The sequence below is a fragment of the Asterias rubens genome, chromosome 10 (assembly GCF_902459465.1).
Source record: "Asterias rubens chromosome 10, eAstRub1.3, whole genome shotgun sequence".
NCBI lineage: Eukaryota > Metazoa > Echinodermata > Asteroidea > Forcipulatida > Asteriidae > Asterias > Asterias rubens.
In genome coordinates, this window is record NC_047071.1 from 6,629,034 (window position 1) to 6,917,391 (window position 288,358).

The 288,358-nt window shown below is 40.9% G+C and overlaps 4 protein-coding genes and 3 long non-coding RNA genes across 8 annotated transcripts; 5 read left to right on the forward strand and 2 right to left on the reverse strand.

The window, feature by feature from the left end:
- The first annotated feature begins 1,063 nt into the window (after nt 1-1,063).
- On the forward strand, nt 1,064-5,257 carry LOC117295604. Its single transcript, XM_033778301.1, has 2 exons — nt 1,064-1,588; nt 5,072-5,257. Exons 1-2 carry the CDS (start codon nt 1,064-1,066, stop codon nt 5,255-5,257), a joined length of 711 nt encoding a protein of 236 aa, XP_033634192.1.
- A 10,642-nt stretch (nt 5,258-15,899) lies between these two features.
- On the forward strand, nt 15,900-131,535 carry LOC117295421 (phosphatidylinositol 3-kinase catalytic subunit type 3-like). Its single transcript, XM_033778070.1, has 11 exons — nt 15,900-16,056; nt 33,464-33,652; nt 38,391-38,448; nt 56,865-56,950; nt 60,275-60,485; nt 83,888-83,986; nt 112,336-112,407; nt 118,318-118,422; nt 122,426-122,704; nt 129,059-129,195; nt 131,173-131,535. Exons 1-11 carry the CDS (start codon nt 15,986-15,988, stop codon nt 131,321-131,323), a joined length of 1,458 nt encoding a protein of 485 aa, XP_033633961.1. The 5' UTR covers nt 15,900-15,985; the 3' UTR covers nt 131,324-131,535.
- LOC117295422 lies at nt 93,314-95,109 on the reverse strand. Its single transcript, XR_004519685.1, has 3 exons — nt 94,640-95,109; nt 93,778-93,890; nt 93,314-93,355 (listed from the first exon to the last, which is right to left on the reverse strand). It is a non-coding gene; the product is annotated as an uncharacterized LOC117295422 (long non-coding RNA).
- A 21,006-nt stretch (nt 131,536-152,541) lies between the features above and the next one.
- LOC117295423 (phosphatidylinositol 3-kinase catalytic subunit type 3-like) lies at nt 152,542-234,787 on the forward strand. Of its 2 annotated transcripts, none has more exons than XM_033778071.1 (9): nt 152,542-152,844; nt 163,577-163,744; nt 178,667-178,783; nt 189,698-189,964; nt 195,549-195,683; nt 202,475-202,803; nt 208,770-208,860; nt 209,003-209,128; nt 232,088-234,787. In XM_033778071.1, the coding sequence occupies exons 2-9, from the start codon at nt 163,577-163,579 to the stop codon at nt 232,100-232,102; spliced, it is 1,248 nt and encodes a 415-aa protein (XP_033633962.1). In that variant the 5' UTR covers nt 152,542-152,844; the 3' UTR covers nt 232,103-234,787. The 2 variants fall into 2 exon arrangements, with proteins under 2 accessions (XP_033633962.1, XP_033633963.1); XM_033778072.1 differs by lacking the exon at nt 152,542-152,844 and adding an exon at nt 163,107-163,222.
- A 5,968-nt stretch (nt 234,788-240,755) lies between these two features.
- LOC117295606 lies at nt 240,756-243,550 on the reverse strand. Its single transcript, XM_033778312.1, has 2 exons — nt 243,202-243,550; nt 240,756-242,935 (listed from the first exon to the last, which is right to left on the reverse strand). Exons 1-2 carry the CDS (start codon nt 243,548-243,550, stop codon nt 240,756-240,758), a joined length of 2,529 nt encoding a protein of 842 aa, XP_033634203.1.
- A 12,321-nt stretch (nt 243,551-255,871) lies between these two features.
- Nucleotides 255,872-258,310, forward strand: LOC117295843. The gene is made up of 2 exons (XR_004519693.1): nt 255,872-256,024; nt 257,094-258,310. It is a non-coding gene; the product is annotated as an uncharacterized LOC117295843 (long non-coding RNA).
- A 2,172-nt stretch (nt 258,311-260,482) lies between these two features.
- Nucleotides 260,483-281,952, forward strand: LOC117295976. Its single transcript, XR_004519704.1, has 3 exons — nt 260,483-260,655; nt 281,014-281,342; nt 281,840-281,952. It is a non-coding gene; the product is annotated as an uncharacterized LOC117295976 (long non-coding RNA).
- The last annotated feature ends 6,406 nt before the right edge of the window (nt 281,953-288,358 follow it).

The following is a 288,358-nucleotide window of genomic DNA, read 5'->3' on the forward strand; positions in this document are numbered from 1 at the left end:
TATCTGTTCCGACATTGTAGTTGAAACAGCTTTTGTTGAGATTTTTATTAGCTGTTCTTACATGGCAGTGGGAAAGTCTGCTGTTGTAATTGTCAAGATTTTTTTTAAATGTGTTCGTGTAGTCGCCCGAACACCTCTTATTTTTTTTTTTATTACTTCTTAATACTTCTTAGGTGTTCGGAGCAGATATCTCAAAACACCACTTGTTATTGTTTGATTTTTAGGTGTTCGGGTCAACAGCCCGGAACACCTCTTATTTTTGTTTGTTTTTTCTTCTTCTACTTTTGTGCATCCCTTGTCTGCTAACAGAAGCAACTTTCCCAAACTCAAATGAACTTGAAACTTAGCACATAGTTAGATATTCACTAGGATAGGAAAAATGTTAAGTTACATCATGAAGACGTCATCCATCCTTTAGTTATGAAAATTCAAAGTTTATTATTTAAAAAAATCATAACTTTTGATCTACAAGGGATTCTTACAAACAATACATCATCGGAAAAGTCAAAGAAAATTCTGTAAACGCCTCGCAGACATGACCCCATTTTGCTGCCGGGTGCATTTTTCACTCAAGATGTTTATTACTTAATGCAAATTTTGAGAGTAAAATGGTTATTAACCGGTATCTGCAATGTCTATTTGGCCATAAAAAGGTAACAGTTGACATATAGCGTCTGCTATTTGTGAAAAGTTCGCTGCAGTCGGTAACGACCTTGACCCCTTGGATACATCCTTACTGCCAGCCTACCTTCCAGCCAAACCAATCCCTCCTGTCCAACCTTGGGAGGTGCTCAAACAACTTCAGAGAATAAGCAGCATCAAGGCGAGTGGCCCAGATAATATTTCGGCTAGATTTATACGACAGTATTCTTATGAACTTTCTAAGCCATTGACTCACATTATCAACGCCTCGTTTGCACAGCTTATCGTCCCAGCACAGTGGAAGAGGGCAATTGTCGTCCCTGTGCCCAAAACTTCACCAGCCAACATAGACAATTTGCGACCCATTGCCCTCTCAGATCACTTTGCCAAAGTGACAGAACACTTCATTGCTCAACAAACAATGGCGTCGATTAAACCCAACCTCGACCCCGCCCAGTTCGGAAACATCAAGAACATATCCACCACGCACTGTTTGATTGATGTTCTTCACACACTCCATGCTAATGCTGAACTACCCAAGTCTATATCGTCCATTCTTCTCACTGACTTTTCTAAGGCTTTTGATCACATCGACCACACAATTGCAGTTTCCAAGCTCCTCAAGTTGGGAGTTCCACCACATTTAGCCGCATGGATCGGTGATTTCATCTCTAATCGTGAACAAAGCGTGAGATACCTCGATTGCTTTTCGGAATGGACCCATACTAATGCAGGTGTCCCACAAGGCACTAAGCTCGGTGCCATTATCTTCCTAGCAATCATCAATGACGCCGGTTTCAAAGAGAACAATACAAGTATAAAACACTTCAAATATGTTGATGACATGACTGTCATTGAAACCCGTGATGCCAGTGTTGGATCCAACCTCCCATCTGCAATAACTGATCTGGATGTTTGGTCGTCGGACAACAAAATGCAACTCAACGTGAAAAAGTGTTTCACCATGGACATTTGTTTCTCGCGGAACCAACCAGATCCCCTCTCATTGACTCTAAATGACAAAACTATTACACAATGTGCAGTTATTAAGCTTTTAGGTGTTTTTATTCAAGCCGACTTAAGGTGGGACACGCATGTAGGCTCAATGATCAAGCGTGCAAATTCCCGCCTTTTCATGCTTCGTAAATTGAAGTATCATTACCTAAGCATATCTGATCTTGTTGCTATATATACCTCCTTTGTGCGGCCAATTTTGGAGTACGCTGCACCCGCCTGGTCAGGTGCTTTGTCAAGTAAGCAGTGCAATGATCTGGAAAGGGTGCAAAAGCACGCATGCAGAATTATTCTTGGCAATGACTACGTGCGCTACTCAGACGCTCTACAATTGTGCAGTATTGAAACACTGGTATGCCGTCGTAACCACTTGTGCCAATCTTTTGCCAAAACTCTCCCTTCATCAGTCCTAAAGCGCCTCTTGCCACAGAGGTATAGTGGGTACCAACTTAGGAACTCCGGACTTCTGGGTCAGTTTAAATGCCGAACAGAGCGCTATAGAAAGAGCCCTCTCCCTCACCTCACATGCCTTTTTAACAACTGAATTGCAATAGAATGCAGCTTTTTATGCGCCCTTTGACTGTGCCAGCAATATTTTTTATCCAGGTTTTTTTCCCCGCAACTTTCAGAACAATTTATTTTATACATTGTAAATATTTGTCTCTCCTTAATCAATTATTTCTTAAATAATGTGAAATCGTGTGTTTTTGTTCTTATTTTTTAATCTCTGTATATTTTCCTGTAATTCGACCTCCGGTCGCCATGGGAATTTGTTTTTAAAATAATAAACCAATTATGAATGAATCCTTTATTGGCTCTTTAATACGTTCGTAGTGCTGGCCCAAAATCCGGACAACAATTTTCTGTTTTTTTTTTCATGACCCCCTCACAGGCCTGTAATAGTAAACTTGAAGACGAGCAGAGCATACTGTTCGAAATGTTGAAACCAAACCCGGCTCTTTTCAGAGCCACCACTCCTTCAAAAGAGTTTTTACCCATGGTTGTACCAGCGAGTTTACTAATAATATTATATTTATAGTTGCTCTTATCATTGTTACGGGACTGTGTGTTCAGCACACAAAGGCTGAGTTGAGATTTGGCTGGAGTCACTGGTGCTGGAACAAATGGGAGTGTAACTTCAGGTATAGGGGGTTTATGAACAGTTCTACAGCGGCCAGCTTTTTTACCACGATGTGTAGGTCGGTAAACAGTGCTGGGATTTACAAAAAGGCCAAGGTTCTGCAACGTTATATGCAGGAAGGCAGCAGAGTCGTAGCACGTATGGGGAGCGTACTGGAGACTGAGAAGCTTGTTTCGTGAGTAGGAATTTGCAGAGTTTGGACTAGCTTCTGCTGAGTATGGGTTATTTTCAGCTTCAGGGCCGGGATTTACAGCAATGTCACCAAAGATCACAATTTCCAAGTGAAAAGTGGCTGGGGAGTTGTCATAGTAAGAAATAGCTAGGGCATTTCAGATATCTTTGATGGTGGATGAGTCCTAGCTGTGTCTTTGGTAGAATGAAAGCACTAAGCACAGTTGATGCTGATTGAACAAAGCTGACCACAGATGAGTCAGTACAGTACAATGGTCTAGCAAGCAGGGAGAGAATCAAAAGGATACTTACCTCCATTGTCCCCAGATGGGCGTACAATACCCATGGACTAGTGGCTGACTGCACAGGATGCAGCCACCTAAGTGTGTGTTAGCTTTGTACACCAGAATTCTCAACTGAGACAGTGAAAAATTCCAACAGAAAATCACTATTTTCACAATTCAGATGACTCCAGGATACACAGAAAAGTACTGTAGATTCCAGGTGAAGTAACAAATCCAGTTGAATTTAGAATACTGTACTTTTGTTGCATCAATCAACATAGTCCCACATCTTGCAGGAAATACTGTATGTTCCAGAGCCAGGAGCGTCACTGAGTGACGGACATGTGCGCTATATAAGAAGCCACAATTATTATTATTATTATTATTATTATTGTTATTGTAAGTAAAACCAATTAATTTATATTATAAAGGGTCCAGGCTCTGTACAAGCCTAGGCTTTTTCCTGGTGCCCTCATCTTATCACCCTTTGTTCTTTTTCCTTGTATGTTTTATGATTATTTATTGTGACATTTGGAAACAAAAAACAAACAAACAAACAAACAAACAAACAAACAAATAAGGACAAACAAATAAGAACACAAAAGGAGCCATATACTAAGAAATTTGCAAACAAGAGTGGCTGCTGTCAGGCACTCAGTCAAATCCTAATCCTGATCAGTATGATGCCTACCTACAGAACTACAGTCGCGTAGCAGACTGCACACAATACAGCTGCTGTGCGGACGGTCCACTCGGATGGTGAATCTCAAGCTAAAAACATGCCCTCAAAGTTCAAACTTATCCAAATTTTTCACGTTTGGCAAACGCTCCTCTAGGTTCGTCATGTCTTTCAGGTACCTTCTTTGACTTCCCACTCTGGAAAAAAATAACTTTTCTCTTCATGTCAAATGTGTGGTCTATTCCGGTTTCGAAGCACGACGGCTCGAAGTGTTCGTTGCCAGCGCTGAAAAAGATGTCATACCGGACCACTATAGCTCTTGTAAGTCTGACTTCGTGGCCCACAACCGCCCATACATATATTTGGGTTCTGCAGGAAACACATGCAACCTATCCCCATCTTTACCACACTTGAGTTTTTCGTGCATCGAGCATGCGAATGCGAGCAAGGATTGACCAGTTTCGAGGGGTGTCCAGGGCTATCATTTTGTCCCCAAAATTTCACACGATCAATGCCTTGCGAGGAGCGTTCATGCGTACAATCTGACATCTGGATTCAGTGTCAATACCCATTTGTAGTTGCCTGACAGGGAACTCAGAACTTCGGCGCAGCCAGCACATAATAATAAGGCTCATGACAAGGAGTCTCAGTCATGACAGGGAGCAGAGCAGTGTTGATTATACTTTGTATCAAGTTACCACATAGCAGGGTTCTCCCCACAGGGTTAAATTTTGTCCGGGCGCTAAACCAATCCTGCACTATCATCAAAGTGTGCAAACCATTCCTGCATTGTTTTCAAATTGCGCAAATAATTCATGCACGATCTTCATATTGCGCAAATTATTCCATATCTATCGGCATATTGCGCACACTACTCCTATACTATTGGCAAATTGCGCAAACTATTCAAGCTCAAATAGATAAGCCAATTGCACAAACCACAAACCATTCCTGCACGATCGGCAGTTTCCATGAAGATTTCTTCCTCCATGGTTGCACATTGCACAATCTATTCCTGCAAGATAGACTGATTGTGTAAACAGTTTTGCGCAAATCATTTCAGCACGAACAAAACCACTTTGTGCACGATCGCCTGAAGAAAAAAAAATTGAGTTTTAGATTTGTGTCCGGATATTTCAGATCTCTGATCGGTGCCTCATACCACGTAAACTTGATTTCAAGTCTGAGAGTGCGGCATCAGCTACGCAGAATTCCGCCGTAGATTTGCTACCACGCTCTAACGACGGATGTTTATTCACGAGAGGGCGCTGTTTCATCCAACAATATATCAGGACCGCAGGATCACAGACTTGGAACCAAGTCTAAATACCACGCTGTTGTCAAAAATGTAGTCAGGATGCCCTGTAACACAGAGAAAAATGCATGCGAAATGCCATTACGAAATAGCCGACTTTGTGTTCGTCGTGAAGTGTTTTTCGAAATGTTTTGTCCGGGCGCAATTTGTTTTGTTCGGTCGCACGACGACTTTGTCCGGGCGCGATATTTTTTGTCCGGGCGCATTTGGTATTTTGAGAATTTTGTCCGGGCGCAACGCCCGGACAAAACCGCATGTGGAGAAACCTGCATAAAACAATTTTGTATCTTTTGCGGTTGTTTTTAAACAAGTTGATCCTTCTTTGTTATATTTTTCCCGTTGTGGGATAAATGCAGTTAAAAACTTTTTTTAATTACAAGATGGTCCGTATCCGTCTTTAATAATGCCAGCATTTGAGTTTAATGGGACATTTGTTATTAAGTTGACCTCCCCTCTGGTCAATTTTGCAGTTGTGGGATAGATGCAGTTAAACACTTTTCTTGTTTTAATTACAAAAGAATGTCCGTATTCCGTATTTTTATAGCGCCGGCATTCAAGTTTAATACAACATTTGGTATCAAGTTGACCTCCCCTCTGGTATATTTTTTGCTGTTGTGGGATAAATGCAGTTAAAACATTTTTTTTTATTAATTACAAAAATTTCTGTTTCCCTTTTTTGAATAATGCCGGCCGAGTATTGGGGAACATTTTTTAACAAGTTGACCTCCCCTCAGGTATATTTTTGCCATTGTGGGATAAATGCAGTTACAAACTTTGTTTTTAAATAATACATGAATGTCCGTATCCGTCTTTAATAATGCCAGTGGCAGCATTTGAGTTTAATGGGACATTTGTTAAAGTTGACCTCCCCTCTGGTATATTTTTGCCCTTGTGGGATATATTACAAAATGTCCGTATTCCATTTTTTATTAATGCCGGCATTCGAGTATTGGGGAACATTTTTTTAAACAAGTTAACCTCCTCTCTTTGTTATATTTTTGCCGTTGTGTGGGATAAATGCAGTTACAATTAAAAATGCAGTTACAATTAAATAAATGCAGTTACAATTTATACAAGAATGTCCATATTCCGTCTTTTAATAATGCCAGCATTTGAGTTTAGTGGAACATTTTTTATTAATTTGATCTCCCCTCTGGTAAAGTTTTGCTGTTGTGGGATAAATGCAGTTACAAACTTTTTTTTTATTATACAAGAATGTCCGTATTCGTCTTTAAATAATAATAAAATATTAAATAGTAAAAAATTAATAATTAAAAATATTAAATAATGTTAAAATATTAAATAACATCTTTAAATAATGATGGCATCAGTATTTGTGAACTTTTTTTTTTATGAGTTGAGAATTAATGTCGGACCTCCCCTCTTTGTAAATATGTTTGCCGTTGTAGGATAAATGCAGTTTAAAACTGTTTATTGAAATTACAAGAGGGTCCATATTCTGTCTTTTAATAATGCCGGCATTCGAGTAGTGGGGAACTTTTTTTTAACAAGTTGACCACCCCTCTTTGTTATATTTTTGCCGTTGTGGGATAATGCAGTTAAAAACTTTTTATATTAAATACAATGTCCGTATTCTGTCTTTTAAAAATGAACATGTCAGAATGTCCGACCTCCCCTCTGTTATATATTTTTCCGTTGCGGGCTAAATGCAGTTAAAAACTGTTTTTTATTACAAAAATTTCCAAATTCCGTAATCTGTCAAAAATGCTGCTAACATTTTAAATCTAACTCTCAATCAAATTGGCCCAAACCAGCTGTAGTTTACCCAACAACAACTGGTCTTAAAAGCTTGTGTGGTATTTTTACGTTTTCAAAAATATTTTTATGAACCATGAACTGACTAGCAAGGGCCCTGACGGGAGCATACTAAAATCGATTACAGGATCCTGGAGTTCAAAATTTCAAATATGTAGTTAGGATGGTCCTAGCCTCTGAGCATTGCTTTTTTGTTTGTACTTCTGGGGCGGATTGCACAAAGCGGTCTTAAACCGGTCTATGCGCTATATCCGGCTAACTTGAGACGCGCTCAGACAACCTTTTATAGACCGATTGCAATAGCGCGGTCTTTAATTATAGCCAGTCTTAAATCTTAAGCCTGCTCTGAGCTGGCTATAATCGGTCTTTGTTTTGGGTTTTTAAAGATGGCGCTGCATTTGTTAGTTGTAGATGATTTGATGCAAAGAGCTCTACGACGAGATTGTATTTTAGAAATAGATTACAGTTACACCCATGAGAGGCATTATGATGATGATACAGTGTATCGTAAATATATGTTCCCAGGAGTAAAAAATGATACAACTCACAGATTTGATATCCAATGATTTAAACCAAAGCAATAAGAAGAATGCCATACCGCCAGTGACTGCAGAAGTGCTAAGTATGGGACATTTGTTCGTATTGCATTACTTTTCGCCGACTTATCTAAGACCGGCTTATTGCAACAGGCTTAATGACTGACTAAGCTAAGACCGTCTAAGACAGATAGCCGGCTATAACCGACTGGTCTTAGACCGCTGACTTAGACCGTCTTATTGCAATTCGCCCATGGTATCAAAACTTCGCTGTTTTGAAAGCACTTGCAAATGTAAAGGAGTTTGAGTTAGATGATAGTTTCTTCCACTATTGGCTCACTTTAAACCCCAACATCAAAACCGTCTTCACAAAAGCTGCATTCGCACCTCTGTTGTGGTTTGTTATAATTAGCTGACTTGTCAAAACAAGCCTGATCTCTACATTTTCAACATTGCCAAACAATGGCGGACCAACGCCTCACTAAACATCTCCTCTTGTGTGCATTGTCTGTGATGCTCCTTGCTGGATCTGACATTGTAAAAGAGGACACAAGCAGAAAGGTTTTATATAGGACACTTCCAGCTTCTGGTTTCCAATGTTCTCGTTATGCCTCTCTGCTTTAAGAGCCAAATAAAGTACTTACAACAACGCAGTTCTGATGATCAAATAAAATTTAAAAAAATCCCGATCGTGGGAAATTGTTAACTGCATATATCCCTTAACGGCAAATATACAACATAGGGAAGGTCGGACATCCTTAGCTTGTAAAAAAAAATGTTCCCCAATACTCAAATGCCGGCATTCTAATAATTCCCATAACGGCAAAATATAACAAAAGTGGAGGTCGGGCATTCTTAACTTATTAAAAAATCTTCTCCAACACTCGATACCGGCATTGTTAAAAGACGGAAAACGGACATTTTTGTAATAATAAACAAGTTTTAAACTGCATTTATCTCACAACGGCGAAAAAATACCGAAAGAGGGGAGTTCAACTTCCCCTTGTTAAAAAAATGATCCCAATACTCGAATGCCGACATTATTAAAGGACGGAATATACGGACCTTTTTGTAAAAAAAAAAAAAAGTTTTTAACTGGATTTATCCCACGACGGCAAAATACACGCAGAGGGAAGATGAACTTGTTAAAAAATGTTCCCCAATACTCAAATGCCGGCTTTATTAAAAGACGGAATACAAACATTTTTGTAAATTAAAAAAAGAGTTTTTAGTTGCATTTATCCCCCAACGGAAAAATATAACTTCCCCTTGTTAAAAAATGATCCCAATACTTGAATGCCGACATTATTTAGATGGAACAAAACAAGTTTTTAACTGCATTCATCCCACAAGGAGAAAAAAACTAAAACAGAGGGGAGGTCAATTTGTTAAATATAATGCCAACATTATTAAAAGACGGAATATACGGACAATTTTGTAAACAAAAAAAGGTTCCTTTCCCCTTCCCAGGTTTATTTCTTATTCCCATTTTTGTCTTAGTCGATTAATATTTTCCCGTCCTTTAATATTTCCCTGTCCATGTTCATTTCCCGTCCCATGTTTTATTTGTTCTTCGCATTTTTTTCTCAGTCGATTAATATCGCCACGCCCCCCCCCCCACCCCAAGGTTGTTTTCCCATCCCTTGCTGTTTATATTTATCTACCCAAAATTCACCAAAATGCCCCCATGCAACAACTCCTGGCACCATGAGGTAAACAAAAATCACAAAATCCCCTTAGATGTGCTGCAATTATTATGGGGTTCTTATACGAAATGTTACATTTGTTGTATACTTAATACAAAGTATAACAACACTTCAACATTTTTGTTTTGTACCCTGCCCACATTGCCCACACTTATTGCTGCAAGACTCTGCTGGTTGGGATGATGCAATATTAAGGGAGAAAAAATGGGTAGTAGGAATTAACCGGGAAGGGACGGGGAAATATTACGGGACTGAGAAAAACTGGGAAGGGGAAAATAAACTTGGGATTGGGAAATAAACCTGGGACGGGAAATAAACGTAGGACTGGAATAAACCTGGAACTGTGAAAATAAGGGGAGGACGGGAATAAACCTGTGACGGGGAAATAAACCTGGGATGAGGAAATAAATGGAGGACAGGAAATAAACCTGGAGACGGGGAAATATACAAAAATATATATATATTTAAAAAAATGGGAAACAACCCAGGACGGCGAAATAAACGGGAAGTGGAAATAAACCTGGGATGGGGAAATGCTAGTTAGCTGTTTCGTAGCGAAGCGCAGCGAAACAGCTCTTGTTTTTGTTAAAGTTTTTTTTATTATTGTTTTTTTTAATTTTTTTTTTATATATTTTTTTTTATTTGTCTGATTCAGTACTCGCAATTTTGTGCATAGTTCCCAAAGAGCAATTGCAATGAAACTTTCAGGGATTGAAGGTTATGGTGCAATAATGATCCTAAAGCAAGGATGTCATGATGACCTCATCACTGGTCACGTGACGTCATCTTAAAGGTGTTTTATGTTAAATGTTTGAAAATCTATATCAAATCAGCCAAACGAGACCGTAGGTTTCTGTTTGCGGGATGTGGTAGGGATAAATTAGGTCTTCATTTTGTTTCGTGTGCGTGACCTCACATGACCTCTTCTTCCGGTTGAAACCGGCAAAAAACGGAAGTGCCCTGTAACTCAAAAGTGGTAAAAGTTATGAAGTTGCTTTCCAAGGACGTAAGTGTCTAGCAAGGGTGGGCAGTTCCAAAAAAATATTGATGACGTCACAAATTGCAATAGCGCCCTCTAGTGGCAGGTTGAAAACTTGTCAAAATGGACTTTTTGAAGATGTGTGTGGTGAAGTTTTTTGTAATCACTTTAAATTTTACACACACGTTAACTGTCAGGCAGCCATCATATGTGTAAAGTTTCAGATCAATGACGTCATCGGGGGTCACGTGACGCGTCCTTAAAGGTGCACTTTTTGAACTAATATAACTCCCTAAGTGATTATGCGATCATGTTCAAACTTGGTAGGTTGTTGGATATTGACAAGTTCTTATGAAATGTGAAATGACGTCATGATGACGTCATCAAATGATTTGTTATGATTTTTCCATTTTTGCACCTTTAATTTTTTTTTTTATTTGTCTGATTCAGTACTCGCAATTGTTTGCATAGTTCCCAAGGAGCAATTGCAATGAAACTTTCAGGGATTGAAGGTTATGGTGCAATAATGATCCTAAAGCAAGGATGTCATGATGACCTCATCACTGGTCACGCGACGTCATCTTAAAGGTGTTTTTTGTTAAATGTTTGAAAATCTATATCAAATCAGCCAAACGAGACCGTAGGTTTCTGTTTGTGGGATGTGGTAGGGATAAATTAGGTCTTCATTTTGTTTCGTGTGCGTGACCTCACATGACCTCTACTTCCGGTTGAAACCGGCAAAAACGGAAGTGCCCTGTAACTCAAAAGTGGTAAAAGTTATGAAGTTGCTGTCCAAGGACGTAAATGTCTAGCAAGGGTGGGCAGTTCAAAAAAAATATTGATGACGTCACAAATTGCAACAGCGCCCTCTAGCAGCAGGTTGAAAATTCGTCAAAATGGACGTTTTGAAGATGTGTGTGGTGAAGTTTTTTGTAATCACTTCAAATTTTACACACACGTTAACTGTCAGGCAACCATCATATGTGTGAAGTTTCAGATCAATGACGTCATCGGGGATCACGTGACGCGGCCTTAAAGGTGCACTTTTTGAACTAATATAATTCCCTAAGTAACTATGCGATCATGTTGAAACTTTAAAGGTTGTTGGATATTGACAAGTTCTTGTGAATTGTGATATGACGTCATGATGACGTCATCACATGATTTTTTATGATTTTTTTTTCAATTTTTGACCTCTAAGTCATAAAATGCTATCCGAACATGGTATAATCCATATAATTTTTTTAAATAGGCTGGATTGGTCATAACTACTTTAATGCAAAGAGAATTTCAAATGAAGTGGATTTTTTTTTTAAATTTTCTTAACGAAACAGTTCTGCATTTGTGCACAAATGCAATTATGTCTATTTTTTTTATTATTTGTCTGTTTCAGTACTCGCAATTGTTTGCATAGTTCCCAAGGAGCAATTGCAATGAAACTTTCAGGGATTGAAGGTTATGGTGCAATAATGATCCTAAAGCAAGGATGTCATGATGACCTCATCACTGGTCACGTGACGTCATCTTAAAGGTGTTTTTTGTTAAATGTTTGAAAATCTATATCAAATCAGCCAAACGAGACCGTAGGTTTCTGTTTGCGGGATGTGGTAGGGATAAATTAGGTCTTCATTTTGTTTCGTGTGCAAGACCTCACATGACCTCTTCTTCCGGTTGAAACCGGCAAAAAACGGAAGTGCCCTGTAACTCAAAAGTGGTAAAAGTTATGAAGTTGCTTTCCAAGGACGTAAGTGTCTAGCAAGGGTGGGCAGTTCAAAAAAAATATTGATGATGTCACAAATTGCAACAGCGCCCTCTAGCGGCAGGTTGAAAATTCGTCAAAATGGACTTTTTGAAGATGTGTGTGGTGAAGTTTTTTGTAATCACTTCAAATTTTACACACACGTTAACTGTCAGGCAGCCATCATATGTGTGAAGTTTCAGATCAATGACGTCATCGGGGGTCACGTGACACGGCCTTAAAGGTGCACTTTTTGAACTAATATAACTCCCTAAGTGATTATGCGATCATGTTGAAACTTGGTAAGTTGTTGGATATTGACAAGTTCTTTTGAAATGTGAAATGACGTCATGATGACGTCATCACATGATTTTTTATGATTTTTTCCATTTTTGCACCTTTAAATCATAAAATGCTATCCGAACATGGTATAATCCAAATTATTTTTTTTAATAGGCTGGATTGGTCATAACTACTTTTATGCAAAGAGAATTTCAAATTAAGTGGACAAAAATTGAAAATTTTCTTAACGAAACAGCTCTGCATTTGTGCACAAATGCAATCGTGTCTAGTTTTTATTATTTTTTAAAAATTTTTTTTTATTTGTCTGATTCAGTACTCGCAATTTTTTGCATAGTTCCCAAAGAGCAATTGCAATGAAACTTTCAGGGATTGAAGGTTATGGTGCAATAATGATCCTAAAGCAAGGATGTCATGATGACCTCATCACTGGTCACGTGACGTCATCTTAAAGGTGTTTTATGTTAAATGTTTGAAAATCTATATCAAATCAGCCAAACGAGACCGTAGGTTTCTGTTTGCGGGATGTGGTAGGGATAAATTAGGTCTTCATTTTGTTTCGTGTGCGTGACCTCACATGACCTCTACTTCCGGTTGAAATGGGCAAAAAACGGAAGTGCCCTGTAACTCAAAAGTGGTAAAAGTTATGAAGTTGCTTTCCAAGGACGTAAGTGTCTAGCAAGGGTGGGCAGTTCCAAAAAAATATTGATGACGTCACAAATTGCAATAGCGCCCTCTAGCGGCAGGTTGAAAACTTGTCAAAATGGACTTTTTGAAGATGTGTGTCGTGAAGTTTTTTGTAATAACTTCAAATTTTACACACACGTTAACTGTCAGGCAGCCATCATATGTGTGAAGTTTCAGATCAATGACGTCATCGGGGGTCACGTGACGCGGCCTTAAAGGTGCACTTTTTGAACTAATATTACTCCCTAAGTGATTATGCGATCATGTTGAAACTTAGTAAGTTGCTGGATATTGACAAGTTCTTTTGAAATGTGAAATGACGTCATGATGACGCATCACATGATTTTTTATGATTTTTTCCATTTTTGCACCTTTAAGTCATAAAATGCTATCCGAACATGGTATAATCCAAATTATTTTTTTAAATAGGCTGGATTGGTCATAACTACTTTAATGCAAAGAGAATTTCAAATGACGTGGAAATTTTTTTAAAATTTTTTTTTTATTTGTCTGTTTCAGTACTAGCATTTTTTTGCATAGTTCCCAAGGAGCAATTGCAATGAAACTTTCAGGGATTGAAGGTTATGGTGCAATAATGATCCTAAAGCAAGGATGTCATGATGACCTCATCACTGGTCACATGACGTCATCTTAAAGGTGTTTTTTGTTAAATGTTTGAAAATCTATATCAAATCAGCCAAACGAGACCGAAGGTTTCTGTTTGCGGGATATGGTAGGGATAAATTAGGTCTTCGTTTTGTTTCGTGTGCGTGACCTCACATGACCTCTACTTCCGGTTGAAACCGGCAAAAAATGGAAGTGCCCTGTAACTCAAAAGTGGTAAAAGTTATGAAGTTGCTTTCCAAGGACGTAAGTGTCTAGCAAGGGTGGGCAGTTCAAAAAAAATATTGATGACGTCACAAATTGCAACAGCGCCCTCTAGCGGCAGGTTGAAAACTCGTCAAAATGGACGTTTTGAAGATGTGTGTGGTGAAGTTTTTTGTAATAACTTCAAATTTTACACACACGTTAACTGTCAGGCAGCCATCATATGTGTGAAGTTTCAGATCAATGACGTCATCGGGGATCACGTGACGCGGCCTTAAAGGGGCACTTTTTGAAGTCGTATAACTCTCGAAGTAATGACGCCATTTTGTCGAAACTTTGTAGATTGTTAGATATTGGCAGGTTCTCGTGAATTGTGAAATGACGTCATATTGACGTCATCACAAGATTTTTTATGATTTTTTCTATTTTTGCACCTTTAACACATAAATTGCTATCCGAACATGGTATAATCCAAATTATTTTTTTAAATAGCCTGGATTGGTCGTGACTGCTGTAAAAAAATGAATAAATTTCAAATTCAGTTGACAAAATTTAAAATGTCATTAACGAAACAGCTCTGCATTTGTGCACAAATGCAATTATGTCTAGTTATTATTATTTTTACTAGCGGGATGCCGCGCTTGGCGCGGCAACCCCGCTAGAAAGCTCGACGTAAGAATGCTGCAAGTGTAGTGTTAAGTACAGGGGAGGGCTAAAGTGGCTGGGCAGGGTCACAATACAAATCACTGTGGCAAACAACCCATCCAAAGTTAAGACGAATCTTAGTGCTTTGTGAAATCGTACACTTGTCCATCTTTTTTCCGTTTCGGCATTGTCGATCCCATCCATATTTCCAGTTTCCAGCGGATCCCGATGGTGGTTCTTTCCCAGCGTTTATATCCCGTTTCGTTTATTTTGTTCCAGTTCAGTTGATTATTTTCTGTCCTGTATAGCTTTCAAACCCCTTTGCTTTTTCCCCCCTCGCCAGCCTCGTTCATTTTTTTCCCCAACTCCCTGTCCCACCATGTGCCCCTTCCCTATCCCGTCCCATATCTAACCCACGCCTCCGTGCCTCTCCCGTCCCCATGATCCCCTGCATTGCAGTGTTCTTTGCTTGCCAATGTTTGCCCATAACTCATATTTTCCAGTTTCGCGCGGGTCCCGTTTGTGGGGTTTTCCCGTTTTATGGGCTTGATCCCCCCTATTCAGTTTAATATTTTCCTGTCCCATGCCCCATATCACGATAGTCCCTTTTAATTTTGTTCAATCCCTACCTATACCCCAGCCCTGTTCATTTTCCCCTATCATTTCTATTTTTGCCGTTCCCCCGTCCTCGTTCCACAGACGTACCACTTTGTGCCCCTTTCTCCTACCCTTGATCAAAATCTAACCCGTGCCTCCTTCCCGCATCCCGTCCGTGAATTGTTCTTTGCACTTTTTGCCGTCCCATAACTTTCCCTGTTCCCCACGGGTCCTGCCAGTCGGGTGGTTCTCCGTTTCGTGTATTTTTCTCTGTCCAGTTTATTTTTTCCCTGTCCAATGTCATCATTAGTTCCTTTTTTTCTTTCCCTTTCCGTATTATTTGTCCAGCCCTTTTACTAATACTCCCTACATTTTTTGGCGTTCCCCCGCCCTCTTCCAACAGACGTACCACTACATGCCCCTTCCATCTCCCTGTCCACACAACGTGCTCTAATAACCCCCACCAGTCTTCGTCCTGTCGTCGTGCTCCCCCCCCCCACCCCCCATGCATTGTTCTGTACTCTATGTACGCGCGAAGTTACTGTGACATCACAAAGGACGCCTGCACTCACGCTCGCGCTTTGACTGTGACTTCACAAACAACACATGCCCCAACACGGGTACCCCGAAATTTACCTCAGGACGCATCATTTTAGCAGGGTGTGGGCACCACTTGCCAAACAACAATGGCGGCGCCCATGCGATTTAAGCACTTTTATAATATAGATTATTGTATTTACATGGTGCAAGAAAAGGAATTCGTAGTTTGATATTCATCAAAATAATTCTCTGACTTGAAATCTCACACGTTTGTTATAATTTGCGCCATAACTTTTATAATTGCATATTATGTCATTCTGCAGAATCATCGAAGAGCTTATTCTGGAGTTACTCTACTGAAGATATTCTGATTGTGCCTCATCAGTTGTTCAACAGAGCTGAACATTATGGTGGATGAGCCGGATAGGTTTTATTATATCTACAGCTGTGATTTAAATGTTGATGTACAGATAAAAGTGTAAGTAAAAATTTGATTTTTGTGACATGTTCTTTATGCCTGTACTACAAATACAAAAAAGATGTCAAAGCATATGGCATATTCTTTATTATATAGACCATTTGTAAGTCTGAAATTCGGACCCTGATATTTTCATAAGTGAAAGCTACATCATGTTGTTTATTTATACAATAAAGTCAGAGGTACCTCTTAGGATATCATACACAATTTTGACGGCCCATGCCTTTCAACTAAATCAAGGTAAAAGATTTTGAGTCCCTAACCTCTTTGATTATTGAGGTATTGAAATGATAAAATGCTCATATTTTCAGGGATGTTGATTTATGTTTTGAATGTGCAGGTGGTGGGAGATGTTGACAAATAATAAAACAGCAAAAGACAATCAAAATTCAAAAACAAACAAAAAAAGCTGTACATGCATACAAAACAATTAGTTGGTAAGAAAAGAATCCAACTTTACAATAATATGCCGTTTTGAGACTTTCCAGCATGGTAGAATTTTTATTACGCAAACATTTGTAAACAATGAAAAGCTGAAACAATGTAAACCCTCAATGGTCATAACTCCTTATTGCCAAGATGTTCTGACTTGAAACTTATATTGCTTCCTACATCAAAGAGTGTATCACTGGTTCCAGTTGAAAGAGCTGATAGAAACATTTAAAAACCTTAAAAGGTCACAACTCCTTAGTGCCAAGATGTTCTGACTTGAAACTTAAATCAAATATTGCTTCTTACATAAAGATGCATATATATGTTAAGATAAAACTCAAAAGGGTGCATCACTGGTTCCAGTTGAATGAGCTGAAACAATAAAAACCTTAGATTGTCATAACTCCTTATTGCAATGATGTATTGACTTGAAACTTCAATCAAATAATGCTTCTTACATATAGATGCATATATGAAAAGAACAAACTCAATGAGTGCATCACTGGTTCCAGATGAATGAGCTGAAACAATGAAAATCTTAATCGGTCATACTCCTTTTTGCTATGATGCACTGACTTGAAACTTAAATCAAATATTGCATGGTACATGTAAATTCACATGACAAGATGAAACTCAATGAGTTTATCACTGGTCCAAGTTGAATAAGCTAAAACAATGAAAACCTTACATGGTCATCACTCCTTATTGCAATGATGTACAGATTTAAAACTTAAATCAGATATTGCTGCTTACATGTAGATAATATTAAAAGGTGAAACTCAAAGAGGTTATCACTGGTTCCAGGAGCTAAAACAATGAAAACCTTAAAGGAACACGTTGCCTTGGATCGGTCGAGTTGGTCTTTGAAAAGCGTTTGTAACCGTTTTTTATAAAATGCATATGGGTAGAAAGATGTTGTAAAAGTAGAATACAATGATCCACACAAACATGCCTCGAAATTGCATGGTTTTCCTTTTACCTCGCCGACTAACAGGGTCGGCCATTTATGGGAGTTAAATTTTTGACTCCCATAAATGGCCAACCGTGTTAGTTCGCACAGTAAAGGGAAAACCACGCAATTTCGAGGCAAACTTGTGTGGATCATTGTATTATACTTTTAAATTATCTTTCCAACCATATCAATTCATAAAAAAACGGTTACAAACGCTTTTTATAGACCAACTCGTCCGATCCAAGGCAACGTGTTCCTTTAATTGGTCATTACTTCATACTTCTCAATGTCTCCACCCCTTTGACCACTGATCAGTTGATAAAATAATTGGTTTTTCTGTCAGTCATTGGGTCTATCTGGCGATCGGCAGCTCGCCATGGCAGCTTCGCTGTCTAGTTCCCAGGGCCATCGTTACAGCAAACATTGAAAATGGCACTATCATTTTCCCCTTTTGTCGGTTCTCCCCTCTTTGTTATATTTTTGCCGTTGTGGGACAAAAACAATTATTTTTAAAATGGTGTAATGTACAAATGTATGTATTCCGACTTTTAATATTGCCGGCATTCAAGTATTTGGGAAATTTTTTTACAAGTTAAGAATCAGATCTCCCCCCCGTTGTTATATTTTTGCTTTTGTGGGAAAATGCATTTAAAAAATGTTCTTTTAAATGGTAGAATATTCAAATTCAGTCTTTTAATATTCATGGCATGCGAATATTTATTACAAGTGAAGAATGTCGGTCCTCCCCTCTTTATTTTTGTCGTTGTGAGACAACAATTTTTGTTAACTAATGGTATAATGTCCGTATTCCGACTTTACATAGTGCCGGCATTCGAATTGGGGGAACATTTATGTTTACAAGTTAAGGATGTCAGACCTCCCCTTCTGTATCTGTTATATTTTTGCCGCTGTGGGACAATAAACATTTTTTCTTTTAAATGGTAGAATATTGCCGGCATTCGAGTTGGGGTTCATTTTTTACAAGTTAAGAATGTCGGACCTCCCCTCGTTATATTTTTTGCCGTTGTGGGACAAATGCATCAAACAATTTGATTTTTTTCCACAATCTTTTCCCCATTTTAACAGGGTAATTTTGCATGACAATTTTCCTTCTGTTTTCGCTGGTATTTCCACGTTTTTGTGGTCATGAGTATATCTTATTCACCCAAGTCCTTCAATCTCTGGGCTGTATGGGAACACATCCGCCCAGCGCCGAACGCAACTTTAAGATACAATGTGCAATTAATTGTTTGTCACCAGTGGACCCATGTTATGTTTTGCTTTGTTGGTAGCAGTAGTTCTAGAATTTTACATTTTGGAACTGTGATTCTGAAATAATATGCAAGTGATGTTGTATGAGTGATCAATAACTTTAGAGGATTTTACAAAAAAATAATAAACTCCCTATCCACATCAGAGATACCACTTCCATACAGGTGTTATTGAACTCGAGCCCATTAAAATAAAAAAACAAAAAGAAAAACGGCAAACAAAAAATAATAATACACAAGTTTGTCGGTAATTTGCAAAAAAAAACCTTTACTGGGTCAACAAATACAAACGTTTACTCTAAAAAATAAAATAAAAAATAAAATAACAAAATCGGTCATCAATGGTAAAACAAAAATGAAACAAATGATGAAAGCCTTTAGACTTCTAGAATCTGTCAAGATGCTGCATAAAATTTAATCTAAATTCTCAATCCAATTGGCAAAAACCGATATTTTTTATAACGAGTTTACACAACAACAATTTTGTTTCAAAAGCTTGTTTAGAACCTGATTGTACCTTTTTGAAAATAATTCTATGAACCATGAACTGACTACAAGGGGCATGACAGGAGCAGGTACAGGATTCTGGAGTGGTCGTGGCTGTTTTATGTCATTTTCGATAGTTCCTCGGATCTGATCGTTCATTTTTATTTGCACTTATATTTTATAAAAACCTCGGTGTTTTGGAAGCACTTATGATGATATGAGAGGCACCCAGATTAACCTTTACATGAAGTTGGTGCTTAATTTCTTCCACAGCGGCAAAAATATAACAACAAGGGGAGGTCGGACAAAATTTGTCTCCATCTCAAATGTCGGCAATATTTAAAGTTGGAATACGGACATTGTACTATTACCAAAATTAGCTTGTAAAAAAATGTTCTCAAACTCGAATGGCGGCTAAGCTAGGGTGATATCGATTTATTTTATTCACGATATATCGCCGACAATATATCGCGATATTCGATATAATCGCGATTAATGAAATTTGACATCATCAGTCTTCAAACTCCAAGTGAAAGTTGTAGAAGAGACAGTCATAGCTTAAGAGAGGTGTTCTAATGACCTATTCTTCTGGTTTTACTCCAAACCTATGGGGTGCAAGATGTCTCAGCTAGCAAATACATCGCGATATTTAATCGATTTGCGATATATAGCGATTATCGCGATTATCGCGATATATCGCGATATATCGATATTTCGATTAAAACCAAATCCATCCGATATCGAAATCGTTTCCAAATTAATATCGCGATATTCGATAATATTGTGATATCGCCCAAGCTTAATGGCGGCAATTCTAAAAGACGAAATACGGACATTATACCTTTAAAAAACACTTATTTTTGTCCCACAATGGCAAAAATACCAAAGAGTGGAGGTCCAACAATCTTAAATTGTAAAAAAATTTTCCCAAACTCGAATGGCGGCAATATTAAAAGACGGAATACTGACATCAATATTAAAAGACGGAATACTGACATTCTTCTTTTTAAAAGAAAATATTAAATGCATTTTCCCTCACTGTCAAAAATATTACAAGAGGGAAGGTACGACTAAAAAATGTTCCCCAATTTGAATGTCGGCAATATTAAAAGACGGAATACGGACATTATACCTTTAAATCAAAACTTTAAATCTTATACTCGTGCAAAATAAATCTGTGAAGAAAATAACGTGAGGCATTTACCAACGTTCAAGAATCCATCGAATAGCTCAAGATGAATAACCAAAACATCTTTCATTTGATTTACAACAGAAATACTTTATTCCAAATGCTTTTTTTCCGGAATCTAAATCAACTTCTGTTCTAGTATGTTTGATGTGGAGTGCGCGAAGGTAATTAAGTCTGAAAACGCTATTTTGCAATAAAAAAAGTCTGTCTATTTTCTTGAACGTCATACAAATCTGTGAATTTTTTGGCGATCTTCACTATAGAGGCTGCAATAATCAGAGAAATTACAAAAGTGCTGTTCCAGAAAAAATTTATTGACAGACAATATTTGCTTTGTTTTTCTTCCATTCGTTTGCCCTCCTCTGTCTAGCTTGGTGTTTTATTGATTTAAAAAAAAAATTATTTGAAAGTATCTTTTGGGCCTCATCATAGTAAACAATGAATGTTCCTTGTGCTTTACTTGTGCTATTTTTGAATTAAACATAGACAACCACAGGTTTCACTGATGGAGACTCTACTTATTTCAAATGAACACTGCAAGATGAAAACTAACTGAACTACACATGTAGGCCTATTATTACACAAACATTTGAGTAAATCTAAGTATTTATACAATTATTTCAAATATCTCTACATTTGAGGTTTATAAAATGGTCCATATTTCAAAGACGTTGCCATGTTAAATTAACATTTTATATCATTTGATTATCATTATACATAATAATGCAATATTTTACAGTACAGGATCCTGTCTACAAACCACTTTTCCCAACCTACAATCTTGGACTGGTCATCTCAATCTCAGCCACTCAACCATGCACACCAAAGAGGAAATTAAGCTGAGCATTCATCAGCAACTCCCCTTGATAAACTGCTTCTGATGATCAGGGCCCAATTTCATAGAGCTGCTTAAGCACAAAATTTTGCTTAAGCAAAAAATTCATTGCTTAGTAAAATCAGATTACCGGCCAAGACTCCACTCAATTGTTATGCTACGTAAGTAAACAACAGCTAAATACTAGTCATACATAAGCAATGTATAAATGGCATGAAATTTTTGCCAGTAGGATGTGTAAAATAAGGGAGCTATTTTCGTGCTTAAGCAAATTTTTTGCTTAAGCAGCTCTATGAAATTGGCCTCAGTCTTTTCAATGGGTTTCGTACAGCCACCACTGAACTCCAATGTACAGCATCACCTATGCACGCACTCATTGCAGGCTAAGCAGCAGCCATTTTGTTTGACTGTACTGTACACTTGATCCAAGATTTGCATTTATAGTAATGTAATCTGTGTTGGAAGCTGTCAGATTCAACTTCTCAAAACTGGGGAAATCAACCCAAACCCAGACCTGATACCTGCCTCCAGTCAGGCAGTCGAAAGTACATAATGTCATGCTCTTTCTGCCTTTTAATCAACATCCGCTCACCAGAGACCAACTTCTAGGCCTTAACTCAAAGCAGCATCGCTTACGTATCTCCTTCAACATGTAGAAGGGGGGGGGGGGGCAAATGTACAGATTTCAGGTCCTGTGGAAATTTCATGTTAATTTATGGCAACCATTATAAATGCATTCTAATGTGTCCCTAGAACAATAAAAATGATGTTGCCATTTTTTCTATTGACCTTTAGTGACCTTGACCTGAGGTCATGCATCATTTTCACCTAAAAATCTCCTTTTTGGACAAGTTTTCAAAGAGTTTCAAGGCAATTGAGCATATTTATAGTTAATTGTGAGTCTCCTCATAATAATTAACATATAATATTAATGTCCTAATGGGTTTTGCCCAAGGAAAAGTGTCAAAATGTTACATTACGTTCATTTTGAGGACCTTTATTTAAATAAATGCAGATATGACCAACCATTTAGTGACTGGTATGTAACATTATAACACCCCTTACAGGTATTCTGCCTTTTCATTGGTTTAGAGCGTTTACATGATATGTCTTAGTTTTACCGTTTAGATGTGCAGCACCCTCGTAGTTCTCCAGACACTGATGTGCTTGTCCTTTGACGATAGCAACAACTCTACAAGAAACCTTGTTTGTCACTGGCAATGGGACTAAAAAAAACCAGGAAATTGTATTGAAACCGACGCCTTCTCGTGATACTCTGATGGTTGTCTTCCACGCATCCAGGTCCAGCATTAATGTTTCTTGTTGTGTTGCATCCTTCTTCAGCTGATCTACGAATGTTAGTCTCCTCCTGCTTGGCTCTTGTTTCCAACAATGGGTTCCAAAAGCACTAAGGGCTCACAGCTAGCTCTGGATGGCGGATACAGTGGCTAGCAAGTCTCATCCTTCGTTCCTTGATCTTAACACATACTCGTGGTAGGGCGCGTAGAGCTGGGAGTTTGGCATATGGTCTTCCCAGTGCACATCAAGGGCCACCCATAGCATTCTTATATAGACGCCGTCTACAGCTGTTTCTTGATTTGCTGACAGAGAAAGAAGCTTCTAGAACTCTTGCATGGAATACTGATGGATCCTGAGGCTAGAAACACAGTTGGCAAGCTTGGTTATAGAGGCCAACAGAATACAGGGAGCAAGGTTACCTTCAACCATGCATATTGGTAAAATCATCTTTTTTTGCGGTGGACAATAGTTATTAGAATGAAGATACACCAGATTGGAAACGGACATTCTATGCCACTGCCACGACAGTTTATCAATGACCACAACAGGCTGAAAGGCCTAACAACTCACACGTCCTGTTGCCTGTTCAGCATCAAACACCAAGGTTGCCAAAGGTTCCATTGACTGGAAAACTGTAATGCAACTGACCGTAATGCGACTGACCATGGTTTTGCCATGTATACCTAAAAGTTCACTTTGCTGTGACCATTTATAAGTATCCTGTTGGATGCTCACATTAAAGAGTTTTGTGTTACATGAAGTGAAACATGCAAATTATTTTTAGTTAGAGGAAACTTTTGAATTGTGGCTAGTGTATTTTTTCCATTTCCTTTTTGTGTAAGCAGAGTGGAATATCTTGAAGTAAGGTAACGTGTTTTAGAGGTCACCTAAGGCGTGGTTGTCTCGGTGTTCTCCGGTAAGCCATGTTTCTATGATTGCAAAAATATAGGTGAATCCCTCCATGACAGCATCACAGGGTTCGGTCCTTGGTCCTTCTCTCTTTCTTGTGTACGTAAACGATTTACCTGATGTAATCTTGTCTCAGCTAGCCATGTATGCTGATGATTCAACCCTCTACAGTGTTTCCTCCAACTCTTCTAGCACTTCTCGTGGTGGGGTGGGTGCCTCACTCAATAAAGATTTAGAGAATGCACTGAAGTGGGGAAACAACTGGCTGGTAACCTTCAATTCCAAGAAAACCAAACTACTGTCCCTTTCACGCTCTAAAGATGGTACATTTCCCTCCATTTGTATGGGCTCATCTACTCTGCATGAGGTTTCACACTTGAGCCTGCTTGGACTTGACATCTCCAGTAATATGGTTCTGATTATGAAGGATGTCAAGAAGGGTAACGTTGCCAGTAACTAGACCAATATAGACCAATCACATGCTTACCTGTAGTGTAAACTCTTGACCAGTGTGTTAGCAGAGGACCTATTTCGTCTGAAGGATGACCAGCAGTTGTTTCAGGAGGGGGGCGTTCACCAGTATTCTTGTATAAACATTACATGAACCAACAATAAATATACATGAAACAACGGGGACATTCTGAGGTATTCTGATATAAACGTTACATAAACCAACAATAGATATACAGGAAACAACGGGAGACTTACACACTAAGATTAATTCCAAGCAATATAATAATTACTGAATGAAATAGCCAGAACCTGAATTACATGAGAAATTAACTCCAGAAACTATGAGCCATAAAAGGGGGGACCGAGTGAGTTGGCTCATGGTGATTAATAATTATAAGGAAAACAAGAAAAAAACGGCACCTGAACAGGGGAATATTTACATAAGGAAAGTTTTGTGTGGGAAGGTTTAAATTAGGATAGTTATACGTGAGGGAAGTAAATGCTAGAAATAATACAGTTGTAAACGAAATAAGGCTAGTTACGGGAGATGGCTGTGAAGTTACATGTTTGAGTAGAACTAAAAATGAACACGAACAGAACGCAACGGAATCAGGAACAGAAATGAGCCTAAGGCGTTCGCTGCAAGAATATATTTAGCAACCAACGCCCACTACGTTGGTACCCGGGCATACTGGACATTCCAAAGCAATACAAAGTAAATACCACAAATGCAGTGGTTGAAATAAATAAAGGGGAAGGCGGGCGGGACAATAATAGAAATACCTTGCACATAATTTCGTGTGACAAGGATGTTTTTTTTATTTCATTATTATCTCGCAACTTTGACAACCAATTGAACTCAAATTTTCACAGGTTTGTTATTTTATGCATATGTTGAGAAACACCAAGTGAGAAGACTGGTCTTTGACAGTTACCAAGGGTGTCCACTGTCTTTAATTAAATGTAAATCTGTGACTGACAACAATGGTTTTCTGTCAAACCTGTACACATTAGATATGTCCATGGACATTGTTTACATCAAATTTTGGATAGAAGGTTCAATGTTCATTGTGCCTACACACAATCAAGTTTACACCATGTTATCCCACTGTTTTACCATGATATCCCACTAAAAACTCAACAGCGGGGGTTTTGAAAAAGGTGAAATTAAATTTTTTATTTTGAAAAAACCAACAACTGAAACTTTGTGATGTTATTTCTCTTCATGTATAACAAATGTTAAAAAAATAAACCACCTGTTGGCTTTTGCTAATGTGACCAAGACTCAAGATCATCCACTTCCAGATGACTTGCCCGATCGTCGCTTACGTGTGTGTGTGTGTGTGTTTACCTCTGTCATGTCTTTGACCCGTCAACCGTCGTGATTTTTATCCGCCGCTCATGTCACAGGGGTATTACGTAATCATTATCATTCATAAGTAGCTTTTGACTCTCGGCTGAAAAAGCCGTGCGGCCGGGTGCATTTTTGACTCGCGTTATTTATGACTAAATGCAAATTTTGAGAGTAAAATGGTTTTTAATCGCTATCTACGATGTCTATTTGGCCATAGTTGAAATATTGAGATCATCCTTTATTGGATGTTTAATGTCAACATGGATGTCACCAACATAAGTATGAGATGTTTGTGCCTTGGACTGGGTGTGTTACTACTCTCTTCAACATTTGGAATATGTGAAAATGTTGGATTTTTGTTACCAACAAACTCTCCAATTCATTATACTGCTGCAGAGCTGCACGCTATGGACACCCGACATTTGCATGACACCGCTGGCTGTTGATTCTGGACTTGCCAAAAGATATGCGACGTCGTAAACGAGGCAAAGCTGGTGGAGTAAAGAAACTTTTACGTAAACTGAGGATGAGACCATATTTACCCTCAGTTATAATGGGCAATGTACAATCATTGAGAAATGAAGTTGATGAACTTCAAGCAAATACCCGGTATCTACATGATTACAGAAACATTTCCCGTATGTCATTCACTGAAATATGGTGAAGGACCGTGATGACCCTGATGAACATGTGGCAATAGATGGGTTTAAATTGCTACGAGGGGTTAGAAACTTGAGCGACACGGACAAAGCTTGTGGTGGTGGAGTTTGTCTATACGTTAATGAGAAATGGTGTTATCCAAACAATGCAGTGATTAAATGCCATGCATGTTCTCCAAACTTTGAAATTTTGACGGTCAGTTTACGCCCATATTAATTATATTAATTATCTCTACCCTGGGAATATTCTCATGTTCAACAGATATACATGTACATTCCTAACCGCTCGGTTGCCAAGCAAGGAACTGATGAATTGTGTATAGCTATTCATGATATTGAAACGAGGCTAACCCAGATGCCATGGTTATCATTAATGGGGATTTTAATCATTCCTCTTTAAAGAAAAGCAGTGTTCAATACCACCAATATGTCGACTGCCCTACATGTGTTACAGGCGGCAGCCCTGGATTTATTTTACTCCAACATCAAAGGAGCCTGCCTCCCCTCTCTCTCAGCTGGGTCAAGCAGACCACAATTTAGTGTCTTTGTTACCAAAGTATCGACCATTAGTGCAACGTCAGAAACCAAACATTGTGCCAGTTCAACAATGGAATACAGATTCCTTGAGAGAATTACAAGCATCGTTATAGTGCTCTAACTGGAATGAATTTATTTAAACTAACCCTGATTTAGATGATCTTGTAGACGCAGTTAGCAGCTACATTGCTTTTGTACATCAAATGCAATTTCCCCGAAGGAGGTCAAAATCTACCCCAATAACAAACCCTGGGTGACGAAGGAAGTTAAAGATTTGATTAACAGGAAGAAGCAGATCTATGGACAAGGTGACAAGATGCAACTTAACAGAATTCAAAAGGAGCTGAAGCTTGTCATCAAAACTAAGAAAGTTAAATACAAGAACAACATTGAAAAGACTCTGACTCAGAACAATATGAAAAAGGTTTGGGAGGGAATGAGACTCATGAGTGGCTATTCAAATAAATCGGGAAAAAGTAGTCAATTACCAGACACATCAGTTGAGCATGCTAATAAGGTGAATGAGTTTTATAACTGTTTTGATAAATATGATTTTCATAATGAAGTTGATAACCTTCACGATGTACTTCAACAAGATTTAGATCCCTATGAGCTAAGTGTTTCTTAACAAGAAGTTTGTCGTCAGTTTAAAAAAATGAATACAGCTAAGGCAGCCGGACCGGATGGAATTTCTGCAAAGGTTTTACAATCATGTTCGAGTAGGCTTTCTATAATTTTACCTTTATTTTTAACTTATCTTTTAGACCCAATCTATTCCACAAGTTTGGAAATGCTCTCGTATTATTCCTATCCCTAAGCATTCTAGTGTTACATGCATGGGATGATCTCCGGCCAGTGGCCTGAACAGCCATATCAATGAAATTGTGTGAAAGACTGTTTTTTTTTTTTTTTTTTTGTATCTGGCTTTCTTGACCCAATGCAGTTCGCCTATCAGAAAAATCGTAGTTTTAGTGATGCTCTTTTAAAAGTGTTAGATAAAATTATATACTCACTTAGAACAGGTTTGCTCTTATACATGTAGTTCAGCAAGAGTGATGTTTTTTTAATTTCTCGTCAGCATTTAACAATATTCAGCTTCATGTACTAATTCAGAAACTACTTGACCTCTGTGATTTACCCAAGTCTCTATTGTCCTGGATTTTAAATTACTTGACATATCGTTCTCTGTATGTTAAAATTAATGCTGCTGGCACACAATCACACAATAGTTTGATTTATTCGAATACTAGTGCTCCACAGGGTACGGTTCTGGCTCCATTCTTATTTTCATTATATACATCAGACTGTAGGTCTTCTGAAATGTCGTGTCCTTTAATTAAATTTGCAGATGACACTGCAATGATTGGTCTGATTAGTAAGGATAATATCCTTTGTGTAAAGATTAACTTCAACGATTTGTCAAATACTGTGATTTAAATTATCTCCAACTAAATGTTTCTAAAGCTAAAGAAATGGTTACACATCGATTTAATCACATCACATCTATACTTCATCAATTACATTGGCTGCCTGTTTCGTACAGGATTCATTTTAAAATCCTGTTAGTGACATTTAAAGCTCTTCATGGTCTTTCTCCAAAGTACATACAGGATTTTGTTTCCATCTGGAAAGTATCTTCAGGGAATAATGGTATTTTGTTGGAGTATCCTTCTGGTAAAATGTTGACTATATTTGGTGATAGGGCTTTTTCTGTGGCAGCCCCTAAGCTTTGAAATGCGCTACCGCTTCACATGCGTAGCGAACAGAAACTCATCTCTTTTAAATGTAATATAAAAACATATCTTTTTAAAACCACTCTATGGTCACCTTGCCAGTTAGTTTAGAATTTTAGCATAGATAGGGTAAGAGGCGTCTGTCTCCTGAAAAGGTCAAAACATTACCGATGCCAGCAGAGATAGGCCTATGTAATAAGTCACTAATTAGTTCTCTGTTGGCGGGACAGACGTATCTCCATACTTTTGTTTGGGCACTGGCCTGTTGACCAGTCTTTTTCTTACACTCTGTGCTTTTTAACATAATAATAATAACCGTATTTATAACGCGCATTTTGCCAAAGGATACAAAGCGCCAGGTATTATTACTGCAAGGAGTGGGGCGAATTTTGAGATATAAGACCTAATCCTTAAGCACCATGTAATGGTTTAGAAGGTGCTATGGCGCAATATGCTGCCAATCCAGCCAGGAACACCGGGGCGAACCCCTTCTCTTTTCGATAAGTGCACTGGGTTCTTTTACATGCGTTTACACAACACATGGGACCAACGGCTTTACGTCCCATCCGAAGGACGAAGCAATGGTTATGTGTCTTGCTTAAGGACACAAGTGTCACGGCTGGGGATTCGAACCCACACTCTGCTGATCAGAAACACCAGAGTTTGAATTCGGTGCTCTTAACCGCTCGGCCACGACACTCCCACATGTGTTCTGCGCCTCTGATCATTTTGTATGTAAGGGGCGCAATATAAATTTTAATTTTAATATTATTATTATTATTATTATTGACTAGTAGATGTGACACGTCAGCCATGGAAGGATGCCCATCTAGGAGAAGGAAAACTCTGATTTTAAACCCAAGTGTGGTGTCTACACTGCATCACTGGGCGGATGAGCAACACCAGACAGCTATCGGCCAGGGCGGATGAGGTCAACAACTGACCCAACGGCCACGTCAGGAGTGGAGCCCCGAAGGCAGAACGGTGCCTTGCAAACACTGTTTTGGCAGCTCCTGCTGCCAAGCTGATCCAAACGTCATGCTTCGCATTCCTTTGGATTCCATCAGCAAGGCGGAGAGGGGGATTCTGATGCCTTGGCAACCCAGGATCTCCATACTTCATGCGTAGGCTTGCGCCCTGGAGAGGTCACTCCAGCCTCACCCTAGAGTGAGGACACAACACGGTAGCTGGCAGTTACGGGTTATAAGTCCCATCCAAATTGGCAAAGGAATTTTTTTTAACGGGGCGCCACTGGCCAGCTTCGACGGTGGGAGGAACTATCGTGTTCCAGTGGTCGGCTACCGCCCGCCTTAAGCCGGGTAGCCCCCGGCCAGTAAGGTGTCGACCCGCCAACGTCCGTCTGCCTCAATGGGTGCTTGGGGCTTAGTGTAAAGCACGACAAGCGGACGTTAACACAGCACCAAGCAAAAAAGGAAAACTGAAAATGGAGATGGCAATGTAAGAACCAGGGCTCTCAGACAGCCTTGACCAAAGCAACGACTCTCGCAAGACCGCCATTATCGACCATGAGCTCGACCGACTCAATGTTGACATTGCTGCTCTGCAGGAGACACGACTTGCTGACAGTGGTTCACTAAAGGAAAAAAAAACTACACTTTCTTCTGGCATGGCAAGAGTGCGGAAGAGACTCGAGAACATTGCGTTGGCTCTGCGAAAACACGCTAATTGCCACAACTGTACCACCGACAGGAGGCTCAGAACGCATCCTCGCCATCTGCTTATCGACCAGCAGCCGACCAGCCAATCTGCTGAGCGTTTATGCCCTAACACTGTGCTCTTCCCCCGAGTCCAAAGACAATTTCTATGAGGAGCCCGACATGGCCATCAGCACAATCCCAAAGAACGAGCACCTGTTCCTCCTGGGGGATTTCAATGCTTGGGTTGGTGTCGACCATGAATCCTGGCCAGACTGCCTTGGACACTTTGGAGTGGGGAGCATGAATGAAAATGGGCCGAGACTGCTAGAGTTGTGCTGCTATCATCAGCTCTGCATTACCAACACCTATTTCCAGACCAAGCTACTGCACAGGGTCTCCTGGAGACATCCAAGATCTAAGCGCTGGCACCAGCTTGATCTCATCATTACTAGACGAGAGGCACTCAACTCCATCCGCTTTACCCGCCACCTTTCACAGTGCAGACTGTGACATGGATCACTCCCTCGTCTTCAGTAAGGTCAAGCTACAGCCGAGGCAGATCCACCATGCCAAGCCGAAGGCACGGCCCAAGATCAATGCCAGCCGCTCCAAAGACCCAAATATCAACAAGCTCTTCCTCACCTCTTGATCAAGCACTCTCCTCTTCCAATCAGCAAAGTGCTGCGGACAAGTGGATCTGCCTGCGTGACACCATTTACAACGAAGCCCTCGCAGCATACAGCAAGAAAGTGAGGAAGAACGTAGCCTGGTTTGAGGCAAATGCAGCGGAGATGGAGTCAGTTAACGCAGCGCCTGGAGGCAGACAGTTGCCATAGGGGTCCACCACGCTGAAGAGAGGCGCACTTCCTTGCTGCAGGAGAAGAGGCAGAGGAGGAAACTGCGAGTAGCAGCCCCAACCCCTGTGTCAGCCCCATCCACATATGTCTGCAACAACTGTGGCAGAGACTGCCATGCAAGAATCGGACTTCTCAGCCACAGCCGCAGCTGCAAGATAGGGGACAACCCCCCGGGCGCAGTCCATTGTTAGTATTGACGGACGGATGCCTACTACTTCTACATTATTGACTAAAGGAAATCACACCGTCAACCAGAGCCTGTGATCTTAAAGACAGGGAGGTGGAACGTACAACTTGTTATAAATATCTGGGGTTAAAAAAAAAAATATATATGCAAGTCGCCCAAAACAAGGCTAAAAGCCACTCTAGGTTAAGGGCTACAAGGAAGAAAACATAGACATGCAGAAACTCAGTGGAGCTGAAGGTAGGAATTGACATGGGTGTCGTATTTGACAATGATCTGTGTTGGCATGAGCATGTAGAATCCATTGTGAAGAAAAAAAAAATGATCTATCGAATGTTTTCTCTTAGAAAATTAAATTTGTTTCATGTCAAGTGTAAAGTTTTATTTTTTGGGGTTGAACAAAGAATTGACTAGAGTGGGATTCGAACCAACGACCTCCGGATTTACGCCCCTTGTGGTTTATATTGATATTGTAAAATTTTAGCTACTTTTTACGACACCGGTTGCTAGTATTGGGCCTACTGTTTGATCTGTTGGGGTGGATATGTATGTGGGATTGCAAAGGATCGCATAAATAGAATTATTGAAGCAGCAGGAAGGATTCTTGTGGAATCGTGGCCGCTTATTGACACAGCATATGAGGATCTGCTAGCTGGCGAACTAACTACATGTGCTACCTAATGATGCTAACAATCCGCTTCATGATGTGCTTGCCAGCCGGAAGATCTCTAGGTCTGGTGGTATGCGAGTGCCATAGTGTGTGACAAACAGCTACCCACCCTCCTTTATCCCTCGTGCAATAACACACCACAATCTCAATTTCAAACGTTGTTATAAATTTTAAATTTATTGCCCAGTCTCCAGTATTTTTCTTATCGCTTTTTAGTGGTTTTTTGTAATTTTATATAGCCATTGTCTGTTTTTCAATGTTTTTAATGTGTCAATGTTTTTACTGTATGCGAGCATTTGAATTGCCCTTTTTTGGGATCTAATAAAGATTATTGTGTTGTGTTGTATTGTAAGTGAGCAAGTGTGTTTTTAGTTCCCTCTTGAAGTTGATGAGTGATGTTAATTTGAGCTTATTCCATAGGACAGGAGCAGCTTTGGTGAAAGCATGGTCTCCGTAACAAATTGTTTGATTTAGGTTCTACCAGCAAGTGAGATCAAGCAAACTGTAAGCATGGCTGCTTTCCTTGGTGGAGATGATTTCAAAAAGATACTGTGGGGCTTGTCTATGCACAACTCTAAACTCAAGTAGGCAGATTTTCATCCTATTTGCAATGGGAGCCATTGTGGTTCATACTTGCGAATGCGGATGCGATAAGAATTTGACGTGAATTTTATGTTCTGCGATATTCTTAAGAGATTCGAGCTCTACTCAACCCACTATGAATTTTGTTGCGAATTTGATGCGTCAACATTCGTAATGCGTGCGCATTCGCAGGAAGTATGAACCAGGCTTTAGGGTACAATGAGTTATTGCAGCCTAAACTAAATTTATTTCTGCCCTCGCTACTCTGGGTCATCTTTCAAGAACATCAAGAATGACAACTTGAGCTGCATTTTGATGAGGACAGTGACTTTCAATGTTGCCAATGTCAGCAGCCTACACCTCACAAGTCTACAGTGAAAAAAAAGTAAGCACATGAGACTGTGCCCCATTGCTCATGGAATGATCTGCAAACCCAGAACATAAATTATCCATTTGGTTGGCCTGAGGAATGTGGTCCAGAGACGGAAAGAAAGTTTCAGTTGTGGTGAATCCCTGACTGATGTAGTTTTATGGAATGAACCAATAAAGAGTTGATCACACAGGAGTTTTGTTGACAAGATAGAAGCGTGATTCATATGACCTCTGACTTTTGTAGTGCGTTTATGACAATATGCATAACACTACATCCCCTCATGTCACACAGGTGTGATCAATTCTGCCTCACAATGGTACCATTTGGGGGTAGTAGCATGCGACCAGGACTTGTCACACTTTGGTGACAATTCCATGCACCCAAGACGCGGTGAGATTGGTTTCTGCTTTTGGTCTTGAATGTCACTTGGTCTTGGACCTCAATTATGATTCAAAAACAGTTTGTGACCATTAAAAAACTGGAAAATCCCTTGTGGGCAAAAATTAAGAAAATATATCCTGTCCCAACGAAATCCTGCAAGAACACATGCGTAGTTTTGTTCTCAAAAGTCCTTCAAAGCAACTACATGTACATGTAACTTACTCCGTAGGCCTACATTTGTACATGTGGAGAAAAAGAGTACATTATTTGCGCACATTTAAAGTTTAAGAAAGCAAATAACAGTTTGCCCTGTCAATGGCACACTGCACTATTTTTTTAAATGAAAATTTTGCTCAACTAGGGCCATTGTGACCGCCTGTAGCTAGGTAGATGCGTTGTACATGTTGTATGCAATGTTCGTTAGTAGGGCACCATCCTAAGTTTTAATTTCCAAGCCGCTGGGGAACTAATACTGCTAGACTCATGATTTTTTTGATGTATATAAAACATTTAAAGTTGTCACATCGTCATTTGACAAGTCTGCATAAAATATGTGAATTTCTAAGCCAAACTATGTTTTTTTTTTTTTTTAGTGGAACAGTCGAAGGCAAGAGAAGGAAACTGTCACATAAGATACTGCTTCAGGAACCCCATCTGCGTTTTTCTGGGTTGTATGAGAATAAGTGCTCTGATCTGTATGTGACTTGCCAGATCTTTTCTGATGGAATTCCTTTGACACTACCATGCTGTACTTCATACAAATCCTTTAACTCAAGATGGAAGTAAGTACATGTATGCTTTTATATTATTTGAAATTGAAGGGTTTGTATTGGGGAGCGTTAGGTTTTGTTGTGGGTAGCGAAAGGTGTTTTTTTATTGCATTAAACAGAGATGCAACTTTTCCGATTTAAATCGGAAAACCGCCTTTTCTTATTTTTGTTCAAAATAAAAAAATGTATAAATCGGATAAAAAATGTCAGATATTTCCCGATTTATGCTTCCAAATTCGCTATTTTTAAATTAAAAAAACTGGAAAATCTCTGTTAAAACCATGGAGAAACTAACACAATCCCGGATGGTATCGTCAGCGATAGCGCGCGAATCACAACGCCTTGAACACCCAGCAGGGTGGATATGTGCGCATTACAAGTCTTATTATTATTATTATTATTATTATTATGCACCCGGTCTTACTAATTGCCGTTAACTCGCCATCAACTCGCTTGTGTCAGTCAATTCGCCGTCAACTCTCAACCAAGCAGATATGGCAGGCATGGATAAGTTTGAGTCTTAACCCAAGACGGCACCGATCAATTTACACGTAGCACAGTACATAATACACCATGCAGTACCGATCATTGACGACTTAGGTCAAGACTATTCCAAATGCAGGAAAGCGCCCTCTGTTGTCGTGTTGTACAAGCCTGTGAAAATGCAAGATGGCGGCCGACTGCTCACAAGAAAAAAAAACCTTACATTTTTATACCGAAATGTTACCTAAAACTTGTGAAACTTCTCCTTAAGCTAATACATTACAGTTCTATGCCTCTTTTGTGGATTTTAAAAACAAATTGGAGGAGTTGACGGCGAGTTGACGGCACCAAGCGAGTTGACGAGTTAATGGCAAGGAAGTATTTAGGTAGGACCCTACCAGCCTACATAAAATCTGTACATGTATTTCTACTTCCATGCTATTTCCAAGTGTGTGTTGCTGACCGAACATTTCTTTTGCAAAATAAGTTTTTTATACAACCGATCTTCAAATCATAAACCCATGAAAATGGCTGTTGACGAAAAAAGTGTTATTAAGGGTAGAAATTAGCGGATTAGATCGTCCCCCCCAATTTGTTTTGCATTGAATTTTTTTTGCATTAATTTTACAATTGGGCTAGTTAAACTTTTTTTGTGTGCACACCAAAGTTTGTTTGACCCCCAAACTAGTAAAATATACAGATTCCGTATGTTCACCTCCGGCAACCGCAACAAATCAGTCCAGGTTTGTCCCTATTTCTGGCTGCGAGGTTGGGGTGGTTTACTGCGTTAAGTGTCCAAAACGTCACCACAAAATTTTTCAGATTTTTTTTTCAACACCTGGTTGCATCTCTGATTAAAGGCACTGGACACTATTGATAATTACTCAAATAATTAGTAGGATAAAAACTTGCTTGTTAGTGATCAATGGAGAGCTGTTGATAGTATAAAACATTGACAGAAACGGCTCCCTCTGAAGTAACGTAGTTTCTGAGAAAGAAGTCATTTTCAACGAGTTTGATTTGGAGACCTCTGAGTAAGATTTTGAGGTCCCTAAATCAAGCATCTGAAAGCACACAACTTATTGCAACAACAGTGTTTTTTCTTCCTTTATTATCTCGCAACTTCGACGACCGATTGAGCTCAAATTTTCACAGGTTTGTTATTTTGTGCATATGCTGAGATACACCAAGGGAGAAGACTGGTCTTTAACAATTACCAGTAGTGTCCAGTGCCCTTTAGTGTATGGGGGAAATAAAAGTGCACTTTCATGCTCCTTTGCTACGCTCATACACATGAAAAAACCCAAATGAACTACCAAAGTAATCTCAAAGATTTGTGCATTTGAATATTTTCTACAAATTTATTTTAAAAACATGAGAATAAGGCCAGCATTTGGCGGCTGTGTACGTGTATATTCTCTTTTCATTTTGTTTAACATACATGTAACACATTTTTTTTTCCACGTCTCAACAATCTCAACAATCTCTTTACTTCGGATCTCATTCATATCATATCGGTTTCCACAAAGGAAAACAGCCCTCTCGGCTCTTCAGATATCGGTCTGGAAATTAATATATTCAATAAGCAGTTAATCAGGAAACATAATTGACAAATCATTTATATTCCTCTTTATTTATTGAAGAATTACCACTAGAAAGCTCATTCATCAAAATCTCAAATTTTGTGAGCTAAAACAGTCAAATTCAAAGTCCAGATATATTGACTAATTATTTGACTGCTTGGGTCAAAAAACGTTTCAAACCTTTGATTTTCTTTTGATATCTTAACAGAAAATGCAGCTACATGTATACATAAATTTACTATTTACCGTAATTTCCTGTAGATAAGGCGTGCCTTATATAACTTTTTAGACCCCAAATTTGTCATTGCGTCTTATCTTCCGGGGTGCCTTGTCTGCTAAAGATTGAATTCATTTTGATAATCACTGTTTAAAGTCTTTCGCTTATACTGCACGAACGGAGTGTGCACCTCCGTGTTGTCCTCTCACACCGCTCTCGTTTATTATGGTGTCATTGCTGCGTTCATCATTAATAAGCATAGTATGAGTTTGATTGATCTGTACGACAAGTTTAAAGGCTTTAAATGGACTTTGACTGAATTATAGAGGAGGTAAAATAACTTTTTGACTTTTGCTAATGGAACTATACGCCATCTCTGCCACACTCCAGCACCATTACAGCTTGCTTATTCAACCCTGTACACAACTCTATAGCTACTATTGCCTTGACAATACAGCTATGGTTTAACAATGGAGCAAGTTATGTACACTAGCAACAATGAAGTATTGCTATGGCAGCCCTGTGTGTTATTACGCCATCTCGATCGCTACCTTTAACCTGTTGCTTTTAAGATTGGGAGACATTTGTCCCAACCCTGGTCCAATTTGCATGAACCTGACAGTCCTGGCAACATTTTAATGAAACTGAATCATAACTGGTTACTTAAGGGCAAAGCTTTCTCCATATCCTTAATCCGTCCAATTTACATACACGTACCCACAGACTGGAGAAGGATGTATGGGATTGAATGTTATCTCTTGGTATTTCAAAAAATAGAAAGAAACATCGCGGGCGAAGATCCCCTAAAAAACAGGAGGAAATTGCTATGAAAAAGAATCTAAGCCATCGAACCAGTATTCATTCTATGCCAGAACTGAATAATAACCAGTTACTGCTCTGCACGATAAATCACATTCACTCCAGAACAAATCCACTGAATTTCAGGACTATGTTGCATGGCTGACCCCAGTGGATGACGCAGTAATATTTGATCTGACCCCCACTGGCTACATCTTTAAACACCAGCCCAGAGCTGGCCAACGAGGAGGCGAGTCTGCATTTTATTTTGTGATGAACTGAATGTTAATATCAAATCTTCACCGGATTATCAATCTTTCGAAACAATGGCTGCTACCATAACTTCTACTGGTAGAAGTGTGGACGTTATTGTTGTCTACAGACCCCCTGGGCACCAATATCCTTTTGCCAACTTTGTGGAGGAGTTCACACCCCTTCTTAAAGAATCTACCTTGAAGCGTACTCCGCTTGTAATAACAGGTGACCTTAACATTCATTTTGATATTTAGTCTCTGCTCCTAACACAAAACGTTTCAATGACTTAAAGGCAGTGGACACTATTGGTAATTACTCAAAATAATTATCAGCATAAAATTATAGTTAGCTATTTATGATTTGTTGCCCTTCTTATACATCGGCGCATCGGCAAGCAGCAGGTAATTGTCCTGTGCTCACCATATGAGAAACAACAAGCAAAAAGGGTTACACATGTACTAGGCTATTTTTGGAGCAATTCTGTTGTGATATTTAGCAAAATACCATAAGGTCTAGGAGATTGGCTTGCAGAAAAGGAAATCTGAGATAACAAGGTTTCATTGGTGCCCGCCATTACCTAGTCAGAGGTTTCATTGGTGCCCGCCATTACCTAGTCAGAAGGTTGTTACTTTCTTGGATCTACATATGTACCAAAGTAACTATTTCAAATTTTAATCAAAGCTTTCTGTTTTTTTCAGCCCAAAATGGGGCATAGCAAGTTCAACATTGTGAGGTGTTATACTTAAAACCTATGTCTTTACTACATAGTAGACTTATGTTTTGTTCTAGCTTGATGAAATTTATCCTTTTCTTTGTTTGCGCTTTGATCATGTTTTGGAAAAGTGCGGTATAAATGCCTATTCATAAATACTAATGTATGACAGTTTCGCTATTCATATTAGTGGAGAGCGTGTCACATGGGGATTATTTAACGGTTGATAATGACCAGCTGGAGCTGTTTATAACCAGTTGTTTTCGGATACATTTAGATGCATACTACGTGCTGGTCTTAGTGCAAGGCGTTTTTCGTTACAAGCAATGCGGGTGCTGTTGGTGATTGGCCGCACTGTGTGTGAAAGGAAAACGAGAAACATGTTGCACCAAAAATATCCTAAAACTGTCTCAGTCATAAAATTGCAACACATGTACAGAGCTCAAGGGTGTCGGAAAACGGATAAGTTTGTCAAAGTTGCTGAATTAATGAATGAGAAGTAAATAGTAGTTACTCGTTCTTAAACTGGCGCTTAAAACCTTGCAGGGTCGTTGCCATGCGATAAGGCCTTGTCTTCGGCTCGGGCTTATATTGCACGGCCACGACCATGGCAATTTTAAACGGCATTTCAAGAACTCGCCGTTACCCTTTTATTCCCTTAATATTATTAATGTATTTCTATTATTCACTTTCTGTAAATAGCTGGAATGAATGGCTTACACTTCCTGTGAAATACAGTGATTTACCCAGAAATGCAAAGGTAAGTTAAATGACCACAGTAGTGATTCGTATTTATGCTTTACGCTGGTTTACATGTAGTATAAGCACTTCTAAAAAATAATTCATCCTTGTGTTTCTGAACCTTCACTATTAATGAACTAGCCTGTCCTTATGCTTGAAATTGTTTAGAAATTGGTTAATATGTTTCAAACATTTGTACAAAGGTGGTTTATTTACATGTAGTCTTGATTTCTTAAAAGGATTCTCATGGCAAAATAAGAATAAGTTCATATTGAACTTTTAATGCTGCACACAGGTACATGTAGTTATAAGTGAAGTTTCAAGTTAACATGAGGTTGGAAAGTGTGCCTTTGTTTTTTGGAAACCAGATGGGGAGAACCTGAACAAAAACATGACGTATTCTGGGCGGAATGCCTCACATATAATTCTGGATTTTTTGTTTGCTGTTTCTGAAATTCACCAACCCGCACATTTGCATGATACAGGTTTGGGAACATTATGCCTGTGAAAATCTCCCCTTTAAAGCCATTGGACACTTTCGGTACAGAAAAACAACCAAAAAGTTCACAGATTTACAAATAACTTACAGGGTTTACACTACAGAAGGTAGTGGTGAAAGACTTCTCTTGAAATATTATTCCATGAAGTGCTTTACTTTTTGAGAAAACATTAAAACAATATCAATTCTCGATATTTAGAATCATGGATTTGTTTTAAACACATGACACAGCCAAAGGGGCGGAATCAAGGGTGGGTTTTCCCGTTACTTTCTCCAGACTCCGATGACCGATTGAGCCTAAATTTTCAGTTTGTTATTAGCTGTTCCGACCTACATGTACCGTCGGAACAGGTTTTGTTTTCGTCGTGATTTTTATTGTTTTTATTATTATTCTTTGTTTCCGCCTAAAACCCCATTGCATTTGTATACGTTTTTTCTTGAAGCCTAATCTCCCAAATCATAATATGAAAGAGTGAGTTTATTATACCAAATTGAAGCTTAGAACATAAGCTTTACTCTAAATGTAAAGTAAAAAAAAAAATCTCAGTTAATTAACCACGTAATCTTCATTTGAGTATAACTGGATGTTTTATTGTTGATTCTTGTTTATTGGGTGGTTATTGATGACATATCCAAAAATCGGACAAGAGATTCAAGCCTGAAGTGACCTAATTTGCATATTTAAATTAGGTGGTAATTAGCAATCTTTAAGGTCAATTGTCTCTAAAACTATTCATTTTATGGACAAGGTTTGTGTAAGAGGTGAATAGAAACCTGACCTTGAGAATCTACAAAACATATTTGTATACTCGATTGACCCTTTCCAAATAACTAGGTCAAAGGTCAATGGGTCAAACATGCGTTTAATTGTTTTTTTTCCACTCAAATGCATTGTACGTGGTACCATGACAGTGGAATAAATAAATAATGAATTCTTTGGGTTGAATGATTCCCCTTTTACCAATTGACCTCTATCAATTAAGCTTGGGCGATACCACGATATTATCGAATATCGCGATACTAATTTGGAAACGATATCGATATCGGATCGATTTTGTATTAATCAAAATATCGGTAAATCGCGGTATCGACTAAGTATCGCGATGTATTTCCTAGCCGAGACGTCTTGCGACAATAAATCTCATAGTGGAGATAATCTTACATCATCACTAAAGAGCTGCGAGTCACCTGCGGTCTGTGACAGTCACAGACGCAACCGCAAGATTCCTTTGTAGATTGGACCGACCGGGTTTCTTCAGGGATTCACATTACACTCCCTTTGAGTGTGCGGCTCAGGGCCGCTGTCTGCGCCCATCCGAGGTGTAAATCGGCTATTAAACTTGGTAGTTTATTTGGTTAGGCTCTATAGAGAAGAGTGATGGTCAACTCAGTTTGGAAATAATTAAAAGAGCCGATCTTTGTTCATTCATTCTTCTTAGTAAAACTTGCTGATCCAAAATAACTGACTGCAAATATACTTACCCTAACAAATTATTTTTCAGTGGTTTCAAATTTAACTCGGAAAACTCTTACAAAACTGCTTACCTTAATTTTGTTATACCTCCATTTGATTAAACAAGAGAAAGTGAGAAGCTGTAATTATATACTTTAAATTAATCAATATTCAATACTCCATGATTCGATTGTTGTTGTGTTAAAAAAAAAATTAACGGAGGTGCCTTGTTCCTTTCCTTCCATTTTGTTTATTCTTGATGTTATCTTCTTGTTGTCACTAATGCTGAAATAAACTTGACTTGATATAGCCTATAGTTTCATTTAACTAAATTTAAAGTGTAATGGTGCTTATTATTTTGTTATTTTGTTTTTAAGAGGCTGAGGCAAAGATCAGTCCGTTTAACGTTAGTTGTTTATTTTTTTCATTAAAAAGGTAATAATTTATGAGTACCAGAAAGTTTACCCGTTCAAAAATAAAGTTTTATTTGAACAAAGAAATCAACTGCCAATGGTGCATCATTGAATTACCAAACATTACTAAATTATGTAAGCCTTTACTTTTACGACGGCAGCGCTAATCAATTGAATACATTTACCGATCTGTTGGTAAATGTATTCAATTGATAAGCGCTGCCACACTGCGCCGTCAAATAAAAGTAAAGACCTACTGAATATTGGCCTCCCTCCTCACTCTCAGTCTGTGACGCAGCCGCAAGATTCCTTTGTAGATTGGACCGGCCGGGTTGTTTCAGGGGGGAAAAAACATCAAAGCGGGGATTAGGCGGTCTCACACAGACTACCGAAAACTACAGTGCGTCTGCAGAACGCCAGGGTCACTGGAATGGGTAATGCATCCAAAACTGTCCGCAGCGACTCCATCCGAAACCGTTCGGACTTATCCCGGCCCCGAGCCACGGACAGCATCGGAGCCGGGATAAGTCCGATGGTGAGGAACGCCACCGAAGATATACTAGTTCCAGTTCATCATCCTCATCTTCCCGATCGCCACGGGGTCATCGCCGGCATCATAGTAAGCGGGAAGACCCCACATCGGCCCTTCTATTACAAGGGTTCCGTGAACTGACGGCCAGTATCACGTCACTAATACCCAAGCCGACAGCGCCGGCTCAACCGGTGGCTCCACCGGAGCCAAGGCATGTTTTACCGAGGACGGAGGACGTAATGTCAATCACCGTCTCGGATAGTTTTTCCGACCCGGGCAGTGTGTCAGATAGGGATCCACGCCGTGTTTCAGCAGCGGTAGCGGTCCCAGACACCGAACAATCCTCGGGAAATGAGGAAACTGTTCCCCTGACACAGCGACGGGATAACCGGGAACGACCCCCAGGGCGGGAGGATGATTCATCGGGTGATGAATCATCCTACCAATCCACAACCGACCAGCGATTGCGTATGGTCATGAAAGATATGGTACGGGTGTTGCACATACCTTCCAATGAAGAACCAGACCCGGTAGACGGCGCTAGACAATCGTTTAAGCGTCATACCGCGCCGGTCGAACCAAAGGAATTTTTTCCGGTTCTTCCAATTGATCGGCTGTGTGCCGATCGTATGAACGCACTTTCGGAAGTGAAAAAGATACGTCCGTTCGTGCGCCGGGAAACTCGCCCGTTCAGAGTACCTCAGGCAGACTTTGATAATTTTTTATCAGTGCCGCCCATGCCCGCTACAGTGCGTGATAAAATCACGGCGGATTCGGGCGGTCGAAGTACTTTGAAGTCACCTTTTCCGTCCAAGGAAAAAAATGTGTTTGAGGAGTCATTAATAAAAATTGATACGGCTTCACGGGCAGGAATTCGGGTGGCATGTTTTTTACAACTCCTTTCCGAATATTTGGTGTGTTCTTGTGAAGAAGATTCACCTGTATCACCAGAGGCAACCGAGACAGCTTTTCGTTGCCTTGACGACGGGCTACGGCTGTGTATGGACCAGTTTATGCGGGTGTCCTTGATGACAATCAATGCACGGAGGACAAACGTTTTGGATACGATTTTTGTTCCCTCCGATGGATTGAGGTCCAACCTGGAATCTCTCCCCCGGCTGAGTTCCGATTTATTTGGAGGAAAATTCCAGGAGGTCATGCAAGCCGAGGCGAAGCGAATTAAAGCCACAGACAAGATTAACCTCAATAAACAATCAAGTCAAGGAGGCAGCTCTCGTCCGGCAAGAGGCAACAGTGGAGCTACTAAGGGCAAGACGTTCCCCCGTAAACCGTTGAAGCCGTTTGCTCCAAATCCACCGGGCTCTGCTTTCAAGCCCACTACAACTGTTGTACAGAGTCAGGCTTTTGGGTTGCGTTCACGAGGTAGAGCCGGCTTCACCCCCCGCTCCAAAGCTTCGCGCGGAGGTTACCGGGGTGGTGCTTGGCGCCGGTGACGCCCCCCTTCCCACGACCCCCTTTCCAGGGCCCATGGGGGGTCGACTCATTTATTTCGCAAAGACTTGGGCCCTTTTGTGCAACGACGGGTGGGTACAAAAAACGGTAGCTTCCGGCTACAAAATAGAGTTTACAAGTACTCCCCCGTCTGCATACCTACCGAGAACAACACCGATTCCAACCGACCGAACCAAGCGTCATGCTCTGGAGTCGGAGATATCCGCCCTCTTGCAAAAACAAGCCATATGCAGAGTGCAAACAGAGGATGCGAATCGAGGGTTTTTCTCAACCTTTTTTCTAGCTCCAAAGAAAAACACAGGAGAATGGCGACCGATTTTAAACCTTCGGCCATTAAACAAATATGTCCGACCAAAACGGTTTCGGATGGAGTCGCTGCGGACAGTTTTGGATGCATTACCCATTCCAACCTGGGCAGTGTTGATCGATCTAAAGGATGCCTATTTACATGTTCCGATGTGGGCCGAACATCGAGCGTTCCTACGGTTTCGTTACGACCAAAGGACTTACGAATTTCTGACACTACCGTTCGGCCTTTCCACTGCCCCGAGGGTGTTTACACGGCTGGTGAAAGTCGTAGCAGGAATCCTCCGGTGACGTCAGGTACAGATTTTTGTTTACCTGGACGATTGGCTCATTGTTGGGGAGACAAAGGAGGAAACAAGCTGGGCACTCAAACTAACTGCAAACATCATTTCGGAGTTAGGTTTTCTGATCAACATCGAAAAATCGCAGCCAAATCCGACAAGGCACCCAGTTTTCTTAGGAGCAAAACTGGACCTCCAGCGAGGACTAGCTTTTCCTACCGAGGATCGAGTCCACAATCTTTTGGACTGCATCACTCTGTTCAGAACTGCCAGTGTGGCCCCAGCAGTGGCATGGCTTCGGCTATTGGGCCTAATGGCAAGCATGGTGGACGTACTCCCATGGTGCAGATTGCGGATGCGCCCGATACAGTTGCATCTACTTGCATACTACCGACCAGGTATTCACCATATCCAGCGGCCAGTGCCAATCCCAAATATGATTTGCCCCCACCTGGACTGGTGGTCGCGGCGAACAAACATCATGGTGGGACTGATTTTCCCACGACCGCGACCTACCTTAACTCTGGTGACCGATGCCTCCAACACAGGTTGGGGGGCACACATTGGAATGGAATCGGTAGCGGGCTCTTGGTCCCAGGCGGACAGTCAATACCACATCAATGTCCTAGAACTGCTCGCAGTTTTTCGGGCACTGAAACATTTTGTCAGAATAGTGACAGGGGAAGTGGTCCTCATAAAATCGGACAACTCAACGGTTGTCTCTTACATAAACCGCCAGGGCGGAACGCATTCCCCGCAGTTGTGCATGCACACATGGGAGCTTCTGCTTTGGTGCCAGGCGAGACAGATCAATCTTACGGCGGTCCACTTAGCCGGAAAGCTGAATATCATGGCGGATGCTCTGTCTCGGGGGAAGGTCCTTCCAACCGAATGGACTCTGCACCCGGCAGTGGTTCAATCGATCTTCCAAGTATGGGATCGTCCTCACATCGATCTGTTTGCGTCGGCACTGAACCATCAGTTACCGGTGTATTGTACACGCAACCAGGATCCGAAGGGATGGGCAGCAGACGCTTTTTCCATCAGTTGGAAAAACATGCTAGCAGACGCGTTTCCCCCGATCTCGCTTCTACCAAGGGTACTGACATAGATCGAGGCGGAAGAGTGCAGAATCATCCTCATCGCACCATTTTGGCCACGCCAGCCTTGGTTTCAGAAAATAGTTCGCCTCTTGTGCAAGCCGCCGATAATTCTACCGGTGCGATCAGACCTACTGCGTCAACCACGGTCCCTGATCCCGCAACCAGGGGTAGAGTCCCTCCACCTAACATCTTGGATGCTGTCAAGCAATCACTGCGATCAGCGGGCCTTTCAGCAGACGCTGCCTCATTGGCAGCCCAAGGCCGCAGACTGTCTACCCGTAGGACTTACGACAGCCGATTACGACATTATCATAGGTGGTGCGAAGAACACACTTATGATCCATGCACAACGCCTCTAGCAGTGGTTGGAGATTTCTTTATGTACCTGTTTCATAAGGATTTGACGATATCCACTATTCGGGGCTATAGATCAGCTATAGCGGCTGTCCATAAAGGGTTCGCAGATGGATCTACTGTGTCCAATAACGCTAGCCTGGCTCAGCTCCTGCGGGGGATGTATGTTGAAAGGCCTCCATCTAGGAAGCTGGTTCCATCCTGGGATCTTGCACAAGTTCTTAAGGTCCTGGCGGAACCGCCATATGAACCATTGGCGAATGCCCCCTTATTAGACCTATCAGTCAAAACAGTTTTCCTGTTGGCTACAGCCACAGCTAGACGAAGAAGTGAGCTCCATGCCCTTTCAGTTGAACCAGGGCACATTAGATGGGAGCCAAGTGGAGTAAGACTGGTGCCTCGTCAGGGGTTTTTAACGAAGAATCAATCTCCTTCCTTCCTTCCTCCACCAATTTTCGTGCCGGACCTTAAAAGTTTTTCCTCGGTCCCACAAGATAAACTGTGGTGCCCAGTTCGAGCACTCAAGTGGTACCTGGCTCAAACAAAACCCTTGAGAGGAGACACCACCCAACTGTTTATTTCAACAAATAAACCACACAAAGCAGTCTCTGCAGACTCCATTTCCCGGTGGATAGTTACAGCTATCCAGGCATCTATCAAAGACTGGCCAAAGGTACCGGACATTCGGGTCAATGCCCATGACACCAGAGCCATGACGACATCATGGGCCTACTTTAAAGGTGTCCCCATTCAGGACATTTTGCAAGCAGCAGCCTGGAAAACACCATCAACATTCACATCCTGCTACCTGCGGGATGTTCTCCAAGCAGAAGGAAGGACGGGCCGTACAGCCCTCTCAATAGGAGCATCCAAGGAAGGTTCTACCCTGGAGTGATAGGGGCATTACCTCTGGATCAAGAAAGAATAAGCTTTCTGGTGAGTTTTTTATTCATACCTTTTGGTATGGGACAACGCGAAGGGACATTAAGTTTTAGGTTTCCCGAGACGCGGTTTTTTGAATAGGCTCGCTCTGAAGCCCACCATCCATTTTTCGGGGCTAGTCTATGCAAATTGTAGGTTTAACAGGTAAGGGAGTCCCCTGAAGTGGACTCCCCCAAATCTAGGTGATTTGGGAGTCCGCGAAGGGACGATACTTACCTGTTAAACCCTCCCTCCCTCCTTCCCCACAGTGGCTCGCCTTACTAAGTTCTAGAGAAAAAGAGGACGAGTTGGCCGTGGGCAGGGGCGGACGATGGAGGGCGCCCTATTGTGGTATAAAATTCTAGCGTGGAAGCCTAAGGCTAAGAGAAATATGCAAATTGTAGGTTTAACAGGTAAGTATCGTCCCTTCGCGGACTCCCAAATCACCTAGATTTGGGGGAATCAAAATGGCGCAGATTTTGATATGACGTCAGCGGACGTGAAAGCAACAAATGCTTGAGAAAACCACTTTCTTAAAATAAGGTATTAACCCTTGGGCCCGACGACGCTACCTACCTATTGATGGGCATCCATTTCGGTTGGAACAACCTTATTTTAAAAACTAAATCAAAACTACAATTTGTTATACATTTTGCTTTGTGCGTCGCGCCAATAACCTCAAAGGGATGATCGGCACGCCGCATGTCAGAATTTAGAAAGCGGGTGATCGGACCATGATCGGACGGTCTTCGTGTGCATTTTTCAAAACGAAAAAAAAAAATAAATAAAAACCCACATTTTTGGACGATCTTTCCCCAAATTATGGTCCTAAATAATACTTTTTCCATCCAAAACTATTTCCATGAATTAGTGATTAGTGGTTCCGTCGTTTAGAGCTTCGTTTGTAATAAAATAATCGAGATTCAATTATCAATGAACTTTGCCCCGCATCGCGCACGCCCTCAATGGGCGAAAGTTGACATGTTTAAACATGCTTCGAGGTTGTACATTGTACCATTCTGTACATGCGTGCGGCACTGTGTGGTAATTCTTTCTCAGTTTGTGAACGTGCGTGTTGTGTTGGAGTATATCAACGGCCAATCACAGCGTGCAGACTGTTCATGCACTATGCATGCAGTGGGTATTCCCATCGTTGATAGTGTGCGTGGTGTGTGTGCATGGTTGGTTGATGCTTATGCACTCGGCATATAAATACGAACCATGTGGCTGTGTGTACATCGTTTGTTTACGATCGCATCTGGCTAAACGTAATCGCAGAAAAGCTGTAAGAAAATGGCTACTTACTCGATCTAACGATGACCTCTGTCGTTACAAGGCAGTCAAGAATAACTACAACCAGCTACTATACAAATCCAAATGTAGCTTCTTCAATGACAAGATAATCAACTGTGGTAATGATTCTAAGCAGCTATTTGGCATCATCAATGACATCCTTCATAAGAAGAAGCCATCTAAGCTCCCAGATCATGTCTGTCCTGAGGAATTGGCAGAACGATTCTCAACATTCTTCAGTGACAAAATTCAGTGTATCAGAGACGGCCTCTCTTCTGCCACATCTGTTGCAGTTCCACGATCCAGATTAGGCTCGTCCTTGGATTCCTTCACAACAACTTGCGACGAAGAAGTAGGCGAGATTATTCTGATGTCACCTAGCCCATCTTGTGTTCTAGACCCAATACCATCTTGGCTGGTTAAGCAGATTCTGGACACTCTTATACCTACCATCAGTAGTATTGTGAACGCATCCCTCAAATCAGGTGTAGTTCCATCTTGTCTTAAATCTGCAGTTATCACACCGTTGCTGAAGAAACCAAGTTTGGATGCCAATACTCTAAAGAATTACCGCCCTGTCAGCAACCTGACCTTCATATCCAAAGTACTTGAACGAGTTGTCGCTAGACAGCTGACCAACTACATGAGTGATCACCATCTTCATGAGCCCATGCAGTCCGCATACAAGCGCTTTCACAGCACCGAAACAGCACTCCTTCGGGTTCACAACGACATCATGTGGACCATGGAAAAGCAAGGTATCACCATTTTAGTTCTGCTTGACCTCAGTGCCGCTTTTGACACGATCGACCACAAAGTGTTACTAGCTCGGATGGAAGAACTGCTGGGAGTGCAGGATATTCCACTGAAGTGGTTCGCTTCATACCTGTCTGGAAGAACGCAACGTCTCCATATCAACAACCATTTTTCGCAACCTCGTGAGCTACTGTCTGGTGTTCCACAAGGTTCAGTCCTTGGCCCCCTGCTGTTTTTGATATATACTCTTCCTCTTGGACAGATCATTCGTAAACATGGCTTGGAACTACACATGTACGCAGACGACACTCAGATTTACACATCTATCTGCCCTGTCAAGTCTTCTGAAGTCCTTCAAAATGTATCAAAAGTCGAAGACTGCATAACTGAGGTACAGGCCTGGATGTCAACTAATTTTCTCAAACTCAACGCTGACAAGACCGAGGTAATAGCGATCGGTTTCAGAGCCCAACTCGCCAAGTTTCATCTTCAATCAGTTAAAGTTGCAGGAGTTGATGTCTTAGTCGAAACCAAGCCAGTCAGAAATCTTGGAGTCATGTTTGACCCTGCAATGACTATGTCCGCGCAAGTTTCAAGCATCATCAAGACTGCCAACTTCTACCTCACTAACATCGGCAGGGCCCGCAGACTACTGACTGTCGACGCAACCAAGCTTGCAGTGCACACTTTGGTCACTTCAAGACTCGACTATTGCAACAGTCTTCTGATTGGAATCAGCCAAAAACTCAAAAGGAGGCTAAATAATGTGCAACGAACAGCTGCCAGACTCATCACAAAGAAGCGCAAGTTCGACTCTATCACCCCGGAACTCATCAAACTACACTGGCTCCCAATCCATCAAAGGATCGACTTCAAGGTCATCGTTCTCATGTTCAAGGCCTTACATCAACAAGCCCCTCATTACATCATAGACATTCTGCAAGTTGGTGCTGAACGGAGACTCCTTCGGTCAAACAGCTCCTGTTCACCATACTTTGTAGTTCCAAGAACAAGTCACATCACTTTTGCCGATAGAGCCTTCTCGGTATATGGACCCAAACTCTGGAATAAACTCCCCAATCACATCAGGGACACAACATCACTCAACACATTCAAGGCACTTCTTAAAGCCCACTTGTTTCAGGAGGCCTACCATCAATGACTTGTTATTTCTTCTGTGCCTTCAGCGCCTTTGAGCAAACTTTTGATTTAGGCGCTATACAAATTACGTTTGATTGATTGATTGATTGATGCTATAATTTTGAAGTCGGCTCTGGCTTGTCAGGTACTCGTTTGATCTTATTAAATGCAGTCTAAAAATAGTCTCTATGTACTTTTTTGGGCAGGGCGGCCCTCCCAATTTACGTGTGTGGAGAACACTTGGCTAGATAGCTCAGTTGGTAGTGCGCCGGCACGTTAAACCGGAGGTCCTTGGTTCAAATCCCGCTCTAGTCAATTTTTCTTTGTTCAACCCAAAATCATTTGAAAATGTACCCAGTTTCCCTTGTGGTTTATTATTTGATATGAAAATAAATACATTAATGATTGGTTACTATAATATGTTGAATGATTTGTTGCCTTGTTTCCAATAATTTTCACGATTTTAGAATCTTAGGCCCCATTCATCATGATTTATTGAGAATACATGTACGTCCAATGACACATACAATGTTGTCGGAGCACCAAATAAAGCGATATTTTGGAACGTGCTGTGCAACAGATATCTAATCTACTGTTTTTACCACCGCTTTTGGGGAGAACAGAGCGTCGGCTTATTAATTATCATTAGGATTAGTTATCATATCTGTGGAACCCTGTACAAACTAAATAGAAACGGTAATTTTCTGGTATTTAATAACTACTCCTACATCCTCTCAAGTTTTACACTTTTAGAAAACATTTGCCTTGTCATTTTGAGGGTTTGTACGTCCAGTTTGGTTAATTTTGTATGAGGAAAAACTCCTAAAAATGTACCCGATTCAGCCGCACATGAGGGCTCTTTTGTTAACAAAACCTGACGGCTGATTGCTTAGTACAAAACGGATTTGGCAAATGGACATCCTGAGTCCAGACCAAACTGCTTCAGAACTTTGCTTAAAGGAATGTTCGTTTCTGAGCTCCAAAACAGCGGTTGATGTTTCAAGTGGATTCAGGAGCCACATGCAATATCATACCAGAGGCAAACCTTCCTTTTGGTACTGAAATAAAAGAATCAGATCAGAAGTTGTCGATGTACAATCAGAACACTATGCCGGTACAAGGAACTTGTAAACTACAGATCAGAAATTTAAAGAACAGAAAGAAGTATCTGGTACCATTTGTTGTAATTGAAGGGTGTAAGCAAATGCCATTGTTAGGATCAAGTACTGCTCAACAAATGAAGTTGATTGAAGTTAAACATGAGAATATAGCTGTAACTTTAAGTGAGAACTGTACAGTTAAGGGTGATACTCAAGTCGCATACTCACTTCATGATCACGCGCGGAACAACAAACAAACTTTATCGACTCACACATGCAAAAACGAAGGAGGAGATCTTCAGAGATCACGCTTGTGTTTTCACTGGATTAGGTCACTTGCCAGGAAAAGTGCGTCTACAAATTGAACCGGACTCACAACCTGTGGTAATGCCTCCACGACGTGTTCCCATCGCAATTAAACCTAAGTTACAGGAAGAACTTGAAAGACTGGAACATCTGGAAGTCATAAAGAAAGTTGAAGGACCAACAGACTGGGTTTCCAGCTTGGTAAATGTTATAAAACCGAGTGGTAAACTGCGTGTCTGTATCGACCCACAACATCTGAATCAAGCACTCAAACGAGAACAATATCCACTGCCAGTCATTGATGATGTCCTGCCCAAGCTAGCAAAGGTTAATATTTTCAGTAAAGGCAGACTGCAAAGAAGGATTGCTCCAGTGTGAACTTGATGAGGAGTCATCTCATCTTACGACATGCCAAACACCATGGGGCAGTTAAAGATGGTGTCGACTACCTTTCGGACTCTCACCTTCTCCAGAACTTTTCCAAATGAAATTGGATCAGTGCCTCGAAGGGTTGCCAGGTATTCACACTATCGCAGATGATATTTTGATCACAGGCCAAGGTGAAACTTACAAGGAAGCAGAAAGTGATCATGATGAGAATATGACACAATTCCTCAATCGCTGTGAAAAAATGAATATCAAACTGAACAAGGCCAAGTTTGAATACAAGTGTGACGAAATCACATATATTGGCCACCGCCTCACAAACAAAGGACTCAAACCGGATCCAAACAAAGTGGAAGCAATTCTGAACATGGGAACACCAGCAAATGTTGAAGAAATACAGAGATTTGTTGGCATGGTTAAATATCTAGCCAAATTCCTACCAGATCTGTCTGACATCAGCGAACCACTCAGACGACTAACACATAAAGATACTGAATGGTGTTGGACAGAGGAACAATCACAAGCATTCCACACAATCAAGCAACGTCTGACAACAGCTCCAATTCTTACATACTTTGATCCCAAAGTAGTGACAGAGGGTCAGGGTGATGCGAGTGAAAAAGGACTGGGATTTGTCTTACTGCAAAATGGACACCCAATCACATATGCTAGTAGAGCTCTAACGCCAGCTGAAACGCGATACTCACAGATTGAGAAAGAATTACTCGCACAGATTTTCGGTCTTGAGCGCAACCATGAATATACTTATGGCCGACAAATGGTTTTATGGACTGATCACAAACCACTAGTCTCCATATCAAGGAAGCCGCTTGCAAATGCACCAAAACGCTTACAACGACTCCTACTCAGGATGCAGAGATATGATGTAAATATTCAGTACAAACCAGGTCCTGAAATGTATCTGGCAGACACGTTATCGCGTGCATATCTGAAAACCAGTAATCGCTCAGCTGTTGAGGAAGAAGTAGAGAGTGTGCACATGATTGATACAGTACGAATCACACACAAAACCCATGCACTGATCAAAGCAGCAACTACTGAGGATGAAAGTCTACAAACTGTCAAACGCTATATCCTCAGCGGTTGGCCTGAAGACAAACGACAACTTCCTACAATCGCTCATGCATATTACAGCGTACGGGATGAACTATCATATCAGGATGGAATCATTTTTCGCGGAGAACGCTGTGTTATTCCTAAATCAGCTCGTCCACGAATTCGACAGAGACTGCATAAGGCACACATGGGTATTCAAAGTACACTTCGCAGAGCCAGAGACATAGTATATTGGCCAGGCATGACACATGAGCTCACTGACTACATATCGAATTGTGAGACATGCAACACGTACCAAGCAGTGCACACAAAGGAACCTCTGATCAATCATCCCATACCAAGCCACCCTTGGGAAAAGATTGGAGTAGATTTCTTCACGCTGGACAGCAAAGACTATTTATGCACTGTGGACTATTATTCTGATTACTTTCAGATTGATAGCCTACCACATAAGAAGGATGCCAAAACTACAGTCAAACGCCTACAGCGTCACTTTTCAACGCACGGTATTCCGGCTTTCATCTACTCGGACAATGGCCCCCCTTTCAACTCACACGAATTCGCTAACTTTGCAAATGACTATGAATTTCAACAGGTCACCAGCTCACCAGAATACCCACAGAGTAACGGTAAAGTAGAAAGTGCTGTTAAGATCGCAAAGACACTACTCCGAAAAAACGCAGATAGCAACGGAGATGTTTATCAAGCTTTGTTGGCATGGCGAAATACACCAACTGAAGGAATGGGAAGCTCTCCAGCTCAACGCTTTTTTGGACGTCGAACGAGAACCGGTTTGCCAATCTCACCAAAGCTACTCAAACCAAAAGTGCAGAGCGACGTCAAAGCAAAGAAACAAGACAAACAAGCTTGTCAAAAACGTCACTATGACAAGAACGCAAAAGAACTGCCAAAGTTAAAGACAGGAGACACAATACGTATCAAACCAAGCGCGAATCGCACAAACAGGCGTTGGGAAAAAGGACAAGTACAAGATCAAGTGAACATCAGGTCTTACAAAGTAAGAACAGAAGATGGACGCGAATACAGACGCAACAGAAAACATCTCAAACTCAGTTCAGAATCTTTCATACCGCAACACGAGATTCAATTTCCCACAAATGCCCAAGACGAGTCAACAAAGGATACGACCAAACAAACACAGAACGCGAATGGAGGTACTCCATGAAACACGGAAAACACAGAAAAGACTACACCACCAGAGACAGAATTGACAAACATCAGACAGAGCACTCGAGAACTTAGAGCGCCAGCATACCTAAAGGTATATATAACTTGAACTCAAACCAAATCAAAGACATCACAATAGTTGAGCATTAAAGTTGTTTATTGAGTTTGTGTGTTATACATGTACAAAGAAGGAACAAGTTTAAGGATACAGTCTTGGTTGAAAGTTAAACCTGTTTAACTTTCAGTGAAAACCAACTGTAAAAGTTTTGTTCACTAAGTAAGGTTTTGTTTTTTGCAAACTTGTTGTGTTTATTACTTGGTTTGTTAAAGTTTGGAGTTCATGACAATCTTCTTGTTTACTGTTAAAAAAAGAAGGATGTTACGTTTTATGTTATACCGCCCTCTTGTGTTGGTAACTATAGGCAGTTGCCACGCGGGCAGCCATCTTGTATTTACATGATTCCTGAGAGTTAGAGAACATGACCCAAATGATACTACAACAGAAATGTGTCTTTTGTCTCTATTTATAAACTATAAATAACATACAGTACTCTTTTAAATGTTTAAATGGCAAAACTTATATGAAAAGAATCAGTAATGTATTCACTTTCTTCTTGTGAACAATTTGTTCTAAGATAAGTGTCACATAGTTTACAAATAGCAAGAAACGTTTTGCATCATTGTTTAAAATGCTGCAATTTCTGCGTGTACATGTATACCAACAATGGAACAGGGTTAAATGGAACAAAAAGTTATTAGCAACAGCGGGTTGCTGTTTGATGCGTTTAAAAAATGCTGGAAAGTTAGGTAAGCCTACATGAGTGTCTTACTTTTAATAAACACATCTGTAATAGGCGCATGTATTTTTTTTTCTCTTTAAAGCCTTAATATTTTTTATTTAACACGCTAAATCACCCCCCCCCCCCCCCGTTCAAAGTGGTATATACACCGTCTGTACCATTATACATCATCTGTACCATTTAGAGGTGCATGCACCCTGTGAACATGGTGAAAGATCAATGAGTCAGAATGTTAATGGGAGTGTGAGGTCACCACCTACTTCAAACCTAAAGAGGTGGCTCTGTGTGCAGCCTACGGCTTCCTCCTTTGACCAACAGGTGGCCCATATAAAAACCAGACAACTACACATGTAAGGAGATATCTCTCGTGACTCAAGCCAATCAGACGACTCGTAAGAGGGAGTTCGGACTGTTAGGGTTTTGTAGACTTGCAACCCGTGTCTAAAACGACACACACGTGTTGAATTCCACAAGGATGCTATATGCCACTGTACCTTCTAATTTCAATCCAAGATTGGGCTGTTCACATTGGACTTAAAATAAGTTACCCATTGGCTCGTTTAGTTTTCCCAAATTAAGTCCAATGCAAACAGGGCTTTAGGGTCAAACTTGGTGAAAAATTCAAAAATGCCAAACATTGCCTCACATGAACGTGGTATTTGAAAAAAATAAATTCTCAAAAACTGCCTGGGTATATTTACCTTTCAAAAAAAGGTGTTTGAAACTAATATTACACCATTGAGGATGGGGAGTGCAAAAACAATTGGTGTACTCAAATATTATACACTTTAAAAAAAAAATCACACTTTTACGTTTCGATTTGCTACACTTTTGTGTATAAGGTCAAAGGTTATTTGTTAATTACTTAGCTTTGTAACAGCAACATAAAGTTAAGAAATACATTTTATGGATAGATCTATCAAATATTGATTTTTGCCTTTAAAAAAACCCTTTTTGCCTTAAAATGACCTTAAACTTCAAAATCAAGCTTGGCATCCACCCTAATCTTCTTCCCAAGTCCATGATCCATACATCTAGCATGGATGCCAGCCAGTAACAAACTATGCCGTACAAAGTATAATTTCACTTTTTGGCTGGCCTAATGTAAGAGATGTGGGCTACAATATGTGGGAGAGACTAGCCTGGTTCATACTTCCTGCGAATGAGAATGCGAAACGGAAGCGAATGTTGTCGTCACAAAATTTGCATCGCTATTTGCAGCAGTTGGCTCTGTTCAACTCACGTGCGAGTATCCTTGCGAAAGCATAGTTGTGACGTCAAATTTACATCAAATTCGCTTTGCATTCGCAGGGAGTATGAACCGGTGTGGTGGTCTCGGAGCTCCGGCGGTCTCAGAGCTCCAGATTACCAAATACGGTAGTATTAAATCATGCCGTGCCTGCGCACACCAAGCAAAAGTAGTCGATTTTAGTGCTGTGCCGAGTACACTCTCGTAGTAGACTTGGGGACAAGTCGTTTATTGTCCCATGCGGTGAGATAGTCGAGTTGCAGCGGTGCTCTCCGCGCGCAAACTGCTGGTTGTGCAACTACTGCTCTGCCCGACTGCAGGCAGCTGTAGTAGTCGCGCAACCAGCAGTTCGCTGCAACTCGACTATCTCACCGCGTGGGACCATAAACGACTTGTCCACAAGTCTACTCTCGTAGCTGTCATGGCAGCGCCCATATCCTGTGGTGAACAAGTGGAGCGTATGCGACAGTATTGTAAAAAAAGTAATCACGTTTATAATAAGTATTTGAGGAGTGGGAATAACAAAGAAGGTTCTTCTGAAAGCCAGGAAAGGGTTTTGGGTTGCCCCTCGGAAAAGCACTCGTACGACAACAAAACAGGTGTCGAAGATTTATTCGTGGCGGTAGGGGGGGGGGAGACGACGGGGACTCACGCCCGCAACAACAGCATGCTACGTCATCCCGGAAAGAGCTTGGCACGCCAGAGATCTGAGACCATGATTACTGCGTGCCGAAATCTCTGGTGACGTCACCCGGAGCTCTGAGACCGCCGGAGCTCTGAGGCTGTCACACCAGGCTTAAGACCAAAGAGTCTCGCTTTGCAAACCATGTCTCTTCCATAAAGACCAGGAAACAGTACCTAGTCTCTATCCACTTCAACAGTCCCAATCATAGCGTCAATGATGTTGTAGTGTACTTGCAATGGTGATGACACTCATCGCAAGCATAGAGAATCACACTGGATTCACCAACTCCAGACAGTCCAACCCTTTGGACTGAACATAAACACTGGTGTCAAATAACTTCCCATTCCCCCCCATTGTACTCCTGCCGTAGAATTTGATTGTTGAATATATATTCTGTATATAAGAGTAATGAGCATTTTTTTCTGCCAATAAGTAATTTTTTTTCTCCATTTGCAGTGGTATATAATAACCCATTTTCACCACATGTTCCTCAAACCTATTTTTAATATAATCCTACCTTTGATCTTGTTATTCTTTAATTGACCATTGTTAGTTGCATCTATACAACGTATGTATTTTGTTATTTCCTAATCCGCCCACCTTCCTGATGTAATGTGAGTTAAACCTAGTAACTGGATTAATGGGTTGCCCCAATCCGACCAGCATATTTGCATGAGGGGCATTCTTTTGACGTTACACTATCATTCTTACATCATGTAGTGTTTCAGCCCTTTTGACGTTACACTATCATTCTTACATCATGTAGTGTGTCAGCCCTTTTGACGTTACACTATCATTCTTACATCATGTAGTGTTTCAGCCCTTTAAGGTTTCACTCACAGGCCTGTCACATTAATGTTTTTAAAACCCTGATCTCAACAAGACAAATGGTAAATGATTAGAGATGACGATGAACAATATTCATTGTCCGTACTGTTTCGTGCTATTTGTGCAGAACATAATTAGGCAGAAAAATTCAAACTTACAAAATAAACAAATATAAAGGATCAAATTAGTTTTTGTGATTTAGTTCAAGTTGATTTTTAATCAGTCAGTTACATTTTACAAAATACAACACACATTATAATGTACCATCTTTTTCTCTATGTTTTTTTGCAGTTTGTTTTTACTGTCTGGGATGTGTATGGACCACGGAAAACAATGAAAGTAGGAAAGGCTGCTGTTTCTCTTTTTGGAAAGCATGGGTAGGTTAACTCCCATTTTGTCTTGATATTATATGGATAGGTTTATACATTTTTTATCTTTGTGCCACAGCCTGCTTACCCCCGCCAAAGTGGTGTGAACGTATTAAAAATGCAAAAAATAGTTAATGGCCTGACGTTTCGACCCTAGCAGAGTCTTTCTCGAAGGCTAAATGACAACACCAGGAACATGAACAGGTAACTACATGTATGTTGAGTTACACCAACTGTGAAGACTAGTCTTTGACAATTACCACTAGTGTCGAGTCTTTAAATGGACACACTGGCTGAATTCAGCTATATTTGCTACAAAATAGACTAAAATTTTACTTCAAAGGTCTTCCAGGAATGGAGAAGAAGCATCCATAAAAAATCATCAAATTTAAACGTTTTTGAGCATTCCTAGTTAGTTTTACTTCCAGCCGTAAAAAGGCCAAATTACCAATAGTGTCCAGTGTCTTTATGCTACTCTCACACTAGGGAAAATATGCTAGCGAATGGGCTTACGAATGGAATTATTTGACAATTGCTCAATCTTTGCAACATTCGCCATGTTTCGTAAGCGTTGGTAACAATTTCGGAACGTTCACTAGTCATTCTCCACCTCTTTTCGAAGATCACTCAATCAAAATGTGGCGAATATTCTTGCGATTATGAATAAATTCTTGCGAATAAAAATGTTAACATTCGCGGTGAATTTGCAAAACCATTGCGATTGGATGGTGAATTGGATGATTTGTTCAACCCCAAAAATCATTTACAAATTTACCCAGTCAGTTTCCCTTGTGGTTTATATTGATATCTGAAACAAAAAGTCGCATCACCCTTAAGGTGATCCCCTAGCTGCCGCTTCCCAGGTTGTATCGTAATTTGGGTGTGATCCCTGGCTACACGGCAGTTAACGGTTGTATGGCTTCTGACTGGCACCCCCGAACAAAGATATTGACAAAATAGGGACACCGCCAATATAGGGCTAGATAGCTCAGTTGGTAGAGCGCCGGCACGTTAATCCGGAGGTCGTTGGTTCGAATCCCACTCTAGTCATTTCTTTGTTCAACCCCAAAAATCATTTACAAATTTACCCAGTCAGTTTCCCTTGTGGTTTATATTGATATCTGAAACAAAAAGTCGCATCACCCTTAAGGTGATCCCCTAGCTGCCGCTTCCCAGGTTGTATCGTAATTTGGGTGTGATCCCTGGCTACACGGCAGTTAACGGTTGTATGGCTTCTGACTGGCACCCCCGAACAAAGATATTGACAAAATAGGGACACCGCCAATATAGGGCTAGATAGCCCAGTTGGTAGAGCGCCGGCACGTTAATCCGGAGGTCGTTGGTTCGAATCCCACTCTAGTCATTTCTTTGTTCAACCCCAAAAATCTTTTTTTGTTTGTTAATATTGCTTTTAATTTTCCGTAACATTCTTAAATATTTTACGTGATTTTTATATCGTAATTTTATCATGTGATTTTATGTTTACTTTAACATGTTAGTTTGTTCGCAGGGCCAAAATGGAAACCAGTTTTTTACTGATTTGGCTCACCCTGGGTAAATAAAGGAAATAAATAAATAAATAAATAAATAAATAGCATGAAACTTGAGTATCACCCAACTCCCTTAGAGCCATTGGACACTTTCGGTAAACAGTATTGTCCAAAGGCCCACACTTTATGTTTTACAACTTATTTATAAAATAACAAACCTGTGAAAATTTATGCTCAATCTGTCATCGGAGTCGGGAGAGAATAACGGGAAAACCCACCCTTGTTTCCGCACGTTTCGCTGTGTCATGACATGTGTTTACTATAAATCCGTAATTCTCGATGTCGAGAATTGATAATTGTTTTAATGTTTTCTCAAAAAGTAAAGCATTTCATGGAATAATATTTCAAGAGAAGTATTTTACCAATACCTTCTGTAAACCCTGTAAGTTATTTGTAAATCTGTGACCTTTTTTTTTTCTGTTCTGAAAGTTTATAATGGCTTTAAATTCTAAATCAAAACTTCTTCACTCTTTAAACTACTCTCTTAATTTCAAATTCAAAAATGTCTTTTAAACTGCAGTGCACAACTGGAGTATTAACCAACTCCCTAAACTCTAAATCATAATTAAGTTTTCAAAATCGACTGTTTTGAAAGAAGACATTTAAATTAATCTTACATTTTAATTATGAAATCTCAGCAAATTGCCAAATTGCAAATCAAACTTGCTTTTAAGATTTTCTGAAATAAACTGTCCTTACACTCATGGAAGCCATTTTAAAAAACAAAAATTAATTGTCTACAGCAAAACTATTTAAAATTGATCCTTTCTTCCAACAAGAAAAGTCCAAGCATAAAGTTTTATACAGAACCAGTGTTGCACAATTGGCTGTTCAATCCAGTAAAGTGTAGGGTGTTAGGGAAAAGGATTCAGAGGTGTTGCTACATGTAGGTCAATGCTGCAGTGTTTAACCAGAAACCGGTGTCGTCTATCAAATCAATGTCATATCACACAAATTTAACATAATGATAGACAGTTGTGTATGGAAATGCTTACAATCAAATAAATTCTGCACTTGGTAGTACATTTTTCGTGCTAAACTTTTTGGAGTTCTCTTTATATCTTAAATCAGTGTCTGCTGGTTTAAATTTCAGTTGAAATCTCAAAATCTTTAACTTGTCGCAATGATATCATTCATCAAAATTTGTCTTATCAAAAAAGCACTTACTTACTCAACCGTAGTTCAACTGAATGCATCACAGAACAAAATTAATATTCATTGGTTCTCAAAACTGTTGACAAATAAGATTACTTTTCATGTGAGATGTGACAACACAATTATGGTTGCCTAAGTCAACAACCGGGGGTTTTGGTTCACCAGACTGTGGCTCCTTGGGTGGTGCCAGGAAAACACGTCAGTGAACTCAAGGAATGAACATTACACCCAAGCATTGTTCAGCTTCTTTTTACACAGATACACATAGATCATTTTGTATTAATCAGCGAATGCACAACTACCCAATAAAGTCTTTAATTTAAAAAGATGACCCCACATTGACCTTTCCTTCCGGTCCAAAGAGGAAGTTTCAATAACAAATTCTAGTTCCTGAACCACATGTTATTGAGGAATGATCTTTTTGTTGTGTACATACATTTTATTTAAAAACTGTGTTAAATCTTTGATGATGGTCTAACTGCTCAAATTCAGAGTAATTTTCAGGGTCTGGATCGCATAATCGTGAAATAAAACAGGAACAGCTTTGGAACCCAATGACTAATTGTTCACTTTGCTTTTTATAAACACATGTGTTTCAACAAACTCGTGATCTTCTTTTTCTTCACAGTACCTTTCGTCAAGGCATGCATGACCTTAAGGTTTGGCCGGAGGTGAATGATGATGTTGGAATGATGACCAAAGTATCAAAACCAAATGAAGAATGTTCAGAACAGATGTCTTGTCTCAGTAAGCTCACAAAGAAACATCGCAAAGGCCACATGTTAAAGGTGGATTGGTTAGACAGACTTACATTTCGAGAAATTGAAATGATAAATGAGGTAAGATGCTCCACTTCTCTTAAATTGTTGAATTGTTTAAGAACGTGATAGATTTTCTTTTGAGTATTCGAAAAGGAAGTTTAAGCATGTTTATTTATTCCCTTCAGATTTAAACAGCAGTCTACTTCACTCTACTTACCGGTAGAGTCGAATTACTAATTTGCATATTCCCTATGCCGCGAGGCAGAAATGCTAAGACTTTCACACATAATAGCGCCCTCCACCGTCCTACCCATAACGCCCCGCGACATGCCCGTCACGGAGTCGTCCTCTTTTCTCTTAGCCGCGAGTGGGTGAGGTTGTGTTTTAAATCTGTTCCAACAGTTCAACCGTTGTCTAAACCTTATCCTCGCTAAGAGTGCTTAAAAAGACTAGAAAAAGTGTAGAGTTTTAGTTGTTGTTGTTGTAGTGAGTTGTGAAATAAACTATAGTTTGATTTCGTTGAGAAAATAATGAGTAGCGTAAAGAAACTGGGGAGGGCTTCGACTGTCACTACTGGGGTTACGTCCGTTTCCCCGGGACAGTCGGAGCTCTCGGGGGGCTGCACTGACGACACTCCGTCGCCTGGCTTGCAGTACTCCAGCCGGCCTACGCAGCCTCTGTCGGCTGCGCCGGCCGGAAGACCCACCGATCAAAGAGAGGTTGCTTACCGCTCCCCCTCGGTCAGTGTGCGTGGGTCGACCCAGTCGAAGGTCAAGCGCCCCGGCAAGGCCAAGAAAGCCGGTGCCGGGGCAGCGACCAAGAGAGGTAGGGCGAAAGGTGGCTCTGGTCCGGAGCGCACCGCCCACTCTCCCAGCACCGCCTCGGGGTCTCTGAAGCCGGAGGCCATCCCCCCTCCGCACGGCTCAGAATACCCGGCCCACACCGACACCGTGGATTCCCCCACGACGGTTGGTGACGGCCTTTTGCGAGGTTTGAAGACCCACAAGGCAGCCGCCCACGCCATAGGCTGTGGGGCGCTGGCCATGGGGAGAAGGATTATGGGTGCGGAGTCGGGTACCTGGGACTCCCCCGGGATACCCCACTCACAGGGCCCGCCCTCGTCTTCGGATTTCACCCGTTGCTCGGGCATCCCTGTCACTCAGGTTTCCTCAGAGAGAGCCTCGGATTCGTGAGCGGGTACCGAATAAGCGGCAGAGGACCAGAAAAGACCGTCATCTTCGGTCATCTGACGACTCCTCACCTGACAGCCATAGGAAACATCATCGGGGTAGCGAGCCGCTATCCCGAGATGAATTCCTCACGGCTTTCCAGACCTTAGCGGCCTCAATATCCAGCCGGCCCGAGGTTCATGAAATTTCCCAGTTTGCGGGACCGTACACCCAGCCCGACCAGTCCGGTCATGGCTGGGTGCGCCAGGATCGAGGCGGCGTACTGTGCACGGTCAGCCCGCCACCGGCCTCCCCTCCCAGCTACCGTCCCACGGTCACCACGCAGGAGGTTGCATGGGGTGTAATGGATCAGGGTGATGTGCGGTCATGCACGGGTGCACGTCCACAATCCCAGACGGGGATTAGCATACACCCCTCGGGATCCTTTGTATCCGATCGGGATGCAGAGCACCATGATTTGTTAGGCACAGCCCTACCTTTTGGTGAACAATCAGGGAGTGTATCCGACCCCCCCGTGTCCGGCGACTCGTCCCCGGAAGAGGACGAGTTGGCCACGGCAGTTCAATAGCGTTCAATTGCCGAAACTGAATTGCGCCTTGTCCAAAGGGACATGGCCCGGGTGTTGGATCTTCCCGCCGAGGAGGCGGGGGACGCCCCCTCTGAACGGCGGTCTTATAAGAGGAGGACTGGCCCCGCTCCGAGGAGTGGGAATATTTTCCCGGCTATGCCACTCGACCGGGTATGCGCTGACCGCATCGATGGCATTATGTCGGCATCCTCTTGGACGGCCTACCCCAAGCGGACAGATTTATATTACCGATTTCCCCCCGGGGATTTCGATAAATATTTTTCGACCCCGGCCCTACCGGACTCCAGACAAGCTGACCGCAGACAGGGGGTCAACCTCTTCCAAACTTCCCTTCACCGACAAAGCGCGGGGGAAGATGGAGGAAGTAGCCAGGAAGATAGACTCAGCGTCGCGCTTTGGCATGCGCACATCGTCTTTTTTGCTCCTCTTGTCCGAGTACCTCACGCTTGCCGGCGATGAGGACTCGACGATCCCAGCGGACATGATGGTGGCGGCCCTCCATTGCCTGGATAATGGCCTGCGCACTGTCCTAGATCAATTTACGAGAGTATCCACCCTAGCAACATCTGCCCGTAGGGCAAACGTCCTAGACGCTCTTCCTCCCGTCCGTCGAGGCTCGCAAACGACTTGATGCGCTCCCCCTAACGGGACGAGACCTGTTTGCAGGAAAATTCCAGGAGTCTATGGAGACCGAAGCCAGGCGGCTCAAGGCCACAGAGAAAATCAATTTGAGGAAGCCGCGGACCTCCGTACCGGCGGCAAGGAAAGGCAAGGAAGCCTCCTTTGTGATTCCACGTAGGCGCCCACAGAGACCCGCCCGTGGCGGTTTTCGTGGGAACCAAGGACTGCCGAACGCACGCACGCAGGCCCAAGGCCAACAACGGGCCCAGTCGGTCCGTGGTTTTCGTGCGCCCGCCCCCCAGTATCCCAGGGCGTGGCAGAAGTGACTTCCCGGTCTCCAGGCGACCTCCCGCCGACGGACCCGTGGGAGGCCGCCTTCAGGAATTTTGAGGGTCCTGGGCTCAGATCGCGTCCGACAGATGGGTCCTCGAGACGATCGAGTGCGTAACGCACTCGAGTTCACGAGGACCCCCCCGTCAGACATGCTGGTACGGCCAATGCCCACCCCGTCCGACCCTCTCAAGCGCCGTGCCCTCGAAGGGGAGATCAGTTCCCTTCTCCTCAAACGGGCAATATGTGTTGTCCCCGACCAGGGGACACAGACGGGGTTCATGTTCACTTTCTTCTTAGTTCCCAAGGAGGCGGACACTTGGCGACCGATCCTGAATTTAAAGCCCCTAAACCGATTTATCCGCCCAAAGCGCTTCCGCATAGAACGCTGCGGGCAATCCTCGAATCAATCGATACGTGTGCATGGGGGGCGAGCTTGGATCTTCGGGACGCTTACTTCCACGTCCCCATCAGGGCCGAACACCGCAAATTTCTGCGCTTCCTCTACAACGGAACGCTATACGAATTTGTGGTACTCCCTTTCGGACTGTCAACCTCCCCTCGGGTTTTTACCCGAGTGGTACGGGCGATCGGAGCAGCACTTCGGAGACGAGGACTGCTGATTTTGCAATACCTCGACGATTGGCTGATTGTGGGCCGATCACGGGAGGCAACGGACGCGGCGCTGATTCGTACTATATCTTTTTGATAGCAGACTGGCAACGGCCACGGTGAAAAATTACCGGTCGGCCATTGCAGCAGTCCACGGAGGATTCGCCGACGGCTCGACAGTCTCGGATAACCGGGCGATTGGGCAGCTGACTAAGGGGATGTTTGTCACCCATCCCCCTGTGCGCAAACTGGTCCCATCCTGGGACCTCTTTAGCGTGCTGTCAGCACTAACAAAACCCCCGTTCGAACCACTGAGTGGGGCCACGTTGCTACATCTAACGGTCAAAGTGGCCTTTTTGGTGGCGGTCGCTACGTCTCGCCGACGTAGCGAGCTCCACTCCCTTACAGTGGCGGCGGGGCACATCCGGTGGGAACCCGGAGGAGTCCGCCTGATCCCTACGGCGGGGTTTTTAGCCAAGAACCAGTCCGGTTCTTTCGAACCTCCAGATATTTTCGTTCCCGACCTTAGAACCTTTTCGGCGGTCACAGCGGACAAACTTTGGTGCCCGGTACGGGCGCTAAAGTGGTACATCGATCGCACAAAGTCACTCCGAACCGGCCACGAACAGCTGTTCGTGTCCACCCATCCCGTTCCGACCAGCATCCCGTGATACAATCGCGCGTTGGATAGTTTCAGCCATCCGCTCGGTGCCGGGCGGATGGCCAGCGACCGATGGTCCAGTTCATGCCCACGAGGTACAGGGAGTGTCGGCCTCATGGGCTTTCTTTAAAAGGGTCTCCATAATTGACATAACAAGGGCGGCCTCCTGGAAGAGCCCGTCCACGTTCTCTGACTGCTACCTGAAGGACGTTCTACAGGTGGATGGGAGAGCGGGTAGAGCGGTGTTGCAGGCGGCCAGCCAAGCTGCAAAGCCAGAACAAGCTCCACCTCGTCAGTCACGTGTTTAGGTGAGTTTTCCACGGTAATACAGTGCTAACAATACTTATAATGTTTGCTCACCCGTGGGAAGACACCCCCTGTACGTTTTGGGCATGGACCACTATCGGGCCTAACGGCCGCGAAGTGTTCTCTGAATTTTGGGCGCGCCGGGGTCCTACGCCCCCCTTAAGACATGCAGTAGCACCGCGTATACCCACCGCCTTTTCCTCGGTGCGAGTCTATGCAAATTAGTAATTCGACTCTACCGGTAAGTAGAGTGAAGTAGACTCCCCCCCCCCCCCCACAGTAGTGTGGATGGGGTCTACGAACGAATACTTACCGGTAGAGTATCCCTCCCTCTTTCCCCACATACTCGGTCCTTGGGTGCTTACATTTAGTAGGGCTCATCAAAAAGAGGACGACCCCGTGACGGGCGTGTCGCGGGACGTTATGGGTAGGACGGTGGAGGGCGCTATTGTGTGTGAAAGTCTTGGCATTTCTGCCTTGCGGCATAGGGAATATGCAAATGAGTAATTCGACTCTACCGGTAAGTATTCGTTCGTAGACCCCATCCACACTACTGTTGGGGGGGGGGGGGGGGGAATTTAAAAGACAGGTTACTTGATGGACCAGTCATTATCAAATTTTGAGTTAAAAACAGTATATGAGGCCAGAACTGCATCGCGACTTACATGTAGAGATAGGCAAGTTGTTTAGATCTTCCCTTCATTACCTTCTTACCAGCCAAAAAAAAGGTGAACAGCCATTGAACATATTTCATAATATCTTGAGTGGCAAGGCCCCCACAGATATTTAACTTTTCCAATTAAATGGGAAAACCGACTTTTCTGATTTTGACCCCCAAAATCTTTTTACCTCAACAAATTTGTTCACTTTTTTTGCATAATGTATAAATCGAATCGAAAATATCAGATGTTTCCCTGATTTGTGCTTCCAAATCTGCTGTTTTTAAACCCCCCCCCCCCAAAAAAATTCAGAAACTGCTGTTAAAATATTAGGATAGTCCCATCTGGTATCGTCCGCAATTGCGCTTGAGTATTGTTTGCGCATGCATCGGTCCTACTAACTGACGTCAACTCGCCGTCAACTCGCTTGTGTCATCAACTCGCTGTCAACTCTCAACCATCTGCGCTGCTTGGTGGTACATGTACCACTACGCAGATGGCAGGTATGGATTAGTCTTGACCCAAGTGCCAGCACTCAATTTGCATGAAGCGCAGTACATAATACACTATGCAGTAACGATCATCAACTTCTTTAGCCAAGACTATTACAAACGCTGGGAAGCACGCCCTTTGTTGTCATGCTGTACTTCAAGCCCTGTGAAAATGCAAGATGGCGGTCCATGGCTTTGCTGTTGAGTATGGAGCAATGGTTTATTGCTGAGAAATAATTTTTTCACAAGGAAAAAATATAAACCGAAATGTGACTTAAACCTTTTGAAACTGCTCTGTAAGCAAATACTTAACAGTTCTATGCATTTTTGGATTTTAAACATATATTGGAGGAGTTGGCGGTTAACGGCGAGAGTGGCACCAAGCGAGTTGACGGCGAGTTAACAGCAAGGTATACATGTAAGTACCCTATTTCCCAATTAGCGTTGCTGATTGATCTTTTAAATCACGGAATTTTTTATTGCAAAGGAAGCTTTGTATAAAACTAATCCTAAAATCAAATAAAAGTATTATCAAGGGCAGAAATTAGCGGGTACAAAGATCGTCCAATTTGTTATTCTTTTTTTCCCACAATTGATTTACATTGTAAAAATTTATGTTACAAGTGGGCTAGTAAAAAAAAAAGTTTGTTTGACCCCCAAAAGTGTATACAGTTTTTTGTATGTTCACCTCCCGCAGTAAAACAAATCAGTCCAGGGGGTTGGGGGGGGGGGGGGGGTTAAGAGGTGTTTAAGTGTCCAAAACTTCACCACAAAATAGTTTGCATACAGTGTCAGTGAGTTTCGAAACCTTGAACCTTGATCCTCATGATCAGAAACCAGACGAGTGTTTTTCTTGTTTTAAGTGTGGGCTTTTATAATTTTTTTGTTCCAATTGAACTGTGACTTCAACTTTTGTGAGCCAGTTTCCCTTTTGGTTTATTATTTGATATCTGATATAAAAAGTCGCATCCCCTTATTGGTGATCCCCTGTCTGCCGCTTCCCAGGTTGTATCGTTACCGTGGTGTGATCCCTGGCTACACGGCAGTTTGTGGTTGAATGGCTTCTGACAGGCACCCCCCGAACAAAGATATTGACAAAATTGGGAGACTACCAACATAGGGCTAGATAGCTCAGTTGGTAGAGCGCCAGCATGCTAAACCAGACGTCGTTGGTTCAAATCCCGCTTTAGTCAATTTTTCTTTGTTCAACCCAAAATCATTTAAAAATGTACCCAGTCAGTTTCCCTTGTGGTTTATTATTTGATTTCCCTTGTGGTTTATTATTTGATATATATATATATATATATATCAAATAATAAACCACAAGGGAAACTGACTGGGAACATTTTTTTTAAATGATTTTGGATTGAACAAAGAAAATTGACTAGAGCGGGATTTGAACCAACGACCTCCGGTTTAACGTGCCGGCGCTCTACCAACTGAGCTATCTAGCCCTATGTTGGTGGTCTCCCAATTTTGTCAATATCTTTGTTCGGGGGTGCCTGTCAGAAGCCATTAAACCGCAAACTGCCGTGTAGCCAGGGATCACACCCGGGTAACGATACAACCTGGGAAGCGGCAGACAGGGGATCACCTTAAGGGGATGCGACTTTTTTATATCAGATATCAAATAATAAACCACAAGGGAAACTGACTGGGAACATTTTTTTTAAATGATTTTGGATTGAACAAAGAAAATTGACTAGAGCGGGATTTGAACCAACGACCTCCGGTTAAACGTGCCGGCGCTCTACCAACTGAGCTATCTAGCCCTATGTTGGTGGTCTCCCAATTTTGTCAATATCTTTGTTCGGGGGTGCCTGTCAGAAGCCATTAAACCGCAAACTGCCGTGTAGCCAGGGATCACACCCGGGTAACGATACAACCTGGGAAGCGGCAGACAGGGGATCACCTTAAGGGGATGCGACTTTTTTATATCAGATATCAAATAATAAACCACAAGGGAAACTGACTGGGAACATTTTTTTTAAATGATTTTGGATTGAACAAAGAAAATTGACTAGAGCGGGATTTGAACCAACGACCTCCGGTTATATATATATATATACAGAAGTTGCAATGGTGATGACACACACCGCAAGAGTAGAGAATCACACTGGATCCACCAACTCAAGACAGTCAAACCCTTTGGACTCAACATAAACACTGGTGTTAAATAACTTCTCATTACCCTCCACTTCACTTCTGCCAAAGAACTTATTAGTTGTATATATTTTGTACATAAAGTATAAATTAATCTAGTTTAAATTTGTTTTTATAAATTCATCACTGTAACTATCTGATGTAAGTTAAACCCCCCTTTTTTTCCCTCATACCTATTTTTAAAATCATCATACCTTTGATCTTGCTATTCTTATTAATTGACCATTGTTAGTTGCATCATGATGCAACTTGCTCTCTAATCCTACCCTTTCATGTCTCCCTGCATTGTTGTCGAACAATACATTTACCACTTTTATGGTCCAGTAACCCATCCTTTCATTCTAAACATCCTTTGTCCTCGCCACTTCACTCCTATTGGTTCATAGCCACCAATATTGTCTCTGAAATAGAAACTTTGATTGGCTGTTATTTTCCCGCTTCTTTCTGGATCCTTTCCTTAATCCCTTTCCCCCTCTCTTTTTCCATAAATGGATATGTATTTGTTTGTACTTGTTTTATGCCTCTGAAGAAGGTCCGGATTGGATCGAAAGCTAAGGCCATCTACCCTATTCATTATATATATATATATACACGTATAAATTCATATACACGTATATATATATATATTTCAACAAGAATATTGCAACCAATGTAAATTAGTTAGGATTTTGATCAACCTAGCGTTGCTTAAGGCAGTCGAATTTGTTGGTTCAAAAAAAGACCGCCGCTGTACCACATCGCACGACACGATGCCCCCTTACAATATCCACATCCGTTGGCCGTCAGGGCGACAGTCTTGTAGGGTCTGTGTTGAAGCCACTGACCTCATTACTATAATAAGCAAAGAGTTCCCCGGTCAACTCATTACCTTAATGCCCGCGAAAGATGAGGCATGTTTACATCACACCACCACCACGGACGCTCAGTGAGCACGATAGGGTCCAAAGGTCGTGATAAGGGAAGTGCTTGATTGGACGTCAAAATGAATAATTCATCCGCTTCACATCCTGTGTTGTCTGATAGGTCTGACGAAAGATATACATATTCATGAGCATATCCGAGAGCCCCCCATTTTTTTCCAATAGTGGACTTTTTTTTTCATGAAACACATTAAACCCAGAAGTTACAGACCCGACAAGGCTGTCGGCCTGACGGCCTCCGCATGCGGTTAGTGGTACGAGTGCGGATGACTTGTGTGCACAGTAGTCGTACGATGTGACAGTGTGTATAGTGTACACGGGTGGGTCATGCGGTGTGATTACACGCACCATGCACAGTGTATACGGGTGGATTTGCAGCGGCGTCTTTTCGAAGTGAATAATGCGACTGCCTTGAGCAAGGCTATGATCAACCAGGCAAAGATCACCCATTATTCATGCCAAGTACAAGAATCGTCAGTAGATCAAAAGAAGCTGTTCAAGATAATAGGTAAGTTGTTGCTCCAACCCAAAACCCCTGTCCTTCCATCCGCTTACAATGATCAGGACTTGACAAATGATTTTCAGAAATTCTGTGTCGCCACGATTTCAGACATCCGCTTATCATTTTCACCAGTCTGTGTTTGAGCCTGCCAAGGTTGCTCAAAGTTTCCTACATCAGGCTGCTCATCAAAAAACAGATCTCGACAGGAGATATTAAATATATACAGACCAGCTGCAAACTTAAAATATTTTGGAAAATTCATCGAACCAGTAGTTTCATCAGGCATTTCTGATCACATTCATGCTATCAACCTGTCCGACGTTGCACTAGTCCGTGTGAGCAACAATATTCTATCTGCAATGGACAATGGTAACCTTACAACACTATAGTCCTGCTGTGACTTGAGTGCTGCTTTTGACATTATTGATCACAACATCCTTCTCTTTTGGCTACAGAATCACCTTGGCTTAGAGGACACAGTCCTAGCATGGTGCAAATCGTAACTCTACAATAGAACTAAGCATGCTTGTATGTATTGACACCGCGATATTAGACCCTGTTGTTTTGAAATTCTCTGTGCCACAGGGGTCTGTACTGCGCCCGCAGTGGTTTACGCTGTACACTTTACCGATTCGTGACATCATCCTAAAATTTAATCTGAATTACCATGTGTACGCAGACAACACTCAGCTATACATGAACATCATGTTTAAATCTTCTTGTGAAAACGCCAATGGATCTATTGCAAGACTTGAGAAATGCATCCAAGAGATTCAACGTTGGACAAAACAAAACTTCCTTAAGTTAAATGATGATGAGACAGAGTTCCTTCTGTTTGGGTCACGTCAACAGTTAACAAAGGTTTCAGTGCCATACATTTCAATTGGTGGTGTCGGAAAGCTCCCTCGCCGCAAGCTCAGAACTTAGGGGTTATTTTTGTTTCATTGATGATACTTCAACCACACATCAACAACATCACTCGTATGTCATCATACCACATCAGGAATATTGGTAAGATTCTCAAGTACTTGAACAAAAGTGCCACTGAAAAGGTCATTCATGCATTTGTTACTTCTTGCCTTGACAATGGCAATGCTCTTCTCTTCAGTCTTCCTAACAACCAGATGTTTCGTCTTCAACTCCTCCAAAATACTGCTGTCCGCAGTGTGACACTGTCTGGGAAATCCCGTTCTATCACCCCAATTTTTAAACAACTACACTCCATCAAGAAATCTTTTATCAAGTTCCATGCTTTTCTCATTGAACCCAAGTCTCGACACTCACGGTCTTTTTTTCAGCTGCGCCACAAGTCTGGAACTCTCTACCACTTAATCTAAGATCCTGTCTTTGTACCACAATATTCAAATCTCTTCTCAAAACTTATCTTATGTCATAGGTTTTTAAGGACTAATTTTGTAGTGTCTGTTTTTTGTTTTTGTTTTGTTTGTTTTGGTTTTTACTGCCCCTTGAACACCCATCAGGGTGGATACATGCGCAGTATAAGTCTTATTATTATTATTACAAGCGGGATGCCGCGCGTAGCGCAGCAACCCTGCTAGAAAGCTCTGCGTATAAACTGCTGCAGATTTAGCGTCGTGTTCGGCTAGGATAAAATGTAGGAGGGTCACGCTACAAATCACTTTGGCAAACCACCCATCCTTAGTTAAGACGAATCTTAGTGCTTTGTGAAATCTTACACTTGCCCGTTCCCTCTTTCCTTTTGGCATTATTTTGTCGATCCACCTATATTTTCCGGTTTCGAGCGAGTCCCGCTAGTGGTTCTGTCCCAGTCCCGTTTATACCCGATTTTGTTTATTTTGTTCCCGTTAAGTTTATTATTTTCCTGTCTTGTATCGTTTTCAAGTCTAACCTCATTATATCACTTCATTTTGTTCATGTCATTTATTTTGCAGTTCCCCCACTCGCTGTCCCACTGTGTGCCCGAGTCCATCACCCCCACCTCCGTGCCTCCCCATCCCGTGCGTTGGCATTGTTCTTTGCTTGCCACTGTTTGGCCCACAACTCATGTTTTCCAGTTTCGCGCGGGTCCTGCTATAGTGGTTCTTTCCCAGTCTCGTTTATACCCCGTTCTGTAATGTTTTTTCCAGTTTTGCGCGGGTCCCACTTGTGGTGGTTCTTTCCCAATCTCGTTTATACCCCATTCCAGTGTTTTCCAGTTTTTGCGCGGGTCCCGCTTTTAGTGGTTCTTTTCCCGTTCATAGTTTGATTTTTCCCTCATTCAGTTTTTTTTTTTTCCTGTCTTCCATAACCCATCATCATAGTCCCTTTTCATTTTTTTAATCCGTACCCACCCCGTCATTTTGTTTTGCCCTTCCCCGTCCCCCGGGATCCACAGACGGTACCACTTTGTGCACCTTCCTCCTGTCTCCGTCGTAAATCTAACAACTCGTGCCTCCTTCCTGTTCTCCGTGCGTGCGTGGATTCTCATCACTGTTTGCTATTGTATAAGCCATAATAATTGAAGCATGAAAATCATGGTTTAAAAAACATTGTTTATAAACCATGAACATTTAGGCATCTTAAAATCATGATTTATAAACCATGAAAATTGAAACATAAAAGTCATGGTTTATATGTAAACCATGAAATCGGAGGCATCTAAAAAACATGGTTTGTAAACCATGAAAACTGAACCATCAAATTCATGGTTTTTAAACCATGAAAATTGAGGCATTAAATATGGTTTACAAATCATGGTTTACAAACCATAAAAACTGAACAAGGGTTGTGTTCAACCTCCTTCCCAAGCATTCTTGCTGATAGTCGTGCAAAAGGTGCAATCGTCCGCCGTGTACGAAGTGTGTAGCCACTGGAAGTAAGTTTGTTTGGAATGCAACAGTCAGTGGGCAACTGTCGTATTACACACACACCCCCACCGGGCGAGACGTTGCTGCCAAGTGTAGGCTACATGTACACACGGCGGGCGATTGTGCGACTTTTGCTTAAAATAGGAAGGAGTTTGAAATAATTGACAAACGGCACATTAGCGTGCCTTTTGTCAATTAATTGTTTAGCGTTTTTATGGTTTGTAAACCATGATGTGGGCACATTTTTTATGGTTTATAAACCATGATTTGTGAGTGCACATTTTGTTACTGTTTATAAACCATGATTTGTAAACCATATTTGATGCCTCAATTTTCATGGTTTATAAACCATGATTTGTACACCATTATAATAATGTTTCAATTTTCATGGTTTATAAACACTGTTTTTAAACCATGATTTTCATGCTTTAATTTGTTTTGGTTAATAAAGCATGATTTTTATGCTTCAATTTTAATCGTTGATGCCCCAATTTTCATGGCTAACACACCATGATTTGTAAACCATGAATTTGATGCTTCAATTTTTATGGTTTATAAACCATGTTTTAAAGATGCTTATAATATTTCCATGGTTTATGAACCATGATTTACAAATGTTTATTGCATATTCATGGTTTGTAAACCATAAACTTACACACAACAAATACTACTGGTATGTAAACCACAAAAAGGATTTGGCAACACTTTCTATGGTTTACACCTAATTGCTATAAACCATGGTAAAAACATGCCTTAAAAGTGCCAAACAATTAATGGACAGACGGTGCCCCATAGTTTGACGGCCCATAACTCATGTTTCCCCGTTCCGCGCGGGTCCCGCCAACCAAATGTTCTCTGTTCAGTTTATTATTATCCTGTCCCATGTCATTAGTCCCTTTTTCTTTTTCCCCTTTCCGTGTTATTTTCTCAGCCCCTTTAATTTGTTCCCTTCATTTTTCCCCGTCGGTCACCCCCTTCTCACAGACGTTCCACACTGCATGCTCCTTCTCCCTGTCCCACAACGTGCTCTGATAACCCCCTCCCTTGCTGTCGTGTCCCCGTTGTGATCTCGTTCTTTACTGTACGCGCGAAGTTACTGGACCCTCGCGCCATGACTGTGACATCACAAAGGGCGCCTGACGGAATTAACAATGCAGACCCCTGACAACCCAAGGGTGACCATCACGTCCAAAGTTAATACACGCTTTCGCTTTGACTGTGACGTCACAAACAACACATACATGTATCCCCAACCCACGGGTACCCCAAAATTTACCCCAAAACGCATCATTTTAGCAGGGTGCGGGCACCACTTGACGTGAAAACAACATAGCGACGCCCAAAACAACAATGGCGGCGCCCATGCGATTTAAGCGCTATTATAGTATAGATTATTATTATTATTATTATTATTACGGTTATTATTATTAGCTGTTCCGAACTTTCAGTCGGAACAGCTATTGTTTTCGTCCAGATTATTATTTTTTTTATTATTATTATTATTATTCTTTGTTTCTACCAAAAACCCATTGACTTAACACATGAACTTTCTTAATAACATAATATTAATTTACCATTATAAGAAACAAGTAAATGATATACCACATGAAAGCCTATGATTTGACTTACTTTTTAAATGTCGTTTGATTAAAATTCTTAATTAATTATTCACGTTACAGGGGTGTGAATATTTAATTAGCCAATTTTGTGACAGTCATATCTCAAGAAGTATTCATCCGATCCTAAAACTTTTTTCAGCTATACACTAGTCAGGTCCTGTTAATGTGATTTCCGACATAAAATTCTGGACGACGTCACCATGACGTCATGTAATGCACGTTTTGTGTCTGTGCACAAACACAATGTCTCTTGAAGTGTAAACAAACCCAGCTTTCCAAAACATAATTTATTCGATTAAAATTAAATTACATGTTGTACACTTCCCAAAATTGCTTTAGATTAAGATATATGTTATTGATGGTCATTTTAAAAGCATCAGATATTATAGAAACAGTGTAATTATTTTAAAATACCTGTATTTCCGGGGAAGTTTTTTCAAAGATCATGGGTACGGCGTAAAACTTGATTTGAATAGTCAAAATTGTAAAACTGTTAACTTGACCAAGTCCTTATACCATTTTCGACCGGTGTTATTGCGTTTTTTTGTTCAATATACATAGATTTCTTACGGTAACCGACTAGCACAAGTCTAAACTTGTTCCCAAAATTTGACAAGCCTGAGCATGGTGCGTCGTGGACCGGGTTCATTTCAGCCGACGAGCGTGGACGACGAAAACAGACCGCCCGAGATTTGGAATTATTTACGGGTAAAGTCACCTTGTTCGCGCCGGGGACCATTTGCCTAAACTAATTACAGTATTTCGCGTTACGTTCGGAAATTAGACCATGACAAACAAAAACTCTTTGACAGGAATACAAAAGCAGAGATTTTATTATGCTGACGTTTCTCTGGTGGTTGAGTGGCTCAGTTTTATAGAGCTGCTTATAATAAACAGGCAAAACATTTTGCTTTACAAAATTGCAGAAATTGAGCAGAATACCTTGATTCACAACTTGAACATGAGGCATGGTTCAGCTGCTTTTTGTGTTTAAAAAGCTATTATAAAGTTTGGTCCTGGGCCAATGGCTTTTAAAGGAAAGAATCGCAGCGCTTACGTAATCAGGGAACTGTGCTTACGCTAAGCGTATTTTACAGCTTAGCAGGGAATGTGTTCTTCACGTCACAATTCGCATAAAAAATTTTGCTACAGTTGACTAATTGTGCTCAACTCCTGCGAAACTTTCACTGCGAAAACAGTGACTTAAAAATTTGATTTGCATTCGCAGGAAAAACCGTGCTTTACTTGTGACAAAAGTAGGCAGGGGCGACTAGTGTGCTTTAGTGTTAAAGTCGCGACTACAATTATTATTTGAGTCGCGACTACTGTTTTTCTCTACTCCGTTATAATCGTGTCCACACATCGATTACAAAATTTGTCCCGACTACCTGTTTGGTGAACCAGTTGTGTTGCTTACTACTATTCGCAACATAATTTAAATTGCCCTTGCGGCATAGCGGCACAAATCTTGAGAATCTGTACTTTATCTCGACAAGTGTCGTAGTTAGGTTTGAAGTGCGACTAGTCGAGTAGTAAATTTCACTAGTCACACCCATTCGCAACATAATTCAAAATTTGTCCCGACTACCTGTTTGGTGAACCAGTTGTGTTGCTTATATTCGCAACATAATTTATATTGCCCTTGCGGCATAGCGGCACAAATCTTGAGAATCCGTACTTTATCTCGACAAGTGTCGTAGTTAGGTTTGAAGTGCGACTAGTCGAGTAGTAAATTTCACTAGTCACACCCATTCGCAACATAGTTAATATTGCCCTTGCGGCACATAGCGGCACAAATCTTGAGAATCCGTATTTTATCTCGACAAGTGTCGTAGGCAGGTTTGAGGTGCGACTAGTCGAGTAGTAAAATTCACTAGTCACCCATTCGCAACATAATTAATATTGCCTTTGCGGCACATAACAGCACAAATCTTGAGAATCTGTATTTTATCTCGACAAGTGTCGTAGTTAGGTTTGAGGTTCGACTAGTCGAGTCATGATGGGAACTTGCTTAATGAAAAAGATTCAGTGCTCTGCAGAAGCATTGAATTCTGCGCTTACGTTAAGCGAAATAGACTGCTTATAACTTGGATTTCTTTTGTTTGTGTGCTTCCAAGTTCGCACATTATTTTCCAAGCTTGCACATCACAGTAAAGCGGAAAATGGTGATAGTAAGCGCAGACTTTGGTGGTCATGAGAACCATGTAATTTTGCCCTGTAAGTAGGTTTGGTAAGGCCTACACTTCAAACATGTAAAGTCAAAAAAGATTGTTAGTACATGAGGGGAAATCTTGTGAAACTGGTCCAATTTGACTCTGCTTCACTGCGTAAGCAAAGAATTTACACATCAGAAGCGCGGATATTATCGCTTACTTAAAGCATATTTCACAGCTTAGCAGGGATATTTTTGCTTGTGCGCGGGGAAACTTATCATATGTAATCTTTGCTTTGAACTAATTGTACAGATATTTCAGCGCCTGCACAGTAAGCGGAGAATGGTGGTTGTATAATAAATGGGCAGAGTTTGGTTGAAGCAGACAGAGCCATAAAACTGGGCCGTGTTCTATAGGGGAAATTATAGCTTGACATTTTGTGACAGTTTTGGTCTCTGCGATGTACACATACAAATACAGAGTCAGATACAGACATTACGGTGCAGAAATCGTGCAATTGAAATGTCTCATAAGAGCGCCCCCTATCGGCAGGAGTAGGGAAATAAAGGAGTATACCCGGTACTACAAATTAATTATGTGTTTTTAAACACGTAAAATAATATCAAATGGAAGCTTTAGGATGTTTAGCTTAATTCCTATCATAAAACATATTAAAATTATTTATTAATTAACCACCAGTGACCCTCATATGCATGTTAATTAGGAAATCTTTGCAGCATCATATCTCAAGAACTTCACGGCCGACTTTTCAACTGTTTGTTTTTAAAGACTCCTTGGGGGTTGGAGATTAATTTGAAAAAACTGTGACCTCAAGTTGACCTCTACTTCCGCGTCAACCGGAAGTGTCAGCATATCTCAAGAACTATACAGCAGATTTTCAAAATATTTTCAGTTATAAACTCCTTAGGCATAAAATATTAACTTTAAAAAACCGTGACCTCAAGTTGACCCCTACTTCCTGGTCAACCGGAAGTGGGACCATATCTCAAGAACTATACAACAGATTATCAATGTTGGTTCAGTTATAGACTCCTTGGGCATTCAAGATTAGTTTGAAACAACTTTGACCCCATGTTGACCTTTACTTCCGGGTCAACCGGAAGTGAGCCCATATCTAAAAAAAGTACAAAGCTAATGTTCAAACTTCAGTTGTAGACTCTTAGGCAATAAATATTAGCTTTGGAAAACTGTGACCCCAAGTTGACCTCTACTTCTGGGTCAACCGGAAGTGGGACTTTATGTCAAGATCTACACAACCGATTTTATAGACTCCTTGGCATTGCAGATTTGCCTTAGTTATCCGTCCGCCATTTTGACCTTTATTTTCGAGTCAAACGGAACAGCTATGTGATTGTTAGTTACAATCACTGTTTCTAGTTATTATTATTATTTCATCTTATCACAGCATGCAAAAAAAAGATCATATTTTCATTTGTGCTGTTAACTCCTCGAGTCAGGCTACGTCCCGTAGCCTTAGATCTCGAGGGTCTTTCTTAGGATCCTCGCTGTTCCTAACAGCGCCGCCTTCTTCAACAGATCTATTCTCACATTTGTCCCTTTCGTCAAGATGTTTCCCGAGTGCTTTCGGAATGTTGCCGAGCGCCCTGACCACTACAGGTACTACTTTCATTTTCACCTGCCAAATCTTATGAAGTTCCCCTGCCAGGTCTTGGTACTTTTGGATCTTGTCCATCTCCTTCAAAGCTACACCCTTAAATCTCCCGGCACAGCTATGTCGATAAGATGACGCATCTTCTTTGCCTTATCTAAGACTACAACATCTGCACGTCGATGTTCTATAACATGATCAGTTTGAATGTTGAAATCCCAGAGGATTACCTGGGCCAACTTGTCATGTCTACCTTTGTACTCTGTCTGGGCCATCTTACTGCACTCGCTGACAATATGAAATACAGTCTCCTTCGTCTTGTTACACATCCTGCACATAGGAGAGGCGTTCGCTTTCTCTATCCTTGACTTCATTACATTTGTCCTCAGAGTGGTCTTGCGCCGCAGTTATCAAGCCCTCAGTTTCCTTCTTCAACGCTTCGCTCTGTAGCCAATTCTAGGATTTGTTGTAGGTCACTTCTTTAGTACACCATAAGAACCTTCCATGAAGTGGTTTGTTTTACCAATCTTGGTGTCTTTTTTCCTTTCCCTCTTGTACGCCTTCGGCCCAACTTCGCCCGCTTTCAAGTATATTATCTGCGCTATTTTCAACAAGTTCTCCTCAGTCCTCCAAATACGACAATTCAAACTCCTGCGCTCGATGTTGACACTGTCTGCCAAACTCAGCAACCCCCTACCGCCCTCTGCCCTTGGAAGATAAAGCCTGCTTATATTCAGATGAAACATGCCATTCATGGTCATTGGATTTCTTTTTCTCCTGTTCGTGACATTTAAATCTTCCTTTAGTCCACTTGACTATGCCCGCACTGTACCTCATCAAAGACATGGTATACATGTATGTACATGTACATTTCAAGCTAAAAACCCCCATTAAATAATGCCTTTTCAAAGCATTTTACAGGCACTTCGGATTTAGACAGGTCAAAAAGACATGAAGAGGTCACTGACATACATGTATCCATTTTGGTGAAGTACGTAAAGCCCTATCATATATTATGATGTATAGAGTGTCAAAAAAGCTTATGTGGTTGAGGAAATATGAACTTAACCGAAAGGGAAATGTATGTTGAAAATGCCTTGGCCACAGACTATTCACAAAGCTACAAAGTGCGCTCTAAAAATGAGCACTTGAGCGTGACTCTGCATTGCACAAGTTGTACGTGTAAATTCTTTTTTTTGCACTACCAATGGGGGAAATTAATAGTTTTTGAGCATACACATTTTGAATGAGGGTCATTAGAAATGTGGGCTTTAAAGTCAAATTTCGACCAGAAGTTAAACTGGTATTGTTTTTTGCAAAAGTTTTAGACGGATATGTAGTATACCTAAAGCCAGAAGCAAAAATTATGACTAAGGTGTATGTAGCTATTGAGATACACAAGTTTTTGTAATTTTCAACTTTCAGTTTGAACCTTAAGGCGAGGTCAAATTTTATCAAACTTTAGATAAAATGAAAATATTAAACTCAAAGAGCTTATCACTCGTTCCAGTCGAATGAGCTTAAACATTGAAAACCTTAAATGGTCATTACTTCATACTTGTCGATGGTCCTACCCTTGGACCATCAGTTGATCAATTGATTGGTTTTTCTGTCAGTCATTGGTTCTATCTGGCGTTTGGCAGCTTGCCATGGCAGCCTCGCTGTTTTTACAGATTTACATACAATTGATGACGTCATCAGAATGTATCATCTACTGGTTATTGTCTATCTGTATGCAAAGTTTCAACTTAATTCAAGCTTTGCAACTATCAGTTTCTTGCAGACATTTGAATATGAGAAGAAGAACAACAACAAAAATGAACCCCTCACCCCCACCCCGAACAATAACAGTCGTTCAGGCTCCTGAGCACCTAAAAAAACACACAATAAAAAATAAAACTAGACATTTAGAGTTTGTGAACAAACTCTAGGTGTGCGATTTCGGGGAGTAAGCCTGGTGTAAAAAAACAAACAAATATTGCACCTTGCTTTGTTCTCAAAATTTGTAATAAATGATCAAAACTGCAAAAATTGTCAAAACAACATGACGACGTCATTTCGAGTTCAAAAATTAATGTACACCTGCGAGTTTCACCTCAGTGGAACTTTTGGTTTGGCAGACACACGGCTTTGAAAAGTGCACCTTTAAAGCAATACCACGTGACACATGATGACGTCATGAAGCTACATGTAATACTCCACAGATATGTTGCTAATATGAAGGAGATTATGTTTACCAATTTTTAAACAATTGTCATAAATTCTGACACAATTATCTAGTAAAAGTGTGTTTTTAGATGTTTTAAATCTGTCGCTAGAGAGCGCACTAATTTCTGGTGACGTCATCGGTATTTTTTTTTTAACCACACCTTTGCAAAATCGTATTATGTGATTGTAAACCATCAAAAGGTGTACATTTCAACCTAAAAAGCAATTAAATAACGCCTTTTCAAAGTCTTTTCAAAGCGTTTTACACTCACTTCCAGTTTAGACTGATCAAAAGGTCAAAAGAAGGTCACCAACATATCCATATTTGTGAAGTTTGTATAGCCCTTTCATTTAATGTATAGATTGTCAAAATAGCTTATGTGGGTGAGGAAATATGAACCAATGAAATAATGACAACCGTAGAAGAGACTAACAAACAGTAAGGGACACAAATGTTTTAAACGCCTTGAACAAAGACTATTGTACTCAAAGCTTTTTCACGCTCTATGGGTGATCACTGGAGCGTGACTCTGCTGCACCGCTAATTCAATACACGTGGTGTAGGCCTCGTGTAAAATGTGTATGCACATACCAATGGGTGATTTACGTAGTTCTTGAGACATGAGTTTTGAAATGTTCAACCTCCCTTTTGAGCCAGAAGACAAGGTCAAAATGGGGACATGTCTGTGAGGCGTTTAGGGAGTTTTCAATGACGGTTCTGATGATGTATTGATTGTAAGAATCCATCATGTAGATCAAGAGTTATGATTTTTTGAAATAATAAACTTAGAATTTTCATAACTCAAGAACGGATGACGTCATCATGACCATGGAGCAATAAACTAAACTAAACTAGTTTATTGCTCCATGTCATGACGTAACTTCAATGGGTTTCTTGTTCTTATAAATATCTAACTATGTGTGAAGTTTCAAGTTCATACGATCTTTGGAAAGATGTTTCTGTTAGCGGACAAGGGACGTACAGAAGAAGAAGAAGAAGAAGATGTATCAATTAAACAAATAAACTAGACATTGAGAGTTTGTGAACAGCCTGCAGCTACTCAGTCACTTGGGTCTTTGCCTGGTCCTTCAAGTAGAGCAGATGAAAACCAGCCAGAGTCAGCTCTGCCAGGCGTACCATTAACGATGCAAAGCGTCTCAGGTTCAACAAGGCCGCTACAGGTGCGACATGCATCTATTAGGCCATACCCATTCTACCAGCTCAGGAAGAACCGTTTACGGCGTTGAATTTCCGCCCAGGTTCAATCTCAGACACCACAGATGTGAATCACATCCTAGCTGGCTATGGGTAGACCCTCTCTGCAACCCAAACAGGGGTCGATGCCTGGTTGCCAAGTAGAGCATATGAAAACCAGCCAGTGTCGGCTCTGCCAGACGAACCATTAACGGCGCGTAAAGTGTCTCAGGTTCATCATTGGCCGCCACAGATGCGAAAGACATCTCCTTGGCCATACCCATTCTACCAATTTCCTGAAGGCCACCACAGATGTGAATCGCATCTCAGCTGGCTATGGGTAGACCCTCTCTGCAAGCCCAACTTGGGTCGACGCCCGTGTTTGTGAAATACAGACATTTTGACTTGGGACGGTTGCTTTTTTGACGTATTTTCTGTGCAGTTTTTAGAGAATGTCCAACTTGGACATCGTTGAATACAGACCTACCAAGTCTCATGCAATAGGGGTCATTCTCATGCTGTCACGCACAGCAACCATTTTCTCACGCATCAGAGCCAGTCTAGGAACAAATAACAAACTATAGACATAATTGCATTTGTGCACAAATGCAGAGCAATTTCATTCATAGCATTTTCAAATTTCTCAACTGAATTTGAAATTCGCGTGGCATCAAAGCATTTATGACCAATTCAGCCTTTAAATTTGTTTTTGTACATATGGATTATACCATGTTCAAAAAGGAAAAGGTGCAAAAATGTAAAAAATCATAAAAAAATCATGTGATGAGTCATCATGACGTCACTCCACAATTTACAAAACCTTTATACCAGTATCTAACATTCTACTAAGTTTCAACTTTATGGTATAATTACTTTGGGAGATAAACAATTTCAAAAAGTGCACCTTTAAAGCCATGTCACATGACCTCTGGTGACATCATCAATCTGAAACTTCACACACATAACGACCGCCTGACGATCTACATGTGTGTAAATTTTGAGGTGACTACAAAAATTCTCACCACACACATCGTCAAAAAGTTCATTTTGATGAGTTTTCAACCTGTCGCTAGAGGGCGCTGTTGCACTTTGTTATTGTTATTTTGTTTGAACTGCCCACCCTTTTCAGGCACTAACATCTTTGAAAGCAACTTCATACCTTTTGCCCCTTTTGAATCCGAGGGCACTTCCGGTTTCGACCGGAAGTAGAGGTCATGTAATGTCACGCACTCAAAACAAAATGAAGACCTATTTATCTCTACCCAATCCTGCAAACAGAAATCTACGGTCTCTTGTGGCTGATTTGTTATAGAGTTTCACCTAGAAGAATTTTAAAACACCTTTAAGATGAGGTCACATGACAGGAGATGAGGTCATAATGACATCCTTGTTTTGTGATGATCATTGCACCAATACCTTTCATCACTCAGTGTTTCATTGCATTTGCTCTTTAGGAACATTGCAAATCAGCACTTATACAAATTAGTTCTTAGGATAAGAAAATAAAAAACAAACAAAAAAATCAACAAAAACAAGAGCTGTTTCGCTGCGCGATGAAACAGCTAATTAATAAGTTTTTCCCCCCAAATCATCAGCTTGAGCTACCATACAGACAGAGCGCAAATTTGTAGATTGCGAACGCTTTTGCTCTCAGCAGATTCAGCTGACAATTCGACAGAGTGCAAAATGTGAATTAGGCACAAGTTTGTCCCAATTTGCTTAGCAAATTCGTGGAATACGATCCACGAGCGTAGATTAAACACAACAGCTACATTTCCTGCGTACCTCATATGAGTTTGAAATAAACTGAAGAGGTCTTTGATGCATTTTGAAACACTTTCTTTGGTAAAAAGAAAAAAGAAAAAAAAGTGTTTTTTTTCAAGTGGCAAATCCGTAATCCGAGTAAAAAACAAATTAAGGTGCAGGTGGGTGGGGGGAGGGGGGTCAGAAAAATCTCTTGCCTAGCTGCTCTCTGAATTAGGCATTTCTGTGAATATATAAAAAAAAATTCAGGAGGAAGGGCACGGCGGCAATGATGAGAAAAGGGCACAGCACAAATTGCCGTGAAAAGTGGGAAGGGCATTGCTGCAGTTGGTGTGCCCATCGACGGCAATTGCTGTCGTTGCTGCCGTGAAGTGTGTAGGCTTGTTCACCCATCATGCATAAGAACAATATTTTGTTAATGAACGATTGGGCAATACAGGAAAAAACTACTGCGGTTTTGCTGGTAAATCAATCTTCATGCTTCAGTGGCTAAGTGTACGTTCAGACGTGGGGTTAAAACTAGTCCTTAATCCAAAAGTGCTAAACTAACCCTTCGTGGAAACGCAATAATCTGGTCCCTGAGGGTTAGCTTGACCCAAAGAAGTGGGCCTACCCCCCTCCCATGAGATTACCACATGTAGTAGATAAGAAGTGTGAGTTGGTAAACATGAAAAGGATGTTTTCTTCTGGATGTTTTCTAATAGAGGAACCCCCTGATGTACCAGTTTTTGTATAGTGCTTTTCACACCCGAAGGGCGTCTTAAAGCGCTCCCAACATTCCCTGGTCACTGGGTCTTAATTAATTCCTTAAACATCTCAGCACCCTGGGGAGTACACAGCCTGTGCAACATTAACATGACTACTCGGCTAGATCAATCACAAGAACCATCTCTGCCCTCTCATAAAGTACCCATTTCCCCCTCTGTACCCCTGGGTGGAGAGAAGCAATTAAAGTTAAGTGTCTTGCTCATGGATCTTAAACACATTTTAATCTAAATACAAACTAATGTGTTTCTATGATTTATGAATGCTTTTACAGAGAGAAAAGAGAGACTCCAACTTCATGTACTTGATGGTTGAATTTCCAAAGGTGCACTACAATGGAACACATTCATTCTCCATTGTTCATTATGATATGGTGAGTTGTGAATATCTTTTAACTGTGACTTTTTGTCCTAAATGTTAATCATGATCCTCAATACTGTTGATTTTTAGATACATAAAACATGTGTTCGAGTAGCTTTCCTTGCTCAATCTGTTGGTCTGACTCTAGCCAATTCACTAGCTCTTACATCCCTGTCCTTGCTCATCCAAGTAATCCTAAATTATTCTGGTTGTAGAGCATAGTTTGGGAAAAACTCAGAATTAAACCATTACACACTTTCGGAACAGAAAAAGAAAACAGAATGCACAGATTTACAAATAACTTACAGGGCTTACAGAAGGTAATAGTGAAAGACTTCTCTTGAAATATTGTTCCATGAAATGCTTTACTTTTTGAGAAAACATTAAAACAATTATAAATTCTCGATAGCTAGAATTACGGATTTACTGTAAACACATGTAATGACACGGCGAAACGTGCGGAAACAAGGGTGGGTTTCCCCGTTATTTTTTCCTGACTCCAATGACCGATTGAGCCTAAATTTTCACAGGTTTGTTATTTTTTATATAAATTGTGATACACGAAGTGTGGGCCTTTGGAAAATACTGTTTACCGAAAGCGTCCAATGGCTTTAAACAAGTGGTAAATGTACATGTACATGCACATATCTCTTAGTTGACGCAGTATAACCCAAAGTTTTTCCAATGTTTGTTTGTTTGTTTGGAAATCGACCAACTGTGGGAATGATCAAGGTAATGTACACTGGTGATTATCACTCAGCCATGGTACATTCGGATTTGTTGCGCGTCACGTGAAAGGTTTTCAACTTCGACCAATCAAACTTCACAGTTTGTTACCAAGGTATAAAAATATAGTATGAAGGGGGTGACATCCGGAGAAGGACTGGTCATCTGTAATGGAGCGCTCGAGACTGCAGTCAGATAAATCAATTTAGAACTAGACATTGTAATAATAATAATAATTTTAAAAAATCATTTCAGAATTTACCCAGTCAGTTTCCCTTGTGGTTTATATTGATATCTGAAACAAAAAGTCGCATCCCCTTAAGGTGATCTCCTGGCTGCCGCTTCCCAGGTCGTATCGTAATTTGGGTGTGATCCGTGGTTGTATGGCTTCTGTTGATACAGATACACGTGAATGGTTTGCCACTTTGACCAATCAAACTTCACAGTTTGTTACCGAGGTGTAACAATATAGTATGAAGGGGTGGACATCCAGAGAAGGACTGGTCATCTGTAATGGAGCGCTCGAGACTGCGGTCAGATAAATCAATTTAGAATTAGACATTGTAATAATAATAATAATTTAAAAAAATCATTTCAAAATTTACCCAGTCAGTTTCCCTTGTGGTTTATATTGATATCTGAAACAAAAAGTCGCATCCCCTTAAGGTGATCTCCTGGCTGCCGGTTCCCAGGTTGTATCGTAATTTGGGTGTGATCCGTGGTTGTGGCTTCTGACTGGCACCCCCGAACAAAGATATTGACAAAATAGGGACACCGCCAATATAGGGCTAGATAGCTCAGTTGGTAGAGCGCCTGCACGTTCATCCTGAGGTCGTTGGTTCGAATCCCATTTTAGTAAATTCTTTGTTCAACCCCAAAAATCATTTCAAAATTTACCCAGTCAGTTTCCCTTGTGGTTTATATTGACAATAGTAATAATTAACATATGTATAACGCGCCTTTTCCAAAGGATACAAAGCGCCAATTTTTGGCGTTGTCCGTCCGTCCGCGTTCAAGTTTTGGGAAATGTTAAAGTTTTTGGTTTTAAGTTTAAGTCTTTGAGTTGAGTTGTTTTTGGTATATACAAGCCAAAGTGAGACTGCAATATGGCATCTTCTTTGAAATATGGACCATTTTACAACCTCAAATGTCATTTTTCAGATATTTCAAATAATTGTATACATACATGTATTAAGGTTTACTGAAATGTTCATATAAGGATGGTTGTGGTCTAAATGTGGTCTAAATGAAATGGCGCTATATAAAAACCCATTGTATTGTATTGTATTGTATTGTATAGTATAGTTCAGTTAATTTTAATTGTGTGGTGATCATTTTAAAAATGTAGAGTCTGCAGCAGTGAAACCTGTGGTTATATATATTTAATTCAAAACTGCTTAAGTAAATCACAAGGAACATTAATTGTTTACTATAATAAGGCCCAACAGATATCAAATCAGTAAAAAAACAACAAAACACCAAACACAGAAAATATAAGCCTGACAGAGGAGGGCAAAAGGTTGACAGAAAAACAAAGCAAATATTGTCTGTAATTATTTCTTTTCTGGCACAAGACTACTGTAATTTCTCTGATTATTGCAGCCTCTCATACCTAATATCTATCAAAAATAAAAACTTCGTCAAGGGTCCACATTTTTTTTTAAGGTAAAAAACATCAGTTTCGAACGTAATTTTTGACAGATTTTAAGTGACGATCGCCAAAAAATTACAGATTTGCATGACGTTCCAGAAAATAGACGGACTTAAAGGAACACGTTGCCTTGGATCAGACGAGTTGGTCTATAAAAAGCGTTTGTAACCGGTTTTTTTTATAAAATGCATATGGTTGGAAAGATGTTTTAAAAGTAGAATACAATGATCCACACAAGTTTGCCTCGAAATTGCGTGGTTTTCCTTTTACTGTGCGAACTAACACGGTCGGCCATTTATAAATTTTACTCCCATAAATGGCCGGCTGTGTTAGTCAACGAGGTAAAAGGAAAACCGTGCAATTTGGAGGCATGTTTTTTGTGGATCAATGTATTCTACTTTTACAACATCTTTCCAACATATGCATTTAATAAAAAACGGTTACAAACGCTTTTCAAAGACCAACTCGACCGATCCAAGGCAACGAGTTCCTTTAATTGCAAAATGACGTTCCAGACTTCGCGCAATCCACATCAAACGTACCTGAACGGAAGTTGATTAAGTTTCCCAAAACTAGCGTTCTGAAGAAAGTATTTCTGTTGTAAATCATCTGAAAGACGTTTTGGTTTTTCGTCTAGAGCTGTCCGATGGATTGTCGAACATCAGTTAATGCCGGCGTCATTTTCTTGACAGAATTATTTTGCCCGAGTATAAGATCGCGCAGAAAAACATGTGCTGATCGCGCGTTCCGTAGAAAGTCGAACATTGCTTCTAACGAGTGGATTCATATGAAAAGATAAAACTCAAAGACTTAATCACTAGTTTCAGTTGAATGATCTAAAAACATTGAAACATTTTCAAAGACATAAGCAATGATAAGTTAAATATTACTTCTTACTTGTAGATTTATGTGAAGAGATAAAACTTTATTAGTCACTGGTTTCAGTTGAATGAGCTAAAACAATGAACAAGTATGAATAGGCATAACTCCTTATTTCCGTAATGTGCTGACATGAAACCTAAATCAAATATTACCTTTTACATAAAGATGCATATGAAATGATGAAACTCAAAGAGTGCATCACTGAAGAGTGCAAAGTTTTAATCAAATATTATTGCTGCTTACATGTACATGTAGATAATATGAAAAGATGAAACTCAAAGAATTTATCACTGGTTCCAGTTAAATGAGCTAAAGCATTGAAAACCTTGTTATAACTTCATACTTGTCACCGTCATAGACCCAGTAACTGGGGCGCTGTAGTCCTTTTTTTTTCAATTTTGACATTATCGGCCGTAGACTGAGAAAGTCAAAATGAAAGTCATAATAAGGAGTACAGCGCCCCAGTTACTGGGTCTATCAACGTCCCAACCCCTTTGACCATCAGTTCATCAAATGATTAGTTTTTCCTGTCAGTCATTGGTTCTATCTGGTGACCGGCAGCTCGCCATGGCAGCTTCGTCGTTCTAGTTTTTTTTTTTAATTACGCTAAAGAAGAGCTGGTACTACAAATATAAAGGAAAAACTACATGAGTAAATGAACCATTAAAAATATCAGCTAAAAAAATGGGGAAGAAATTAAATCAATAAATTTCTTTAACATAAGAATACTAGATTCATCTGGCCCAGAACCACCTCTTATTTTCTGCACAACCTAAATAATTTCAAAACTATCTGTAGGATTTATAAATATTGTACTACTGGGAGAGGTAGCAGAACTACATAAAAAGTTGACTCCTTGTTTGATTTGGGCTCGCTTCGTTAGTAGATTTCCCTATTAAACCAAATTGATTAATACATGTAAGTGCTTCTGCAATATCCTTTTTGCATCAGTATTTAAATTGTTGTTCATAACAAGCAGGAAACCGGGGCTATGCGCGGGTCCCTAACTTTGTATCAATCTTAATTGCTAAGCAAAGACTGACGTCACAATACCAATTACCCTGTCTCTGTTTGTACTCCGTTTAGTTAATTTTTTTAGTTTATTTTGTTCCTATCCCGTATCATTTATTAGTCCCCCCTTTTTTTACCTTTCCCGCCTTCTTTCCCGTTCTTTCCTGTTTTTCCCGTTTTGTATTATTTGTCAGTCGAATTAATGTTTGTAACAAAAGAGGTGTAGATGCCGCGAGGGTAAAAATAAAAATTAAAGTCACAATGAGTAAACTTTTAAGGCGTGTTTTATTCAGTTTGTCCGCACTAAAAAGAAAGTCTTGTGTTTGTGGGGGGGGGGGGGGTGACAAAAGAATCATTCAGTTTGCTATGATATTAGGTTGACTTAAAATTATTGTATTTTAAAAAAAAAGCAAACTAAGTTGAGCCTTTTTTCCTATTGCCATAATACCCCTGTTCGTTCAAACGAGTTTACAAGAGACCAGAAGTCATCCAAGGAGATCTGAAAGTGCTAGAACTAGTACTGTAATTTCTTGCGGATAAGACGCGTCTTTTGACTTTTAGGCCCCCTAAACATTGTGCTAGGTAATAACCATATTCAACTAAGCAGTTTTGCAGTAAATAAAATGAATACAACAATAACAGAGCAGATTGAATGAAAACTATGCTCAAAAGAGGGAACAAATAATCCACATTTATACGGATACTGCATACTTTGTCTTCATCCAGGTCTTTTTTATGGCCTCATATGTCCCCTTTATATTTTTGTCTTTTATTAAATACTTCCATTCAATTCTTTAGCATAATAAGATTAATCAAAGGAAATGGGCAATTCCAAGCAAACATGGACATGACACCAAAAAATCACAACTTTCTTTCCACTTTCAAAGTTCAAGTTGCTGACCATTTATAAGTATTCTGTTGGATACTCATAATTAAGAGTTGTGTGTTACATATAGTAACACTTTCGCAGGCTTTTTGGTTGAGGTCATTTTTGAATTATGAAAAGTTTTTTTTTTACCATGTCCTTTTTGTGTAATGCGACTGACCGCTTTTTACAACGTTATAACATCCAGAGTACAAAGCCCACAACATTTCTTATATCATCAATTCAAAGCCTTGGGTGTCAAGTACAAATCAGTCTATAAACTTAGTGGAAAGATCATCTAACATAGAACTTCTACCCCAAGATCAAGAAATGACACAGAAAAGTGTAATGTGACTGACCATGGAATTGCCCAAATACATGTCACGGGTATTACCTGTAAGATAGGTTCCCGTAATATATAAATAACCAGTTCAATGGTACGACAAAATTAAATAAATAAATGATTCAATAACAAAGACAAGCTCGATGAATGACAGTCCAGTCTTAATGTATTTCACCAAAACCAATCTCCAAAAAGTGTTGGCAAACCACAATTAAGATATCAATCAAGAAGAATAATGGCACAAATCCAATTCAAATAAAATATAAGGTATCACATAGACACAGAATTAATACAATGAAAGTAATGAAAGACAAATAAACTTAGCAGTATGAGAATCTTGGTTTGAAGATAAGTAGATCCTCCGAACGATACGCAACGCGAATCCAAGTGATAACAACGAAAAGTTCAAGTGAAGAAATCCTGAAGAACCACCGAATTGTTGAAATGAAGAAAACTTGATGAACCGACAACACAAATCCAGAAGGAATCAGGAAAAGTTCAATAGTCGAATTCAAGAAGACACATGGAAGAATTGAAGACTTGATGAAATTTGAAGACAAACAGGTACACGATGAAATGATGAAACTCTGATGATCGAAACTATAGATGATGTCCAAACATTTCGTCTACACTAACGAACAGCAACTCCTCTTCAACCACAATATTGCGAAACTACATTAGCACATACCAGCAAAACAACCTATGTTTGAAATAAAAAAGTTGTTTGGTCTTAGGACATCAACTACAGCAGCGATTCTAACGGCAGCTGCACGTCTTAGCAGCAATGCAGCTCACAGTCAGAATATCAAATAATAAACAAACCTAAAATATTAAATATAATAGTAAACAACAAACAAACTAAATAAACTAAATAATAACCTCTAATAAAACTAGCAATCATAGTTCAACCAAAGTGGATAAGAACCTATCAACTTAGAAAATGCAAAATAAAGAAAACCAAAAGAACAAAGTTCAACGACCCAAAGAACTAATAATATTGTGAATGTCTACTACACTCATAGTAAAAACAACCTTCAAGACACTGTACTATTACACACACTATAGGCACAGATTCTACCACTGACCACTGGATGTCATTAACAAATTCCAAGAAACTTCCACTATTACAGTGCACAGTGTTGCCTTAGTAACCATTCACACACAGTGTATATACACTCTGACCAAATGACCATAAATGAAATTCTATAGGATGACTAAGAACAAAGTAACTGGTATTAAATCAATGACTCCCAAAAGAACTCACTTCAATCAAGAACATGAAAATGAAGCAAAGCAGAATATGAACTTAATCTTATGAAACCATTTCCTAGTCAATATTCACTGAAAAAAAATATAATAACCCCAGTAAAATTCCCTAAGAAAAGTCTATTAAAGTTAAACATGGACTATAACGGATTATTGATATAGCCAATATTACTATTTTTGTACAAGAAATGTAAAATAAGGACTGATATTTTAGTAGTATTCAATAAAACCTTTTCCTTCATGCAAAAAAAACACAAATTCGCGCGGCGTACTCCGACCCAGAAAACTCAGTTTCGGCAAAAGCCGGTGACCCACGAACCATTCATACACAGTGTGTGACGTCACACCACGTACCGAAGCTCTGTACACAGTGTGTCAGGTCGATCGTGTGCGTGCATTTTACATGTACATTGAATGTGGAATAACATCGGACACTATAGGCTGCATTCTTTTGACACAAAAAACAGCGAAAATGTCCGATGGCAGCGGGTCTTGGGAAAACCACAGTATAGATGAGGAAAAGGCATTTCAGGGAGGCACTTCAGAGGAAAGTGAGGGCTCTAGCGATAAGGGGAGCTCACCGGACGAGAGAGAAGCCGAAGACGTGTTATGAGTACATGTAGTTAACCAGCCCGGAGAAGATGATCGTCAGGCCGAAGACGATGAGCCAAACCCTGATGATCGACGGCTAAAGACAGACTGGTAAGGCCACAAAACGTTTCATGAATTATACTGAATGATGCTTCGTTTGATCAGTTTATTTCTGCTCCCAAAAATAGTTGAAGGCTATCCTTGACTAAATTAAAACATGAACGAACATGATGGACAAGGTTTATTGTTTACCTCCATTCACGTTATAATACATGTATGTTAGTCAGTAGAAATGTGAGGGGAGGGGTAATTTTTGTCTTGCGTTTTATACTTTGTTGGCAAAATTCATACATTATCAATTTAAACTGATATTGTAGATAACCTATGTTGTTGTTTTTCTCCACCAAGTAACTGCGTGGTGGTGGACACATGTGCATCTACACAAATATCTCATGTGCATGTATGTAACTGTTTCTTTGGATTATGATTGCCTTCTGGCATGGGTATAGTTTTAAAGCAATTCAGGTACACACATGCAATATTAACACTTCACCATGCAAACCACAAATCTGTTGTTAATAATTTTGTATGAATTCTTTTGTTAATAATTTTGTATGAATTCTTTTGTTAATAATTTTGTATGAATTCTTTTGTTTTGTTTTACAGAAAACACTGCAATGTTGAATATCAGCAAGTGGTGAGCTTAGGACTATCTTGGCCGTTCAACCGCTGCCACTGACATCATGTTTGGTGGCAGCAACACGAAGGACATTTCCAAACCCCCGTGTACAGTACAGTGGAAGGATTTTCGTATCCACCAACGGATTAGGCAGCTTTGCTTTCGTTTATTTGTCTTCAGTCGTAACAATTTTCCAAGTTATAATGATCCGGAGGGAGTGAGAAATAATTTTATAAGCCATAATAATTTACGTATAAATGTACATGTATATTATTTCATTTTGTTTCTTTCAGAGGGGTGGGTGGTTCAAATTGATTAATTTAATTTGAACCACCCACTCCTCTGAAAGACACAAAATGTAAATTACTATGGCTTATAAAATTAGGTGTGTGGTTCAAATTGATTAATTTAGCACTTATGTGCAATAAACTTGTCCCCTGTTGTCAACAATACACTATGATTAACATGGTAGCAACATTCAACTTGGTTAGCAGAAATATAAAAACAAAACAAAAAAACAGAAGCCTACATGTACACCTCCATAATAACGACAACACTAAAACTGTATGTATTTGCAAACGACAATAGTTTATTTTTCAGTTTTAAATATCAAAATTGAAAAAAGGTTGCCTAGTGATAGCTAAATCATCTGAACTATACAACCCTGTCAACGCCCCTCCCCCTAAAAAAGAAAACCTAAGCCATGTTATGTACCTAGTTAGCTGTGCTTCTCTTTGTAAATTGTAAATTAAGTTGTACATTAAAAGAATATAATAAAATCATTGTGTACAGACCATGTTATTCTGTTTTTAAACAAAGTTGATTGTACTACCCTGGTTACCCCCCCCCCCAAAAAAAAATATATATCAAAAATAAAATAAAACCCACATCAATGTGTACAAGCTAGGGCCCAATTTCATGGATCTGCATACTGTAAACAAAGAATCGGCAAGCAGGGAATTATGTGCTTGCATCAAGCGCGTTTCACAGGTTACCAGCGAATTTTGGCTTTTGCCGGTCATGGGTGCATACTTGGTTTATACCAGGCATTCTACGCTTACAAAGTAAGCGCAGAAATTTAGCGTTTGGACGTAAGCAGAGAACGGTGATCATAAGCGCAGAATTTGGTGGTGAACAGATCCATGAAACTGGGCACAGGTCATTCTTTCATCAAACAAAGTTGAACCCACTACCTTTGAACCCCCACCCCCCCCCCCCCCAAAAAAAAGCTGCTGCATCCTTTTCCGGCTGGTGAAGGTTGATGTCAATGACACGGGGGTTACACATCAGCTGCGGATGGAGTTGTTTTCATGTCTTGTCACCCTGCTGACAATGAACAAGTGCATTGTGCATGCATTCTTTGCGTATCTGTTTAATGAAAAATAAAAAACAAAACCAAATAATCGTTATGTGGGATTTCTTGAAAATTTACATGGCAGAAATACAATCTCGGAAGGTTTGACGTAACACCACAGACTGACAATCTCTCTTTGAGTTGGCATAGTTTTGAAAAGAACCTTACAGGAGTTAACGCAAAACCAGAACAAAAGGAGTCCACATGCAACAAAACCAAGGGGGCAGGTTTTCTTTATGTCTGATAGAAAACATGACCTCCAACCACCCCCCTCCCCCAGATCTACACCTAGTACAAAACTGTTCTTGCGATTCAACACCCCATCCCCTCCCCCCCCCCTCCACCGTGAACAGTTTTCAAAGGGGCAGCTGAAAAACTAAAAATGAAGAAATCATCTGATCCTCTGAAAATTTGCATGCATAGGCCTACTACTTACCTAAAGTGCTATTGAGAATCTTAGGTCTCCATTTCTAGTTCTGGCTAGCATGTCTCCGTCCTGCATTGTCTTCGTCCTGCATTCTCATTGTAGTGTAGAGCTGCGAGTTATTTCTGTACAAAAAATATAAAAACAAAAAATAAATAAATAAATAAAAAAACTAGTGCTGAAAAAGAACTGGCCTTATTTTACAAATGCAAATATAGTAAACACTCCATGTAATCATGGAGCAATAAACTAGATGTAATTAACCGTGCCAAGCCAATAAACACAGCTATAGGAAAACTTCACACTAAACTTCTCTGGAATTGGTAATTCCTGAATTAGGAGAGAAAAAAATCTGAATGACCATGGATGGGCAATTTTATGGATGGGCGTTTGAACATATTTTTGAGCTGTGCCTTAAAAAAAAAAAGCGAACAATTCTTAGGCACCTTTGGCAAAAACAATGTCCAGCAATCCAGTATAGACCAATATAAATACATGTCAGCAAAGCCAATAAACTGTTAACTGTAACAATCAACTTTTTAAATGGATTAATATAGTGTTCACACATGGTTGAGCATGAACATGCCAGAAAGTGTAAACCAGGGCATAAACATGCCAAAAGCACTTGGGTGGCTACATGGATTCATCACTCAACAGAGTCAATACACTATGTAGATATTTTATGGTAGTCGGGTCAGATTCAGAGCATGCACATCGTGTCATTTGACAAGATGATTGTTCCTTGCATGAAAAGGGTAGAGATTGTTTACTATTTTTCTTATTACAAATACATGTACATGTATTGGGCCTGAATTAATAATGGAGATAGTTTCTCAGATCAGTAGTAGATTTTTAAAGATTATTAAGTACTTACCAGGCTTTTCTCCCTCTCTTTTCTGTAATGCCACTTGATTCTTTTGCTGTTCCACGGCCACTTGCGACCAGGGCCACGGCAGAGGGACCCCGCCGACGTCGTACTCGTAGCATGCACAAGCAGCACTGGCTGGGGCCTGGTGGTAGAAGATCCCCCTGAATTCTCTCGATGTTTAGAGGTTTAAATTTCGGAATCGATCCAGGCTTCTTACACAAACTTTGAAACTACAAGTGCATCCACAAACAACCATATAGTCGGCAGTATTTATAGCTGATACACTAAAAACAAAAAGCTTCGTAGCACACACGCACGCCTGTAGTGTGGATGAAAACGCATACACAACACACGGAGTAACATGGCGTAATCTTTGTTTACTCTCGTTGCTTCATGGGTAATACGTCACCATTTTTTGACCGCGTTCATGACGTCCGCTGGTTTACAAATCCGCTTGGATTTCAGTGTTGGTTTAATAGCCGGGAACCAGTACAGGGCCGGAAATTTCAAAATCGAAGAATCGAGGTCAATTTTTTTCGGTCAAATTGTAGCAAAAGTATTTGGAGAAAAACATGACCACAACAATGAATTGATAGCTGAACACAACATAAACAAGTTCTGATAGTGATTTTAAAGTAGGAGTACCGTTATAGTCCATGTTTAAGCATTCTCAACAAAACTTAGCAAAGAAATGTCTAAGCAGTATCACAATCCATACATGTACTTCTCACAAATGAAATAATCATACTGTATGACCAAACCTGAACTTAGCTTGTATCAAAGAAATAATCATACTGTATGACCAAACCTGAACTTAGCTTGTATCAAAGAAATAATCATACTGTATCACCAAACCCTGAACTTAGCTTGTATCAAAGAAATAATCATACTGTATCACCAAACCCTGAACTTAGCTTGTATCAAAGAAATAATCATACTGTATGACCAAACCTGAACTTAGCTTGTATCAAAGAAATAATCATACTGTATGACCAAACCTGAACTTAGCTTGTATCAAAGAAATAATCATACTGTATCACCAAACCTGAACTTAGCTTGTATCAAAGAAATAATCATACTGTATGACCAAACCTGAACTTAGCTTGTATCAAAGAAATAATCATACTGTATCACCAAACCTGAACTTAGCTTGTATCAAAGAAATAATCATACTGTATCACCAAACCTGAACTTAGCTTGTATCAAAGAAATAATCATACTGTATCACCAAACCTGAACTTAGCTTGTATCAAAGAAATAATCATACTGTATCACCAAACCTGAACTTAGCTTGTATCAAAGAAATAATCATACTGTATGACCAAACCTGAACTTAGCTTGTATCAAAGAAATAATCATACCTTATGACCAAACCCTGAACTTAGCTTGTATCAAAGAAATAATCATACTGTATCACCAAACCTGAACTTAGCTTGTATCAAAGAAATAATCATACTGTATCACCAAACCTGAACTTAGCTTGTATCAAAGAAATAATCATACTGTATCACCAAACCTGAACTTAGCTTGTATCAAAGAAATAATCATACTGTATGACCAAACCTGAACTTAGCTTGTATCAAAGAAATAATCATACTGTATGACCAAACCTGAACTTAGCTTGTATCAAAGAAATAATCATACTGTATGACCAAACCTGAACTTAGCTTGTATCAAAAAAATAATCATACTGTATCACCAAACCCTGAACTTAGCTTGTATCAAAGATAACGAAAATCTAAGAACATATCTATATCAACTGCAATTATAATGATCTAAAACTAAACGAAAGTAATTCCAATAAATCAAAACAATCAAAAAAGAAACTCACTAAACTTGGCGAGAAATTATATCAATCTCTTGCAAATAATTTATGATGTGAAACCATAAATTATCATTCCAACTCTCAGGATCAAAAGTCAAACTCATCTCAATCTATAAACCCTAAAAAACTTTCTCAACCAGTCCTTTCCTCAAGCAACACAGTAAAAGTTATATAAACGGATTATCATCAAAATACTAGAGAAGAACTGGATATCCTAAACTCATTATTACATCTTTATTAGCTCTGAAAACTAATAATATGATAAATGCAACATTTTGACCCAATACACTCACTGGGAAAGCAAATGTTATAATCACTATAATTAATATAAATCAACAATGAATAACCCTAAAAGATTACTACTAATAGGTTCCTCTTAGAAAGATGGAATGTATCAAATCACCTATGGTTGAAATAAAAAAGTTGTTTGGTCTTAGCACATCAACTACAGCAGTGATTCTAACGGCAACTGCACGTCTTAGCAGCAATGCAGCTTACAGTCAGAATGCTTAGCTGATTGCCAATAGACCAAATTTTATACCCACTCTCCCAACTTTCTAAGAAACACCCACAACACTCATAAAGGAGAAACCTCTTCAAAAAACAGTTAAGACAAGGAAAAATGAGTATCCTTGTTTGTTCCTGCTTTGGGAGAGAGGCATTAGTCATAATGACCCCAACACTGTCTTAATGATGGGAATTAGACTAGCTCAAGTCATATCAAAAATGGCTCAATTTTGGGGGGTGTGACATACACAATTAAAAAACTGTCTCGTGTCCACTCACACACAATACAAAATTTATTAGATAGTCAACAATTGACAAAAATTCTAAAAGAATGAAATGAAGAGGAAAACACATTGTAAAAAAAAAAAAAAAAAAAAAAGAATTTACATTAGGTGTGCACAATCACAAAGCTGTTCTGTGTTGTTTTGCTTCGATTAAGTGCTTCAAAGATTAAAGTTGGTCTTATTTCAAGATAGAAGAGTTTTGGTGTATGCCCAAGGAGTCTATAACTGAAAAGCCTGAAAATCGGTTGAATATAGTTCTAGAGATATGGTCCCACTTCCGGTGACCCGGAAATAGAGGTCAACATTGGGTCACGATTTTTCAGAGTTAATGTTTAATGCCTAAGGAGTCTATAACTGGAAAACTTTTAAAAATTTGAAAACGTTTGTATGAAACAAGTTCTTTATTATATGGACCATTTGTAAGTCTGAAATTCGGACCCTGATATTTTCATAAGTGAAAGCTATTTTGTATATTTTTTACATTGTAACAAACTAAGAGGTATAACCTAGCAAGAAATCATACACAATTTTGACGGCCCATGCCTAAATCAAGGTAGAAGATTTTAAGTCCCTAACGTAAGCATTTTTGACAGACCTCAACAACCTCTTGGATAATTGAGGTGTCGACTGTCAGGTATCAGCTTAGAAACCTGTCTCATATCCGTAAGTTTTTACCTTAGAGGCAACCGAGGTGATGGTCCACTCATTTTAAAATCTCCTCACGGCTCGATTTCTGCGATGCCATTTTGATCAACCTTCCTGAGTTTCAGATAAATCGACTACAACGCCTCCAGAACTCAGCTGCTAGACTTATTACTCGTGTCAAAGGCTCATCTCATATCACCTCGACCCTACAAGGATTACACTGGCTTCCTATTCGGGACCACATCATCTTTAAGGTTCTCCTTATGATCTTCCACTCACTGGATGGCACATCACCGGACTACATCAATGACTTAATCCATGTGTACAAACCTCCCAGACAGCTCCGCTCCTCAAACAACCTGCTCCTGTGTACAAACCTCCCAGACAGCTCCGCTCCTCAAACAACCTGCTCCTGAACGTTCCACGTTGCCTGCACTCTTGGGGTGATCGCTGTTTTTCACATGTAGGGCCATCTCTTTGGAATAGCGTCCCACTTCAACCCAGAAAAGCAAATACTTGTTCCAAATTCAAAAATCATCTAAAAACATATCTATTTCGCAAACAATAGCCTCCAAACTTTTGTGTTGTGTTGTGTCATGGTGTTTTAGCAGAGTTCTTGTTTTTTTGCGCCAGGAGTGTCATCATTGACAGACATGGTTATTATTATTACTTCACTCTACCTACCTGTAGAGCGAGTACTACAATTGCATTGTTCCCTATGCAGGCAATTAGCTAAGAGTTTTACTTACAACGTGCCGCAGACATTGCCACATCTTCAACCAGAGTGTAGACTATCTGTGTTTGAGCCTGCCACTGTTGCTGAGATTCAAAGGGTTATTATGAAATCTCCTTCAAAATCCTGTGAGCTGGATCCAGTATCAACATCCATGATAAAGCAAAACATTGATATATTTGTACCCTACATCACTAAGCTTGTAAACGAATCTCTCAGTTCCGGTTGTTTCCCAGATAGCCTCAAAGTTTCCTACATCAGGCCGCTCATCAAGAAACCAAACCTGGACAAGGAGATATTTAAAAACTACAGACCGGTTGCAAACTTAAAATATCTTGGAAAAGTCATCGAACGAGTAGTGTCATCACGTATTTCTGATCACATTCATACTTTCAACCTGTCCGACATGTTCCAGTCAGCATACAAGCCTTTCCATGGGACCGAGGCTGCACTAGTCCGTGTGAGCAAAGATATTCTCTCTTCTATGGACAATGGTAACCTTACAGCACTAGTCCTGCTAGACCTGAGTGCTGCTTTTGACACTGTTGATCATAACATCCTTCTCTCTCGGCTCCAGAATCACCTTGGCATAGAGGACACAGCCCTAGCATGGTGCAAATCGTATCTCCACAATAGAACTCAGCATGTATGTATTGGCACTGCGATATCCGACCCTGTTGTTTTGAACTACTCTGTGCCACAGGGGTCGGTACTCGGCCCGCAGTGGTTTACACTGTACACTTTACCGATTCGTGACATCATCCTCAAATTTAATCTGAATTACCATGTGTACGCAGACGACACTCAGCTATACATCACGTTTAAATCTTCTCAAGAAAACGCCAATGCATCTATTGCAAGACTTGAGAAATGCATCCAAGAGATTCGACGTTGGACACAACAAAACTTCCTGAAGTTAAATGATGATAAGACAGAGTTCCTTTTATTTGGGTCACGTCAACAGTTAACCAAGGTTTCAGTGCCATACATCTCCATCGGTGATGCTCGGATAGCTCCCTCGCTAAAAGCTCGGGACTTGGGGGTTATTTTTGATTCATCGATGACACTTCAGCCACACATCAACAATATTGTTCGTTTATCATCATATCACATCAGGAATATAGGTAAGATTCGCAAGTACTTGGATAAAAGTGCCACTGAAAAGGTCATTCACGCATTTGTTACTTCTCGTCTTGACAACGGCAATGCTCTTCTATACAGTCTACCTAACAACCAGATTTCCCGACTTCAACGGCTCCAAAATACTGCTGCCCGCATTGTGACACTGTCTAGAAAATCCTGTTCTATCACCCCCATTCTGAAACAACTACACTGGCTCCCTATCTCTCAACGAATCATCTTCAAGCTGATGCTCATTGTCCACAAAGCTCTAAATGGCAAGGCTCCCCACTATATTTCTGAACTGCTTCAAGTTTACACTCCATCAAGGAATCTTCGATCAAGTTCCATGCTTCTCCTCATTGAACCCAAGTCTCGACACTCATGGGGTGACAGGTCTTTTTCTTCAGCCGCGCCACGCATCTGGAACTCTCTACCACTTAATCTTCGATCTTGTGTTTGTACCGCAAAATTCAAGTCTCTTCTCAAAACTTATCTTATGTCACAGGTTTTCAATTACTAATTTTGTTGTGTCTGTTTTTCTTTGTGTTTTGTTTTGTTTTTGTTTTGGTTTTACTGCGCCTTGAACACCCAGCAGGGTGGATATGTGCGCATTACAAGTCTTATTATTATTATTATTATTATTATACAATAGCGCCATCAAGAGTCCTATCCCGACGCCCTGTGACATGCGCACCACATCGGCATCCTCTTTTTCTCTTAGCAGGCAGAGGCATCAGATGTGAAAATTTTTCTATCCGTATAATTCGGTAAGATTTAGTAGTGCCTTGATAAGTGCTTGATAAGTGTAGTAAATTAGCGGCTATCCGGTAGAGGATAGCCTGTAGAGTTGAGTTGTCCCATACATAACATACATAACATACTGTACATACACGTACATAAATGGAACACGTACATGTACATGTACATAAATGGAATAAATTGAATGATCTGCAGCGGTTACTCTAGGGGGAGATAGACGTCCTCCTCCTAAAGGGGGCGGTGCGTATTGTCCCCCGTTTGGGGACTTGGACGGGTGTCATTTCAACCTTCTTCTTGACTCCCAAGAAGGAGGCTGGCATGTGGCGCCCGCTTCTGAACTTGAAACCCCTTAACAAGTTCATCCGTCTGAAGCGTTTCCGCATGGATACGCTAAGGACTATACTGAGCTCTATATTGACACCCGCATGGGCTGTGAGTCTCGACCTGAAGGGCGCATACATGTATGGTGTCAAACTGTTCAGGGTAGAGTCTCTTGTGTATCACCACGGAACGGACATTTCGTCGACCAGGTAGCAGTAGCACAGCCAGTCAGTCCGAGATAAAACCTCGAGAACCACACACCAAAGAAATCAACGTGTGGACTGCCGATAAAGTGCCTCAGAATCCTGAGTGAGAGCGACCAATTTTAGTCCATCCTCCCTCAGCCCGACAGCCCCCAACATTGCCGACAAGGACTGAGATTTCCCCCCTTGTGAGCCCCGACCATCTGACCGCCAGCCGCCAGAGTCAACCCCGGGACCACGTCCAGAGTTCGTCAATTTGCCATCCAACCTCGGAAAATGGAACTGACAAAATACTATACACAGTGCAGATATTAACAGTACAGATAAATTTGACAATTACATTTATTTTGTGATAAAAATAATTATCATTTCACGATTATTATTATTTTGTGTAGCAGCCGAACGGTTTATATAATCCTGTTCGCACAACTTTTCATCTAATGACTGTGTACTATAAATATAGTTCCGTACAGACAAAGTCCAATACAATCCAACGTTTTTCTCCGAGTTGACCTTTGACCCGATCACTCCGCCATGGGAAAGAGCGACGAAACTTAAAAGAACGGCACTGACCTGGGAATTCGGAAAGCAACGATGCATCACTCGTCAATAATTAATGCGCGGTGACAGTCAGAACTGTGCATCAAACAATAAAATTTGAAAGAGCGATCTGGTTTTGAGGCGCCAGAAACCCGCCTTCATACTTTGGCACACCGTTTGCAACAGGGCTCGGCAGTCAATAGGAACTCAATCCACCTCTCATTATTTTGATCCCTATAATAACATTTCTTCATAACAGTTCAAGAATGCACATTTTAATTAAACAGTCACCCTGAATCAAAAGTTTCAACCAAATTGGGCATCAGTTTAAATGAAATACATCAAGAGCAATAACAATAGTTTGCAAGAAGTATCACTGTTCCCCCCCCCCCCCCGCCCCCACATCCAAGGAAACTAAATTTGTAGAACCAATCACTAACTGGCATTGGCTTGATTGTATACCAGCTGCCTGTCTTTATTTTATTGCCATAATCACCTTTTATACCAGCATATAAAATGTTGTTGCATGCTAGGGTCAGGACGTGTCGTGTTTGTGCTCACCTTTCTTAGCTTCAGCCGTCATTCACACATCGTTCATTAGTGACATTTACACATCGTTCATTAGTGACATTTACACATCGTTCATTAGTGACATTTACACATCGTTCATTAGTGACATTTACACATCGTTCATTAGTGACATTTACACATCGTTCATTAGTGACATTTACACATCGTTCATAAGTGACATTTACACATCGTTCATTAGTGTCATTTACACATCGTTCATTAGTGACATTTACACATCGTTCATTAGTGACATTTACACATCGTTCATTAGTGACATTTACACATCGTTCATTAGTGACATTTACACATCGTTCATTAATGACATTTACACATCGTTCATTAGTGTCATTTACACATCGTTCATTAGTGACATTTACACATCGTTCATTAGTGACATTTACACATCGTTCATTAGTGACATTTACACATCGTTCATTAGTGACATTTACACATCGTTCATTAGTGACATTTACACATCGTTCATTAGTGACATTCACAAATCGTTCATTAGTGACATTTACACATCGTTCATTAGTGACATTTACACATCGTTCATTAGTGACATTCACACATCGTTCATTAGTGACATTTACACATCGTTCATTAGTGACATTTACATATCGTTCATTAGTGACATTTACACATCGTTCATTAGTGACATTTACAAATCGTTCATTAGTGACATTTACACATCGTTCATTAGTGACATTTACACATCGTTCATTAGTGACATTTACACATCGTTCATTAGTGACATTTACACATCGTTCATTAGTGACATTCACACATCGTTCATTAGTGACATTTACACATCGTTCATTAGTGACATCTACACATCGTTCATTAGTGACATCTACACATCGTTCATTAGTGACATTTACACATCGTTCATTAGTGACATTTACACATCGTTCATTAGTGACATTTACACATTGTTCATTAGTGACATTTACACATCGTTCATTAGTGACATTTACACATCGTTCATTAGTGACATTTACACATCGTTCATTAGTGACATTCACACATCGTTCATTAGTGACATTCACATATCGTTCATTAGTGACATTTACACATGGTTCATTAGTGACATTTACACATCGTTCATTAGTGACATCTACACATCGTTCATTAGTGACATTTACACATCGTTCATTAGTGTCATTTAAGCCTTGTCATCATCCCTGGCTGTTTTTGTCTCCGTATTGTTTCTTTTTTTAAGGCAAATTGAGACTCAATTTCACTACCAGTTTCATCACTTGATCATTTATGGTTATGGTGCATAACACTATACAGTATGGTGCACAGTCTGCTGCCCTCACAGTTTTCAGAAGAAGTGGGGTTTGTGCATCAACACTCAACAAGCCTCCTGTTGTGTGGACCTGACTGATTATTTCACTCCAGGGCTTCGGTGAGAGCGTTCTTTATTATCATTTGCATTATTGTTATTTCTTCATGACTTTATTTTGTCAGACAAACTCGGGCAGGCCAAGCCCTCTTATATTTGTTGGCCATGATGTCACTGCCCAAGGCCCTGTGCATATTTCTTTGCCTTACCTTAGTCAGCATTGTTTACAAATCTCAGCTTGAATATAAATTTATTCAAGAGCACCCCACAGTGTACTACAGTATAGTCCGCCCTAAAGTCACTCCTCATGAAAATCTTAAAGATGGGATCATGGTCGTGGCTTTTTCAAGGAAACTCGGCTCTGTCTCTCGTCTTAGTGATGAGAAAAAAACACACTATTTTGTACCTCAGTTTACTTCTGATGTCGAACTGAATCCTGGTCCACGGACCCCGAAATACCCATGCCAAATTTGCAGCCGTGCTGTAAAATGGAAGCAAGGGGGCTTGCTTGTGACGACTGTCAACAATGGTACCATGCTGACTGCATGCATATGTCCACTCCAGTCTACATGTCGCTCAACAATGTCTCCTGGCACTATGTGAACTGTGGCATGCCAAATTGTTCAACAAGCCTGTTCGAGTCATTCGTTGTTGATACTGAGAACTCATTTTCCCATCTAGATAGTGATAGTAATGTTTCAGCCACCACCGATACTTCTGTCTGTAGCGAAAGTTAAAGTCCTGGACCTCCATTGTCGTGTTCATCACCAGTAAATAAATCCCACACTCATAGCAATAAGACTGGTAACAATATGAGAGTTTTAACTGTTAACTTCCAAAGTTCAAAGAACAAGCAGGAAGAAATGGTCAATTTGATTGATTCCGCTGATCCTACAATCATCATTGGTACTGAAACTTGGCTGAACAGCAGTATCCACAACACAGAAATATTCCCTTCAGCTTATGACGTCATTCGCAAGGACCGCAGTGATGGTTATGGTGGAGTTCTTCTTGCCATCAAAAAGGACTTTATCTACGACCGTGTGGAAATTGATTCTAGTGCTGAATGTGTCTTTGCGAAGTTCACTATGGCCAAAGACAAGACCCTCATTGTAGGCAGCATGCATCGACCAACCGACAATGATGTCCAGTATATGGAAACATTGTGCTCATGTGCTGAAGGAATAGCACGCAAGTTCAAGAATGCAGTGCTGTGGTTCGCTGGAGATCTAAAACTACCTATATTAATTGGGAGAGCTCGACAATTGATGGCAGACAATATCCTAAACAGTTGAATGAGCGCTTCCTTGAATTTCTTCAAAACTGTGGCTTACAACAGATGGTCACCTTTCCAACTAGAGGTGAAAACACATTGGACTTGTTTCTCACTAACCGTCCTTCCTTGGTGAATAGGTGTACTCCCCTACCAGCAATTGAAATTGTTTTCACTGATTTGGGTGTCACACCCCAAAGGTGCAAGCCAGTGAAGCGAAAAATTCATTTATGGAAAAGAGCCAGTACGGACAGCATGAAGGAGGAATGCTGCAAGTTCCAGAAAGAATTTGTTGATAAGTACGATGTTACCAGTCCAATTTCCCAGATGTGGTTTGACATCAAGTCAGCATTGCTTACCATCCTGGATAACGGTGTTCCTTCTAAAATGTCATCAACAAGGTTCAATCAACCCTGGATCACAACCTCACTGCGACGTGTTTTTGACTTAATCCGTGGGGGTCTCCGTTTTCTGTTAATTATACACTCCGTCTCTCCGTTAAACCTCGGTTTTTTCCACCATCTCTGCCTTACAACATCGAACATACTTCTAGATCAAGATCATGCCTCAAAAAAAAGATAAAAGCAAGGGTTCAACTGGCTCAACAGACGAACCTAGTGCCAAGCTTCCCGCACCTAGCACGTCGGGTGACCAAGGGCCTATCACGAGATCACAGAGCCCCTCATCATCGGACAATGAGTTATCTTGCTTGCGGCGGGAAATTAAGAACATGGCAGTTGATCTACATTCTAAACTAGATCAAGTTATCAACAACCAGCAGGATCTACTTAGCAGAATGGGGAAGATTGAGGCCGACCACGAAGAGATGGAGAAATCTATCATATTTACCAACCAATCTGTTGAAGATCTGCAAGCAGAAAACAAATTACTGGCTGATGGGGCATCCAAGATGGCGAAGCAATTAGACGAGGCCACGACGAACATCCGTAAGCTTCAGGAAACCAGTCTCCAGCAAGAACGCTATTCCCGAAGCTTTAACATCAGAATAGGCGGCATACCAGAAGCTCTCAACGAGAACCATATAGTCCCTTTTGAAAAGGCTATGCAGACCTTCGCAACAAAATTTAGCATGCCCGACGTGACTATCAAGAACGCCCACCGGACCGGCCGCTCACCGAGATACGCCTCAGACCTGACAGATAAACCTTGCCATATCCTGGTCAAATTCCTGTATCGGCCGGAACGACAGAAGATCCTGAAGCATGCCAAGCGAGCCCTTGCAAACTCCCCCGTGTTCATTTTGGAGGATCTCCCTGCCGCCGACATTGCAAAGAAGAGAGAGCTTCGCGACATAATGAAGAAAGCGTATCAGTCCGGCGGTCGACCCGTCTCACGGTGAACTATACATAAACGGCTCCAAATACATCAAGACCGACCCGTCTTCTTCTTCTTCTCCTTGAACTTCAGGGCTTCCTGGTATCAAGTTTATTTTCTTAATGGTTACATTTAACTTTACTATGATTCCCATGGAGCAAGTACTGCTCAATGTTTAATTCATATTTATCCATGTTTTGTGTTTATTCATGTACTTGTTTTCCGTTTGAGTTTACTATTAGTCTTGTATGTTATTACACTGCTACTACCAAAAGCTTACATAATGATATAACGGCTGAGGAATGTTGCTTAATCTGTGTTGGGGCAATTGTATATAGTATATTGCTATACTACGCTTTTCAATGACTACTTATTGTGAGTTATGCAATAGTCAACTTACATGCCATGAGCACGCTTTGCCCTTTAATCACCTAGAAGATGACATGGATTTCCATGTAGCTCTTGTAGAGCTCCGAACCAATCAAAGGTTTAACACTGATAGGCTTTCAAATCTCATACTTAATCCTTTAATATTTAACAATCAGTTTCCTGGAAACGCCGATGTCGATCCTGATAGTAACTTTTATTTTAACACACATCAAAACTCTGATTATTTATTCTGTGATCAATTTCAAGAAAGATTCAAGCACAAACCTGTCAAAGATACCTTCTCTACCTTTCATTTAAATGCAAGAAGTTTTCATAAAAATGTTTCTAATTTGTATTGTTTGTTTAATTGTTGTCCCTTTGTTTAGTTCACTTACATGTTCTGCTTCATAGTTATATTTACATTGTTTAACCATGGTTAAACCTTTGTGTAGTTATCTACCGTAGTGGTATGTATTTATTTATTCGTCTATTTAGTGCTGTATTCCTGTTTTGTTCTGTAATCTTGTAACAGGCACATCCGCCACAAGCCTCGGCTTTTAGGATGATGCCTCCATGTGATGTGAATGTGGAAATAAATGTTTTATTGATTTGATTTGATCTTCAAAAAGGGAGAGAGGAATAAGCCAGAGAACTACAGACCTGTGTCACTGACTTCCATAACCTGTAAGATGCTGGAGCATGTGCTATGCAGCAAGATCCTGAACCACTGCGACAGAAACCACATTCTCACCAATGCTCAGTTTGGATTTAGGAAACGGCGCTCATGTGAAACACAACTACTGTTGACCATCCAAGATCTTGCTAGTTCCATTGATGCCAAAGGCCAAATAGATGTCATCCTATTAGATTTTTCAAAAGCCTTTGACAAGGTGCCGCATCAAAGGTTGCTACACAAGCTCAATTACTATGGAATCGATGGCAACATAAGTCAGTGGGTCAGCAATTTCCTAGAAAACCGCACTCAACAAGTCATCTTAGATGGAGCTACTTCAATCCCTGCACCAGTCCTATCTGGAGTGCCACAAGGAAGTGTTCTTGGACCATTGCTGTTCCTGCTGTTTATAAATGACCTTCCTGACTGTGTCTCACAGGGCACAACAGCCAGATTATTTGCAAATGACTGTATCCTGTATCGTAACATCAAGACAGAGGAAGATGCATCTATATTGCAGCAGGACCTAGACCACCTTCAGCAATGGGAGAGTGACTGGAAAATGGAGTTCCACCCAAAGAAGTGCCAGGTTATCCATGTCACCAACAAAAGGAAGTTCATCAAGCAAACATACACAATTCACCACCACACTCTGGAAGAAGTCGACTCTGCAAAATATCATGGGGTGAACATTCACAAAACCCTAAGCTGGAATAATCACATCAACAGCATCACCAACAAAGCAAATTCCATAAGGGCTTTTCTGCAGCGCAACATACACCAGTGTCCCAGGAAAACAAAGGAGCTGTGCTACAAGACCCTAGTGCGCCCTATTGTAGAGTACTCCAGCATCATATGGGACCCCCAGACAGCTAGCTACACCCACAAGTTAGAAATGGTGCAGCGACGCTATGCACGCTTAGTGCTTGGAGACTACCGAACAACAAGTAGTGTAACTGCCATGATCAGCCAACTTAAGTGGACCACACTTCAAGAACGGTTGCACAGGCCAAGGCAGTTATGATGTATAAGATTGTGAACAACCTGGTTGACGTCCCACACACATTTCTGGCTCCACGCACCGTTTCTCTGAGGGGTCATTCTTACAAATACATGATACCATTCACCACGACAGGGGTCTACACACAGTCATTTTTTCCCAATAGCATTAGGATATGGAACAATCTCCCGGTAGACCTGATCAACTGTACAACTCTTGCTAGTTTTAAGCAGGGTGTACAGTCAGTCCAGCTCCGCTAGGTCAGCCTGAGCTGTTTTTTAGCCGCACGTTCACTGTTCACCCACCTGCACTGTTGATGTCTACACCCTCGCATGCACACAACTACCACAGTATGAATACACCAGATGGTGGACTGTACTTTCACGGAAGAAGAAGAAGAAATGAGTTTATGCCAACCCATATGCTTAGGAATGTACATATAGTGGGCCTACTGCAGTTAACACCCTATGGGAAAACACAAAACTAAAAAACAGAGACTAAGCTACTCATTTGGAGTTGCTATCACATGTTTTTGTACTTACATGAAGGGTGGTCCTACAAAGCATTTGGCACCATTTATGTTTTGCCACCTCAGGTGGTACCAATACATGTATCTGGTCTGGCTGATGGACTAGGTCTACAGTGTCAAAAGCCGACGATACATGCAAGTCCAATAACACAAGAAAGACTGCCTGCTTGTTGTCAAGTGTACAGAGAATGTCGTTAGAGACCATGGCCTTTCCCTGTAGCAGGACTGGTAAGGCTCAAGTAACTGGTGTTCTGTGAGATGGTATCTTTGAGATAAACTTGAGATTCGAGATGGTTCTGTAATTTACCAGTTCTTCAGGATTTATTGATGAATTTTTCAGTAGTGGTGTAACAACTGCTTGCTGGGAATTACTTGGAAATTTACCTGTCTGAAAAGATTAATGATGGCTACAATGGACGGCAACATTACCCTTGAATGTTTTTTCAATATCCAAGTAGGGATGGGGTCCAGTGAGCAGGATTTTTTGAATTGAGCCAGCATTGAGCTGGGATGTCTTGGTTCAATGGTTCATCATCGAGATTGCAGGATTGGGAGGGATGAAGGATGTCAAGTTCATTGCGTAGAGACCGAATTTTTGACTTTTAAAAACTTTAAAAACGTTAAAAGTACTTGTATCCTGGAAATAAGGAATGCAACACAACAAGTGGAAATCTATCACTGGATTCGAAACCATTCCGCTGATTTTTTCATAATTTTCTGTTTTCTGAAGAACAAGAAAGTTAAACAAAGTATGACTCAAGGACAATCAGTTCAAGCTGACACTGTTAAAAATTAAGTCTTAAAATTGTTTATGATCGATTAAAACAGTTACTGAATTATTTTGCGCTCTTTGGGACCAGTCTGTTTGAGGGGGCTAGTAAAAAGTTCAAAGTTAGGAGTTTGGACAATGCATGTAATTATACCGTTTTTGAAATGAACAACTTATAAACGAAACAAAAGGAAAACGTCACCGCAGGCTCTTTTAAACACGCGTGTCATAAAACATGATTGACATAAAACGTAAAACAGAATGACCAAATTTTTCTTACAAGTCACACAGTTTTACCTCACCGTTCAACAGCCAACGGTCATGAATACCAAACGTTCCCTAGTTCAAAAACATTACCACATTCGCCAATTATTAATAAAGGATAGTATTTATAACATGATTAATATCCTTTCGAAAAAGCATTGTTTTCACACAAAGCTTACAATAATCATTGTGTAGCACTGCCGTGAGTTTGGTCCAAAATACCCTTCACTTTGGGGACTGGTTGATCGATCTCTGCTTCTCGGTGTTTGATCAAAACATGACCAACATTCGTCTCTTTTTGTGGGTACTTTCTCAAAAAATTAAAAGTCTTCCAAACCACTGCAGTAGGTGGCCATCTCAGCGAAACTTTGTCTTCAATTCCATCTTCACCATTACGCCATCAGAAGGGCAAAAAGGAACTAATTTGTCGCCGGACATGCATTTCTTCCGTTGCGTAAGTTCCCCCATATAATTACATGTATATGCATTGAGCATCGGTACAGCGTAAATTGGTACACAATGAACTTAGCATCACGCCACTTCAGTGAATACTCACGTAGTCATAACAACAGTGTAAATAGACGACATTCTCATTACTGTTTCATTCATGCTATATGTAGGCGCATCCAGCAGGCGTCGGCTATAAATTTTGGAAATCTTCAACTTATGTTTTGAACCTCTTTGCAAGACCTTTCCGGTGAGGTTGAAATTGTTGGAATAGCTTTTGTACTTCTTGAGTTATGTTTTTTTTTTAATAATAGACTTTGACTTAGTTTATTTCAACAACAGACAACGTCATTGTGATGTCACAACTTTTGTATCATCTACTGGTTGTTGTCAACCATTGTGCAAAGTGTCAACTTAATGCAAGCTTCGCAACTATGCTTTTTCTTGCGGGTAATTGACGTTGAGAAGAAGATTAAAAAACTGTTGTTTTAAATGTTAACAATAACAAAGAGGTGTTTGGGCTGTTGCCCGAACACCTAACAATAACATAGACAGTTGTTCGGGCTCAATTCCCGGAACACCCAATAATTGGTCCCTCATGGCGAAATACCCAGACCAACAAAAAGTGAGAAAACACAGAAATACACTTACTTGGTAACAAGCAATGGAGAGCTGTTGATAGTTTAAAACATTGTGAGTAAGGGCTCCCTCTGAAGTAACTTATTTTTCGAAAAAGAAGTAGTTGAAATATTTGAATTTGATTTCGAGACCTTCAGAATTAGATGTGAGGCCCCGAAATCAACCATCTGAAAGCGCACAACTTTGTGTGACAAGGGTGTTTTTTTCTTCCATTATTATCTCGCAACTTCGACAACCAATTGAGTTCAAATTTTCACAGGGTTGTTATTTTTACATTTGTTGATACACACCAAGTGAGAAGTCTGATCTTTGATAACTTCTAAAGGTGTCCAGTGTCTTTAAAGGGTATGAAAAAGAAAAACTAACCGAAAAACACTGATTTAAAAAGAATTGTGGAGAAACAAAGAACGGGAAAAAAACCAATTTAAGAATCAAAGAAAAAGGAACCCAAATAATACAAATAAAGAATTTTAAGAATCTTTGGAGCACAGAGGCATAATTTTCATTCAAAGAAACCAGTGGATTTTTTACGCATTTGTTAGTCGCTCAATGCTTACATATCAAAAGAGAAAATATGCTCATCCGGCCTTATTCGTACTCGATCATGCAGCTTTGATGTTGGTTCCTTGTTGGATCATAGAGAAAGAACCACAGAAGGAGTTCGCACTTCCCGGGCAGGAACAATGGAGATCAATGGCCCTTTGTGCGCGAGGTACGTCGCCGCATTTTACACTGGTATACTACAGCTCATTTGAGGCATGCATTGAAGAATGCCGTGTCTATTTTCTGACGTCATTTCGCTGCAAGATATTCCACAATAATGGAGTAGAAGTTTATCTTTCATCGCATGCGCAGTCGAGTACAGTTAACCCTTATTCATAAAGACGCACGCAATCGCAAAGATTTTCATGTCAGCTATTTATATGTCAATGTTTTGTTTTTTAAAAACAACCGAAATTCATGAAATTTGTACAAACTTCATGAAAAATGTATCAATTATTAAAATATGATATTTTAGCAAATTGCGGGACCTTGCTTGCTAAAGAAATAGTGCATTTTTTTCGTCATGAAATGAGCTCTTCCATGGTGTATGCCATGATGTTCCCCAACGTTACCCAACTTCAAACAAAGACTTTGGTCATTTATCTATGGTATAAGCTTATAGAAATATTCTTTTCCTGCCACTCTTTCATTCATTATTGGGGTTCTGCTCACGCCAGTTACCCACAATACAGTGCACTTCTCCACTCTGGACAATTGGCTGACCGCAAAGTGGAGGTTTGCGCCAGCAGTCACAATGAGATTAACATAAGACTGGAATGGATTAACGGCGACGAACGTGTTTCCTCTGAAGTTAGGAAGTTCAAACTCTTTCTGTGGTCCTTTCTCTATGGTTGGATTAAGTCATTTAAATCTATTAAGGAGGCTCTTATGGTGGGATCCTTGATACATTTTTGTTGTGCTAGAATGAGACACCATGTTTGTTGCTTTCCCTTTTTTCATATTGTTTTTACTTGGAGAGCTTATTTATTTTATTTTATTTGTAGGATGCAGAAGAGAAGGTAACAGTAAAAAATTATGCTGACATTGTCACAGTGCCTGACCCAGAAATGCTGATGGTAAGTTTTCATGCAGAGGCAAGTTTAAGTAACTTGAAGTTGATAAGCTTTGTAACCTTCTGGCCTTCTCAGCACCTATGAGTTTGCCATAGCTGCCAACTATTAAGATTTTGTAATAATTATGAATTTATCAATGAAATACAAATTGCTTGTTAAAAATTACGAATTTCAACTTTCACGCAATAGGAAAAAAACACACCTCTTTTTTAGCTTTGAAAAGTCGACTAAACTGTTCGTATTTGATTTTGAGTACACAGTCATCGATTCTTTATCGTTTAAATGCTGTACTAAAACACTGATTCAGCGTTGAAAGTCTTTTATAAGTCTTTTATAGTTTTTATAGTATCGATTTAAGTGTGTTGCAGGATACCAGCTACACGTATTATACATACGAGAAAATGTCTGGAAACCAGTGACAGAATGCACAGTATCGTTAAAGTGCGTTGCAGAATACCAGCAACACGTATTATACATACAAGAAAGTGTGTGGAAGCCAGCACAAATGCACACATGTGTGGTGTCGGCACAGTCTACCCGCAGTACACTAATCTCCTTTGCTATTTATCTGCGGGGATATGCATCGTTTTTTAATGCGTGACCTCCATGTGAATATTAATTAGTCAAAAAGGCTTCTGGAATTCGGTAATTTTCAGCCTGTTTTGAAAGGTCTCAACCAAAATATCTGTCGATATGTATAAAAACAATCGGTGCAACTCAAATTTTAAAAAGAGAAATTTGTACGTAAAAAATGGCTTCAAAACAGAGAAAACAAGTCACAAAAACACAGACATTTTTTCCATTATGAATGTCGGCAACAGTCCCCAATTAGTATGTATGGATAGATTATTTCATATTCTACCTGGAAATGTTAAAAGCGAGACCGGATCATACCTAGTCCAGTCAGGAAACAGCGATTTCCACCGCTAATCCAAATCTCACATTAAGAAAAAGTAAACTATTAGACAGAATGGCTTTCCTGCACGGTGATTGGCTGACGAATCATCGACTGATATGGCAGCATGCTGATTGCTGTTTTTGGTATGGTATGGTACCCCGACCACCAAGCCTAAGTTAGTCAATAACAAAAGCGCCCGTTTATACCATGGGCTGAATGATAACGAAAGCGCCCGTCTATACCATGGGCTGAATGAGGAATTAGCTCATTTAGCCCATGGTATAGATTTGCCCTGTTTTTTTGCTTCATATTTTTGTTTTAATTATTTTCATAACACTAATAATTTATTTACACTGTTTTTTTGTTTATTGGAATTTTTTAGTTTTGTTTTATTCTGATTTTCAATTTGTTTGTTTGTTGTTGACTGCCTATTCTAGCCACCTGCCATTTAGTTTATCTTGTTTATCATATTTTTTATTTTTGTTTTATTAACCTACCCTTTATCTGTTATTTTATATTTTCATAAATTTATTTATTTATTCATTCATTTATTTACTTTTCATTTTTGTTTTCCTATTTATTTATTAATATTATTGTTTATTTGTCCTTGTGTCTTTATTTTAAAGTGAATTTGTTTGCTCAGAGTTTGCATTGTACATGGATATATAATTTATTTTATGTAATTTCTTACGTTTTGCCTATATGTGTAAATAACCTTAATAATCTTTCTGAAAGTTTGTATATACTCAGCGCCTTGAGTACCTTGTTTGGTAGATACGTGCGCTATATAAGACTTCAATATTATTATATTATTATTATTAATTAATGTTTATTCCTTGTTTAAATTGAATAGCCTTATATCACAACTTACATGTAAGCTTGGATAGACAGGCCTTCGGGTCACAGTGTTTTAGTACACTTTTGTTTACTCTGTTGTTTTGTCATATGTCTTGTTTTCTAATATGGCAGCATGGAGATGTTCTTTGTGTTGTTGTTCTTTGTTTTTATGCCCCGCTGGCGAAGCCAGCCGAAGGGGCATATATAGTGTTTGCCTTGTCCTTCCGCGTGTGTGTGGGTAGGTATCCACATTCAAACCGGGGACCTACAACAAAAGGGACAATAGGTCCACGGTTGCTATCACAAACATGACAAAGGAAATCATTGTGGTCCCCAGTTGCTATCACAAAGAGTTGAACAATGGAGGGTCCCCGATTGCAGGTGTTTACACACTTGTGTGTGTGTGTGTGTGTGCACATCATCCTTGTCCGAGCGATATCTCAAGAAGGACTTAGCGTATCAACTCCAAATTTGGTTTGTGGACTGGTCATGGGATCCCCCAGAAGCCTATTGTTTTTGGATCATTAGCTCATTAGGCATACAAATTTTTTTATTTTTTTATTGCCCTTTTGGCTAAAAAATCGGGAGGGTCGGTCGGTCGGGATTTTTTATTTTTTTATTATGTTCTCTCCAATAGGGCCTACGTCAGAGGAGAAAAAAAACTCCACACATTTTTGGACGATCTTATCCCCAAATGTTGGCCCTAAATAATATTTTTTCCAATAAAACCATTTTCATGAATTAGTGATAAGCGGTTCCGGCGTTAAAGATCTTCGTTTTGCAATAAAATCATCGAGATTCAACGATCGGTATAACAACGCACAGAACAATAATTATTTATCAATGAACTTTGCCCCAAATCGCGCAAGCCTTCAATCGGCGAAAGTTATACATGTTTGAGTATGCTTCAAGGCTGTACATTGCAACATTCTACAGGCGTGCGGCACACTGCGTGGCAATTCTTTCTCAGTTAATGAATGTGCATATTGTGTTGGAGTCTATCAACGACCAATCACAGCGTGCGGACTGTTCATGCACTTTACATGCAGTGGGTATTTCCATGGTGTGGGTGACAGATCGAACCATGTGGCCAAGTGCATCGTCATGTTTTAACATTTTGTTTACGATCGCATTTCCGATGCTGTAGTTCTGAAGTTGGTTTTGGCTTGTCAGGTACTTGTTTATTATCATTTTTAATGCAGTCCAAAAATAGTATGTTTGTCTATTGTTAGGCAGGGCGGCCCAAATTTTAGGAGGGCAGCCCGCCCTCCCAATACGTGTGTGTGTGAAGAACAATATCAGACACTTCGTGATTGTGATTTCTGACAGCACTCAAAAATAATGTTTCAGCTTCGAATGTCGTTATTTGGGCATTCAAAGTATAAAATACTTCATTTTTTTTTTTTTAAACACCATTTCGAAGAGAAAAGAAAAAACAAAACAAAAAAAAACGCGACCGTGGATTTCTGACTTTTTCGGTCGGTCGAAAAAAGGGCAATAAAAAGTTTTTTTTTAATGCCTTATGGCTAAAACAAAAGAAATGTTGTCCAAGCAATATCTCAAGAATGACTTGGCGTATCAACTCCACATTTGGTTTGTGGATTGGTCATGGGATCCCCTAGACGCCTATTGTTTTTGGACCCCCTCAGATAAATATTAAGCTTATTATGGCAAAAAAAGAAAAAGAAGAGTTGTCCGAGCAATATCTCAAGAAGGACGTGGCGTATCAACTCCAAACTTGGTTTGTGGATTGGTCATGGGATCCCACAGAAGCGTATTGTTTTTGGATCCCCTCAGATAATTATTAAACTCGTTATGGGTTAAACAAAAGAAATGTTGTCCGAGTGATACCTCAAGAAGGACTTGGCGTATTAACTCCAAACTTGGTTTGTAGATTGGTCATGGGATCCCCACGACACCTAGAACTGCTTTGTTGCATAGGGCACAAGGGTACCACTCAGCAGCTGCAGTAGCAGGTAGATGGATGAAAGATGGAGGCACCCACAGGGTTTCATATCGGTAGGCCTATCCAAGCTGGCTCAGGCTGGGTGATGGTAGTTCAAAATATGGTTACAAAGTTGGAAGAGAAATCTACAGCAAATCTCTGGTCGAAACCCTGTACGGAATTCAAAGTGTCCAGAGAAACAATGGCGACAGGGGTGATGTGTTGAAGTTTAAAAAAGACTCACAGTGACTGAACGACGACAATAACAGCTGGTACAACACCACAGAAAACAATGAGAAAAACATCAAAAATACAAGCAAAACACTTTAAAAGAAGGGGAAAATAATACCCTGTGACAAAGCACAAACCACACAATAAAGGGACGGGAGGGATTTTAAAAGAGCGATGGCTACTACAAAAAGAGATAACGGGTGTTTTTAAAACTCTGCTGAAAAGCAAATGATGTACATCGGTCAGCGCATGCGCAGTCAACCAAGGCAGAATAAACTAGCATTCAAAATAAGTTTATATCTACAAGATGTACAAATTTATTTACAAATGATTATAAAGTTTCAAAAAAATAATAAAATGAAGGGAATAAGGAATAACTCAAAACAATGGTTTCCGTTTTATTGTATAACAATCTGTGATATTTGTCCCTCTCACACCAGTCCTCGTCAACAGAGTTGGCAAATGGCTGGAAACTATATAAAAACTCTAAGAGTTCTTAATAACCCTTAAGAACATAGTTGAATATCTGGAGTTACTCTCAAATCATTGAGGCTGACAGATGGTCCTCTCTACAGGAAACTCAGATGGATACTGACACATCTAAAAGATTACTCGCTTAAAATAAGGCTAAGTGTTCTTGCCCATGTATCAAGACTAGCCAACATTTCCAAATCTTAAACACATGTTGGTAAATATTTGACATATATGTGCTCACGGTCAAATTTTGTTTGTTTGTTTTAATACCAAGGCCAAAGATGATACTTAGTTGTGATATTAAAGGTTTATGAAATATTATTGCATTTTGGTGGGGTTGAGTTGTAAATATAAGCAAAAAACAGCTTTTCAGACCCCAACATTTTCCTAAAATGGCCAAAAAACAAAATGAGCTGTAAAAATGGCAACGGGCTATATATTGAATTGAAAATGCAATTTTTTAAAACTTGCACCAAGGCCCTTCCACCACAAAAATATTACAAAATTTAATTTTTTGACCGTGAGCACACAATGTCAAATATGTACCTGACTGACTCATAAGAACAATTAGTTGGTATATTAAACAATCAAACCCTTTAAATCTCTTAAGCGGTTTGGTAACCTTATACCTCAACGAAACTTGAACTAACTAAAAAAGAAATGTCACGTCATTTGTGCAGCGCTTTGGCCACCACTTTCTGGTATTACTTTCTGGCAATAATCATTTACTACTGGAAACTGAGGAAACTGAGGAAAATGAATATTTTTAACACATTCATATTACTCTCTGAAACTCGGCCAATGACAAATCAACTCATTTGATTAATTGTTCTTTCTTTTCATCTGGAAAAGCATTGCAAATTATTACATTGTGTGTAGGTCTAAAGCAGCAGAGTCTGTTTCTAATTAATCTATTAAGAATTTACTTCACCTTCTTGACATGGATTCTAAGTTTTGGTTTAATAATAATAATAAATAATAATAACCGTATTTATAACGCGCCTTTTGCCAAAGGATACAAAGCGCCAGGTATTATTACTGCAAGGAGTGGGGTGAATTTTTGAGATATAAGACCTAATCCTTAAGCGCCATGTAATGGTTTACAAGGTGCTGTGGCGCAATATGCTGCCAATCCAGCCAGGAACACCGGGGCAAACCCCTTCTCTTTTCGAAAAGTGCACTGGGTTCTTTTACATGCGTTTTACACAACACATGGGACCAACGGCTTTACGTCCCATCCGAAGGACGAAGCAATGGTTATGTGTCTTGCTTAAGGACACAAGTGTCACGGCTGGGGAATCGAACCCACACTCTGCTGATCAGAAACACCAGAGTTTGAATTCGGTGCTCTTAACCGCTCGGCCACGACACTCCCAAAGTGTGAATGAATCGGAAATATATGCTCCCATGTATTATATGGGATCAGATCAGGTATTGGCAGAAGGAAGTTAACATTTTGAAGACATATTTTGGTTTTTTTGTGCTAATGTGTGTTTCTTAACTCAAATCTCTTGTCTATTCTATTTAGGAAAACGTTGTTGAGGCAAAGCACCATACCCTTGCTCGAAGTGAAAGAAGTTGTCTTACAGACAAAGATCTCAAGCCAAATGCATCAATACGAGATCAATTAAATGTAAGTCATGATTACCCTGAGACAGCACTTACACATATGTTGTAAGATATGAGTCTACTTCACTCATACTTGCCTGTAGAGCACAATACTATTTTTGCATATTTCCCTATACTGGCAGGTAATACCGCTAAGAATTAAACAGCACCCTTTATTGGCCGCCCAATAGCGCCCAGCAGCATACCACATGATCTTCCTCTTTTCTCTTAGCGGCAGGTCGGTAAGACATGGTTTTGTTAAACTGTTACAAATTATCCTTGAATGTCTCCATAAAATTGCTTTGAGAGTTATATTGTAAATATCTTTGAAAGATATTGTCAGTTCGTGGAGCTGTTATAGTTTTTGTGTTGGTGTTGTTGCTCCCCCTTGGGACAGTCTGAATCGTGGGGTAGGCTGTGTTGGCGACGTTACGTTGCCAACCCAGTCTACTGCCCTGCACTGAATGAGATCTGTTAGGTATGAAGGTGCAGAGACAGTATGGAGATAAGTGAAGACCAGGGTCAGTATTTTAAAGTTGATACGGTTGGAAACTGTCAGGCAGTGAAGATCGTGTAGAATGGGAGTGACTCTGTCATATTTTGGGGCCAGGTAGATCAGTTTTGATTTTTGAGCCGTTGAAGGCGTTGACAGTCAACAGATGATATTCCATAGTGAAGAGAGTTACATGTAGCATAACCAGGACGAGGCGTTACAAGGGCTCTAACAGCAGCATGGCATGTAGGCTTATCAATGTACATTCTTATCCCTTATCCCTGAGGTTGCGTAAACTGAAATTAACGGATTAACAAATAGAAGTGACTTGGTCGGACATCCGCATGGCCTGGTCAAACTCCACTCCAAGATTTCTGATCTTCAGATAGCACACTGAAACATCTAATGTTGGCACAGACAAAGAAATCAGTTTTAGAATCATTGAGTTGAAGCATGTTGCTTAACATCCATTGTTTTATGTCCATAATGCATTCTGACAATGTGGAAAGAGCTTGATTTATTTCACCAGGGTTGTTGGGATTAAATTGAATGTATAGCTGGGTATCGTCGGCATAGAAGTGATAGCGAATGTGCTGAAACCATTCAATAATGGTGGCGGGGGGGGGGGGGGGGGGTAAACAGCTGAGGCCCTACCACAGAACCTTGTGGTAATCTAAACTCCAATACCTTGGGGTCAGATAGCTTACTAGCAACCTTAACTCTCTTACATGTAGTGCGACCAACAAGGTTTGAATGAAACCACTGTTGAACATAACCTGTTAACTCGAGGGAAGCATAGTCAATGGTATCGAACGCCGCCGACAGATCTAGCAACACCATTATGTAGTTCTTGATTCTCAGCAATACCGTATCCGTGCTGTGGCCAGACCTGTAAGCACACTGAAACTTCTGATACAACATATAAAATTGGTGAAACTATGGTTTCCTTGAGGCTTGCTGGGAAGGAACCTGTGGCAAGTGAGCTGTTTACGATGGAAACCAGTGCAGAGAGGAGAGTCCCAGAATTCATTTTCAACATCCATTTTGGGAGAGTGTCCCCGGTCGCATGACTTGTTCGGTGATTTGCTAATGAGTCTGAGGACCTCGTCCTCATCAGCAAGGGTGAAGTCAGAGAGTTGAGGTACTTGTACTTGCAATCAGCATGCTGGAGTGAAACAGGTTTATGGTTGTGGGTGAGCAAACACTTGATGTTAGATCTTATTTTGACAACTTTGTCTTTGAAGAAAGTTGCAAACCGAATGCTTAATGATTTCAAGGATTGAAGGGGGAGGAGCCCCTTTGTTTAACAATGAGTTGATAGTTTGAAACACTGTTTTCGTGTCGGCAGATGAAAAATTGAGGCTTGAAGTACCTCGCCTTTTCATGAAGTATGAGCATGGTAATGAGTTGATCTGATTCACATATGCCTGCTGGTCATCGGGATGTTTGGTTTTACACGAGTTTCTGTTAAGTTTTCCGCGGTTGTGTCTTGCAAGGTTAATGTCATTGGTACATGTATACCATGGTTGCTGTTGTTTGAACCTGCTTGTCCTTATCTTGACGAGGCATTCAGCATCAAGAACACCGAGGACTGCAGTATCATAAAATAAAAGTTGATCACTGGAACAACTGTCGTTCGGAAACAGCTGAGAAGACTGGGTAAGATCATTGGTGAATGAATCAGTGTCGATGGTGCGGTAGTTCTTATCTTTCGATTGCACTAACTGTTGAGTAGGTTTGGCATGATCAATGGTTCATTCAATTACAAATGTACATTATGATCCAAGTAGAGTTTATTGACACTGATACAGTTTTGCCAAGGGTATCTGCATGACGCGTTATCACAAGATCAAGGGTATGACCATGTTTGTGGGTAGCTCCATAGACATGTTGCTGTACATGTACAATGTAGGTCAAGATCGACAAGCTGTGTGAGAAATTGCTTTAGGGCTATTTGGGGTATCGAGGTGCAGATTGAAGTACCCTAGTATTAGGTGATTACCGGAGGGGGAGAGGGACGAGATCTGACAAAAGCTTGGGTGTATTCAGACCGTTCTTTGTGGAGGGAGCGGTCTGTAGACTGCAAACAAACGAAGCTGTTTGGTAGGATTGGTGATGTAGGCAAGTTCGAATGATTGAGCTGAGGATATATTGGAATCGGCGAAGGATACGTTGAGATATGCCTTGCAGAAGATTGCGATTCCACCACTGAACGTGTCACTGTTACGTGGCTTGCTCTGGGAGGTGTGGCCTCACCAAATAGGGCAGAGTTCTCCTTGCTTAGCCATGATTCTGTAATGACCATGATGTCAACGTCAAGTATGTAGTCACATGTGAGGATAGACTTTATTCCTGACAGGGTTAAGCTTTCCAGAGGTGCGCATTGAGTTTAGTGTCACAGGCAATAGGCTTCAAGTTATTCATGTTAGCACCTGGCTAACTAACCAGGACTGGAAACTTTTGGATGATGGTTAATATTTTTAATTTATGGTTTTTACCCATATACACCGATATGTGTAGCACTGTATACATGTACATGTACTTTCCCCGAGTCCTGTGAAAAAAATCACAGGCATTTTACTCGGGTGGGATTTGAACTCACGACCTTTGCAATTCTAGAGCAGTGTCTTACCAACTAGACCACCGAGGCCGCCCGGTAGCTAGAGGCAGTTCGAATCCTATGTTTTAGCAGCGGGCACTGCAAACGATTTAATAGATAATAAATTTGCATCGGGGATAAAGAATATTAATTTTTGGTTTTTACCCATATACACCGATGTGTGTAGCACTGTATACTTAGTACTTTCCCGAGTCCTGTGAAAAAAATCACAGGCATTTTACTCGGATGGATTTTACTTGAGATGGTTAATATTAGAATGCTGAAATTGCAACCATTTTCAAACTAGTGCTGATGACCTTTAACAATGGACAAACAACAGTCAAATGAAACTCAACCCAGCACAAAATTAGTGCAGAAAAGGTCAATTCATTGCATGGGCTAAAACAAGACAAGAGAGCAATGCTGGTTTTAGGGGAGTTTCAACACAAATGAACGTTAGACATTTTACTCAATGGAAAACAAAGACATTGATGTACTGTGAAAAGCTAGGATTTATGAAGGATACATTGCTTTCTGGCAGACTTGCATTTAAACACGGAAGCTACGTGTACTTCTAAATATCACATAGAAGTAAGGTTAGAAGTTGTTAGACGAGGGGAAATGCCATCACCAAAGTTGTTTAGAAGTTTGTCAGAAGAGGGAATATATAAAAAAACAATGCACCAATTTGTGGGTCATTTTGCAGGCCTGCCTGTAGGCGTAAATGGTACATGAACAAAATGCTATCTAAAAAGCCTTAGGGGAATTCCCAAAGTGGATCATCAACAACTTGCAAATATGGATACAAAGCAACCTCCAAAGATGCAATTGCAATCTCGGTGGATGATGAAAGCCATCAAATATAACTGGGTCAGATTTTAAGACTAACTGAACTTTTATTTGTTCATTTATTGAATTTTGTTGTTTCTCTTTCAGAGTATTGTTGCTTATAACCCCACTAAAGTGTTGTCGTCTGAAGAAGCTGACCTTGTGTGGAAATTTCGGTTCTATCTTACCAATCAGAAGTCTGCTCTGACAAAGTTCTTGAAGTGTGTTAACTGGGATGTCACTCGTGAAGCAAGGCAGGCTATTGAGTTGCTACGAAAGTGGAATCCCATTGATGTGGCTGATGCCCTAGAGCTCTTGTCACCACAATTCAAAAATCCTACCGTGAGAAGATATGCAGTCAGCAGACTAAAGCAGGCTGATGATGAGGTAAGGAATCAACTGATAAAGTATTAGTTTGAACATTGGCGCCATTACACCAGGTCTAAACAACAACGAGCCTTTACTATGGTTTATATTCCACTGGAATAGTATACTGTTTATCGTATTTTCCTGCGGATAAGACGCTCGGTGGACAAGGCGCAGGACCCTAAAATGACCCAAAAAAATTCAAATGTCAGCAGACAAGGCGCACCGCCGCACAAGGCGCATGTTTAACCGCACACAAAAGAACACCGGGCGCCACCCGGTGTCGGTACATTGACACAAAGACGTAATTTTGTTGCCTTTAAGAACCTACTTATGCCGACCTTCATCCAATCAGCCAACGCTGTCTATTGTTAATAACATAAAGTCCGGCCCAATCAGCGGGGAGAAACCATGGTCCACGCACTGTCCGACGTCCCACAACGAGGATCCTTGCTGATACAGATACATTGCAACGACAGACGGACGTAGCGTTTGTGTATAGTAATGTATCCGCCGGCCTGATGTCGCTGCATGCACATTAATATGTACATTACACGTGCGAGTTCGTAAAGCTGGCAGTCTGTTGATTGCGCTGCTTAATCTCGAGATTGCACAACAGATGTTGGGGGCATGTGGGCACCGTATTGAGCGATGTTCACTGACGGGTTGCGCTACGCCCTCGCATTTGCGCTGCCTGGAAATGCGCCAAAATTCCCACGTGACCGTGCGGATCCCAAGCATGCCCAGACACGTTGAGTCTTGTTCCAAAACGCCCTCTAGCGTTCAATGTTTCTTGTATTTATTGCCACACGCACAGTAACAACGACTATGGGCGTGATATCTGCTTTTGTGTTGCGTGATTAAATTTACAGACATCTGAACGGTTGCGTTTTGGGGCTTATTTTCTGTGTCATTTTGAGAGATATTCGAGTCGAATGTTGACATCGTTGATTTTACAGGCAAGTTACATGCAAGGGCAAACATGATTTTAACAATCGTTCCTACCCGAAGTTTTGAAGCAATAAAATAATTCAACAAAATAAAATGTGTTTTCGTCCCTAATTTTTTTGCCTAGTGTTGTATTATTTTGTTTGGCCTCACAAACAAATACAAATCATATCCTTTTATTATAGTAAGATAATGCTACGTTCCCATAATACATTTTAAAGCAAACGTCTTAAAAGAGGCAATAAATAAATATACGATTTGAACGTTTATTGTAACAACAATATAAAACTCTTGTCCTACCAAAGATGACAGTTAAGTTCCCTGAGCACTTATCAATCACAAAGGTCTAAAAAGAGGCAAATACAAAAATAAATTATTACCCCATCCTTTTTAAATACGTTCAGCCTAAAGCACACTTCAGAGATCATTATTCTCTACAATTAAAACCCCTCAAAAATTTACCACACATTAGCGGGTGGGTGAATGACGTTTGTATGAAGTAGTTGACTGTCAATCGTTTTTGGAACGAATATCTGGCCACACAGAAAAACGTTTTTACATGCCGACGTCTTTGCGTCATTGTTGGAATGAAAAGCACGGTCATGGGGAATAAACACGTTGCTGCATTGTTGGAATAAAAGGACCGTCTTGGGGATTGCGGCACTGGTTCCAGTTGAATGAGCTGAAACAATGAAAACTTTAAATGGTCATAATTCCTTGTTGCCAAGATGTTCTGACTTGAAACTTAAATCAAATATTGCTTCTTACATAAAGATGCATATGTTAAGATACATGTAAAACTCAAAAGAGTGCATCACTGGTTCCAGTTGAATGAGCTGAAACAATGAAAACCTTAAATGGTCATAACTCCTTATTGCAATGATGTATTGATTTGAAACTTAAATCAAATAATAATGCTTCTTACATATATATGCATATGAAAAGAACAAACTCAAAGAGTTTATCACTGGTTCCAGTTGAATAAACTAAAACAATGAAAACCTTTAACGGTCATAACTCCTTATTGCAATGATGCACTGACTTAAAAATAAGGTAAACTCATATGAGAAATATAAAACTCAAAGAGTTGATCACTGGTTCCAGTTGAATGAGCTAAAACAATAATAACCTTTAATAGTCATAACTCCTTATTGCAACTATGTTCTGACTTGAAACTTCAATCAAATATAACTTTTTGCATGTAGCTTCATACGTAAAGATAAAATTTAAAGAGTTTATCACTGGTTCCAGTTAATGAGCTATAAAATGGTCATTTCATTTCATTTTATTGGAATCACATTTCGTGGCCCACAGGCCAAATTGCACATGATTTACAATAATTAAATAGTAAAAACATTATTATTATTATTGATAAAATAATTATTATTAATATAAAAAGGTATTAAAAAACACACATGAACAGGACTGGTGGAATACAAACAATGATGAACTGCAATAAAACAAAAAAGCACAATAAAAACATAAAACAAATACAAGGCAGGATAAAAACACACCAAAAAAAACACACGGAAATAGGACTGGATGAGGAAAACAATCAATAAGACTAGCAAAAAACAACGATAGTATTAAAAACATGGAATACAATACAAAATGCAACCAGAGAAAGAGAAAAAAACATAATCATTGGGTGTTAAATAAATTAATGAAATAAGGAATTGGGCTATTTTGAAAACGATTGGTTTTGACACGGAGCTGGGATATGTTGGTGGCACTTCGGAGGCATCTGCCATGACTTGCCAACCTGGATGGAGGGAGGAGACCACTGGTTCGGTCGGATTTAGGCAAACCCTCCGCAAATCCACGGCAGTGGTCCACCCTTCGGTTAGATAAAGAGTCAAGATTACACAATTCTAAGGCATCAGTATAAGACAGATATGAATGACCTAATATGGTTCTACAGGCTCTTTTTTGAATTTTTTCAATGTCGTCACTTTGTTTATTTGTCAAACCAGAATGCCAAACTACATCAGCGTATTGAAGTGTAGATCGCACATACCCTTCATAAACTATTTTGAATTTGTTGCAGTCAAAACCAAAACAATTCAATGTTCTAAGCATAAACAAACGTCTATTCGCTTTGCGTAACATGTCGTTAACTTGGGCATCCCATTTAAGTTTGCTTTGAAGTACAATGCCAAGAACTTTAGCCTCGTCAGTGTGTGTAATAGATTCAGAACCGATTTTAAGATCAGTTTGAGGGGAGGGGCTTTACTGAAACTTACTTGAAGGGCCCGACACTTGTTGGGATTATGCCTGAGTAAATTTTCATCAGACCATTTTTGAAAGCAATCCAGGTCATTCTGAAGATGGCCAGGCTCAGAAGTATTACGATTCTCAGCAAATGTCAGGTCATCAACGTATTTCCAGGACTGAGATTTTGAGCCCTGAGCAGCATCGTTAATTACAATCTGAAACCCAACTGGACCCAATTTTGTACCTTGAGGCACACCACCCCTTAAAAACACATAGTCTGAAAGATTATTGTTGTACTTAACACATTGTTGTCTGAGATGGAGAAAGTCGCAAATCCAGGGAACGATGGATCCACGAACTCCAAGGCCAATGATCTTTTCAATAAGGAAGGTATGGTCGATAAGGTCAAAAGCCTTGGAGAAATCGGTAAGAACCACCGTTCCCAGGTTACCATTTTTCTCAGCTCCCTGAAAGAGATAATGCATTAAATGGGTTAGGTAGTGTGAGGTGGAAACACCTTTAACATTGCCAAACTGTCAATGATCAATCTTATCCTGTATATCATCAAGTAACTGTGACAAAATCTTCAGCAATTTTAGCAAAACTAGCTGTAAGTGAAATGAGACGCAGTTTATCTAATTTAGGAGGGTACTGCTTGGGAATTGGTACAAAAATGGCCTGCTTCCACTGGGAGGGGACATTACCATCCCTGAATAAACAATTGAGAATATCAGTAAGAGGGAGGCTTAATTCATAAGCAAATTCTTTGACTAGTCTAGGGGGAATCATGTCAGGACCAGTGGCTTTATTTGTTTTAACCTTTTTGAGTTTGGCAAAAACTTCCCATGGGTATAACTGGGGTGCTGGTTTTTCAGCTGGCAAGTAAGCAGTAAGCTTAGACAAGTGTAGGGGCACAAGATCAGCTGACACATCAGAAAATTTAACGCTAATTATGTTAGCAATACTTTTATAATCAGAACCGTCAATACCGGGAACTTGTATATTCAAATCGGACTTAGCAGAGTTAGTCATAGATTTAACTTGAAGATGCCATTTGCGTGGGTCAGTTTTCTGTAAATGGCGAACTCTATTAGCATTGAACGATATCTTAGCTTTTTCAATTTCGCTTTTGACCTTGTTACGCAGTTTGCGCCATCTAGCGAGGTTGTGTTCAGAGAAAGCAATTTGACGTTGGGAGATTAACTTTTTTATATTAGGAGTTATCTACGGTTTGTCAGATTTGTGAACTTTAATCCGTTTGGTGGGAAAATTATTGTGAGTACCTGTATTCAATATATCATACAATAAATCAGTTTTTTCTTGAACACTGTTGCATTTGAAGATATTGCTCCAGTCCTGACTCTGCAGCAAACGACCAAAGGATCTAATTCCAGAATCATGAAGTGGTCGTATAACTCGTGAAGTGATGTTATTGTTACAATTTCTAAAAAGCGGTTTCCAAATCACACACACGTGGTCACTTATACCAATGGAGGACAAAGCCGCTGGAGATGCATAATGGTCTGATAGATTAGTGAGGATAAGATCCAACGTCGCATCAGCGCGTGTGTGGAATTTGATTACCTGCTTCAGTCCATTTCCCCGAATAATGGAGTTGATGTTCATTCTGTTGAAATCACCGAGGATACAAATTCCGATCTCTGGATAATTAGAGCGGAGATGATCTATTCTCTGTATCAGGTGACTCTCAAGCAATTGTTGGCATGGAGAATTGGTTGTTATGTAAACAGCACATACTGCTATGGCAGATACCCCTCCAGGTAGACGTGTCGGTCTCACCAGAACCCATACACACTCAAGTTCATCAGGAACTTGAACATCAATAGTTTGGACTGGCATTCCATCCTTTATATAAATTGCAACGCCACCTCCACGACGAAGCTCTCTACACTTAGAGAACAAAGAATATCCATTGATGTTTAATTGGTTTTGATGCATACATGTACCAGGGGCAAATCAAGATTCGGTGATGACCCCTATGTCCACCTGCTCCTCACGAAAAATGATGTCAAGTTCGTCGAACTTGTTTAGCAGAGACTGGGTGTTCGTCATAAAAATAGAGGGAAGCTGAACCGATTTGGTGGAATTGCCATTTCTATGAATGTTAACAATGTTATAAAAACATACACGATGAGCCTCTATCGGTTTCGTATTATTAGGGTGGTGTGAGATACGAACAGTTATTGGTCTCCTTACATGTCTGCCTCCGCGGCGACCACGTTTACGCCGAGGTTGTTGAGGTGCTTTGCCGGGAGATTGGCCGATGCCCATTTCATCAATAGTACGTAATACTGACTGAGAAATTTGTCCAGAATTGCAATATCTGTAGGAAAGCAGCTGTTCCCCATCATAGACAATAACAGGGCGATTGACCAATGTAGGTTTAGCTGTTTGGATGGTATTCGCAGGTATGTGTAGGATGGTTGCAGTGACGCCATCTTGAAAACTACAGCAGAACGTATCATGGTTGGTGGGGGGTTTTAAAAACCCTAAGTTTTCGGTAGATAAGTTAGTTACACAGCTCAAATCACTACTCACTTGGGTCAGTAAACCATTGCGAAGACATTGAAATGCAAGAAGGTTGGCGATGACAGTCAGACATAGAACACATTCAGACATAGAACAAAACGGACATAAAACGGAAGTCCGAACATGGTGATGTCGCAGCTTAAACAGCGCCACCAATTCAGTGGTCATCACTGCTTATTGCAATGATGTACAGATTTAAAACTTAAATCAAATATTGCTGCTTACATGTAGACAATATGAAAAGATGAAACTCAAATAGTGTGGCACTGGTTCCAGTTGAATGAGCTAAAACAATGAAAACCTTAAATGGCCATTAATACTTGTCAATGTCTCCACCCCTTTGACCATCAGTTGATCAAATAATTGGTTTTTCTGTCAGTCATTGGGTCTATCTTGCGATAGGCAGCTCGCCATGGCAGCTTTGCTATCTAGTTGTTTTTTGTTTTTGTGGCCGACAATATGGGGGGGCGTACCCCCCCCCCCCTGGATCCGGGCCTGTCCATTGTCTTCAGCTATTGCTGTAACGGTTGATGGGTGTCTGTTAAGCCCATTTGGCCTTTTTGGCTCATTAATTGCCTTCTACTAAATGTGCCAATAGGTGTTGCACAAATAAATTGTGATATGTTGTCAGTATAATAAAATAATTATTTTAAAAATATCCAGGAACTTCTGCTGTATCTGCTGCAATTGGTGCAAGCTTTGAAATATGAGAACTTTGAAGATATTAAGACGGTTCAGACAGCAAGTTCAAGCAAGACAGGATATGGAGTGTATTTGGAGTCTACTGCTGAAAGAGAAAGGTACGTCTTTCTTTGCATTTGGCATTATCACAGACCTCAAGCTATTTAACTTAAAGGGATTTTTGATTTTTGCCACAGGACACATTCAAGTATCTTTCTATTTGGTTGGAAAACAACCAGCATTAAAGGCAGGAATTGAAAATATGTGTTAATGGCTCTGACATTTCATAGACAAATTCTTAAAGTGAACAAATTGGTCAATCATTTTGGTGAGTGGTTTCAATTCAATTCAATTCAACAAACATTTATTTCCACAAAGGGTAATCATTTAATAAGAAAACAAAACAATAGATACAATAAAACTAATACGTGGAGGCATTACCCAGGAAGCCGAAGCTTATAAACGGAATGCCTTAAACACACAAAAAATAGACTTAAGTAAACAATAAAGAACAAGCAAAACAAAATCCAAAAGACAAAATGTAAACTATGCTATATACTGGGAGATAAGATGGTTTTTGAAAGCAGTTTTAAATCGGCCAACAGAGGACTTTGATTTTACAGACTGCCTGAGTCCATTCCATAGACGAGGTCCATAAAAATGAAATGTGTTCATTATAAATGATGTGCGGGCAAGAGGGATATAGTAGTTATTATGTGATCTACATGCTCTGTATGGTAATGGTGAATATCGTTAATTGAGGTGAAATAAGAGGAGAAAGTGTGAGGAAGAAGGTTATTGGTTTATTTGTACATTAATATACCAATTTGGAGTTTATTAATGTCGGTGATTGTTAGTGTGTGTAACCTGGCAAACAAGGTTGCTGTGTGATCACGAGGTTGGGAAAGTGTGCAAATGCGAATAGCCCTTTTCTGAATGGTAATAATAGATTTAAGTTTGTTAGAGCTTGTGCGTGCCCAGACAATGTTGCAGTAGTCCAGATAGGGGAAAATGAGAGTATTGTAAAGAGAAAATAGAGTGGTAGATGGGAGAAAGGAGCGGAGCTTATTAGAAAGTACACCAGTGTTTCGGCTGATGACTTTGGAAACGGAAGTAATGTGGTTGGACCAGGAAAGTTTGTCATCGATGGTAACACCCAAAAATTTGGTGCAGTGGACTTTACTGATGGCAGTATCATTAATTTTGACTGTTCCAATGCCACACAAATCTTGAGACCTGGAGAAGACCATGTATTTAGTTTTACTAGAGTTGAGAGAGAGTTTGTTGGCTTGGAATCAGGAAGAAACTTTAGTAAGCTCAGTATTGAGGTTACTGACCAAGGAATAAAAATCTGTATGAGACGAAAGATTAGTAGTGTCATCAGCGAAAAGAATAAAGGACAATGTGTTAGAAGAACAGTGAAGATCGTTAACATATATAAGAAAAAGAAGAGGACCAAGAATAGAACCTTGAGGCACGCCATTGATTTGACATTGATGGTTATAGACCTGATAGCGATAAATTGTAGGCAGCGGGGATTGCGCCGGTCTCTGCACACAATGGTCACTCCATTTCCTAAACAGATCCCAATGAATGACCTTGACCAACTTGTCATGTCTTTCTTTGTACTCCGTCTGGGTCATCTTACTGCACTCGCTGACAATATGAAAGACAGTCTCCTTCTGCCTTGTATTTACACATCTTGCACATAGGATAGACATTCGGTTTCTCTATCCTTGCCGTCATTACATTAACATTTGAACATATTTTGGACAGATTTTCCACATTTTATGCTCTTTAATAAAGAGGGGAATTATATATGAATGGGAATAAATGATGGTACAAGGTCTTGAACATTCCCTTAAAAACTTGCTGGGTCTTTAAGCGCAAGGCCACAACCCTACCAGTTTTAAATGAACGTTCAAGGCCTCGTACCACTTTTTTATTCCATTATTGTACAAGGCGTATTTGTAACACATAACATGATTGGTTCCCATCGATAAAAGTTCACAATTTAATACCATACATGTAGTCATTTTCTATACTAACTCAAACATGTCATAACTCTCATGTCTTTTAGTGTTTGTTTTTCTTAGAAGTATTTTGGCACACCCTCTTGCTGAGACTCCAGACACGACCTCCCCTGTGACTCTATATCCGACCACCTTCACTCAAGAACAACATCCTTCAACCCGAGTTGATGAAGTAAGTGTGAACAAGAGTACAAATAACTGTTTTGGGTTTTAAAAAGCTAGCAAAATATTTCATTACAGGTATTCAAATTTAGGAGCGCACTGAAAACTCATCTACATGTATTACCAAAAAATGAGAAAATACTGAATTAGAACAACGGGAGTAAACAAACAAAAGTCTTTAAAAAAAGAATTATAATCTTAAAAACATTTAACCAGTTAGTAAACAAACTTAATAAATAGAAATCCAGAAGTATTAAAAATGCAATAAGGTTTATTTCACTGAATGGTTTAATAATTTTTAATTGTCAATAATCTATGTTTATTTTTAAACTACTCTTAATGCTTGCAATGTGTAATAATGTTTTGTATTTTAGATTTTAGACCTAACTGCATTTTTAATACTTATGGATTGTCCGGCTAGATTTCTGCGCTTTTCGCCATTTCACAAAGCACTAAAGATTAATCTTAGCTTTGTATCAATCTTAATTGCTAAGCAAAGAGTGCATCACAATAACAATTACCCTGTCACTTTTTGTACTCCGGTCAACTGTCACTTTAAAAGGAATAACAATTTTCAGGAAACACCCATCAAATTGCGTTTTAAGGTATTGTCAAGCACATGTGTGACACATGCAAGCCAATCCAATGACTTCATAATTTAAAGTAACGGTAACCAAAGCTTAAAAATCCTTTGTCATGTGTAATGAATGTCCAAATGCGTAAACTTTAAAGGCATGGTTTACTCAGTTTGTCCGAACTACAAAGACATTTGTGTGTTTGTGGAGGGTGGGGGGGAGGGGGGGGGGGTAACAAAAGAGGTATAGATGTCGCAAGTTTAAAATAGAAACTAATGTCCCTGTGTGTAAACTTTTAATTTAAGGCGTGTTTTATTCAGTTTGTCTTAATTTGCTTGAGGACGGATGCATGTTTCCTAAAAAAAATGGAGCTGCGTGATAGGTGCCGTTCCCCCGTCCCCCTGCCTCTCCCTGTCCCAAGTGCTCTAAAGCCAGCCTCCGATCTCCATGATCCCGTCCTGTAGCAAAAGTTTAATAAAAGGTGCCGTTCCCCCGTCCCCTTCCCTCTCCCCGTCCCACGTGCTCTACAGCCAGCCTCCGTTCTCCATGATTCCGTCCCATAGCAACAGTTTCAAATAAAAGGTGTTGTTCCCCCCCACCCTTTCCCTCTCCCCGCCCCACGTGCTCTAAAGCCTGCCTCCGCTCTCCATGATCCCATCCCATATCAACAGTTAAATAAAAGGTGCCGTTCCCCCGTTCCCCTGCCCCTTCCCTCTCCCCGCCCCACTTTATTATTAATGGTTTATTTTAATCTGAATAAAAAACAACCAAAAGGTTGACAACATTCAAATTTAAAAAGTTTTTACAGAATTAAGAAAAATGGAATTAACAATAAACAGGCAAAATCTATACATAAATACACAAAAATTCAAAGAAAAAAATCATTAACTAGCAGAATTAAACACGCCATAAAAATGGCAAAGACATACATAAAAAAACAGACAAAAAGTTTAAAATTTGCCAAGCAGCCCCAAAAATTATTTCAATATTCTAGCTAATGAGGGTTGCGTGGATTTACTATAGCGCTCATTTTTGCATTTAGGTATTTGAAAGCTAGTAGTTGAGGCTGCTCTGAGATGCATGTTAGTGGTGTTAGTTCTGGCAAGAGGTAGTAAGTGACAACATTTTTTAGAACAACGAAGACTATTACCAAACTTAAGCAACAGATTATGGCGTCAAGATTCTAAAGTGGGAATATTAAGACTAGTCAGAGCATATGAGTAGGAAATATATCCATAGCCTAAAATAATACGACTGGCTCGTTTCTGCACACGCTCTAAAGAGATATTTTGCTCCTTGCTTATTGAAGTGTGCCATACTTGGCAGGCATACTCAAGAACTGGTCTTATGTAACAAATGTAAACCGCAGGTATGTCCAAAAACAGGAACCTTAGCTTTCTTAAGAATACAAAGAGTGTAAAGTCTGTGAGAAGCTTTAGAAATAATGTCAGTAATAAGCAAGTTCCATTTAAGGTCACTCTGAATGGTTACCCCCAGTAATTTCAAATGAGACACCTGACTTAAGTTACTCGAGTTAATGATAAGTTGCGAAGCAGGCACTTGGCGCTTTAAGAAACTAATTACCATACTCTTACACTTGGAAGGCTTAGGTAAAACATCATTATCCTTACACCAAATAGTTTAGTTGCTCTAAAGCCTGTCTCCGTTCTCCATGATCCCGTCCCATACACCTCTCTTAATATTTATGCATGACGTCATAATTCCTACCCAAAATGAGGCCATGGGGGCGCAGCCACTGTACTGTACGCACCCGCTGCCCATAGCAACAGTGAAAACGGCGCGCAAAACCCCACCAATTTTGATGGTTTTTTGCTCAAAAATGTGTCAATTCTCAACGGATTTTGTTCCAAAATAGATGAGTGTCAAGACGAAGTGAGCGTCTTTCTTCCGTGAAAAAATTTGGCGAGGTTTGATGTGGTATCCAGGGAGGAGATCCAATAACATACGCACGCACGCACACACAAATCGGCTACATGTATTTATAAAGAGATTAAGTTTGTTTACTAACTGGTTGAATGTTTTAAAGATTTTTTCTTTTCTTTTTTCACTCACGTTGTTATAATTCCGTATTTTCTTATTTTTAGTTTGTCTATTTTTCCATGTTCAGCGCCCTAGAGCATGTTTACATGATTAGGGCGCTTTATAAGTTTTGGTATTTTTTTATTCAAAACTGCAATACTTTGAATGTTATCAAATATGTAATTCTTATCAAAACCTAACTGTTGTGATGCTTTAAAAAAAAATTAAACAAAATATATATATAATGCATTTATAATGCGCCATTTACATGTGTTACCTACGACCAACTCACAAGGTTGAACCCCATAAGTCGGTACGCACGGCAAACATTGCGTCTTACAGTACAGTCCCATAATAGCCATCGAGGCACGCAGGGGAAACGAGGGCTGTAACGAGTGTGTTATTACCCCTATCGAGTGCACACGCCTCGTAGCGAGCGAGTGAAAAGGGGCTCGTTATGACCATCTTTTCAACGAGGTCTTCGTGTTCGCTGAAGCAGATCAATAGCCCTCGTTACACACAGAACAAAGATTAAGCCACGCGAGGCACACAGGCTGCTTCTGTAAGGGATGATCTCAGATAGGGATATAACGAAAGAACACTTGGACAGACGGACATGATAATAAAGAATGCAACCAGAAATTCAAGCTGCCCGCTTCCATTGGTGTCGGTGTCGTCATGAATTTAATTCATAATAAAGGATTTAAACTCTTGGGGGAATGACGTTGCAAAGTTGTAAAAACCATGGGAAGGGATAAGAAATAAAAGACTAAAACTCTTCGTCTAGAAACTTGTCAGAGTCAGAGTCTGACAATATTATTTGTTTTGTTTATCCTTTTTTTTTTTTCTCGTGTGTATCAACAAAATTCCACGCCTGACTCTTTCAAAATTAAATAAAACCATGGATGTGGTTTCGTGTGGTGTTGAAGTTGTTCTGTTGTCAAAAAATACCCACAGATTTCTAGAGTTTGTCCCTGCAGTCTGGCTGACAGATTGTGTCGTCCAATGAAACTCCATCTTCTTTTAAAATTGCTGTTTGAGACGTTGTAGTAGTGGAAAACATTTTTTTTCATGGTAGCCGAAGATTGTCCAAACCCCGTCTGTTTAATAAATTGCTGTTCAACATTTTGTGTTCAATTAATGATAAGAATGTCCGACCCACCTGTTGAACTTAAATTCTCATTTTGACATTGGAGTATTGGAAATTAATCAAGAGTGTCCGCCCCGTCTGTTAAATAAATTGCCGTATTGGAGAAAAAAAAAAACGTTTCTGAAATGTAAAAAATGTCCAACCTGTCTGTATCAAATACCCGTTGTGTAACATTCGAGTAGGCCTATTGGGAGAAAAATGTTTAAATGGTAAGATTGTCCAAACTCCGTCTGTTTGATGAATAGTGCCGTTTTATAATAATGCCCGGACGTTCGAGTGTTGAACAAGTTTTTTTGTTTAAATGGTAAGATTGTCCAAACTCTCTCTCTGTTTAATAAATTGCCGTTTTGTAACATTTGCGTATTGGAAAACAAATTGTTTAAATGTAAGAGTGTCCGACTGGTCTGTTTAATAAATTGCCATTTTGAGACGTTTTATTTCTGGGAAAAAAATCGTTTTAAACGGCAAGATTGCCAAAACTCCGTCTGTTTAGTAAATTGCCGGTTTGTAACGTTCCAGTATTGTAAAACATTATTGTTTAAATATTAAGAATGTCCGACCTGTCTGTTAAATAAATTACCGTAGTGAGACGTTCGAGTGTTAGAAGGAAAACAAATCGTTTTTAAAATGTTAAGAATGTTCAACCCGTCTGTTTAAGTATCAGTTATTGGGGAAGTGGGGGAAAATGTTGAATTGGTAAGATTGTCCAAACGTTGAATAAATTGCCCCTGTTTGAGACGTTCGAGTATTGGAAAACATTTTAGCGCTAACACAACTTATTGTTACAATACTTTAACTCAATATTACGAATGGGCGTGTAAGTTCCTTGAACAAGGTGTACAAAGTGAAAGAAATAATTTGACAAAGTACATTTACTTGCAACTATGTATAACCCCCAAAACAGAAACACTGTGTGAATCCCGTAAAAAACACCATACCGCAATGACAAGTTAAGATTACTGACAAGACCTTTAGGGTGGGAGTGGAGGGAAATTAATTAAATTGTGTGAGTATACAACTCACACAGCCTCTTCACTTCAAAAGGCAGTGACAAAGTGACTTTGAAGTGAAAGCTAATCCCGCGCAAATTAGCGCGTCCCCAACAACGCAAGGTAAACAAAAACATCCATTGGCCAATTGTCCTATTAAACACCCTATAGGCTAATTGAAAACACACACAATATTTATGCACAGAGGACTGTAATTAAAAACCCAGGCATACCAACATATTTGCCCGCGAACAAATTACCTAAGTTACTCAGTATTAGTGCACGGCACCAGGCCGCACATCCCTGCACACAAGGGAATTACCCCTTAAGCTTGTACAATTTTAACCGCACTTTGGCAGCACATGCACCGTGTGTAACTACACTTTCGCCCTGTGTATAAAGCATTTTATCCTGAAAGATAAAATGTGTTAATAAACAATATTATTTTTTCTCCAATACTGGACTGTCTCATAACGGCAATTACAGACAGAGTTTGGACCTTCTTACCCTTTAAAAAAAATTGCTATCAATGTCAATTGCTATAAATTGTTATCGTCCCACAACAACATTATTATTATAAACATTCAGTTCGAACTGACGTCTTCTCCTTAAAAAATGTTCCCAAATTCTCAAAAGTCCCAAAACGGCAAGGAGTATAGACAAAAATGTTGTACATGTATATGGAATTGTCCCTTAACAGCGATTATTTTAAAAAACATGGGAGTTCGTCGGAAATTCTTGGAAGTCTCAAACGGCAACAACAGACAGGAGTTTGGAGCCAGCCACTCCTAGCCTCACAGTAAGTGACAACTTCCCCTTAGATGTTCCGCAATTGTAACTACATATAAAATTGCTACACTTTGTTGTAACTTGTTACAAAGTATAACAACGTTTCAATGTTTTGCTTTGTACGCTGCTCTGCTCTCATTATTGGTCAATACCAACACTGGTTGTGTTTAGTTCATTTGTAATAACTTTCAAGAAGACGATCCCTGAAATTCTCCTTGCATTGTGCAGCGCTCTTTTCGTTTCGTGGGTACTCGATAGTTTCGCGGGTGCTCGCTTGTTTGTCTCGTATACCTGCTTCCCAACTGAACGTGGGATCCCTCGTCTCGAGAGGCGCCCTCGTTTGATTGACAAACGAGCGAGCTTCCCTCGCGTGTAGCGAGCAGGGGCACACGTTGCCGGTCTCGCTCGTCTCGGTCCCTGCGTGCCTCGATGGCAACTAAAGGGCTGTACCGTACGTGTAGATTCATATGAAAAGATAAAACTCAAAGAATTAATCACATTTTTCAGTTGAATGAGCTAAAACAATGAAAAACATTAAATGGTCATCTTGCTATGGTAAAGAGCACAGCTAAGGGCTTGAGTAGTACCAAGGGTAAACTCATGAAAGGTACATCACACTCGAAGCCAGCACCATGCAGCTCTGGACTTTTCCTCAGGATTCTTCTCGCCTTGACAATCCATTGGATTGTTACCCCAGGCTAGTGAACAGAATCAAGTGGGTTCATAGTTTAATCTCTCTCCAGCCCAATCTTTGTGTTCCGGGCGCTCCGGTCACCCGCCTGTCGGATTCGAGGACAGGGATAAGAAGCTCCACCTCCGCTACCCCACAGAGTGAGGGAATCCCAGTCAACCTCATTCACTGATCGCTGCTCAGAAATACCAATGACTGACTCTTCAGCAGAGTTTTCACGGGGCAGTGTGGCTTCAGACAAGAAGACCAAACAGAAGCAGTTTCCTCTTCTGATGATTCTTCAACGACACTGAAGATCAGAAGAAGGAAAAGGATAACATATCCCCGGTGGCCTTAATGACGGCATTTGATTCCATTAACACTTCATTGGCAGCCGTCGTCAAACAGCCATGAGGGCAGCGCCCATCTCACAGCGGGCTCCCCACCATCCACCTTCCCGGACTCAGAACCGGGATTGATTGTTCAGGGTAAAATCGTAGCAGCATCAGTCAATACTCGACTTCCAAACTCATCCGAGGTAATTGATAGTTGGCCAGAGGTGGCTAACACTCTGGGATGTGACCGTCAACCACAAGGTTCTCACACCTCCATCTCACTGCAACCCTCAACAACCCTCGGGTCATCCGATGGGGAGGAACCTGAGGAGGAGCCTGAAGGGGAACGGAGCTCACGTGAGTCACGTGCACGTTCCGAGGAAGAGGAGACTGCAGGAGGAGACTGCAGAACTTAGCAGTTTCTCACCATTCAAAAATCAGGTACAGTTGTTGTAGCGGGACATGGTATGTGTCCTCAAGCTACGGGCTGATGATATCCCAGAGAATTCATCGGGGTGTTGCTCCTTGAAAACAGAAATATGAGGGCAGGAAACACATAGTACACGATAAAGCTTCAACTAAAGTGATCTTTGCTGAAAAGGCAAAGCCCGACTGGAAGAGCAGATGAAGAAAATTGTTGTTCTCTTCTACTGCTCTCCGAATGTGTTGTCTGCGCCTGTGAAGAGGGTGCATCCATCCTAGCGGACATGCTGGGTATAGCCTTTCGCTACTTAGAGGATGGCCTCAGGATGTCCCTGGAGCAGTTAACCCAGATCTTGCTCCAGACCACACGATCCCGAAGGACAAACGTCCATGAGACGCTGTAGATTCCCCACAACTGGGCAAAGAAGAAATTGTAGGATATTTCTCTGCTGGGGATCAGCCTCTTTGGGGGGCAATTCTAAGATGTCCTTGAGGCAGAGGCCAAATGCCTGCAGACCGCAGACAAACTGAACCTGCCTATACTAGCGGCTCCAAAGGCTAAGCTTGGAAGAAAGACTAACAAGGCCGGCTTCATGCCATGCCCTAGACTTGATGACAAGTCGTTAGGCGCTGCCTATTTGTCTGCCTTTAATGCAACAGTCACAATGCGATGTTACACATGCAACAGTCGTAGGTAGCGCGAGGCAGCTCTAACGACTTAAGTCGCTTGTTCCTAGCCGAGTATTCATTTATTGTAAATTATACAATGCATATGCAAAAGATACCATAGAGAGGGCCAATGGTAACTTGTCTGGCAAAATTGGAAGAATTCATTATCAACATAGGAATGTATCTTTTCTGTAATTTTTGTTTTGTAATTTTATTAATGACATTCTATTTGCTAACATCGATTTGGTAAACTAAGTATTTATTTTAATCATTAAAACAATTTCATGACTTCTTTTAAGATAAATTTGGCCAATGCATTTTCATAAAATGTTACTCTCATTAATAAACCGCCTCTATCAAAGAATGAAGTGTGCGCCCTGTTAGCTCCTTTTGCTCCATGTGATTTGCCGTTGTTTGCAGATTACTCCGGAAAATAAACTCGTTCACAGTCCCTCGTCGGTCTCGTTTTGTATTGGCAATCATAAATCATTGTTCTCAAATAATGAGCTGGTGAAAATAGCAAGGATTATCATAAAGGAAGAATAAACAATTACACTAGCTTACAACACCATTTTCATGGCAGAATAATAAGCTTGCCAATGTAGAATTTATAAAACAAAACAACGGATCATACCACGTCTATGTTTACAACCCGAAAAATGTTTTCCACGTAGCAACAGCTGCCAAGTTTGCGTGGCAACCCAAGCGTAACTCACGTGGGTACAAATCGCATTAGTGCGTGGTTGTAATATTGGTGAAATGGCCACCAGTACTCCCGAAATGTGGCGAGTTTGTCTAGTTTGAAACTCACTTTTACTTAGCTGCAGAATCTACTTCAATGTTGACAAATCGAATCAATCTTCAGTTGCGGTTGAAAGCAAAACGTCGGGTCATATGTTTTCGAGAATTTTTTGATAGTCACGATAGATTCGCGACCAACAACTTTGATTCCTGTTTACCGCATGATTGTGCAAGCTCCCCTGGTGACAGAAGCTCTGCTGTTTACTCACTGTCTGTGTTTTCGTCGGGCTTAATCATGATGAGAATAAAGTTGCCTGTCATTAGGATATGCTCAACAAACATAGTGAAATGGACTGGACAATTGAGCATAGGAATTTTTTTTTTAAATCACAGACACATCTGTTGTCCGGCTTGGACAAGCAGCACAACCGATTGACCAAATTCAGGCAATGTTCAACACAAAGCCAGGTCGAACACTACGAGCCTTTCCAGACTTCCCTTTCCAATATTTTGAGCCTTCTTAATCTTGCATAAATTTATTCATGTATAACAAACACTTTGACAAAACAATTCTAGAGTGAAAGTAATCGAAAGTAACCTTCAGTAAATTACAAAATACTGTCAACAAATAAAATACTTTCTGTCAAATGAAATACTTTCTCTCAAAAATAAAAATAAACAAAACTTTTCAGTACTTTGCAGAAAGTATTTCACCTGAAGAAAACATTGACTTTGATTTGAAAGAGCTAGGGTGGAACTCAATGTAAATTTTTGAAGTAGAGCAATCAAACAGTTTTATCATATCATATTCAATAGGGGCGTTTGAAGCTTTGCAGCAGCATGGTGTGGGAGAATAACTTTATACTATAGCTAGTAATTTTGTGTGTACAAAAATGTGTTTGAGGTCCTCTGAGAAAAGGCTAACACTCCTCATTTAGTCACAAGTGATTAATAGTTTACTAATAGTTTATTCATAAACACCTCAGATAGTTTTGCTATTTCTAATGGTGGAGAGCGCATCCGTGGGGGTGTTTAAACGGCTGAATGACCAGCTTGGGCTGTTTTAACTGGTTGTTTTTGGATATGTTTGTCATGTTTTAGGCATTTATGAGTGCGATAAAAGAGTAGTGACTTAATTAAGGCCCAGTCCCACTGAAGCAGTAACGAGAACGATAACAATAACGAAGTAAAGATAACGCATTCTATTGATTGAATGAGCATGCGCGTATTCTGCGTGGAGCAATTCAACCAATAGAACGCGTTCTATCCGCGTCGTGATCGTTATCGTTTTTGTTATCGCTGCAGTGTGACTCGGCCTTTAAACTGCAGTTCTTGCAGGGTCAAACTCCTGCAATAAAGACCCTTGCCTTCGGCTCGGGCCTATGTTGCATGGCCATGACCGTGCAGGTTTTAAAAGGCAGTCGTTACCCTACAGTACCGATTGAAAATAACTAGACGCCGTGCGATAAATTTAGTGCGATAGAAATGCCTTAGCGCGATAGACTGTTGCGCCGCCTAACGCGTGGGTCTTATCGCGCCAGACAACAAAATGCGTAAACAGCCGTCGGCAGTTAGTCACGCGTAGGCGGTACTCTTTCGCGACAATCTCCACGCGACAATCTCCACGCGAAAAATGCTGGACCATTCTCCTTGCATGGTTGCGTGAATGCTTGAGATGTGATTCATTGTTGTTCCCAGCTGAAAGCAACCACAGTTTACAGCCTATTACAGCTTTATTTGGAAGGAAAAAGCCGGTTTGATTTGAAGAACTATTTACTGAAAAGAAGTTTGAAACTCCAGCGGCATCACAAAGGAATTGTTGCTTATAGACAGCCCATTCCAAATGAACCAATGCACGAAAGTTCTATACAGTCACTTTTGTATAAACCTACCACCTAAAACTAACCCAATAGGCAACGACTACGTCTTTATTTGGAAGGAGACAGCCGGTTTTACTGGACGAGCTAGTTTCAGAAACAAGTATAAAAAGCTATCAGCATCACATAGGAAGTGTAGGTGTCCTCTTTTGCCACTGTCCTTAGTGAATTAAATTCCCATCAATGGGAAAGTCGGATCCCCAAAAGACCACACTTTTTAAGCAAAGCTTCTTAAATGTTTTACCAGCGGCATCTCAAAGGAACCGTTGACAGTGGAGCTGTCACTCATCTAATTGAAGGGTGTGCATTTTTTTGGGTCGGGATAAATTTATAGTGGGGGGTTTGGCCCTGCGAGTTTTTTCAATTATGTGCTATAAAAAGGAAACATAAACTTGCTTTAACATAGTTCTTTAAAAGTAGGATGTCGTCTTACAGAAATAATTTATGATTAAAAAGTCGACAGCCCGAGAGAAGGATATCGCCTCCTTGATACGTTTTATCTTCTTGCTCTGATGCTGCAAAACGTATACGTAAGATGACAACTTCATGAGATCAATTATGTCGGATAAAAAACTCCTTGAAGTAGAATGTCATGTTCCAGATGCTGTTCAAATTAAATTCATGTTTAGTAACATTGGACTCATATAATCTAGTCAAGGTAGTCGAACCAATACAAAACTTTTATAACATCAAAATAATTTGAATTTAAGTAGGATTTGAAACTTGTACATGGTGGAAAAACGATATAGAAAGGTTTGCGGTAACACCATGTGATGACTATCTCTAATGAGTTTGGGGTGGTCTGAAAAGAACCGTTGGTTTTCAACTTTGAATTTAAATATAACTCTTGTTACCATAAGTTAAAAAAAAATCATTAAACAAATGTCAATAAAAAAATGATGAAAAGTAATTAAATTCAGGAAAAAAACCATTGTTTTAGGGAGGCGGCGTAAGAACCTTTCCAAAGCTTATTGACCTTGCCGCGGCATGTATTTCATAGAGAAAGCGGTATTGGCCCCAAAATGACAGAAGTCCGATCAACAGCATCAACAAACTACGTCTTTATTCCAAACTAGAGCGGCATCACAAAGGAATCGTGTTTCTTTGATGATGAAACTCGTTACCCCCCCCCCACTTTGAATGCGGTTCAAAGTGTCAATCACTTCAGGAAAATCTAGCATCGGGGACATTAATAGACAGAGATATTTTTTAGGGGTAAAAATATACATGTGGATCTACTTCTGGGAAACCAGACCAGGAACAGAGATTAGTTTCCTAAAAGGCACTTTTTAATAAGTTATAAAAAGTCCGATCGACAACAGTTTCTAAAGAAAACCTAACATTTATTGTATTAGCTGTATACATGTAAGCAACTAAGGATGTGTAACGTATTCTGTGCCGTTCGTGAGAAATATGAATGAGGTTAAATCAGGAATTTGACTTGAAATAAACGCAACTTGTAATTAACGCAACGGACGATACACATATTACATGACCCGGCCCAGTTTTCTTACCTTAAGCTATTAAAGCAAAACAAAAACTGCGCTTACGAGGTGCTTCGCCTAGCGTCTATAATAGCGTATTTTCACGGACTGGTTTTAGCATAGCTCTAAGGTTTATAGCAACGGTGTTATGCTTGTGTGCTTGCGTTCTCCACGTTTTTACTAGGCATTATTTGCCTACATAAAACGAGGACCAAAAGTGGACAACCCTTTCCCGAAATCTGATAGAGTTAACAGAAATGGGGCGCTTGTACAAAAGGCGGAGAATGGTGATGCAAGTTTTGCCGGCGGTAAGCAGAGCCATAAAAGTTGGCATGGACTCTGCGTTGAGGAGTTCACCCACACAAGACCAAATTCCTTGTTAAAACGGAAAATACTGGGTATGAAATAAACTCAAGAAGCCTGTATACCAAGGAACATGGGTGTTCCGAAGCTACTGGTTGAATCTAAGCAAGATCTGAGATGATTATTATTTTTATTATTATTATTATAAGCATCAGTTTCTGCTGAACAGCGATTAATTAATTAATTTCGGTAGAGTTGAACGCAATAACAACAGAAAACACATTGCGTCAAAAAAGGTCATGACATAACATTGTGGTTTGAGAATTGTCGGACTTGGCTACGATCCAGTGATAATGTTGTAATGTATCTGTTTTTATTAATAGTACAGAACCTTATTCCCCCCACGCGATAATTCCCAATTGATCTTAATGATAAGCATTCGCACTAAATTAATGGATTCCACGCGCTAAATTAATTATTCCACATGAGATGGAAGAGCGAGGCGCGGGCGATTGTTATTACTCACCGTCACTAACCCCCCCCCCCCCCCAGTAATGTGTAGGCAATACGAACTGTTTGCAGCCAAACTATGTACCCTTGGCTCACACTTTGGGGTTCTACATACACCGATCTAAACTGGTGCACCCCCCCCAAAAAAAAAAAACATAAATAACTGTGGTCTGTATCTTATACGAAAGTGGAAAACTTATGAATCAGTGATACAAACTCAAGCGGTCATACTCAACGTTAACTGATGAACATCTCAATATTATTAATATTAACAAAGAGGCCCTTACTGTTTTTTTTTTCCTAGTCGGTTTTAAACTTCTTCACGGCGTGGACATTATTCACCTTTAGGAATAATATTTACTCGACATTTTATGTAAGATTGAACCATCCGAAAGGTTCCAAAATGCATTTTGAGAAAATAATGTTCTTGTTCACTGTTTTTACCAATCATATTTAATTTGTACTGTCTCCGCATAGAAATAAAAATAGTCCAGAAGTAGCAAGATGTCATGCACAGAACAGCTTTTAAGAATATGTGACGATTAATTATCTTCTTTTAGGATGTCATACAATTAGACGACGCTCTACTTTCAACTAGTCGTCATCCCAAGTTAATTTTTATCTCAAAAAGTAATTTTCCAAACATTAAAAAAATGTTTGATTGTTCGCATTTAATTGTTTCAGTCATAAGTCAAAGATAGTAAAAGCATCAAAACACTTAAACTACTTATAACTACTTAAAACAGTAATAACAAAGCATGTCAATAATTTAATTCAAAAAAATACATGGTTTAAGAAAGCAGATAATTTAACAGAACTTTCAATCATAAAAAATTCTCTAGCAAGGTATTAATAACAAAGTCAACGACTCCCGCGGTGTGGACGTGTTCTTTATTTAGGCACCATACTCCGAGCGGCGTATTCCAAAGCATGGGCCTTGTCGCATCAATTATTTCCACACGCAAGCGATATAACCACAAAAAGACAGAAGCCCCGATCCACAGAATCAACCAATCACGTATTTATTTTGAAGGAAGCTGCTGTTTTATGTGAAGGCTTATAAAATAAAGAAACTCCAAACCACAGCGGCATCACAGAGGAATCGTGTCCCCCCCGCCCCCCCCCACGTTTGAACGCGGTTAACATCACAAGTGTCATTCACGGTAGAGAAATTTATCGGGGACTTTTATTGGCGGGGACATTTTTAAGAGGTTAAAATATACTTGTGGGGTTTATTTTTGGGAAAACAGACAAGGTAACCGAGAATGGTTTCCTTAAAGGCCCTATCAAATATTAACAATAATCTCAGGCAGCATGTAAAAGAAAAATGGTTATTATGTTGTTCGAAACGTCCAGACTATTTATCTCTCAACTTTTCTTATTATTTGTGGACTGTAAATTATTGTTTCTATTTTTCACTGGCCCTACTTGGAGACTATATTTTAACTTATAAAGTTAATATTCTTTAGATAGAGTATCATTTAAGGTTAGTTTATCAATTAGGCCTATATACTATATACACAACCAATGTAGTTTCATGAGGAATATCCACTGTTTGGCGGCAAATGAATTCAAATTTTTCTCATGTAAAGCTAGTTGGACTTTGCTTAGCACAGAAACTCGAGCCAAACAAACATCACGTGAAGCTGTCAATTCTCCTAGTTAAGGATACAAAAGCTCGGAGGAACAAACAAAAAAATACACCACAAAGTCAGCTTTTACTTTTAGGCATGGATAATTTGGGGTAATTCTCAAAAACTGATTGTCGGAATAATTTACTCTTTACGAAATAAGTTTTATGGTTTTGTTTCAGTTAGAAAGTTAAGTTTAAAGCTGCTAAGACGAAACAAATTTCGTCACATTTTTTGAAGTCTGCACCATTCTTGTAAAAAATCAAGTTAGTTGATTAAATACAATGTAGTAATACAACCACAGGCATCACATTATCACAATGTTAGCGGCAACGCTTTATAGCAACACTGTTGCTAGGAAGCGCGAGGATCTTTCCATTACCGATGCACGTGTCCCCAGTCGGATTACATAATATTTTATGGAAGGTCCGACACTATAAAACCATTCTATTATTATTATTTTTAAAGCACAGCCTAATATTAATTGTATCAGCTGCACAATTATAGCAACTTTGGATGTGTAATGTATTCTGTCCATTCATGGGAAATATGAATAAACGCAACGACACACAGTGCATGCTGATGATACATGACCCGGTCCAGTTTCATAGTTTCATGTCTCTGTTACCGTAGGCAAAAAACTGCGCTTACGGTGTACGGTGCTTACGTCTATGTTTTGCTTGTTGTGTAATCCGCGTTAAAATGGACAACCCTTCCTGAAAAACTGGGGGAAATCCGAAATTCTGATTTTCATAAAGCTGAACTTGAATCTGCTATGAAATGAACTTATCAGGCCTGTAAGTATAAAAAAAACTGACCGCCAAGCATGCACAGACAAATCTGGCTTAAAAGAAACTTGTAATCAGCCAAAGTTCCGTAAAGATTGTATTTTTGCAACCGGTTGCCTACTAAGCTTAGTATAGGCATTTGCTAAGCAATATTTTTCTGTTTAACAACATTATGAAATTGGGCCCTGCCATAATTAAAGCATGTTAGCATGTCTATCATGTCGCCTGCTAAGCACAGAAAAGTATTACATAAACAGGTAACCAGCCGAATTTTTACATCATAAAGTTTATATTGTTGTGACTGGTGCCCACTAAATTCTTGCTCAGCAAAGAATGTGTCAAGCATTAGTTTCTTGATGAAAAATGTACTCGCTGGCGTTTTGATTCAACACTAGCTGGCAGATTCGAATACGCCGTCATTATTTACTGCACAGACCTTTACTACACTTACCGCATACGTACAATGTGCACACGTTATCCACACATTATACACACACACAACTAGATTTCATTATCGATTTTTTTGAGATGAAAATAACCCTATACATTGTGTGTGTAGGAAAACATCCATTTTGTTACGTTAGATCAGTAGCACTTTTTCACTACAGCATACATTACATTGTACATAGGCGCTACGTACGTGCACACTGTTGTACAATCTAGACGTAGATTCTCAAAACACAATCTCGTACGAGTGGAAATCAGACTTTGAGAGCTGGGTCACTCTTATGCGTGAGGGGCAGACATCAATGGACAACCACTACCATTCTATACATTTTCAAATATGTTATTGAAATTTGAAGTAACTATTCTCATATAATTTATTAACAATGAACAGCGACGGTTTGCATGAATTGTCAAAAATTTCAACTTGTTAATACACTCTGGAAAATGAAGCAAACTCGTCAAAGTATGTGGTAAGGGGTTTGTTTGAGACGTATAGGTGAGGGACCCTCACTTTACGTCCCATCTGAGGAAGAAAATTAAATCGTCCTTAATCATGTTCAACATTTTATATACATAATAGGATGTTTGTATTACCATTTCACGTTCAAAACTTATAGGTATTTTATGTTCCTTTTGCCAATCCCTCGCGCTTTCATGACGTGCATTCAATTTCAGCGATTTGTGGCTAATGGCTCGGTATGGTGTGGTTTTTAAATGTTTTTAATGTGCAACTATAATCCAATAATGGAAGCTAGTCTCCCCCGTCCCGTCCCCCCCCCCCCAGGTTCCAATACAAACTTATTTTCCCCAAAAGAAGTGCATAAGAACGTAAGAAGATCTAAGGAAAATTGCTGTGCCCCCTTCAAGCGCGAAGTTGAAGCCTGTCTGTCAGTTATTCTTCTTCAGAGAGGGTTCAAATTCATAAAGCCCATAATCACAGAAATATGCTAAGCACAGAAAAACAATTGCTTAGCAGACACAGTGTACCAGCCAAAATTCCATAAAATTGACATCGTTGCAACTTCTGCCCCACTCATTTTTTGCTTTTATACAGCAAAGAATTTAGCTAAGCAGTGTTTTCTCGCCTAACAGCTTTATTTAATTGTGTCCGGGTTTTTTTATTATACATATATATACCTTTTGAACGATAGATGGGTACATTATGGGGTGCTGGCTTGGTTGTTTGTATGGGTTTTAAAAATGTATATATAAATGTTTTTGCCTATTTTCATAGTACTTTTGCCCGAGTTGGTCAACAGTAACTGCTCGTTGGTTTAATAATTTAAAACAATGTTTTGATGTTGCTATTTTGATTGAATTTTCGTTTTTGTAGATTCGAGTAAAAAGCAAAAAAACCTTGAATTTTAAGAGTATTGCACGAGAAATCGTTGTGTTGTAAGTAATAAGAATCTATAAGTTGTTGCCCATCAGCCGTGTCAATTTTTAAAAATTTTTTTAAGCGCTTTGCCTATTCGCCTGCAATGCGAAATTTGTGTAGGTTTATAGATCGGGCCATGGAAATTAAAATACACAGTGTATCCCCCCACACATAGAGTGAGCTAAATATAGAGCTCTATGCCCCCCCCCCCACCACACACTGAGAATTTAACTTTATACAGAGCGTTTGCGTATGACACGCTGGCTGTGGTTTGTTACAATGTATTACTTCACCTGGCAGATTCTGTTTTAAAACTTGACAGTCTTTTAAACATGCGCGTATTATATTATCCACACAGTACAGTCAGCTTTCATTATCGATTATTTTGCTCTCCTTTTTGTGTAGAGAGCAAACTAATTCTACAAGCAGTGTGCATATCCGCATAGTGTATAGTATAATATATACGTTTGGTATATGACTTTTAAAAATGGCGATACTATACTTACGTTGTAATGGTAGCAGGAACCTTTTATTAAAATAACTGCCGGAGACTACGGCAGGGGGTGTGGATATAAGAAAACAAAATCGACTTCAATTACTCATAATGTTAAGAGAACTTGACCAAAAGTGTAAATTATTATTGTTCGTCGCCGGGCGGGCGGACACGAAAAATATGGATTTCGATTTGTTTCAATATTATTTTAGTGTGGTTTTAAAACCAAAGACGGCACCAGAACGAAAATATGTCAAATACATCTTTAATGAAAAAATATCGCCCGAGGTTAATTATAATACACTTAACTTTAAAGACTTACTTTGAACAAAATAAATTTACGGTCAGATGTTGATCCACGCGGTTCCGAAGAGGGAGAGTTACGGACATACGGTCGCTAGAGTATTTTCAGAAGCAAATTGACAACGATCTTTGGATAGTTTTCTAGTCCTTCATTAACCAAAGACATAAGCGCAAAATAATTCCTTTGTGATACGTACATTTTTATCAATAAACGGCGTATCTTCAAAACCGACTCAAAAACAAATTGTTAATATGATTGTCATGTGTATTAAACGACACTCTAGAGTAATTTTATCATCCACAAACGTAGCCTACTTCTTCAATACACTTTATGGGAGATTCAAAGTAATCCGTTTGCCTTCACCTAAATAAAAATGAGGTCAACGTATATCCATACCTTAAAATTGTTTACGTTGCCGGGGGGGGGGGGGGGGGGGGGGGGGAGCGGGTGTGATAAAACAAAATTGAATTAAATTATATATTATTGTAAACTAAAAATGTTGTATGTTCGCCACCGGGCGAACACAACTACTACTTTTTGGGTTTTTTTACAAGAAAAAAAACATCGCCGCGATCCGCAATAAAATTAACCAACTAATAAAAATGTCCTGATGCTTGAAAAACGTCACCGCAAAGTCACTTACAATTGCCCATTTAATTATGTATACGCTTGCCTGTGCTGAACTAAATGTTAATATTTTAACAGTTTAATAGTTGGGTAATAACGTGTGATGGCGTTCCGCTTTTTTTGGCATTAATATTATTACTCAAAAATAACAAGTTGGACACAGATCAGATTTTCGGGAGAAAAACTCAATCATGTCGAATAAATCTGTTATAAATATATAACTGCCCGTGATTATTACAACACAAGTAACTTTTAAGGCGTTACTTTGAATACATGTAAAACAAAATGAATTTGTCAAGTGTTAATGTGTTTATCTATGGTACCGAAGATGGAGAGTTAGTATGATCGCCAGAGTAATTTCAGAAGCAAATTGGCAACGATTTTTGGATAGTTTTAGTCTATGCTTTCAGTAAAAAAAGACAAACAACATTTCAAGCGTCAAATAATCCTATGTGAAAAGTACATTTTGTTATGCTCAAAATAAACATCGATTGTTAATTAAAAATAGGTACTTTTAAAACCGACTCTTAAACAAATTGTTAATATTGATAATATTGACAATAGTGATAACATTGATGATATTGTATTAATATTGTACTAATCTACCGTACCGTAGAGGAAGGGTTGGGTACCATCACTAAAGTAGTTTTATCGTCAACAAACGTAGTCTAAGTCATTACTGGAGGCGATACCTATACACAAATCAAGACTGGTCATATTGTAAAACACAATTTTCCAATTGGCTGTTAAATTCCCAATGTCATTTCAACTGGCATTTGGCCATTGGACCACCGAACCCAAAGAAAACCACAGAGACACCGCGCAACCCAGCGGCTTGTCTTTTGAGGGAAACAAAGTATAACAAACTGGGAGGGGGGGGTTAAGATAAGACATGATTGGATCTCGATAAGAGTGTCAATCATACTCACAGAAAATACGGACGCAAACTTCTTAACGGTTGAACCGTGGCTGAAATTGCCCAGGCGTAATCACACCTCAATCGAATGAATTCCGATCACACACACAACTAGTTGCCGACACGGACTGGCATTTAATTTTGCAACAAATAATACTACAGCCAGGATACACCTGCCTGTGAGGAGTATATGTTTTTTTTTTTATATAATGACAATCCCAATCCATTTCAAAAGAACTATATATAAGCACACAATGTAAAAAAAATTGACGCCGGTCAATCATAAAAGCACCGGTGAATCACACATCATCAAAGCACCATACATTCTCGGGTAATCACGCAAAATGTCGCGTGGGTAGTGCAAGTTTAGCGCGTGGCGCTCCACGCCACGCCGTTGGTGGTCTTGGACCAAAGAAAATGGGGACCCAGACTTCTAAAAGGTGTAAGAACATTGTCTGGACTTTAACCAATCACAACTCAAGCAAAATAATGCAAACTTCCAATCACAGACACAAGTTGCCGACACCTAATCACAGACACAAGATGCCGACACCTAATCTCAGACACAAGATGCCGACGTTACAAAGTAATCAACTATGTACATGTACATGTATGGCGCCGGTAAATCAGGCATCATCAAAGCACGTACATTCTCGGGAAATCACGCAAAATGTCGCGTGGGTACTGCCAGTTTAGCGCATGGCGCTCCACGCGTGGGCGTCGCGCAGATGGTATTGGACCAAAGAAAATATGGCGACGACGCAGACTTCTCAAAGGTTGAACCAAGTTGAACACTGTCTTGGCTTATAACCAATCACAACTCAAGCAATGCCAACTTCCAATCACAGACACAAGTTGCCGACACCTAATCACAGACACAAGATGCCGACACCTAATTACAGACACAAGATGCCGACAGTGCCTGGCATTTAATTTCACAACAATGAAAATACACATTGAGTCAATTTTTTTCATAATCAGACCGCCAACTTCATTTTAAAAGACCATTATTTGAACACCCAAAATAATCAACTACACATGTATGGCGCCGGTGAATCACGCAACATCAAAGCATCCTTCAATCTCAGTAATAACGGTGAATTACACTCCAGCAAAGCAACCTTCATTATGGGGATAATCATGGGAATTGAGCGACATCAAAGCACTATTCATTCTCGCAAAATGTCGCGTGGGTTTTGCAAGTTTAGCGCGTGGCACTCCACGCGTGAGTCACGCGTTAATATACCGACGGCTATTTGACTTTTTTTCAAGACATGTTATCGCGCCAACCTCCACGCCCGTTTGCGCGCTAAATTTATCGCACGGCGTCTAGTTATTTTCAATCGGTACTGTATTCCCTTATTCTAATAACTTGTATTAGTACAACAAATACTCATAATGAGTGTTTACAACAGAGTAAACTATATTGGTTTGCTCTGGGGAGACTGCAATTAAAGTTCCTACATCAGACATCCCAAGAGATGATTCAATGGTCTTCCGCATATCAGGAGAAGCTGTTGCTGTCAGAGCCATCCCCACAACACTGCGCGACACAAGGGAGCGTACATGTAGTTCAGCCAAATGACTATAGCAGCTCCAATAAGCTTCAACCTCAACAGATATCATTCCCCTTTTTTGGTAAAACAAATAGAGAGAAAGAAAATGTATTTTCTTGTAAGGTTACCTAGATTTTGAAGAAAGCTTTCCAATTAAAACTTCTGTTAACAAGGAGTAACCACATACACAAACTGGACATGTACCGTCATGGCATACAAACAAAAAACTTGCGACCATAATCTACTGTTCCTCCAGTACATAACAACATTTGTGCCTTGCAAATTGCACAAAGAAGTTATCAGAAAACAATGACTTAGGTGAAAGACGATAATTGGATTCACCATTGCTCTCACCTTAAATTTTCATGTATTGTGTATTTTCTAACCAAATATTTTAATTATAATTGCTGACCATTTTGCTACACAATGACCTTTGTCAACAAAAAGGTTTGGCTGGTAGTCATAGGAGGATGATGTATTGTCAGTAGACTTCTGCCAAAGGGCCCCAGGAGGGTTTCTGAGCCAGAAGAGACCAGCAAAGAGACGAGCAAAAGCGAAGAGACCAGCAGTCTTTGTTGTACTTGAACTCTCTCAATTGCATCCTCCTTTAGGTCACCAATGTACTGCTCTAACTCCATTCTCTCAAGTCTTAGCATTTTCACTTCTTTCATCAAAGCAATGAGAGGAGAACTGACTACTGTAATGGCCTTGCACTCTGTAGAAGTCCCTCGTCGAGCCTAGTGTGGGGTAGACAATTATTGTGAATAATTAAAAAATTATGAATGCATGAAGTACATACTTGGTTAGAATGTCAATGATTTGTCCATTCATGCAAGACATACTGGGTGCAGGGGCAAGAATGCAACTCCAAATGGAAAGTTAGTAGTGTCTTAGTTCTCTCACTTTTAATTACTATGGTCACTATTGTTTTCTTAATACTGTATGATTTTTTCTTTAAATTTAAGGGTCAATAAAGTTCTTTTCTCTATGATTCAATCATAAATCGACCTATCACAAACTTCAGGAGACCCAGTAGCTGTGGCTCTCCTCATTTTTAAAATTTTATTTGCATGTTTGTGTCTAGAGAGTACGAACCGAAGATGCAAATATCAAAATTGTAAAATAACATACAGAGCCTCTGCCCGGAGAGGCTGACTGGGGACTGGGTCTACCACACATAGAGAATAGTAGAAAGGGTCTACATTACAATTACAAATCAACAGCAAATCGCTGAAAGATTTTTAGTATGTCATATATTTATAAATTATATATTATAATATTGAATGTTAAATTGGGCAAGTCAGTTTGAAATTAGGTTAATTCTTTACTAAATTTAACTACCTATCTGGGCTTAAATTTTAAAAGCTTCGTGAGTACACATGGATAATAGACCTACCTGGTAAATAGCCGACTTCCCATAAAAAGCCATACCCAGTCATGCCAGTTGGTAAATTTACGAAAGCATCTCTGTCTGACCCTCTATCTATCAACCAGTATCACTTCTATCAGCCTCCATTCAGCTCCACGGAAACCCCCAGTTTTTGTAGCCCATGGTCAATGGCGCTTTTTTTATACTGTCTTCACCCTTCACAGGGCTCCATGTCACTCTATTTCTACCTCCATGCTCTGAAGAAATGCTGTAAGTTCGCTTTTTGGATTGACCACCGAGTATATAAACACACAATGTACACACGGCGACCAAACTCCATGATGCCATACTCTGCAAGATGTATTATGAATATTCATGTTTTCACGATTCTTAACCAATCAAACTGCTCCGTCCAATTTTGGTAGCAAGTCCCATTGCATGTGTACAAAGCTGGGTACAAGTGATTCAAGACGGTAATTGCGACTGACTCACACACACATCGAGGGTGTCTGTATCGTCCCCGCAGTGGTGGTAGGGCCCCTCGCCTACCCGCTATTTGGCGGGGGGGGGGGGGGGGGGGGGGGGGGGCTGGAACAGTGACACCCTGCCCTTGACTCGGCCCTCGACCTGTGACCCGTCGGGGGCCGCCTCAGAGATTTCTCAGGGTCTTGGAGCGAGATCACGTCCGACGCATGGGTGCTCGCAACGGTTGAATACGGCTACTGTTTAGAGTTCACGAGCACCCCTCCATCGGTCACACTGGTCGTGAAATGCCAGTTCTGCTGAACATGGAAAAATGCCTGGCTCTAGAGAAGGAGATATCCTCCCTACTAGAAAAGCAGGCAGGGGTCCAGTGGCAGACTCCAGGGGTTCCTCTCAATGTTCTCCTAATGCCCCCAAAAAAGGGTACCTCAATATCAATCTGAAACCGCTCAATCGGTTCATCAGACCGAAGTGCTCCCTGATGGAAACACTAAAAGTGATCCTGGAATCTCTACCTAAGGCGGTATACGCAGCGTTAACTGACCTAAAAGACACTTACCTCCACATACTAATCTCTTGGAGCACTCTCGAAACCTCCAATTCAGATATCAGGGGTGCACACTGGAATTCCTGGCCCTCCCATTCGGGCTCTCCACGTCACCAAGGGCTTTCACAAGAGTCACACGATTAATCGCAGCTTATCTGCGTCGCCAGAATATCATGATCTCTATGTACCTGGAAGAGTAAACAGCCCGATATCTGCAGACCACCTGCGAGGTGACGAGGACTGTAGTTTTCATTATAGACAAGGAGAAATTCTGTTCATACCAAACCAGTCTCCGACCTTCCTGTAGCGGTTGTCAACCTCTGGAACAGTGTGGCCTTTCCCATAACGGAGCACATCACAGCTATGTATCAGTGCATCAGTGCGTGGACCTGTTCCTCTCATCCACCACGGCCTTAGCACGGGCCTGGTTAAAATATAACTCCCGGGTCTCATGGCAAGTCTGGTAGATTTGGTTTAGATTAAATTTAGGACTTATAACAAAGATGTAAATAAAAACGCGGTTTTTAATAACATAAAGAGTCACAGTTAATAAATGTGGTCAATAATGTGGGTAGTGGTCGCATACAAAGCAAAAATGTTAAAGTGTTATACTTTGTATCAAGTTGTAACAAAAAGAGTAACAACTTTGTTTCTTAAGAACCCCAGTAGTTACAATTGCAGCACATCTAAGGGAATTTTGCAATTTTGTTGTTGTGACGCTCAAGAACACATTTCCTGCTAAGCTATTAAATACGCTTAGCGTAAGCACAATTCCCTAAGCGCTGCGATTCTTTCCTTTAAATCCATTGGCCTAGGACCAAACTACACAAAAAGCAGCTTAACACAGCAAATACCATGCCTCATGTAATGTACAAGTTGTGAATTCAGGTGTTCTGCTCAATTTCTGCAATTTTTGAAAGCAAAATGTTTTGCCTATTTGTTATAAGCAGCTCTATCAAATTGAGCCACTCAACCACCAGAGAAACGTCACCACAATAAAATCTCTGCTTTTGTATTCCGGTCAAAGAGCTTTTGTTTGTCATGGTCTAATTTCCGAAAGGAAAGCGAAATACTGGAGTCAGTTTAGGCAAATGGTCTCCGGCACAAACAAGGTGACTTTACCCGTAAATCATTCCAAATCCCAGGCGGTCTATTTTCGTCGTCCACGCTCGTCGCCTGAAATGAACCCGGTCCACAATGCACCACACTTAGAGCTTGTCAAATTTTGGGTACAAGTTTAGACTTGTGCTAGTCGGTGACCATAAGAAATCTGTGTATATTGTACAAAAAAACGCAATGACACCGGTCATAAATGGGATAAGGACTTGACAATTCAAATCAAGTTTTACGCCGTACCCATGATCTGCCAAAAAATGTCAAACTGTGGAAATCATAAAATAAAGTTCAAAACTTGTTTAAGAAAAGAAGCCGGCAGTTTAAATTATCCATAGAGCAAGCTCCCAGAGGCCTATTGAGATCATTTACCTCTTATCTTAAGACTGGGCAGTTTGATATACTATGTGTACGTTCAAACGATGAGTTAAACTAGTATTAAATCCTGGGCAGTTTGTTATACTATGGGTACATTTAGACAAGGAGTTAAAGTAACCCTCAATCCGACTGCCGCGGGTGTCCTAAAGAAAAAACTACTTGATCCAAAATGGGCTTGCGTTCACATGGTAAGTTTATTTTTATCCAGCGGACTAAACTGACCAACGGATTGATTACTGGGTCATGCATTGGCGACCGTTACCATTGCTGGATCCGGTTCATCACATTGGGCATGCTTAGTCCACTTCAGGGTTCAATTGTACTCCTTCACCTGTTAAATTTAAAATTTACATATTTCCAAGCTAGAATATAGTACCGCAAGAGGCCACCCTCCAAGCCTGCTCCTGCCCACAGCCAACTCGTCCTCTTTTCTCACGCGTTCAGCAAAGACAGACATGTTTTTTGTTACGGGTGTATCCTTAGGTGATTTGGGGTATTTTTGGAGGGAGTTGTGAGTATTCCTACACCTCCAGCAGCACCTACACCTCTTTTGTTGTCCCCCTAAAAGCAAATAAACAACAAACTTAATAAAAAAACAGCTATAAAGTTTGCGCTAAAACATGAAGTAGGACCTGCAGTATACAGGAATTCGCACAAAAACAAAGAACATTGCAAAATATGCGCAAATGATGGACAATTACATGTAAAGGGGCGGAATAAATTAATGATACATGTAAGTATAATACGGAAAAAACAGGACAAGAAAATAATGAACATGATGGAGAAAAATGAACGGGACTGGGGAAATAATACAGGAAAGAAATATGAAAATACACTAGTAAATGATATGAGACAGGAACAAAATAATTGAACTGGAGAAAAATAAACGAAACAAGGTAAAAACAGGAAGGGGATGGAACTTTTAGTAGCGGGACCCATGCAAAACTGATGGAAAACACTGGACAAACAAAGAATAAGTAACAGATTGAACACTTAATGGGAAAAACATGAGTCAACGACGAGTCTGGGGAAATAATACAGGAAAGGAAAAGGCACTAAACAATGTAGCATCGCAAGATTTGCGCTTCATGACTCTTTTGCATCTTGCGTACACACGGCAGCCTGTGAGAATATGAACAAACATGGGAATTTCTTAACGTTGGGAGCTGCTTAATTTCATGAAGATTTGTGGAGAGTATACAATGACCAAAATCCATTGCAGATATCTTTTTTGCTGCCATGGAATGTGAATCTGTTGAAATTAGTGGTTTCTTTCAGGTAAGATTTGAGTTATGAAGCTTTGATATTTTTGGCCCAAAAATGGACCCTGATATCCAGGGCTTCACTGTAGTTTATTATTGTTGTGATATGGGACTACTTTATCCTGCTCATGTATATCGTACACCACTGTGTTATCTTCCCTTCTATTAAGTGTTATGAAAGAATAAAGACCGTTGGTCAGGAGCTAGGAAATCAATCATCGTAATCGCCTTTTACTTCCTAGAAACATATCACTTCATGGTGGCAGCGGTGAAAAGACTTATAGCATAACTTGCTTTAGCATTGGCTTCGTTACCCACCGTACGACAGATATTTCAAGCATTGAGATTTCTGAGAGGAACACTGACCACAGCAGTTTGACTGAGAGACTTGTTGCACGTACGTAAATCAGCCAGCATCGTTGCATGCTACATGTACCACAAACGCTTGTGTACAGTACAGTGGAACGTGATAGTCACCGGCAGTATTTCTCATCGCCTGTCGGACATAAAACTGACTGAAAGCACATACCAACGTTGCTGAGAACCATCCTCTGGACGCATCAGGGACTATCCACCACGGTATGGTCGAGAATTTGCATTTACATTGGTTTTTTTTGTAACTTTGGTGAAAAACTTGGGAACTACTTCGTTTAATGCACAGACACACGCACCATCATATATATATCGATCCAGTGTACATGAGATTAAACTAGTTCTGACAATGTAACTCCTACCGTGTCTACAAGATTGATTGACCTTTGACCGTATTCATCCGCATCATTGGACTTAGGCCGTGTCCGAAACGACGACTTCGGCTACAGCTACGTCTAGATCAGCCCGTCTACCAGTGTTGAAGAATAGCAGACGCGCGCGATCTAGGCGTAGCTGTAGCCGAAGTCGCCGTTTCAGACACGGCCTAAGAAATTGTTTGGGTTAGCCAAATAACATCAAGGGATAGTACTCCGCTCCTACGTTGCAGCCGGAACTATGCATCACCGTTTTTATGGATGGGAAGACTGAACAACTGAACTGTGTTTACGTGACGTGTAGCCCAGTATCTGGACAGCTACAACCGACGCAAAACTATACCATCCACCGAGGATACCGACAGCGGAGCGGCGTGTCACACTAGATCACCGACACCGGAGACTGGGAATTTGATGACATGGAGCAATGACATTGGTTCAATATAGTATCCTGACTATGTGCATTCCAGCAGAACTGTTGCTGATTTTACTGAACTGGACATTTAATTGACTCTAAGGATTAAAACATTGCCAATATTGTAGAGTTTACTGTAATAATTTCACTGCTATCATATAGAATTGTGTGATATTTTACTTCTTTACAATTTGTATGCATTTTGTATGCATATTTTCCCTGTACACCCAATCAAACAATGGCCAAATACCCAGAGATGAACTGGGGTGCTGCAGACATTTCAGAAGAGTTTGTGTTGATCCGCCAGCGAATGAAACTTTGTTTGCTAGATAATGAGGTAACAGACCCTCTTAAAATTGCTGTAAAATTAAAAATCGCACTGGGCAATCAAGGGCTTAAAAGGCTAAACGCATCAAGCTTAACTGAGGAGGATCAACTTGACCTTCAAAAAATTTGGTCATTATTTGATGGTCAGTTACAGGTCAAAGTAAACTTCTGTGTCCATCGCTTGGAATTAATGAGATATAGGCAGAAGGATGGGTAAAGTATTGATGGTTTTGTAACTAGGTGTTGCGAAAAAGCGAAACATTGCGATTTTGAGACAGCCGAACTGGATGAGCGCATTATTGAGCTTGCAATTGCCTCTACATTTTTTGACTCTTTTCAGAAAGAGTTGCTAGAAAAGCCAAAAGGGTTCAAAGTCGATGAAATCCTAGCCGAGGGCTGCAAATACATGTATGAAGCCATGGCTGCTAGCAAACAATGCCTGCAACCGCTCAACGGCAAAAGCGCTTCAGTCGACGCTATGCAGCGATCCTGCAAAACATGCTCAAACTGCAATCTAACACGCCAGCCGCGCAAATGCCCCGCATACAATGATACCTGTAAGGCCTGCGGGTCTAAAGGACATTGGGCCAAGTGCTGCCGTAAGTCAAAGCGTAAGCAGCAACAAGGCAAACCAAATCAGCGGCGGCGCCACTCATCGCGAGGCAGATCGCCGTCCAGACCGAGAAACAAAGGTGCAAGATCCAAGAGTCATGATGATTCCAGGCCAGTTGACCTCATGCAAGCCGACCGTGCTCAGCAATACACTGCAACAACCAATCAAGATGATGACCAATGCCAAGTTGATTTGCTTTACGCAATCCACATCTCCGATCTTAGCATGACTCCCGTACAGCCACATAAACTCGACGAAGCTTTCAGCATAATAGATGTTGAGTGTCCGAACCTCCATGGTGTGAAACGACTCAAGTTCAAGGTTGACACCGGGGCAAGCGCAAACACACTCCCTTTGCGTACCATCAGGCAGATGTATGGTGATAACTGGTCAAGCCAAACAAGACGCATAAATGTTAGGCTCACTGCCTATAATGGGTCGGAGATCAAATGCTTTGGAAGCATTTCCCTGAAGTGCAAGTATAAAGAGTCTTTCTGGAACGATGAGATGTTCTACGTTGTGGATGTCCCAGGCCCAGCGATAGCCGGTTTACCAACATGCCTTAAACTCCAGATGGTCACCATCCATACCATCTATGTGCCAGAAGGCCAGCCAGCACAACTGAAACGGCCACCTGCACCACCCAGCGAGACACACCAGGCATGTCATCCAACCACGCTGGATATGCCAATCAGATCAGTCGATGACTTAAAGACCAGGTACCCTCAGCAGTTCGACAAACTTGGCAATTTCATGGGGGAAGCCCATTTGTACCTCAAGGAGGATGCAAAACCTACTATCGATGCTCCACGCAAGTGTAGTATCCACCTCCAGCCGAAATTACAGGCCGAGCTAGATAAAATGGAGAAAGACGGAGTCATTCGTCCTGTTACAAACCACACAGATTGGTGCGGTTCAATTACCACGAGCGTGAAGAAGGATGGATCATTGCGGATCTGCTTAGATCCCAAACGTCTCAACAATAGCCTGAAGTGATGCCCCCACAAAATTCCAACATTGGAGGAGCTCAATCCTGCGTTTAGTAACGCCAAGTTCTTTTCCAAATACAATGCGAAGGCGGGCTACTGGTCTGTTCATCTTGATGAGGAGTCACAAGACCTCACTACCTTCCGGACACCTTTTGGGAGGTACTGCTTTAAACGTCTTCCTTTCGGGTTAGCAGTCAGCCAAGCAACTTCCAACAAGGAATGGATGGGATCACAGACCAAGTCCCTGGCTGTGTAGGGATTGCAGATGACATTGCTGTCTACGGCCAGACTGAGGAAGAGCATGACGCTAATCTACTGTGTCTGCTAGAAACAGCGGCACGGGAAGGCCTTGTTTTCAACAGCAAGAAGTGCAACATCAAGGTGGACCACATCAACTTCATTGGCTCTATATACTCTAATGTAGGTATCTACCCAGACCCAAGTCGAATCGAGGATATATATGCAATTCCGACTCCACAAGATAAGGAAGACCTCCAGAAATTCCTTGGGCTGATGACCTACGTCTCCGCCTATATTCCAAACTTTGCGGACAAGGCTTCACCGTTATGAGACTTGCTGCGTAAGAATGTCCAATACCTCTGGCAAGAGGATCACCAAGCTTCGTTTGTCACATTGAAACACTCCATAAGGGCAGGCTCATGCCTACAGTACTACAATCCAACAGTACCAACCGTCCTAGAAGTTGACGCCTCCCAAAAAGGCCTTGGTGCGTGTCTTCTTCAGAAGGGGAAGCCAGTGGCGTTCGCGTCAAAGAGATTATCCCAGGCACAGGCAAACAACTCGAACATCGAGAGAGAAACCTTTGCACTAGTGTTTGGCATTACCAGATTCCATACGTACCTGTTCGGAAGCGACTTTGTTATCCACACAGACCACAAGCCACTGGTCACGATCTGTGCCAAACCATTGACGAGTGCTCCACCGCGCCTTCAAAGGTTGCTCATTAAGATTCAAGGATACACTTTCTCCATTGAATATAAACCAGGACCATCGATGACACTTGCAGATGCACTTAGTAGATTGCCAAATCCAGACAAACGACAGGATGTTCCCCTAGACATCCAGGTGGATGACGTGACTCTCACTGACTGTCCTGTCACACAGGTAATCGACCTCATTCATTTTGGCAGTGCCAAACAAGAAGTACTGCAAGAAGAGACATCACACGACCCACTACTAAAGGAACTGCGACAAGTCATATATGCAGGTTGGCCAGATTCCATTAAGGGCCTCCCACGAGACTTGCGACCATATTATTGGTCATACCGAGACGAGCTGGGAATCTCTTGTGGCGTAGTTTTCAAGGGTCGACAAGTCCTGATACCGGAGAGCATGCGCAACGATATACTCAATCGATTGCACATTGGCCACATGGGAGTTGAGAAAACTCGACGACTTGCTCGCAATTCAGTCTATTGGCCAAAGATCAATGAAGATATAGCAAAACTCGTTGGAGAATGTGAGCCATGTCAAGAAACCCAAACTCGCCAGCAGAAGGAACCTTTGGCACCTCACGACATTCCAACTACTCCCTGGTCGAAGTTAGGAACTGACCTATTTGAGCTGAACGGACAGGATTACCTCATCATTGTGGACTATCATTCAAAGTTTCCAGTGGTTCATAAGATGACCTCCACTACAAGCGCAGCAGTTGCACAAGCTAAGGCTTCCACGTTCGGACTCCTTGGAGCCCCAGTCGAAATGATCTCCGACAATGGCCCCAATTCGCTGGTACCGCATATAAGGATATGTGTGCCAGATGGTTAGTCAAGCACACTACATGTACCTCCTCGCTAAGATATCCCCGATCTAACGGGCAAGCAGAACGGATGGTCCGAACTGTCAAATCACTTATGAAAAAGTGCCAGAAGACAAACCAGGATGTCCACATGGCTATGCTCCACCTAAGAGCAACACCCATTGATGCAAAACTACCTGCACCAGCTGAGATCATGTTTGGTCGACCTATCCGTACAACCCTGCCAAGCAACAATCCATACGATGCCATGCAGAAGCATGCGGAAAACCATGAACACCTACAGGACAGGAGAGACAAGATGAAAAACGACCACGACAAGCATGCCGGTCCAAGTCTCTTGCCACTGTATATTGGCCAGAAGGTCAGGGTCCTAGACACACCTAGCAAAACATGGTTTCCAGGAGAAGTCGCCAAGGTACGCAAAGAGCCATGGTCATATGAGGTCATGACGCCAAATGGAAACAAACTTCATCGCAACAGATCGCACCTGCGCGAAATGCCAGGCCTAACTGCGTCTAAGCTAAGCGCAAGCGCCAACTTTGCGCAGCCTACGCGTATACAGTTTGACCAAACCCCTAAGCGCCTTAGATTTGCTGACCAACCAGACGAACTAGATACTGGAGGCAAATACAAGACTGTGCAAGAGCGTATGCCAAATTTGCAAAAAGCAACCTCAACACGTGGTAAAGTTGTTTTGAATATCAAAAGTTGTTTTGAATATCAAAAAGTTGTTTTGAATATCAAAAGTTGTTTCGAATATCAAAAGTTGTTCTGAATATCAAAAGTTGTTTTGAATCTCAAAAGTTGTTATGAGTTGAAGTTCAAAGTTACACCATCGGTGTGTTTGAGTTGTCTACACCATCGGTGTGTTTGAGTTATGTTACATTCCTAGTTCTGAAGTTAACCGTCATTCATTAGAAAACAATTCAGAATGCGACAGCTTTCCACCAATTTTTTTTATTTCAAATTGCAACTGGATGTTCAAACAAACACCTTATCTATCCAACCATTTTTAATGTATTTTCATTATACATGTATATCATAACCACAAATTAACTTTTGTGCCCGAATTACTTTCTTTCAAAAGAGGATGTTGTGATATGTAGGGGGATGTTGTGATATGGGACTACTTTATCCTGCTCATGTATATCATACACCACTGTGTTATCTTCCCTTCTATTAAGTGTTATGAAAGAATAAAGACCGTTGGTCAGGAGCTAGGAAATCAACCATCGTAATCGCCTTAATTACTTCCTAGAAACATATCACTTCAATTATGATAGTTCAAGGCCGCCAGGGCTACATGTATAAACAATGATATATGACAGGAAAATAATAAACTGATCGGAAAAAAAAACAAACGGAAAGGAGAACTCTGTATAATAGATATGTTTACAGTGTCGCACAACATTTGTATGCTACTTTTAAGATAATTAATCAACTGTGCTTAAGGTAACAAATATTTTTTTATATACCAAACCCCTGTGTTGTTACAGATGGTTATTAAATTTTGGTCAATTTTATAGTCGCCTTTAACTTAATAACATCATTTAGCTTATTAGTTGACTTGTGTTGTTTTCTTTATCAGATGGATCTGGCTACCTTTCTTATTGACAGAGCATGTCATAACTACTCACTTGCAAACTACCTCTATTGGTATCTTCTGGTGGAGTCTGATGATCAAGATACCGTTGACTCAAGAGTTACCCAAATGTATCAACTGGTGCTTAAAAGATTCAATTCTTCATTGATCAAGGTTGGTTTTTTGGCTTATTGTTGATACTAATGATGTAAATCTTTAATTACAAAAATATAAAGTAAGTAACATTTTTGTTAGTACCATTGTATAGACCATGCAAAATGCTCATGGTATTCTTTGCTAGTCTTGAACAAGGTTTTTCCTTTGGTATTGCTTTTTATAATTAGCCTTTTCGTAGCGCAGCACAGCGAAACAGCTCTTATTTTCGTAAATTTTTTAGGTGTTCGGGCGATATTGTTCGTTTTTTTAGGTGTTCGGGCAACAGCCCGAACAACTCATTGTTTTTGTTCGTTTTTTTGGTGTTTTTTTTGGTTTTTCTTATTCTTCTCGCTGTCGATTGTCCGCAAGAAAAAGCATACATGCGAAGCTTGCATTAAGTTGAAACTTTGCACACAGGTAGACAATAACCAGTAGATGATGCAAAAGTTTTTACGTCACGATGACGTCATCAGTTGACGAGATACACTAATTCAAAGTTTATTATTTCAAAAAATCATAACTTTTGATCTACATGAGGGATTTTTACAATCAATACATCATCGGAAAGGGCATTAACAACTCCGTAAACGCCTCACAGACATAACCCCATTTTGATTTTGTCTTCCGGCTCAAAAGAGAGGTTGAAAATTTCAAAATTCACGTCTAAAGAACAACGTAAATCCCCCGTTGGTATGTGCATAAACATTACACTTAGGCATACACACAATGTGTAGTGTATTAGCTGTGCGGGAGAGTCACGCTCCAGTGATCATCCATAGAGCGCGAAAAAGTAGTCTTCGTTCAAGGCGTTTAACCTTTTGACCTTGTCTTCTGGTTCAAATCGAATTTATTGTACATTATCTACGACCGTACTGCGTTGATAACACCGGTTCCCGTCCGATTACTGAAGTTAAGCAAAATCGGGCTTGGTCAGTACTTGGATGGGAGACCAATTGGCGACTAAATTTTGTATTATTTTTTTTTTTTTTTTTTTTTTATTCTCCTATAAATAGCTTCGTTTTTAGTCTATTTTCAAGGCGTTTTCAACTAACTTTTCTTTTCCGGTTGGTTAGTCTCTTCTTCAGTCGTCATTATGCATAAGGCTGCAACCACAAAAGCTATTTTGACAATCTATACATCATATGAAAGGGCTTTAAGTACGTAGTCTGTTTTCAAGGCGTTTTCAACAAACATTTCCCTTCCAGTTAGTCTCTTCTCCAGTCGTCATCATGCATAAGTTCCTATGCCCTCAACCACAAAAGCTATTTTGACAATCTACATCATATGAAAGGGCTTTACGTACGTAGTCTGTTTTCAAGGCGTTTTCAACAAACATTTCCCTTCCGGTTAGTTAGTCTCTTCTCCAGTCATCATTATTCATCAGTTCACATTTCCTCGACCACAAAAGCTATTTTGATGATCTATACATCATATGAAAGGGCCTGACGTACTTCACAAAAATGGGTATGTTGGTGACCTTCTCTTGACCTTTTGACCTTTTTAAACCGGAAGTGCCTGTAAAATGCTTTGAAAGGGCATTATTTAAAGGCATTTAGGTTGAAATGTACACTTTTTGATGCTTTACCATAAAATTATTACACATCGAGAAAACTGTTTGGTTTTGATTTCTTTGCAATTTGACGAGCTATCAACAACACTTTTTTCATTGATTCAAACACTGACCCAACAATAGCCGAACACCTAGTGTTTGTTTCTACAAACACTATATCTAGTTTTCTTTTTAGGTGTTCGGGCAACAGCCCGAACAACTCATTGATTTTGTTCGGTTTTTTTTTTTTTTTTTTTTGGTTTTTCTTATTCTTCTCGCTGTCGATTGTCCGCAAGAAAAAGCATAGATGCGAAGCTTGCATTAAGTTGAAACTTTGCACACAGGTAGACAATAACCAGTAGATGATGCAAAAGTTCTTACGTCACGATGACGTCATCAGTTGATGAGATACACTCATTCAAAGTTTATTATTTCAAAAAATCATAACTTTTGATCTGCATGAAGGATTTTTACAATCAATACATCATCGGAAAGGGCATTAAAAACTCCGTAAACACCTCACAGACATGACCCCATTTTGATCTTGTCTTCCGGTTCAAAATCGAGGTTGAAAATTTCAAAATTCATGTACACTGTATAAAGACTACAAAATTCCCCCATTGATTGCGCGTAAAGATTTTACAATTACATGTACATGTACTTTGTCACCACGTGTAAGCATGCGGTGCATTGCGGTCACCACGTGTAAGTATGCGGTATTATTTCAAAAAATCATAACTTTTGATCTGCATGACGGATTTTGACAATCAATACATCATCGGAAAGGGCATTAAAAACTCCGTAAACACCTCACAGACATGACCCCATTTTGATCTTGTCTTCTGGTTCAAAATCGATGTTGAAAAATCTAAAATTCACGTATAAAGCACTACAAAATTCCCCCATTGATTGCGCGTAAAGATTTTACAATTACATGTACATGTACTTTGTCACCACGTGTAAGCATGCGGTGCATTGCGGTCACCACGTGTAAGTATGCGGTGCATTGAGGAGCATGGTCACGCTCTGCACCACGTGTTGATCGTTTTAGTCTGCGTACCATACTGCGTTGATAACACCTGTCACTAAAGTTAAGCAAAATCGAGCCCAGTCAGTATTTGGATGGGAGACCACTTGGCGACCAAAATTTGTACGATTTATTTTTGTATTAATTTTAAATTTTTTTTTCTCCTATAAATAGCTTCGCTTTAGTCTGTTTTCAAGGCGTTTTCAACAAAGATTTTCCTCCTAGTTAGTCTCTTCTCCAGTCGTCGTTATGCATAAGCTCTCATATCCTCAACCACACAAGCTATTTTGACAATCTATACATCATATGAAAGGGCTTTACGTACGTAGTCTGTTTTCAAGGTGTTTTCTACAAACATTTCCTTTTTTTGGTTAGTTAGTCTCTTCTCCAGTCGTCATTATGCGTAAGTTCCTATATCCTCAACCACACAAGCTATTTTGACAATCTATACATCATATGAAAGGGCTTTACGTACATGTACGTAGTCTGTTTTCAGATGTTTTCAACAAACATTTCCTATTCGGTTAGTTAGTCTCTTCTCCAGTCGTCATTATGCATAAGTTCCTATGTCCTCAACCACAAAAGCTATTTTGACAATCTATACATCATATGAAAGGGCCTCACGTATTCCACAAAAATGGGTGTGTTGGTGACCTTTTCTTGACTTGTTGACCTTTTTAAACTGGAAGAGCCTGTAAAATGCTTTGAAAAGGCAGTATTTAAAGGCTTTTAGGTTGAAATGTACACTTTTGATGCTTTTTCTATAAATTATTACACATCGAGAAAACTGTTTGGTTTTGATTTCTTTGTAATTTGACAATATTAACAATACTTGTTTCATTTATTCAAACACTGACCCAACAATAGCCGAACACCTAGTGTTTGTTTGTACAAACACTATATCTAGTTTTTTTTTTTTTTTGGTTTTTCTTATTCTTCTCGCTGTCGATTGTCCGCAAGAAAAAGCATAGATGCGAAGCTTGCATTAAGTTGAAACTTTGCACACAGGTAGACAATAACCAGTAGATGATGCAAAAGTTCTTACGTCACGATGACGTCATCAGTTGACGAGATACACTCATTCAAAGTTTATTATTTCAAAAAATCATAACTTTTGATCTGCATGAAGGATTTTTACAATCAATACATCATCGGAAAGGGCATTAAAAACTCCGTAAACACCTCACAGACATGACCCCATTTTGATCTTGTCTTCCGGTTCAAAATCGAGGTTGAAAATTTCAAAATTCATGTACACTGTATAAAGACTACAAAATTCCCCCATTGATTGCGCGTAAAGATTTTACAATTACATGTACATGTACTTTGTCACCACGTGTAAGCATGCGGTGCATTGCGGTCACCACGTGTAAGTATGCGGTATTATTTCAAAAAATCATAACTTTTGATCTGCATGACGGATTTTGACAATCAATACATCATCGGAAAGGGCATTAAAAACTCCGTAAACACCTCACAGACATGACCCCATTTTGATCTTGTCTTCTGGTTCAAAATCGATGTTGAAAAATCTAAAATTCACGTATAAAGCACTACAAAATTCCCCCATTGATTGCGCGTAAAGATTTTACAATTACATGTACATGTACTTTGTCACCACGTGTAAGCATGCGGTGCATTGCAGTCACCACGTGTAAGTATGCGGTGCATTGAGGAGCATGGTCACGCTCTGCACCACGTGTTGATCGTTTTAGTCTGCGTACCATACTGCGTTGATAACACCTGTCACTAAAGTTAAGCAAAATCGAGCCCAGTCAGTATTTGGATGGGAGACCACTTGGCGACCAAAATTTGTACGATTTATTTTTGTATTAATTTTTAATTTTTTTTTCTCCTATAAATAGCTTCGCTTTAGTCTGTTTTCAAGGCGTTTTCAACAAAGATTTTCCTCCTAGTTAGTCTCTTCTCCAGTCGTCGTTATGCATAAGCTCTCATATCCTCAACCACACAAGCTATTTTGACAATCTATACATCATATGAAAGGGCTTTACGTACGTAGTCTGTTTTCAAGGTGTTTTCTACAAACATTTCCTTTTTTTGGTTAGTTAGTCTCTTCTCCAGTCGTCATTATGCGTAAGTTCCTATATCCTCAACCACACAAGCTATTTTGACAATCTATACATCATATGAAAGGGCTTTACGTACATGTACGTAGTCTGTTTTCAGATGTTTTCAACAAACATTTCCTATTCGGTTAGTTAGTCTCTTCTCCAGTCGTCATTATGCATAAGTTCCTATGTCCTCAACCACAAAAGCTATTTTGACAATCTATACATCATATGAAAGGGCCTCACGTATTCCACAAAAATGGGTGTGTTGGTGACCTTTTCTTGACTTGTTGACCTTTTTAAACTGGAAGAGCCTGTAAAATGCTTTGAAAAGGCAGTATTTAAAGGCTTTTAGGTTGAAATGTACACTTTTGATGCTTTTTCTATAAATTATTACACATCGAGAAAACTGTTTGGTTTTGATTTCTTTGTAATTTGACAATATTAACAATACTTGTTTCATTTATTCAAACACTGACCCAACAATAGCCGAACACCTAGTGTTTGTTTGTACAAACACTATATCTAGTTCTTTTTAGTTTTTATTCTTACTCTCGATTGTCCGCAAGAAAAAGCATAGTTGCGAAGCTTGCATTAAGTTGAAACTTTGCACAATGGTTGACAATAACCAGTAGATGATACAAAAGTTGTTACGTCACGATGACGTCATCAGTTGTTGAAATATACTAATCCAAAGTTTATTATTTCATATGATATATACCTCAAGAAGTACAGAAGCTATGCAATTAATTCGGACATTACCGGAAAGGTCCTGCAATAAGCTTCAAACGCTCCACCGACATGACCCGAGTTTGACCTTGTCTTCCAGTTCAAATCAGACGTTGAAAATTCAAAAATTCATATCTATAGAAATACGCAATCCGCCATTGGTTGTGCATAAAGATTGTATGTGCACGTTCCAGTGCTCATCCATACAGCGCCTTAAATGTAGCTTCATGTTTAGTCTGGGTTCGAGACATTTTCAAAATACATTTCCCCTTTCAATTAGATGGTCTTGGCTACTACCCGTCAGTATTTCAAAGGTTCATATTTCCTCAACCAAATAAGCTATTTTGACAGTCTATACATCATGTGAAAGGGCTTTACAGACTACTCTAAAATGGATATGTTAGTGACCTTCGTCATGAGCTTTTGACCTGTCCAAACCGGTAGTGCATGTAGAATGCTTTGAAAATGCGTCATTTAATGGCTTTTAGGTTGAAATGTACACCTTAATGCTTCACCGTATCAAACATTGAGAAAACCACCAGTAACTCGTCAAACCAATGCAGTGTTACTACTGCCTCAGAAGATGAAGTTCACAACATCATTTCAAAGTCACCAGCAAAATCATGCGAACTAGATCCTGTCCCTACATCTCTTCTCAAGAAGTGTATGTCTGCCCTTGTTCTGGCAATCACTCAGATCAAGCCTCGATACCGGAGTAGTTCCTGAAAACCTAAAGAAAGCTATTGTTCGTCCAACTTTGAAGAAACCAGGAATGGATACCGAGTCTCTACAGAGCTGTCGCCCCATATCTAACCTTCCGTACCTCTCCAAAGTTTTGGAACGAGTGGCATTCTCTCGTCTCTCACATCATCTGCAAGATAACATGCTGCTTGACAACCATCAGTCAGCCTACCGGCCTAACCACAGTGTGGGAACACTTCTTACCAATTTAACAGACGATGTCCTGCAACAGATGGACAAGGGCAACGTCACAGCTCTCGTACTACTCGACATGTCCTCAGCATTCGATACGGTCGACCACGGGATACTGCTTAACCAGCTGCGTTCTCAAGCAGTCTGTGGGACAGCCCTGTCTTGGTTTGCGTCCTATCTGACAAATCGCTTCCAGTGTGTGGGCATCAGTGATGCCATGTCTCAAGCAAGTCATCTTGCCTATGGTGTCCCCCAAGGATCGGTAGGAGGCCCCCTCTTATTTTCGCTGTATCTTCAGTCGGTGGGCAGCATTATCAAGACACACAACATCAGATACCACTGTTACGCAGATGACATACAGCTGTATGTGTCGTTTCCACCAACCTGTGCTGCAATGTCATCGTCTACAAAGCAAATGAAGACGTGCATCAAGGACATCAACAAATGGATGGACGCAGCTGGTCTGAAACTCAATCATCAGAAGTCAGAGTTCATCATTCTGGGCTCAAGGCAAATGCTGAACAAAGTCGCCACAAAGGACTCTTGCATCCGCGTAGGGAACAACTCAGTCTACCCATCTTCCAAAACTCGCAATCTTGGGGTTATCTTCGACACCAGCATGTCCTTCAATGATCATGTTTCTTACATATCGAGGTTTATAAGATTCCAAATTCGCAACCTTAGCTTTGTCCACAAGTACCTAACCCGAGATGCAACTGAACAGCTAGTCCACGCCCTTATCTCTTCTTGTCTTGATTTCTGCAGTTCCCTCTGTCTCTGCCTTTCCCAACAACAGCTGTCTAAACTTCAACGTCTTCAGAACTTCGCTGCTAGACTGGTAACACTCACCAATCAGTCGCTTCATCAGTCGCTTCACTGGTTACCTGTTGAAAAGCGGATCACGTTTAAAGTTTTGTTGCTGGTGTACCACGCAGTCCATGGCTCCTCACCAACCTACTCACTCTTTGCTTCTTCAAGTTTCCCGATCTTGGCACTCTTGGGGTGACCACAGCTTTTCCCACGCAGGCCCATCTCTCTGGAACAATCTACCTCTTCTTCTTCGCCAAGCTTCATCTGCTAGTTCTTTCAAGAAACTACCCAAAACTCATCTGCTCACTTCGTAATTCTTTTTCATTGAACTGATTACTCTGCATCGATCTCTACCTTAGGGACCATGGATAAGTTAAGAACGCAGCCGCCCGCGATCAGACTCGTTCTAGAATGAGTCTGTCCCACAATTGTCACGCGGCCGTCCCAAGGTGGATTATAGCGCTTCACTGATTTTTAAAGACCCTCATTATTGAACTCTATTGTTGGTGCCTTTTGTTGTTCAGATTACATGGACAAGGCAGCTCGTAAGTAAGCCACGAAGGGGTGAAGGATTAGTGTTTGCGGTCTAGCTCAGGTTTACACCAGACAATGGGTTGGAGATAATAATTATGTCCATGTACAGCCAACCCTCGAGTTTGCCAAAGCCAATACAATGATATGCTAATGCCATAACAAGTTGAACTGGTGACAGTTCTTAAATTTGAAATCCACGCCAACTTATTTTGTATCTACATGTAATTGTTACATTAGGACCCTGGTTAACAGAGATGATTACACTTAGAAAATTCGTTCATAAAGGTACCGCGAAATCATGCTGACCGGCTTGCAATCACACAAAACACTACACAAAATTACACCATAGTACACAAACGCACTATCCAGCGACACACTCACAAACAGTGTTTTCTTACTGGCCTATTAGTCTTGTTACTTTGCGTGCAACAAACTGTAATGCAAGCAACATTGAACGCAAGAGGGCTTTCCTAAACAATGGGATAGCGGGAGCGTGCCAATCTCCGTTGGAAAAAATGCGCAACAGCTTACAAAATTAGTTAGTACAGCCTTGAGATTAAGACTTTCGGGAGAATCTGGTGTCCGAAAACTGCAATACTAACCAGTGTTGATGCCCGAGCTAAAATTCATACAACATTGCCATTGCTGGTACCTTTGGCATGTCAACAACGTGGTTTAATTTTTAGCAGTTCCTTAGAAATATTTAGCGTGTTTAAGAAAAACTACATAACGTGTTGGCTTCATTGTTCAAACATGAAACATTTTGGATACCTTGGATATATCAAGATATATACAAAAAAGAGTATAGTTTTACTGTTTAATGTAAGATGTTGTTTCTATTGATTTTGTTATTGTTGTATATTGGGGGATTATTTTGCATGAAGGTCGTGCAAAGACGCAGTACTTGTTATTTTTAATCTATGGTTGTGTTTTGACTTATTGCATGAAAGGGCTAGGAATAATATTTAAAAAAAATAAAACGGTCAAAATATAAACTTTTCTGTGGAATACAGAGTCTACTTCACTCTACTTACCGGTAGAGTCGAATTACTAATTTGCATATTCCCTATGCCGCGAGGCAAAAATGCTAAGACTTTCACACACAATAGCGCCCTCCACCGTCCTACCCATAACGCCCCGCGACATGCCCGTCACGAAGTCGTCCTCTTTTCTCTTAGCCGCGAGTGGGTGAGGTTGTGTTTTAAATCTGTTCCAACAGTTCAACCGTTGTCTAAACCTTATCCTCGCTAAGAGTGCTTAAAAAGACTAAAAAATTGTAGAGTTTTAGTTGTTGTTGTTGTAGTGAGTTGTGAAATAAACTATAGTTTGATTTCGTTGAGAAAATAATGAGTAGCGTAAAGACACTGGGGAGGGCTTCGGCTGTCACTACTGGGGTTACGTCCGTTTCCCCGGGACAGTCGGAGCTCTCGGGGGGCTGCGCCGGCGACACTCCGTCGCCCGGCTTGCAGTCCTCCAGCCGGCCTGCACAGCCTCTGTCGGCTGCGTCGGCCGAAAGACCCACCGATCAAAGAGAGGTTGCTTCTCGCTCCCCCTCCTCGGTCAGTGTGCGTGGGTCGACCCAGTCGAAGGTCAAGCGCCCCGGCAAGGCCAAGAAAGCCGGTGCCGGGGCAGCGACCAAGAGAGGAAGGGCGAAAGGTGGCTCCGTTCCGGAGCGCACCGCCCACTCTCCCAGCACCGCCTCGGGGTCTCTGAAGCTGGAGGGCATCCCCCCTCCGCACGGCTCAGAATACCCGGCCCGCACCGACACCGTGGATTCCCCCACGACGGTTGGTGACGGCCTTTTGCGAGGTTTTAAGACCCGCAAGGCACCCGCCCACGCCATAGGCTGTTGGGCGCTGGCCATGGGGAGAAGGATTATGGGTGTGGAGTCGGGTACCTGGGACTCCCCCGGGTCACCCCACTCACAGGGCCCGCCCTCGCCTTCGGGTTTCACCCGTTGTTCGGGCATCCCTGTCACTCAGGTTTCCTCAGAGAGAGCCTCGGATTCGTCCCATGAGCGGGTACCGAATAAGCGGCAGAAGACCAGAAAAGACCGTCATCTTCGGTCGTCTGACGACTCCTCACCTGACAGCCATAGGAAACATCATTGGGGTAGCGAGCCGCTATCCCGAGACGAATTCCTCACGGCTTTCCAGACCTTAGCGGCCTCAATATCCAGCCGGCGCGAGGTTCAGGAATTTTCCCAGTTTGCGGGACCGTACACCCAGCCCGACCAGTCCGGTCATGGCTGGGTGCGCCAGGATCGAGGCGGCGTACCGTGCACGGTCAGCCGGCCACCGGCCTCCCCTCCCAGCCACCGTCCCATGGTCACCACGCAGGAGGTTGCATGGGGTGTGATGGATGAGGGTGATGGGGATTAGCATACACCCCTCGGGATCCTTTGTATCCGATCGGAATGCAGAGCACCATGATTTGTTAGGCACAGCCCTACCTTTGGGTGAACAATCAGGGAGTGTATCCGACCCCCCCCCGTGTCCGGCGACTCGTCCCTGGAAGAGGACGAGTTGGCCACGGCAGTTCAACGGCTTTCAATTGCCAAAACTGAATTGCGCCTTGTCCAAAGGGACATGGCCCGGGTGTTGGATCTCCCCGCCGAGGAAGCGGGGGACGCCCCCTCTGAACGGCGGTCTTTGAAGAGGAGGACTGGCCCCGCTCCGAGGAGTGGGAATATTTTCCCGGCTATGCCACTCGACCGGGTATGCGCTGACCGCATCGAGGGCATTATGTCGGCACCCTCTTGGACGGCCTACCCCAAGCGGGCGGATTTATATTACCGATTTCCCCCCGGGGATTTCGATAAATATTTTTCGACCCCGGCCCTACCGGACTCCGCGGCAGACAAGCTGACCGCAGACAGGGGGTCAACCTCTTCCAGACTTCCCTTCACCGACAAAGCGCGGGGGAAGACTGAGGAAGTAGCCAGGAAGATAGACTCAGCATCGCGCTTTGGCATGCGCACATCGTCTTTTTTGCTTCTCTTGTCCGAGTACCTCACGCTTGCCGGCGATGAGGACTCGACGATCCCAGCGGACATGATGGTGGCGGCCCTCCATTGCCTGGATAATGGCCTGCGCACTGTCCTAGATCAATTTACGAGAGTATCCACCCTAGCAGCATCTGCCCGTAGGGCAAACGTCCTAGACGCTCTGTTCCTTCCGTCCGTCGGGGCTCGCAAACGACTTGATGCGCTCCCCCTAACGGGACGAGACCTGTTTGGAGGGAAATTCCAGGAGTCTATGGAGGCCAAAGCCAGGTGCCTCAAGGCCACAGAGAAAATCAACTTAAGGAAGCCGCGGCCCTCCGTACCGGCGGCAAGGAAAGGCAAGCAAGCCTCCTTTGTGATTTCACGTAGGCGCCCACAGAGACCCGCCCGTGACGGTTTTCGTGGGAACCAAGGACCGCCGAACGCACGCACGCCGGCCCAAGGCCAACAGCGGGCCCAGTCGGGCCGTGGTTTTCGTGCGCCCGCCCCCCGGTATCCCGGGGCGTGCAGAAGTGACTTCCCGGTCTCCAGGCGACCTCCTGCCGACGGACCCGTGGGGGCCGCCTTCAGGAATTTTTTGGGTCCTGGGCTCAGATCACGTCCGACAGATGGGTCCTCGAGATGATCGAGTGCTGCTACGCACTCGAGTTCACGAGGACCCCCCCCCCCCCCCCCCCCCCCGTCAGACATGCTGGTACGGCCAACGCCCACCCCGTCCGACCCTCTCAAGCGCCGTGCCCTCGAAGGGGAGATCAGTTCCCTTCTCCTCAAACGGGCAATACGCGTTGTCCCCGACCAGGGGACACGGACGGGGTTCATGTCCACTTTCTTCTTAGTTCCCAAGAAGGAGGCGGACACTTGGCGACCGATCCTGAATTTAAAGCCCCTAAACCGATTTATCCGATTTAAACCGATTTAAACCGATTTAAGCGCTTCCGCATGGAAACGCTGCGGGCAATCCTCGAATCAATCGATACGGCTGCATGGGGGGCGAGCTTGGACCTTCGGGACGCTTACCTCCACGTCCCCATCAGGGCCGAACACCGCAAATTTCTGCGCTTCCTCTACAACGGAACGCTATACGAATTTGTTGTACTCCCCTTCGGACTGTCAACCTCCCCTCGGGTTTTCACCCGAGTGGTACAGGCGATCGGGGCAGCACTTCGGAGACGACTGCTGATTTTCCAATACCTCACACGTGGTCGAGTGTTCCGCCCGCCCCGACCATCAGCGACCGTCGTCACCGACGCGTCTCTGTACGGCTGGGGGGCGACCCTCGACCCCCATCAGATAGCGGGGGTGTGGGGCGCGGAACACCACTCGACCCACATCAACGTCCTGGAAATGCTGGCGGTCCGGAATGCCCTCCAGCACTTCCGGGCACAGTTAGTGGGGCAGGCCAACCTGGTGCGCTCCGACAACGCTACAGTGGTAGCGTATATCAATCACCAGGGGGGCACCCGGTCGGCCCGGCTGTGTGCACTAGCCTGGGACCTAATCCACTGGTGCATACAGCAGGGGATCGCCCTGTCGGCGGTGTACATCCCGGGGAAAGAGAATGTCACGGCCCACGCTCTCTCCCGGGGCTGGATCGTCCCGACAGAGTGGTCCCTCCGCCCCTGTGTGGCCCAGTCGCTCTTCCTGCTTATCGACCGGCCTCATGTGGATCTGTTCGCCTCTCGGACGAACAATCAACTGCCGATCTACTGCGCCAGGGGTCCCGACCCCGGGGCATGGCGGATCGACGCTCTGACTATGCGATGGGAGGGGCTGTTGGCATGCGCCTACCCGCCCATCTCCCTCATTCCACGGGTGCTGACAAAGATCGAGCAGGATCATTGCAAAGTTATCTTGATCGCCCCTTTTTGGTCCCGACAGCCCTGGTTCCCTCGGCTGGTCAGGCTCCTGGTGCACAGGCCGGTGGTTCTCCCACAACGCCCGGACCTCATATACCAGCCCGGGTCCGGAGTGGTTCATCCGACTCCGAGGGACCTGCACCTGACGTGCTGGGTGCTGTCACAAGATCCCTCAGAGCAGCGGGCCTTTCGAGAGGGGCTGCGGAAGTTGTCGCCCAGTCCCGAAGGGCCTCGACCCGAAGAGTTTATGACTGCCGACTACGCCATTTCTTTAAATGGTGTAGGTGGCGAGCTATTCATCCCGCCGATACTTCTGTAGAGGAAGTCGGGGATTTCCTCCTATATCTTTTTGATAGCGGACTGGCAACGGCCACGGTGAAAAATTACCGGTCGCAGCAGTCCACGGAGGATTCGCCGATGGCTCGACGGTCTCGGATAACCGGGCGATTGGGCAGCTGACTAAGGGGATGTTTGTCACCCGTCCCCCTGTGCGCAAACTGGTCCCATCCTGGGACCTCTTTAGCGTGCTGTCAGCACTGACAAAACCCCCGTTCGAACCACTGAGTGGGGCCACGTTGCTACATCTAACGGTCAAAGTGGCCTTTTTGGTGGCGGTCGCTACGTCTCGCCGACGTAGCGAGCTCCACTCCCTTACAGTGGCAGCCGCTCCACTCCCTTACAGTGGCAGCGGGGCACATCCGGTGGGAACCCGGAGGAGTCCGCCTGATCCCTACGGCGGGTTTTTGGCCAAGAACCAATCCGGTTCTTTCGACCTTAAAGCCTTTTCGGCGGTTGTGGCGGACAAACTTTGGTGCCCGGTACGGGCGCTAAAGTGGTACATCGATCGCACAAAGTCACTCCGAACCGGCCACGAACAGCTGTTCGTGTCCACGGTTCCACCATTCCGACCAGCAGCCTGCGATACAATCGCGCGTTGGATAGTTACAGCCATCCGCTCGGTGCCAGGCGGATGGCCAGCGACCGATGCGTCAGTTCATGCCCACGAGGTACGGGGAGTGTCGGCCTCATGGGCTTTCTTTAAAGGGGTCTCCATGAGTGACATAACAAGGGCGGCCTCCTGGAAGAGCCCGTCCACGTTCTCTGACTGCTACCTGAAGGACGTTCTACAGGTGGATGGGAGAACGGGTAGAGCGGTGTTACAGGCGGCCAGCCAAGCCTAACGGCCGCGAAGCGTTCTCTGAATTTTGAGCGCGTCTTTGCAAATTAGTGTGAGTCTAGGCAAATTAGTAATTCGACTCTACCGGTAAGTAGAGTGAAGTAGACTCCCCCCCCCCCCACCCCCACAGTAGTGTGGATGGGGTCTACGAACGAATACTTCGTAGAGTATCGCTCCCTCCTTCCCCACATACTCGGTCCTTGGGTGCTTACATTTAGTAGGGCTCATCGAAAAGAGGACGACTCCGTGACGGGCATGTCGCGGGGCGTTATGGGTAGGACGGTGGAGGGCGCTATTGTGTGTGAAAGTCTTAGCATTTTTGCCTCGCGGCATAGGGAATATGCAAATTAGTCATTCGACTCTTCCGGTAAGTATTCGTTCCTAGACCCCATCCACACTACTGTGGGGGGGGGGGGGGATTTCACTGCAAATGTTGGATGAGACTTTAATATCAGTAAAATAGAATGACAAAACCAACATTACTTGATCAAATCATTTCTGATTGTACTACTTTCATGTTGGCAACATTCTTCAACATTTGTTTGTCATCCATTTTTTCCACGGTTATGTTGGCAATTGTTGCTTTGGCATCCTGAATTGCTTTTTATTTGACTCAAAGCAGAGGATATTTTTGGATGATTTTGACCAAAGCTGCACTCTCTTGTTGATCCCATTTTGACAGTTTGATCACCACTCTACTGTGCATCCTTTTTGGAAATTGTGTGGGAGAAGCACACCTGCTTCTACTAAGCTCCACATTTTAGGCATGCTTCAACGCACATAAATAACGCTTTGTTTAAAGTCACCTGGAAAAAAAAAAAAAATTCAAACATAAGAGTTTATGTTTTTTTAAGAGTTTATAGTAACAATAAAACAATTTGTGTAGTAATTGTTTGTCACAATTTATATGTTTAAAAAATAGTTAAAGTTGTTTGGGGGTTGACTTGTAGTCAAAGCAGAAAGTCATTTAAATGTTTTTAAGCATTTGCTTTTGCTCCAGCTTCTGCTTGACTAACTTTTGCTTTTGCTTGTTTTTATGAATTCCGCCCATTAAGTTTATCATGCTGTTTTCCTAGCTGTATCTATTGTAGTACATGTACAGTAGATTTTCTTGATTAGTGGACACTGATATTGTTATATTTTTTAAAGTTTTTTTATCTGATGACTGGTCAGTTTTCTACCATTAACACATTTTTTTATTACATATCTTCACCTTTATGACAACCTGTTATGCTAATTTATTTACCACTAGGGTGGGCAAGAAGGACTCAGGTATAGGACTCTACTTATTAGGCAGCATGGACTGACAAATCAAATTTTGAAACTCATGAAGCAAGTTGCAAGAGAGAGTGGAAACAGGAAGAAAAAGGTAAAGTTAAATATCTTGAACTGTTTGCTATTTTAATTTAACTAACAATACAGGTTGTGAGTGGGTCGAGGGGTCACAAGCAGCGATTCAATCCTTCATTTAAAAATGCCTTTGGGAATAAGGTTTGGGAATAAGGTTTACCACCAAATAAAGATACATTACCCTGCCACAACAAAGCGTGATTACAGTTGTATCCAGTATTTAGATGCGTCTGTTATTCTAGATTCTTTTTTGCCAATAGAGGGCACTCACTTGGATCCCTTCTGGGGGTGCTTTTTCTCAAATATACTGCTATACCTCTGTAACCCAGTTGTTCTACCATCTAGACTCCTGATCTTCCAAGTATGTTAGGCCGGAAGAGTATTTTCATTCTTTATTTTTTTTTTTCCACATCTTGTCCACTTCAGGGACTCCCTTACCTGTTAAACCTAAAATTGTATATTTGCTCTAGCCATAGGCTTTCACTAGATTCTTTTTTACCACACCACAACAGCGCCCTAAAGAGCCCATACGTTCCCTATGCCCTGTCCCCATGCTTTGGATAACTTGACCTCTTTCTCTAGTGTTCGACCTGAACGGACATGTTTGGATTTCCGTCTTTGAGCGTATAAGCTTTCAGATTCTCTGTTTTTTTGTAAAGTTTTATAAGGACAAGAGTATACTGTACAAAGTTTGTATCGTCTTTATTATTAATTTATCTTTACCGTTTTCGTTTTATTCGCTCGTAACATAAGAAACTTCGAGTGAAAAAAAAAAAAAAAAAAAAAAAAAAACCTTGAACAAATTTGAGCAGATTCCACTGGGAGAGATATTTCTGTTTCCTTTACCGAGGAGGATCCTACACCTGACCAAGAAGCCCGCCAGTTGTTCAAAAAACGCACCGGCCCTGCTGAGTCTAGGGCCCAGTCCTTCCCAGTCCTCCCTGTAGACCGCCTCTGCGCTGACCGTATTGAGGTTATCGCAGGGGTTAAGAAATGGCACCCTATGGCTAAATGTGATGTCCGTCATTTTCGGGTTCCGAGGAATGACTTTGACAAGTTTCTTGCGGTTCCAACCTTACCTGACGCAGCACGTGACAAAATAGCTGCCGACTCCGGTGGGCGTTCCTCCCTCAGGTCCCCGTTCTCAAGTAAGGGACGCAATACACTGGAAGACACCCTCGTCAAGGTAGACGAGGCCTCCAGAGTTGGCTCTCGGATCAAAGATTCTTGTCTTCCAAAAAAAGGCAATATACGTACTGTGTCACCAAGGAGGACTTACTCCGAAATACAGCAGAGAATGGCGCCCAATCCTAACCTAAGGCCGCTAAACAAGTTCATATGTCTCGCCGACGTAGCGACCGCCACTCCCTTACAGTGGCGGCGGGGCACATCCGGTGGGAACCCGGAGGAGTCCACCTGATCCCTACGGCGGGGTTTTTAGCCAAGAACCAGTCTGGTTCTTTCGAACCTCCAGATATTTTCGTTCCCGACCTTAAAACCTTTTCGGCGGTCACAGAGGACAAACTTTGGTGGCTGGTACGGGCGCTAAAGTGGTACATCGATCACACAAAGTCACTCCGAACCGGCCACGAGCAGCTGTTTGTGTCCACGGTTCACCCATTCAGACCAGCATCCCGCGATTGAATCGCGCGTGCGATAGTTACAGCCATCCGCTCGGTGCCGGGCGGATGGCCAGCGACCGATGGTCCAGTTCATGCCCACGAGGTATGGGGGGTGTCGGCCTCATTGGCTTTCTTTCAAGGGGTCTCCATGAGTGACATAACAAGGGCGGCCTCCTGGAAGAGCCCGTCCACGTTCTCTGACTGCTACCTGAAGGACGTTCTACAGGTGGATGGGAGAGCGGGTAGAGCGGTGTTGCAGGCGGCCAGCCAAGCTGCAAAGCCAGAACAGGCTCCACCTCGTCAGTCACCTGTTTAGGTGAGTTTTTCCACGGTAATACAGTGTTAACAATACTTATAATGTTTTGCTCACCCGTGGGACGACACCCCCTGTACGTTTTGGACATGGACCACTATCGGGCCTAACGGCCGCGAAGCGTTCTCTGAATAATTTGGGCGCGCCGGGGTCCTACGCCCCCCGTAAGACATGCAGTAGCACCGCGTATAACCACCGCCTTTCCTCGGTGCGAGTCTATGCAAATTAGTAATTCGACTCTACCGGTAAGTAGAGTGAAGTAGACCCCCAACCCCCCCCCCCCACAGTAGTGTGGATGGGGTCTACGAACGAATACTTACCGGTAGAGTATCCCTCCCTCCTTCCCCACATACTTCTTTCCTTGGGTGCTTACCTTCAGTAGGGCTCATCGAAAAGTGGACGACTCCGTGACGGGCATGTCGCGGGACGTTATGGGTAGGACGGTGGAGGGCGCTATTGTGTGTAAAAGTCTTAGCATTTCTGCCTCGCGGCATAGGGAATATGCAAATTAGTAATTCGACTCTACCGGTAAGTATTCGTTCGTAGACCCCATCCACACTACTGTGGGGGGGGGGGGAGTTTCTCGGTTACCGCAAAATTTACAGTTGGTTTGCAATCTTTTGCCCCATGTCTTAAGATTTGTAAAGGTTGGCAGGAAGTCAATTGAAGCACGGACGGCAAAACTCAAGACACCCCTTGGAAGATCATAAATTATGGATTTCCAAGTTAAGTCAGCATTTTCCGCCTCACTAAGCTTCAGAAGATTGCCCTGTTGGACGAGCGGTTTGATGTAATTTCGCCAAAATACAACACGGTCGGTGGTTACAAGATCTTTGACCATTTGTTTGAATCTTGGCCAATCCATTTTACTCTGAATCTCGGCAGTAACTTGATTGTATTTTTCGTGCCAACGACTCGAACCGTGTTTATAATTTTTCCGCTTCCATTTTGACTCCCTGGCAACCTTACACTTGAGAGTATGAACTACACGACCATCAGCTTTAACCATGCATCGGGCATAAGCCAGTGTATGTGATTCCATGTATATGTCAGAAAGACGTGGTATATTAAGTCCGTCTGGGCTATGGATCACAGCTGGGGTTTGGCCTTTTGATGAAAGACTGAGCATAGCCTTGATAGTATTGGTATGGAAATGATCAAGTTTTTCCAGCTGAGTATCAGTGAGTTCATGGACAGTCAACATGTATCTCAGAGATGGGGTGGCATGCCGAGTATAGACCTTTAGTTTAAACTCATCCCGAATCATACACTTATGGATGTTTTCAATGATACCTTCAAGTTTGGTTTGAAAAATATCATGAATTTCCTTGGATTTACCCTTAAATGTGATATTACTACCTGGCGCATCCTTCAGGGACTTAAGGATAACATCACCAATAGCAAAGGTACACGCTTCAGCTTTGCCACCACGGATGGAGATGGACTTGCATTTGACCGGCTTAAGTGTGAGCCCCATAGATTGAGTGATATCATGGATTTCGTTCATGAATTTTTGATGTCTTCTTTTGTCAGACGTAGTGAGACAGAAATCATTGGCATGGAAGGGTTATGTAACGACATCCCTCTAGATCATAACCATATTTTTTTCTTGCGACTTAAGGTGTTGCACAATCGGATTAAAGACCGTCAAGAAGATTCGGGACAAAGGATCGCCTTGAAAAACTCCTCGTTTGAATGGGAAGGGATCTGACACCCACCCTGGTCCCCGTACTTGACCATTTAATCTAGAATACAGAGTATTAACACATTTACAAATAGAGTCAGGAATACCATTTCTCTCAAGTGTGTGGTTGATAAGGTTGTGCTCTGAGCCGAATGCGTCAGCCAAGTCGAAAAAAGTCACATGTATTGTCTTTTTCTTATTTCTCGCACTTGCAATGAGTTAATTCATGACGAACAAGTGCTCTATGCACCCATTGATGCCCTTTAGGAATGCTTTTTGTGCACTAGAGTCGAGCAAGTCGTACGTAACATATACGATGAGATCCTTTGTGACAAGATTTGATGAACAAGTTTCCCCACATATGTACCCCTCTGTTTAAATGGCAGTGCTCTCAACCAAACAAAGAGTTGTAAATTCTTAGGTATTAATATTGATGAGAACTTGTCCTGGAAAAAACACATAGATGTTTTAACCACCAAAATCTCAAAAAATGTTGGTATTATGAATAGATTGAAATATTTTCTACCGCAAAAGATTTTGTTAACTTTATACAATGCATTCATTCTTTCATATTTAAATTACGCAATATTATCCTGGGGTCACGGAAAGGCACTATGTAACAAACTTTTACTACTGCAAAAGAAAGCCGTTAGAATTATTACAAAAGCCAATTATCTTTCTCATTCAGCTCCTATATTTGCCGAACTTAAATTGCTCAAATTTAATGACCTGTATCGTCTGAACTTGGGTAAATTCATGTTCAAGAACAAATACCGAAATAATAAAATGTTTACTTTAGCTTCATCAATACATTCCTATGGTACTCGTAAAGCATTGAAGGGGGATCTGTATGTCAATCACAATAGAACTTCAATTCATAAAAATAGCGTTGTGCAACGAGGAGTAGAATATTGGAATAGTCTTCCCATACATTTTAAGCAACCTTCTACAATCAGTACATTTTCAAGAAAACTTAAACACTACTTGCTAGATACTTATCTGTAATGCCATCAAACTCTAATGTTGTTCTTTTTAATCGTTTGCTGTGTTTGGTCTCAGCTGTCAGCTTGTGTATACCTGTGTGTCTGTTTTGTCTCTCAAATAGGGAATACTTTGGTACAATTTAATCGGCAATAACTCTACCTGTATTTTCGAACAAACTACAAAAACTGCTACTCAAATGCATATTCCTTATAACCCTATAATTCATGACTTTAATAGTACGAGTCCATTTAATGATGACTCGCCTTTGTGTTGTTTGTAGGCCTACACCTATCGTCTGACCATGTTGTCCCTTGTCTTTGTCTTTGTTTGTGTTCCTTAGTAGTATCATGTTTGTCTGTCAATAGGTTAGGGCACAAAAGCATTTTGCTTAACCTTACACCTAAATGTTGTCTTTAAATTACTACTTGTTAATTTTTTTTTTTTTTTTGAAGTATTGTGTACCTAATCATACCTCATACTATATTGCTTGTTTTAATTATGACATAAATGTACGTTATTGTATTATTGTTTTGTATGACAGCATTGAAATAAATGTATTGAATAGTATTATCACACATGACATCAGTGCGATCATCCGGAAGTTTTGAGGATCGGTTGTATCACCTGCCGCTTAGGCTGGAGTGATGTCCCCTGAAGAGACTTCGAAATGCAGTGGACCAAGAAGTGCCTTCACCTCTTGGTTGTATTGTGTCCAAGCATTCGGTGTTAAGTTCGTAGCTCAAACACAATGCGGCTTTCACACGGAACAATAGCTACAAAATAGAACAAAATCTACCTTGTACAGTTCCGAAAGATAAGTTTGAGTTCAGCGCAATCCTGGTGTTACTAGAAAACCTTAAAAACAATTAAAGCTTATTGAACCTTAAAACAATTAAAGCTTCCTAATATCCATTTTGTTTCTGCATTATAATACTCAGACGGCGTTTCATCCCTATCATCAACAGCATCGTCAAGGGTGGATCAAGACAAGAAGTTTAAGGGGAGGGGTGGGGGTTGGGGTTTGTGAGTGTGGTTACATCTGTAGTATTAAGGATGGAGCCTGCTATAAAGCAGTCACTTAAGGGCCTGGGAAAAATTTGCATTCTAGATCCTCTGTAGTGCAATCTGAGGCCAATAAAATAAACAAAAATAAACCTTCTAATAATACTATAGAGCTGTATAATAATGTTTTAATTGTTTTTTTTTAACCTGTTATCTTGAATATGTTGAAGAGAACTGCAGCTGGCAAAGATGTTTTTCCCACGTATGGCTTCACTGGGACACCACACTTTTTGTGACATAATTGATAAATAATAATGATAAATTATAGAATCGCAGGATTTAGCCTATATGTGACCCACTCTGTGAAAATGAGTCACATGTTACCCAATGCAATATTAAGTTATGGACAGTTTAATGTGGAAAATGTTATATAAAAAATATAAAAAATTACCGTAATTTTTGGATTATAAACCGCGCGGCGTATAAACCGCACTTCCTCAAAATATACAAAAAAATATTTAGATGTCGGCGTATATGCCGCGCGGCGTATAAACCGTGATCAAAATAATAAAAAAAAAACATGAAAAAACTAACCTCAAAACACGGAAGTGAAGTACGCAAACCTGCTGCGTTATGGGTGATTTTTTATGAGTTATATTTTTGTTTTCATCAACAACCCTTTTCAAGAATTTGAGATTTGATGATCGGTTGTGTTGGCCATGTTTTGTGAACTTCTTTGGCAACAAACTCTCCGTGAATCAAAGATCGGTCGACAACGCACACCGAGAAATAGTTGAACTTTGCCCTGCATCGCATCGCCCTCTGTTGACAAAAGTTGTTCACGTTTGATTAGACTGGGCCCCGGGCCTCAAAGCGTGCAGCCGCTCTACTCGATCCGTCCGAAGTCTAGCCAAGATTTTATGAATGGAACTATCACCGGCCAATCAACAACGGCCAATCATCAAACGGCCAATCACCGCATGCGTGAACACTTAGGGGCCGTGCTTGTTTGCGGTCCTCTTTGTGGCGATGTGCAGTGACAGGCGGGCGGCACATCTGTCAGCCTTGTATAGTTGCCGCAATGTGGGAGTTGCGTCGTAATTAAAGTGGAAATGTATTGAAGTTTACACTATTGATCGTAATTGAAATGATCTATTATAGGATAGCATTCTTTTTGTAAGCTGGCAGCACCCCCTTTGCGGGACCACATAATTGTTTGTGTTGGATAATTATTGATGAAAGTCTAAAAATACGTTTATTATTGTGATACTGAAAAAATCCATTAACAATTTTAAAAATTGACAAAGTTTAATCCTATTTTATTTGTAGGTAAGTGAGTTCGTGTTGCTTGCAATAAAAATTAACTTCAGACGGTCCTTTTCAGGGCTACCACAACACAAACGAGAGTATTGTATATGACTGTTGTTTCTGTTTACAATCTATATAGGAACATTTTTTAAACATGCAAAATTCCTTTATAAAATATTAAAGAAATAACAATGGGGACGACTAAAGTTTTTCCCTCACTTTTATTGTATAGCGGTAGTAATGAAACAAAATGCGCTACCTTATTTTTTGCGTAATCACAAGGACAGGGGATTCACTTTTATTAAACATCGGAGTAGACAGGAAATAAGGTTGAAATGGGTCTTTCAATAAGGGAATTAAAGTAGGGTGGTTGGCCGGTGTTTCTCCCTCCCTTTTATTGTAGTCCCACAACGGGGATCCACACAACAGATTATTGCAACGACGGACGGGCGGACGGACGTAGCGTGTGTGTATGTGTGTATGTAGTAATGTATCATGCAGGGTGCACATTAAGCACATGTACACGCATGCGAGTTCGTAAAGCTAGCAATCTGTTAATTGCGCTGCTTAATCTCGAGATTGCACAACAGATGTTGGTGGCACCGTATTGAGCGATGTTCGCCGACGGGATGCGCTACGCCCTCGCATTTGCGCTGCCTGGAAATAAAATTCCCAATGTTACTGGACTCAACAATCAGGGCAGGTTGAAAAAGTTTTGTTTGATCCCCCCGGAGCGGCATAGTTCTTTGCGTACGCCCATTCACCTTTCTGCTGTTGCGGTGTGCGTGGTTGAGCTGAAGAAACGGCTGGCTGACACGAGTGTAGCCTGGATGTCTGACGTCAGTATATAAAGATCGTGGGAAAAATAGACAGGGGACAAGTCTATTTCGCTGAGACACGAGTATAGCTTGAATGTCTGACGTCAGCATGTAGAGATCGCTAGGAAAAATAGACGGGCACCAGTCTAGTCTAACCCGAGTTGCGCTGAGAGGGGGAGCTAGCTAGCTGAGGGCGGTTGATAACATTTTACAAAGGAAACATGGAATACAATTGTGGTGGGATTTTCAACAGGTTTTTGTCATCACACAGGCAGGTTTTTGTTCTCGTTTAAGAAAAAAAAAACATTATTTAGAATATTTTACAAACGATCTTTCTTTTTAAAAATGCCGTTTTTTCTCTTAAATATTTATACGTCGGCTTACAAGCCGCCCGGAGAATAAACCACAGGAGTTCAAAAAAATGTCAAAATCAACATATAAACCGCGGTTTATAATCCGAAAATTACGGTACTTAAAAAAAAATTACTTGTATTGGTTCTCCCAGCCTCAAAAAATCATTCACTTTCATTAATATGCCTTCAAATTCACTAGGGTTTCTTTTCAGCTCTTAATGCATTCAATTTCATTTAAGGGCATTCAAGACTTCACTTTGACCATTCTTAAGTTGAATTTCTACTTCACATTTACAAATGACGCATTCACTTTAGACTCACCGAAGCAAACATAATTTGCTGCTAGTTTGCGTTTTCTTGTTTCATTTATGTGCAACAAATTTCAACTTCTTTGCATTCAAAGTAAAGATGACTTATGGCTGTAAACAAAAAATGGAAATTATAGCTTCTTTACTGGCACATAAGTTGTCCTTAGTAAGAAGTGTTTCCTTGTATTTTGTCATTATTTACATCATGTGTTTTTGGCGAGCTGCTTTAGCAGTATGCGAGCCTATGTAATATCGATTTTGTCTGTCCGTCTGTCCGGCCGTCCGACCGTCAGTGCTCAGTGGAAATGTTAAAGTTTTTGGTTTAAGTTTCAATCTTTGAGTTGAGTTGTTTTTGGTATGTACAAGCCCAAGTGAGATTGTTATATATTTTGCCAGAATTTTGTTTGTATTTTTCAGCTATGTTTTCCAATAATGTTTTGAATAACTTTTTTAAAAGGTTTTTGGAAAAAAAAAATGTTTAAGGCTTTGGAATACAAACAATGTTTAATTTTTTTTTTCAGGCTCAAACATTGACATCTGGATTTTAAAGAACCAAACTCAAAATGAAATCTGAAAGTTTTGAAATAATTTGTTTAAACAAAAATAAATCTCTCTTTCACTGGTTTCAGTTGAATGAGCTGAAACAATAAAAACCCTAAATGGTCATTACTCCTTATTGCAATGATGTATTGACTTGAAACTTACATCAAATAATATTGCTTCTAACATATTGATGCATATGAAAAGAACAAACTCAAAGAGTGCATCACTGGTTCCAGTTGAATGAGCTGAAACAATGAACATCTTAAATGGTCATAACTCCTTTGTGCAATGACGTACTGACTTGAAACCTAAATCAAATATTGCTTCTTACATGTAAATTCACATGAAAATATAACTCAAAGAGTTTATTACTGGTTCAAGTTGAATTAACTAAAACAATGAAAACCTTAAAATGGTCATTACTCCTTATTGCAATGGTGTACAGATATAAAACTTAAATCAAATATTGCTGCTTACATGTAGAAAATATGAATAGATGAAAATCAAAGAGTCTATCATTGGTTCCAGTTGAATGAGCTGAAAACCTTAAATGGCCATTAATACTTGTCAATGTCTCCACCCCTTTGACCATCAGTTGATAAAATAATTGTTTTTTTCTGTCAGTCATTGGGTCTATCTGGCATTCGACAGCTCGCCATGGTATGTGCATACACATTTTACACATAGGCCTACACCACGTGTATTGAACTAGCGGTGCAGCAGAGTCACGCTCCATTGACCACCAATAGAGTGCGAAAAAGCTTCGCGTTCAATAGTCTTCGTTCGAGGCGTTTAAAATATATGTGTCCCTTACTGTGTTAGTCTACTCTACAGTCGTCAATATTTCATAAGTTCATATTTCCTCAACCACATAAGCTATTTTGACAATCTATACATCATATGAAAGGGCTTTACAAACTTTATTTTTGACAAAATAATTGATTTGAACATGCAATTCTCATCATTTTGATACCAAATTTGCATATATGTGATAAAAATTGACATGGTTAGCATATATTTTTACCAAAAAGGTGGCGTTTTACCCTAAAAATGTCAGATTTTAGTGGTTTCTGCCCTGACCACATGGTAAGTCCGATCGGGCTAAAAACTGGTGTGCATTCATTGCTCATAAGGACCTACACATGTACATGTGTACAAGCACAGCAATTTTTATCAAAATCAGAAGACATGAGGTAAAAATGTGCGTTGGTCTGATTTGTTCTGATGATCGACCAGGGCACTCGGTCGGCACCAGTATCTCGGCGCCAGATTCTGATGAATAAAACCGGATGTTAGAGCAATTGGGTTGCGTCTACTAACTCTGTGCTGCCTGAACACAAAGGGATTTTATTTAAGACCACCCCCCGCTGCTCGTAAAAGTTAAACCGGTTCGGGTCTATAAGTTAGTACGCTGTTAGTCTCAATGTAGCCCACGTCTCTTACATGATATGACATAGACTGCATTTTGTGTGCTACATTGGGAGTCAGTCTTGATGTTAAATATGAAGAGCCAGTGATTGACTCTTTACCTTAAGTGAGGGCTTAATGTAGAGGCACAATCTACATTTTGAGTGGGTACATTTGTGACAACCCGGTTTTTCTGTGGAGGATTCTGTTTGGAATGTACCTGCGGATGATTTCACAAATCGCTGGGAATGATCCTATACCGAGTTGCGATGAGTAACCCGTCCTAGGATGGGTTCAATTCGTCCTAAGTCTTCAGATAAGGAAATTAACTCGTCCTATGTTTAAGTCCTAAGATTAATCCTAAGTTAGGATGAGTTTGGTGAAATCGACGGGTGGGGGAAGTTTGGCCCTGACTAGGATTTCACCCATGTTTTTAGGGCGGCGGAATGCAACCATGGGGACCTCAGGATTGCTAAGTGTAACCTTAGCTGTTTGACTTTTAGTAATATGTTAATTTACTGATAACCAGTAATACCTTTTCTAACAAAATAGCTCACTATTACTTCTAATTTCATTTTTTTGTATTAATAGATTGAAAGATTACAGTTACTATTGAGTGATTCAGACACCAACAACTTCAACTTTGTGTCCTTCGATCCATTGCCATTGCCTCTACAACCTGAGGTAAAAGTTCAAGGAATTGTAGCGAAGAAGGCATCTATTTTTAAGAGTGCTCTGATGCCTAGTAAACTGACTTTTATGACCATAGAAGGAGAAGAATACACTATGATCTGCAAGAATGGTGATGACTTGAGACAAGATCAACTAATATTGCAGATGATAACCTTGATGGATAAGGTATGTACATTTACATTTTTTGGAAAAGAGTACATGTTGTTAATTGTTTAATTTTATTCAAACTGTTTAACTTGACATTCAACTTGTTATCTACAATATTTAAAATTGGGTCAGTTTATTATAGTCACAAATGACTTGTCAAAGGACGTCCAGTTGAAAATCTTGAAAAGGTGAGGCACTTTATGTCACAATGCATCAATAACAAGATGTGTGTTCAAGAGACAAGTCTTTTCCAGTATTGTGGTGGGTTTGACAAATGAGTACTTAACTACATGTATGAACATCTTTCCACAAGGTCCCTGAGACTGGTCTACCACCATCAACATTTTTAGTGTTAGCTTACTTAATTTTTATCTTTATAAATAGCCGGATAGTGTCTGTGCGTGCGTTTGCACGAGTGTGTGCGTGTGTGTGTGTATGTTATTGGATCTCCTCCCCAAATTTACACGGAAGAAAGAACCTGACTTCGTCTTGACACTCATCCATTTAAAAAAAAAAATCTGAATTGACAGATTTCTGAACAAAAAAACCCCCAAATTTGTGGAGTTTTGCGCGCCGTTTTCATTGTTGCTATGGGCAGTGCGCGCGTACAATGCAAGCAACGAACTGTTGCTATGGGCCGCGCACGCGTACAGCCTAATTTTGGGTAAGAATTATGACGTCATGCATAAATATTAAGAGAGGCGTATGGATCATGGAGACAGGAGGCAGGCAGTACAGCACGTGGGACGGGGAGAGGAAAGGACAGGGGGACGGGTAACAGCACATATAACGCAGCTCCATTCTTTTCAGGACACTTGCATCCGTCCTCAAGCAAATTATGACAAACTGAATAAAACACGCCTTAAATTAAAAGTTTACACATGGGGACACGAATTTTTATCTTAAAACTCACTACATCTTTTGTTACCCCCACCCCCCCCCCCTCCACAAACACACGACTCCTTTGTACTTCAGATAACTGAGTAAATCATGCCTTAAAAGTTAACGCACTTCAATCGTTCCACATGACAAATGATTTTTAAGCTTTTACTTTAACACCAGCCGAAATTTATACAGTTAATTATCAGTTATTCTTTAGTTATGAAGTCATTTGATTGGTTCGGTGTAATAAATGCCAGCTTGCATGTGTCACACATGTGCTTCACAATATGATGGGTGTTTCCTGAATATTGTGTATCTTTTTTAAACGACATTTAACATTAAAACTAACACTTTAATGATTTCTTGATGGGATCTGATGATGTCATCGCAACTTTACTGTCGTCACGTGGTGCCTGTGTAATGCATCACCCTTGCACTATGATCATATCATCAACAGTGCACATTGTTATGCATAGCAGGTTCCGGTGTGCTAACTGCCCAGTTTACCTGTCTAGCGGGAGCCGCAGTACAGGAATTTGCACAAAAACAAAAAAAAAACATTGCAAAAACAAATACAAGTGCGCGAACGCGGGATAATGGACGGGACGGAAACAAATTTAATTCAACTGAAAATAATACAAAACGGGAAAAACAGGACGAGAAAATAATGATCACAAAGGAAACAAATTATAATGGGAAAGGTAAACAGAAAAGGGACTAATAAGTCACACAGGACAGTAAACAAATAAACTGAACAGGGGGAAAAAAATAAACAAAATGGAGTACAATTACAAGTACAGGGTAATTGGTATTGTGACATCACTCTTTGCCTAGCAATTAGGATTAATACAAAGTTAAGATCAATCTTAGTGCTTTGTGAAATTGAAGCAGCGGAAATCAAGCGGGACCCGAGCGTATTACAAACTCATGTAAGAAGCTGATATGCGTCACAAGTGATGCGCATGGTGCAATAAAAAGACATTTAGACAATGATTAGAGACTTTTAACATTAACAAAGAGAGCAAAATAGTGATAAACTAGACATTGAGAGTTTGTGAACAAACTCTAGGTGTTTTAATTTTTGTTCTGTTCAGAAAGTGCCTAATGGCTTTAACCATGTTCCCCCTGTTTAGTTTAGGCTGCAAACATTTTTTGACCCGTCTGATGTATTCTGCCCTCATCCTAACCTTTGACTCCTCATGAAGAACATACATGTAGTCTGATTCGAGGCCCATACAAAGCTCTCATCTGTGCCCCATGTGGCAGAGCAATGTCATCTGAATGTACCCTATTTCCCCTGTTTGTCATTGTAGCGCGCACACTTCTCAAGGCCAAATTGCATCCCAATGTCATCGCTAAAAATCCTGACGGTCTGCACCAAAGAGTCGATCTCCGCCTCATTCTTTGCAAACAACTTCAAATCGTCCATAAAAGCAGATGGTTTATATTACACCCATCCTTCATCGCACTTACCTTCCTCAGAATCGTTGACAGGGGCATCAGTGCAAGAACAAACAGCAGCGGAAACAGAGAATCACCTTGGAAAATACCTCTTCTTATACACACCTTGCCCAGACTATCATTGTTGTGAGCAAGATTGGTTTGCCATGTCTTCATGCTCTTGACCCGGGGCTCTCCAATTTGGCACTTTTTTTACCTGTCTCTTTACCTTATCCTTGTCAATCTGGAAACCTTCTTGTTGTTGCACCCCTCTCAATTCATCTTTCACATCCACAAGCCATTGCGAATTGTCAGTTGTGCTGTACTGGTCGATCCCAAATACCCCCCCCCCCCCCCCGAAAGCTTTTTCCTCGGGCCTGCTTGAGTGCTGTCAGCCTTTCCGTCTAATTGCTTAAACAATTGACGCTGATTGGTGTTGAATAACCTGTTCTGGTGAAATTACCTACCCTTTCATCTTACCTTTTCACTTTTGCAGCCTAAATTAGCCAAACCCTTTGCTTTATCTCCTCAACCACACTCACCCCCTTAACTTTGACCTTGTACTTTTGCCATGATTGCGTTCATTGAGTCTGAACTTCTTATTAAAGGCAGTGGACACTATTGGTAATTACTCAAAATAATTATTAGCATAAAACCTTATTTGGTAGCGAGTAATGGGGAGAGGTTGGTAGTATAAAACATTGCGAGAAACGGCTCCATCTGAAGTGGAGTAGTTTTCGAGAAAGAAGTAATTTTCCACGAATTTGATTTCGAGACCTCCTGTTTAGAATTTGAGGTCTCGAAATCAACCATCTACATGTAAACGCACACAACTTCGTGTGACAAGGGTGTTTTTTTCTTTCATAGTTATCTCACAACTCCGATGACCAATCGAGCTCAAATTTTCATAGGTTTGTTATTTTATGCATATGTTGAGATACACCAAGTGAGAAGACTGGTCTTTGACGTTTACCAATAGTGTCCACTGGCTTTAAGCCCTTATTCATGTGTTCTATTCTACTGAGATCTTTTCGCAAGTCCTTAATTTGACCTTCCAGCCGACATTTCCACCATGGCGTACTGTTTTCGTGTTTTGATTGTGATGCCTTCATACTTAACTTTTCCCCTACAACAACTGCCCCTACAAAAATAAGACGGTTAGTATCCGATAGATTACTAGTTCTTACCGAACCAAGGACTTTACATGTACTTACCACGGCTGACATTTCCACTATTCTTTTCCTTGGGACCCGGCCAAAACATAGGATTAGAACTGTCTCTACAAATGTTGCTACCTGAAATCTCAGTAGTCTAGTTGGTAAGACACTGCCCTAGAATTCAAGGGTAGTGAGTTCAAATCACACCAGAGGAATACAGGACTCGGGAAAGTACTGAGTATACAGTGCTAACACACATCGGTGTTTGGGTAAAAAAACAAAATTAATATTCTTATCCCCGATGCAAATTTAACATCTATATATCGTTGCGGTACCCGCGGCCACAGCATAAGATTCGAACTGCCTCTAGCTACCGGGCAATCGTGATACAAAAACAATCTATGGCACTAACTGTAAAACATTTGGACTTTGATGCGACCCAAATTGCACTTTGTGGCGACATACAATGACTGATGTGCCGATCACTGCACATCGCCACAAACGACCGCAAATATGCACGCCCCTCTCTTTGTGCGTTTGTGACTGCGGTTTATATGCCGGGCGGTCTATACGCGGACACCTAAATATTTTTTCTATATTTTGGGGAAGTGCGGTTTATACGTCGGGCGGTTTATATTTAAAAGATATTGGTAATATGCCTATGATATTTTTGGTCACAGGACTCGGGAAAGTACTGAGTACTGCTAACACACATCGGTGTATGGGTAAAAACCAAAATAAATATTCTTTATCCCCGATGCAAATTTAACATCTACATGTATTATAGAAAGTATCTTACTCATTTTGTCATGACAGGGGTTCGAACCCTCGCTCTGGTGACTTATTCACCAGAACTTGAATTGGAAGCTCTAAAGCACTCAGCTATAATGAAACTCCATAAAGCACTCAGCTATAATGACACCCCATAAATCACTCAGCTATAATGACACCCCATAAATCACTCAGCTATAATGATACCCCATAAATCACTCAGCTATAATGACACCCCATAAATCACTCAGCTATAATGACACCCCATAAATCACTCAGCTATAATGACACCCCATAAATCACTCAGCTATAATGACACCCCATAAATCACTCAGCTATAATGAAACCCCATACTTTTCCAGCCTGGAATCTGCAAACTCAAGCCATGAAACAATTTAAAAGATATTGGTAATATGCCTATGATATTTTTGGTCACAGGACTCGGGAAAGTACTGAGTACTGCTAACACACATCGGTGTATGGGTAAAAACCAAAATAAATATTCTTTATCCCCGATGCAAATTTAACATCTACATGTATTATAGAAAGTATCTTACTCATTTTGTCATGACAGGGGTTCGAACCCTCGCTCTGGTGACTTATTCACCAGAACTTGAATTGGAAGCTCTAAAGCACTCAGCTATAATGAAACTCCATAAATCACTCAGCTATAATGACACCCCATAAATCACTCAGCTATAATGACACCTCATAAATCACTCAGCTATAATGACACCCCATAAATCACTCAGCTATAATGACACCCCATAAATCACTCAGCTATAATGAAACCCCATACTTTTCCAGCCTGGAATCTGCAAACTCAAGCCATGAAACAATCTGGTTCTGTATCAGTTGACTTCCATCTTTCTCTTCCAAAGTGATCGGGAGTGCAAGATCAAAAAAGTTACATTTAAAGCACTAGCTCAATGTGTAAAAAGAGGAATGCTACATGCATTGTTGGTGTGCCACAAAGAGATGGAACTATGTTTAAACTCTCAGCTGGTGGTATTATATTTTGTTTGGGAATTATAAGTACTCTTATGGGAAGTTTTACTATTTCGCTATCTTTTTTGTGAGGTAACTTTGTTACCTTTTTTTTAGTCACATCTTTCAGTAGGTTATTGGCTGATGAAGACAGGTTTCTTCTGTTGTTGAGTTCTTGGTATAAGTGGCCCATGGGTTTATCAAGAAAGAAGTAGTTAATGATTACAGCCTTTTTTAGACCAAGTTTTCATAGCATCAATAGTGCGGTGTTTTTGGCATGCAAGAACAAATCCTATGATTTGAAATAAAAGGGAATTCCATTTTCAATGGCTCAAAAACTGAAAGGTATATTTATCTATTTTCAGCTACTACGACAAGAAAATCTTGACTTGAAGTTGACACCATATAGAGTGTTGGCCACAAGTAGCAAAAGTGGCATGTTACAGTTCATTGAGTCAATACCCGTGGCTGATGTTCTTTCTAATGAGGGAAATATACAGGTGAGTTTTTATTTTGATTTAATCTCAGGGTGAGTTTAAAAGACTCTGATTTGTTGAGCACATGGGGCCAATTTCATAGAGCTGCTTAAGCAAAAAATTTGCTTAAGCACGAAAATAGATCGCTTATTTTACACATGTAATACTGGCCAAAATTTCCTGCCATATACATTGCTTATGACTAGTATTAAGCAGTTGTTTACTTAGCATTACAATTGAGTGGAGTCTTGGCCGGTATAATCTGATTTTACTAAGCAATGAATTTTTTGCTTAAGCAAAATTTTTTGCTTAAGCAGCTCTATGAAATTGGGCCCTGCTAATTGTGATTATTGTTACAGCTATATATTTTTTTAATTTCAGTACATATATTTAGAGCAAGTTGACTGAAAGGCGAAGGGGATTTGTGATAGCTTGATGTCATCTTGTGTTGTTGTGGAAAGCTGGTATCGAGTATTGCTTAGATAAAGACTCATTTGAACTGAATCATGGAACTGAATCTTGGCAGATGTGAAAGTATTACCGGTGGTGGTTGGAGCCCTTGGCACCATTCTGAAAGCATCTGGGGAAACATCTGGACGAAATAGGGAAACAAGTGAGAATAGATCTGTTGCAGAAGGGGGTGCTGTTTGGAACAGTGAAGATCCTAAAAAAGACCCTTGAGATTTAAGCTACAGGACGTAGCCCGACTCGAGGAGTTCCTGGCACAAATGAAAATGATCTTTCTTTTGCATGCTGTGATAAGATGAAATAATAATAATAATAATAATAATAATAATAATAAAAGTAATACAAATAATAACATTCGGAAATACATGAATAACAACAGGACTAATAACAGGAAATGCCACTGCTGACCCCCCAATGACACACCACCAAACAGAGACTACCCAAGAAAGAGACAACGTAAAGTTAAACGAAATGATTAACAACATCAAGCAGAAATTTGTAACACTGATGGAAGTGCCTCTCGAACAACGACCACACATCCCCAAAATAAAGAAAAACCAATCCATACAAGTCCTTAGACTCGCCAATGAAGCCATCCAAAATATCACAGCTATAAAAAGATGATGAGACCTGTGAACCTAACAGAAATAAACCAACTCATATACGCAACCGCCTCAACCATTGCAGACACAATGGTAGAGAAACCTAGGCAAGAATGGAAGCGGAAGAGAAGGAAGCCTGTTTAGAAGGAGAAAAAAAAGAAGGAGATTAAGAAACTACATGGACAACTATCACTCCTGAGCGAAGTTGAAAGGAATTCCAACATCAAAGACAGGAAAAGAAAACATCTGGAACGAAAATTTAAAATCAAATGTAATGAAGACATGTCAACTGCCAAAGAAATACTGAAACATTAGATCCAAGCAAAGGCACAGAGACTTTTGGCAAAAAAGGTTGTTAAATAAGATGCAAAGAAATTATACCGTGAACTGAGCAACAAGAAGATAGATGTCACCGAGCCACCCACTATAGAAGAAGTTGAGGGGTTTTGGAGGAAGATCCTTGAAAACAACAAAAGGCAACGTGCGAGCTACCTGGATCCAACAGCAACAGGACCGAAATACACAAATATAATAAGCCAAGAATGGTCAGATATAAACACCATTGAGACCACTGCAGCTATCAATAAAACCAATAACTGGAAGGCTCCGGGATTAGACGGAATTGCAAATTTCTGGATCAAGAACTTGCCTAGCATCCCTGAAGATCTCGCTTTGGCCTACAACAACAGTCAAACACATGCCCCGAATGGCTGATAAGAGGAACTACATACCTGCTCCCAAAGTCCGAAGAGACTTGGAACCCTAAGAATTATAGACCAATCACCTGCCTGCCCACAATGTACAAAATCCTCACCTCCATCATAACAGAGAGGACCTACATGTATAGCTTCCTTGACGAAAACAACTTTAGAAGAGAAAGGATGTAGAAAAGAAAGCTATGGCTACAAAGACCAGCTACTGATAAAAAAAAACATACTGGTAGAAGCCAAATCTAAGAGGAAAAAAACCTTATCAACAGCGTGGATTGACTACAAGAAGGCTTTTGACAGTGTACCTCATTCCTGGATAAGAAAATGAGAGGCGCTTACGGAAGCAGTGAATTCCGAGCTTACACCGAGCGTATTCCACGGATAAGCAGGGATTTTTAATAAGCTATTAGCCATGACTTAACAAATTAATAATAAAGGATTGTAAACAGATGCAGAGAGAGAATAGAACATTTTTTTTTCTATGGAGATGGTTTTCTGACTTAAATCAGGTTTACGCATAGGAATTTTGGGAAAAAACCAACAGGGAGAAATTTACATAGCAAAAATCAGCGTTCCCATCAACGGCCGATCTACTTTTTTTAGTGGACAATTATTTTGTCACAGGCCTACATCAATTTTAGTGCACTGATCTATACAACCAACATGATATAAACATGTAACATCCGTTAAGTTGCATCAATTACACATCACGTGATTGTGTACTTCTCCTTAATGTAGAAAAAAACAGATCGCTGGCCATAGCCATTTTGATTTTGCTTTGGTGACAAAAATTGTTTAGTTTACAGTGGAATAAGCCTGAATGAGTGAACAATCTTTTTTGTGTTTGAACAAAGCAGAGCTGTTTTGATTATGAATGAATGCCGAGTAAGGAGGGGAAAATACAAATTTAGTGGGGAGTAAACCTGTAAGAATGTACCGTGAATGTCATGTTTTTCCTTAGCCCCATAAATTGGTCCAATCCACTCCGTATCCTTGGCCCCAGCACATTTTATAAAAAATTCTTTCGGTTTTTTTTTCGGGTACCCATAACCACTTTATGGTACAATTAATTGCTACAATTGAAGGAACCTGACTAACTCTAAGAAGGTACGTATGCGCGCTCCGCCGAAAACGAGCAAGTTCTCAAGATCTTTGAGAAAGTTCACACTAAAATTTTTACCCAACGCGGGTGATGTTTTTTAAAACAAATCCAGGCGTAGGGCTATCTACAACCAGAAACATTGCATACGGTATGTTTCATGATGCAGATCGTTGTAGATCGGGTTTTTTTCTTTTAAAAAGCGGAAAGGTGCTTGGGCCAAGGATACGGAGTGGATTGGACCAATTTATGGGGGCTAGTTTTCCCCCAATCTGCTGACTCTGTTGGTTGGTGGCAATCAATGTTTTGCACATTTATAATGTGGTATCAAAATACTTGCATTTTCAGACCTAAAATTTGTTTACAGGGTCATTAATATAAATCACTAAAGAAGATAAAAAAACAGTTTTTACGACATTTATTTATTTATTTTACAATGTTACACTGAAAATGTATGCCAGGGCGTGCATTTTCAAAAGGGATCAGAAATCAGGGCTGGTCGATGGGAGTGGAATATCGCGGTAAACAGAGCTGATAATATTACCAAGACGAAGTATCGCGTGATGTGGCACAACTTTCCCGGCCGTTGCTCTCAACCAATAGGAATGAAGAAACTCTTATAAGCTCGCGTGTCACGCCCAATTGTTTCAACACTTCTTACTGGTGTTATATCATCCGACCAATCAGAATGGATAAACTGTCTTAGGTATTTATGAATAGTGGTCCACAATGAAACATTGTACAAGGTAGGCCTACGACGGTTATTTATAGCTTTTTTGATAAAAAATACCACGGTATGTATTCTTTTTTGTGTCGTTCCCCCTTCTCCCCGCCTTATGTCTCTCTCTTCTTTTTTATTCTCCTTTTTTTTCTTTTTTTCTTTTTTTTGCCCGACAAAAAGGGGGGGGCGTACGCCCCCCACCCCCCACCCCCTGGATCTGCGCATGCAGAGACCTACACTATTAAAACAACTACATGTATAAAGTCTAGCGAAGTCAAATGAAATTTGCACACTGCCATGATGGTTTGCTCACAACAACACTACCACAGGTGGTGTGCTAGACGTGTTGATACAATAGTGTGCGTAACACAACAAGGGAACCGTGCTAAAATGCACCCTCTTTTTACATTAATTTTTTCTTTTCTTTTTTACCAAGAAAAATGAATACCACTTTCCGCCGAGTGTTTGTTTATTAAAAGACATTTCTTAAAATTATTAAACAGTGCAGTGAATTTGCGTCAGTACACAAATGATGGTGTGATAAAAATATTTCAGTGCCTATAAATTATCCACGTGTGCTGAACGATAATGGAGAGTAATTCATTGTGTTTTTTGTGAGGTAAGGCTTTTTCCCCGTCTGACTTCTCTTTGCATCGCAGAGCCAGGAAGCATACCGGTGAGCCGATGCAATGCATGATTGAAACGTAAACCATGATTATTTTAGGGCTTTTGCAACACGTTTCTTCAAACAAAATTAACTTAAATATGATGTATTTCATAAATAATCAGACCGAGCGAAAAAAAAAAAATGGTGGATTTCCTAAATGTTTGTTTGTTCCATTTTTCCAGAAAATCGGTCGCCGTGAACCACTCAAGTTAGAATGGCCTTAGTCCACCCTTACGGTTTGTTCCTACACGATCAGTCTCTGCAGCACCAAAGAATTTCAGATTGAAGGAGTAGCCTACAAAGTGTTTTTAACATTTTAAAAGCAGATTTTAGTTGAAGAAATCATTCCTTGTTTATTTTTGCAAATACTGTTGATCATAACATCCTTCTCTCTCGGCTCCAGAATCACCTTGGCATAGAGGACACAGCCCTAGCATGGTGCAAATCGTAGCTCCACAATAGAACTCAGCATGTATGTATTGGCACTGCGATATCCGACCCTGTTGTTTTGAACTACTCTGTGCCACAGGGGTCGGTACTCGGCCCGCAGTGGTTTACGCTGTACACTTTACCGATTCGTGACATCATCCTCAAATTTAATCTGAATTACCATGTGTACGCAGACGACACTCAGCTATACATCACGTTTAAATCTTCTCAAGAAAACGCCAATGCATCTATTGCAAGACTTGAGAAATGCATCCAAGAGATTCGACGTTGGACACAACAAAACTTCCTGAAGTTAAATGATGATAAGACAGAGTTCCTTTTATTTGGGTCGCGTCAACAGTTAACTAAGGTTTCAGTGCCATACATCTCCATCGGTGATGCTCGGATAGCTCCCTCGCTGAAAGCTCGGAACTTGGGGGTTATTTTTGATTCATCGGTGACACTTCAGCCACACATCAACAATATTGTTCGTTTATCATCATATCACATCAGGAATATAGGTAAGAATCGCAAGTACTTGGACAAAAGTGCCACTGAAAAGGTCATTCACGCATTTGTTACTTCTCGTCTTGACAACGGCAATGCTCTTCTCTACAGTCTTCCTAACAACCAGATTTCCCGACTTCAACGGCTCCAAAATACTGCTGCCCGCATTGTGACACTGTCTAGAAAATCCTGTTCTATCACCCCCATTCTGAAACAACTACACTGGCTCCCTATCTCTCAACGAATCATCTTCAAGCTGATGCTCATTGTCCACAAAGCTCTAAATGGCAAGGCTCCCCATATATTTTTGAACTGCTTCAAGTTTACACTCCATCAAGGAATCTTCGATCAAGTTCTATGCTTCTCCTCATTGAACCCAAGTCTCGACACTCATGGGGTGACAGGTCTTTTTCTTCAGCCGCGCCACGCATCTGGAACTCTCTACCACTTAATCTTCGATCTTGTGTTTGTACCGCAAAATTCAAAGTCTCTTCTCAAAACTTATCTTATGTCACAGGTTTTCAATGACTAATTTTGTTGTGTCTGTTTTTCTTTGTGTTGTGTTTTGTTTTTGTTTTGTTTTTGGTTTTACTGCACCTTGAACACCCAGCAGGGTGGATATGTGCGCATTAAAAGTCTTATTATTATTATTATTATTATTATTATTATTATTATTATTATTATTATTATACCATGATGGAAACCCGCAATAAAACTTACAACAGAAGTTTATGGTCAGGACTGTTTACTAATCCGAGCACAAAGGGCCTTTGTCGAAGTCATCAGGGATTAACAGTCACCTATCTATTCCTTTGTGTACCAAAAGCTGGGTAGCATGGGCATGGAGGTTATGAATAAGCAGGTGGCGAAACAAAGCAGTGTGCATTCACCTGTTGATAATGATGCTCATTACAGCACCCTGCGATTCGGCCAGTTTCGGCCTAGCTCTCGGGCGGTTAAATAGATACGTGTTCCTTTAACGGTATCTTGGTGTACTCAAATCAAACCATGTTCTTCATTAGGAATCAAAGGTAAGACTGTCGGCAGAATACACCAGATGGGTCAAGAAATGGTTGAAGTCTAAACTGAGCGGGGGAACATGGTTATAAAGCAAGTATAGCCGAGTGGATTAAGGAAGATCGACATGTAGATGTCATGGACCGGAGAACAATAAAACTGATGACCATGCTCATGATCTGCGGGCAGATGTGAGCAGACTTTATCTACCAAGGTCATAGAGGGGCAGGGGGTTGCTGAGTGTAGCAGACAGTGTCAACATCGAGCGCAGGAGTTTGCATTGTCATCTCTGCTATGGATGAACTAGCCTTCTGTTGTCAAAAGGAACTTGTAAACAAACTGATCACTGATTCTAAGATTATGTACTTTTCTGACAAATGTACCAATTATGCCATACATGTTCTTCTCAACAAGAGTGCTCAAATTTTACCTGAATGTGATTATAACACAAAGCTTGGCGACAATTTATAAGACTATATAAGACTTCGATATTATTATTATTATTAAACACTCTGGCATTACCCCTGACTTAAGAAGAGTTCTCTTGATTTGAAACTGAATCTTTGGTTTTTGTTGGTTTTACTTTCTTTTTTAGAACTTTTTCCGACGATACAGTCCCAACGAATCTACTCCATATGGAATTAACCAAGATGTAATGGACACATACGTCAAGAGCTGCGCTGGCTACTGTGTAATAACTTACCTATTAGGAGTTGGTGATCGACACTTGGATAATCTTCTTCTCACGAAAAATGGTAAACTTTTTCATGTGGATTTTGGCTACATACTAGGCAGAGATCCTAAACCTCTTCCACCTCCAATGAAACTCAGCAAAGAAATGGTAGAAGGAATGGGAGGTGCCACCAGTCAACAATATCAGGATTTTCGCAAACTTTGCTACACAGCCTTTCTGCATTTAAGGAGGTAAGTTTTAACTGTCTCACAAAAACTCCCAATAATAAATTTGTTAAGACACCTTGTCAAAACATCCCATCCCCCCCCCCCCCCCCCCCCTCCAGACAAGACGCGGACTGGACAGCAAATACAACTTTTCTAAGGACCTCGGACAGTCCGCAGAAGAGCGGTCGTGTGCGTTGAAGCGCGGCAAAGTGTAATGAGCTTTCAATGCTGGACGCAATTGTTGGTATAACAATAAGTCTTATGAATAAACAACATATATTTTCAGGTCATAAATATCAGCGACTTGGATGCGGACAGGCCGTTCTCTCCCCAGAATAATACATTTTCAACTCATGAATACCATCGTCCTGGAAGCGGACAGGCCATATCGACAAGACCATTGCACCATGTATGTTGGGTGTACAAGCCGACCCTCCTGCTGACGTTGTAATGGCACGCTACATGTGTAAACATTTATAGTCAAACAAATCGGCGACTTTGAAACTCAACATCTATTCCAGAGGCATTCAACAGGCATTCAACAGGCACAAAACTGGCTTGTATTTAACAAAAAACATAATGTTGAGTTCTGGCTTAACAACTCAAAACATTCATCACTTCCTCGGCTTTGTTCGATCCATGAGTGCAGGGTTCTCTACAGGGTTAAATTTTGTCTGGGCGCTAAATCAATCCTGCTCGATCGTCAAATGATGCAAACCATTCCTGCACTATTGTCAAATTGCACAAATGATCCACCACATTGCTAAATTGTGCAAATTATTCCTGCACGTTCAGCATATTGCACACATCATTCCTGCACTATCGGCAAATTTGCCAAACTATTCTTGCCTGATAGACAAGCCGATTGCACAAACCATTCCTGCACAATTGACAATGCACAAACTATTCTTGCAAGAATATTAATTTCTTTTATTTTTTATAAACCAAAATTAATGTTCTTTTTCACCGATGCAAATTTAACATCTCTTATATTTTTGCAAGATCGACTGATTGTGCAAACATTTTTGTGCAAACCATTTCAGCATGAACAAAACCACTGATCCCGAACTAAAAATCCAATGTGCACGAATGCCTGATTCTCTACCTTTGCTATTGTCAGGACATGTTGCTAAAAATGGTAAACTTTATTGATGACTGTAAAATGTATCAATCTTGGTATCAATTATTTTCCTTTGCACATTGATAATCAAATGTGAAAATCGACGAGCAATGTTTTCAGGAAATTTGCATACATTTTTAGGTTGTAAAAGCAAAAATCATTTTCGGAACCTGAGACAAAATTCTTTGTTGTGACATTGTTTTATTAATTTATCAAAGAGCATCTCAGCAAGTATTATTTAAGGGAAGCTTTCGACCATTATTATCTTGTAACTTTAAATTGTATATCTGTGGACATTGTGGTTTGTGTCTTACAAAAAGTAGCCAAATCCTTTAAAGGCAGTGGACATTAATGGTATTTACTCAGAACTTTTATTAGCATACAAGTTTACTTGGTAACGAATAATGGGGAGCTGTTGAGACCCCAGAATTACATTTTGAGGTCTCCAAACCAAACATCTGACAGCACACAACTTCGTGTGACAAGGGTGTTTTTTTTTCCCATTATTATATCGCAACTGAAATGACCAGTTGAGCTCGAATTTTCACAGGTTTCTTAATTTATGCATATGTTGAGATACACCAAGTGAGAAGACTGGTCTCTGACTATGTACCAAAAGTGGCAAGTGTCTTTAAGATGATTTTAACTGTAGTCTCTGACAATGTACCAAGAGTGTCCAGTGTCTTTAAGAATGTTGAGATACAGCAAGTTAGAAGACTTGTCTTTGACATTTACCAATATTGTCCAGTGTCTTTAAGAGGGTTGTGATACAGCAAGTGAGAAGACTGGTCTTTGACAATGTACCAATAGTGTCCAGTTTCTTCAAGAATGTTGAGTTACACCAAGTGAGAAGACTGGTCTCTGACTATGTACCAATAGTGTCCAATGTCTTTAAGATGATTTCAACTGTAGTCTCTGACAATGTACCAATAGTGTCCAGTGTCTTTAAGAATGTTGAGATACAGCAAGTGAGAAAACTGGTCGTTGACAGTGTACCAATACTGTCCAGTGTCTTTAAGAATGTTCAGATACACCAAGTGAGAAGACTGGTCTATGACAATGTACCAAGAGTGTCCAGTGTCTTTAAGAAGGTTGAGAAACAGCAAGTGAGAAGACTTGTCTTTGACAACTACCAATAGGTCCCAAAACCTGTTAAAGGAACACGTTGCTTTGGATCGGACGATTTGGTCTATAAAAAAGTGTTTGCCCGTTTGTTTAAAAGTAGAATACAATGATCCATACAAATTTGCCTCGAATTGCGTGGTTTTCCTTTTACTTTGCGAACTAACACGGTCTGCTATTTATGGGAGTCAAAATTTACTCCCATAAATGGTCGACCATGTTAGTCGAGGATGTACAAGAAGAAACGTGCAATTTCGAGGCATTTTTTCGGAATGGAACGGCTTGGTGGTTTTGACAAGGCGCCTTAATGCTTTTTGTTTGTTAATAATTTCTAGCAGGTTGCCATGCTTCTTGCGACACTTAGATAATTCATCAGATATAAACTGTTGCGATGTAATGTTGGCTGAGGGTGGTATTTGGAGGGACAGAGGTAATAATCCTGATGAAGAAATGGCTTGGAAATGGTAACTTAAATCAATATGCAATGTCATTTTGTCTTTTGATAAATTGTTGAGTGCGCAACCTTCTCTGTTTTATCATTACAAACATTATTTTTTTGCAAAACTTTTTCCGTCACAGATGCATATGACAGAGCAAATTCAGGTTAAAATCTCCCATTATATAACACAGCTTTTTCTCATTGGCAATTATACTGAGACAAGAATCAAGAGATGTCTGAAAAGTATCAAAAGAAGTACCAGGTGTCTTATGTTTGAATAATGTTACATGAGTCACTCCTGGCAACTTCATTAAAAAACATTCAAAATCATCACAGGTTAACATGAGATCATCTCGAGTATGGTAAGCCAATGAGTTATAGAAGACCCTTTCCTTGCACCCCGTCAAATGCAACAATTTTATTTAATAACGTGCAGTCAAGCATTGCAATCCTAATGGTTCTATCCGAGTCAATACGCCAGTCTGCATACAGATTTTAGTCTTACCGAGGAAAATGGTCCCTCTGTACATTTTTCACAAAAAGACGCTCCTGGCGCTTCAGAAGTCTTTTTCGCCCTCCTCTGCTATGGCAAGACCTGTGAACTTGTTGGTTGCTGGTATTTCTCTCTGTGATTTTGGTCCTCCACAAAAAATGTTATGTGCACGATTTTCATTTGAATTTAAACCAGGAAACACCATTTTGAAATATCCTGGGCATAATGTTGTGGCTGCGCACCCTCCCAACAAAAACATTCTGGCTGTTTTTTACTTTGTTTTAACGCTGTACTCTATAGCAAGAAATGAACATCCACTGTCTGTGCACATTCATAGTATTTTTAAAGCCTTCTTTTTGTAACATCTAAAACTTTCACAAAAACAAAAAATTTCAGACAATTCCGGCCAAAATGCTTGGGCCACATATTCGACTGTGACTATAAAGCCTCTCCCCTCTGTCCCCCAGCTAAATGTTGATGGCAGTGCAGACCGCGCAATGAGAGTAAATTATGAGAAAAGTGTGTGGTCAGTGATCTACATGAACATTTGTATATCATGATGTCATGTCAATGAAATTCTATAGGTCGTTGAGGAAAACATCTAATTTCCATAAAAAGTGAAAAGGAACATGATTTCCTTGTGTCTTTGTGCACAAGACTAGGCACATGTACACCGCAGCAGTGGCGCGTAATGCCAACACCTGCGTGCCTGGATTGGTTTATAAACATAATATGTTGTAATCTGTCACAGCTCACCCTGCGAGGCACCCAAGACTGAAGACATTCTACGCAAACTCAAATAATAACAGAAAAGTGACACCCGAAATACATATTTACAATAAATAACTACAAGTTTTTATATATATGTGACCCGACAAGATTGATTCTTTATACAAGTATTTTATTCACAAGCACAAAAGATTAAAAAAAGGGTTGATGCATAAGTCTATAAAAGAACAGAAAAGAAAAAGATTATAAGCAAACATAAGATTATACAATAGAAATGTAGAAAATACAAACATTAAATCAAAATAACCAAAGTAAACCTGAAACATTAAATTCTATGGCAAAGAGCAAATGTCTCAAGCTTAAGAAGATAAACTTTTACAATAGAGAAACACATTTATTATTATACCCTTTAGCCAAAGATAAAATAGTTCCTCAGTCCACCTTATTAAATATTCACGAAAACTGTAGAGTCCAGTAAAGAACACTAAGTTTTAACACTGCTATACACAACAGACACGGCTGTCCATCCCTCTAAACGATCGCTCAGAAGAGTAGAGTTTGCTGATATACATGGAGTAGACATTGGTTGTCCTGGGAAGGTTGAAAGGATTGGAGTGTTTACCGGCTCCTTGGCGAGTGGATTGCCTCAACGGCTTGCTCACAGGCTCGTCTGGATTTGAAGTAGACTGTTGAGTGTCATCTGCGGTGTTAACGATGGGATTGACGTTGGATACGAGTGGATCGAAGTTAGATACGACTGGATCGACGTTAGATACGACTGGATCGACGGAGACTGCTACCATAGCAGGCTCCGCTGCTATGTGAATATCAGCCTTTGTCGTCTTAGGTTCCGAAGGAGAATCGAAGGAGACTGCATCCACTGCAGGCTCCGCTGCTACGTCCGTTCCTTGGGGCTGAATGTTTAACACAGGCGAAGAGGAACTTATCACAGGGTTTGGGGGTTGGGACACAGGGCAGGTAATCTTCATTACAAGAGTGGATCCGTCCAAGCTGGTCGCGTTGTCGTCCTGGTCTTCTGTTTCAGACATCGCTGAATTGACAACTGGTGACTTGGGAGTCGCTTCCTCTTGTTGGTCTTCCTCGCTGGGGACAACTTCTTTAGTCTTGAGGATCTCCGCCCTGGTAACTCGCTTCAGTGGCCCAGTGCCATCAGCCAGCTGAATTTCATAAACATTCTGCTGAGGTTGCGAAACTACACAAAAGGGGGTTGCCTTCAAGTGGTCGTCAATCTTGTTCCTTCCAAGGGGGTGACTTCGAAGAAGAACTCTTGTCCCGGTGGGTATTCTCTTGTCGTTAACCCTGACGTCATAGCGTTTTTCAACAAGGGGGATGGCCCAGCAGAAACTGAAACCACCAGGCACACTCAATCTAACTTTACCATTCATTAATTATCTTAATCCTCCACAAATGTAATACATAATTTCCAATCCCCTCCAATTTGTTGTACACTTACATGTAAACTGCTTTGTATGTCACAGTTTGTACTTTTGTGACTGTGACTTGGAATGGTATTTTAATTCCTTAAAAGTGTACATCTGCTCCTTTTACAGGTTGCCTCATCCTATCAGATTTGGGAGAAAGTTAAACCGTTAATTACATGTAACAGTCATGAGTTCCTTGTTAACCGTTTAAGAAAATAAACAAGTTGAACAACTCTAAGGAAAACCTATGGCTGTTTTTGCAGCAAATGTTTCGTTGTTAACTTCAGTGATCGTAACAAAATATTTAAAGGGCGGCTACACAGGATGTGAAGTTGCACTGAAACTAAGATGAATAAAAGCATACAGTGCAAAGCACAGTGCAAAGCACAAACTAATAGTACACAATTTATACTGGTTTAGGGGCCACTTATTCGCTATATTCCAAAGCCGTTCCTTTATTTACCGTTAAAACATCCCCACATGATCGGGTTGTGACCAATCAGAGACTGGAAACTGTCCAAGGTATTTATTAATTGATGTTTATGAACACCCAGTAACCCTTTTGTTGTGGAATTGTTTACATACACTTTCTTTATTTTAATAGCATTTTTATTTATTTATTTTTATGTTTTTACCCTTATGCAGACACTCAAACCTAATACTGAATCTGTTTTCATTGATGGTTGATGCCAATGTTCCAGATATCGCTTTGGAGCCTGACAAAACAGTCAAAAAGGTTTGTACTTTTTAACGAGTTAACATGTTTATGTTATGTCATGTGTGTGTTCATGCTTACACTGACTCTTGTTTTCCTCGCATACATTGTAGTTTTTGTAAATTTGCATAACTGCTGTTTTAATTGTTTTAAACTCTTGTAGCTCCAAGATAAGTTTCGACTAGATCTGACCGATGAAGAAGCTGTACAGTACATGCAAAACTTAATAGATGTCAGTGTGGGGGCTGTATTTGCAGCAGTTGTTGAGCAAATGCACAAATTTGCACAGGTAACTTTAACTTCTTCAAACATACAATAATTTGTTTGTGTTACATCAAATAGTTGTACATGTAATGTCAAAACTAGTGTTGTGTTTGCATGTGAGCTGTATGGACTGAGTGCAGTAAATTGTTCTGAATGAGACTTGGGGCAGAGGTAGAATTGACCACCAGCACCAACACCCCTCAGATCCTATTACAACCCTATTTGCAAACCCTATTCTCAGAAATTGACGTAATGCAGCACATGCTTGATGAGTCATCATGCAGTGCTTGGGCAAGGGTATGTGATTGGTATGTGTTTTTTTACTTTACCAATAACAAGAGCTGTTTCTCTGCGCTCTGCTACGAAACAGCTAATAAAGAAATTAAGGAAAGGGAAACAATGACCACGAAACAAGAGATATATCATTTGGTGAAAAGGTGAAATTTTAGGCCTTTCTCTTGAACATCTGAAGTGATGCTGCTGAGCGCAGATGTGTCGGGAGACTGTTCCATAATTGGGGAGCCGCAAATTAAAATGACTTATCAGCAGCAGATTGTAGAGTGCGAAAACTTTGTGTTCAGTAAGTCTGGTTTTATCTGTAGATGAGCGTAAGCCAGTGTGTGCAGGTGAGTAGAGAGACAGACTGGAAGACAAATATATTATGGGCCAAGTCCGTTTAAGCATTTGTAAGCAATAACCATGTTCTTTAAAGAATGGCGTGGCATGATCTCGCTTGGTAGCATAGAAGATGAGTTTTGGCGTATAGTATGTCAGATGCGTGGGATCCAAGTATCACTTTATTGTATATAGTCTAATCTAGAAAAGACTAACGATCGGACGATCTGGTGACATGAGTCCTGGTGTAGGAAACGGCGTATGTGGGTGATGTTACGAAGATGATACGTCATAATACAAAATAATCAAAATCTCATGTTCCTTCTTCCATAAGAACCTTAGCCTGGATTCAAGGCTGTTGGCAAAGTGTGCCCCGGCCCGGTGCGCGGCACGATTCGGCAACAAAAACTGCACGCAGTGTAATACACGAACAGCGGCGTAACTAGACATTTTCATTTGGTGGGGCAAGTGGGGACAAAGATTAAATTTGGGGGGGGGGGGGGGGGGGCCAAAGAAGTGCACGATTATTATTAAATATGTTAACTGATATATAGTTGATACATACCAATGCAGTTCTAAAACAGTCTACATAGTCAGCAGGTAACAAAAGATTGCGAAAACAACAAAATCTTAGAGAACTTGTCATTTTGTATAAGATAAAACTTTTAGACTGTATAAAAGGATTAAATTACCAACTGTGATAACCAAGTACCAATTTAGAGTTGTACACGGCATTCTCAAATAGGCTCTGTGGGTGTGTAAATACCCAAAACATAATAATATTAGGCCAAGTAAAAATAGAAAAATAGAAATGTTTAGCGTCCCCGCCTGCTTCCTTTTTACAGGACACCTCCTTTTTTTTTTTGCTTAAGTTTTTTTTATGCACATTTTTTTTGTTTTGAAAAAGGGTTATTTTAAATGATCTCAGTAAAACAAAACAAAATCTGAATGTCTTGTCTGAATGCCTTGACCAAACTGTTTCATTAATGTTTTGTGTATTTCAGCAGCAGAAAAAAACATATTTGACATTCATGGCGGCCATCTTGAAATAAAAAATAAAAAGCCCCTCCTTCCTTTTTTTGAGAAACCCAGACACTAAACATGTTTCTTTTTTTTACTCGGCCTTATTGTAACAGGTGTAAGCCATCAACAACAACAAAAAATACAGGATTGAAATTGTGGGTGTTTAATAATCACATTTTAGTTATGAAACCAAAATTTTAAATAGGCCTACCTCCTCTCAATTGCACCGCTTGCTTCAAAGGAGAAGAAATTAATGGTCTAAGCAACCTTTTTCGCTGGCCATTTTGCTGTAGTAAATTTCTCTGTAGTGCATCTGACCATGGAGGTAGAAATTTTTACCTCCATGATCTGACTAAGTTGTGTTAACGGAGCTATTGGTCTGCGTTCAGACCACCACGTATTTAACAGAACTTTGTCACATCCTGCACTCTCTGTAACAGCAAAACCGTAACAAACATTTACCGCCAATACGATCGCGCGTGCGTTTCCATGCATTTTTCATTTTATAGTCCACATACTGATATGAATAAAAGTTTTCCTTTTTACGGCAGCATTTTATGCAGCCTTAAACGATTTATGTATTAGGCCTATAAGAATATACTTTTCTCTGATTTCATATGGGGGGGGGTAAGAGAGGGGGCAAGGGTTCTGAGCGGGGGGGCCGCCGGCCCCCCCTGCCCCCCCTCTGGTTACGCCACTGTACACGAACAACGTATACATTGTTTGTGCAGTACATTATACAGCGAGAACAGTTTAGCGTAGTCATGAGTGCGTGTGGCTCAAACAACAGCCTTGATGGGTTTGTAACATTTTATTGGGAATCCGATAAAAGGGCTTGCATGATGTGGGCGTGTCATTCTAAACATTGGCCAATCACAGGGCTGATTGAGAATGACGTATTACTGCTAGCAATCATGCCACGTCGATGTGTGTGTATACGCTGTACGCTAGCTGTATGTTGTATACATGTACACTGTACATGTGTTTAGCAGTGTCCGGAGCGTGGTGTATGTAAGCTATGATGTAAGGGGTCTGAATGCGCTGCCGGACGGTATACGACTAAACACCGGTGCCGGACAAGCCTCGCTCGGTCGGTCGGTACGGTGTTGAACAACTTCGAAGAGAGGAGGGGTTCCTTGGCCCATTGTCTTGCGTTTCATTATAACACGTCGACTAGCATCATTATAGTACAATGTAGCTGGTAGATTTGTCCCTGAATTGGAAGCTGCTGTACTTAGTGTAATGTTGTAGTGTAGTAGTATGGCAAGAGTTAGTTTATGAAATTGATCTTACTTGTAGTTGTTGTTTAGCCACACGCCATCTTCTACCGTCTGGTATGTTTTTCGACCAATACACATTTTCGATCCCCAACTTTGATTTACCGCGAGAAACGTAATGAATAGTATGTCTACATTAAAGAGCTGGGTTCCTTATCTCATGAAACCAAACATGGCTGGGCTGAAATGGGGAAAACAGAATGTTATTAAAGGGTCTATGTAACTTTTGTAGGACAAAAAACACAATGTCCACAAGATTTACACTAAACTTACACAGTTTGAAGATTATGATAGTAGAAAGCTTCTCTGAAAATACTACATGCTGAGGTGCTGTAGTTTTGGGGAAATGAGCAAAACAATGTAATGAAAATAATTTTCGTCTCATGAGACGAAAATTATTTTAATCATTTACAACATATTTTCATGACATTGTTTTACTCTTTTCTCAAAAATTACAGCACCTCAGTAAGTAATATTTGAAGGGAAGCTTTCCACTATCATTATCTTCAAACCCTGTAAGTTTAATGTAAATCTATGGACATTTTGAAAAAGTACCCAAATCCTTTAAGTGTTTGTGCTTGAAGGGGATGGGGTGTGTTGTACCATACATGTACATGTACATGTATGCCCAACATCTAAGAATTCTAACCAAGTAGCCATCTTGCCGGAAACCCTGGATACTTTGAACCTCTCTCAAACCATGGAGCAATAAACTCATTTCACACACTGTATGGTCAAACTTTCTTCCTTCTTTTTCTACATTCATGATTGATGCATTAAACGCGGTTGTTTTATTTTGTTGAAAGCTTGTGTAGTTGTGCTACGATGAACTGTTGCAAATTATACACCATTGATTTCCAGCGACTTACAGTGAACAACTTTGATTTGGGTCTCTCGCCCACCGCCATTGCCATAGCCACGGCTTGTTTTCGTCGACGAGCACATGTGCGAGCGCTTGCAGAATGTTGTGATTGACATCGCAGCGAGAGTTTATAGGTCAACCAACCACCAATGAGAACGGGTTGTTAGTAAACATTAGCATAATGAGCTCCGCCCTAAATTTTGGCATATAGAAAACCATCAAGGCGCTACTTAGAAAGTACTCATGTACCGTACGTTTCCGTATGTGTACTGTACAGATGGTACATGTACATACATGTAGTATGTGTACATACGCTGTACACGTACATGTATTATATGCACTGTGTGTATGGGGGGGGTGTGGAATTCAGTGATGGGGACTGGGATTTTGCAGGTCGCGGCTGGCTGTGGAGCGCCTTAATCAAGGCTATAAGAACCTATGTGAGACTACTGACACTCCCTAAATCTTACATACACCTGTACCACAACTCCATCCAAAGTAGCTCAATGCTTCAATGCACAACAATACAAATGTATGCACACCAACCTGTGTGACCACACAAGTACAAAGGAAAGTGAATGCACTGAACTCTGCACTTCTATTCTTAAGCAAAGTTAAAAAATTAGCATAGGAACAAGAGTTCACAATCTTTGGGGAGAAAAGTACATATTTTGTGCTCCTGCAAAATAAAAACCATACATTAGAATGGGGGTAATTCTGTCATTCATGATGCGACCAATTGGCATGATAAATATTTTGAAAGATCCCGCACCAAATGCTTGAACCTTGAGGAAGGCCATTGTTCATGTGATGAAGATCAGAGAAAATGGCATTTACATGTTTGCAGACTTTGGTGGTCCTGCCGTTGAATATGACAGGAACCATTGTAAAGCAGTTCCTCTCAGGCCGATTTCGGTTGACATTTGATTTAGAAAGACACTCCGAGAGAGAAAACATGCCTTCCACAATGATGGGGGGGGGGGGGGTAGGCTTCGAAAAATCTCATGCACAGCTGGCCTCTGAACTTGGCATCTCTGTTAGTGCCATGACGCCAGGATGATAAGATGACGGAGGACACTTGCTGCGAAATACCTCTTGCTGATAAGGATTGCCTGATAGCTTCCATGCGGCTAACTGCAAGGTTTTCCACATTGGATGATATTGGTTGTTGTGACACAACCTCAGTAACTCCAATAAGACTGGAGTTCTCACTGTGAGTTCTAACAGACGTGGGTACCAGGATCGCGTTTTCAACACAGGGTCTATCAGAAGAACTGTGGCTTTGTATGCAAGGACCTTTTGAAGACATCTTGCGAGAAGTGCAAATGGGGGAAACAAGTAAACTTCTAGGTTTCTCCTGCGATAGGACAGCGGTGCCGGAAAGACTGCCTGAATGCTCGAGGATAGGGGGCCGAGTAGTCATGCAAGGGCCCTCACGCCAACTTTCTTGCTCAAAGAAAGCTTAGGAAATGTTCTACAATCTTGTTTACTTTCTCCCCTGGCAGGGCCAAAGTCATTGTGGATGAATTGAAGAGGAAACCAAGGTATAAGTAAACTGATATAGACTGTCTTGCCAACGGAAACGCAGGTATTTGCGATGTTCCATGTGAATGGGGACCATGAGGTAGAAGTCCTTTAGGTCGATTGAGCCCAAGAAGTCGTCTAGATTTAACAAATCCTTTACTAGATTTATTCCGTCCATCTTGAAGCGTTGATAAAGCCCAAACTTGTTTAGCAGATGAAGATTTATGATCGGCCGGAGCTCTCCTGATTTCTTACTGATTGGCAGGTACTTTTTCCTGCAACTGAAACGGTGGCTTTATAAATTCTATCTTGTGGCCATAAACTGACTGGAGAATCTAGCTGTCAATTGCATAAGAGTTCTCCAGTGTTGAACAAAAAATATGAGACAACCTGTCTGATCTACTCTTTTGACTTGTCATCAGCATTCCCGTTGCCCTTGAATGTGTTGCGACGGGAAGACCACGATGACCTTCCATTTCCATAACTGGTGGAATTGTTAAAGGATCGTCCGCCTCGAAAGGTACGACCTCCCCTGAATTTTCTATCGACTGCTGAAGAGTACGGAGAAAATCTACTCTTTTTCAAAGAAATAGATGTCGATCCAGAGGTTCCCTTGATGACCTTGGAGGCTAATTTAGCCTTTTCTGCCTCCTCTATATCTTTAACAAGATTGCCACCGAAGAAGAAATCCATCGAGGGTGCTTTCTTTTTCAAAGAGTCAAAACGCTTGTCGAGTAGATCGTCAAAGGCATGTTGGCGAGCTACGGCAAGTCTCTGGCTAGCTGACCCCAGCAAAATAAGCGCAGAAGCAACATGTTCCTTCATCATGTTAGCGTCGATAGTATCAGGACACAAGGGGTCTGCAAGAGCATCAAAAAGATGAACCAAGGGGAGGGCAGACTTGAGAACATGGCCATGTGAATCTTTAAGGCGGTCATCTTGAGACACCATGGAGGATCGAGCTTCTTTAAAGGAAGACTTTACCTGGCTAGGAAGTTCTGGAGCTTTGAAGAATTGTTCTTGCTCTGTAGGAATGAGATAGTTTGAAAGTTCTTCCTCAACAAACTGCCTGTGGAACTCGAGAAACTCTCGGGGCCATTGATGGAGAATGCCACTGGGAAGAAGGGCAAGGCGACCTTTTTTCTGGCTCAGGGTTCTGTAGCTGTGCGTTATAGCACGTTCTCCTCCCGCCCAAGGCAAGGCGGGGTCGGTCGTTCCACTTCGATCGACCCAAGGCGAGGTCGGAGCAGAAGTATTGGCTATAGGTTTCTTGGCGGAGGAGCCGTCTTACTGGTTGATTTTGTGTTCGTTGTAAAATGTAGTAAGATTTAGAAAGGTAACGTACATAAAACTAACTAAAGTACTGGAGTGCGTGAATAACACGTGCGTTACAGACCGTACCACGAAGAACAAAGACATGCTTCAATGGTTTAGAGAGGTATTTATGTGCTGGGGCGTGGGCTCATTTTGCATTTTTATGAATGGAGGAACTTTCCATTTTATTTAAAGGGTGGTTCAGACCGTATTAAATGGAACATAATACAGGGTGAGTCTGACGACTAGGCTGAAATATAATTGGGTCACCAGCTGGATTTGGTCATTGGTATTGTTGAAGACAAGTTGGTGAAGGATTGCAAAGTTCATGAAAATCTAATGTCTGATTACCACTCTGTTCATTTCAAGCTTAACCACAAAAGCCTTAGCTACCCAGATCCTATACTCATTGTCGGGATTCCAGGTCTGTTGATATTAATAATATGATGAAGGAATTGGAATCCAAACTAGTTCCTGTAATGAGTATTGGTAATGTTGATGACCAGATACAGTTATGAAAATACTATTCAAGCGGTTCTGGACAGATACTGTCCTGTCAACACCCATAGTAGAACTGTACGTCCCAAAATTCCATGGTACAAAGAAAACATTCAATTTGTAAGTGGCGCAAGAGTAAATTGAATGTTGATTGTGAAGCGTATGTAGAGAACTATCAGAGCTCAAACGACTTATTGATAGTGCTAAGGTCTCTTTTTACTCTGATAAGTGAGCCACTGGTAATGTGAAAGATGTTTTCAAAACTATCCATAATCTTCTGAACTCAAAGTGTAACAAACTCCGTGTTGGGGAATCTGGTAAATCATTAAGTGATAAGTTTGCTAATTTCTTCAGGGGTAAAATTCTGTCACTTCTCTGTCCAATGTTGTCCTCCCCATCAGCAACTCTTCCATTAAGCCATCCAGGTCATTTAGAAATTTGGGTATCATGTTCGATCCATCAATGTCTATGTCTAATCACATCACTGCTGTTTGTAAATCAATTAATTTCCACCTTCGCAACCTTCATCGTATCCGCAGATTTCTTGACTAGGATACATGCCACCATGCAGTACGTTCCCTCATAACCTCTCGTCTTGACTACGGCAATGCCATTCTCTATGGTATTACTCAGGCTGAACAAAACAGACTTAAGAAACTCCAAAACCATGCTGCTCGTCTCGTGCTCGGCCAGATCTTTCCTTGTTCAGATTCCGACTTCTACCAGTAGGCCCCTACTTCCTAACATTTTTGTAAACTGTTACTTGTGTTGAGCTAACGTTTTGGAACTCTTGGCAGAACCCTTGAAGCACTGCAGAGACACTGTTAGTACGATGGTACTCTGATACCGAAAAGGATCTCTGTTGTGGTGTGTATGCCCTACTGTGGACAAACCATGTTGTGCTAAATGCAGTGCATAAATGTGGGAATGTAACAAAACTTGCCACTCTGTCATGTCACATCATTGAAAGTTTGTTAGCAACAAAGCACATCCTCTTCTTCCCTACTTTGGGCGTTTGATTCTGTTTTAACCCTTTCAACTTTGGTTGAATCATATATAAAATTTGTTTACAATGTAGATGGTTGTTGTAAACAAAAAATCATAAAAATTTCATAGTTAGGGAAAAATTATTAAAAACCCCAAAGCATTCAAAGGTCAGCGTTTATGCTTTTCCAACCATAACAAACGGTCAAATGTACCTGACATTGTGGCGCACTGTTGTAAATAGACTGTTTATGGAAATATTTTACTATGGCGCGGCATGAGGATCCAGTCTTTATATCCATGTGTATAAAAGCAACCGACATACACGCATCATGGCAACTGGCACGTTATAGAACACTATAGTGTTCTAAAGTGCTTGTTGCCTTGATGCAGATATGTCGCACTAGCCCTACTACTTTTGCGTTGCCAAATGCAGTTGGAATGCAATAATGCACCCTCCGGCTGTGCCAGGGCCCAATAAGTTCATAAAGCCAGTATTAGCCCAGCAATTGCTAAGCACAGTTAATAGTATTGCTTAGCAGAAACTGGTAACCAACCCAAATAACTTAAATTTGAAATTTTGTGACGCTAAAGACGCTGGACACTATTGGTAATAATAAAAAAACTAGTCTTCACAGTTGGTGTATCTCAATATATGCATAAAATAACAAACCTGTGAAAATTTGAGCTCTGATTTCAACTCTGATTTCAAACCTTGGTAGATGGGGCTAATAAGCCATGGAAGGCAGTTCATCTAGGAGAAGGAAAACTCTGATTTTAAACCCGAGTGTGGTGTCTACACTGCATCACTGGGCGGATGAGCAACACCAGACAGCCAACGGCAAGGGCGGAGGAGGTCAAGAACTGAACCAACGGCCACGTGTAAGGGAGTAAACCTTCCAAAAATGGAGTGGAGCCCCGAAGGCGGAACGGTGCCGTGCAAACACTGTTTCGACAGCTCCTGCAGCCAAGCTGATACCAAACGTCATGCTTCGCATTCCTTTGGATTCCATCAGCAAGGCCAAGAGGGGGATTCTGATGCCTGGGCAACCCAGGATCTCCATACTTCATGCCCAGGCTTGCGCCCTGGAGAGGTCACTCCAGCCTCACCCTAGAGTGAGGACACAACACGGTAGCTGGCAGTTACGGGTTATAATTCCCATCCAAGTTTCGACGATGGGAGGAGCCATTGCGTTTCAGTGTTCGACTACCCCCCGCCTTAAGCCGGGCAGCCCCCGGCCAGTAAGGTGTCGACCCGCCAACGCCCGTCTGCCTCAATGGGTGCTTGGGGCTTAGTGTAAAGCACGACAAGCGGACGTTAACACAGCACCAGCCAAGAAAAGAAAACTGAAAATGGAGATGCCAGCTCTTCAAATATCTAGCTGGAATGTAAGAACCATGCGCACAGGGGCTCTTAGACAGCCTTGACCAAATCAACGACTCTCGCAAGACTGCCATTATCGACCATGAGCTCGACCGACTCAATGTTGTTGGATTAACTCGACGTTTCGATCAGTATGCTCTGATCGTCTTCTAGAAGACGATCAGAGCATACTGATCGAAATGTCGAGTTAATCCAACGGTTCTTTTCAGAACCACCCCAACTCATATAGAGATTGTTATTACATGGTGTTACCGCAAACTTTTCTACATGTATATCTTACTTCCACCATGCAAAGTTTCAAATCCTACGACTCAATGTTGACATTGCTGCTCTCCAGGAGATACGACTTGCTGACAGTGGTTCCCTAAAGGAGAAAAGCTACTCTTTCTTCTGGCATGGCAAGAGTGCAGAAGAGACTTGAGAACACGGCGTTGGCTTCGCAGTGAAAAACACGCTGATTGCCACAACTGTACCACCGACAGGAGGCTCAGAACGCATCCTCGCCATCGGCTTATCCACCAGCAGCGGACCAGCCAATCTGCTGAGCGTTTATGCCCCAACACTCTGCTCTTCCCCCGAGTCCAAAGACAAGTTCTATGAGGAGCTCGACATGGCCATCAGCACAATCCCAAAGAACGAGCACCTGTTCCTCCTGGGGGATTTCAATGCTAGGGTTGGTGTCAACCATGAATCCTGGCCAGACTGCCTTGGACACTTTGGAGTGGGGAGCATGAATGAAAATGGGCAGAGACTGCTAGAGTTGTGCTGCTATCATCAGCTCTGCATTACCAACACCTATTTCCAGACCAAGCCATTGCACAGGGTCTCCTGTAGACATCCAAGATCTAAGCGCTGGCACCAGCTTGATCTCATCATTACTAGACGAGAGGCACTCAACTCCATCCGCTTCACCCGCACCTTTCACAGTGCAGACTGACACGGATCACTCCCTCGTCCTCAGTAAGGTCAAGCTACAGCCGAGGCAGATCCACCATGCCAAGCCGAAGGCACGGCCCAAGATCAACACCAGCCGCTCCAAAGACCCAAATATCACCAAGCTCTTCCTCACCTCTCTTGATCAAGCACTCTCCTCTTCCAATCAGCAAAGTGCTGCGGACAAGTGGATCTGCCTGCGTGACACCATTTATAACAAAGCCCCGCAGCATACGGCAAGAACGTAGACTGGTTTGAGGCAAATGCAGCGGAGATGGAGCCGGTTATAGAGGCCAAGCGCACCGCCTTTCTCAATTTCAAAGAGAATCCATCGCCGAGGAATCTTGAGGATCTAAGAAAAGCTAGGAGCAAGGCCCAGCAAACTGCACGACGCTGCGCAAACAACTATTGGCTCAAACTCTCCTCCACCATACAGGTTGCCTCCGACACAGGTGACATCAGGGGCATGTACGAGGGAATCAAACAAGCCACAGGTCCCACCATTAGAAAAACAGCACCTCTCAAATCCAAGTCTGGTGAAGTCATCACCGACAGCAGCAAACAGATGGAAAAATGGGCTGAGCACTACATGGAGTTATATACAACAGAAAACGCAGTGTCAGAGGAGGCTCTGAGCGACATCGCAAGCCTGCCTGTGATGAAGGAGCTCGATTTGGAACCTACTCAAGAGGAGCTTGGCAAAGCCATTGACAGCCTCAATTGCGGCAAGGCCCCAGGTGCTGATGGGATAACACCTGACGTCATCAAACTTGGGAAACCCTTTATCCTGCCATATCTCCATGACCTCCTGTGCCTTTGCTGGAATGAAGGAGCCGTCCCACAGGACATGCCTGATGCAAAGATCGTCACGCTGTACAAGAACAAGGGCGACCACAGTGACCGCAACAACTACCGCGGCATCTCTCTGCTCAGCACTATGGGGATGGTCTTCGCACGTGTTGCCCTTATCAGACTCCAGCTTCTGGCCGAACGTGTCTACCCTGAGTCACAGTGTGGCTACGGGGCAGCAAGATCCACGGTGGACATGATCTTCTTCCTTTGACAACTGCAGGAGAAATGCCGTGAACAGAGGAGACCCCTGTATCTCGCCTTCGTCGACCTCACAAAGGCCTTCAACCTTGTTAGCAGAGATGGTCTCTTCAAGCTACTTGCAAAGATCGGCTGCCCGCCAAAACTTCTCAACATCCTGACATCTTTTCACGACAACATGCGGAGTTCAGTCTGATGTGATGGAAAAACTTCAGAGGCCGTCCCAATCTGCAGCGGAGTGAAGCAGGGCTGTGTTCGTTCTTGCACCAACCCTCTTCGGAATTTTCTTCTCGCTTCTGCTGTCTTTTGCATACGACTCATCCCATGAAGGCGTCTATCTACAAACTACACTCAAGAGCTGACAGGAAACTCTTCAACCTTGCCCGCCTGAGATCTAAGACCAAGTGTTCCAGTGTTCTTCTCAGGGAAATGCTATTTGCAGACGATGCTGCACTAGCATCCCACACAGACAGGGCTCCAGCAGTTGGTGGACAGGCTTTCCTTCGCATGCAAGGAGTTTGCCCTTACCATCAGCATCAAGAAGACCCATGTCATGGCCCAAGATGTCGTAAACCCACCCTCCATCTGTATTGGCAACACGACTCTTGACTGTGTGGACTCCTTCATGTACCTCGGGTCAACAGTCTCCAGCAATCTGTCACTTGACGCAGAATTGAGCACCCGTCTGGCCAGAGCCGCCGCAGTGATGGCCAGGCTGGCCAAAGAGAGTGTGGCTAAATACGAACCTAGCCGTGTTCACAGAACTCCAGGTCCACCAAGCATGCGTCACCAGCACTCTGCTATACGGCAGGGAGGCCTGGACCACCTACATCAGACAAGAAAAACGGCTGAACTGCTTCCACCTGCGCTGCCTACGCCACATCTTGGGCATTACATGGCAGGAGAACGTTCCAAACACTGAAGTCCTAGAACATACCCACTCCACCAGCATGTTCGCCATATTGAGCCAGCGCCGCCTCAGATGGCTCGGTCACGTCCACAGGCCAATTGGTCGCCCGTACCTACAATTCAAGGACGTATGTAGACGTGACATGAGGCAGGCAGGCATAGACCCCAACAGCTGGGAGGAAGCTGGTCAAGAACGCAGCGCCTGGAGGCAGACAATTGCCACAGGGGTCCACCACGCTGAAGAGAGGCGCACTTCCTTGCTGCAGGAGAAGAGGCAGAGGAGGAAATTGCGAGTAGCAGCCCCCACCCCTGTGTCAGCCCCCTCCCCGTATGTCTGCAATAACTGAGGCAGACACTGCCATGCAAGAATCGGACTTCCAGCCACAGCCGCAGCTGCAAGAGAGAGGACAACCCCCAGGGCGCAGTCCATCGTCAGTATTGACGGACAGATGCCTACTACTACCACTAGTGTCCACTGCCTTTAACTAATCTATTTCCACTTCCATGCACCACAAGTAGTGGTCTTGCTAAAATCAACTGCCGGATTAAATAAAGTTTTTGCACAAATAAATAAAAAACAAACATTCCAGATTTGAAACAAGGAAGGAAAAACAACCTATTATTTTATTTTTACTGTTATAACAAACATTTGTGGATTAGTGGATTAATGTAAACTCAGAACATGGTTTTTGGTGCTTCTGTTTTATGTGTGATATGAGTAAGCACTTCAGTATGTGATACATGCACTTCAAAATGAAGTTTATTTGGTTCAAGCTATATATGGAAGGAAGGAACGTCTATGTAAGTAGTTTGGGAATCATTTGTTTTCTGGATAAACTCATTCACTAACTTTTTATAAAAACTTTTCTTACACATTTTTAACACAGTAATGTTTACAAGAATTTTCAATTACATTAAGTTAACTTCTTGAACTCAAATGACGTACATGTACTCCTATGTTGCTTTGACAATTTTGCTATTTTTATAACTTATTACAAACCTTGAAAACAATGCAAGGTGCAATATTTTGTTTTTACACCAGGCTTTTACTCCCGAAAACCGAACACCTAGAGTTTGTTCACAAACTCTCAATGTCTAGTTTTCCATGAATTTGGTTTTGAGACCTCAGATTTAGAATTTGAGGTCTCTAAATCAAGCATCTGAAAGCACCCAACTTTGTGTGACAAGGATGTTTGGTCTTTCTTTATTATCTCGCAACTTCACTGACCAATTGAGTTCAAATTTGGTTTGCGGTAACCCAATGTGTGTATCTTCTTGCCTGGTAGAGTTGTTCTTAGAGAACTGTCTTGCTTTATTCTACTGCCGCGGAGTAAACAATCGGAGGTTCGGGAGACTTCTCAGTTCTGAAAAGAACTGTCCTGCTTTTTAACTATTACCAGGGCGGATGGTATAGAAAATAGACTGGACTACTACTTTAGCTTATAGGACCTTATATAACTGTACTGCCACGGAGTCAGTTCTGAATTGGTCTCAATGCTTCGACTAGCTTGCTCTAGTCATCGTCAGAACTGAGAAGTCTCCCGAACCTCTGATTGTTTACTCCGTCACAGTAGAATAAAGCAAGACAGTTCTCTAAGAACAACTCTACCTGGCAATTAGATACACACATGGTGTTACCGCAAACCAAATATACATTGATACCTCACCATGCAATGCCTCAAATCCTATATTTGTTATTATATGCGTATGTTGAGGTACACCAAGTGAGAAGACTGGTCTTTGACAATTACCAATAGTGTCCAGTGTCGTTAAGAATGTTTATAGATTTAAGTCTATTTCTAACATCATCAGGAAGATGAACATTTTGTCCCTTAGGGCCCCATATAATCCCACACCTCCAGTGATGGTTGTTAACAGAAACCATGGCTCAGGGCATGTCCTTTAAATGATACGATCCCAACCCACAATCACTGCCCCCTGCTAAGTCTTGAAGGCCCAAGAACAATTTGTGACCCGCTCTGTGAAAATGAGTCAGATGTAGGCATTTTCAGGAATTGAGTTATATGCATGGCTGGACCGAACACATCAGCAGCAGTAATTTGGTATGTGTCTAAGCTTTGGGGTGTATCGCGTCACTGAGTTACTCCCATTTGAAATTAGCCACTACACCATTTTTTGTGAAAAACGAATTACAAGTAAAATGATATTTTAAACTACCATTGTGTGCAAAAGGATACAAATTAGACATAAGTATGATCACAAAATTGTTGTATTCTTAGCTTTATTTATTTATTATTTTTTTACTTACATTTTCCACATTAAACTGTCCATAACTCAATATTGCATTGGGCGACATGTGACTCATTTTCACAGAGTGTGTCACATTTAGTTAACTGATCACAGACTACCATATTTGTGTCAGATGTGACAGTTGCCTACATCAACCCCCAGGGAAGTACTCGGTCCACCAGACTCTGCCGCCTTGGATGGCAGCTTTTGGAAAGGTGTCGGGGAAATCAGGATAGCAATCTCAGCGATCCACTTCCTAGAGTCCAGACTTGGGTTTAATGAGGAGGAGCATGGAACTTGATCAAAGACGTACGGAGTGTAAACTTGAAGCAGTTCTGAGATATAGTGGGGAGCCTTGCTGTTTAAGTGCTTTGTGGACAATGAGCAAAAGCTTGAAGATGATTCATTGAGAGAGCCAATGGAGTTGTGTCAAAATGGGGGTGATAGAACAGGATTTTCAAGAAAGTGTCATAATGCGGGCTGCGTTGTTTTGGATGCGTTGAAGACAACAAAATTTGGTTGTTGGGAAGAATGTAGAGAAAAGCATTGTCGTTGTCAATACGAGGGAACAAATGCACGAATGACCTTTTTTCTAGTGCAGACATTCAGCGCTTGCACAGTAAGCAGCTAATTAATATGAACAATACAATCCTTTAACTGGCGTTTTTTTTAACGGTCCCTGCTGGCTAGTAGCAATTTAATTTCGACCCCTGGAAGGCAATAGAACCTATTCATTGGTTATTCAACTGCCACTATAACACTATTGCACACACGGTCTCAAAAGCCACGGTCACTAACATTTTCCTAAAACTTGCATCCTAGCTGCTTTTTACCGCAATACCTCAAACTCCATGCACGTGTCTAATAATAATAATAATAATAATAATAATAATAGTGGCTTCTTATAAAGCAATCAGGTCCGTCACGCTTCTCACCGCAATACCTCAAACTCCATGCACGTGTCTAATAATAATAATAATAATAATAATAATAGTAATAATAATAATAGTGGCTTCTTATATAGCAATCAGGTCCTTTACGCAGTGATGCTCATGGCGCTTCAACATTATTTATTATTATTATTATTATTTCTTCGACCTAAACATAACAAAAGGACCATACAATACTATGCGGGTCAGGGACAACAAAAGTAAACTAAATTACTGATGCTCGGAAGCATGTTGTCCCACGCATACATACATACATACACCCAGGTCAAAATTCCAGTTGAACCTAGTTAACTGGGGTCAACTGGTTCAACTGGATAGTGATCAAACTCGTCCATTTTCCATATTAACCAACTGGTTTGGACTAGGTTTAACTGTGTTCAACTAGGTTGAAATTATAAACCAGTTGGTCTCTGTCCATTTTCCATATTAAACCAACTGGTTTTAACTGTGTTTAACTAGTTTATCAACTGGTTTCAACTAGTTCCAGTTAAACCCAGTTTAACTAGGTTCAACTGGAATTTCGACCTGGGCATATAGGGCATTTATAAAGCGCCACTATGTCAAGAACGCAGCGCATTAGATAGGGTATAGAGAATGTTTGATACACTTCTTAAATGTTCGAAGAGAGTCAGATTTCCTGATTGAGGTGGAGAGTGCATTCCAGGTGTGTGGAGTAAAATGTGAGAATGTGCGACTTGAGGCCGACTTAAGAAGCTTGGTTGAGTTGGGTTCCATGAGGCGAGTAGTGTCGGATGCTGAGTGTAGACTTTAGCGGCCAGGCCGATGGAGAGACAGGCAAGAGGATAAATAGCCAGGAGCTGTGTTGTTGAGGCATTTATACACATAAACCAAGATCTTGAAGGTTATCCTCTCCCTAATCGGCAGCCAGTGAAGATCTTGTAGGTATGGTGTGGCGTGGTCATGCTTTTGGGCACGACAGACAAGTTTAGCAGCCCAGTTTTGTAGCTTTTGTAGTCGTTGTATGTCTGTTGAGTTGGATCCAAACAGCAAGGCATTACCATAGTCAAGCCTGGTAAGAATCAGAGCACGGACAACAAGATGACAGGTGTCCTTATCGAGGAATCTTCTGATTCTAGAGATATTGTGCATCTGGTAGTTGAGACCTTTGCACGCATAGTGAAACAGGAAAACTGGAGACAATAAACTAGACAATATAACAAGGGAAAGGAAGAAGATCAAGTCCCCATACATGCATGCTCCCAGGTCAAACCGGAGAGATTACATTTTTTTTAGACAGGATTTAAACAGACGGCTTTAAGTTGGCGGAGAAAAGGACAAATTACAGCAGCATCCCAGATGTGTTGTGGAATGGTATCCCACAGTCTCGGGAAACGACGGGACGGAGAATGAAGTAATGAGTCTGTACGAGCAGGAAGGTGGCAGAAAGTGAGCGTGTTAAGATGACGAGGATTGATGACAATGTTGTTTTCAAGGGATTCGCAAACTGAAATACCGTATTAAACCTTAAAGCCATTATTAACTTTCGGTACAAAAAAAAAAATTAAAAGTCCACTGATTTACAAATAATTTACAGGGTTTACAGAAGGTAATGGTGAAAGACTCATCTTGAAATATTATTTCATGAAATGCTTTACTTTTTGAGAAAACATTAAAACAATATCAATTCTCGACAGCGAGAATTACTTTCAAACACTTGTCATGACACGGCGAAACGTGGGGAAACGAGGGTGGGTTTTCCCGCTATTTTCTCCCGACTCAGATGACCGATTTCACAGGTTTGTTATTTTATATATAAGTTGTGGTACACGAAGTGTGGGCTTTGGACGACACTGTTTACCGAAAGTGTCCAATGGCTTTAAAAGCAAAAGAACATAATAAGTAATTACGCCTACTGATAAGGGTGTGCTAGTTAAGCCGCTGTTATCTGTTCTCGTAAGACATTTCTCCTCGTCTTTGTCCTAGAGTGAGACGAGTAGCTGTACGTTGGATCCGCTTGAGTTTTTTTTGCTGAGCTTAGGTATAGGGATGCCATGCGGGTAAATCATACTCAATAATAGGGAGGACCAATGACTTGTACAGTGTGAAAATTGCAATTGAAGAGGAGCTTCGGGCAACTGTTCTGATGAACCCTAAGAGACGATTGGCTCTAGTTACAATATAGTCAGTGTGTGTTGCCCAATTGAGATTAGCATCTATTGTGAGACCTAGATTTTGAAAAGATTTGGTGGTGTGCATAGGAATGGTACCAAGAATATACACTGGGGGATTTATATTTTTTCAGCCACGAGTGATATGCGTGACTTTTAGCGGCATTGAAGGTCATATCGTTAGCGTCACACCAGTGCTTAAGCCTATTTAGATTAGTCTGGAGTTCAAGTTCATCATTGGGACATTGAATGGCACGATATCTATTAGGAGGATATATCATCAGCAAATGAAACACAATTGGAGGAAGTTGAATTGGAAATGTCATTAACAAAGAGGTTAAACAAAAGCGGACCAAGAACACTACCCTGTGGAACGCCAGAGGTAACATCCACCCATGACGAGACGGCGCCCCGAAAGAGGACCCGTTGATTACGACCAGTCAGAAATGATCGAACCCAATGCCACAAACTGCCACGCAAATTATAATTTTTAGCCAGTTTCTCCAGAAGGATAGTATGAGGCATAATGTGTCAAAGGCCATTGACATGTCGAGAAAAATAGAATCGATTCTGGGAGGACGACGTCTGTCAAGAGTGGATGACCATGAGTGGATAATGTTAACCGGCTATGTAACACAACTTTTATGCTTAATCAAAGCCGTGTTGATTGGGGTTAAGTAGATTAAATGTTGTTAAATGGTCAGTAATGGCAACAGAGATTATCCGCTCGAGAACTTTACATAATACTGATGTGAGAGCGACAGGCCTATAGTTGGTTAACAAAGATGTGTCCCCCTTTTGTTGCCTTGTTGGTGCGCCTTACAAGCGACCACTAAAGTGTTCTCTCTCTCTCTTTTCTGCAATTATTTATGTATTTTGAGCTCCTATTGTGTTCAATTTTATATCTGTGGATAGAGCTTTGTACCAGGAATCTACTGGACTCTTTTTGTGCTGTTTCCTGATTCTACATTTGAGTTTTTAATGAAAACATTTCGCTGAGTTTTCTTCTTAATTTGGATTTCAACAATGTTTTGCCATCTACATGTACATGGACTCTTCATTCACCTCTGTTTATTTAACCTGCCCATGGTAATCCCGGATTATCTTCTAGTGTGACTGTTTATTGCATTGTGCTAGTTTTGGCACCTTGCTAGTGGAACAATGAAGCCATTCATCCTCCTGTTGACCTTCTTCCTGTTTGGTCTCACACCTTGTGATGATTCCTTACTGGTCAACTCATTAATTGGGCCTTCTGCAGGCACTTATTGGAACTACATGTGCATTGGTACAAATGAACATTATGGAAAACATCCTCGACATCATAAATATATGAGTCTTCGCATTCCTTACTATTGCAACTCAAGTGCTACCTTTCAATTACAACTTCTAACATCTGGTGACATCAATCCTAACCCAGGACCTCTTTCTTGTAACAATATTCCTAGATCTTCCAGTTCTCGTTTGTCTCCCATTAATTATGATCGTGATGAACTCTTACATTTGAACTTGGCCTCTGGTTCTATTGGTTTAAGCTACACACTGGACCCTTCTGTTTTGGATCATATTAAGCATCTTGGAATAAATGTCACCCAAAGTATTAACTCAAGATGCAATCGACGTACACATCGAGGGAAAAAGGGTGGGCGTCGACGAATGAAACAGTTACCCACTTCCATATTACCCACTTCCATATTGCCTACCTCCATTGACTCTCATCATTTATCTGTATAATAAGAATCTTCGTTTTGCTGTATGGAATGCTCACTCTATTAAATCCAAGGATACATCTACTGCACTCTGTGATTTTGTAATCAGTCATCAGTTAGATATACTTGCCATCACTGAGACTTGGTTAACTGGAGGGGATCAAGATAATCGTACTCTTGCTGACATCAGTAACACTTTACCTAACTATGTTTTCCACCACTGTCCATGTCTTCATTCAAGAGCAGGTGGTGTTGGTATCATTGTGAGAACTGGTGTTGATATAAAAATTCACCAAAATCATGAATTTAGAGCCTTTGAACATATGGAGCTCACTGTATCATCTATGTCGTCATCTTTCCGTCTTCTCATCATCTATCGACCTCCACCTAACAAGAAAAATAATCTCACATTTCCGATGTTTCTTGAAGAGTTTGGATGCCTAATTGAATCACTCATCGCTAATCCCTGCAGTTTTCTCTTGTCCGGTGACTTTAATTTTCATATGGATGTTCCCAACAACCGTGAAACTGTTATTTTTCGTGACTTGTTAGATACTTCCAACCTTCAACAACATGTTACTTCGTCTACTCATATCGCTGGACATACATGTACATTGGATTTACTGATTTCTAATGTCACTGATGATTTAATTTCTTCGGTTTCAACTCATCATGATCTTCCTTCTGACCATGCTGTGAAGTGTCTGATTAATATTGCTCGCCCTCCAGCATCAACTAAGACATTACTTACTCGCAAACTTCGTTCAATTGATATGCCTTCTTTTAAATCTGATATTTGTAACTCTTCTTTGATGACGGATCCTGCCATCGATTTAGATGAACTTGTTTTGCAATACGATTCTGTTCTTAAGGATATTCTAGATAATCATGCTCCTGAAGTTCTAAAAACTGTAATACTGTCCTCATGCTCCATGGTATAGCGATACTTTACGTGCAGCCAAGCAAGTGAAACGTCGTTGTGAGCGAAAGTGGATAAAATCTGGCCTTGCTGTGCATCATGAGTTGTATAAAGAACAGTGTATTATATACAGCGACATTGTAAACAATAGTAAATCTAATTATCATCGCCATCAAATATCCGAGTGCAACCAACGAAGTCTGTTCCGTGTTATTGACAAGCTTGCTTCTCCGAAGTGTTTGAAAAAGCTTCCAAGTTTTGATAATCCTGTTGATCTTGCCAACAATTTCGCTAGTTTCTTCGAAGACAAAATTAAGAAACTGTATGGCAGATTTGATAATAATCATCCTTCACCCCTCTCCGTTGACATTCATGATCATTGTAGTTCGTCATTCGCCACTTTTCGTGTAGTCACTTCTGATGAAGTGATGAAGATGATCAAATCTTGTTCGATTACCTCCTGCAAGCTGGACCCTCTGCCATTATCTGTTTTTAAGGAGTGTTATTCTGAATTGCTGCCAGTTTTCACAGAGATTATTAATAAATCTTTGTCTTTTGGTCATTTCCCTGATCATCTTAAGGAGGCTTGCATCCTGCCACTTCTGAAAAAGCAACATTTGGACCCAGAGTGTTTGTCAAATTATCGTCCTATCTCTAACTTGAGATTCATCTCCAAATTGATTGAGCGTGCTGTTGTTAGTCAACTTCATGACTATCTCCATGAAAATAACCTCCATGCTAAAATGCAGTCTGCTTATCGTCCTTTCCACAGTACTGAGACTGCTCTTGTTCATGTGCAGGACGAAATCTTACGTGCACTGGACAACCATAAGGAAGCAATCCTCGTGCTGTTAGATTTTTCAGCTGCATTTGACACTATCAACCATGAGCATCTCATCCAACGTTTATCTTCACGCTATGGAATTACTGGAACTACCCTTAACTGGTTCTCTTCTTATCTGAACAACAGAACCCAGCATGTTCTCATCAACAATGTTAAATCAGATCGCCATCATCTCTGGTGTGGTGTTCCACAAGGTTTTGTAGCTGGGCCACTTGAATTTATATTGTTCAGTGCACCCTTGCAAGACCTCATTGCTGCCCATGGTATTTCTAGTGTTGCTTACGCTGACGACACCCAGCTTTACATTACATTTGATCCAGCTGATCGCGCTTCTGCCATTGCAAAAGTTGAAGTGTGCATTCAAGATGTCAAATCTTGGGCGTTGTCAAATAAACTTGCTTTGAATGACTCAAAAACTGAGATTTTATTTTTGAGATCTCGTTTCGCAAAAAAGATTTCGCCGCCAACAATACAAATTGCCCAGTCTGTCATTGAACCATCTGAATTTGCCCGTAACCTCGGTGTTATTATGGATTCATCATTGTGCATGAGTAGACATTGTGATAATGTTTGCAAAGGAGCTCTCATGGCTATTAGGAAAATATCACAAATTCGCCGCTACCTGGATGAAGCAGCTACTCTTCGTCTTGTTCATGCCTTCGTCACTACTAGACTTGATTCCTGCAATTCACTTCTGTATGGACTCCCCGATAAAGATCTTGCTAAAATTCAACGTGTACAGAACACTGCTGCTCGCCTCGTTTCTTGTCTGCCTCGTTCTCACCATATTACACCTGTACTAATGCAATTGCATTGGCTCCCACTTAAGTTTCAAACAGTTTACAAAATTCTTCTGTTAACTTTCAAGGCTCAAACATGTCAATCTCCTGCTTATTTATCTGAACTTGTTCATCATTATTCCCCTACTCGGACTTTACGATCATCTCAACAGTCATTGCTTTCTGCTACTAGAGCTTCTTCCATTTTTTATGGCCACAGATCTTTTTCTTATGCCGCACCGTTTCTTTGGAATAGTCTTCCTGTGCATATTCGCCAAGCTAAATACTTTACAATGTTTTAAGTCCTTGTTGAAAACTCATTTGTTTAAAGCTTCTTTTTTGTAATTTGCCTATTTGTATCTTGTATCTTTCTCTAATTGTTTATTTTATTGTTTCTTTAATGCGCTTAGAGGCTTTTGCATTAGGCGCTTTACAAATGTCTTACTATTATTATTATTATTATTATTATTTTTATGAACAGGTGTTATATTGGCGCATCGCCATGTGTCCGGTAGTACTCCCGCACTTAGTGATGCACTAAACAACAAACTGAGAGAATGAGATATTTCAGGAGCTATTCAAGGTCACTGGGCCTTAAATCATTCCTTAAACCATCTCAGACCCCTGTGGAATATACAGCCTGTGCCGCCAAATATGTAGCGCAATGAAGGCTAATCAATCACAAGAACCAACTCTGCCCTCACAGGTACCCATTTACCCCTGGGTGGAGAGAAGCAATTATAGTGAAGTGTCTTGCTCAGGGACACAAGTGTCACGACCGGGATTCTAACCCACACTCCGCTGAACAGAATCAGCAGAGCTTGAATTCGGTGCTCTTATCCGCTCTGCCACGACACCCCATCAACCGCCCAGTTTGCAAAAATGCATGAACAAGGCAGCAGCAATAATGCAAAGTGGCTGCTACTGTGCATGCTCCTCTGGGCAATAAGTGCCCATTTGGGCGCTATGGAGTGCCAACAATCGGGTACCATCTCGTTATAGTAATATAGAGTCTGTTTTTTGTTTTGTTTCAGTACTGGAGGCGATAAAGTGGATTCACCGGAGTGCACCTATCAATGGATTGAGCTTCCAGCATGTGTGCAAAGTTTTCCAACCTGCTAAAAGAATGAACATCGTATTTACCTATCCCAGAAATTCTGCCACTCAAATCACTTTACAGTTGAGTAGATGAAGCAAAAGTGGTTAACATTTTACAACAAAGTGGTAATAACATTTCTAGGACAATAAGAAGAGAGAGAGAGAAGTTTCTGTCAAAGCCCTCTTTCATAGGCTATAACAGGAACAACTATGTGTCATTAAACTACAGTGTGTCTATAAAAAAAATATACACCTTTGAAACAGCTGCTGAATAAAACAATGTATGATTCTGGGGTAAAAGGTTTATATGTGTGGATAGCTTATGGAATTAACTTTCATACGACACCAAAAAGTCAACAACAAAAATAATGCATGGGTGTACACTGCTGACTTTTGTAACGAGAATGCAAATTAGGCTGCGCATGAATAAGCCTTCCAATTTGTGAGAATGCAAATTAGGCTGCGCATGAATAAGCCTTCCAATTTGTGAGAATGCAATATAGGCTGCGCATGAATAAGCCTTCCAATTTGTGAGAATGCAAATTAGGCTGCGCATGAATAAGCCTTCCAATTTGTGAGAATGCAAATTAGGCTGCGCATGAATAAGCCTTCCAATTTGTGAGAATGCAAATTAGGCTGCGCATGAATAAGCCTTCCAATTTGTGAGAATGCAAATTAGGCTGCGCATGAATAAGCCTTCCAATTTGTGAGAATGCAAATTAGGCTGCGCATGAATAAGCCTTCCAATTTGTGAGAATGCAAATTAGGCTGCGCATGAATAAGCCTTCCAATTTGTGAGAATGCAAATTAGGCTGCGCATGAATAAGCCTTCCAATTTGTGAGAATGCAAATTAGGCTGCGCATGAATAAGCCTTCCAATTTGTGAGAGGTAAGTCCCTTGGAGCTTACAAAATTCAGGGTGATATAATAAAGTCATGATCAATTGCGATCTGTTTGGGTTTGGGTTATGCATGAGAGAACAGAAATTGCATTTTTTTTTCTTGTACATGTAGCATTGTAACTTCCCTTGTAGACTCAATGGTGTGTGCATGGGAGTCAGGATGGGGTGATGGTACAAACTGTTATTTTTACATCTGTGACTTTGAAAAAAACTTTAAACCCACATTTCAGTTATTGTAAAATTAGTTAAACATCTCATTGATTAACCAGATGGGGATTAAGTAAATTTATTATTCAAATGCGGTTTGTTGAAAAAAGGAATGTCACAGATGTTGGCTTTATTCTTCCGGTAACCCATTGACCTGAAGTAGACGACATCTTGGATGTTATATGAAAGTTGCGTCCATTAGCTATCCATACATACAAAACTTTTTTCCCTGGAATCATATATTTTTTTTAAAGTGTAATTTTTTTGGGGAGACACACTGTACTATGGGGGAAAGAAGATGCATATCATTCATGTCCAAACCTGTAGTTTTCCATTTATTGTGCTATATATGCAGAGAGTTCATATGAAACTTGCAATAAGAAAAAAAGAAGGCTTACTTTGTAGAATCCATTTAGTAAGTATGGACAAAATTAGTGAGTGTATTTATAATAATTACAGTGAGTAAGTAAGTATCTGCAAGTCAAAATAAGAAACTTAAGTAGTTAATAAGTAGCTAAGTAGGCCTAAGTAACCAAATAAGAAACTTAATAACTAAATAACAAGTAAGAAGAAAAAATAGATAAATACAAACATAAGTTTACAAATAACTAAATATTCAATGAATTATAAACATAAAGAGTAAGAATGGCACTTCAAACTGGTAGATTCAAGAAAAAGCCTCATTTTAAAATTGTACTGAAGCCATTTCGTTACAATCCCCACTGAGGATATGATTTTAAATTTATGCCCTAGTGATTTTAAGACAAACATTACTATTTTGAACTCTTTTTCCCTTGGAAATCAACATTTGTAAACCAAGGTTGGAACTTCTTATTAGGCCTAAATTGTCAGTCACATCAACTGACCTATTGGTATTTGGGGTTTTTGAAAAGAAATTTTTAAAATTGTTTTTAAATTGGTAATGTTTGGTCAGAACATTTAATTAAGCACTCAGTATATGCAGTGGTTTATGTATCTAGGATAATGCCCAAGGTGCACGCCATTCGTACCCTCGAATGGCACGTTCACCGAGGGCATTATGCGACTTAACCCACACCTGTGACGTCATGCTCTAGTTAAAATCGCTCCATTATTTTGCATGAATGGCGGGATATTGTTCAATTTTTAAGTCTGTTGTCTGTATGTATTGCGTAAGCTTGTTCGTACACCAGTGAACACCACCGTTGGTGCGTGAACATGGTACATGGACGAAGACCAACATTTAGGAAATACGCTCGTTTGATAGTGCCATCATGGATTCGGGATCGAAAGTGGCAGCAGATAAATGATTTTTTTTTCTGACTCAAAGTTAATTTAGACTATGACATTGATGATGTTGTAGCTGACTTGCTGATTAACAAATTTAAGCTAACTTCATAATAGTCAATGTTAAACAATTTCGATATTTTTTAGAAATACTGGGTGGGTGGGTTAAAAGTAATAACTGAAAATCAAAACTCAGTTTTTTTTACATTAAGTTATGATAAAAATAAGAAATAAATAAAATACCACTCTGGTCCATACCTTCGTCTGGCGCATAGCAGGTCTGTTGTTGGTTCCGTCTACCTCGATGATCCACTTTAACTGTTTTATGTTTTATGTGCTGGCCAATTTCATTTCTGATTATAATTACAAAGTTGTTTGTTTAGCCAGGAACAGCTATTATAAACTATTGATAAATACCTCAGACAGTTCCGCTATTCCTATTGGTGGAGAGTGCATCACATGGGTGTGTATAAACCTTTGTTTATGACCAGTAAAAAATGTTGAAACATGGGTGTGACACGCAAGCTTGCACCTGTGCTTATAATACAGTTTCTTCATTCCTATTGGTCGAGAGCAACGGCTGAAACAGTTGTGCCACATTATGCGATACGCGCGACGCGCACAGCATTCCCTTATAAGGAGTTGTTTACCCGAGGACCTTACCATTTCATAGCTGGAGGGGTGTTGTGTTGAAAGAAATTATTAATTTATAATTTTTGCATTTGTTTTACTTTTTGACCAAAAAGTGTTGATTTTTTTTGACCGAAAATGTATTTATGAATGGGATCCAATCAAAGTGTGTTGAATCGGTTTTCAATTAGTGGTTTAAACCCGCCGAGGCCTGGTTCTTGATAATTTACCTCGACTTCCTCTCGGTAAAATTATCAAGAACCAGGCCTTGTTGGGTTTAAACCACTAGTTGAAAACCTCTTCAACGCACATTGATTCCCTTAGCAAAACAAAGTGTAAAAGTGTGATTATCTTGAAAAGGGTACATTTTGAGTACACCAATTGTTTTTGCCCTCCCCATCCTCTATGGTTCATATATTTGTGTCAAACAACTTTTTTTGAAAGGTTAATAAATATACCCAGGCAGTTTTTGAAGAAAAAAAAATCAAATACCACCTTCATGTGGGGTCATAACGACTCAATTTGTGGTCAGCAACAATTTTCAGCAAATTTGACCCCAAATTAAAATGTATTTTTAACGTTATGTTGATAATACGACGTATGTAAGTAATTGATAAACTTTGACCTTGTACACAAAAGTATAGCAAAGCAAAACATAAAAGTGTGATTATCTTGAAAAGTGTATATTCTGAGTACACCAATAGACCTTATGCATTGACGTCATCCAGCCGCCATCTTTGAGGTCAAACGGTGACGAAACAATCAAAACGCACATAGATTGACCAATGAACAATCTCGTTTTTACCTCAATGCGGGGGCGCCGTACTGAAATGACGTCATGTGCATAAGGTCTATTGTCTTTGCATTCCCCATCCTCAATGGTGCATACAACTTTTTTTGAAAGGTAAATACAGAGATGCCAAGTTCAGAGGCCAGCTGTGCGTGAGATTTTTCGAAGTCTACCCCCCTTTAAATCTTAAAGTGCAATTTACTCAAAAAGTGCGTATCTAGAGCATAATACAGTGTTTTGCACTTTCTATCCCAGCACTGTATATAATATAGTTTTACGAAACTTTTTTTGAAGGTAAATAAACCAAGGTAGTTTTTAATTTAAAAAAAATAAATCATATTACACAGGCCCCTGGCATCCCCCACAGCGTGTGTTTGTGAGGCCATTTTGTAAGTTGAAAAAAAACAGCATCGCGTAGCGTTCAATAAACACAAACTCCAACGTGTGTTTCATATTCAACGCGCGTACATAATGGCGCGCGCTTGTAGCTATGCAGTCGGTCTAGTCCATAGATATAGAATAGAATAACTAGATCGGCCGCGCGTACATACGCGGGTTCTGGCATGGGGGCCGCCATTGCCTATCTCCCGTGTACATTTTCTGTGCGTTGCCGTCAGCACGTGACTTTTTGCCGTCAGCACGTGACATTTAGCGCGTCAAAGGCCTATCTCCCGTGTTCATTTTCGCGCGTCGCCTTTGGAACGTGAAATTTTTACTGCGTCCATGGCGAACCAAAACTTGTTCTACACAGGCAATGGCGCGTATGTACGCGCGGCCGATCTAGTTATTATAATTCTACATCTATGGTCTAGTCGCCTGTGTGTGTGCGCGCGCGCCCTCTCCCTAGTTCTTATATATCTCTATGATGTTCCCATGTCACTATGGTGCTCTGCCGTAAATTGTGTGAACAATTCACAACGGAATAGTAATCTTCACTATTACAGATTTCCAAAAAGCAAAGAAAGGTAAGGTGAACTTTATGGCAGAACATTTTGATGTAATAATGACATTAATATCAACATCGTCCAGGCAGAAATTGGCAGAAATTGGCAATGATTGGCTGGAGTTGTTTTCTGCAAAATGTTATTTATGTTTACACAGAAAGGCATGATTAATTATTATATTAGGCTACTCTACAATTACATCGTTTTTTAATGATCAGGAAACAAACATTCATGACCCCAGAGTGTAGAATGGAGTAGCTGTGTAGCAGTGTTCTTGTATTTATTCCAGCCATTTAAGTTTTTATTTTGTGATTGACTAATAACATTATTATAAATTTGTGAATGTGATGCTGATGGTAGTCTTGAATAATTTATTTGTAATGTTTTGATAAACCAGGTCAACCCAAATAATCAATCAAGATGGAGGTGTTTGTTTTTAATTTGGCCTCTAGTATTAAAATCTGCACAGATCACATGGGTTTATTATGATGCTTTTGTTTATTTTGTTTGTGGTACCACAGATCAGACCGATGGGTTCAGTCTACGAGAAGATCAGATCTGCGGAACAAGTCACCCAAATACTTGTACAATAATTGTAGAATCTGCTCAATGCATTTTGAGCCATCCCAGATTCTGTGTACTGGTAGACTGGTTTGGAATGCGGTCCCTACAATTTTCAACATACCAAATCCACCAAATAAGGTGACTTTGAAGCGGAAACTACCCAGCAGACATGTCTCCATAAAAAGATCTAAGAGTAACACAGGTATCGTTTTGTTGAACCTGCTTAGTTGAAATGTTTTAATTTTTTTCTTTTCCAAAGGTGTGAACTACATGTAAAGTTAAATTTACTTATGGGAAAAATTGATGCTGACAGAATTTAAAGATGATTGGGTGATAATCGAGTTTGAAGTTACTATTACTGGCTGTCACCCACAAAGCTATTGTTATTAGCTATTCAGAAATAATAATGATGCTTGCCCAGGTGACAAGTAAAGGAGGAAAAATGAGTGAAGTATTGTATTTGTTGATTTTAAACAAGCTTTTTAATTTGTTATCATAACAGTTGAAAATGATTTAGCTTCTGGAGGAGAAAACAGTGGGGTAAAGGCAGACCACACCTATGCAAAGAGAGACAATGTACAGCGCAAAGTACCACAACCAGACACTCAAGAACATTTGGATATCACAGACCAAGAATCTGATGTAGACCACATCAGCTCATTGTATAATGAACCAGGTAAAGATAACATGCAAATGATATCCATATACACATTCAATCCAGTAGACCCTTTTGGCTAGGAAATGCCCACTTCATTTCTGTAATAAACAATTACAAACAAAACTATTGCCTTTTGTTTGCATTTTAAGTCATACTGAGGTGCTTTGATACCTGGATTTGCATTTCCATAATCTCAGCCATATGTTTCATTCCATTTTTCTTACATAAGTGGAAGATGTAAAGCCTGGTCCAGATACTGCAAGAGAGAATGCTGGTCAACGTACAAAACCCAAAGTGTCCACACACAGAGTAAAGATTCACAGACTAAAGGGGAAGATCAAAACGCTTACAGCATCCTTAGAGAAAGCTTCCAAGTCTGGATCAATCACCAACATTATCAAGAATGCGAGTAGATACCTGGACACAAGCACTTTAGATTTCTTTGCTAGCCAGCTTAGAATAGGTAAGCAGCGTTTGAAGGGCAGACGATACACAAACAAGGATAAACTCTTTGCCTTTGCCCTTCACTAAAAAGTGAGAGTACAGCCTGGAAAAAGTGAGAGTACAGCCTGGCTTGTATAATACAAGCTTTGAAATATTGCATCGAAAGGCTAAAACTATGTCCGAAAGAGGGCTGTCTCAAGTCAGGGCTGTACTATGATTTGCAAAAGGACATCATTGAAGGAATGGAAGATTTTGCCTTGCTTCCCAGGTCTTGAGCCATAGCGTTGCATCTGGGATACTAACCTACTCTTCACTTGGTAAATTACCATCAGAAGCAGTGTATACTGCTGAGTTTCTAGAGCGGATGGACAAACTGTTTGATTCCTTTAATTCAAGAAAGTTGAGGGAAACTAAAACATACAGAGCAGCAGCAACACCAAGCTCAGTTCATGTTAGCTTCTGGAAAGATTGTATTGAATGGATAAAGAAATGGAAAGTAAAAGACGGGTCTACAGACAAAATTGCTTGCTTTCAGGGATGGGTAACCACTATCACAGCTGTTGTCCAATTGTTTAATGAGTTGACCACTGGGGACCAGTTCTCATTTCTCCTGACAAACAGGCTTAACCAAGATTGTTTGGAGAATCTATTCTCGATTCTCAGAAGCAGGGGAGGGCATAGAGATAACCCCACAGCAAATGAGTTTAGAGCAGCTTTGAAACAAGTAATGTGTAGTAAAATGATGGCCCCTCTGGGAAATCAAAATTGCGAATCAGACAGTGATAGTTTTCTGGACTTGACAGCTTCTTTCAAATCACAGGGAAATTCTGGAACCTCTGAGGGGTCTACAGAAACAAATGATGACCATTTCAACCATATCTGTGATAACTTGGATAAAATGATAGACCAGCCTCAAAAAAATGTAATAGTGTATGTGGCTGGTTATCTGGCCAAGCAGATACTTGCCAAGCATAAAAATTGTGAGACTTGTAAAAATGCATTGTTGAAAAATGCTGCATTCATGGAAGATCATGGATTAAATTATAAGGCCTACTGTGTTGAGGAATCGGATTTTGGTGGTTTAACTGTTCCTAGTGACAATTTTTCTGACTTTGTTGTTGTATGTGAGAAAGTGTTTGTCAAATGTTTTAATGATTATTTCCACATCAATGCCATCGGCAAAAGGATTGTAGAAAGAATCCATATTGGTTTGACCAATAATAACCTTCATCTTGATTTGTGCAGTAGTGAAAGGGTAACATCGTTCATCTCATTTTTTGTGAGATTTAGGTTGCATGCTGCAGTGAAGTTTTATAACAAGAGCTTGTTTAACAAGAAAGTTGTGGACAGTGAAAAGAAAGTGAAAAGGAAGAGTAGAAAGTTGGTAAAAATTTCTCATCTGTAATTCCTGTGATCTGTAATCAATAATGACTGACAAGGCTAGTAGTGTGTGTGTGTGTGGGGGGGGGGGGGGGGGGCAAGCGGGACAAACCCCCACCCCACAGTAGTGTGGGTGGGTCTACGAGCGAATACTTACCTGTAGAGCGAATACTACAATTGCATTGTTCCCTATGCCGGCAGGCAAATAGCTAAGAGTTTTACACACAATAGCGCCCTCAAGAGTCCCATCCCCAACGCCCTGTGACATGCGCAACACGTCGGCGTCCTCTTTTTCGTCAAGCGATACGCGCCTAAGTACTCAAGAACCACTCGTATAGTGGGGTAGGAGGGAGGGTGCTCTACAGGTAAGTATTCGCTCGTAGACCCACCCACACTACTGTGGGGTGGGGGTCTACTTCACTCTACTTACCTGTAGAGCGAATACTACAATTGCATAGACTCGCACCGAGTAGGCGGTGGGTATACGCAGGCTATCGTATGTCTACAGGGGCGTAGGACACGGGGCGTGCCTAAGAACCCCAAGGAGGGCCCTAGACTGCCCGCCGGTAAGCGGGCGCCAAGGGGCCAGAGACGGGCTACGCAACAGAGGGCCGGACCAGGGTTAACAGGTCGGTCCAAGCGCGTGGAACCGCGAGAACGACGCGCGCGGCCCTGGGGGCCCGCGAATCGTGCGCAAGACCTTAGGGGGGTATCGCCATTATGGGGTAAAAACATAATAGGTACACCTCGTTAAATGTCCAATGCACATAGGTAATATATAAATTATTACATGTATAAGAGAGGAAAGTGGACTCACCAGTTAGTGTTTCTGGGAAGCTTGACTGGCCGTCTTCAGCACTTCTCTCCCGGCTCTGCCGTCTGTCTGGAGGACATCCTTCAGGTAAAGGTCGCTGAAGGTGTTAGGACACTTCCAGCAGGCCGCCTTGGTGATATCTGCTAAGGGAACCCCTTTAAAGAAGGCCCAAGAGGCGGATACCCCCCTAACATCATGCGCCCGAACCGTATTCTCGGTCGCCGGCCAGCCGCCCGGCACGGAGCGGATGGCAGTCACGATCCATCGTGAGATGGTGCACTGTGACGCCGGCCGAAAGGGCGGTGTTGTCGTCACAAACAGCTTTTTATGGTCCGTACGAAGTGACTTCGTACGATTCAAGTACCACTTAAGTGCCCGGACGGGGCACCATAGTTTGTCCTTCGCCTCTGATGAAAAGGACTTGATGTCCGGGACAAAAATGTCCGGGGGCGTGAAGGAACTTGACTGGTTCTTCGTTAAAAAGCCGGTCGTGGGGACCAGGCGGACTCCGCCTGGTTCCCATCGGATATGTCCGGTCTCTACCGACAGGGCATGCAGCTCACTGCGCCGTCGCGAAGTAGCGACGGCCAGGAGAAACGCCAACTTGACTGAGAGCTGTAGGAGTGTGGAGCAATCCATAGGCTCGTAAGGAGGCCCTGCCAAGGTTGACAGAACGTCAAACAGATCCCAAGACGGGACGAGTTTGCGTTCTGGGGGACGGGTGACAAACATCCCCTTGATCAACTGGCTAAGGGCCCCGTTGTCTGAGACGGTGGAACCGTCTGGGAATCCGGGGTGGATCGCGGCGACGGCTGATCTGTAATTTTTGACCGTACCAGTCGTCAGGCCGCTATCTAGGAGATACACCAGGAAGTCCCCCACCTCCCCTACAGAAGTATTGGTAGGATGGAGGGATTCCCGGCCACACCATTTAAAGAAATGGCGTAGTCGGCTGTTGTATACCTTCCTGGTGGAGGCCCGTCGTGACTGGGCTGCGATTGTTGCAGCCCGTTGCGAAAGGCCTGCTGAGCGGAGGGATCGCGTGACAGCACCCAGCACGTCAGGTGAAGATCCCCCGGAGCCGAATGGGCCATCCCCGAACTGGGCTGGTACAGGAGATCCGCTCGCCCTGGTAGGATCACCGGACGGTGGACCAGTAACCTGATGAGTCGTGGGAACCACGGTTGCCGGGGCCAGAACGGGGCTATGAGAAGGACCCGGCAATCCTCTTGCTCGATCTTGGTCAGAACCCGAGAGACGAGTGAGATGGGTGGGAATGCATAAGCCAGTAGGCCGTCCCACTCTACTGATAGAGCGTCGATCTTCCATGCGTTGGGGTCTGGGCCCCTTGCGCAGTAGATCGGCAACTGGTGGTTCGCATGGGAGGCGAACAGGTCCACGTGTGGTCGGTCGATCAAGTGGAAGAGCGACCGAGCCACCTGTGGGAGAAGGGACCACTCCGTGGGGGCAATCCAGCCCCTTGAGAGAGCGTCGGCTGTGACGTTCTCTACGCCCGGAATGTACACTGCTGATAGTGCTGTTCCCCGCTGTGTGCACCAGTGGATGAGGTCCCAGGCCAGTGCACACAGGCGACCCGACCGGGTGCCCCCCTGGTGATTGATGTAGGCCACGACTGTGGCGTTGTCGCATCTCACCAGAACCGCACGGTCCCTGACGTCCGACTGGAAATGCCGTAGTGCGTTGGAGACTGCCAACATTTCCAGGACATTGATGTGGGCCGATCGGTGTTCGGAACCCCACACGCCTGCGATTTGACGCGGGTGGAGGGTTGCCCCCCAGCCGAGGAGTGACGCGTCGGTCGTGACGGTCACCGACGGCGGGGGCGGACGAAAGGCCCGGCCCTGCGAGATGTTCGCATCGGCTAGCCACCAGCGAAGGTGGGGGACTAGCCAGGGCGTTGTCGGCACCAGGTGGTGGATTTGGTGACGAATGGGCCTGTAAAAGGAGAGCAGGTGAAGTTGGATGGGCCTCATCCTCAACCTGCAGAAGTCCACCAAATCCACCATGCTGGCCATAAGGCCCAACAGTCTGAGCCAGGCCAGCGCTGGGGCCACCACTGCTGGGAGGAAGAGAGAAACGCACTGCCGAAGGTTCAGTAGGCGTTCCTCCGAAGGGCGGGCCAATCCCCTGCGCAGGTCGAGAGACGCACCCAGAAAGGTGGGAACCTGCGAGGGGATAAGGTGGGATTTCTCGGTATTGATTATAAATCCGAGGTCGGAGGTCAGGCGCCAGGTATATTGAAGCGCTGCCTCCGTCTCCTCCCGAGAAGGGCCCACGACCAGCCAGTCGTCCAGATATATAAATATCATGATGCCCCGCCTCCGCAGTGCCGCCCCGATTGTCTTTGCAATGCGGGTGAACACCCGCGGTGCGGTGGAGAGTCCGAATGGGACCACCACAAATTCGTACAGGGTATCGTTGTATAGGAAACGTAGGAATTTGTGGTGCTCCGGCCTGACTGGGACGTGTAGGTATGCGTCCTTCAGGTCGATACTCGCCGCCCATGCGGGTGGCACTATGGAACTCAGTATAGTCCTGAGCGTCTCCATACGGAAACGCTTCGGACGGATGAACTTGTTGAGGGGTTTTAAGTTCAAAATCGGGCGCCACACGCCAGCCTCCTTCTTGGGAGTCAAGAAGAAGGTTGACATGAAGCCCGTCTGAGTCCCAGAACGGGGGACGATACGCACCGCCCCCTTGAGGAGGAGGGCGTTTATTTCCCCCTCGAGGGAGCGGCGCTTTGCTAAGTCGGACGGCACGGGTGTCGGCCGGCTGAGCATGTCCGACGGGGGGGTCCTCGTAAACTCGAGCGCGTAACCGCGGCCGAGTGTTTCGAGGACCCACCGGTCGGAGGTCACTTGCCCCCAGGACCCCAGAAAGTTCCGGAGGCGGCCCCCCACGGGTCCGTCGGTGGGAGGCCGCTCGGAGTTTGTCAAGTCACTTGCGCCACGCCCCGGTATAACGGGGGGCGGGCGCTCGGAAACCACGACCCGACTGGGTGCGTGGTTGGCCAGGTTGAGTCTGTGGGTAACGTGCGCCCGCCGTGTTATCGGCGCGGCCACGAAAACTGCCACGGGTCGCCTTTTGTTGGCGGCGGCGGGGGATGACGAATGAAGGTTGTTTCTTCGCCTTGTTACCCACGGCCTTAGGCGGGGCGTTGGGCTTTTTCATATTGATTTTGTCCGTGGCTTTGAGGCGCTTCGCTTCAGCCTCCATGGACGTCTGAAACTGCCCAGAAAATAAGTCGACGCCGGTGAGTGGTAGATCGTCGAGGCGTTTACGCGCCCCGGCTGATGGTAGGAAAAGTGCATCTAGCACATTGGCGCGGCGTGACGTCGTCGCCAGGGTCGTGATCTTAGTGAACTGGTCGAGGATGGAACAAAGACCGTTGTCCAAACAATGAAGGGCCGCAATCATCATGTCCGCCGGCACCATGTTTTCCTCGTCGCACCCCTGCTCCAGATATTCTGATAGGAGCAGGAGAAAGGATGTTGTGCGCATACCCATGCGTGCCGAAGAATCCATTTTCCGGGCGACGTCCTCCAATTTGCCGCGGATCTTGTCCGCAAACGGAAGCTTGGAAGATGATGATCCCCTGTCCGCGATCAGCTTGTCGGAGGCTGAGTCTGGCAGAACGGGAGTGGCGAAATATTTCTGAAAATCCGCTGGAGGGAAACGGTAATACGGCTCCGTACGTTTGGAGTACGGGGTCCATTTTTTTGTTCCCATTACCCCATCCATCCTGTCGCTGCACACCCGATCCAAGGGCATCACCGGGAAGGGTTTAGCTGCGCCCGTTGCGGGGCCCGCCCTCTTTTTGAACGATTGGCGTTCGTCGGAGGGGGGTTCCGGCTCACAGGGGAGATTCATAACTCTTATCATATCTCTCTGAACCAAGCGTAGCTCGGTCTCGGAGACTGACAATCGTTGAATGGAGGTGACCAACTCGTCCTCCTCATTGGCCGAGTCGGCCGAGTCGGAGGGACGAGATGTCATCGAAGAACGGGATTCCGAACCGGCATCATCACGGCGCCCATGGTCGGATTCAAAGGCCGCCGACGGGTGCAGGCTGATGCATGGCGGGCCTCCCTGAGGGGGTCCCCATTGGGTGGTAGCCAGCCGCCCCTGAACGTATGGGTTAGCGGGCGGTTGTGGCAAACCCGGGGGGGAATCCGGCGCACGGCTAGCCGTGTGGGGGAGTCCCCGTTGGCCCGGCGCAAGCCACCCATGGCCGTGCTGACTGTGGGGCACCGGTTCGGTGGCCAAGTCAGACGGGCCTTGTCCACCACCCTCGCGACGACCCGTAATTGAGGCTGCGAGGGTGTGAAAAGCTTCCAAAAATTCCTCCCTCGAGATCGGGTCCCCGCCCTTGTGACGTTTGTCACGGTGGGGGCGACCAGAGGTGGAGCCGCTCGAGCTGGGGCTACGAGGGCGGGCTTTCTTGCCTTTTTTGGAGGGGCGTCCCCGAGCAGACTCCGTTGTAGTGTCGGAGGTCGGCTGCGGGGCGGGAATACCCGAGCAGCGGGTAAACCCTGAAGTAGAGGGCGACCCTTCGGAACGTAGCGTTCCGACGGGGCCCCAAGGGGTCTGTACCCCGTTGCCAATCTCTTTGGCGACCGCCATTGCCCCAAGCCCGATAGCGCAGGCTGCCTGGTCAGGGCGGCGGTATAAAAGGCCATCCCTGGGCACCGCGGTACTTGCGTGTGCACTGTGGGGGGCCGGGTGCACTGAGCCGTGGAGAGGTAATTTCTCCGGCTGTGCATGCCCTGTACCCAGCCCTGGGTGCACCGAGCCGTGGAGGGGTAACCCCTCCGGCTGTGCGTGCCCCGCTGGCTGGCCTGGGATCGATGGGGCGGGCCCCGTAGTGGAGTCCCGCTTGCCAACTCGTCCCTTTTTGGGTGTCGCCCCGGTACTGAGCGATTTTTTGGCCTTACCGGGGCGTTTCCCCTTCTGTCGGGCGGATCCCGGCGGAGACGGCGAGACCGTAAGGTCCCCCGCTCGGCCGGTTACAGATCCGTCAGCCCCGGCAGCCGGCTGTGGCTGAGGGGGCTGACTGGGAGATTGCTTTGGCGGCGACGTAATGTCACCGCCGCAATCCCCCGAGGACTCGGGCTGTCTCGGAGGGATGTAGGTCCCACCTTCAACGACAAACCCTGTCCTCCCCGATTTCTTATAACTCATAATTAACTCACTTCAAGAAATTCACACAACTCTACAAGAAATTCTCTTACAGACTATCCTTTATTTTCTATCGGATATCTGTCTAAATTACACTCTTATTAGCTAAAAGGGGCAAAGAATCTACCTCAATACGGACAATCACGTACTCACGTCCGCTGTCTTTGCCGGCTAAGAGAAAAAGAGGACGCCGACGTGTTGCGCATGTCACAGGGCGTTGGGGATGGGACTCTTGAGGGCGCTATTGTGTGTAAAACTCTTAGCTATTTGCCTGCCGGCATAGGGAACAATGCAATTGTAGTATTCGCTCTACAGGTAAGTAGAGTGAAGTAGACACATAATTTGGAGGGGGCTTTTTATGTATCAAACCATTCATTTGTTCATTTGTTCGATCTCATTTGGGATCAAGAAGGGTGCTGAGCAGAGGGGCTCTGTTGATTAAAAGAAAGTAATAATGAATTAATATATTTAATAATATATGTTTATTAAATTATATAAACATTAATTAAATTAATATATAATATAGTTATGTTACAAAGATTGGTAAAAAAGCGCAACAAAGACATAATTTGGAGTGGGCTGTTTAATGTAGCAAACCATGCTAACCCTACTCATCATTAAATGTGATATTTGTATACCTACTAATTCATGTATTTATTGTTTACAGACAGAGTTGTGAATCTGTGTCAAATTGCATGGCTCTGCTTACTGCGTAGAAATCTGCATAAACAGAGTCATGGATTTGGTCCCAGCTGGTCATTAATTGAACCAACTTGTAACCAACTTGCAAGTGATTATTAAAAATGATTGATACACAGGATACAATGTCATACTTTTGCACTTTGTTGGTTTAATTAAAAGATCCAAGTATTCAGTATCCCCATCTCACCACATTTACTATGAAATTAAAAGCTTTTTCAAAACTACCTCAAATAATAGTGGTATAAAGGCAGGGTCAAAAATAAAATAAGATGAATTGGAATCAAAGATTACCACTTGTAGACAATTGTGCAGAAAAATCCTATCGACCAAGAAACACTCTTTTAAATCCAAGAAACACCCTTTTAAATCCCCAAGAAACACCCTTTTGAATTCTTAAGAAAAAAAACTTTTAAATCCCTAATAAACACACTTTAAAATCCTTAAGAAACACCCTTTTAAATCCTTAAGAAACACCCTTTTAAATCTAAGAAATGTTATTGTTTTAACGCAAATTGCCAACATTTGCCATGACCATCCTATTTGCACCGTTGTGGGCGTTGAGGGCGACTGACTCTTTGTCAGTCGCGATTCTGGTGTCCACTGGATGGACGTTTTGGGCGGAAGGTCCCAAAGTTTTAAAAAGATTTATTCCTCGTGCCCGAATTACCATTGGGAAATCTGGAGTGGACGGCAATGGTGAAACCACTGGGTGGGTGTCGATGGCTTAGGACCAAGGTAGTATCTATAGTATATATGCTTTCGGGATGGAAAGGTAAATTTTCTTATTTTCGACCATTTAGACCCATGTGAGGGAAAATGTGTTTCACTTGCCGGACACAATGGCGGCCGGTCCTTTTGCGCTTGGGTGCATTTGTATGGGACACAATGGTAGCCTTTGTAAAATCGTTGAGAGGTTAACAATGGCACGTTTCTTGGTGGTATCAAGTGTCCATGGTGGTCAGTGGATTGCTTGCGGGCGCATGAGTGGGTACATGAGTGTAAGTGCAAGTGCCAGCGCGCACACAGACATACAAGAGTGATTTTATCGGGGTAGAGAGGACCATCGAGGTATGGTGGTGTGTTGAGATAACTTGATGCACCATTGAGGGTCGTGCTAGTTAGTTTAAAAATTCCGTGCTTGGCGCCAGGTTTTGTTCTTTGCCGTAGAACATTTTTTTTCTTGTTGAGGTTAAACTGCAGAGCTTTTGAATTGAGATCCGAAATATTCGGCGCTTCGGATCGGTACCCTAGATAATGGTCCGGAGTTCAGTGCCCCAATGGGGAGAGCCCCCCTTTTATTTGGTTAGCTTTGCATCCATGTTTTAGATAAACCCGGAATTTTTTTTAATTTAAATGGGAGTGCCTATCCTTGGTGAGCCTTGCATAAGGCATGTGTAGTGCCCTATAGTAATGAACATGGTAAGTGCGTGTTTTAAATTGATAGTGCCCCTTTTGTTTAGCTTTACATCGGGGAGTGCCCTACACTAGTGAACCCGAAACAAAGGCCGTTTTAAATGGGGAGTGCCCGTCTTTGGTTAGCTTTCCTTCGGGGAGTGCACCAAGTATAATTAACCCGGAAAAAATCGGGTTTAAATATGGGGAGTGCCCATCTTTGTTTGCTTTATGCATGTATCGGGAAGTGCCCCAAGTATAAACCCAGAAAATGGGTGTTTTAAACGGAGAGTGCCCATCGTTGGTTAGCCTTACATCGGGGAGTGCCCCAAAGTAATGAACCCGAAAGAAAAGAAAAAATGGGGAGTGCCCATCTCTGGTTAGCTTTAGATCCCCAAAATGGGTGTTTTAAATGGGGAGTGCCCATCTTTGGTTTAGCTTTCCTTCGGGGAGCGCCCCAAGTATATAATGAACCCGAAAAAATTGGGTGTTTTAAATGTGGAGTGTAGTATTCACGTGATCACACTCGGTTATGCAAATGAGTTGACCTCGTGTAAGGTCACACGGAGGCAGAGTGGAAAACTGAGGAACAGAGAATAAAGCACATGTTGATGCAGAAATTGAATTCGTATATTATTGCTTTTAATAGTGTTGATGATTTAATTCGTTAGTCTATTAAGAAATAACAGGGGGTGCCTATGTTTGTTTAGTTTTATGTTCGGAAATGCTCCAAGTATGAACCCGGAAAATGGGTGTTTGAAGTGGGGAGTGCCCATCTTCTTCGGGGAATGCCCCAAGTATTGAACCCGGAAAATTGTGGGTTTTAAATGGGGAGTGCCCATCTTTGGTTAGCTTTCCTTTTGGGAGTGCCCCAAGGATTGAACCCGGAAAATTGGGTGTTTAAGATGGGAAGTGCCCATCCTTGGTTTTCCTTCGGGGAGTGCCCCAAGTATGAACCCGGAAAATGGGTGTTTTAAATGGGGAGTGCCCATCTTCTTCGGGGAGTGCCCCAAGTATTGAACCCGGAAAATCGTTTGTTTTAAATGGGGAGTGCCCATCTTTGGTTAGCTTTCCTTCTGGGAGTGGCCCAAGGATCGAACCCGGAAAATCGGGTGTTTAAGATTGGGAGTGCCCATCCTGGGTTAGTTTTCCTTCGGGGAGTGCCCCAAGTAATGAACCCGACAAAATCGGTTATGTAATGGGGAGTGCCCATCTTTGGTTAGTTTTATATCCGGAAGTGCCCCAAGTATACACCCGGAAAATGGGTGTTTTAAATGGGGAGTGCCCATCTTTGGGTAGCTTTCCTTCTGGGAGTGCCCCAAGGATCGAACCCGGAAAATCGGGTGTTTAAGATTGGGAGTGCCCATCCTGGGTTAGTTTTGCTTCGGGGAGTGCCCCAAGTAATGAACCCGACAAAATCGGTTATGTAATGGGGAGTGCCTATCTTTGGTTAGTTTTATATCCGGAAGTGCCCCAAGTATACACCCGGAAAATGGGTGTTTTAAATGGGGAGTTCCCATCTTTGGTTAGCTCCTTCGGGGAGTGCCCCAAGTATTGAACCCGGAAAATCGGGTGTTTTTAATGGGGAGTGTCCATCTTTGTTTAGCTTTCCCCGGGGAGTGCCCCAGTAATGAACCCATGAAAATTGGTGTTTTAATTGGGGACGGAATGACCCATCTTCTTGTTTAGCTTTTCATCGGGGAGAGCCCCAAGTAATAACCCCCCCCCCCCCAAAAAAAAAAAAAAAAAAAAAAAAAAAAATGCTTTGAATGGCGAGTGCCCCACTTGGGTAGGCCTTGCGTAATGAGGCTGGAAAATCTCTACAGGCAAAATGAGGTCTAGTATTTGGAAAGTGCCTCCATCCAGAGATCATGATTTGAAGCTTTTAGACGTACAAAATAAGTTTATACACTTATTTGTGTAGAGCCAGTAGGGGAGATAGCCTTAGCTTTGATCCACACCGGGTCTTCGCCAGATGTATAAGCAAACACAAGCAACATAGCAAAAAGAGGGCAAAGAATGCCACACTTCCGGTTTTGGCGGGCAGCAGGGGAAGGCCCTATAGGAAATGGACTTGGAGGTGTGCACTCTGAAAGTTTGGTGCCTCTGTTGGTTTGGCCTTTGGCCTTAGTTAGCCTTGGTAGGAGGGCGGTATTTATAGGTACGGCTCAGGGGGAGTACCCCCTCAGTTACCCCTTAGTCTGAATGGCGTTGCGTTTATGCATTGAGTATGGTCTGAGAGAGTTCTAAATGGGGAGTGCCTTTATAGCGGTTTTGGCACCATAATATACGAAACTGGCCCGGTTAATGGGGTTCCTATAAGACTAGAGAAGCTTCAATAAAAGAAGCTTCTTAAAGGAGGTTTGGCAGATTGTTTGCACTTGTATCACGGTTGTTCAATACAGGCAAAGTCGGCTCTGAAAGTCCATAAACCTGGCAGGCTTCAGTTGCTTAAGACTTCCCGAGACCGGTTACGATCGTAACGTAGCTTATGTTAATCTGGCTCTACGATCGTAACGTAGCTTATGGCAGTCGGCGCTAAGAAATGACATTTCTATGTAAGATGTATTCATTATTTATTGTCCGAGTTTTGTTTCCTTTTTATACACTTTATAGATCGGTCATTGGCCGTTGGAAGAGTTTTATAAGCTGTGCTTTGAACGGTTTCTCTCTTGATTAAACCTAGGAGTATAGGCGGTTCTTGAAGATATTGGGAACCCATGTGTGGGAGCGCTCATCTTGCTACCCCTTTGACCATGTTGCAGCTCAGGCTGTTAGGCGGCGCAGAGGTTCGTGTTTCTGGGTAGATATATCATGAGTTGTTGCAGGGCCCCCCCGATGGATCAGAGCCAAGTCCTGCTAAAGTTCTTTCAGGTGTTTGCCGGCCTAATTTTCAAGCCCTGCGGTTTCGAGACCCAGATTTATTTGTAGCTGGAAGGTCTGCACGATCATCCCAAGCGTGGAATGACATATTGACTGAGTGCCCTCACGCCGGCCAGCAGATAGGGCGATGGTTGCGTCAGGGCGTAGACTTGTTTGAGTTTTCCCAACCCTTTAGAGGGAAATACCGGGGTAGAACCTTTGACTCGGCTATCCTTCCACCTATAAACTTTTCTAACGCCCCTATTTGCAAGGAATTCACCCCTTTCATTAATGAGACAATTTCGAAGCGCCTTGTAGAGGGGTCAGTGGAGCTTTTGGGGCGGTAAAAAGCACGAAACCGCCGAGGTGTGTCAATGCGCTCACCATCGAACCTCCTCAAAACAGACTAGTTTTGTCGATGAAGGGGCCAAACATCTGGTGTAAGGATACACCTTTCAAATAAGTTCCATTGGGGGATACTGTGGAATTGATTAGTCGAGGTGGAAAGTTCTCGGGAATCGACGACGCTCAGGGATACAAACAAATCCTTCTAAATGAGAGGCCTAGGACCTTCTGTGGCTTCGAGTGGGCGGGATTCTATTTTGTTGACACCTCTCCCATTTGGTTTCAAAAACAGTGCCTATACATGTATTCCTCACTTGGGTTTTGTCTCTCAACCTGGTTAAAAAACAGGGGCATTCACACAGAAGTTTGGATCGTCGACCGTTTCATTGGCGAGTGTGGTGGAGAGGGGAAGTCTTGTTCCTAAAGGCAGAATGTTTGTTTTTGTTTGTTTGCAGGGCTCGATCAGCGACTCGAGTCAAAAGGCTGCTAGAGCGTTGTATGTAGTCTGTTACATGCAGGCACTTGGATACTTCATCAACCTGAAGAAGAGCCAATTGCAGCCGGTTTCATGGATGGTGCATTTGGGTCTAGGGGTTTTTTCAGACTCCCTATCTTTCTGGATCCCGGATAAGAAGAAGTGCTCATTCGCCCATGTTTGGAAGGACATGTTGAAAGCAGGTTCGGTGCTTCTAAAAATAAAAAAAAATAAATAAATAAATTAAAAAATGCAGCACTTTGTCGGAAAATGCCAAGCTCCATTTTAGTGTTCATTGCTGCTTCCCTCTTGTCCGGGAGTGTTGCTCCTTTATGGTCGAGTTGGATGAGGTCACACCTGTTCATTTAACTCAACCGGTGTGCGATGAAGTGCTCTTTTTGCGTTTTGTCGACTAATTTTCAGAGCTTATCCCATGGAGGAAAGAGCGGCACCAGTGACAGTAAGGTGGGCGTCGGATGCCTCTGGTCATAAATGGGGTGGGTATTTGTCGCTTCCCGGTCAAAACGCCATCACCTTCGGCGTTTATTGGTCATCTAATGTGCAATTTATAACAGACATCTGTTACAAAGAGGCACTGGCTTTGTATTTTGTTTTACTGTCAGAAATATATACACTCTTGGACAGAAGAGTCGATGTGCAGGTAGATTCACAAAGTCTCTCCTAGAAGCTAATTTCGGCCTAATGTTGGAATGGGTCCCAAGTGGGGAGAACCAGGCAGATTTTCCATACAGGGAGCTTTCTAGAGCGGACACTCGTCTTGCAGCGTCGATGTGGCACTTCCTGCAAAAGGAGCTCGGTGGAAGTTCGGGGTTTTCATGGGGTCTCACGACACTGCCCTCCAATGTTCCGAAAGGCCGTGATAAGAGAACCTTAAAGTTTTTCTCAAGATTCCCAGTCCCAGGCTCGTCAGGGGTTAATGTGTTTGCATAGTCATGCCCTCAGGGTGAGCAGCTGTATTTTTTCCCTCCCTTTGTGCTCATTCCAGCTCTGATCAAGCTTTTTAGTGTATTTTGCGACACGGTCTTTGCGCCTAGAGCGGAACCCGGTCAGACGGGCGTCCTGGTATTTCCGTCAAGGATATGGAGAAAAAAAAAAAAAAAAAATGCAGAGGGCCTTCGATTCGAGCCTTGGGCATGCGAGTGTCGTTTTCCTGCGGATGGTCGGATTTCGATGGAGGTCCGTTTGCAGCGTTTTGGCAGAGCCCTGTCGAGCAAAGAAACCGGAGTTGGTGGTTCTAGACGGAGGTGTAAACAACATCAGCAAGGCTGGCGGTGCAGGAGTAGAGGAGTTGCTGAGAGTTCTTGCCTCGGCGGGTAAACGTTTGTAAACCAAGTGTCAGGGGATAAAGTTTGTATTTTCTCTCCAACGATTGTATAACTCAGTCAGACCTAGTAGGTCAGGTTCATTTACGGTTTGGGGGAGTATGACATCACAGAGACGACTGCAAAGATTACTCAGGTCAGTTTTGGTCTTGCGTACCAGAGTGTACGTGGATTTAGATATTTCGCTTAGGTTCCTTTTACCCCCAACAGGTTTTGGTAACCGTACTGTTTTCTTTCCTGTCATTGTCTCTCAAGCCCGACCGGGTCAAGTCGAGGCTTAAAGAGTTGGACTATCGTTTTGACAAGTTTGACATTAAATACGCGGAAAAGGAGTTTGGTAAGCAGTTTGTCGACCTTTCTTTGGAGCAATCATAGCTCAGGCTATTTCACTGACGGCGAGGGCTCGATTCAGCGACCCCAGAGGATGTGGCTTAGTTTAAGCGGATCGAGACTCAAAGGGTCGAACACAGGTTCATGCCTTGGGTTGTGGAAATTTTGGAAAAAGTGGACCTTTTGGCTGTGGGTGTGAGCGACATCTTTCAGCCGGAACAGTCGATTCATACATTGGTCAGCTCAGGGCCTATTTCAACACAGGTGGAAAGACACTTCCTTGGCGGCAGAACTCACAATGGGGCAACCCTTGTATTTCCTTTCGAGTGCGGAAATATTTAAAGGCAACGAGGCTTGAGCAAGCTGAAGCCCGGGTGACGCCCAGACAAGCAGTCCCCATTTTCTCGGACAGGATCAGGTGGCTCGCAAACGAAATCAGGAAGTGAATAACAAAGCTTCAGGAGACCGACCATGTACACTTCGTGGGGCAGTTCATTTTGTACATAGGGACTTGGCTTTCTTCTTGTGCCTATGGTGGGCACTAGGTCGGAAGACCTAGGGTGAACGAAGACCAGTGAAATCACTAAGATTTATGGCAGAGATCCTCTTCTCAGCCACACTATTGGCCAAACTGTACGGCAAGGTGGCTCATCTCTCGTTGTAATCCCCAATTAGATAGCAGTGAAATGGACCCGGCAGGGGCTTTGGAAGGCATGGTCAGGTTTGCACGGGATACGGACATCTACTGTACACCGGATCACAGGTCGTTGACTAACAAGCCGTTCACAGGAAACGGCCCCACGAATTGCCTTAAACTATATTTCTCAGCTTCGTCAGATACGGGTGACCGCGTCTTAAGACCCTACGGTGGAAGGGCGGGAGTAGCAGCCACTCTGCGGTTGCAGGGAGCCACGGACCAGGAAGTGATGGATCACTGCGGATGGGTGACACAGTGAGCGTACAGACACTACACTTGGATAGATGGATAGAGTAACCAGGCGCCGCACCACGGTTCTTTTAATAAGGAAGGCCATTGAGGATAAAGGAAAGGAGCGGCCATCACCAGCAGACCAGGCTGGGGAGTTATATCGGCCCTAAACTCCGGCTTCAAGGCTGAGAAGGCTTTTAAATCTCCAGCAGGGCAGGCAGGTGGTTAGATATAGCGCTTTTTCACTCCCGAATGGGTGTCTCAAAGCGCTTCATACACAAATGGAAAACAAGGGGACAATTAAAATAGCCCCAACGAATACCGAAAGGCATTATCACTTAAAAATCCCAATACACTAGAGTTTACAACATTGGAATTTTCCTAATAGCCCCAACGAATACCGAAAGGCACTATCAACTTAAAAATCATAATAGTATACACTAAAGTTTGTATACACTAAAGTTTACAACATTGGAATTTCCCCCGGTTGGAAAGAAAGAGGGGACAGGTAACTAAGCCCGACGAGACCGAAGGGCACTAGTGTTAAATAAGTTTTAAAATTGACTGCTCTTAAAGTTATAACTACCTGGAAAAAATCTAACTTCCCCTAATAAAACCACAGCTACATGTTGTTGTGATAGAAATGTACCCTATTACTGTTCTTTTTCTGCTTAACATGCCATTTTAGCAAAAAATCCCCTAAGACATGTAGGACGGAGACAAGGGGAGGCGGCAGGCTGAACCAGTCTTTCAAACAAAAGCTAGGACACAAGTGATCCCAAACTTGCGCTCCCGCCTTAATTTCCCGCCTTGCATTCCCGCTCAAATAAACTAAGCCCCTGATTGGTCAAACCTCCCAAAAAAATGAAACCTTAAGCCGTGTCCGAAACGACGACTTCGGATACAGCTAGTCTAGATCAGCGCGTCTACCAGTGTTGAAGAATAGGCAGACGCGCGCGATCTATCCGTAGCTGTAGCCGAAGTCGCCGTTTCGGACAAAAAACCTTTATCATCAACAACACACCCAGAATAATTAGCGCCACCAATCTCTTGAATATTTGCACACCACACATGCACCACTGCGCACGCCCAGCAAAGTCCGTTTATGACTTTATGAGCGTTTACGAATCGAAGGCTCAGGCTCAGGCTCAGGCTTGGGCTTCAGACTGATGCAGCCATTTTGAAGCCGCGTACGAATCGCCGGAGGCTGAGGCTTCGATTTATGAAAATTTACTTTGCGTTAAAAATGACGGATATACAAGTAGGTACGTGTTACTCGCACTAAATACCGACAACTCACGACCACTCACGACAACAATTTTTAAATGCACTTTAACAGAACATTTGAACATAAGTCAACCGTAAAATGTATGCACAAGAGTCATATGCACCCAAATCATTTTCAAACTGTTGAAAATAAATTATTTTTAATTGTAAAAAAGGTGTTTTTTTACCCGAATCTAGTAACGAACGGTAATATCCGCCATGTTGTCTTTTTTGTAGTAGACGACTGGCATTCATCAACTTTCTTACTTGTATTAACTTTCATTGTTTTATTTTATCATGTAGGCCTACAGTACAAGTACAATGTAGAGTTGGAAGAGTGACTTTGGTGTGAGGAAAACCACCAGGCCGAGGTTCAAGTCTAATACTTTTAATAGGGGCAAAAGGATACTTGAACACCGCCCAGTTCTGTCAGGTACGGTATGAATCACATAATTGGTTTTTACCCATATACACCGATGTGTGTTATATAAGCACTGTATACTCGGTACTTACCTGAGTTCTGTGAAAACAAAAATCACAGGCAAATTACTCAGGTGGGATTCGAACCCACAACCTTTGCAATTCTAGCGCAGTTTCATGCTAAACTAGACCACCGAGTTTGCCCAGTGTAGCTGAGGCAGTTCGAATCCTCAATTTTAGCAGCCAGAACTACAAATGATAATAAAATTGCACCGGGTTATGAGTATTCAGTTTGGTTTTTACTCCGGTAAGTATTGAGTATTATAGTGCTAACGCCACATCGGTGTATATTGGTAAAAACCAAAATGAATACTATAAATATCAAGGCTGTGGCATTATTCACTCCGAAAAAGACGACGGTCTAAACCCACCCGTATACACTGTGCGTAGTGTGTAATCACACCGCACGACCCACCCATATACACTGTCACATTGCTGAACACTCGTCGTACGACTACTGTGCACAAGTCATCCGCACTCGTACCACTAACCGCAGCATGCGGAGGCTGTGTACGGGGGTGTCGTGTCGTGCGATGTGGTTAATTGTACGCACAGTGTCCAATGTTTGCGGGTGGGTTTTTACAGTGGCGTTTTTTCGGAGTGACAATTTGACTGCCTTAGCAAGGCTAACCCGACATCCTTTTGAGATGTTTCCGATAAACAGTGGTGATCTGGACTTCCAGAGACCAAGTCAATCCCCCCTTGAATGTTAACCTTTGTTTTTTATATCTAAGTGGGGGGGGGGGGGGGGGGGTAAGAGAAAGAAAACTCTCTAAACCAACATTAAGCCCAAGAGCTAAAAATCAATTTTGTTTAAATACATTGTACAATGATCACCCAAATGGTTTGATTAATGCTATAATTTTGCAATTTATAATGTTGAGGGCTGCATTGATTATTTGATCTGATACATGTACTCAAGCATTGATTATTTGATCATATTCGAGCATTGATTATTTGATCCTACTCAAGCATTGACTATTTGATCATACTCATAAGATTGAATCTTCTTCTCATTTCAGTTACAAGGATCTGCAGAAAAGCAGCAATATGAGAAGCGCAACATGTGCTAGCCAGTTCCGCATCAAAGCGAAAGACCTGTTAGTTCATTTCAGAACAATATAAGATGTCATCAGTAGGCCTGGCCAACAAGTGAAGTTTACTACTCATCTAGTGCCAAAACATTGTAGTCACGACTTTGACACTAGTTGCGACTATTTTAAACTCCTAAGATACATTGCGGCAAGTTGTTTTCCGCAGGCCCAATCAAGTAAAATTTGTGCTAAAAGGATTGAAGTTGTTAAGAATAGTCAAGAGCGACACAATGGGAGACTTTCCAACGCTAGGTGGCAGCAGACTTACTGGGTAAACTTCCATTGTTTACGTAGTTATGAGCTTGCGCATAATTCTGAGAACAATGGCTTTACCCGGTAAGTCTGCTGCCACCTATCGTCCTAGAAAGTCTCCTGTTGGTTAATCAAGCAATAGTCGTGACTGTTTTTGTAATAGTCATGGTAGCACGTCGACTATCTGAGTAGTTGAAAAATGGTATTTGTAACTCGACAAGGCAATCAATAGTCTCCACTTCGACACTTGTCACACTAGTTGCTCAGGCTTAGTCATCGGTAGAGGAAATATCACCTGTGATTCAGCAGAAGAAACTTCACCAGTGTCGATAAAGATATAAAGCTCAATTCTAACTCTGTAAAGTAACATAAAGCAAACTGACCTGTCCTTATTTGACAATTTTTGCTAGCAACTTTTCTACAGCTGAAAAATACAGTTAGAAAAAGCTTGACAATTCCGAAATACTAACCTTACAGTTGACGAAATAATCATGGTTCGTGACTTTAAAGTGGACATCATCATAATTGCAATGAACTTAAAAGATGTTAAGTAACCTAACATTTTCCCAACCTAATGAGAGAACACAAACAATTATTTATTAGCAACATCTTTGTAATCTTAAAAAAGTTATTTAAAAAATCAATTGCTGTAAATTGATACTTCTTTTGTTTAAAAGTAACTCAATTTATGATAAAATAAAGTTTTCATTGTAGTGCAGTATAGCTTGTATGCAGTTTTTACTTGATAGTCAGAGTATGTCATTTTTATTCTAAAAGAATACTCTAGTTTTCAAATAACAGAACTTACCTTTCGATATTTCCCTGCTTTCCAGTTTCAATGCAAGGCATGTTGTTGACATATATTACAACAAAATAAAGCTATGTTTTCAGAACATTTTTGGTCCGTTTCGTTGTTGATGAAAACAACCATCATTTGTTGGCTTTCACTAAAATAAGTCATTTTTCAATCAAGTGAAGCTAAAAAGTGGGCTGCTTTAGTTATTACAAGTTATTGAGGTATTTTTACAATATTAAACCATCAGAAAGCTTATATGCGTTTTTACAAATGGTATGGTTTTGTGGTGGGGTTATTATTATTATTTTTTTCAATCATTAAATAAACGCCTCACACAAAAAGCAGACGACGCACGTTTATTCTCGTGTATTATTATCTTCCCCCATGATCCACCCCACGCGGGCCACATGAAGCCTAAGCCAGTGAAGCCGAAGTGTTCGAAACAATTTCGTCGCCATGTTGTTTGTGAAGCCTGAGCCTCACTGAGCCGGAGCCTGAAAATCCCAAGCCTGAAGCCTCAAGCCTGAGCCTTCGATTCGTAAACGCTCTAAGCCTGTACCTAGCCTAGGCCATACCTTATCGTCAATACCGGTGTGGCGGTTTCAACTTTCCGCTGTGTTCAGTTTTCCGAATGACCAAATACGGTAGCATTACGTCATGCGATGCCTGCGCACAGCAAGCGAACGTAGTCCATTTTTAGTGCCGTATTGAGTTATCCACTACCCTCCGGTAGATGTTATGGCGGCGTCCACGAGTCGAGTACAACTAGCGGCAAACGCGTGGATCGTATGAGTTGTTTTTTATGCAAGCAGAGTGTGACCTGCCTAAAGTTGTACCAATGAATACATGTAAAGATGGGGCAAGAGATTATGTGACTACACAGACAAGAATCGTAATATAAACAATTTGGGGGTCACTGCTGAGAGAACTACAGTACTCGCCAGGGTACTCGCGGCGGTATCTGACAGGTCACCTGGAAAACTGAACACGCCGGAAAGCTAACACCGTTCGAACAGCGTTTTGATATGTCCGACTACGTCACCCAGAAAACTGAACACGGCGGAAGACTGAAACCGCCACACCGGGGCGCGCGCGTAAAGCTGGGAATTAGGTGCATTGTGGTCTTGCTGGTATCCAAATTTGATCCATATATATCCCACAATGCACCCCATTCAACAGTCTGCGCTTGCGCATTGGTATTTGCGATAAGGTCTATGCACTTGCTGCTATACAACACGCATGCGTGCAACCGCTACGCCGGGAAAACCGGAATGCTTGTATCCTCCTCTTACCAGTTTTCACGGTATTATGCCTTTTTCTCTGAATTGGGAAAAAAATAATGGTGCCATATATCATGGAGGAATCCTCCATGCATATATCAACCGATGCCCTAATTATCTTTATTTGTTAATATGAAGTATGCAAATATATACTAAAACTTGATGGACATTGAAATGTTCACACCACACACTGATCTTCGATTAAATTTTAAAAATTACCATGGTAACTTGCAAAAAATAAAAATGATAACAAAAATAATAAAAAGTGTGTGTGAATAATAACTGGCTTTCAAATCTGATATTTTTCCCCCCTTTTTTTCTTAATATTTATAATAAAGCGTAAAAATAAACAGTGATAATTGAATCAACAAGCTGATGTTTAAATTTTAATATTAATAACAATATTGATATGAGGGTTAAAAAATAAAAATCTCCAAAAATATTAGAAAATGATATAAGGCACATGGCTTCTTTAAGCCTCTGTATATTTTTATTCCAGAATGCTCAGCAAAATGTTCAGTCACATGATCTGATCATCATGAATTGTGAATTGAAATAGTGTTTGATAAAACTTTTTCGGTGGGCAAATATTTTTATATGGCCTCAACATTATGACATATTTTTGAACCTTGTAGAAATGCCTAAAATACCAAACTTTGCATTTACAAGTGAAAATAACCAGTGGAGCCTTACGTGTTTCTAAGTTTTGGTTAAGGGAGAGAGGAGACTCTTTGCTTGGCAAATAAAACCACACAATTTTTATCTAGGGACTGTTTACATCGCGCACAGAGAGGTAAAAGATTTGCCATGATTTTAGGGACACCTCGAAAACAGGACCTCCTACGATACAGTAAGCGCTGAGTATAAAACATGTTATCATTAAATGATAAAATGAATTGTTATTACTATTATTATTACATTTGCGGTATTTCTAGCGGGGCTGCCGCGCGAAGCGCGGCATCCCGCTCGTATTGTGAGAGTTCCGTTACTTTTGCAATTTAGTGTAGAAGCCATTTTGTATCCAAAGAGACGATATAAACAACGTGCACAGTTTACGCACAAACGAATGGGGAATGGGAAACCTCCATGTCAAACCAGCTTACGAACATTATTTTGCCATTATTTTTTAACTACTGCCAGTAGAGAAGAAAAACGTCCACAGGTAAGTAATTTCAAGCTTTAAAATATGAGGTCTCGAAATCAAGCATCAGAAAGCACACAACTTCGTGTGACAAGGGTGTTTTCTTCTTTTCAGCGTCATACGTTATCGACCCTCATATGTTTTCGGTCCCCGACTTTGATTCCCGTTTACCGCGAAATTTTGCAAGCTGCACCGCCGGTGCAGAAGCTATATGCAGTTTACTCACGGTCTGCATTTTCATCAGGCTTAATCATGCTGAGATTAAAGTTTCCTGTCGTTGGTTATGCTCAAACATTTATAAAATGATTGATTTTTGGTACTAATCACTAGTGCATTAAATATTATGCCATTATTCAAATGAGTCAAAGAAACATCATCCAACCTCGAAAGTTCAAAACAAAATTACTATCTGCTAGATTGAGTTTCATTCTGCTTTAGTCACTAGATGGATCACGTGACTAGTGAGATGGTTACTATTTGGGATTCTATAGTGTGCAAATGTGGGGAAAATATTAAAATATTTTAAAGGCAGTGGACACTATTGGTAATTGTCAAAGACTAGCATTCACAGTTGGTGTATCTCAACAACTTGTGGCGAAAATATATTCTTGTTTGTTCCCTTCGGATGCAATTAGAAAGGAAACGATCTTAAACCAAGAACTTTTGGTCAAAGTTGGTAAAGACCAAAAATCGCAAGTTTATTAAAACAAATAAAAAATGAATATTAATCTGTGGGGACGTTCGTTTGAGGAAAATATATCCTAATTTAAAGGCAGAGGACTCTGGCAAGAATAATAGACAAGGGAAACAGATATAAATTCTTGAACAATAAAACAAGAGGATTTATTGCGTCTATAAACCAAGAGCAGTACTTGCCCTTAAAAATGCACACAAATCGCTCCACAGTTTACAACAAATAATTGGCAGTAATTTTTACAATAAATGGTGACGTGGATAATTAATAATAATCCCTTTATAAACGTTAACAACTACTGGACCTCGGCTCTCTCCTTAAGGAGGTGCTATATGAACAGTTACTGACCGGGCCTCCGTGAGGTGCCCGATATATCACGTAGAGCAGGGAAATTATTATTTAATAAATAGAACAACAAAAATCACTTTATATACGTGAAATAAATCAAAGAGGTTATTATCTTCCGAACATGAAGTAAAAGAGATCTGTCGATCACACGCTATTATTATAATATAAATAATTCTGGATCCCGCAAGTTTACAATATAAATTGTACAGTGACGCCGAGTAGTACAAAGAAAGTGATCTGGTCTGGTAACCAGCAAATTGACAAGTCACTGGGATCTGTCATAACTTGACCCTATAAACAATAAACAATAAACCTAGCAACAACTTGAACTTCCCGCTGCCAAACCGCGCTATAAAATATGCCTAATTATGCGCTGCACTATTATACACATAATGAATGTTTATGAGTGCAATGGTGCGAATATGTTCATGAGTTGAAAGATGGAATGTTCTATTCAACGAGGCGGAGCCGAGTTGAATGGAACATTCCAGCTTTCAACGAATGAACATATTCGCACCATTGCACGAATGAAAAACATTCATTATTTGTTTTATATAACATCCAAGTCGAACTTTGTCATTTTGATTGAAACTTTCAAAACAAACAATTTCAACTGTAGAAGCCGAATGCTAGTAATTTTACTATGCCTTCTTGCAGTAACACCTGCTGCGTTACCAAAGACACGCGCACGCAGTGATGTTTTTACTCAGCTTTTTCGTTCCATCCGAAAAGTACCATTGCACGCTGGCAGCGTGCCAGCGTGCAATGGTACTTTTCGGATGGAACGAAAAAGCACGGTGAGTGACTCAGCGTGCAATGGTACTTTTATTTGCTATCACGTGACGGACAATCCTCCAATCAAATGGCAAGGATCTGCTTGGGTGTTATATAAACACTACTATTGCAGTGTGTTGTAAAAGCGCCCTAAAAAAAAGATAACCCGCGCCGCTAATTTAACAAGCCCAAATAATGCCAAATACTGCACGGTAAGCACTGTGAGAAATACGGAAGCGCCCAATGCAAAATAAATACGCGCGCGCCCAACTGTAATAAACACTGCGGCAGCCGTAGCCAGCTAAACACATGGAAATATATACACAGATGGAAAACAATTATACACAAGGTAAACAATAAACAGTAAACTAATTTCCGTTACAATATGCATAAAAATAACAAACCTGTGAAAATTTGAGCTCAATCGGTCATCGAACTTGCGAGATAATAATGAAAGAAAAAAACCCTTGTAAAACGAAGTTGTGTGCGTTTAGATGGTTGATTTTGAGACCTCAAGTTCTAAATCTGAGGTCTCGAAATCAAATTATGGAAAATTACTTCTTTCTCGAAAACTATGGCACTTCAGAGGGAGCCGTTTCTCACAATGTTTTATACCATCAACCTCTCCCCATTACTCGTCACCAAGGAAGGTTTTATGCTAATAATTATTTCGAGTAATTAGTGTCCACTGCCTTTAAGTGAAAATGACAACAACTTTTTTGGGGGGATTTACTGCATACTGTTATAAATTCTGATAAGCATAATAAATATTAAGTCTACATTAAATTAAAGAGAAAATATCATAGATTGGTTTCTTTTCTCCTGAAACCAAACATTACTGGTCTGAAATGGGGGAAAACGGATTGTTATGAAGTGTGTGTGCTTCAAGGGGGGTGGGGTGTTTTACTATCATGCCTTATGATATTTCTGGATTCTAATATAGTAAGTAGCCATAATGCCTTAGGACAAAAATGTAATTAAATTTGTTAAGTAGTAATTGAATAATATTTTTTATTTATTTTGCATGCCATACTAGCTTCTGAATATTCAATAATATACCAACCAATGAAAGGTGTGAAAACATATGACGTTGCTCCAATGTCGTGCATGCATAAGCACTGTTAATGGTGGACTGTCTCTCGCAACGTATCGAATCCCACCCGAGTAACATGCCTGTGATATTTTTTCACAGGACTCGGGAAAGTACTGAGTATACAGTGCTAACACATATCGGTGTATGGGTAAAAACCAAAATTAATATTCTTTATCCCCGATGCAAATTTAACATCTATTATATCGTTGCGGTACCCGCTGCCAAAACATAGGATTCGAACTGCCTCTAGCTACCGGGCAACCTCGGTAGTCTAGTTGGTAAGACACTGCTCTAGAATTGCAAGGGTCGTGGGTTCGAATCCCACCCAAGTAACATGCCTGTGATATTTTTTCACAGGACTCGGGAAAGTACTAAGTATAAAGTGCTAACACACATCGGTGTATGGGTAAAAACCAAAATAAATTATACAGCTCAATAAGTTGGGCTCAGTAAGGCCAAATAAAAAAAAATACCAGTTGATCGTCCCCGCCCGCATCCTTTTTTGGGGCCGCATCCTTTTTTTTACTATTTACTATTTTTCGATTTTTGTAAATAAAATAAAAAGTTTTTTTAATTTTTAATTTTTTTTATCCATCTTTTCAAAAGGACTGGCCTAGGAGCTTTTCACCAATCTAACTTGATGCTCTCGAACACTTGTAACCGTCTGTTTCATAAAACAATCATTAGTGAATGCCTACCAGCAAATCTTTTTAGTGTTATCTGACCCTGTTAGTGCAAGTGTTAAAGCCCTTAAGAGTCAGTTCAGGTAAATAGTTGACATATTTCGTCACGGTCCAAAAATGAATTTTTTTAATACTTTGTGGGTGGAAGGGCCTTGGGGTGCAAGTAAACAAAATTGCATTTTTAATTCCATATATAGCCCGTTGCCATGGTTACGGCTCATTTTGTTTTTGGCCATTTTAGGCAGATTTTGGGGTCTGAAAAACTGGTTTTTAGCTCAGATTTACAACTCCACCCCACTAAAATGCAAAATTATTTCAAAAAACCTTGTGTATCACTACAAAGTATCATCCTTGGCCTTCCTTGAGAATTTTTTTTATTGCTTTAAACATCACCCTTGTGCTATTTGTGCATCGTGCATTACAGTGTGTTTTTAGAACTTGCAAAATCGCCATTTTTGGACCCAAAAATGTCAACTTGCCAGGGGTCTCAGAAAATTTTCCTTTCGGCTGTGGTTAGGGCCAACATTGGTCTTTTCATATCTGGTGAGAAAAACTTGGGCAATTGTATTGTGTTGTGACAGTACTGCCTCAAAACTAGACTTTTTTCCCCAAAACGTGAAAAAATGCTTTTTAAGGGTCTTTTCAAATAATATGACATATGTGTCCATGGTGAAAAAAAAGGGAATATTTTTCTTATACTTTGTGGATGGTAGGGACTTGGGGTCCAATTAAAAAAAAATTACATTTCAAATCATTATATAATACGTTGCCATGGTAACAGTTCATTTGTGTTTAGGCCACTTTTGGCCGATTTGGGGATCTGAAAACTGTTTTTTAGTTAATATTTACAACTCCACCCCACCCAAAAAACAAAAATGTTTCATAAAACCTTTTCCATCACTACAAATTGTCATCTTTGGCTTTAATACTTGAGCCAAAAATTATTGCTATAAATTTCACCCTTGTGCTATTTTAGAATGTGCATTAGAGTGTGTTTTTAGAACTTGCAAAATCAACATTTTTACCATATTTTTGCCCTCAAAATTTCATTTTTTTTCCAGGAGAATATTTTCCTTTCGGTTTTGAATAGGGCCAAAATTTGTCTTTTTATTTCTGGTAAGAAAAACTTGGGCAATTGTATCCTGATGTAACAGTACTGTCTCAAAAATAGACCCTTTTACCCAAAAACATGGAGAAATGCATTTTGAAATATAACAGAAAGAAGTAATAATTCCATTAATCTTGTAGCTTTTCACAAGCACTCTGTAGGCTTAGTGCATTACCCAACATTGATCAGACTTGTTGATGACCTTAGAATTAGAATCCCCACCCCGGCCCCGCCCAAATCATATTTCTTGACATTGCATAAAACAAAGTTTTGTGAACAGCGCCTCTTTTTTGGAAGTCACATTTTTTAATTCCCTTTACACATCAAGAAAGTTTGTGCAGTCTTAATTTTTATTGGTTCTCAGAATATTTCCCTTATGGTTGTGATTGGGCTATCATTATGGTTTGCATGTCTGCTGGGGCGAAACACTTTGGTGTTGTGACACTCTGCATCAAACATGGTAATTTTTCCAAAAACAAGAAAAATGCATTTTGAAGATATCCTTTAGTTTGAATTGATAAAACACAAAAAACGAGCATAATTGTTAAACAATCTGGCACCGTTTCCATGCTCTTTAAAGTAACAAGTATAACGTTTTTATTTTTAAGCCATAAACCATGCTTTGCCACTGAGAGTTCTTGTTTTGTCATGGCTACTTTACCTAGTTGTACAGGTACGCGATTCACATTGCAAGACGAGAAGAGAAGTAGTGCGATGAGCATTCTTTACAAGTTCTCAGAGACATATATAACAAATATGAATTAGTAAGATAGTGAATGGAAAAAATAATCAAACTAGTTGTTGTCACTGCAATTGCATCTTACTAATTTATGTTGAGCAGGTGCAAGTATTTACAACTTCTTCCAATGTTGTTTCATTAAAGGAACACGTTGCCTTGGATCGGTCGAGTTGGTCTTTGAAAAGCGTTTGTAACCGTTTATTACAAAATGCATATGATTAGAAAGATATTTTAAAAGTAGAATACAATGATCCACACAAGTATCACCCAAAAACATCTTTCTAACCATATGCATTTTTTAACAAACTGTTACAAACGCATTTCAAAGACCAACTTGACCGATCCCAGGCAACATGTTCCTTTTAAATGATCTCTTACGCTCATCTTGCAAATCGTTAGTATCATTGTTTTTAATAAGATCTTGGCAAACTTTTTCCAACACTTTTAAGCGGAGGCTTTTTAATTTCGCACATTTGTGTCGGACATGACTGGATGCTCCTAACTATCTGCAGCACAGACACTATATTGTTTATGATCTCTATCACTATGAAAAGTTTTACATTTTGTAGCAGGCAGGGACCAAAGAGAGTAGGCCCTGTATTAAAGACAACTTGTAAAGAATGCTCATCGCACTCTACTTGCAATGGGAATCATACCTGTACAATAGGTAAAGTAGCCAAATCAAGAACTCTCAGTGGCAAAGCATTGGTTATGGCTTGGTTGGATACCATTATGTTTAAATAAAAACTTTGTATTCAATACTCAAAGGGCATGGAAACAGTGCCAGATTTTTACAAGCATGCATTGATTTTGAAAAAATTAATATACTTGAGGCAGGTAGTGTCACAACAGGATACAATAAACCCAAGTGTTTCTCCCCAGAAGACATGAAAACACCAATAATCGCCCCAATCACAACCGAAAGGGAACACTTCCAAAAAAGAGGCGCTGTTCACAAACTATTGTTTTATGCAATTTCAAGGAATATGATTGGGGCTGGGTGGCAAATTCTTAAATTTATGTCATCAATAGTTCCTGATCAATGTTGGGTAATCCACTAAGCCTACAGAGTGCTTAGGAAAAGCTGCAAGATTGATAGAATTATTACTTTTTAATGTTATAAATTCAATTTGAAGAAAAAACAATTCAAAATGCATTTTTCTGTTTTGGGAAAAAAATCAATTTTTGAGACAGTACTGTTAACATCAGGATACGCTTGCCCAAGTTTTTCTTACAGAAATAAAAATATCAATTTTGGCCCTAATCAAAACCGAAAGGAAAATATTCTGAGACCACTGAAAAAATAAATTTTGAGGGCAAAAAATAGGGTAAAAATGTTAATTTAGCAAGTTCTAAAAACACACTCTAATGCCCTTCTAAAAATAGCACAAGGGTGAAATTTATAGCAATAATTTTTTGTCTCAGGTAAATCCAAGGATGATACGTAGTGATGTAAAAGGTTTTATGAAATATTTGTGTTTTTTGGTGGGGTGGAGTTGTAAATATTAACTAAAAAACAGTTTTTCAGACCCCCAAATCGGCCAACAGTGGCCTAAACACAAATTAACTGTTACCATGGCAACGTATTATATAATGATTTGAAATGTACATTAAAAACACTATCGGAACTTGTTTATGTTGTGTTCAGCTACTAATTCATTGTCTCCAAATAATTTCCCGCCCTGTACTGGTTCCCGGCTACTAAACCAACACTGAAATCCAAGCGGATTTGTAAACCAGCGAACGTCATGAACGTGGTCAAACAGTGATGACGTCGTAACCATGAAGCAACGAGAGTAAACAAAGGTTACGCCATGTTATTCCAGGTGTTGTGTAGCCTATGCGTTTTCATCCATACTGCGTGCATGACGTGTGTTACAAAGCTTTTTGTTTCTAGTGTATTCAGCTATCATACTGCCTACTAATGTGTTGTTTGTGGATGCACTAGAAGTTTAACAATTTGTGTAAGAAGGGGGTTGAACCGGCAAGCCCCCCCCCCCCCCCCGATCTGCACCTGAACAGTTTTGCACTAACTTTTTGACAAATTGTTCAGGTGTAGATCTGGGGGGGGGGGGGGTTGGAGGTCAGGTTTTCTAAAACCTGCCCCCTTGCTGTTGTTGCATGTGGACTCCTTTTGTTCTGGTTTTGCATTAACTCCTGTAAGGTTCTTTTCAGAACTATGCCAACTCACAGAGAGATTGTCATTACATGGTGTTACCTCAAACCATACAAGATTGTATTTCTGCCATGTAAATTTTCAAATCCTACATAATGATTATTTGTTTTGTTTGTTATTTTTTAAAAAACAGATAAGCAAAGAATGCATGCACAAGGCACTGGTTCTTTGTCAGCAGGGTGACAAGTTTCATGGCTCTGTTCACCACCAAATTCTGCGCTTATGATCACCGTTCTCTGCTTACGTCCAAACGCAAAATTTCTGCGCTAGCTGTGTAAGCGTAGAATGCCTGGTATAAACCGAGTATGCACCCACGACATGCAAAAGTCAAAATTCGCTGGTAACCTGTGAAACATGCTTGACATAAGCACAGAATTCCGCTGCTTTCGCAAGTGCCAATTCTTTGTTTATAGTAGGCAGATCCATGAAATTGGGCGCTAGCCTGTACACATTGACGTTTTTTTTTGGGGGGGGGTGCCAGGGTAGTGTAGAATCAACTTTGTTTGAAGACAGAATGACATGGTCTGTACACATTGATTTTATTATTGTTTTTCTTTTGTTTTACAATTTACAATTTACAAAGAGAACCACAACTAACTTGGTTAGGGGGGAAGGGGGGGGGGGCGTTGACAGGGTTGTACAGTAAACTTTATTTGAAGACAGAATGTTCAGATGATTTCGCTATCACTAGGCAACCTTTTTTCAACTTTGATATTTTAACCTCAAAAATAAACTCTATTGTTGTTTGCAAATACATACATTGTTTGTGTTGTCATTATTATGGAAGTGTACATGTTGGCTACTGTTTTTTTTTCTTCTGTTTTTTTTTCATATTTCTGCTCACCAAGTTGAATGTTGTTACCATGTTAATCATAGTGTATTGTTGGCAACATGGGACAAGTTTATTGCACATATGCTAAATTATTCAATTTGAACCACCCACCCCTCTGAAAGACACAAAAAAAAAAATAATATATGCATAAATTATTATGGCTTATAAAATTATTTGTGACTACCTCCGGAACAATGTAACTAGGAAAATTGTTACCACTTAAGACAAGCAAACCAAAGCAAAGCTGCCTAATCTGTTGGTGGATACGAAAACTCTTCCACTGTACTGTACATCAGGGTTTGGAAACGTCCTTCATATTGCTGCAGTTGAACGGCCAAGATAGTCCTAAGCTCACCACCTGCTGATATTCAACATTGCAATATTTTCTGTAAAACAAAACAAAAGATTTCCCTCAAATTTATTAACAAAAGAGTTGTGGTTTGCATGGTGAAGTGTCGATATTGTATGTGTGTACCTGAATTGCTTTAAAACTATACCCATGCCAGGAAGTACATGTACATGTATGTAATGAATGCTGTGAGATATTTGTGTAGATGCACATGTGTCAACCACCACGCATGACTTGGTGGAGAAAAACAATAGCTTTATCTACAATACCAGTTTAAATTGATAATGTATGAATTTTGCCAATGAGTTATAAAACGCAAGACATATTATAAATTACCCCTCCCCTCACATTTCTACTGACTAAAGTTCATGTGTTGTTCACATACATGTCTTATACAATGTCGAAAAAAATGCAGCCTATAGTGTCCGATGTTATTCCGCATTCAATGTATATATAAAAATGATCTCACACGATCAACCCGATACACTGTGTACAGAGCTTCGGTACGTGGGTCACCTGCTTTTGCCAAAACTGAGGTTTTTCTGGGTCGGAGTATGCCGCGCGAATTAGTGGGTTTTTTTGCATAAAGGAAAAGATTTTATTGAATACTACTAAAATATCAGTCCTTATTTTACATTTCTTGAACAAAAATAGCAATATAGGCTTGATCAATAATCCGTTCTACTAGATCTTTAACAAAAAATCAAGAGGATACGATAATTGTTTGAGAAATGGTATCGCGATTTTCGATTATATCGAGATATCGCTCAAGCTTAATCAGTATCCATCATAGTGACATGGTGTCAGTGTGCCTCAAAATCTTGAACTAAGCACCGGTGGAATCGAACCACCCACAACACTCTGGATTGTACAAGCAAAATTGCTATGTAGAACCAAAAGAACAATGTGTCAACCTCAGATGCTTTTTGTTAATAGTTAAAAAAATTGAGTAACAACCCCAACCATGCTTACATATCAAACAAATTTGGGGAAGAAATATTTAAACAATATTTTAACTTGTAGGGGTCACTATAAGGTCACTGAGTTCACAGGCAGTGCTGACCACAGACAGCCGGAGCACTTGGGAATCCAGGCACCTGGCGCACCAAGCAGTCAGTGCTGATCTGGGTCTCAACAGCCAATACAAATAGACAACTTTGGGATTGCTCAGACTCCCCCATTTTCTGTCAAAATTTAAGAAAACGTAAGTCCCTGTGATCATAACACAAGAAGAGAATCAAAGATAATCAGAGAAGAATCAGAGAATCCAAGGAAAACTGTTTCCGTGTCATAATTATTTATTTGTTTGTGTTGTCCTATTTCTGTCTATGTTCGTTGTATTTAATTATTGTCAATCAACAAACAACATATATAATAATAAGTCCTTGGCCGCGAGTATTAAGAAGAGTTGTCATGTCTTAGCCTTGCCTTAGGTTTCAAACCAATCTGTAGCTTCTTTGCCTTTGTGTATTGGTAAAATACGTTCAGGTAAATTTTTAGAGGAAATTTGTTTGAAATTGTATTGCTAGAATATCTGTAAGCAAGTACAATGTGCACGGAACAAATATTACAATTAGAAATAGCCAAATGTACAAAAATACTGAAATAACTTACCAGTAGTAGCTTGAAGGTGTGGAGATCAAAGACAGCCAAATATTTTTTCACAGAAACTGCACTTGAAATACTTGAACAACCCTTAATAATTAAAGGAACACATTGCCTTGGATCTGGTCGAGTTGGTTTTTGAAAAGCGTTTGTAACCGTTTGTTATAAAATGCACACGTAGAAAGATGTTTTAAAAGTAGAATATAATGATCCACACAAGTATCACTCGAAATTGCGTCGTTTTCCTTCAGTCAAATTTTTTACTCCCATAAATGGCCGACCGTGTAATAGTTAGCAACGTAAAAGGAAAACCATGCAATTCTGAGGCAAAGTTGTGTGGCTCATTGTATGTATTCTACTTTTAAAACATCTTTCTAACCATCTGGGCAATTCCAAGCAACAGGGACATAGACTCCAAAAATCACATTCATCCCTGAACTTCCTTTTTATTTTTAAGTTTAAATTGCTATTGGATGCAAGTACCAGGAAAATATTTTGTTTAGTCAAATAGTTTTTGTTTTCTATGAAATATGTCACGTTTCTTCCTTGTTATGTTTGGCTTAAAAATTAAAATATTTCAATGCATTTTTTCTTCTTCATTTGTTTGCATTTTCCCCATAAAAAAAGCAGTTTTACAAAATGTTCATGCAATTTAGTAGTATGACTTTATACCTTAAAAAAAAAACATCTGCTTATGACTTAAGATTTGTAGGTGCACAGTTGTTGGATGCTGATAGGTATGAAATGCCAGTGAAGAAAAGCTCCATTTTTTATTTTATCTTTTACAACTGGTTGTGATTGTATTGTTGGCAATTGAAAATTTCCTTCTCATAATCGCTGAGAGAATCAGACACAAACTGGACAGTGAGTTGCCACCAGAGCAAGCTGGATTTCGGAGAGGGAGAGGAACACGCAATCAGATTGGAAATCTGCGAAATCTGATAGAACAAATATCAGGAGTTTCTCCAGCCTTTGTTCCTCTGCTTCATAGATTATTCAAAGGCATTTGATTGCGTCCAACATCAAAAGAATCATGAGAGAGATGGGAGTCTCTACACATCTGAATGCACTGATCAGAGCACTGTACCAAGGACAGGAAGCCACAGTGAGAACAGAGTGTGGAGACAGTGGATGGTTCTCAATCGGTCAAGGAGTCTGTCAAGGATGCATACTTTCACCCTTTCTGTTCAACATTTACGCTGAATACATTGTGCGGAAAGCTTTGGATGGCTTTGCAGGAGGGGTCTCAATTGGAGGTCGACAACTCACCAATCTAAGATATGCAGATGACACCACCTTGATAGCAAGAACAGCAGCAGAACTTCAACACCTGATTGATAAAGTCAAGTACACCAGTGAAGATTATGGGTTGTTTCTCAATGTAAAGAAGACGAAGGCGATGAATTATGGAGGAACTCTTGATCAAAACCAGGCACTGCATGCTGATGATGAGGATATTGAAGTAGTTATTAACTTCAACTTTCTGGGCTCTTTGATTGTCAACGAAGGTGGGAGTTCTAAGGACATAAGAAGGCACCTTGCTATGGCCAGAACATCAACTATCTCCTTGACTGACATCTGGAAGGAGAGAGGGATCTCCAGAACTACCAAAATTCGACTCATGAACGCTCTTGTCTTCCCAATAGCCACATATTTAGTGTTGCCAAGGACTTATCTCAGGAAGCCAAATTGGCACTTTACAAGGCCCTCGTTTTACCCATTTTAGAATATGGCCAGCCTGTGTGGTATATATATAATAATAATCTTATTGATAAAATTGAAAGTGTTCAAGAGAGGTTGAAAATTTCAAAATTCACGTCTAAAGAACAACGTAAATCCCCCGTTGGTATGTGCATAAACATTACACTTTTAGGCATACACACAACGTGTAGTGTATTAGCTGTGCGGGAGAGTCACGCTCCAGTGATCATCCATAGAGCGCGAAAAAGCTTCATGTAGAATAGTCTTCGTTCAAGGCGTTTAACCTTTTGCTTGTCTTCTTGTTCAAATCGAATTTATTGTACATTATCTACGACCGTACTGCGTTGATAACACCGGTTCCCGTCCGATCACTGAAGTTATTCTAAATCAGGCTTGGTCAGTACTTGGATGGGAGACCAATTGGCGACCAAATTTTGTATTGTTATTATTTTTTATTTTTGTTCTTCTACTATAAATAGCTTCGTTTTTAGTCTATTTTCAAGGCGTTTTCAACTAACATTTCTTTTCCGGTTAGTTAGTCTCTTCTTCAGTCGTCATTATGCATAAGGCTCCAATCACAAAAGCTATTTTGACAATCTATACATCATATGAAAGGGCTTTAAGTACGTAGTCTGTTTTCAAGGCGTTTTGAACAAACATTTCCCTTCCGGTTAGTTAGTCTTTTCTCCAGTCGTCGTTCTGCATAAGTTCCTATGCCCTCAACCACAAACGCTATTTTGACAATCTACATCATATGAAAGGGCTTTATGTACGTAGTCTGTTTTCAAGGCGTTTTCAACAAACATTTCCCTTCCGGTTAGTTAGTATCTTCTCCAGTCGCCATTATTCATCAGTTCACATTTCCTCGACCACAAAAGCTATTTTGACAATCTATACATCATATGAAAGGGCCTCACGTACTTCAAAAAAATTGGTATGTTGGTGACCTTCTCTTGACCTTTTGACCGTTTTAAACCGGAAGTGCTTGTAAAAGGCTTTGAAAAGGCATTATTTAAAGGCTTTTAGGTTGAAATGTACACTTTTTGATGCTTTACCTTAAAATATTTCACATCGAGAAAACTGTTTGGTTTTGATTTCTTTGCAATTTGAAGAGCTATTAACAACACTTTTTCATTGATTCAAACACTGACCCAACAATAGCCGAACACCTAGTGTTTGTTTGTACAAACACTATATCTAGTTGTTCATTTTTTTTTCTTCCTTCATACTTCTTCTTCTTCATCTTCTTCTCAGCGTCCCTTGTCCGCTAACAAAAGCACCTTTCCCAAACTCGTATGAATTTGAAACTTCACACGTAGTTAGATATTCATTAGGAAAAGAAACCGTTCGAGTTACGTCATGATGACGTTATCGGTTCTCGAGTTATAAATATTCAAAGTTTTATTATTTCAAAAAATCATAACTTTTGATCTACATGATGGATTTTTACAATCGATACATCATCGGAAAGGTCGTTAAAAACTCTGTAAACGCCTCGCAGACATGACCCCATTTTGATCTTGTCTTCCGGTTCAAAATCGAGGTTGAAAATTTGAAAATTCATGTATAAAGAACTATGAAATTCCCCCATTGGTTGCGGGTAAAGATTTTATGTGTTCCTCACGCGGTTTTTTGGTGTATATGAACATGTGCATTATTATAGGCCTTCATTGGTGGCGCTTTGCCAAGTTCATTGTACTCTGTGCCATATTTGGTGTATGTATAGTGCTATGGGCATATGGCAGAACGCTGCGAAAACGATTTACTCTCAATCTTCGGCGTCAATTTGTTCAAATTTTGCCCTTCTGATGGCTTAGTGGTCAATGTGGAATTGAAGCCGAAGTTTTGCTGAGATGGCCACCCACTTCAGTGATTCATGGGACTGTTAATTATGTGAGAAAATAACAGCAAAGAAAGACGAACATTGGTCATGTTTTGATCAAACCGAGAAGCAGAGACGTGACATCGATCGACAACTTCTCCCGCGGAACTCACGGCAGTAATGACAAGAACTATTACTTCTTGAACTAAGTATAAAAATCAATTTTTCTGATTATTTATTAAAACAACCATACGAGTTATTCTGGGTAAAATATTTTGAAGAAAAAAAAATCTCTCGAATTACAAAGCTAGTTTGAATGTTCTCTTTGTCTTATGAAAGTACGTAACGTTACTAATCAATTTCGACTTCCATGCACCACAAGTAGTGGTCTTGCTTAAATTAACTGCCGGATTAAATAAAATGTTAGCACAAATAAATAAATAAAACAGTCCGGATTTAAAATAAGGAAGAAAAAACAACCTATTATTTTATTTGACTTGTTAAAACAATGACATAACCCCCCAGTGTTAGAAATAAAATTGCTCAAATTATGGAATAGTATTAATTGAGAAAGCCCAGTGGGGTGCACCCCACTATAATTAACAAACTTTGTAAAATGTGTAAATGTTTATGTAGGGCAGCAATAAAATAAATGTGTGCAAATAATAAGCCAAAGTTCATAAGCAAAGCTAATTTGTAAGCCCACAAGTTATTTTTGATTGTAACGTTTTGGGGTCATGCAATAAATATACTGTATAAAAATAAGAATCTAGGCCTATCATGTTGCAAACAATTTGAGTTACCTTTTTATTTTATGATACTTAAATGATACACTTTCACTGTTGCTCAAAGCGACCTTCAAAACCACATTCGTTAGTGTAACTGTTCTTATTTGATGATTGCTCACAATTTTAAACCTACAGGAGCACTGTAACGAAGGCTGGTTGCCTTATGACAAATTTATCAGATTAAAATAAGCAATTTATGAATTTTATTTTAAAAATCTTCTCCAGCCGTCATTATTCATCAGTTCATATTTCCTCAATCACAAAAGCTAATTTGACAATCAATACATCATACGGAAGGGCTTTACGTACTTCACAAAAATGGGTGTGTTGGTGACCTTCTCTTGACATGTGGACCTGCCTTAACCGGAAGTGCATGTCAAATGCTTTGAATAGGCTTCTTCATGGATTTGTCCCTTTGTTTATTGTCCACCAGGCTTGTAAGTTCAACGGAGGTGTATTGTTAGTCAACGACATTAACTTCTTGAACTTGAAATGGCGTCATGATGACGTCATCATGTTGTTTTGACAATTTTTTCAATTTTGATCATTTATTACAAATCTTGAGAACAAAGCAAGGTGCAATATTTTTTTTTTTCTTTCACCAGGCTTTTACTCACGGAAACCGAACACCTCGAGTTTGTTCACAAACTCTCAATCTCTATTTTTTCTTCTTTTTTTTTCTTCGTTTTGTTCATTTATTTTTCTATTTATTTTTGTTTATATGTATATATATATAATGAATAGGGTAGATGGCCTTGGCTTTCGATCCAATCCGGACCTTCTTCAGAGGCATAAAACAAGTACAAACAAATACATATCCATTTATAGAAAAAGAGAGGGGGAAAGGGATTAAGGAAAGGATCCAGAAAGAAGCGGGAAAATAACAGCCAATCAAAGTTCCTATTTCAGAAACAATATTGGTGGCTATGAACCAATGGGAGTGAAGTGGCAAGGACAAAGGATGTTTAGAATGAAAGGAAGGGTTACTGGACCATAAAAGTGGTAGAAGTATTGTTCGACAACAATGCAGGGAGACATGAAAGGGTAGGATTAGAGAGCAAGTTGCATCATGATGCAACTAACAATGGTCAATTAATAAGAATAGCAAGATCAGCAAGATCAAAGGTATGATGATTTTAAAAATAGGTATGAGGGACCTGTGGAAAAAAAGGGGGGGGGGGGTTACTTACATCAGATAGTTACAGTGATGAATTTATAAAAACAACTTTAAACTAGGTTAATTTATACTTTATGTACAGAATATATACAACAGATAAGTTCTTAGGCAGAAGTGAAGTGGAGGGTAATGAGAACTTATTTAACACCAGTGTTTATGTTAAGTCCAAAGGGTTTGACTGTCTTGAGTTGGTGAATCCAGTGTGATTCTCTATTCTTGCGGTGTGTGTCATCACCATTGCAAGCTTCAATCACCAGAAGTTCAACATCAATGACACTATGATTGGGGCTGTTGAAGTGGATAGAGACTGGGTACGGTTTCTTAGTCTTTATGGAAGAGACATGATTCGCAAAGCGAAGACTAAGTTTGGTCTTAGTCTCTCCCACATATTGTAGCCCACATCTCTTACATGATATGACATAATAGACTACATTAGACGTGCTGCATTCAGAGTCGGTCTTGATGTTGTATGAAGAGCCAGTGGTATGACTCTTCACCTTAAGTGAGGGCTTAATGTGCAGACACGTTTTGCATTTGGAACGGGTACATTTGTGACAGCCCAGTATATCTGTCGGGGGTTGTGTTTGGACTGTACCTGGGGGAAGTTTGGCCCTGACTAGTATGTCACCAAGGTTCTTAGGGCGGCGGAATGCAACCATGGGAACCTCAGTGATTGCTGAGTGTAACCTGCTGGAGGAGTGAAGTATAGGCATGTTATTATTGAGAATTGAGGGAAGTTTGGGTAGTTTGGGGTGGAAGGTGGTGACCATAGCAACTCTATTGGTAGGAGGTTTTTTAGCTCCCGTGTTAGTCAACAGAGTATGACGAGGTACGTTGAGAGCCCTGTTGATAGCAAGTTGGACCCTACGTTCGCTGTGTCCCCTAGATACAAGGTGTTTCCTTAGCTCTGATGAGCGCCTCTTGTACAGGGTATCTGTGGAACAGATACGCCTGATACGTAAGGCCTGACTGTAAGCAATTGCCTTCTTACAGTGACTAGGGTGACAGCTATTGGAGAGAAGGTACTGGTGGGTGTCGGTGGGTTTACTGTAAACATCTGTGACAAGGCCATTAGGAGACTTGGTTATTGTCACATCTAGAAAGTTCACACTGGTGAGAGATTGTTCGGTAGTGAACTTTATGGTGGGGTGAAATGAGTTGATATGGGCAATAAACTCATCCAAGCTGTCTTGGTCACCACACCAGATGGAGAAAATATCATCAATAAATCTCCACCAAACTAGTGGTCGGTTGGGGGCGGAGGACAGGAGTCTGTCCTCCAACTGAGACATGAATAGGTTAGCATATGAGGGTGCCATTTTGGTACCCATGGCAGTAGCCTGTACCTGTAGAAAATGCCTGTCAGAAAATGTGAAATTATTCTTCATTAGAATGTGGCTCATGAGTTCCTTAATATGACTCACTGAGGGGCGGGACTGATTACTAGCATTGAGGGCAGAGACACATGCACTCATGCCTTCATGATGGGGTATGTTAGTATACAGTGATGAAACATCAAAAGTAACCAAAATAGCAGAGTCAGGTATTTGGTGCTTGACCTCATCTAGTTTGTGGAGAAAGTCTTTGGTATCCTTGATGAAGGAAGGAATACGGCAGACTAAGGGTTTGAGGAAGCTATCAACAAACTCAGAAATGCGCTCTGTGGGGCTACCATTCCCAGATACAATAGGTCTCCCCGGGTTATTGGGCTTGTGTATCTTAGGTAGAAGGTAGAACCTTGCTGTACGGGGGTCATGTGGGAGGAGATAGTTAAATGTATCTTTCTCAATATCATTGGCATTATAAATCTTAACCAGGGTGTCACTGATATCTTGGGAGAAAGATTCAGTGGGATCAGAAGCACATTCAATGTAATGATCAGTGTTACTGAGCTGTCTAAGGCCCTCAGCAATGTAGTCATGTGTGTTCATGACTACAACTGCGGACCCCTTGTCAGCCCGTTTAATCACTATGTCTGGTGATTGGCGGAGTTGTGTAAGGGCGTGACGCTCATCTTGGGGGAGGTTGTTGGGAGTAGGGGTACTGGGGGCCTTAAGAACCTCGGAGTTAACCGAATTGATGTATGTCTCTAGAGACACATCTCGGTTCTTATTCATTATATATATATATATATATATATAATGAATAGGGTAGATGGCCTTAGCTTTCGATCCAATCTGGACCTTCTTCAGAGGCCTAAAACCATTACAAACAAATAATATCCATTTATAGAAAAAGAGAGGGGGAAAAGGATTAAGGAAAGGATCCAGAAAGAAGCGGGAAAATAACAGCCAATCAAAGTTTCTATTTCAGAAACAATATTGGTGGCTATGGGAGTGAAGTGGCGAGGACAAAGGATGTTTTAGAATGAAAGGAAGGGTTACTGGACCATAACAGTGGTAAATGTATTGTTCGACAACAATGCAGGGAGACATGAAAGGGTAGGATTAGAGAGCAAGTTGCATCATGATGCAACTAACAATGGTCAATTAATAAGAATAGCAAGATCAAAGGTATGATGATTTTAAAAATAGGTATGAGGGGGGGGGGGTTACTTACATCAGATAGTTACAGTGATGAATTTATAAAAACAACTTTAAACTGGATTAATTTATACTTTATGTACAGAATATATACAACATATAAGTTCTTAGGCAGAAGTGAAGTGGAGGGTAATGAGAAGTTATTTAACACCAGTGTTTATGTTAAGTCCAAAGGGTTTGACTGTCTTGAGTTGGTGAATCCAGTGTGATTCTCTATTCTTACGGTGTGTGTCATCACCATTGCAAGCTTCAATCACCATATATATATATTTTTTGTTTCTTTATTTTTTTCTTTCTATTTATTTATTGTTTAGTTATTATCTTTTGTGTTATTTTTTTTATAAATGTTTCTTTATTGCTGGTTAATTTTATTTTTTGCCTGATGGGAGGGGGTGGGCTATTTTGCATTTTAACTCTTTCTGCGTCCTTGCTTTTAATTGTCTTTCTGTTTTTGTCTTAATGTTCTTATAATAATGTCTTTATAGTTTTTTTGTAAATAATTATAGATTAATATATGGCCAGGGATATTGGAATTGAAGGCCTTCGGTCTACAGTTTTTAGGTAAACCTTTTTAATTCCAGGCATATGTCTCTGGCTTTTGTTTTGTATGTGTTTTTATGCCGAATAAATAATAATAACAATAATAATAATAAACATGGGCTGTGGGAAAAGCAGACAGGAACAGGATCAACGCTTTCGAGATGTGGTGCTTGAGGAGAATGCTGAGAATATCGCTGGAGGAGAATGCTGAGAATGTCATGGAAAGAACACAAGACCAATATTTTTGTTAGGAATCTGATAGGAGAAGAAAGACCCACCTTGTCCTCAAAAATTAACAAAAACAAGCTTCAATACTTTGGTCACATATCCAGAAGAGAGGGGGACAACCTTGAGAAGATCGTTGTGCAAGGATGTGTTGCAGGTAGTCGCCTCCGTGGCTGTTAAAAACTTTGTTGGACAGACAGAATCAAAGAATTCGGGCTTATCAATAAACGGTGCATATCAATCTGCACTGGATAGACAGAAGTGGAACTCCATCATAACCAGGGTCAAAGGGTCAGCCATGACTCATAGGATCCACAGTGGTCCTGGGGTGTTTTTATGGCGCCTTTTTTTAATATCGGTCTATAGACCAATAAGAAAGCCATTCTAAATCTCACTCAGCCCATCAAGGTGAGCTGAGTTCGAGCCATGGTGACTGCTCTATTTATGCCTATCCCATAGAGCTGTATATTGACTGGACAATAACTCCCTGTTATACGCGCACTAAATTTTTGATGCCATGTGGGTGCATCCATTATGTACTAACCAATACAAAACTTTTTACAGCAATTGTACGGCTATTTGCATGATAGTGCGTTTGTTCCTTTATATGTTTCATCGAACCAACAAATATAGTTCGAAGGTTCGTTTGTCTGAAGGTTTGTTAGTCCAAAGGTTCGATAGTCCGAATTGACAATAAGGTCGGATAGTCCGAAAATGACAATAATTAAGGTTCGTTTCATCGAATCGGGCTATCGGACCCTATCGGCGATTGAACTACCCAACCTTCTCACCAGTGAACCTTTGGATCAATGAACCTTCGCACTAATGAACCTTTGGACTATCGCATCGAATGTTCGAATTAACGAACCCTATTACATTTTCGGACTAATCCCCTGTTATGGGAAATTTGTGCGTTCGCGGACTATTGAACCTTCGGACTATTGAACCTTCAGACTAAAGGACCTTCGGACTATCGGGCGGACACCGTTTATAAATAGAGGCAAAAAAAAACCCACTTCCTGTAGATATAAATCATCAGTAATGTTCAATCATAGTAGACTATCCAGTCCAAGAGTACGGCTGCCCACCTTGCGACTGCCTATTAATTAAACACAAGACAAGAGGGCAGTAATAATTGTGCGTGTGTAATTATGTAGTTTACGAAACTGTTTTGTTTTACAGTGCACCTGTTTGCTTGTTGACATCCTTACTACATGCACATTGAAATGGCTGGATTTCAACAAGGGGGTCTACCACCAATTCAGTTACGGAACGATAGGCACAGTCCAAACATGCGTCTTCAGGCTTCACGTCAATCTGGCTTATTGACTAACTTTGGTGCACTTCAGTATAGTGAGAATCCTCATGCTGGAGCTGTGCAATGGGAGATGGATAATGCAGCTGAAGGTGGTATCAAGTCAGTACAAGAAAAGCGTGCTCACACTACCATGGTACAAGAATAAATGCAGGCTGTTGAAATTGCTGTGAGTAGAATCACTAAAGAGATTGAGGTAATCATATAATTTTCTCATTAAATTTCTTGTTTTTAAAATGTCCAGGTACATAATTAGGGTGACTCTTGGAATAACTTTGTGATCTATGCCTTCTTTTAAAGGCACTTGGACATTCTTGGTAATTACTCAACACAGTTTTTAGCATAAAGACTTTGGTGTTAACGAGCAATAAACGTCTTCCTCTGGAGTAATGTATTTTTTGAGAAAGTAAGAGGTAATCTCACTTAAATATTGAAAGACAACACACGCAAAGCCTTTTATTTGCATCTGAGAGCACACGACAGTGCTGTAGGACTCAGACTCAAATCCCAACTTGAGTCCCTTTTTTAAGGACTTGGACCCCAAGGACTCAAGGACTCGACTGAGTACTCCTTGAATCCAGCAATATCAGCTCTTTTTTCATCTTGGTTTCGTTGCGGAGAAATAAAAAGAGGATGTACATGTACATGTGATTCTGATTAAAGAGGTCTGTTTTGACTTTGGACTAAATGCAGATGATAGAAGAACAACTCCACAATAGACGACAACTTTCTGAACACACAGACAACTCTGTAAAAAGCTTGGAAATTCAGCATGTTGGATCAATATCTGACTTACGGCAGAGGGTTGGCAGGTACGTACTGACATCATGAACATGTACATGTGATGGTTTTACCCCCAAATTTAGAATTTTTGTGGTGCGCTTAAAGGCACTGGACACATTACTCAAAATCTTTGTTGCATATAAAAACTTACTTGGTAATAAGCAATGGAGAGCTGTCCATAGTATAAAACATTGTGAGAAACGGCTCCCTCTGAGGTAACGTAGTTTTCGAGACAGAAGTAATTTCCCGCTAAAATATTTTAATTTGATTTTGAGACCTCAAAAAATTAGATTTTGAGGTCCAGAAATCAAGCATCTGAAAGCACACAACTTAGTGTGACATGGGTGTTTTTTCTTCCATTATTTTTTGGCAACTTCGACGACCAATTGAGTTCATTTTTCACAGGTTTTTTATTTTGTGCATATATGTTGAGATACACCAAGTGAGAAGACTGGTCTTTGACAGTTACAAAAGGTGTCCAGTGTCTTTAAAGCCATTTTACACTTATGGAACAGAAAAAAAAAAATAGTTCGCAGATTTACAAATCACTTACAGGTTTTAAAGAAGGTAATGGTGAAAGACTTCTCTTGAAATGTTATTCCATGAAATGCTTTACTTTTTGAGAAAACATTTATCAATTCTCGATATCGAGAATTACAGATTTATTTTAAACACATGTCATGACACGGCGAAACGTGCAGAACCAAGGGTGGGTTTTCCTGTTATTTTATATATAAGTTGTGATACACAAAATGTGGGCCTTTGGACAATACTGTTTACCGAAAGTGACCAATGGCTTCAACTGGCTGGCTCTCAGTAGGCAACTTTTTTTCCTGCCACTCTTTTATTAGGAACTGCAGTTTTCACTTGTTTTGCCTAGAAATAATTAGCTCTTTCGTTAAAAGTTTTTTTTTTTTTTTTTTTAGCTGTTTCGCAGCGCAGCGAAACGGCTCTTGTTTTCATTTAATTTTTGTATTATTATTATTAACAGCCGAAACGCCTATTGTAATTGTAGAGACTTTTATTTTATTTTATTAGGGGTTTCAGCCTAACAGCCGAAACGCCTATTGTAATTGTAGAGATTTTTTTTATTAGCTGTTCCGACGTAGTTGTCGGAACAGCTATAATTGTTTTTGGTAAGATTTGTTATTATTATTATTTGTATCCGTCAAAAGCCCATAGGTTTAACCAGTCATACTTTGCTTAGTATAAAAGAGTCTTAACCTGTATCATAATAAAGCTTAGGTCTTGAAGTTACAGTTAAATGTAATTAGCTTAAATGAATTAGCTAATTAATTAAGTTATAATGGCATGAATATTTAATTAGCCTATCTTTAGATCACCATATCTCAAAAAGTATACGTCCGATCGTCATACTCTTTCCCTTTTTATACTTGTGGGGTACTGTAACACAATATGATGGCCTTCAAATCCAGACGATGTAACCATGTCGTTATGTATTGCCTGTTTTGTGTCTGTGCACAAAACACAATGGCTCTTCAAATGTCAACATTTAAATGGTCAAAAACACAATAACTTCAAAATAATTTATCCGTTCGTTTCCTAAATGTGATATTCTGTGTTAAAAAATATACTGATTCTAAAAATAATGGTTTCCGTCCATTAAAACCAATCAAGGTACGTCTGTAATTAACGAATAAATTAAAATAATGGCGTCATGGGTACAATGCAGTACTTCTGGATGCAGTCACTAGACTGGATGCAGTCACATACCTTCTCATGGTTGGTGCAATACAGTGAGGACCTGTTTGGATTGAGGACTTTACTTGAGGGGAGTCTACGACGCTGTCCTGATGTTGGCATCCTTGTATTTGTTTTCTGACCGCGTTCTGGACCTATTACTTTGTACATACTCCATTGGGTTTGTACACAACCAATGGGCATACATTGGATTCCTACGATGGTTCAGGGTTTTTGTTAAAACAAATGCACGTTCTAACGTTTTTTTGGTAAAAGGCATTGGATTGGGGTAAGTTACATACCATCGTGTACCTTATGAAATTTGTTAGTACGAAAAACACAATTTTAAAACTGTGACGTCATCACGTGATAATTTACGGTAATTAGAAGCTTTTTAAAATGAGTTTTTCTTTGCAGCACTATATCTCAAGAAGTGAACGGCCAATTTCAAAGTTTTTTTCAGGACTCCTTAGGCGTAGGCATGATAGATTTGCATCGGGTGACCGTGACCTCGATTTGACCTCTACTTCCGGGTCAACCGGAAGTGGGACCATATCTCAAGAGTTACACAACCGATTTAAATTTTTTCTTCAGTTATGAACTCCTTAGGCATTAAATTTTTTTGGGGAAAAACCGTGATCCCATTTTGACCTCTTCTTTGGGGTCAACCGGAAGTGGGACCATTTCTCAAGGACTGCACAACTGATTTTCAAACTTTTTTGTCATTTATATATTACTTAGGCATTAAATGTTAACTTTGAAAAACATGACCCTATGTTGACCTTTCTATCCGGGTCAACCGGAAGTTGGACCTTATTTTAAAAACAGTACACCCGATTTTCAGACTTTTTTCAGTTATGGACTCCTTTGGCATTGGATATACGCATTGGGTAGGTGTGACCCCATGTTGACCTTTATTTCCGGGTCAACCGGAAGTGGGACCTTATTTCAAGAACTACACAACAGATTTTCAAACTTTTTTCAGTTATGGACTCCTTGGGCATTAAAAATCGAGCATGGGTTACCGTAACCATTACTCTATGCCGTAACCCAGTATTGACCTTTACTTCCGGGTTAACCGGAAGTGGGATCATATCTTAAGACCTACACAATTGATTTTGAACTTGGGTTTAATTTATTCAACACAATGACCATAACGCCATGTTGACCTTTACTTTTTGTGTTAAAGATACAAGATACAAGACCAGGTAATTACATGTCATAGAGTTGTATTGTGTGTGTTTTATTGTAGCATAGAAAACTTTTATTAACAAAACATTTGGGAACAGCTGTGTGATTGTTTACAATCACTATCTCTAGTTCTTCTTCTTATTTTTCTTCACGGCCCTACTCCCATAAGGTTTGTACACAAATTTTGTTGTGAAATAATCTTGTACTAGACAATGTCCCATCAGTACACATTACACTCCAAATTGAATCTTGGAACATAAGCTTTATCCTAAATGTACAAAATGTTAAAATTTTTAATTAATTAACCACGTGACCCTCATTTGCATATTTAATTAGAAAATCTTTGCAGCATCATATCTCAAGAAGTACAGTGCCGATTTTTAAACTGTCTGTAGTTATAGACTCCTTAGGGGTTGGAGAATAATTTTTAAACACCTTGACCTCAAGTTGACCTCCACTTCCGGGTTAACCGGAAGTGGGACCATATCTCAAAGAGCCCTCTGTATAAAATGCTGCAGATGTAGCGTTGTTTTCGGGGAGGGTAAGTTTAACATCAAAGTTAATAAGGAAGGTGGTGAGGATCGGAGTGGCGAGGAACCAAGAGAGAATGAACCAGAGCAAGAAACTTAACAAAAAGAAAAAAAGAAGCCAGGCCAGGGCTTTTTGGACGATTATGTCAAGAAACAGAAAGACAACAGAAAGCGTAAAATGTTAGAGGAGGAACAAGAAGAAGAAACTTCTACTGGGAAAAGTTAGTGAGAGACGATGCTCAATCAGAGGCGGCGGTCAGCATGGAGATCTATCAAGAAGACAAAAGACGAGAATAAAAAAAATATGAAGAAACAGAAACAGATATTGGGAGATGCACAAAAACAAGAAAACACCCCCGACCCAGAAGGTGAATTCGTCCTGTACACCAGAAGGGGACTACAGCGATTCAAGAAACGACGTACATCATGGGAAAGGAAAGCACATGATGAGGACAGCTCAACAGAATGGCCCAGTCTACCTCGGCCGTTGAATCAATGCAAGCTCAACCAATCATGACAACAAAACAGTCAAATCAAACATTCCAGTCAAAAACGCCAGTCACACTATTCCAACCCATCTACCCAGCACAGCAGAGATCGCCTGCCCATCAGACAATCGCGAAAAACGAATGAGACACACCAACCCAGAGAGGAAAGCCACTCCGAACCATCTAGCAGGCCCGGTAACCAAGATCGCTAGTCCGCTAACCCGGGTCAGTCGGAACATTCTACCCAGGGGCAGACTGAATATCAAGAAAAAACAATCTGCCAGCCAGCCTACTAAAACAAAATAGGCCTTCATTGGTGGCGCGTTGCCAAGTTCATTGTACTCTGTGCCATATGTGGTGTATGTATAGTGCTATGGGCATATGGCAGAATGCTGCGAAAACAATTTACTCTCAATCTTCGGCATCAAATTGTTCAAATTTTGCCCTTCTGATGGCTTAGTGGTCAATGTGGAATTGAAGACGAAGTTTCGTGAGATGGCCACCCACTCCAGTGATTCATGGGACTGTTAATTATGGGAGAAAATAACAGCAAAGAAAGCATACATTGGTCATGTTTAGATCAAAGACCGAGAATCAGGAAGAAGCTGGGATGATGGGGATGCACACGTCATGGGTCAAAACCAAGATCCAGAACTGTACCAGCCTCGGCCCAAATCCCGCCTCAGTCACCGTTGAGGGTAACTCTGTCGAATTCACACAGAAGTTCAGGTGTCTCGGCTGTGACATCCATTCCTCAGGCTACTCCTCCCCTGATATTCTCCGACGTCTTGGGCTTGCCTCATCCACCTTTGGCCAACTAGATCGTGTCTGGAGGAACAAATGCCTCAAGCTCACAACCAAGCTGAGGGTATTCACGACCTGTGTCCTCCCCGTTCTACTCTACGGCTCAGGAACATGGACACTCCAAGCTGATGACACACGAAAGCTCCAAGCCTTCAGCCTTCACTCCCCCTGTAAATGGCGTTTTGGACCCGCGGAACTCACGGTAGTATTACAAGATCTATAACCTAAATTGAACTTAGTATAATCATCAATTTTTCTGATTATTTATTAAAACCACCATGCAAGTTATTCTGAGTTAAATATTTTGAAGAACAAAAAACCTCTCAAATTACATCAGCCATTCTGAACGTTCTCTTGGTCTTAGGAAAGGACGAACCGTTAACTAATCAATTTCTACCTCCATGCACGGACATGAATATAACAATACAAAACATTCAAAGTACTCTTACCATTAGTGTGAAAACAGAATGATTAAAGTATAAGGCCCAAGCAAGTAGTGCTCTTGCTAAAATAAACTGCCGGATTAAATTAAATTTTAGCACAAACAAATAAATGAAGCAATCCAGATTTGAAAAAATGAAGGAAAAACAACCTATTATTTTATTTACACTGTTATAACAATGGCACAACCCCCAGTGTTATAAAATTGCTCAAATTTAGAAATATTATTAATTGAGAAAGCCCAGAAAGGTGCACCCCACTATAATAATTAAGCCCAAGTTCATGCGCCAAGCTAATTTGTAAACCCACAAGTTATTTTTGGTTGTAACTTTTTGGGGGTCATGCAATAAATAGATTGTATTAATATATTAAGGCCCATCACGTCACAAACTGCCAATAATTTAAGTGATACTTTATTTTATGATTCTCAAATGATACCCTTTTTCTTATTGCTCAAAGTGACCTTCAAAACCACATTCGTTAGTGTAACTGTGATGTTATTTTATGATTGCCCACAATTTTAAACCTAGGAGCACTGTAACTAAGGCTGAATGCCTTTGACAATTTATCAGATTAATAAGCAATTGACGATCTTTATTTTAACAAATCTTCTCCAGTCGTCATTATTCATCAGTTCATATTTCCTCAACCAGAAAAGCTAAATTGACAATCAATACATCTTATGAAAGGGCTTTACGTACTTCACAAAAATGGGTGTGTTGGTGACCTTCTCTTGACATTTTGACCCGCCTTAACCGGAAGTGCATATAAAATGCTTTGAATAGGCTTAACTTCATGGATTTGTTGCTTTGTTTATTGTCCACCAGGCTTGTAAGTTCAACTGAGGTGAAACTTGGTGTAATATTAGTCAATTACATTAACTTCTTGAACTGGAAACTAAGTCATGATGACGTCATCTTATTGTTTACACAATTTTTACAATTTTGATGAAGCAAGGTGCAATATTTGTTTTTTTACACCAGGCTTTTACTCCAGGAAACCGAACACCTTGAGTTTGTTCACAGACTCTCAATGTCTAGTTTCTTCTTTTTAGGTGTTCGGGCCAACAGCCCGGAACACCTCTTATTTTTGTTCGTTTTTTTTCTTTGTTTTCTTCATACTTCTTCTTAGGTGTTCGGACTCAAGTCCGAAACACCTCTTGTTTTTGTTTGGTTTTTTTTTTATAAGGTGTTCGGGCAACAGCCCAAACAACTCATTGATTTTGTTCGTTTTTTTTTTTTAGGTGTTCGGGCAAAAGCCCGAACAACTCTTTG

What these genes read in the sequence shown, in the direction of transcription:
- LOC117295604 (XM_033778301.1), top strand. Translation starts at nt 1,064, where the DNA reads ATGGCGTCGATTAAACCCAACCTCGACCCCGCCCAGTTCGGAAACATC. An exon ending in ACAACAAAATGCAACTCAAC is followed by an intron (nt 1,589 to 5,071) that starts GTGAAAAAGTGT and finishes CGGATATTTCAG; the next exon opens with ATCTCTGATCGGTGCCTCAT.
- LOC117295421 (XM_033778070.1), top strand. Translation starts at nt 15,986, where the DNA reads ATGGTGGATGAGCCGGATAGGTTTTATTATATCTACAGCTGTGATTTA. An exon ending in ATTTACCCAGAAATGCAAAG is followed by an intron (nt 38,449 to 56,864) that starts GTAAGTTAAATG and finishes GTTTTTTTGCAG; the next exon opens with TTTGTTTTTACTGTCTGGGA. An exon ending in CTGACCCAGAAATGCTGATG is followed by an intron (nt 112,408 to 118,317) that starts GTAAGTTTTCAT and finishes TATTCTATTTAG; the next exon opens with GAAAACGTTGTTGAGGCAAA.
- LOC117295423 (XM_033778071.1), top strand. Translation starts at nt 163,577, where the DNA reads ATGGATCTGGCTACCTTTCTTATTGACAGAGCATGTCATAACTACTCA. An exon ending in TCAATTCTTCATTGATCAAG is followed by an intron (nt 163,745 to 178,666) that starts GTTGGTTTTTTG and finishes ATTTACCACTAG; the next exon opens with GGTGGGCAAGAAGGACTCAG. An exon ending in TGATAACCTTGATGGATAAG is followed by an intron (nt 189,965 to 195,548) that starts GTATGTACATTT and finishes ATCTATTTTCAG; the next exon opens with CTACTACGACAAGAAAATCT.
- LOC117295606 (XM_033778312.1), bottom strand. Translation starts at nt 243,550, where the DNA reads ATGCTCAGCCGGCCGACACCCGTGCCGTCCGACTTAGCAAAGCGCCGC. An exon ending in GGAGCACCACAAATTCCTAC is followed by an intron (nt 242,936 to 243,201) that starts GTTTCCTATACA and finishes ATCCCCTCGCAG; the next exon opens with GTTCCCACCTTTCTGGGTGC.